Source organism: Podarcis pityusensis, assembly GCF_964106645.2.
Source record: "Podarcis pityusensis genome assembly, chromosome: 3".
NCBI lineage: Eukaryota > Metazoa > Chordata > Lepidosauria > Squamata > Lacertidae > Podarcis > Podarcis pityusensis.
Genome location: NC_138026.1, coordinates 86601542 through 86847438, shown reverse-complemented (window position 1 = coordinate 86847438; position 245897 = coordinate 86601542). Strand labels below are relative to the sequence as shown.

Genomic DNA, 245897 nt, shown 5'->3' with positions numbered 1-245897 from the left:
AAGCTTGATTTTATTATCTTTGCCATATCACTTTCAGATCATTAGATACAAGTTACTAAAACTTAAAACTATTATATAAAAAGCTTGCCGTGCCAGAATATACAATGTCTCTTTAGGAAATCATCATTCTTTTGCAAAGAAAAAGTTGTTTGACAAAACTCTAAATTATTTCCCTGGGAATTTTTTTCTGTCTCGGATGTGTTTATTCCTTTGCTGCTTACTCGCTCATGCTTGCATTTACTGCCCATTAATAACAAGTGAACACAACAGTTTATCTGATTCATTTATGAACTGTAGATGTTTCAACTCCATATAACATCAGGATAGGGAAAGGGGGATATGGCAAGAAGCCCAGGAAAAGGCAAGTTAAGTAGGATTGGGAATTGGACACAAAGACAATAAGCCTTCAAGCCAGTCTTCATTAAGTAGTTTTATATCCATTGGAGAAAGAATTATGGTGTAATATATGCCACGTGGAGACTTATGGATGTTAACAGGAGTATTATATAAAGTCACATAAATCTATGGTGTGACCACATTCAGATTACTCTTTACAGTTCTGGTCCCCATCTCAAAAATGATACTGTGATACAGGAGAACATATATAAAAGGGCAGCTAAAATGATCAGGGGCTGGATCATTTCCGTTTTGAAATAAGCTTTTAGTCAGAAAATAAAAGCATTTTAAAAAGGAATCGTGGAAACTGAAAACTGAGACTGAAACAAGAGACATTAATTTCCCTCAACACAATCAGACTTGTCACATGGAGTAGCAACAGGTACAAGGTATAGCTTCTGTCAAAAGGTCACTTTAAAAAAGGGTTGAGACAGACAAATTTACAGTACATAAATCTATTGGTGGCTGCTAGTTATGGTAAAAAATATGAATGGGATCCTTATATTCAAACATGGAACCGTGGGACTAATTTTAGAAGAGGATAATTTGTGGGTGGATTTTTAGATGGGATTCCAAGTGGCTACCTCTGCCCATCTAGAAGTATGGAGGTGAAACTGCCCCCCCCCCCCGAGCTTCAGACCACCATACCTTATGAGATAAGCATCTCCTGCATAGCTCCCAATAGTCAGGATTCAACCAAAGAAACCTCAGTTTTGAATGCCCAATGAAAGCTGTTATGCCTGTGTATCTGTGCAGGATAAGCAACCCTGGCATCTCAATGTCTTTTTTGATTCTAAGCGAAAATAAATAAATCAGAAGCTGCTATGTAACAAAGCTTGATGTCCAGTCATTGGGATGGGGAGTTGTTGCTTTTTTAAAAAAAGTAATTTACTTGACACATCAAGCTGTGTGGTGTTACTTAAACCTCTTTACATTATTTTTTTTTAAAAAAACCTTTACATTGTTAAGCAGTTTTCAAGAGCAATTCTTAACTTTCTTGTGTCTATGGTGCCAATATTCCTCTAGGTCAAGGGTCAGCAAAATTTTTCAGCAGGGGGCCGGTCCACTATCCCTCAGACCTTGTGGGGGGCTGGACGGCGGCAGTGGAGGGACGATGAGCGGTGCACGAAAGGGCTCCGCAGAGGGGCTCCTTTAAATGACGGCTGCTCGAGTGATCATGCTGCTGCTGTTGGCACCAATCAAATCCCAGCTCCTTTCCTCCTCAGGGCAGGGAGAAGCCAGGAAGAGGGAGGGAGGAGGTGCAGCCATGGTGTGTGTGTGTGGGGGGGGGGGATGGCACAGCCTGAATGATCAGAATCAGATTCACGCAGGTCCACATGGTGATTCCCAGACCATCTGCGGGCCGGATCCAGAAGGCAATTGGGCCGGATCCAGGCCCTGGGCCTTAGTTTGCCGACCTGTGCTCTAGGTCTTCTGTGGATGTATGGTAAGCATTGTTTTTATGGGCCGAGAAAGATGCTGCCTGCTTCAGTAATAAACCACACATGTCCAATCCACTCACAACACCAAGAAAAAAGAACCACTTTGAAGCAAATTCTGGTTTGAAATAAGCCTTATAACCCTTATAATAGCTTGAACAGCAGGTAACAACACTTTATTCATCCACATGAATGTCTCATTATTTTAATCATACATTCTATTTGCCACTGCATTTAAATGTTAAGGCACTTTCTACAATTTGCATAAATTCAGTGAGCCCTGCTCTAACAAAACAGCTGTAGGAATGTAAAGAGAATGTAAAATAATATTTCCCCCCCTTACCTGAGGAATTTTTCTCATACCATCTGCCCTTTATTTTTAATTTCTGAACACAGCTACAAATACATATACCCTGATCCCTGATGCTGGCTTTAATCTTTACAAACCAACTATGCCTGAGGCTCACTAAATCCCTTATGTAGCATTTCTCAGCAATCAGTTGCATTATCACACCACACCTGTGGGTAATTATTGCATACAAACTACTGGTGTGCCTGATTTTGAGCAATAATGTCAATCACAACCACAGCTAAAGCAGTTCTATACAGTATATCAGTTTCCTGCCTGTCCCATACAGTATTGCCACTAATTTTCTCTATTTATGATCTCTCCTATCCTTTCAATATATCACCTGGGAAGTGGGTGGGGTCAGGGCCAGTGCTATCATTGGGTTAGACATCAGAGTACTGACGTTTGAGGGACATGGTTTGATACAGAGTAGTTTTTGTTACATCTTATAAATTTCTGATAATATTTTACTTTTATTTTATATTTTGAATGCAGTTTCTCAAAGCTCAGACTTATAAAATGTACCTATGCTCAACAATGTTGCAAAAGGGAATAGCTGGCTTGGCAAGTATATAACTTTGAAGATTTCCGAGCATCAGCACTTGACTTAAACTAAAGGAATCGGTGACAAAGTGGGCAAAGCAAAAGGCACCTAAGGCAATATTTTGATGTGCCTGAAATCGAAACGTTTAAGAGACTCAATTCACAAGTTTATTCAAAATGATTTGTGTGCTAAAACATTTTCTTTTGGATTTGAGAAAGACAGTCAAATGTTGTTGTGTTACTTATTCCTGCCATTTAAAATAAAGTTAGCAGCTTCAAGTTTTTGTGCTTTTCAGTTTTGCTACAAGACATCTGTTTTTGAAAACTGAAGTTAGCAATTTTGTGGAGGTGGGGTTGTAGTATCCTAGGGCGCAATATAGTCTGGCACCGACACCGGTGTAGCAGGCAGAATAGTTATTTATTTATTAAAGCACAACGATTGCATCACAAGCGGCACATTCATAACTCACATGCTCCGTGCACGCTGCGTCATGGCGGCTGTGATTTAATTTCAGAAAGGAGCAGGCGCCTGGGAAACTTCGCCTGTTTGTCAGGAAGGGCAAATCCCCACCCGAGAGTGACGAAGCACAAAGGAGGCAGTGTGCGCGTGTGACAGATGCCGCTATTACCGGGCTGTTGTATTTCCAGAAGCATTTTAACCAGAACAGACCCATTAAAAACAATGGACCTAAGTCAGCCCTGCCAAGTCATTGCAGTTAAGTCTGTTCTAACGTTGGAGGCAACCCATTGTGTTTTCCCGGGGTTTGAAGCGGCGCACATGAGGGTCTTTCAGTGCCAGTCAACAAATAATACATATACAGTATAATGCAACTTAAGGCAATAACAGTAAGGCTAGGACAGAGCGAACAACGCGCTCTCATTTTCCGCATGCGCGGTGCGGTGGGAGGCTTCTCCCCCCCCACCTCGCGTCGCTTGCGGCGCAAGGCACGCTGGGTAGCGTTGCCCGGTTACCGTTGCTATGGAGGGCCTAGCGCCCCCTCGCCCCGACAAAGCTTTGATTTGCGGAGATGGTGAAGCAAACGATCCAGATCTATGCCCGGGTCAAGCCCCTCGGCAGGAGGCAGCCGCCGGGGGTAGGTGGCGCGGGGAAGAACCAGCTGCGTCCGAGGGACGGAACGAACGAATAAATAAATAAATATTCAGGACGTCACGGGGGGGGGGGAGTGCCGGCTGCTGCTGCCGCTGCGTGTGAGGGGCGCCCTTTGGCAGGGAAGGGATGGAGGGGACCCTGCTGTGGAGACGAGCTGGAAGAGGAAGGCGAGGAGGGCGGCCCGCTGAGGAAGTTGTGGCTTGGTGTGGCTGATGCCTGAGAAGCGAATGCGCCGCCTTCGACAGTCGCAGGCGCATCGAGAGCGAATCCAGACGATCTTTCTGTTCACGTGATTAGTAGAATCACCATAAAGTTCTGGTCTGTTGAATCACTCATCAAGGAACTCATTTCCAGCTGGGTTTTTCCCCCTTTCTTTTTCTGTATCCTACACAGAAGTTGTAAACAGGGGTGCCAACAATAAAATATTTTTTGGGAGGGGGTGGGCAGGTGAGCCCCGCCCCACAGAATTGACCGCATGATGTGGTGCACGCAAACTGAACAGCAACGCCCATCATCTTTTTTGGGGGGGGGGCTGGCCCAATCAAACATTTGTTGAGGGTTGGCCGAAGACCCCCCTTTTGGCCTCTAGGATTTGGCTCCTGTGGTTGTAAGTTTTTATGGGAATTTAACCCATATTCGTCATAGCAGCTTGTTTTGGCCGTAAACGGAATATAAATTGATGCATACCAATATATACTATCACTATTAGAATGGGTTGTTGGCTACCTGGGAGTTGGGGTTTTGATTGTGACACTGAATGCTTTGGCTTTGGCAAAGTTATAATGATGATAATGATGATAGAATCCTAGAACTGTAAAGTTGGAAGGGATCCCGAGGGCCATCTCGTCCAACCCCCTGCGATGCTGGAATCTCAACCAGATCATACATCACAGATGGCTTGTCAACCTTAGCTTAAAAACCTTCCACGTAGGAGAGTCCACCACCTTCGGACAGAGTCCATTCCACTGTTGGACAGCCCTTAATGATGATTCCCCCATATATCAAGTGTAAATACAGAACAGTAAATAAATGACATTACGTTCTATAGAACTAAAAGCAAATCAGTGAAATTATGTATTTGCGTATCTATAACTGTTGAATGGCAGACAACTCTGCAACTGAAACTCTTTCCTCGATTCCTCCTGCCAACTATGATTAATAGGAAATGGTTTACCTGCTATTATGCAGTTTTAAAAAAAATGCAAAGAACTTGCCAGGAGAAATAACAACCTATGGTATCTATCTGCACCATGAAGCCCCCACCCCAATTGGCTCACTATGGCAATCACAGTTCCTGGTAATCTATCTGCAAGACTTGTTTGGGAGTTGGAGTAGGGAGTTGGACAGGTCTTTTTTCAGCTGGAGCTCACCAGAGCTGTTTCAGCACCTCTCAGGTGGGCACCATTGCCATTCTAAGAGAACAAGGGAGGTGTTCATGATGAGTTCTGACAACTCTTTTTCTAGAAAAATAGCACTGGGACTTACATTTGATATGACACACACAGTTCTGTATTTAATAGGTGGTGAAGATCTGGCTTATTACCCTGCCATATTCCTGTATACATTGCATGTGTAAGGTTTAAATGTTTTCCAAACAAATATATTTTCCCTATTTGTGTATAATTTGCTAACTGATGTGAATATAAACCCTTCTTGATATTATTGGTTTCATTATTGGCATTACTATTAGATATATTCCCTTTTTAAAAAAGCCTATTGGAAGTTGTCCATAGAGTCTACAGTTTTAGGTCTAAGGGTAATTTATGCTGTATTCTGAAATAAATAAATAAATTGGAATTTCACCAATACAAATAACATATTAAAGGACTCCATATTTATTTTGTAGATATATTCAGTTGAACAAGATGAGGCATCAGCATTCAGTTTGGAGATTATTGTGCCACGTGATTTGGCAGATGGATTTGTCAATAACAAACGAGAAAGCTACAAATTTAGGTAAGTTAATTTGTCTCCTTGGTACATAGTTAATTTTAGGAATATTGTATGTTTGAACATTGTGAATGGCACAATGGCAAAACACAAAAATGCCATCTGATAATGTTCCATCATGTTGTTTTATAGTTTGCAAACCTTTCCCCTACCCCTGAACCCTGTGCTAAAAGGCAGGGAGGGGTGGGTGTTCACAGAGAATGTTAAAGGGTCGCAATTTCATAGGTTATCCTTGCTTGTTGTTTTGTATTAGTGCTATTATACCATGTGATCATAAGGCAACTCTGTTGTGTATTGTAGGGAGAGAAAAGACTTAGAAGTGATACCTTTACTGCCTGATTGCATGCATCTTCATTTGGAAATAATGGGATTACACCCAAATAAATGTGCATGGAATTAAAAGGACTGCTGTTCTAGGGTAGTGGTGAGGAACCTCCATCCCATGGGCCTGATTAGGCCCACTAAACCTAAATCACATTGAATTCAGTTGAAATTATTTCTGGGTAAATGAGTTTGAGATTGCATTGTAAAGTACCATTTCTGCCTGTTTCAATTTCCTTGCTTGGGAATGAATGACGGTTATTGATATTGTTGAAGGATGCTATAATTATGCTGAAAGCAATCTAAAACAGCCTAGAACTATTTTGCTAACTATTTTGAAATTAAGTATTAAGGCTTAGTGATGAAGTAGTAGCTTTGTTGTGTTTTAGATTTCAAAGTCATTACGTAACATTAACTTCTCTCTGCTTTACACTGAAGTGAATGGACATGAGAACCAGAAACCTCAAGGCTTCTAAAACATTTGTAGCAGAAAAAAATGGAGTAGTTCAGAATAGTTTCTATTAAAGAAATAGGTGGAATACATATTTGACAGAAATGTTCCACAGAGCAGGGTTCTTCTATTCTTATGCAGAGGCTGCTGCTGTCACATTTTAAAAAAACCTGCTGTAAATATGATGCTACATTAAGATGATAAAAGTTTTGTATTAAGTGTTGCAAATTGGGCACAATTCCTTTGAAGGATTGGATCTTCGACTAAAATAACTTCCTTAATGACTTCCCTTTCTTCTTATGTAGAAGAAAACTGAAAATAATTTGTACTGTTTATATGATCTGTTTGATTCTAGGGTTGATTATACAAGTCCTGTGTGAGGCCATTTGGAAGCACTGATCCCCTTGACAGTAGTAAAATACAGTTTGCTTTTTTCTAAGCAGTATAATTTTATCAGAGGATTTTATTGTAGAGTGTTTGTCAAAGCAGCAGTGTTTACAGTCTTTTGTGGATACAATAGCACAACAGCATAGTGTAGTAAAGACTACAGGGAAAACATTGTACTGGGTTATGTAAGTTTAGTGATGTAAACATTGACTTAGTTACAAACATATTTTTTAAAAATAAAAAAAGAAGTAGTGTTTTAAGATTTGCATGACCAATTATACATAATTTGCAGATTTCAGAAAGTTTTTGATCAGGAATCAAAACAGGATGAAATTTTTGAAGCCATTGCCAAGCCAGTTGCAGAATGGTAAGTTTGATTATTTTTTTAAAATGTGTAATTTCTTTAATTAATTAAATCATCATCTAATAACCACCTAGGGGTTATGCCTTCTGTGAATGGTTTTTAGCTGTTCCCAAAAATAATTTGAAAACAATAGGCCAATGTGGTTCTTCAAGGGGCGTCAGTGCAAAGTAATGCATTTATTATTTATTTGGAGAGGCATCCAAAATGGTACATTGTCACCTATACCTGGAAGTGAAACACTCCATTTTATTATCTCAGAATTCTGTCACCTTGTTTGCTTTCTGTGTGAACTAGGTCTAATTATGTGGCCTTAGTCAAGTGACTTATATCTGAATTTTACTCCTCCCTAACCTCATGTTTACTGGCATATGGTATTATGCCAGGTTCTGCTGGAGTCCACATTTCCAAGGTAGGTGTTAAAAACTAACTTCTTTCACTGCTTGGCTGCTATTTCTAAGCTAGACTTTCTTACTTAAATTCATAATGGGCAAAATAATCAACATAGATTTGGTTACTTTTTAGAAGAATTGGAATAATTGCTTTAACAATTACGAATAGGCTCATAAGTAGTTAGATCTTAAATCCATCAAGGGCAGCCTAGGGAGCTAATAGTTGTAAATGGGCATTTTGATTAAAGTGTTAAATCCATCAAGGGCAGCCTAGGGAGCTAATAGTTGTAAATGGGCATTTTGATTAAAGTGTCCAGCTGCACAATCCTTCAGTCCTCTTAACTTGAGCAAGTGGGTTACTATCACCATTATTAGAAGCTAGAGCCAGTGTGGTGTAGTGGTTAAGAGCGGTAGTCATGTAATCTGGGGAACCGGGTTCGCGTCTCCGCTCCTCCACATGCAGCTGCTGGGTGACCTTGGGCCAGTCACACTTCTCTGAAGTCTCTCAGCCCCACTCACCTCACAGAGTGTTTGTTGTGGGGGAGGAAGGGAAAGGAGAATGTTAGCCGCTTTGAGACTCCTGAAGGGGAGTGAAAGGCGGGATATCAAATCCAAACTCTTCTTCTTCTTCTTCTACATTTTAATTTGTGTGAGAGGAAACAAAGAGGCTGCTCCCATACTAAGTAGGTGTAGGAGAACTTGCACCAGTGTGAGGCTGCCTTCCTCCCAGTCTATCACTTCCTGCAATGACCATGGGACTGTGTTTCATCATGGTTTATCCATGTTTTGAAGGTGGCTTGTGTAGCAAATGCCCGTTGTTTGTTGTAAGCTATGAGTCCTGGTTGCATATAACGCTAAGTGAAGATCCTTTGAAATGGAATGTAAACTTGGTTGAATTACCGACCACGAGGGAGAAGGAGAGGTGGCAGAGCACCAGCACTATGTGCCTTCTCTTTATGGTGTTAAACCATAGTTTAGCATTGTATGCAAATGAGCCCTATGAATGGGTAAAGTCTCATGTAATAATTAAAAGCTGAACCCGCCTTAATTTTTAACTGACACTCCTTACATGTTTTTGTTTAGTTTTTTTAAAATCTGTGTTCTTATTTTGGAATTGAAGGATTATGTATCATCTGTTTTCCCCCCAAATATGGCTTCAAATACTTTTTGGAGAAATAACAAATATGTGAATTAAAACTGTCAGTCAACAGACAGAAAAATATTTTCTTGCAATGTTTGTGTTCTTTTTAAACTATGTTGTAATTTAGCTGTTTGTTTCCATAGTTGAGTAACGCTTGTTCTGTTTTGGTTTATAAAAGTGCAGGATGTTATCACTTGCTGGTAATTGCAGTTTTATTGCAACATAGCTCATTATTTGAACTGGGCTTTCTAAACACAGTTAAAAAAACATTCTGTTATGCACAATGTTATTTTTGAAGTATATATTTACAGATGTGTTCATATTCTAGGGTGTTCTTCATTGCGTGGTGTTACAGTTGCTGTTCATTCTATAATGGAGTGTGCCAAAATTTCCTTACAGGTTGTTACAATTAGATTAATTGTTGCTATTTTGCTATTGTGTGGTTCTTCAAAATGAACATTGGTTTTATTATCTTTAAAAAACATGCACATAAGGTTGGTATGCCAGCTTGTCAGATCCATTTTCTAGAGGCTCAGACCCACATGTTTATGAAGATAAAAGTATACCAGTAAGTCAAGGAACAGCTTTGCTGATGTATTTCTAGGAAAGTAACACAACAGAAATATCAATGAAGTTCTTCAGTAACATTCCAAGGCTGTTTGTCATATGATCACGGGGAGGCTAAATTCAGTATTACAACAGAATAAATCCAGAACAATGTCAAAATATGATAAAAGGAGAGGACATGCATGGTGCTAATTAGAGGTTTTCAGTGTCTTGTTGGCAGGATGAAGAGTTGAATCATTTTTTTCCTATTTTTGTCTTTCTTTGAACTTCCCCCCAAGTTGTAGGATTCCATTTGTTTAACTGTTTCAGACTGCACTTCCATTCATGGTTACTTGACAACAAGCCCCATTGTGAGGTTGGATTTTTAATCTTCTGATTTGCTTAGATTACATCAGAGCTTTCCAGACTTTTCATGTTGGTGATACACTTTTTAGACATGCATCATTTCATGACATAGTGATTTAGTTTTACTAGCAAACCAGAGGTTAAACTAACCCCTTTTCAGCCCTGGGAGGAGCGTAGGGAGCGTTTGCGTGACACACCTACACACTGCAGCCGACACACTAATGTGTCACGACACATAGTTTGGAAAGCTCTGGATTACATGGACTTCTTTAGGTTCATTTGAAATGCTATTTTACTTAAGGCAGCCTGTCCCAACTAGTTGTCCTCCTGATATTTTAGCCTGCAACTCGTTTCAGCTTGGGTCTGATGGAAGTTATAGCTCAAAACATCTGAAAGGCACCAGGTTGGGTAATGTTAAGTCACTGCATTGTTTTTCTTGTTTCAGTGATGTGACTGATACATTTCTTGGTTCTCTAGTCTTTTGCTAGAGTAGACATTTTAAACAGGTGATAAGCAGTTTCTGTATTCTCTGACATCCCTGCATTCCCCAAATAGTAGTCAGAGGGTCAGAACTGTATTTACTCATATTAACTGAACTTCTCATGACTTGCCAGGATCATGAATATTTATTTACAACTTTAAAACACTTTTTTCTTTATAAGTGAAACTGTGGACAATTTTGTTGCCTTGAGTAACGTTTAATAGCTTTGTTAGGGGCCAGATTAAATTGCCTCAGGAAGTGAACGTGTCCGATAACCTACCCATTGTCCAACATTGTTCTAAACATTTCCCCTAACATATAATATTGCTTTCTGGCCTGGTTCATAGGTAACATTGCTGCTCCAACAAACAATGGTTTAGTGGAGCAGGAACAAGCTACCAGTTTGAGCATGTCCTCTTTCCCTTCTCTTCTCCTCCTGCACTCTTTTCTTGAGATAGACTACCTGGTTTGGTGAATCAGTTTCCCATGACATCCAAAGTAGGACTGGTTTAAGTGCAACTTAAAAGTCCTTGTGTGCAAATCAGAATAAAAATGATGGTTTGCAGTGTTGGTTTCTAGCACTTTGAACTCATTATGAATATAGAACAACTGATCTCATGATGCTTAAGTCATGCAATGATGGAAGAAATTTAACTATTTAATGGTTCTTTAACTTATTTGACTTACCTTAAATATGTAAAAAATTCCCCTAGAGCTCCAGCATTCTATCAAGGGATACCACTTACAAGAACAAGATGCACAACAGCAGAAGCCATGTGCGCTAACTAGCTAGTAAGTTACTGGACCTTGGAGAATGCTCAGACGAGACTATACTGTGAGATTCAAATGGCAAAATTGTCTGTCTCGTATGGTCAGATGCCCATATGTTGATTAGGACTGGTGACCATAGAATTACCAGGAAGTCGGAGGGTCATGGAATATAACCAGCACACCCAGTTGTGGGGATGAGGACCCAGTCTTGAATTTATTACACAGGTATTGTTGGCTAGTCAATCTGTTCTCTCAGCTATGTTAGAGCTATTATACTATACTATATTGTATTATATTATATGCTATTATATTAAATGGATGTTGTATTAAAATGAAAAGAACTCAAAAATTAAGAAAGGCTCTTTTATGACTGAATGCAGCAGAAGTTCCCAGTTTCCTAAATACAGTTAGGAGACTGGGAGTGTGCTGTGGGCTTGTGTGCGCACCATCCTCTTCACTGCATGTGAATTCTACCCTCCCTTCCATGGCTTTCTTTAATGCCAATCAGGTTTTACATGTGCATTAGCACTAACTAGGACAATGAGGGATGAAAACCCACTTTTTGGTTTTATGATAGCAGCCCTGGTTTACCATGCCTAATGCTAATTCACACATAAAACAAACTATGAAGGAGAGGGTGGCTTTTATTTTGCATGTAGTGTAGGAGAGTATGTGTCACTCTTCGTTGCCTTCTCCCACAAAGAACAGCTATTGCCCATTATTCTTTGTTCATTGTCCCAGCCATTCAGCTGTGGTGTAGCATATCACATTTTCCGTCCTCTTGAACTTGTTTTGTGGCTCGATTGAATGCAGCTGTAGCATGTTGATTCTGGACATGTAGGTGATTTTTGCTGGTACAGTAGGTTGCTGGGCGATTTAACTGGCAGACAGAATAGTTTCCAACACAGTGGCTACATGAATAAAAGGTTTTTAAAACTTACTTATGCTACCCAAATACTGAAAAGAAAGATATTGTCAGTTTTCCAGTTATAGATCATTTATTGCTTCTGGTATTTTTGACTATAAATTTTTTGGAACAAGAGTTGTCATTTAGTTTTATATTTACACAGCATCTGGAACAGCACGTTCCTAACCTGGCTAAGTGCACTCTGTCTCGTATATTCTGACCAGAATATTTATTACTGGAGTTTGTAGAGTTTTGTGTTATTGTAGCTTACTTTAAAGAATGCATAACCACAGTAACTTGTTGTAACACAAGTTTGTCTTCTTTTGAAATTGCAACTTAAACTGCAAGTGCCAAACATCTTTTTTGTGTATGTAGATCTACGTGATATATTGCTTAACTTGAGTCCTGGGATCAGTACCTTAAAAACATTACACAAGTTTGCCTAGAATCCTGGACAACAACTAATTTTATGGGAGAACCACTTTGAGGAGAGGGTGGAGATTGGTGGGCAAGTCAGCAAGTCCTGGTGCCACAGCCTCCAGTTGCTTCTGTACTTTTCTTGCCAACTGGCATTTGACCACAGAATTGGCCCTGATTTTTTGGCTAGAAGCTTTTTCTTTCCTTGTTTGTTCTCCAAAATGTTGAGGATTTCAGACTAAAACTCTTATATCTAAATATTCTAATTTTAAGATGTCATTTTCATTGGACTCTGAATACTGCAGCATGAAATCTGAAATATTAAACATTAACAAATAATAGTTCACTATAAAATGCCTCTGGTCAGAGGAAATAAAGCTTCTGATAACAGTACTGTACACAGAGGAAATACTCTGGGATGAATCGTAGCGCTCTGATATTTGTGTGGACAGATTCTGCAATGCCACTGTTACATATCCTAGTTATCGCCATTGACACTTCCCTCTCTTGCTTGGCTAACAACTCCATGATTCAATGGCTGGCTAAACAGAAAGGGGAGCAGGGGGTTTCTTCAAACCGGTTGCTTTGTGATTTCACTAGTGAAAAGTACCCTACCTCTTTCAGGGTGTGGGTGTGTGCAGTCATATTCTGAAGGACTTCATTTCACATCAACAACCACAACTCAACCAAATAGCTCAGGCCCAACAGACAGTGGCTGAGCTTTATGCTCTGGCACAGGGGGCGGAGAGCAGGCAGGGCGGGGCTGGCACGCATCCTGGGGGTGGAGTGCGTGTTCTGGGGCGGGGGGCACCACCTGCGGGGGCGCCCAGCACTGGCGGGGGCAGCCACAATGGAACCCCACCGGGATCATGCTCCCCCCGCCCCCCTCTTCCTCCGCCAGTGCCAGCAGAGACTCCATTTCCTCAGGGTCTTGCGAAAGAACAATGTTAAACAACAATTGATGACCTCCTTCTACCAGTCCACAACAGAAAGTGTCCTCTCATATTGTATCACAGTGTGGTATGTTGGCTTGACAGCCATGGACAGAAAGTCTTTACAGAAGGTGGTGAACATAGCACATGATATCATGGGCTGTCCCCTGAGCCCGCTAGATGACATTGCAAGGAATCAATGCCTTAGGAGAGTGAGAAAAATTCTCAGGGACGATTCACACCCTGGCCAGCACCTCTTTAATCTTCTACTCTTGGGCAGGAGATATAGAAGTATATTCAGTCGTACCAAAAGGCTAAAAAACAGTTTCTATCCGTAGGCTGTTAGGCTGCTGAACAGAAAATAATACAGTGCAACTGACTTTCAGGGTTGGTGTGTTGTGCGACAAGCACACAGAGTGCAATGAGATTGAGTGTTGGGGAGGGAGGGAGGCTTGGTTATTTTCATTGTACACAGGTTGTACATTGACAATAAAGGTATTATTATTATTATTAGAGCACAAGATTCTTAATCTCAGGGTTGTGGGTTTGAGCCCCATGTTGGGCAAAAATTCCTGCATTGCAGGGCATTCAACTAGATGACCCTTGTGGTCCCTCCCAACTCTACAATTCCATGATTTTATAATTTAAAGTCAAGGGAATTGAGTGAGTCCTAAAAACCTCTCTATCTCTATGAAATATGGGAGAAAGAAGAACTGGACTAGGTACTTAGGACTGGTAAATAAGTAAAAAAATCCACCCTCTTTGGAACTAGCAGGATGGTCCATAGTTAGTTCCAGCCAATGGCTTAGCAGTTGAGAACTAATGATATACTGGGAGGCATTACCATCTTTTGATATCCCTTAGTAAGCAGTGGTGAAGCCATACAATAGACAAACATGCATCACATCCTTCTTCTTATTCGTGTAGGTGGCTTGACATCGATGTCGGCAGAGTCTATTTGCAGCATGGTGGGGGAAGAAAATAATGCCCTTTTTGAATACCACTTTGACATGATTGTAGGGTTTTTATTTAGCATGTTTTGGGTTTGTTTTCTTTCCTCCTTTTTAAATCTCACTGAAAAATGAAGTGTCAGAACTATAAAGATTAAACTGGGTGTTTTTTTTAAAGAAAGACACTCAGCTATGGAGCCACAGATCTGAAATTGTATCAAGGATTACTATGTTTTCCCTCAAACTGCTATTATAAGGCATAGTATCTTTTAAGATTTATTTTGACACAAAATACAGATTGCCCAAGCATTCAAATTAATGTAAACTGCTTAAATTATAAACACTGCACATCTTTTTCAGGCCAATTTCTGACAGCTTTTGTGGAAAAAAATGTATGCAGTATGTATTTGCAGTGAAAAAAATCCATGCTGCTAAGTGTATATATAAAGAACTGCACATATCCGTGAAATGAAGAGCATTGCTAAATAGGGTTTATGCTACAGATTTGGCAGGGAGACAAAAGATGTAATAATGAGATATTTTGTTTATTTTAATGAAAATAACTTTTATCTCCAAATGAGGAAAGATATTTAAATGTATCTCCTTGAAAACATCTGTCTCAAAACTTTAAAATGAGGGTAAACTTTATGTTTCTCATAAGCATTACTACTTGAAAGTTGAATTAGTCAGTACTGTGCCATATTTCACTCTGGTTCTAAAGGGTGTCTATGATGGATAGAATGGAAGTACAAAGATGCCAGAAAAATAGAGAAGGGGTGTGACTGAAATATTAATAGTTGACAACTTTCATCAGCATGTATTTTACATACTTTGATCTCCAGTTTATTTTTAGCCAAAAATAAAAAAGCTCCCTGAATAAAAGCTTGAAATACTTCAAGACTTGATTAGTTCTTGAGTGAAAAGAACTTGATTAGTTCTTGAGTGAAAAGAAAGTGGTACTCGCACGTTTTGGCTCCTGAATGCTGCAAACCCAGAAGTTAGTGTTCGGTTTGTGAAAAATTTTCAGAAGCTGAACGTCTGATGAGGCTTCCACTTGACTGAAGGAAGCTCCTGCAGCCAATTGGAAGCTGTGCCTTGGTTTGTGAACCATTTCAGGAGTCAAATGGACTCCTGGAACTCATTAAGTTCGAGAACCAAGGTTCCACAGTATCTACCTTTGTGCTTTTCCCCTGTTTTAACTCGTTCCATAGTTATTGTAGGGCCACCTCATTTAATGGCTAATGCAGTACTATATATAATGCAGGAGCAGTTAAGATTCTTTTGGTCCAAAGGCCCCATTTTCCCATTCAAGGCCTCTCTTATAAAGTGGATTTTTTTCTTTTTTTTTAACTTGATTATTTTAACTCAGTACTTCAAAGTCTTTGTTTTCCCCAATCAGAATTCCCTCATTTCTTTTAAGTCTCTTGAAATCAGATTTGTTCCACTCAGTTAGGTTTATATTGCCAAAGTAACATGCCTCTCCTGAATCTAGGGAGAGAAATGTAACAATCTTCTATATATCTGTACAACATGCTACCCTGTCACAAATTCATGAATGCCTTACTATGACACTTTGTAGCATGACAAAAATTTGCTACAGTTCATTTTAGCATGGTTACTTTCTTTATTATGTCTTTGATGTGCTTCTGTTTGAGATACAGATATAATTAACTAAATAAAGCAATTCTGTAACCATTTTAAAGTTCAACTACCTAAGAGAAAAGCATTCCAGTCTCTAGTCACATTGTAACTTCCAAAAAGGGCATCTGCAGAACAAGTGGTACTCTGCAAGTGGTTACCTAGCATTCTTTCTCTGCCCAACTCTCCTTTTGCTAGTTCCTCAACTCTTTCTTCTCCTAATCCAGTGATGGCCCTCCAGCTGTTTTGGGACTACAATTCCCATCATCCCTGACCACTGGTCCTGTTAGCTAGGGATGGTGGGAGTTGTAGTCCCAAAACAGCTGGAGAGCCAAGTTTGGCCATCACTGTCCTAATCCATATCTTCTTGTGATGGCAGTTGGCTGGATTTTTAAGTTTTACTGGCATCACCACCACCACCACCACCACCACCACTATTGGGGCAATTTGGATGGGATGAGGGTGAATAAACTGAGGCTCCATCCAGGCAAGTTTAAACCTGACATTGGAATAGATGTGCAACCTGTTCTGTGCAGGGTTACACTTTCATTGACTCAGCTGATGTACAATATGGGAGTATTCCTGGAACTATCCCTGCTCTTGGATACTCAGGTAGTGGTAGTGCCCGCAAGAACCTTTTACTAGCTTCAACTAGTATGCCACATGCGATCTTCCCTAGAGAATATGTACCTATCCTCAATCTCAGTTCCATCTTGAATGATTGTAGCTCATCTTGGAGTGAACATCGAAGATAGTCCAGAAACTCTGACAGTTCTAAATGTGGCTACAGAGTGGTATCCTAGTTTAAGTGGAGCCAGCTTTCATATCACATTTTGTAAACTGAGATTAAATTATCGCTTTGCACTTTAGATGTAACAAAAAAAAATAATCTGGTTTAATAAACTGCGGAAACATTGAATTACAGCAAGACAGAGTAAGACGTTGTGAGAATGTGAGGACCAAGCCCAAGAAACTGATCACTCAAGAATTGCCCAGTTTCAGTGCAATGCTGCGAAGTTTGAAAATATTCTGCTAATCCTAAAGTGGACAAACAGCTGTTTCACTCTGACAACATGATGTAACATAGAACACCCCCCCCCCCCATGACTTCTTTTTGAAACAAAGGTGGAATATATGCCTAATAACCAGGCAGAAAACAAATACTTCTGACAATTCTGGTATTTTTGTTTTCAGCAGATACTGGCTTTCTTTGGCATCTTATTGTGTTCTTTTCTTTGACATTTTGCTATTGTAGATTACGCTGAGCCATCTGGCAAATGCTTAGGCTTCCAGATAAATGAGTTGGAGGCCTTTTGCCTCTCTCATGGCACCAGACTCACTGTTGACCTACACATGGCCCCATCCTCCTAGGGAAGAAAAGGAAGGTTTTGCTTTTTTTTTTTTTTTAGCATGGCTTATTTATAGCTTTACTCATAAACAGAGTGCACAAAAATACTTTCCCCCTCTTCTTTTACATAACATATGTTGAGTATTTGAGCTGAACAAACCAAATACAATCTTCTTTTGAAAACTAGTAAGTCTTATCAAGAGAATGATTACTTCATCAAGCTGAAATGTTTCCATTGATATGATGTCAGGAATATGATATAATTATGGGAGAAGCCATAATTCATCATTACATATGCAAGTCAATAAGACAGGGATCAAACCCCCCACCCCCGAGACAGCATACAGTTGATATGGTTTATCTCAGGCACCCCCAACCTTCAGCCTTCCAGATGCTTTGGACTACAATTCCCATCATGCCTGACCACTGGTGCTGTTATCTAGGGATCATGGGAGTTGTAGGCCAAAACATCTGGAGGGCTGCAGGTTGGGGATGCCTGGTATATCTCATCCAGCAACACTCTCCCCCCACAAAACAATACACACTGCAAACCACTGCAAAGCCCTCTGGTCTCTCACATTGCCAACAAAAAGTAGCGATTCACGTGATGCTGACATAAAAGCTTCCTTCATATACAGTGGTACCTCAGGTTACATATGCTTCAGGTTACATACGCTTCAGATTACAGACTCCGGTAACCCAGAAATAGTACCTCGGGTTAAGAACTTTGCTTCAGGATGAGAACAGAAATCGCGCAGCAGCGGCGCGGTGACAGTGGGAGGCCCCATTATTAGCTAAAGTGGTGCTTCAGGTTAAGAGCAGTTTCAGGTTAAGAACGGACCTCCGGAACGAATTAAGTACTTAACCCGAGGTACCACTGTACTATGTAAAATAATGAAACTTTACTATCTTCCCTCTCTCTTCCCACTTCTCTTTCCCCCAGCCACATATTGCTTACAACAGTAATGTCTCACTTTGAATGTGACTTGAAAACAAAGACTCTGTATGTGCATTGCTACCTGAGAAAAATCTTTATATATGTGAATTATCGGAGAAGGTATGTAGGATACCTTTTTGCAACCTCTGGCTACATTTTGCACTGATCTCTGTCTTCTGCATTTAGAACTTTATTTTTGTGAAATTGGAAATGGTGATTGGTTTCTTCTAAAACAGTGTACTCAAAAGCTAGTATAAAATACGGACTGTGAAAAGGGATCCCTCTCCTTCTTTGGAAATTTCCCCACTGAGAGTTGGAAGGGGGTTAATCAGTGATGTTTGCTGGGTAGCAATAAGGTTTTTGGGTTTTTTTTACCTAGGAGGGAGGAATCAATTGCAAGGTTCTCTAAAGTTTCTTATTCCATTCTTCTTTTAAAAACCTGTTTAAATGTAAAAATGGCTTCAAGAAGATAGGGGCAGCCATCTTTTCCCCCATACAGTTTGCTACTGCTAAAAATGACACTGTATGGGGTTTGAGGGGGGTTTGCTTCAGTTCACATTTAAAGGTGAAGCTACCAAATTCACACTTTGCAGGACAATGTGAGAATCAAAGCATAGCCCGCCTTCAAAATTTGCACTTCATTGAATTTTGCTGTGCAGTTCTCCAGCCAAGTAACGCGTACAAAATTGCATACATTGGGGTAAGTTTGTATAAAAACGCATATATTCACGAAAGCATTCAAAAATGTGTTAAATTAAGGGAAATTGCTTGAAAAAGGTTGACATTATTTTTCATCTTAAAAGATGTAAGGAATATCCAGCAAAGATTTCCATGGCTACACTAATCAGAGAGTGAAGGTTTATAAACCAATGTTTATATTCCATAGATAACATATTTATTCCTCCACTTTCAGTGCTCTAGCTGGCTATAATGGCACCATATTTGCTTACGGACAGACGGGCAGCGGCAAGACCTTTACCATAACAGGAGGAGCAGAACGTTACAGTGATAGAGGCATAATTCCACGGACACTATCTTACATATTTCAGCAGTTGCAGAAGGTACAGGTCATTCTCTCTGATCATTTTTCTTTAAAACATTTCATTAACTAAATATAATGATATAGCTGAGGAAAGAAATACTGATTTTATCATGATATCTGGTTGCCTTGAAATTATTATCTGTGTGGGGATGTAATATAATTGTTATTTAAAGTTTTTAAATGTTCTTAATTTTTAGATACTTTTAATTAGTTTTAAGATGTTAAATATGTTTTCATTTCATTTTTAACTTCTTGGTTTTTCTGCCAGGGTTCATTTAGTCTTTAAAACCTCAATAAGGCTGAGATATCAGTCCTTGGAGATATATTTTAAAACCATTCACGATAAACTGATTTAGATTCTGTAGAAGACTGGTTCAGAACCAGATACGCAGTCTGTCTTAAAAATGTATTAAAACATTATTGCTGAACTGTAAGTATTCAGAGACAGAAATGTCCAAAATTCTCCCTGATTTCTGTGGGCCTTTTATATTGTTCAATAAAGATTTGAAATACTTATGAATGATATGCAAGAGGTTTTTTCATTGATTCTGTCTGAGCAAAGAAAGGGTAAATATTAGGCAACTTTCTTTGTGTAACTGCACCTGCAGACCACATGAACCAGGTAAATCTGTGAACAGTAAAAATGCAATTAAAATATTTTGTGCAGAAATGTATTTTTCTCAAGAGACTCTTTCCCATCTGTTTTGAATTTAACATTTTTAGATCTGTTAAAAATGGTATCTGGACCAAAAGGACTAGTTAACAAGATCCCATCAAAGACCTTGAAGGGTGAATGCCATTCATAGGACACAGCTTACAGCTGCTCCACAGGTGGCGCTGCTGGTGAATTTTCATTGCTATGCTGGTTACAGACATGGCTGAATTATGAGATACAGTGTTCTGTGTTCCTAAATCCTCTAAAATGGAAGTAAATCCTGTTATTATTAATGCGACCTTACTTCCATATGAATATATTTAGGATTAGAGGTTAGTTACTGTGAAATGCCCAATTTTACTTTAGTTTATTGCACCTGTTCCTTTGGATTCCTTGTATATTTTAGATATTTCTGCATCCTTTGACTAATTCAGTTGCCGTTTTTTCCCCTAAAATGGCTAAAAGGAGCATGTAATTATGTGGCTTCCTCATGCTCTCTTAACCATGGCTGAGAGTACGTCTGCAGTGGCCCTATCATTCTGAGTAGCAATCTGCTTTGCATTTAGTATTTTTTCTTAGTAATAGTTGGAATACAGGTTTGAGCTTAGTGTTATACTCCCTCAAACAAGATGAAACTTGAAGTAAAGGATTTTGTTAATCGGATCTAGGGAACAAAGCACTGTGGAAACTTTATTAAACTGATTGAGAACTGATAAGTTAATGAAGAGGTTAGTATTCTTGTCAAATAGGATGTGACAGTCTGAGAATAATTCTTCTGCAACAGGAAATGAAAGGACCTTGGTATTTTGCCATATTCCACAAAAGAGAAAATGAAATTCTGTTTATATGTTGAAATATCAGTTGTATCACTTCATTAACCAATAGAGGCAAAGCCAAAGTGGAACATTTATGTCCTTCTGAGTTGCAGCTCTCGGATATTATTTCATGTTACTGCTTGTTCATTCAAGTTGCAATTGAATTAAGAGTTTTTGGTTTATAAGCCTTGACCAGTATCCCTGTTTGGCAGAAAGGTGGCATAGAACTAGTCTGAATATATACATAAGTGGGTTTAAAAGGTTAGAATTTTTAAAAAGGAAAAAATTCACTTACTGGATTGCCTCAGTTTAGTACTGGAATGGGTCTTCTTGGTCTGTGGTCCCACATATGGGATCTCTAGCTAGGCAAAGCTAGATTCAGTATATTCTTGCACATTAGGCAGGGAGCTGGCACTCTCCCATCTCTTCCTGGTTGGAGGTCCTAGCATATGTGCATACCCTTAGAGCTGCATGCAACTTCCAGCTCAGTTTTCTTCCAACTGCTGTGTTAGGTAAAGGTAAAAGGTAAAGGACCCCTGAATGGTTAATTCCAGTCAAAGGTGACTCTGGGGTTGTGGCGCTCATCTCGCTTTCAGGCCGAGGGAGACGGCATTTGTCCGCAGACAGCTTTCTGGGTCATGTGGCCAGCATGACTAAACCACTACTAGCACAATGTAACACCATGACGGAAACCAGAGTGCACAGAAATGCCGTTTACGTTCCCACCGCAGCACTACCTGTTTATCTATGTGCACTGGTGTGCTTTCAAACTGCTAGGTTGGCAGGAGCTGGGACAGAGCAATGGGAGTTCACCCCATTGCGGGGATTCGAACCGCCAACCTTCTGATCGGCAAGCCCAAGAGCCTCAGTGGTTTAGATCACAGCACCATCCGCTCCCCCCTTTTACCTTGCTGTGTTAGAAACAGCTAGTGGAAAGCTTATTACTGTAAATTTACTGAAATGTGGATTATCTTGAAGGAACTATGTTAAATCCAAGGTACTCAGAATGCAAAGCTCAGTCTAAAGACACTCAAGGAATCACTGAGATGGATACACATTTCTCTCTTACACCGCCGAGCCCAGTTTTTTGTGTATGTTTGTGGAAACACCAACCATGGCATTTTGGTGGCATGGTAGGAGTGGAAAATGTGTAGCTTTGGAGAGGTGCTGCCCCTTGTAATTCGTAATCCATGGTGGGCCTTGGGGAAGGGGGAAACAGTAACAGTGAGTTGTCCTGCCCAAATATTTGTAATATCCATAGCCTTCCATGTCTTCCTACAATGGGCAGCCTAGTAAAATAGAAGATAACTCACCACCTCAGTAAGTCATCCTTGGTTGATAGGAGCATATTCCATACCCAAAGAAAGGGGCAAAATGTGTTGTTTTCAGGCTTTGTACATTCAGAGAACCCTTTCCACATTGACATTCTTCCAGGGAACCTCTACAAGTTGCAAATAAGTATGGTGCAATCTAGGATGTATATTAGTGTCTGTGAGGCACTGCCAGGCCTATTGGGCTCTCCACTGTCCTACATGAACTGATGGGCACAACTTAGAGCACAACCGGTATTCGCTTGAGGCTGCACATTGCAAAGAAGCATTGCTAATGGACAGCAAGCTGTCTTTCATTGATCCTTGTCCATCATTGGTAATGCTGTGCTGCTTGTTGCTGATCTCTGTAAGCTCACATTAATTCTTGACCCTTTGCTTTCAGACCTATTAATGATGGCAATTCTGTGCCTTTTCTTTAGTCTGAAGGTTCAGAGATGCACATGGAGATTAGGGGGCTGGTGGCTGATGTCACACTGATACCAATTCCTACCTAAAGCAGTGAGAAGTGATGCTGTTCCCCATGTGGGTCCAAAGGGGAAGATGCCTTTCTTGTGTTCTCTCCCAAATGAAAGATTGTAGGTTCTCAGCAGACTATTGTTTTCTGCTCCCCATCAGTTTTCAGATTGTCTGAGCCAACAAAGCAATTCAAGAGGAGAATGCAGACAGATCTGGTCACAGAAACATGGAACGTATATATTTGTACAAGTATGGAACCATTAAATAAATGTGTTAACATATTTTGAGGAAGGTTAATAAGTAACCAGTTGTACTGCTGTTGCTCTTTTATTATAGTCTTACCATGTTTTATTCTTGATTTTATTACTGTCTTTCTTAGTATGCCAAAATGCTTATAATGGAACATTATAATTAAAAATGGGGAAAAAACCACCTTCTAATAATGTGTGTAAACCTTTCAAAGGAGGACATACTGTAAGAAGGTAAACAACACAAAATATGTGCTGTCAGTGTATCCTAGGTTTTTAGATAACTATTGATCCCATCTTTTTATTTTTCTTCCAATTCAGGATAGCAGCAAAGTATACACAACACATATTTCCTACTTAGAAATTTATAATGAGTGTGGTTATGATCTGCTGGACCCGCGACATGAAGCCTCCAAACTAGAAGATTTGCCGTGAGTAAAACATTTTTAAAAATCACAAATCTTTTCATATATTTTTTTTCAAAAAAATTCCAGCCTTCATTAGATGCACAATTACATTTTTCTTTTTTAAAACCCACAAGTGCTTTCAGATTTAGGTGTGGTTATTCTTAATGTATTTCCTTTCCCATACCTTTTAGAAAGTAAATGTGTCAGTTTAGCATTATGTTGGATCACATTCAGTTAGTGGGAACAATGGAGTTAAAATGAGTATTTAATAGGGGTTGCTGTGGATTCTGAAAAGAGTTCTGAATTTACAGAGATGTCATTTTTTCACAGTTACATCTAAAACAAAGAATATCTGTGATTTGAAAAGGGCTGCAAAAGTAGAGATTTCTGGTCACCATTGGCAGTTAAGAAAATTAGACCTGACAAATATTCCTACTGGACACTTGGATTTTTGCACCCTGTCTCATTCTGGCTTTTTTTTTTTTTTTTTTTTACCAATAGGTACAACTTTTTCCATAGTGGCAGAAAAATATATGAGTTTGATTAGATAGTATTATGTCGATGGTTTCCAGTGTCAAACTGTCCCTCTCAAAAAAAAAAAAAAAAAAGTGATAGAGGAAACTATTAATACTGTTCAGTATATTGTTTCTCATAATTCAAGTTGCTGCTGCTAGCTTTATATCTATATAAAGTTGTCTCCATTCCTCCAATACAGGTAGAAATGTTTAAAATACATAAGAATTAGTCCTAATTTGGACCTTGATATGGAAAAGTACTGCTAACTTATCCATAATGATGGAGAGGAGGCAGAAGCAGGAATTTTGTTTTTTCTATAAACAAAGAATGTTTTCATTTGGCTAAGTAGATGGAATTTGTAGACTTCTTTAAAGCTGGGTGGAATATGCATAAAACAGAATTAGCCAAGTTGTACTGTACAAATTATTTGGTTGCATCAGCCAAGCTAGTAAGAAAACCTAACATATGAGGACTTGATTTGGTAAGGCACACACACAGTCATGCACAATCTCAGGTCTAGATGAGGTCTACAAGTTCCACAACCATCAAGTTTTCTCTTTGTTAAGTTGACATAAAACCCTAAGCATCTTAGGGCCCAAATGCTGAAAGGAACATCTGTGTGGTGGAGGCCCTTCTTTTCCCCCTGGTCAAGTAAAATGGGATAGAGCCTTCTCAGTGGTGGCATCCCATTAATGGACTGCCCTCTCTTCTGACTTAGGTACAAACTCACTTCTGAGGTGCAGACCACAATGTTTAGCTTTAGGTGTTAACTGAAGGCATGCCTCTTTGATCAGCATTTTTTTTTTTTGCAGGGGGCAGTGATGTAGCGAGGCCAGTTACTAATAGGATATTGCCTGCTGCATTATTAGAACTGTCCCAAGACTTTTTTCGCTTGTATATTATAATTGTGTCATGATCCTTATTAGTTCATGTTTTAGGCTGTAGCCTGTCATTCTTGAATTAGGGCCAGTCTTGTAAGTGGAAGAAAGGAAATAAAATCAAAGATAAAAGGGGAAATGAAAGGATGTATTCTGAGGGTGGGGAAAACTATCACCACATTGCCTATGAAATGTTTCATGGGCCTGTCTGAAGGTGCAAATATTAACTGCAGTGTTGCACAGGTTTTTTTTTTGGTAGTTCTGATATGAACACCTGGGAAATTTCTTTTCGCTGAGAGACACAACCTGAGGGTTGCTTTAACTGAGAGTCCTGCATTGCGGGGGGTTGGACTACATGACTCTTATGTCCCTTCCAGCTCTAAGATTCTGTGATTCTATGTTCAGGGGAAAAATATAAATCCAGGATATCTGTGCATTTACTTATTCACAAAATACATGATGGATTCTTTAAAAGGGCTGCAATATATTTTGTGCCCCAAATGCCGACATTAAGCTTTACTTAAATCTTGTTTTTTAAAAATTTTATTGTATTGTAGAGCCAGTGTGGTGTAGTGGTTAAGAGCAGTGGAGTCTCTCCGCCTCACTCTCCTCACAGAGTGTTTGTTGTGGGGGAGGAAGGGAAGGGAGATTGTTAGCCGCTTTGAGGCTCCTTAGGGTAATGATAAAGCGGGATATCAAATCCAAACTCCTCCTCCTCTTCTTCTTCTAGAAAGGTGACAATAATGGAAGATCCTGATCAGAATATTCATCTGAAACATCTGTCTTTGCAGCAAGCAACCAATGAGGAGGAAGCACTGAACCTTCTTTTCTTAGGAGACACTAACAGGATGATTGCAGAGGTGAGAATCTTTGGCTGTAAACAGTTCAATTTTCCTCTCGTTGAACTCAAAATACTTAATATCTTCCTTCTCTTTTGTAAGTCATTTAACACAAGACTTCAAGTAGTTTACAATCAACATTAGAAACTTTTCAAATTCCATCAAATGCCCAGGTGAAGAGGAAAATCTTCACCTGGTGCCAATAAGATGCTGCAACAGGTGAGCCTCACTTGGGAAAACAGTCCATAGGCAGACAGCCACAAACAAAAAGGCACTTTCTCTTGAGCATCTCTCAGGGGGTAGGGCTTCATGGGGAAGGGCCCCAGAAGACATTTGTAAGGTCTGGATGAACATAGTCTGGATGTATTCTTGTTGGGAAAGGCAGTCAGTCATTTTTTGTGGCTCTAAGCCGCATAAGGGTTTATATGTTAAAACCTGCAGCTTATATTGGGCCTCGAAATGTATCGGCAGACAGTGTAATTGTGTTATTACTAGTGTTATGTGGTCAGCAATGGAGGAGTGTGCCTTTGGGGGTGAAGACAAACTGTTGGAAAGTTGCTGTGCCTGCTGTGGCTGTAGAGACCAATATGGGAGAGACATGTTTTGTTGCAGCTGGGGCAGATGTAGGTGTCTGATTATGCTGCTGCAGATGCAGCATGGCATTTCTTCTCTCTGTGATCCTCCTAGTGGTCATTCCTCTTCTGGTCACTGCTATGGATACATGACATGTCTGTCTGTCTCTAGGCACTGTGGTCATCTGCAAAGGATTCCCACACAGTGGGGTTGATCCAGATATCTTTGTAACACAGAGTTGGTCTGCCAGTGGGCCTGGTGCCTGAAGCCAGCTCAACATGATAATAAATCTGAATTGATGGTATATTGCATGAGATCCATGCAAACTCTGTTGTATGGAAAACTGAGTCCATGCTTGGATCATAGACCAATGTGAATTGGGCAAGCATGATTTTGAGGCTTGAGGAGATCTAAGCAGATGCTAGACTTCTTCATTCAATCCATTTCGATACGGTCATTACCATATGGTGATAGTAGACTACATTGTGTTATGAGAAGAGCTGTGAGTGAAGCCAGGAAGTGAGGAAAAAGGAATGAGATAACACGTCCACATCAAGTTCACACATATGGTGTAAGAGTATGACTGTGATAGATCTTCATGGCATGATGTATATATCCACAAAGACTCAGAAAAAGACTTCTAAAAGCAACAATGGGCATTATTAACAAGGGTATGAAACCTTTCAGTTCACTAGTGAGAAGAGCTCTTTTGCTTAAATCTATAAGACAACTTCAGAGCAGCAAAAAAAAATTTAGTGGGAAATTTTCAAACACAAGGCAAAAAGGCTTTTGATTTCTGGCACCTGGAAAGCAAGAATTTTTGGCACATTTGAAGCACTCATTTTGGCTTGTGTAAAATGTCATGGTCTGGCTTTTTAAGATTATGTATATGTTAATACTAACACTGGATATCTGGTTATGTTATCATCCAAAAGAGAAATAAAAATAGTTGTTGTTTTTAACTGGTCAGTATTTTTTCTGATGAAGCATCATACTACAAGATTGACTCTTGTCATTTTTTAAAATGAGGTTACCAACTTCATATTGAAAGAGACAAATTCAGAAGCTACTATGGCAACCAGAAAACATCTGCAAAACATAGTCTCTAGGCCTGAAGTACATAGTCAAGTTCTTATGGCTCATTTTCATGTCCTTACAGCAAAGCCAACATTTGCAGGAAAAGTTATTAAGAAAGTTACATGCTTTTAAAATCGGAACACTAGAAGCAATCTCAAAACTTCAGCCAGCTTTAGAGGTTTCTTAAAGTTATTAAATAAGAATTGCACATTAGTTAATTCTTCTGAGCTTGTAATTCTAGGTAAAAGAACCAGATTTGTTCGTAATTTTTGGTTTTTGAGTATATGTGTAAAATTACCCTTAACTAAATCTTTTTTCATGGAAATGCATGTTTTATGGTACTGTGCAACACATTTGTACAAATCATGAACTGGATTAGGCCGACTTGTAACTATTTGTGCCAAACACAGATTGAATCGAGGCAGCTAGAAATCACTAGAGTGGGTCAGGCGGACCCAAATTAATTTGTAGTGATTTCCAAAATGATATTAGAATAATAGAATTATAGAGTTGGAATGGACCCTGAGGATCATCTAGTCCAACCCCCTGCAATGCAGGAATATGCAGCTTTCCATACGGGGATCGAACTTACGACCTTGGTATTATCAGCACCACACTCTAACCAGAGTTTAATGTAAAGTTTTCACCTAGTTAGGCAAAATAAGATGCGCAAACATAGAATGGGTGGCACAAAACTTGACAACAGTACAGGATGACCACAAGTGAAACGTGAATGCAGTTCAACAGAATCACAAGAAATCCAGATCATAATAAATAATGGTACCAGTCTATTCTGGTTTGGTCAGACCTCTTCTGGAGTACCGTATCAAGGTCTGGGCACTGCAGTTAAAGAAAGAGACTAACAAACTGGAACATGTCGCAAGAAGGGTGACAAAGATGGTGAGGGGTCTAAAGATCATGCCCTATGAAGAACAGTTGAAGGAGTTGGGTGTGTTTAGCTTGGAGAAGAGATAATAGCCATAGTCAAATATTTGAAAGGCTGCCTGCTACATAAATGGCGTAATAAATTAGTTTTCTCTTGCTCCAGATCATAGAATGCAAACTAACAGTTTCACATTGGGAAAATGGAATGACAATGGCATGGATCGCCTTGGTAGGTGATGGGCTCCCTTGCATTGGTTTTCTTTTTCTTTTTAAACAAAACAGAGGTTGCATTGGGGTTTTTTAAAAAAACAGAGGCTGGATGGTCAGGGATGCTACAGCAGTGGATTTCCTGCATTGTCAGAAGGTTGATTATAGATGACCTCTGGTGTACCTTCCAAATCTATGATTCTATTTCAGCAAAGCTACCACAATAGCAAGACATAATGAAGCTGCAACTTATAATCAGGAAAGGAGTTGTGCTAAGTCTTCTGGCTCACAGAATTGAGGCTGCCCTGAAGGACTGTAGCATGTCTTCCTGCTATTGCTTCAGACTTGGCAATCTCTTGATACCGGGAAATGACCAATGGTGGATTTCCAAGTGGATTTCACTTTCTTTATGCCATTCAGCCAACACAAATGAAATGGATCTAAACTAAAGAGTGCAGTTTCTATTTACAGAACTTTCAAAATAACGTAGGCCTTTCAAGTTGAAAAAGGCTTTACAGTGTGAGTAGTTCTTTGCAGGATTTTATTTATCATTCAACAGAAAAAGTTGAAATAATGACTCATAGCATGCAGATGCTTCAGAAATCTCAAATCTTGTTTTGTTAGGAAGCTAGATCAAAGAAGGCATGCAATTTAGTCTCCAGCTTGGTATTCAGTTTTCCTTAATACAAATGTAGCCTATTTTAATGAGAATGGAAATGTTTCAGTACAGGATTTTATTGCTGTACGATTTATTGCTCTGTTCTACTATTGCATCAATTTGGGATGCAGTGCACGTGCAGTATTTTGTCTATCAGTTGCATTTGGGAGTGCCTAGAGCAAAGAGTTTTGGCAGCATTCACATATGTTACAATCGAAAGTAAGGATTTTAAATATCTGAAGATGACCATGGACACTTATTCCTGACCTTCATATTGGCGTTACCTCTCTTTTAGTTCCTATTATCATCATTATCTGTTAGTTTATTCTTCTAAATCTTGCTCATTTTAAAGGACCATTCTAGTGTTTTGAAGCATTTTGAGTTGAAAATAAAGAAGAGACTTCCTTAGAGACAAACTGGAACATTTTTGGGGGGTGGGGATGGTTTATAATCCATTTTCTGCATCCATTCCAAATTGCCAAGAGACTTTTTCTTCTCAAAAATCTTATTAATTGCTATTTTTCACTAGTAAAATGCTGACAGTTTATTGTTGCTGCCAGAAAAAGACAGAATCGGCTTGAATTTTTTGAATGATTTTTACATGTACAGTATATCCTACTTTGTTCATATATAAAGAAGGTGTCATACTAACAGGCACTGCTGCGGCTAGACCACAGGAAACCATAACGTTTGTGTAATCCCATGAATATGGAGCTAGCTTAGATTGAGTTTGGAACATGCTGTGGTTTGTTGATAAGGAAAGATTGGAATCAGTGCACCCATTCATCTATAAAAAAAAATTAAAAAATGCCCATGCAAGTATTTTCTAAGATGTGCAGGGATAATTTGAAATTTGTGTATTAAATTTGATGGTGAGTGATATCTGATTATTTCAGTGTACAAGCAGACTTCCATGCAAAGTAGGACTTTGTCTTACTGTTCTCACCCTGGAATCTTTTCTGGAGAACACTCCAAAGCAGATTTTGGGGAGCTGCAGGAAAGGAGGAGAGGAAGGGAAAGTTCCATTGCATTAGCAGAAACCTGCTATGTTGCAAATAATTTGCCTCTTCAGTTCACGTGACCCATGTTTCTCCAAATGGTTTTAATAACATGAGCAGTAAGCCATCCAATTCCTCAAGATTTTACGTTGTTGGTGATTCACAAAGCTGTGGATGGTAATCTTTCATGTGACCACAGTGGTAAATGTGTCATTACTGAAATTTATTAGCTGCCGTCATAAATGTTTGAATTTGGTATCTATCTTTGTTTTAATTTTGGCAAAGCTGCACAATTTCACAATACCACAATACTAGAAATATAAGGGAATAAAAATGTGAAATAGCTGTTCAGCAGTTTTCTAACCAAAATCTGACGTATTGAATATTGTTCAAACCGATGCACCTTATTATATCCAGACATTAAAATACCACTAGTGAACAACAAGGGTTGACCTAGCATGAACCGCATTGGGTATTTTGAGATGGCATGTGAGCCTATTTTGCCATGTAATAGCTGAGAGCTATGCAGTTGTTGTTGCTGCTGCTCTCTCAACTTGGGGGAAAGGAGTACAGTCCAATTGTAGCCAAGCAGAAACTTAAAGCAGCCATCATAAATTTTGGGTTTGTCACAGGAACTGTTTGAATTGAATAAAATGTGCCCTTTGTGCTCCTCTCATGATGCCAAGAACTATTGAAGCATTGTAGCTTATGATGTCATGGAATCCCGTTATAGAAAAAGTTATTTGCAAGTCACTGGAATCCATATATATTTTTTGTAGATAGAGATTTGCAATAGAAACCATCTGTTCTGAAATTGACCCATTCTGTAATCCCCTTTCATCTTCATGACTTCAGACACATATGTCTGGGATGTTTTTAACAAGACCAAAAGAGTTCTGAAATCACCAGCAAAATCTTTGTAGTGGACTCTTAACTCCTTATTAAATATTGTCTTTTTTTTTTAATTTCAAGTTATCTGAATAGTTGGATATGCAATGGAGCTTCATAACAAAGATGCACAAACGGGACAGTAATCTTGCTTTAGTGGTGATTTTAATAAATGATTTTCTCTTTCTGTTACTTTGTGCCACGTCATCTATGTGTGTGCTTTAGCAAAAAAAGCCAAAGGTGTAGAACTACATTACAGTTACGTTAATGTTCCATCATTGCATCTGATTAATAGTTTATGATGTTATTGGCTTACATACGATTTTGGAATTTTCTCTTTTGAGGAAATCTGTCTACTGGAACTGCCACATGGAATAGACAGTAAATGATAAGGCAAAGCATCAAGTTAAATCTTGTTAATATAATTTAAGGATTTTTTAAAAACCCCACTTGCTGTCTCACAGTGATTTCTATGGCATATAGTAGAAAGGGTGTGGTGATGGAAAAAACTACTTGTGGCGTAGGCATTTTAGGAAGCTGAGTTCTAGTCTTTCTGACATAAGTACTTCTACTAGGAATAAAAATTCTGTAAGTCAGAATACTTCACTCATTAAATGTGTGCAGTACTCATTTACCACTGGCCAGTATTAGTTTGAGACATCTATAACACCATAACTTACCAGGCGCCAGGCAAAAATGTTTGTTTATAGACATTTATATGTCTGTGTACAACCAGGCTTTTGACTGATTAAATTATCTGTGGCCTTTTAAATGTGTTTGTGGGAGAGGGTTATTGGTTTTCTTGTTGTTCTTAGTATGTATTTTGAGTCTTCATTTTTTCAGACTGTAAACCGCCCTGTGATCTTTGGAGGAGGAAGGGCGGCAAATAAATTTAATTAATAAATAATATCTGCATGATTGCATTTATTTGCACATTTCATGCACCCACAATGAGATTGTGTCAAAACTGTACAAGGCTGAAGACAGGTAAATTTCCCCTGTAGCAAGATCTGCTGGGATGAGTGGGGTAAGGATCCAGTGGATCTCTGCCTGAGTCAAGAAGTTCCTGGCAGTGGTGGAGCAAGCCGATCGGGTGCCCTGCTCCCAGGGGCGGAGCCAGCCACCCACAGGGCAGGGTGAGCCGGGGCAGGATGCTCCGTGGGGCCTCTGAGGAGTCTTCCTGCCTCCTCCCACTCAGCCACCCTACAGCTGAGAGGGAGGTGGCGGGTGGGCTGTTTGGGGCAGCATGAACCTATGGGCGCCCAAGCCACTGTGTCACTCCCAGGAGAGACGCATGGCTCAGGTGCGCTGCAGGCCTTGCAGTGAGTGCCGCCAGGCGTTTTGTCACCCCCCTCAGTGGTGACACCCGAGCCGGACCGCCCTCACCACACACCCCTTCTTCCGCCCTTGGTTCCTGGTTCAGTTGGGCTATGCTGTCATATCTCCCCCATTCTGTCTCAGTGTGACCCAGCTGGCTGAGCTAACCCACGGTATTTTAAACTGCTCTAAGTCCTGAAGAAGGGGCATTATGGAGGGGAGGGCAGAACAGAAGGGAGTTCTGAGAAGTGCTGCAGAGACATTGTTTTGTGGGCTAAAGTAAGCATTAACAGAAGGGAGTGGGACTTAGACTGGATCTATGGCTGCTAGCATATACAGTTTTAGAAGGGAATTAGGCAAATTCATGGAAGACAGGTTTTATCAAGAGATAGGTATGATAGATAAACAGACTCATCACCACCATATACAAAGACAGTATGGACTGAATTCTTGGTGCTGGGGATGAGAGCATTGGGCAGAGTTATTGCATTCATGCCCGTCTTGTCTCTTGGGAACCTCTAGCTAGTCACTGTGGGAAAGCTAGACTTGATGGAACCTGGGTCTGATCCAATGTGTTTGAATGCATCTTCTTGACCTGCGTTTTTAACTTAGTCACATTTATATTTTATATATGATCAGGAGATATCTATCCCCCTTACTTTGTAAGCATTTCAGTTGGCTGCAGCTGAGTTTTATTAAATTCTTTGTCTCACAGACTCCAATGAATCAAGCCTCCACTCGTTCACATTGTATTTTCACCATTCACATCTCAAGCAAAGAGCCAGGTTCTGCAACCATTCGACGCTCCAAACTACATTTAGTGGATCTGGCTGGTTCGGAGCGTGTTGCAAAGACTGGAGTTGGAGGCCAGTTGCTGACAGAAGCCAAATATATCAATCTGTCATTACATTACTTGGAACAGGTATGGTTGACGTCAGTTCTTCATTTTGTTATTAGTTTGTTGTAGTAGTTTGCTTTTAGAATGTTCATGTTCCATTTCACTTGGCATTATGGCTAATCATTTGATTCAGAGAAGGAGTATAATGTCTCCCAGCGTAGTTTATTTGAGGTAATAGCATGGAGAACATAATTTTCCTTATACCATTTTACTGCACTGTACCTTTTAATAGAACTTCCTTCTTAAACACAATTTCAATGGCAGCTGTTGAAATGCAGTATGTAGTAATGTTTTGTGTTCCGTGACCAAAGAAAGGCAGGTGTATTTCATGGAAAGCCTAACAAAGCCATCGTGGATTTTATCCCAGCTATTGAATTATACAGCCAATATATACACTTTTCTGCCTTAGCATTTCACGTGTTTAGTACAGTGGTACCTTGGTTTAAGAACAGCTTAGTTTATGAACAACTTGGATTAAGAACACTGCAAACCCGGAAGTAGGTGTTTTGGTTTGTGAACTTTGCCTTGGAAGCAGAACATGTTGAGTGTGTTCCATTTGTAAATTGAGTCCCCCACTGCTATGGGGAAGCACGCCTTGTTTTAAGAATGCCTTGCTTTAAGAACAGACTTCCAGAACAGATTGAGTTTGTAAACCAAGGTACCACTGTACTAATCTTTCCCCATTATGATACTCTTTACACTTTTTCTTTGGTCTTTAACTCCAGGATCTCTACCTAGAAGCACATGAGTGTTGTATTAATAACCTTTGGATAAATTATTACTACTGTGACTTTATTGCTACTGTATTAAAATAGTTTGAAAAACATTATCCATTAGCCCTAGTGTTCTGCTAAAAGAGAAAAGCATCACACCTGCCAGACTACAGTTTTTTGTTTTTTTACAGATTTCACTATGGAGTATTGTTTCATAGCCCTGCAAATACTAATAGCAATGGAAGGCTTTGTTGATTTTGGAGTGCTCATAAACACAGTGTTCTCTCCCTGAAAGTTTCTTTAACATATTTGTAAGCCACAGAAACTGAGTATATGTCAGACATTCAAGGAGAAAAGTTGTCAGAACTGGAAGAAATGGACAATGTACTTTGTTTAACTATGTGCCTAACACCTTTCCCCCCCTTTGGCATATGGGAATTTAAAGTAGAACATTTAGATTAACTATAACTATAACTATAACTATAACTATAACTATAACTATAACTATAACTGAGAAATCTTTGCAAAAAGTTTACTTTGCCTTCTGTAGCCAAATTGTTGCTTTTGGACTAACCACATGTTGAATAAACATCCCCAACCCTAATGATTCTACCAGCATATCTCATTTTTAGACAGCAGCAACATAAGTGTAGTGTCTGGAGTGTGAGATGGACCGAGGTGAAGGCAAAGAAACTGAAGATCAAGCCAGATAAAAAACTGATGTTGATGGTTGCAGTTTATAGCACATTTTAAGTACCTCCTTTGATTGATGAGTTAAGATTTGGCACTTAACAGTGACTTGAAGATAAATGCTATAACCTGCTTAAAACTGAACTTTGAAATCACTAAGTATAAACTTGAAACAGCATATTTTGTGCTTATTGAATATTAAAAGTGCTCTTAATTTTGATTTACAATACACCTCTTAATTAAATACTGCTTTGCAGTGGAAAACAAGGACTCCCTGCTTCTTCTTGGACAGTTTCTTGGTGGATCATAACTACAGTCTGTTTCTGTTATCCAGCAATGAGGTGACAATGTCATTTGCTAATGCAAGTGTTTTCTACAATTCCATGTGCTCAAGCATCTTCAGTAGCATTAGATGAAAGGGTCTTAATGCCAGATGTCCACCAGCTTCTATGTAGTCCTCTCTACTAACCTTTGTCAAACATTATACAGTGCATGTTGTGGGGAAAAGATCTGATATGAACAAGGCAGTAGTGCAAAATATTTCCCAGTCCTGGAGATTCTACTGTTGGGTAACAGCACCATGTCCTGTCTAGGACTACACAGAGGCTACAAAGGAAAAAAAAGCAGAAATCGGATCATGCACCATTCAGAGGGAACTCATCCCGCTCATTCACTGAGGCAATTGAAACAAAAAGTGTTGGCCGAAGCAAGGAAGAAATGGGCAATGCTTCAAAGCTCTAGCAGCTCCATGATCTAGCCAAGGGATAGCCAGTATGATGCCCCCCAGATATTGTTGGACTTCATCTTCCATTAGCCCCAGCAAGTGTGACCAATGGCCAGGAATTATTGGAATAGAAAGCCAGCAACATATGGAAGGCACCACACTGGCAGCTCCTTGTCGATCCTGTGCCATTTCTGTGACTTTACAAAGAGTCACTGCAGGGAAGTTGAAGGTTTTTCTTTGTCTGGTATACTAATGCTATTGTTTAAGTGATCTGTAGGCCTGGGCTGCTCCTTTGGTGCCAAAATGCAGGGTAAAAAAACTAATAAATTAATAGTGTCACAGATGGTAGCACTGTAATAGTGTCTATGCTGATCCACTACTGGAGTGAGTCTTGATGAGCCAAAGTGTCTCACATTTGCTAACGTATGCCACTGTTACAGTCGGTAAAATTCTCAGTTTTAAAGTAATCGTTTCCAGTATTAGAGTGACTAGTCCAAATATTCAAGAGCAAAACCAGAGTTCTAAGAGTTTCCATTTCTGTTCTTATTGCAGGTAATCATTGCTCTGTCGGAGAAGAATAGGTCTCATATTCCCTACAGGAATTCTATGATGACCTCGGTGCTAAGAGACAGCCTAGGAGGGAACTGTATGACCACAATGATTGCGACACTCTCAATAGACAAAAGGAACATAGATGTATGTCCTCTCAGTTTTTATTATAATTTGCTGTCCAAGAGTTAGTATTTTAAATTTATCCATTTAATTTCATTCAAATATGTTTTATAAGCTGATGGATTTAATTCTACCCGAAACCCTAGTTTGCGAAGTGATGCAACACTGCCAGAGTAGTTGGTAAACCCTATATTTTGAACCCTATATTAAGCTGGTTCTCATGCAACACTAAGCCATACAATGGCTTAGGGTAGGGGTAGGCAACCTAAGGCTCATGGGCCACAAGCAGCCCACGGGGGTCATTTAACCGGCCCACGAGCCACCCCCGAACCGAGCCAACCGCTTGGCGAGTCCCCATGCGCTGCGCTAAACTGGCACAGTGCAGCGCCGGGACTCACTTTCACGGCACCGGAAATCGCGTCTGTGCAGACGCAGATGCCGGAAATCACTTGTATTGGTTTCTTCTGCTGCATTTTGCCAAATCTGTTTGACACTATTTAGTTCCATCTTCAGTTTGGATTTCAGAGACTGGAGAACTTCAAGTGTTTATTTTGCTGCTATTCTGTGAACATTGAATTTGAAGACTGTTGTCTGTTTTAAACAGGCTTCCTCAAGCGCAGGTCTCCAGATGTTTTGAGACTACAATTCCCATCATCCCTGATGACTGGTCCTGCTAGCTAGGGATCAAGGGAGTTGAAGGCCAAAAATATCTGGAGGGCCAAGTTTGAGGAAGCCTGGTTTTAAAGATTGCTGATTTAGTTTATTAATTATATAGCACACTTACTTGTCCATAATTGCATGTTAAGAATATATTTTTTTACATTTAGGAATCAATATCAACTTGTAGATTTGCTCAGCGAGTTGCCCTTATTAAGAATGAAGCCATTCTAAATGAAGAAATTGACCCCAGACTGGTAAGGAATTTTGGTTGTTATTTATACCTAGCATTTTTCAGGAATTCAAATTAATTTAAGAAATCAGTTCAGTTTTGAAAGGTTCAGTCTGTCATCTACTTCATGTTTGACAAAATAAAAGCATGAAAAATTGTACAAAATGAGAGAGGATTCCCAACAAAGTTCTTAATCATAACTTTAAATTCAGCCGATAAGTGACACCTGTTTCATTGTTGCAGATAATAGCACGACTAAAGAAGGAAGTTCAGGACCTAAGAAATGAACTGGCCATGGTGACTGGGGAACAAAGGCAAGAAGAACTGACAGAGGAAGAGCTACAACAGTAATATTTTGGTCTTGCTTCTTTTTTCTCCTCTTACTTTGAAATGTTTTAGTAAGTGGCATAATAAGAATCAGTTCAATTCTTAGTACATTGATTTTAAATGCTAATATATCCCACAGATTTCCATAGACCTAATTTCCAAGTAATATATTTCAAATTAGGGTTATAAACAGCAGAAAGTGTCAGATTAGATTGCTTGTCATGGAAAGCAGTTATGGGAATGTGAAGATTGGGAATGTTGTACTGCTTATGGTGAATTGTTAGGGGGAACCCTAAAGTAAGCTCACCTGAGAGCCTCATTGGCACACATCTGGAATTCTGGGTGGTTGCAGGTTTGATATCTAGTTGCCAGGGGAAGGAGAACTAGTGGATGCCTAGCATGCACATCTCTTGGACTGGTGGGAAGAGGAGCAAGCAAAGGGGATGAGATAAGGATGATCTTGCAAGGTACACAGCTGTACTCCTTTCTCTGCGAGGAGGAAGGAAAGGGGTGAATAATGGTAACTGTGAATTCCTGCAGTTTAGTTCTTCCGTGGGTGGTGGCGTGAGATTCCTGTTGGGGTTTAGGAATAATTTAGTATTGTAATGCTCAAATCTTAACAATCGTTCAAGAAATGCTCTTTGTGTTGAGAAGTGCTACAGAGCTAATTTCTTGTGGCCCAAAGTCAGCTTGAATGTATAAATTATGCTATGCCCAGATGTTTAGTATTGTGGTTCTACTTTATATAAGCAGAATGTGCTTGGCTGTGTTTGTGAAACACGTGAATTAGTAAACCTAAAACTGTAGATCCATGATAGCAGGCTGCAAAGGTTTTCTTAAGCGGACAGCTGGCTTAGTCCTTACAGGGGAATCAGCAGGGCTGCTGTTAGGGGGTGGCAAACCAGTTCCTGGATCTCCTGTCTCTCCCCTCTTTTTAAAACAACTCTGTGCTTAAAGGGTGGCTGAGCACATTGCAAAGCATGGTGTCGATGAGACCCACAACAGATACCCCCCATCTTAATTTGCCCAGATAATTGCTGGTATCATAACCCAGGGCTCTGAGTCCCTATCGTTGAGGGAAGTTGCTGGGGATTCAGAGGACAACTTGGACTGGGAGGAAGATTTGCCCTCTGAACCAGCCTTTGATATCATTGCTTCCTCAGAGGTCTCAGCACCAAAAGGCCCCTTGATACCAATGTCTTTCCAGCCTGAAGAGGTCATATTGCCTTCTTCAGACTCTGAGGACTCCAGCTCAGGAATCATGGTGGAAGCCCAGCCTCCACCAAACTGTTGGAGTCAGTAGCTTCTACAACAGGCTGGGCCATTTAAGCATAAGGCACTTCACTAATAATGGGTGGGATTAGTTCCTCAGAGGAAGCTGTAGTCCTATTTGAGACTTAGTGTGGGTTTGCTGGTTGTTGGAGCAGTATTCAAGTCTACTTTGTATGACTTCCAGCCTAGGCACTGTTTGGAGCTATCCAGAGTGCTACCCACCTTGCTTGTTTTCCTTTAGATCTTAACCTCTGCTTTGCTTGATCTCACTTATTGGAACCTACTCTCTTCTTTGTCTGACCATGCCTTGATGGCACTTGACTTTTCTTGATCTGACTTTGCTTCCTGGATTCTTAATTGATACTAGCATAAGGTCATATGGTGTCTCTGGACTCTGTGCTTAGCACACATACACCACTAGAACCTTGTCGCTGGCCAGAACCACTGCCTAAGCTAGAACAGCTGGATAGGGTGGCGAAGGGGTGGTGGTGAGAGAGGTGGGGGGGAGGAGGAGTGTCATGTAGTACAGGACTTGCTTCAGTTGCAATCCATACATATGATGCAGTTCTTGCCAACTGCCTGGGGGGTGGAGTGGAGGACTCAATCCACTTACAGTGCACTGGGTCCAGAAAATCCTGTTAGCATGCCATACACGCAAGAGCCATTCTTTGTTTTCTCCCCTCTGAAAAGCAGTCTAAATTTGCATCTATATATAAAAATAGGAGTATAAAAGTTTCAGGCAAATTTGTTTCATGCGCTTAAAGTCATCTGGATCATTCAGTTTGTGTTCCAGCGCTTCAGATACCAGCCACCACACAAGTGGATTCAAAGAAACCATGTTATAGACAATTATGAGAAATGTTGGTTAGAAGTGAAAAAAGGATTTAGAGATATGGTCAAACTTGAAGCTTTCCTTGTTAGGCCGAATTGCTGTTATAAAGATGAATGTATTGCCAAGAATGTTATTTCTCTTTCAATCATTGCAAATTGTGGACAAAATGGACTGTTTCAAGAGGTGGCAGAGAGATATTTCAAAATTTGTCTGGCAGGGCAAAAAGCCTAGAATAAAATTTAAAATACTAACTGACGCAAAGGATAGAGGTGGATTTGCCCTGCCAGACCTTAGACTCTATTATGAATCAGCAGCATTCTGCTGGTTGAAAGAATGGCTGCTTCTTGAAAACACAGACATTTTGGACTTAGAAGGTTTCAACAATGTTTTCGGATGGCATGCATATTTGTGGTATGACAAGGTTAAAGCACATAAAGCATTTTAAAACCATATTGTCAGAAAAGCATTGCTAAATGTCTGGATAAGATACAAGGACTTATTGGAAAACAAAACCCCTAGGTGGTTGTCACCGATGGAAGCAAAGGCTCAGAAAAGGCTCAATATGGAGGCCAAATGGCCGAAATATTGGGAAATTTTGGAACAGGAAGGAGACAAATTGAAATTGCAGAGTTTCGAGAAACTAAAAAACAAAGTGCGAGACTGGCTTCATTACTATCAGATAATGGAGGCATACAATTTGGATAAGAAAATTGGCTTCCAGGTGGAAAAATCAAAACTGGAAACAGAATTGTTAGAACCCAATACTAAGACTTTGTCAAGCATGTATAACTTGTTGTTGAAATGGAATACTCAGGATGAAACTGTGAAATCTGCTATGATTAAATGGGCACAAGATTTAGGACATAATATCATGTTTGCTGATTGGGAACAGTTGTGGACCACAGGTATGAAATTTACGGCATGTAATGCCTTAAGAGAGAATATTATGAAAATGATATATAGGTGGTACATGACACCAGTCAAGCTTGCAAAAATTTACCATGTGCCTGATAATAAATGTTGGAAATGTAAGGAAAATGAAGGTACTTTTTTTCACCTTTGGTGGACGTGCCCAAAGATTAAGGCTTTCTGGGAAATGATATATAATGAACTGAAAAAGGTATTTAAATATACCTTCTTGAAGAAACCAGAGGCCTTTCTCCTGGGCATAGTCGGCCAATTGGTGCCAAAGAAGGATAGAACTTTATGTATGCCACAACAGCAGCAAGAATACTTATTGCAAAGTATTGGAAGACACAAGATTTACCCACTCTGGAAGAATGGCAGATGAAGGTGATGGACTACATGGAATTGGCGGAAATGACTGGCAGAATCCGAGACCAGGGAGAAGAGTCGGTGGAAGAAGATTGGAAGAAATTTAAAGACTATTTACAGAAATACTGTAAAATCAATGAATGTTAGAATGATGTTGGATTGAAGTTAAGTGGTTTCTAGCTGTAATGGTATAAAAGAATATGAAAAAATGGACTTTTAACAGGTAAAAATTTAATGTTATAATATATTTAAGATTAAAGATCAGGATCAATTAAGGAGGGAAAGGAACTGCTGAACTAACAAATTGAACTGGAATACAAAAAAGGGAGGTATGAGGAGGTCCGGGAAACAAGTAAATGAAAGATAAATGACAGAAAGATTGAATTGTTTTTAATTATTTTTATTTTGTATTTTGTATTTTTTCTTCTTTTTCTTTTTTCATTTTGTAATATTGTGAAAATCTTAATAAATATTTATTTAAAAAAAATATCAAAGAAACCATGTTATACATTACCCAGTTGGGACTGAGGGAAACATGGTTGGCCTTGATATACTTATATCAGATTCCAGATCCCTCTGAAGAAATATCAGGATAAAACACATTGTCTGTGTGTGGTCCCACTACCTTCTCCTAACTGCTGAATTATGGTTAAGGAATTCAGAGCATTATATCTGCACAGGGCCGATGAACACTACACTGTCTTTTATTAAAACCTCCAGGAAATAAGATTTCATAATGTTTCTGGACAATCTCTTCCATTGACCAGCAGTTAGGAAAAATTTCTTAATGCTTCATACCTTTTCGTCATCCTTTTAGGTATTTGTAGCTCTGTATTTGTACCCTTAGGGCATTATCATGTAGGAGTCATAAAGGAACTGTTGTTTCAGTTGAGTTTGTGATGTGAATATAAAGTCTACATTGGCAAGAATGCTTATTTGCATTACGAATGCCTCTTTCATTCCTCCTAGGAACATAGGAAGCTACCTTGAACCATGGGTTCAAATGATTCACTTTTTTGGCATTGTCTGGCAGTGGTTCTCCTCTGATGTACAAACAACAGATGTTATCATAAACTGTGTGAGAGAGGTTCAAAGGCAATCTAAATCTGATGTATGAGAAAGCCCCTTATCTTTCTCCATTGTTCATAGTTTCTATGCCAGTTTTATATTCTTGGTCTCCTCTGACTTATTCTAACTTACTGTTATCCTGTTTATTATGTGGTGATCTAAGCTGGACATGGTATGTTAGCAGGTGTAACCTGTGGTAAATAGAGCAGCAGAATTATTTCCTTGGTGCTGCATACACTGGTGTTATTCATGCAAACGTCATTTGCCTAAATTGCAACTGTATCACATTTTTGTCTCAAACTGAGGAGCTAAATTAAATTTAGATTTAAATATACTCAGAACATGATCCAGGAGAACAGGAACTTGTTAGAGGCTGACATGTACAAACAGTCTACTGGTCAAGGAGCCAAGTTGAGTCTGTTGCTGGGAATTTAGTTCTGAATAAGGAAGCATAAGCTGATCTGGAAAACCAGCAAGAATGAGGCAGGAGTTGAGGTCAGGTAGTCTCTTTGGAAGACAGCCAGTAAAAATAGGAACAAATCAAGCAGATAGGAGAAGCTGAATCAGAAGCACTTACCTGGAACCCACAGAAAAGCCACAGAGCTATAGTTTTGCTTTGTTCAATTACCTACTTATAATTGGTGACAGCAAAATGACATACAACAGATTTTCATCTTTTTAATGTTGAATTGATTCAGATGACTATATAATTTTACAAGAAAAGGAAATGTTTATTGCATAATGTAGAACTGATACATTGTATACAGGGTAATAGCAATTTGCATGGTTCCTATTTATTAAGGATACATAGGGATCGCATCACATCTTACAGAGAAACAAATCCATGAATGTGCACTCAGTCAGTTTTCCACATTAGCCAGTGTACTTGCATGTGCAAACATTGCTGGATTCACGCTTCAGGTGTGCACACTAAACATCAGAGGCATATATTTAAAACAATAATGGGTCTAGCAATAATTGCTTCCAGGGGAACAATTTGTTTTGAATAGTAAGTGGCTCAGAGAGTCAGACGGAAGAGGTCTGTGTTCATTTCCTTGTCAACAGTGAAAGTTGCTAGGTGGCCTTACATGAAGCCAGCCACTACTGCAAAGCCTAACCCTCAGCACAAGACTAGATAGAATAGAATAAGCTCAGTGTATATCATCCTGAGAAAGAATGAGATACAAAGGGCAGGGTTCATCTAATGAGACCTATCAGCGAAAGCCCTGTGCAAGGACTCCCACTTCTGCAGTGGGACTCCCCCCCTCCTCCTATGCTCCCCCTGCAAATGATTAGGGAGTTGGAAGAACGCACAGAACAATACGCAGGAGGAGGAGAGTGGGGTTCATTCTGCCTAGCAGGCTGAATGCTTAGTCTGGTTATAGAGGAAAGTTTTTGCTTGGCACCTAAAGCTATATAATGATGGCACCAGTGAGCCTTATTGGGTAGACAGTTGGAGCAACAGCACATCATGCTTCTTTCAGCACATTTTAACCCCCTCTTCTGATATAGTGTGTGCAAGCAACCAGCGACTTGTCCTGCGCAGCATCTCCAGCTGCTCCTGTTGCCTTAAGCCCTTCCTTGTCCCTGGAGGAGGGGACAGTAGAGACTGTAACTGGGACTGTCTCTTCCACCTCTGCGCCTTCCTGCAACTCTTCCCCTGCCTCCTCTTCTCCTGTCTCTGACTGCCCAGCCTCTTCCTCTTCTCCCTGCATCATGGGTGGTACAGATCCCCACAAATCAATGACCCCTTCCCCAGATTATCCTCCCATACCCCCACCTCCTCTGCCCACCCTTCAGACCCTGCCTATCCCTGATAATGTCCATTCAACTAAGTCCAGCTGTTTATTTTTTTCTTTCATGACATTTGCAATGAAATGAAAACCAAATGTTCAGATTGTTTTTAGTGAATTGATTCACGCACAAAACATAAATAAGCAGTCTTGTAAATAAAGTTGCAACTTCTTTGGAAAAAATCTAACCTTCAGTTTCTGCTTTGATTATTATATTATGTGCACCGTGCTGAATTAAGTGGCATAGACTGCTAAGTGTATTCAGTTTTGCAGCTAAGTCTTGTGCATATTTCCTAGTAAATAAGTTCCACTTTTCAATGGAACTTTTTTCTTTAAACTTAAAGTAAGTTTAAAGAAAATATAGATACTTACAACCTTGGGTATATAGTTTGTGTACTTCAAAAATACTGCTGTTTATTTTGAAAATCTATTGTATTGAGTTTAAACAACAACTTTCAGATTTTGAATAACTGCCTTTGGATGCTCTTGTCAGGCTTGCTTAATATGAAACTGATCTATAAATGTTCATTTAAACTGGTGTTTCTTGTTTAGTAATAGTTGCCAGCATCTGCGCACATCTGAAAAAAACAAAGTAGATTAAATAGCAACATGCATACTCTCTAAAGGAGATAGTACTGTATACTTAGAGGCTTCTGTATTATAGGGCTTTTAACGCTGGATTTAAATGGAATCTTTCTCCTTTTTATATTTTATGAGGAGCATGCCAGAAGTAAAGGGAGAGGCCTTTTTTTGTTTGGACAATGTTGGTATAAGTTCTTCCGCCAGATGAGCTCACTAGCAACTTAACTTTGCCCAGAAAGTCAGGATTTCAAATCAAAACTGCTGTGTTCCATAGCACCCACGCTTCCAGAATCCATGCCAGTTGGAACTCTTTAAGGCACAGATTACAAGTGCTGGCTTAGCACTTTAGTTTATTAATATCTTTACCTTACTACTTTTATATTGTCAAACAGAATAGAAATAGTCCTACAAATTCATACAGCAATGCATCTGCTTCAAGCATTGGGCTGTAAACCTAGTAGGTAATATGGTATCTGAAAATATGATTAGGAGGGTACATAACAGACTGATTTAAACATTATCTTTCCTTTATGTATCAAATTTACATCTTACCCTTTTTTCCTGCAAGGCGCTGAAGACAGCATATAGGATTTTTCGCCTTCTAGATTTTACCCTGAGAGAGATGACACTGAGAGAGAATGACTGGCAGCAAGTCACCCAGTGAGATTTATGCCTGAATGGGAATTTGAACCTGGATCTGGTCCAGCACTCTAACCACTATGCTAGATTATTGCAGGGAGTTAGACTAGATGACCCTCAGGGTACCTTCCAGCTCTATAGTTCTATGATTCACTGCTTACCAGTTCATTTCTACCCCAATTCATGGGTTGCTTTTTGACCAATAAGGTCCTAAATAGTCTCCAGTTAGGATATTTCAAGGACTCTCACAACCTGTTTATACCTATATGAATTCTTTGATTGCTATCCTATGGTTTAAGTATCTCCACCCATCCCAGTGCTGCAGTAGGGATACAAATTATATGCCCTTCTCTACATTTCCCACACCTTGCTTTTTCTATGGAATTGACATCTTTTGGGTACTCATTTTCTAGAGGTCATCCGGATTCCTGCTTTCCAGGGGTTTGGACTAGATGATCCTCATGATCCCTTCCAACTCTACAATTCTATAATTCTATGCAGTTCTTTCTAAACTGTCGATCCCAAGCTTTTCTGCACCCCTCCCATACCTTTAAATGGAACACTTCCTCTTTGCAGGTTCAGCCAGTTTTATTGCTTCATGTTGATAGCAGCTGGGATGTGACTGAATAGTTTTCCCTTGAAAGGCCTTTCTGGAAAACACCCTGTGTCATGTGTGGGTTTTTTTCTGTAATAGGGAGAAAGTGTTTACTTACTGCTTTCCTCTTGTTTTGTTCCTTTTATTTTTAAGATAGCATGATTTATAATACTGTTTGCTACTCTAGATCATAATAATTAAAAGATGAATGAATTATTCTTCCACCCGCCACATAGGGAAAATAGCTGACATGTGGCAATTCCAAGAGTGTCTATTTAAGGAGAAATTATTCACTAATTCCACAGCTGGAATCAGTAGGAAGCAATAAAACAACTGAACTTGCATACAGTAACATTTATTTGAAGTGCCAGAGATCTTTGCTGAATGGAACTTTCACTGAAAATAGAAATTCTAAAAGGATAGGAAGGGGAAAGGGAGTGTTACTTAATATATCACTATATTTTAATGGAACCTTAGTTTTAATTCCACCTCCAACTAATTGCAGGAAAAGAATACTTCAACACTCATGGTCTCATCAGTTATGGCAACACAAGAAAGATCTGCTTGGGTTCTGCCACATTACAAAGGTCTATCTCTTTTGTAGAACATTCAGCAGAGGGCTTGCAGAATAATGACCAATTAAAACACAGATAGTTTTATCTGGTTCTGTTCTTTGGTAGTTGCTCATTGTATAGGTATATTCTGACCTGCTATGTGTAATGAAATAGTGGAACCATTTTTTATTCATATATATCTATATATATAACCCCAACTTTTGAACCTGGCTTCATTGTGTGCTTCCATAGAAGGTTTTATTTGAATGGAAATTGTATCGTTTGTACACTATATGAAATTGTTTTTCTTGGACATGTTAAGGAAAAGATGAACAGCATCTGTTGGTCGTTGACTGAAAATAGGATGTTCAGCCTCATCACTAAGATTGACACCTGTATACCTTCTAGTCTTTAACAGTTTATTATTGCACTAAATGTTACAATACATTTTGTTTGTTTGTTCGTTCATTCAGTCATTCATTTAAATAATGTATATACTGCTTAATACCATGGTTTCTAAGCAGGGTGCAATAGAAATGCAGCATACATCATAAAATTAGTTATAATTAACTGTAAGATTATGGGACATGGGTGGCACTGTGGTCTAAACCACAGAGCCTAGGGCTTGCTGATCAGAAGGTTGGCGTTCAAATCCCTGCGATGGGGTGGACTCCCATTGCTCGGTCCCAGCTCCTGCCCACCTAGCAGTTCTAAAGCTTGCCAAAAAGAGCAAGTAGATAAATAGGTACCACACCGGCGGGAAGGTAAACGGCATTTCCGTGCGCTGCTGTGGTTCACCAGAAGCAGCTTAGTCACATAGCTGTCAACCTTCCTTTTTTTGGCGGGAAATTCCCTTATTCCAGCGCCGTTTCCCACTGCTTCCCGCTGCTATCCCGGATTGTTAGATATCCCGTAGACTGTCCCCGAGACAGGTGAGGCTGCTGATCCCTTATTTTTGAGGCTTCTGATCCCTTATTTTCAAATCTGAAAGTTGAAAGCTATGCTTAGTCATGCTGGCCACATGACCTGGAACCTGTCTATGGAATAAATGCCGGCTCCCTTGGCCTATAGAGCGAGATGAGTGTGCAACCCCAGAGTCGTCCATGACTGGACCTAACTGTCAGGGGTACCTTTACCTTTTAACTGTAAGATTAGAAGCACTCACTTCAAATGCCTTCTGAAATTAGAAAAAATATATTTACTAAGGCACCAGTATCTGATCTCAGCCAACATGTAATTCCACAGAATTGGGTGCTCACTGGTGGAGGATGCAAGCCATGCATCTGAACTGTGGGAGACGACAAACAACGGATTCCCACTATCAAGTGGTACTTAAAATATCCTGGATTCAAGCTGTTTAGGGCGTTGTTAATACAAGAACCTTAAACTTGGCTTAGTAGTATAAGGGTAGCAAATGCAAGCTTTTAAGCATCAGAGTTATGTGCCAGCAGCTATCTGTTCCAACAGTCTTGCTGTAGAATATTTGAATGTTGACTTCCATTTGCCATGCTGGCTGGGGCTAATGGGAGTAATAATAACAATCATTTCCCCCCACTTCAGTACACAGTGGTTTATATGCAGGCATTTGCTTAGAAGTAATTTAAACATGTATTAAGAAAAAGGATATGCAGCTTTTGTTACTTGAAAATTTGGGACTCACCGAGGGAGGAAATCAGGACCTGGGGCATTATACAATTATCTCATGTGGCTAAAAAGCATCCATTGGCCTCTGTTTTTAAAAATGTTTATACCACATAATTATTAGCATCTGTACAACTTTTAAAGGCCAGAGACTCAGTGATGCAAATTATTGAAGTGGTGACCTAGAAATATAACTTGCTTAAATTAATACAGCATCTTTTTCATAAATATGGTCCATCAATAGAATTTTTTATTTTGGACACATCTGTCAGTCCCCTCTTATAACAATTTTCCCCATTAGGCCTTCTTGCTGCATTGATTGTCGTTTTGCTTGTAGAATGCTAAGCTGTTAATCAAATCAGTGCTGCTGTGAAGTCTCACTGTGTTCATTCTGCATACATTTCACTTCTCAACTGTAGAAGTCGCTTATACAGGTTAAACCACAGAGCCTAGGGCTTGTCGATCAGAAGGTCAGCGGTTCGAATCCCCGTGACGGGGTTAGCTCCCATTGCTCGGTCCCTGCTCCTGCCAACCTAGCAGTTCGAAGCACATCAAAGTGCAAGTAGATAAATAGGTACCGCTCCGACAGGAAGGTAAACGGCCGTGCGCTACTCTGGTTTGCCAGAAGCGGATTAGTCATGCTGGCCACATGACCTGGAAGCTGTACGCTGGCTCCCTTGTCCAATAAAGCCAGATGAGCGCCGCAACCCCAGAGTCGCCCGCGACTGGACCTAATGGTCAGGGGTCCCTTTACCCTTTATTCTGCAATGATAAGCCAGTTGTGCTATCACTAAATTATTCCTGTTGTGAAGGATCATTGCATACATATACTTGAATTATCACATACAGTACTTTTACACTCCCTTGCCATTTAACTCCAGTTTTAGGAATTTTTGTTTGAAGACCATGGCTGATCCTAGGGGATTCATTGTTCTTTAAGTGATCTTCACTTCTGCACGTGATATAATATTCCAGGGTCTGTTGTAAAAGACAAAAGCAGCTATAAATGAACCATAGTTTACAAATAAGGTCAAAGAGAGGGCTTCCAAAATTCCTCTGTGCACTGGTCTCATCTCTTGTGTCTCATAGCCATGTGATCCTACATATTATTGGGAATTTTAAACATAACCTTCCTGCACTTTTAGAAAGCAATTACTAATTTAATGTTGGATGTCACTTAAGTTGATAGTTTTAAAAAATTGTTATTTGTTTTCAATGCACTATAAAAATAAGGAATGTTATAAAGGATTGTTGCATATAGTTCTAGCACACGATTCTAAATTAAAAAAATTAAACATTCAGTATTGCTTTGCTTTCTAACACCTCATTATCTCAAGCTTTAATGCTGTAAAATTAGAATTTTATCCATGTTGGGTCGTTAGATTGTTAATGTCTGCAAATTTAGCACTTCATTTTCTACCACTCAGAGTCCAATGTCCTGCTGCTTGATTTTTCACTAATAAAAGCTATTTGACTGCTTTAGTTCAGAAGTATTTATCCCAGAAGTATAGTATATGAAGTGCTACAGGTTAGAGGGAAAATTTCTACATATTTTTAAATATCTCTTGACAGGGGTATCCATTGCAAATGCATAAGAGGGTTAAAATGGAATTCAGAAAGCTAGACTACCTAGTCATGCTTTGCTGTTCATGTATGCTATTCTTAATCCTAATAATATTCTGGAGTTGGCATTATTTGTAAGCAATTGCTAATTTATGGCTGTTAGTGTTTTTTTAATCACAGTCCAATGGTGTACTTTAGTGTGTACAACTGAGGAAATGATTCTGTTTCAACGTTAAATTACTATTCTTAATGTCTTCTAAATCATGTGCAAAAGCCAAATTTTGGCCCTTGCCTGGCATGGTCTTTCCCACACTAGGGAAAGTTTAATTTCCTGTCATGTTGGTAAACATTTCCATCAGTTCTGAACACATAAGCTTTGGACTCAGCTATACAGCTGCAAATAAGTCATTTTAAGTGTATTGTAAAGTTCAGTATACAAATGTGAAACTAGATGGTGATAGTGAGCTATGGCAAATTCAATATATTTTTCAAAACATTTTTTAAAAAACATTTTAACAGTGTTTTTTTAATATGTGTGTCGTTTCCACCTTCAAAGTCAATGACATTCTTTAAAAAAAACAGCAGCAAGAGAAAAGTAAGGCATGTTGGCACATAAGAAAAAAGCTGCAAAATTCACACTTGGTTGGATACTTCTACTGGAGTGTGCCCTTCATATACCAGGACTCCTACTCTCTTTGATGGGATGAAAGAACCCTGCATAGGGAAGGACATGTGGTACTGTGAATATCAGTGTCTCCATATGTCTCCATATGGAAGGGAAAGATTTGCTCTCTGATTCTTTTTTTCTTTTAAGTGTCAAAGCATTAATTTCAATATTGCCAACTATATATTGTTGCTAAATGCAATCACTTCATTTTTCAAGAAATAATTATTCTGAAAATAATGGGCTCAGTGGTGGCATACAGGATTGTTTCACCTAAATATAGTGACTGTGGTAACTTGCTAATCCTTGGCTTCCAGAAGCAAGTCAAAATTTGAAACGATAATGTTATGAAGATATTTCCCCCACTATTCTTCCAGAGGGTTGTAGTTCAGTTTTTGGTGATCGGGTGATACTCATCCATCTTTTACTTGATGTCAACCCTTTGAAATTAATGAAAGTGACTATGTTAGGTCCATGAATTTTAATAGGTCTGCTCCCCCCCCCCCAAAATAGTGGACTAGTTGAGATGACATTTAAAACAAAACAAAAAACTTACTGTAGCCAAAACCTTTTTTTAAAAAATTCAAAAACATTATTTTAAAACAATATATCCATTTGTGATGCTCTATATTGGGAAATACCACTTGTGGTATATTAGAAACAAGCTTGCTCTCAGTCTGGTATGCCTATTTGCTTTTATCTTCTGAAGATTAAGTATATTTTCTGAAAGGTCGTATTTCCTCCTGAATTTAGGGTAGACGAACAGATTAAAAGTTTTTTGGAAGATATGGATCCTGAGAGCACATTGGAGTTAGGAGCTGATATGCGGAAGATCAAACACTCTTTCAACCATTTAAAGGTATGCTTCATTGGCTGCCATTTTCAGGGGTGAGGAAGCCTTCAACACAATAATAACACTCCATGTGTTTTCATTTACTAGACATTCCAGGGAGAGAGGGAGAAGGAAATAAAAGCCCCAAATCAGAACTCCATAAAACGATACAACTGAAGCACTAAATACATTGTTCATTTCTCACAGGAGAAAATAAATTGCTTTTGGTATGCATATTGTAATCGAGAGAATCTGAGTTGTCTGGTTTGAATGTAATGTTCCTAGATTAATTAGTAAGCTTGGAATGAGAACTATGCTCATGCACTCCTTTTTCTCAAGCATCAGTTTTGGTCATGGATTTTTCAAATCAGAGTTTCCAAGGTGGGAGTACTGTGGTTTAATGTCTGTTTGCTAATGAGGATCTGAAACCATGGTTTAAAATGTGGTTTTTTAAAAAAACTATTATTCAAGTGTCAAAGCCAGTGGCTACCACTACAAGAGCTTCTGATGAATCAACTTGCACTTAGGGCAGAGATAAGAAGCAGAAAATGAATTTCAACATAAACAGTAGTTCATCTTCATTTACTGCAAAAAAGTGGATAATTGTTGTTTTAATACTTTTATACACTGTGTGAAGCCCACCTATATATCTTACATAAACAGACAAGCAAGCCATATTTTATTCATCTAGGAACTATATATCCATATTTACCTATATTTACCTATGGGTTAGCCAAACTTTCATTACTGAAGTATTCCAGAAATAAGAGTAAATAGTTATGCTTTATTAGCTAAATTAACATTGCACATTTGCTTAATTAATATTCCCTAAGAACTGCTGAGTATCCCTTTATTGCTAATTTTTACAAAATGTAAATACACCAGTGTGCCTGCTCATATTGTTTTCAGTATAGACAGAGTGAAGATAAAGGGAGAAGGGTAGGTTTGTTAAGGGAGTACCCATGATGGAATAAAGGAACTGAAAGAAGCTGTGGTGGTCCAGGAAATGGAGACAGATCCCTCCCCCCCCCCGTTGTATTTGACTTAGCACAAAAGCTAAGAGGGAGACAGCATCACACTAATATGATCATCCCATCAGCGCAAGCATTTCTGCTTACTAGAGAGAACCGTCTTCTTCTTGTCCTCACCACTAAATTCTGGGGGTTCTTTCAACCCTCCTGAGCAGAGTTGGAAAGGTAGATGGGTGTTGTGTAGATTGAGGAGCAAGCTTCTACTAGCGCCACAACTTAGTTGAATATGGCCTAAAGATTCTGTTAGTGCAAAGATTTCTCCTTGCACAACACAATATGTTCTCTTTCTCTTTAGGTGCACCCATAAATCTGTTTTGTGGTTCCTCCAATCCTCCAGAGCAGATTTGTGGGCTGCATGTGAGGGAGGGGGAAATCCAGTTACGCTAGCAGTATTTCTTGTGTGCACTGAACTATTTTGTTGAATACTGCCCTTTGATAGATTGGAATTGATGAGAGAGGTGGTTTGAGAAGAGAGTGTAGATAATATAGTTAAAGAAAGTCATTTGGGGCTTTGGTCTTCCACTAGATGGATACACTACTGACCTTGAGGAGAAGTTGTGTTAGAAACACTACCATGTGATAAAAAAAAATAAGAATTGGATCCCAAAAGGCAAGTTCTAGTCCTGAAAAAATGTGAGATTGCTGATTTAGGGCAAGACATTAAGATGTATGTAGAGAAATGGGGTCAGTGGCAAAATAAATTGTGTTTAAATGCAAAGCAGGAAATAAGCTGAGATGAGAAAAGGATGTCACTAGAAACAGAGGTTTAAATGTAAGGATGAGAAATGGCATTTTAGAGGAAAGCAACAGAGAGAGCAGAAGGCTGGAAGAGAAGAATGATATCAGATAAAAGTGATGAAAGTAACAGTTGCATTCAAAATTGATTGAAGTGGAACGAGAAGACAGGCAAGAGGGCCATTGCAGTGGTCAGCAGCAGTAGCATTGTCTTTTACCTAGGCGAAATAAGTTGGTGCAATTTGCTTCTGATGGAGGTAGGTCAACAGAATGTCAAAACTAAAGAACTGACCATTGCTTTTGTTCCATTTAATAGAGATTGGTTAATAATGCAAAGTTACCTAACAACCATCTGCTTGCATCAGACACTAATAATTCAATTGGATATGAAGAGTTGAAGAAGCTGAAGGATCTTCTGCAACAACGAGACAATGAAATCAGTATCCTTGTCAACGAAAAGGAGATAGTCACCAGTCTTCAAGTAAAATGGCCACTAATTTTACATGTCAATTCAAAAATTTAATGTGACTAAAATGTGTGTGTGTGTGTGTGTGTGTGTGTGTGTGTTCTATCTAAGCTGAGGTATTGACCTGGCTTTCCATAGTGAACTACTCATACCTAAGCGTCCTACCTAGGGAAAAAGCTGATGCAGGTTCCCCCTGAAGTTGCCCACTGTTTCCATGTCAAGTAGCACTGGACAATCGCCTCCCTTATTTCAAGACAGAACTTCATCTCCCCACCATCACTACCATTCCACCTGCCACAGAGTTGAGGCAGCTCTGCTTGACACACTTCCTCTGACCAGAGGTGTGTTTTGCAGGTATAGGTAATATTCTTGGGAACAGAGATAAATCCCAATCCCTGTAAGAGGTGAGCATTCTCCTTGACTATGCTTGGCTATCTCAAGGACAGTCCACCTATCCACCTTATATTATTGCTATTATCCTTGTTCATTTTTCTTGCAGGCACCCTGATTGCAGAGGATTTCTATAGCCCTTTGTCATACCCTTCTAGGGATCATCTCAGACCATCCTATACGTGTGCTTGAGAACAACATAACAGCGTTCTGTATATTCTAGCTACTGTAATAACCAGCTCCAGATATGATGAGTTAACTAAGTTATTTCCCACCTAAATATGCATGGACCTTATTTTCCATGAATCAATAATTTGCCTTCCAGTTAAAGTTGTATGATTGGCTAACTACACAACAATCTCAGAGGGCAATGTCCCCTCCTGTCTCCTACCCCACTGATCCATTTTACACATTCAGAGGCAAATACGAATGATTTCTGACCCCAGAAAAGGTCATCTGACTACAACCCCCATCATCACTAGCCAGCTTAGCCAATGGTCAGGAATGATGACAATTGTAGTTCAGCATCATCTGGGGGCCCAAGGTTGAAGAACCCTGCCTTAGGCCTAGAGAAAGAGACAAATAAGGCCACATGTAAATCCCTGCCCAATGAAACTATTTAAAGGCAGTGAGCCCTCATTGCACCTGTGTAACAGGGGCGGAGGAAGGGGGTGCGGTGGGTGCAGGCTGCCCTGGGTGTCACCACTGGGGGGGTGACAAAATGCCAGGCGGCACTCACTGCGGGGCCTTCTGAGAGAGACGTGGTGGCTTGGGCACACACAGGCTCTGTGCTGCCCAAACGGTCCGCCCGCTGCCTCCCCCCCCAGCTGTATGGCGGCTGAGTGGGAGGAGGCAGGCAGACTCCGGAGGCCCTGCGGTGGGCCCTGCCCCTATGGGCGGCTCGCCCCACCCCAGGTGCCTGAGCGGCTTCCTCCACCGCTGCCATATAATATGGCTCAAAGAGGAGAATCCATTTGGTACCACCCGTTGGGGGTAGTACATGCGGGCAGTGCCATTCACCGACCCCAGCAGGATGGTTTATAGCTTCCCTCCCCGGCACCAATTCAAATCAGGCTGGTTTGGGGAGTCTCCTGAACATCTGCAGCCACTCAGGCAGATGGTCTACATCCTCAGTGGGGCCTAGTCCTGATGTTGAATGCCTCTCAGAGCAACAGCCTCTTAGAGACAGCTGCTTCTACAAGGGGACAGAGGGCCTGATGTTAGCCTGTACCGTTCCCTATTCACCACCTCCTCCTCCTGCTCCTGCTGCTGCTGCCTTCAGTTGGGCTGAGTGGCAATCTAGCCACTATTTCCACTCCACCTGCACTCTCACAGTGCCAGGGGACTCCCAGAACCACAAGAGTATGCATGTCCTCACCAGAATGGGGCAGAAGCTGGGAGAGACTGACAGCTATTTGTTCCTGTCCCATAAACTCCCCCTCACACAGGTAATGCTGCAGGTCAGGGGAGCCTCTTTCTGAAAGGAGACACATTGGTATTTCAGCTGGGTTAGACATAATGTTTGTATTTCATTGTCTGAGTGAGTTCTTCAACTAAATTCCATAACAAATGTTTGCTACACCTTTTTTACCAGACTCCAAGTGTGATGGGACGATGAGCTGCTTGTGTGTAAAATCCTAGTCCCTCAGAGTTTGGTCAAGTTTGCAAACCTCTGTCTGTAACGGAGCCCCTTAAACATGGCTCCGTCAGTCGCTGGCAGATTCCGACAGTGGTTGCTTTCGGAATCGCTTCCAACATAAAAGCTCCTTAACGGAAACACGTCTTCTGGACTCTCTGCGTGACAGTTTCCGGCGAGGAGTGGGTGTCCCTACAGGAGGTCCTGAAACCTCCCCACTGTTTTCGCTGGAAGTGTCTCTGAGCCATCCCTCCAGCTCACTTTCCCTCAGCTCAGCTCCTCTCCCCCTACTGGTTCCCTCTTCAGCTGCTGAGTCTCTCCCAACCTGTGTGAGCCCTTTCACTTCCCTTCCTTCCGATGGCAGTTCCCTGACATCCACCTCCCCTCCAGGGCCCCCTTCATCCCCTCTCGCCCCCTCCTCTACGGGCGGTGAGGAGGCAAAACCCCGGAATGAACTTCCTTCATCTTCCGATGTCCCGAACACTTCTCTCCACCTGTTGCGGTTCCTGGTCTCGAAGTACTCCTCCTCCTCAGAGTCCATCTCCCCTTCCCCTTCCGAGTCCGAGAATCCTTCCAACTCCTCCTCCTCATCGGTGGTCCCAAAGTATTCCCTCCGGAACCTCTCCACAGGCTGAGGTTTCCTTGGGAACCTTTGATGGAACGTTTCTATCAATACCTCGTCATTGATATCTTCTGCCATTACCCAAGTGTTTTCTGACTCCGGTTCTCCTTCCCACGCTACCAAATACTCCACCTGATCCCCCTTCCACCTGGCGTCGAGGATTTCTGCCACATGGCTGCTGCATTCCCTTTCTTCTATGACCGGTCCCCGAGTGGCCATCCCTTCTCGTCCCCCCTCATACGGTGACAGTAACGACCTGTGAAATACTGGGTGCAGTTTCATGTGGTTGGGTAACCGGAGCCTGAAAGCCACTGGGTTGACCTGTTGAATGACCTCAAAGGGACCCAATCTCCTGGGTCTTAATTTCTTACAACCTCCTTTGAACGGCAACCCTTGGGTTGACAGCCACACCCTATCTCCCACCCTTATGGTTTCACCTTCCCTTCGGTTCTTGTCTGCCTGCCTCTTGTATTCTTCCTTCGCCCTTTCTAAGTTGAGTTGGAGCTGACGATGGATTGCTTCCATTTCTTCTACAAAATGCTCGGCTGCCGGGACGCTCCATCTCTCCCCTTCTCCCCCTGGGAAAGCCCTGGGATGACACCCATAATTAGCCAAGAAGGGGCTCATCCCTGTGGACACATTCTCGGCATTGTTGTAGGCAAATTCCGCCAGCGCCAACTTTTCTACCCAGTCATTCTCTCTGTCATTGACATAACACCTCAGGTATTGCTGGAGGACACCGTTTGCTCTTTCCGCCTGCCCGTTGGTTTCAGGGTGCCGGGCAGTCGAAAAGTTGACCTCCACCTGCAGTAAGCTCATGAGCTTCCTCCAGAACCTGGAAGTAAATTGTTTTCCTCGGTCTGAGACCACCCTCAATGGCACCCCGTGCAACCTAAAAATGTGTTCTACAAATAACTTCGCTGTCTCTTCCGCCGTGACTGCATGCGAGCAGGCTACAAAGTGGCACATCTTTGTTAGTAGGTCTACCACCACCATGATGGCTGTTTTCCCCTTGGACTTCGGCAGATCAGTCATAAAATCTATCGACACTGCCTCCCAAGGTCGTTCTGGGGTTGGTAAGGGTTCTAATAGCCCCGCCGGTGCCCGCCTCTCCCCTTTGGCTCGCTGGCATTGCTCACACCCTCTTACATACTCCCGTACATCTTCCCTCACCTTAGGCCACCAAAATTCCCTGGTGACCAACCACATGGTTTTGTGTTGTCCAAAATGCCCCGCCGTGGGGCTGTCGTGCAACTGCTTGAGTACCCTCCCCCTTAAGTCTCCTTCAGGGATATACAGTGCCCCTTTGTAATACAAAGCTCCATTTCTTTCCTCGAAACCCCCTGGTTCCTCTCCCTCACCCCTAAGACCTCTGAGCTTATTCTGGGCGTATTCATCATTCTCTGTTTCCTCTACCAGTTCTCTTTGTCCCACCAATGCCGCCCCACACACCCAGCGGTCCTCTGGAATGACATGTCTCTCTTCGGGTGCTCCCTCCCCCTCCAAATATTCAGGTTTGCGTGAGAGAGCGTCCGCCCTAATGTTCTCTGGGCCTGGCACGTAACAAATCTCAAAGTTAAATTTGGAGAACTCCTGGGCCCATCTCACTTGCCGTTGGTTGAGCACTCGTGCCGTCCTCCAATACTCTAGGTTCTTGTGGTCAGTGCACACTTGCACCTTATGTTGTGCGCCAATTAGCAGGTGCCTCCATCTCCGGAACGCCTCATGAATGGCTAGTAGTTCTCGGTCATACACCGTGTAGTTCCTCTCGGATTTGTTCAGCTTTCGCGAAAAAAAAGCACACGGTCTCCACTCTGACTCCTCCTTCCCTGGCTGCAGAAGCACCGCCCCAATCGCTCTGTCTGATGCGTCAGTTTCCACTCTCATCGGTTTTTGTAAATCCACATGCAGGAGTTGTTGTTCCGAGGCGAAGGCCCTTTTTAGTTCCTCAAATGCTCGCTCCGCCTCCTCAGTCCAAACGAACTTCTTCTTACTGCTGAGACAGTCCGTAATGGGCGCCGTCAGGTGGGCAAAGTTTCGGATGAACTTACGATAGAAGTTCCCAAATCCTAGGAACCTCTGCACATCCTTCCTTGTTTTGGGTGTTTTCCATTCCAGCACCGCCTGGACCTTGCCGGGATCCATGGCCAATCCCTTGTCTGACAGGCGATACCCCAGGAATTCCACCTCCTTGGTATGAAACTGACACTTCTCCAGTTTCACCCACAGCTGGTTGGCTTGCAGCCTGCTCAACACTTCTCTGACGTCTCTCACATGCTGCTCCTCATTCTCAGAATACACCAACACGTCGTCTAAGAAGGCCACACAATTCTTGTAAAGCAAAGGCCCCAGGACGTGGTTCATAAACGATTGAAAGCACGCGGAGCCTCCTTGTAGGCCGAAGGGCATAACTAAATATTCAAATGCCCCCAAAGGGGTGAACATGGTGGTTTTCCATTCATCCCCCTTCCTTATTCGTATCAGGTTGTACGCCCCCCTTAGGTCCAGTTTAGTAAAAATCTTTCCCTTCCTGACCCTTGTCAAAATGTCGTCAATCCTGGGCATAGGGAAAGCCACTGGTTCTGACACTGCATTTAAGGCCCTGAAGTCACACACAAGCCTCGGCTTGTTCGTGTTTTTTTTATCCACAAAAAACACTGGGCTGCCCCCCACCGCCCTGGACTCTCTGATGAACCCTCTCTTCAGGTTCTTGTCAATGAACTCTCTTAGCTCCTGCATCTCTCTGTCTGACATGGCGTACAGCTTGCCTACAGGGAGCTGTGCCCCAGGGAGTAAATTGATTTGACAGTCAAAGGGTCTATGCGGGGGTAGTTGGTCAGCTTCCCTTTCGCTGAAGACGTCGCGGAGATCTGCGTATTGTCGTGGTACCTTCACGTTCTCCGTTACTTCAGTCCCTGCTAGGGTGGCTTGGGCCCCTGCCAAACCCTTTCCCTCTTTGCAGTGTTCTAAGCAATGTGCTGAACCAAAAGAAACCACTCTCTGATGCCAGCCCACCAGCGGATCATGTAACGCTAGCCAGCTCATCCCCAATATAATGGGAGCTCCTCCCAAGGTGGCCACATTAAACGCTATCAGTTCGGTGTGCCTTGCCACCTTCATTATCATTGGGACGGTCTGCAAGCTGACTTCTCCTCCCAACAGCTCCCTGCCATCGATCGTGGTCACCTGCAGGGGGTTGCTTAAAGGGATCGTCTGTATCTGGTGTTCAGCTGCAAACTCTTTGCTCATGAAATTGCAGGAGCTGCCTGAGTCCAACAGCGCCTTTATCTTTAGAGGGTGTCCGTTTGGCAGCTCTAGCGCCACTTCTATCACTAGGGCGGGTTTAGGAGGTTCTGGCGTGGGCACTTTCACTGCTCTTTGGCCTGGCTGCTGTGCCCCGACGGTGGCAGCCAGGCGTTGGCTTTTACTTGCTTCGGTATTTCTTCCTCTCTTCCCTCCACAGCTCCTACCATCCCTTGCCATTCCTTCCTCTGGGGGCAGACTCTGGCAAAGTGACCTGGCTGTTGGCAGAGATAGCATTTCCGGGCGCCTTTTCCCTCCTTCTTTCCCCCCTCACTGGGCTTTGAAACTGCGCGCGCGCGCGCTGTTCCGATTTCCATCGGCTCTGCCGGCGGGAAAGTTGGCTCTGGAATGTCTGGAATGCGGAACTCCTTCCAACGTTCCCCCTTCCCTTCCCGCCTCTCCAATGCTCTCGCCTCCTGGCGCGCTCCTATGGTCAGCGCTGATTTGGTCAGCTGGTCCATAGACTCCGCCCTGGGCGCCCGGGAAAGTTCGTCTTTCACAGCCGAAGAAAGCCCTTCTTCAAAGAGCATTTGAATGGGTTCCGCCGATAGATCCCACCCCAATTTATGGATCAACATGGTGAACTCAGTCCAGTACTCACGGACAGATCGGCTCCCCTGTTTGCAAGCCATTAACTGTCTGCGCACCACTCCCTGTTCAATATCGCTGGAAAACATCAGATCCATGGCGCGAAAGAACTTCATCGTGTCCTTTAGGACGTCACTATTCGCTGCCATCAGGGGTCTAACCCAGTCTCTCGCCCCCTTTTCAAGATGCCCAATCACGAAAGCCACTCGTGATTCCTCGTCAGGGAATTCATCAAACTGCAGATTGAGGGCATATTGCATCTCTGTCCGAAAGCCATGATAGTCTTTGGGCTCCCCCCCAAACTTCTGCACCAATCCTGGTACCTTTCTGACGAGCTGGGTGTCTTTCCCCTTTTTGTCTGCATCCTGAGCCCTCCTCTCCTCAAGCCTCGCCGTCTGCAGCGCTAGCTGGACCTCCAACACCCGGTACCTTTCTTCCAGGCTTGGACCCGCTCCAGCTCCTGCTTCTCCGGTTCCGGCTGGGTTGCTCATGATGCCTTCTCCTGCACAAGCTGCTCACGGAGACTGTCGGAATGCTGTGATGGGACGATGAGCTGCTTGTGTGTAAAATCCTAGTCCCTCAGAGTTTGGTTAAGTTTGCAAACCTCTGTCTGTAACGGAGCCCCTTAAACATGGCTCCGTCAGTCGCTGGCAGATTCCGACAGTGGTTGCTTTCGGAATCGCTTCCAACATAAAAGCTCCTTAACGGAAACACGTCTTCTGGACTCTCTGCGTGACAGTTTCCGGCGAGGAGTGGGTGTCCCTACAGGAGGTCCTGAAACCTCCCCACTGTTTTCGCTGGAAGTGTCTCTGAGCCATCCCTCCAGCTCACTTTCCCTCAGCTCAGCTCCTCTCCCCCTACTGGTTCCCTCTTCAGCTGCTGAGTCTCTCCCAACCTGTGTGAGCCCTTTCACTTCCCTTCCTTCCGATGGCAGTTCCCTGACACCAAGGTTTACTCTTATTGCCTGCTCTGAAGCAGGCTAGTTTAATCTCCTGGATGTAAAAGCTTTAGTGTGTTGCTTAGTCCTGACCTAGATCCAGGTTTCTGGGAACCTTATGTGAAGCACTTTCTTAAAAATAATAATAATGGAAAATAGCAATGCTATATAAAGCACTATTTATTGCCATTCAAAAAGTTGAATTTCCTGTAATTGTTATTTTTAGTCAAATGAAATGTTGCTGAACTGTGGATTTAGAGTAAATGTAAATTTTTATTAAACCTCAGATTCAATATATATAAAATTTAGCTTTTGAAATAGTGCTGTGCATTCTATAAATTCATAGTAAATATATACATAGCTGTAGTTTTAGTAAGGTATAGAAAATATAATTACTGTATTTTAGTTTTTTGGTTATTTGAAAGAACTGCAGGCAGATAATAGCATTTTATTTTTGAACTGGGGCAAAAAAAAAAACTATTCTGGGTTAAAATCAGATCTGGTTTAAAAGTCCATTTATATAACATGAACCACATGATATGTGATGTTGTTTAATATTTAGATATGTTTTAAAGTCAGAAGAATCAATGCATGGTTAAGCTGGATAGGTCAAACTGTATCCCACCACTGTAAAACCTGAATATAATAAATGTTATTAAAATATTGAAGAGTTGTCAAAACTGAAATTTGGCATGGTATATCTACATGACGTGACACGCTCTGATTAATTTTCAGACTGATGCATTGAGGAATTGCTGAGATAATGTGTTTAAAATCTTTTACCTTTGTGCCCCCTCCCTCCATTTGTGACCATCCTTTGCCCTGGCATAACATATCACCAAGTTTTTTCTGGACCTCTTTTAACACTCTTCCTGTTCCGGCTAAAATCTATTTTGTCTTTATGGAGATTTTTTCTTTTAAATCAGCTTTCCACCTGGCTGCCGGCCAACAGCAGAAGCAATGATGGTACCATAGGGCTATTCTCTCAGCTCTGCTGAGAGACCAGCTTCATGGATAGCTCATTTCGTAGAGCATGAGTCTCTGAATCTAAGGGTTGTTGGTTTGAGCCCCATGTTGGGCAAAAGATAGGTTGGACTAGATAATGCTTGTGGTCCTTTCCAGCTCTATGACTCTATGATTCCTCCTCTCCCTTCGTTGTTTCCATTCAAGCTCATCATTTTACAAGCTTCATAACTTGAACTGGCATTTCAGTTTTTCATGGTTCTCTTACTTCCCCATCCCACTTTTTCTTTTGTGTACAGTCTTTTAGATTGTAAGTGTGTAGACATGGACTGTCTTGTTTGTTAGTGATACTATGTAAGCTGCTCCATGAGTCTATTAGGCTGAAGTGCAGAGTAAATTGGCTGAAGAAGAAAACAATGGAAAAGTAAAAGGTATCCTAGTTGTACCTTACTTTCCAATGAAGATTGGGACAGGTGGTAGTGAGTGAAACTTATTTGACTTTTGGAGGGGGGCTTAGTCAATTTAAATTGATTTAAGGTAGTCTGGGGGCTTTTTAACAAGTTTCTTATTTTTAAAGTACTTTAAAGGTAAAGCCTCTGAGAGGCTAGGAAGTGATCCTGCCATACACTTCTTAACACAGCCAGAAGAATGTCCTGGAAATGATGCAGTGGGGGTCCACCTCCCCCCCAACCCCCAACCCCCGCATAAAACATTCTGTTGGTTGAAAGATCAGCCATGGTAAATAAGTTAAGTTCCCCTATTAAGCAAACAATTTTAAGTAAGGACAAGTCATGTTGCAGTGTATGGTCAGTCTAAGCCTCTTCCTTCAACAACGACGACTGTCAGAAGCCTGAGAAGGAAGCTGTGGCTGCCAAGTAAGGTGGAGAAGTGTTTTGTGTATAAGCGTGGGATGTGTGAGGATTTGCAAGTGTGTTAAGGCCTTTATCTATCTGTGTTTGGAGGGTTTGCAGGGTTCTGGGCAGCTGGTTCCAACACTGTTCAACTGTGGTTTGTGTCAAACCAACCATAGTTAATGTTAACCAGTTTGTCACTTCAGACTGCAGTTACGGTATGTAGAAGTGAAAACTTCTGTATAGGAGGGGGAGAAGGGAGAGAGAAGTACACAAACTCAAGGCTTGCCTAGGCTAATTCATGCCACACTAAACTGTGCTTTCACATAACATCCGAATGCAATTTGTGTGAGTCTGTAGAATTTATTTGCTGGCTATTTGATGCAGAGATTATGCCTGGTGCTTTGGCTTGCAGTTTCTGTGCTTTTTGGTATATATGAGTCACTTTGTTAGTGGCTTAACACTTCTCTTGAATATTTGAACTTCTGTATGATGCATATTGGTATATTTTGTGCGTGCAATACAACTTGGAATATGTTTAGCATATATACCCTGGACATGGCTAGCCTGCTGGGGACTTAGGTATGATTCTGGTGTAGCTCTGTAAGCTGCCTGGGTGGGATTCCATCTGGGAACCATATGTAAAGCTCTGTGTGCTCTTTGAAAGGTGAGCAGGGTATATGTTGAAATAAATAAAAGTAAAAGATAAAATAAATAATGCTTTTTGCTTTTAATATATAATCAGCAGACCTCTTATACTAAGAAGAGTGTTTATAGTTGTCTCAGATTTGCTTCAGAAATTTTCCTTAAAATGAACTTTAGATATTTTAGTAAATATGTTAAAGAAGGAAAAAAAGAAAGCGCAAGATGCTCTTCTCCAACTCAGTGCTTCTCCCAAGGAGATCACAACCTCAGACAGTGAGATGTTTTCTGTCACTTTGGAAAATAGATCCAGTTTACTTCACAGGAACACAGGTTAGTGGCTTCAGACTATTCTCCAGTGTTTAATAACTATGTGCCATCCCTTGAGGTGCTGTACTTATGTGTAGACTATAATAAAGGCTGACTGTAGTATTTCTGCATCATGTCTCTACTCTTTTGCTTCTACTTCATATATGCAGAAAGGTTTGTTTGTCCAGCCAATTAGGTGTCATAAGTAGCTTTTACTTGGTGGAAAATGTGATTAAGAAACAGCTATCAAGTCCTGGAACAGTGCCTGGATTAATTAATAGTCTGGAGAGCCAATAAACTGAAACAGGCAGATGCCCTGTGTTTGAGTGGTTTCTGAGTCTGGGAAATTGGTCAGTTGCCTGTTCTGGATGAGGTTGCAGTCCCTCTGAAGGAACAGGTATGTAGCTTGTGGGTACTGATTGATCCAGCATTGTCACTGGAAGCTCAAGTGTCCTCAGCTTCTAGGAGTACATTTTACCAGCTCTGGCCGGTAAGCCAGCTACAACCATTCCCTGACAGGGATAGCTTGACAACAGTAGTTCATACATTGGTAACCTCTAGACTTGATTGCTGTAATGTTATTTACTTGGGGCTGCCTTTGAATTTTGTCAGAAACACACAGCTAGTGTAAAACACTACTGCACAGTTTGCTCTCTGGGGCAAGCAGTTGACAACATGTGACACCTCTGTCCCACAGACTGTAAATTAGTTGCTGAATTAGATTCAAGGTTTCACTCCTGGTGTATAAAGAATCTGGTATCTAGGAAGCCAGCTCTCCTTATACATTCCAACCTGTTGACTTGGATCTCTGGATGAAGATCCATTGATGATGCCACAAGTGCCTGTGGTGAATCAAGCAGAGATTTGACCATATGCTTTTAACATTGTGGCATCCAGTCTGTGGAATTCCCTTCACCTAGAAGTGAAGCAAGCCCCAATGTTATGTTTTTGTCATTTGTTGAAAACTTTGTCTTTTTTATCTCTGTAGTTTTTATTTCTTGTTATGTTTTAGTGCTGCTTGATTATCTGCATTATGTTTTAGATGCTATTTATGTACACCACTCTGCAGTTTTCTGGATGTAGTTGGTTTAGAAATTCTAAAATCAGTCAGTCTTACTGTGAGCTTTAATAAAGCCAATTATACTTAGGGAGGCTGTTCACTGTATGGCTTACATTATGTATGGTAAGAGTGGGGAGCTGCCAGTCTGCTGGCCAAATGTAGCCTCTTCATTTGGCCTTCAAGGCCATTTTGGGGAAGCTGTGCCCACTCACCTAACACCTGAAATCTTACATGATGTCAGGGGTAGGTAAGAGATTTAATTCCCTGTAGAAGAAATGTGAACATCGTCAAGGTAGAAATTCTACTATTTAATAAAAAAAAGGTATAAAACATCCTTTCTCTTAGTTAAATGTCATGATTTCTTTGAACAAATTTTGTGTTAAGTAAAATGAAATCTGATTATATGAATGGTTCACTACAGACCTTTCTTACAGTACAGGCATTTAAGCAGTCTGATAGGCCAGCTAAATTTTGGGGAGGAGGGCAGGAACTAAATCCTTCCTTTGTTATATTGAAGTGAAGGAAAGCTTGAATACTAAATGTCAGTACTGAAAAAGAAGACCATATTGTTCTTTTTAAAATAGCAGTGGTCTCAGTGTGTTTATGTTGTTTGAACATGTGTTCTAAATAGTCACCTGGAACTATTCAGTGCTCTAGAAGTCCCCACATGACTCACTCCATCCTTTTAACCATTTGAGATTCCAAAAAAAACAGAGATAGAAGTTTTCATTCAAACAACTTCCCACCATCAATAACACTTCGGGTTTTATAAAACCACTATCAAGTATTAGATGAGGAATAAACAGCTGATCAAAAATAAACGGAGTTGGGTCCATAGGACTCCTAAGACAAATGGAAGAGTCATACCTTTGACATTACAATTTCAGAAGTTGTAGTCAGTTCTAAGCAGAATGACAAAAAAATGTACTGTGAAGAAGATAAATAGAAATGGAGACAATTTAAATGATGAAACTTGACCTTGATTTTTTTTTTTTTACTAAGATTAGGAAAAGTGGTTAATAAGTAATCTCAAAATGGATTAACATTTAATATGCAATGATAGTTTGGGAGGTAGAGCAACAGAACGGAAGAGCCTACTAATACTGAGTGGCAACGGGAGGGTGGGAGAGAACACCCACAGCCTTACCAGTAGGAGATGCAAGATAGCTAAAGAGTGTGGTAACAATGCTTTAGATACGTAAATAAAGTCAGTATGCTACATAAAGCTAAACCTTCTGAAAGTGTGGGTTGCAACACACACAGATGGGTCCCAGAATATTTCAGGGAGGATTGTGCAATGAGGAGCTTTTTTCATTTAGTGTAATGGAAGGTGTCCCAAAGTCATTTAATTCAACGTTCCGTCATTGCAGGAAACTGGGAAGATCCAGTTCTGATGTAAGATTAATCCAAAGCCTGGATTAATGCAAATGAGCAAGCATGTGGGTTCCCAGAGAGGAGATTGTAGCTGCTCCTCCCTGGCCAATGTGCTGTTGCACTGCACTAAGCTAAGTCATGGGTGTCATCTGGATTTGAGTTTGTTCCATGGTTTAGAGCTCGTGGTTTGTCTGGGAGAGCTAACTGATTATATCAGACACAGATAGCATGCTAAACCAAATCATAGCTTAGCTCAGCACAGCAGCAAAATGACCAGGGAAAAGAAAAGCTACTGCAATCTCCTCTCTGCAAACAACACAATTCAAACAAGCACAATTCAAAGTGTTGGTGCTGACCTTTAAAGCAGTAAATGGCCATGGCCCAGTATACTTGAAGGAATGTCTCCACCCCCACCGTTCAGCCTCACCGAGGTCCAGCTTCGAGGGCCTTTGGCGGTTCCCTCCCTGCAAGAAGTGAGGTTACAGGGAACCAGACAGAGGGCCTTCTTGGTAGTGGCACACCACCTGTGGAACGCCCTCCCATCAGATGTCAAGGAAACAAATAACTACCTGACTTTTAGAAGACATCTGAAGGCAGCCCTGTTTAAGGAAGCTTTTAATGTCTGATGTTTTATTGTATTTTTAATATTTTGTTGGAAGCCACCCAGAGTGGCTGTGAAAACCCAGCCAGATGGGCAGAGTATAAAAAATTTATTATTATTATTATTATTATTAACAACAACAACAACAAAGAGACTGAGTTAAAAATGCAAGAACCAAATTTAGGTTCACCTTGATACTTAGGGTCATGAGACTAAGGCTGCAAAATTCCTAAACACTAAGAAGTGAACCTCATTACATGTAGTAGGAATTACATTTGAATAAACATGTACAGGAGTGCTCTGTTAACATTTGAAAATTGAATATCTGAAGAAAAAACTTAATATCTGTTCTAACGACTCTGTTGTGCTATGTTAAATCTTGCTTGTCGGGCCTGGTCTGCCTTGGAATCCTCTCATGTTCCATTATCAGTAGATGTCTTGGGTTTGATAAAATGAGTAGCTTGAGTCTGAGCCAGTGGTATAGAACTCACAAGTAGACGTATGATATTAAAGCAAGGGTGTTTTTCCCCATATAAATATTTTCCACATTTCACTTACTTTATGATTCCAGTTTATAATCAAGAAGAGATTTCCTATATGTTATTAAGCTGCTATGTCATTTCTTTTCATTTTGTGGCATGCTACATTTTCATTTGTTCCTGTAGGTAGTGTGAAATTTAATTGCCAGAAGGTGCTTTTTTCATAATTACAGCTTTCAGATTAGTGTTATAAACCATTGTGAAGAACCTGCAACTTAGAGCCATGTAAGAATTCTGTAAGAGTTCTTCATGATCATTTGGATGGAATGGCCTAGGAAAGAGTAGATTTAATAACTGTTCTTTATACCTACTACAGTCAAAGGAGATAATCAAAGTGGTAAACAAAGTATGAAAATGAACATAAAAATAAAATTGACAATAATAGTTAAAATAGCTTCAACACAATTCAAGACTAAAACAAACATTTAAAAATGGGACACATTTTTGTGGTAACAATAAGATTAAACAGCAACTGAATCAAAGGCTTTTTTAAAAAAAGAAAGTCTTCAAGTTAGATTTAACTTCCAAGATCATTGTGGTCCCCATAACAAGAGCTACACAGCAGGTTTGGGGCAGCTCAGACCCATGGACCAAATGGGGCCCTCCAAGCCTGTCTATTTTTTAAATATTTTTTTAAAATGATATTTATTAAGAGTTTTAAAGTTACAGAAAAACAGAAAAGAAAAAGAAAGAGAAAAAAGAAAAGAAAAACAAACCACAATCAAACAATACAAATTGATAAAAATCAAAATCAAAAAATAAGGACAAAGCACATGACAGAACACAATCAAAAAGCAAAAATAAGCCACAAAAATTTAAAAACAAATCCAATATTCTCATATCCTTGACTGTCATTACCTTCTTTCTTTGACCTCCTCACTCCTCCCTTTTTTTGTATCCTAGTTATTAATAGTCACAGCAAATCCTTTCCATTTTTCATAATATTCTGTCATTACATTACCTTAATCTATTTTAACCTTATCTTATTATAAAAGACCTTAAAACTTAAAACTTAGATCTTATTTATACCAATTTCTCATAACCATAACATATTCTTACATAATTCTTTTAACATTTTTGCTAAAGCCAAATAATTTCGTTCCAACATTTTTCTAACATTCATCAATTTTATAAAACAATCCTAATAAAAAAAAATTTCTTCCAATCTTCATCCAGAGTCTCTTCCTCCTGGTCCCGGGTTTTGTCAGTCCTTTCTATCCCATCAATCTAGCGCATTAACCTGGTAATCTTATGTCCGAGGCCCTTAAGTCTCTTCCATGTCCCTTCCGCGGCTCTTCTTCATATTTATACCTGTACTTTACTTTGTCTCCTGCTCCTTTCACTCGTGGGAACTCCAACTTTACAATGTTTTTGACCCTTCTCGACAAATCAATCCACACTAAACTCCATGTGGTATTTAAAAACATGTTTCAAAGTCCCTCCAGAATTAAGAGCCCCCACAACCCCAAACATCTCACGGCCCATTGCCAGACTTGAAAAGTCCAAACATCCCTGCATAGGGGAGTCTATCCAACCCCCAATTTCCAAACCAAACCAAACTTTATCTTTCCAAATCTGGCTTTTTCCAAGTTCATTTGTCAGATCCAAAAACTCATGTTCCTGCTGGGCCACAGCTCCCTACATCTCTGGCGCCCAAGGTTCAACAACATCCTCTTCCCTCATCTGATCTGTCAGAGCACCCTCCTGATTTAATTCCTGGGTGGGCTCTATATAGTTACCCACTACCTGTCCGAAATTTCCGATCGCAGCAGTCATCAAGTCCGTCTTCTCATGTAGCTGTTCCAGTAGGGCACTTGTTTTGCAGAAAGCACGCATCAGAGCTTCTGAATACATTGTTCTGCAAGGTCAGAAGTCTATTCCCACGATCGTAATCTGCTGCAGCTGCAGAGCTCCCCGATTCAGATTTAGTAACAGTTTCACAGGCTCCCTCTAGAGGAAGAACTTCTATTTGTTCTTTTCTTTTAAAGGCAGATCTAGCAACAAATTTTCCTTTTTCAGATATTTTGTCAATATTTGTTCCTTTAAAATGAGAAGGAGAACAATGGAATCACTATGTTTCTCTTCTTTTAACTATCTGTCAAAAACGTTTGTCTCTGGTCAATGAGCTTCCCAAAGAACGTCAGTCCTGACACCCGCTCCCAGGATCAAGACGGTGGAAAATTACTTTGCTTTACACTCTTTCTGCAGGCTTAAACAGTCCGGGAAAAATATCCCCCCTCTTCTCCTGCTTCCTAAGGGGGTTCAACAATTTTAAATGATGAAAGTTAATCCTTTAGAAGCGATTTTCTGAACTCTAGTTTGCCATGTCTTTGCTTTAATCTATCTACAAGAAACGGAAGGCTGACTTCCTGTTTAGACCTTCCCGTTTCAGTGCCAAATTGAGATGAATTTCTTAGTCCAATTTTCCTTTCTACTCGCAGGTCATTATTCAAAGTCCAATTGTCCGAAATTAAAGTACTCACGGGTGATTGTTTTAAAAGCCAAATTGTCCCAGGAAAAAGGCAGCGCTCTCCGGCAATGGCTGTGCGGCTTCGCTCCATGGAAGAAGCAGTTGACTCTCAGCACTGCGCCACTTCCCCCTCTTCGCTCCGGAGCCCGTAAATGGGTTCCTTTATGGGTTGGGGGGGTGCTAAAGGTGCCCGCCGAGTCCCATGGTCACAGGCTTCATCCGCCTGTGATTTTTGAAAGGGTCCCCGCTTCGCCGTAGTGGGAAAGACCCGTTTTCCGTGGAGCTGGTCCCTCCGGATCAGAGGGAGTCTGCCATTACCGATGGCGCCACCCCGGAAGTCCCCAAGCCTGTCTAGTCCTCAGTACTCTCCCAATTTTATGCCTCCTCCCCAAGCCTCCTCCCCTCTCTCCAGGCCCCGAAACCTCCCTGGGTCCTTTTGCTATTTGCAATGTGTCCTTGAATTGTGATCATGTCTCCTTGCTTGTCTGGATAGAGACTGGTAAATGTGTGTGTTGATACCTGTATAGCTGGAATGTAGCCTGCTGTACAAAGGTAGGAGTCACATCCATTGCACTGTCCACTTTTGCCTCTGGCTTGCAGTCTCCAGAAGGTTTCCCACAATACAATGCAGCCTCCAGAGTGGAAAAAGGCTCCCTATCGCTGCCATAGAGAAAGCCCTATTGTGTATTGCCACCAACTGTACCTCAGAAGTCAGTTGCATGTGCAAGAGGACCACATCACTTGAGCTTAAAGGACAGACAGATTCTCAGAGGAGGAGATGGGTTTTCAAGTAGCTATTTAGGGCTGATAATAATCAGCACCTTGAATTGAACTTGGAAAGGAGTCAGCAGTCCAGTCTTGTCTTGCAAACCCAACGTCAACAGTAGATAGACACTCAGAACCCAGAGACTGCTGAACTGCATAGGAAGATGGATTACTTAATTTTGTAAAAAGTGGACAACTTCAATATCTTATTTTTATTTAGAGATAAAAGCATATGCTTGCCATCTTCTGTCTAGTCTGTCCAGCAAGCTTCTGGCAACATATATGAAACTCACAGATCGTTACAAATATAAACTTGTAGAAATATAAAATTTTAAATGCCTTTATAATGTATACCTGTCAAGCAAGTGAAAGCTGACTGGTCTGACTGGAATGAAGAGAAGTCCTTTGTGTTCTAATCAATTCTTTCTTGGGCAAATAAAAGAGAGATCTGTTGCAGATTTAATTTGTAGTGTTCTCTTTCCCACTTAGTTAATTCTCTTCATTATCTTTCTTATCTATTTCCAATTGACTTATAAAAAGAGAGTCTGGCTGAAGCAGGAAAAGTAGAATTAACTCACAGACTCCATTTGATGGCAAAAACCTCCTGGAACAAAGAATTAAAAACACTGGAGACAGCCTTATCCAGATGAGTTGAATGTGTTATTCTGGAATCCAACAAGAAGGCTGGAAAAACATGACCTTCAAATCTTAGAACACATTCAGTGAGATCTGACTACACATCTTGATCAGAAATAAATACACAGAGGCGGTCGGACAAAGCAGCCAATAGCAACCTTTCCAACATCCATAAAACACTAGACCACCTAACTTCATCATCTGTTGACTTTGGCCACTGAATGTTATTATCTGCCTTGTTTTTTTATTTTAAAAAATAGTTTTACTCTCTTAATTTCACTTCTCTGTTAATGGTTGTGTGTGTGTGTGTAATAGTCACTATTTTTTATGAACAGATAATCTGAACTAGGGAACAAGGGCGCTCTCTTGTTTTGTGGCCTGAGATTTTCTCTCTCTCAATCTCCAGATGTCCTTTTAGCAGCGACAGATACCTGGATGATGCTTTATGAGCTAGATGTGATCTTTCCTTCTTGCAGAATATGTTAGTGGCATTTGCTGCAGTTGAACTCATGGTAAATTTTGATATTAGCTCAATAGTAGAAGAAAAGCCACAACTTAAAACTCCACACAGCAAGAATTTAGCTGGCAGAAATGTAAAGGATGAAGAAAGGCAGTGTGGTTAATGATCTAACTTGAGTGGATTCCTTTTTATCAGAAATCACACATTTTTAATTGGCACAATATCACAAATAAAAACACAAATGCCAATAGTGTGAAAATAAAAAAGTTGTTAAAGATATGCAGCTGGTGTTCATTTCAACAGTTCTCAAAACAATCCATTATTATACCATTTTTATAGGATTAATTCCAATGATGTCAAATAAACACAATCAGCATCTGCTGGTCCTGCTGGAGACCACATTCCCCAAACTGATCTCTGACTAGGACTTAGCTGAGCTAGAGAAAGACTGCTGCTTCTTGGCTTTCTTGTTGGAAGCCATTGCCCACTCTTAGGCTCTTGCTTCAGAGCCCACCTAGACACAACAACAAGGAGGAAAAGGATTGCTGCCCAACAGTGGCAGCTCTGGGGAAAGAATGAGCAAGCCTGAAATTGAACTAGCAAGTTCAGTGTGTGTGTGTGTGTGTGTGTGTGTGTGTGTTACTGTTTTTACTATTCCGCTGGGAGCCGCCCGGAGTGGCTGGGGAAACCCAGCCAGATGGGCGGGATATATATAATAAAATTTTATTATTGTTGTCATGAATGTGACTAGGGCGCCCTACCTGGAGTCTCTTGCCCTGAACCCACAGAAACCTGGAACCAGCCTTGATTCCAAATGATGCGGCTGATTGCAGTTGTAATCCAAAAGATCTGGAAGGTACAAGGTGGTTAAAGGTTAATTTGCTTAATCCGCCAGAGTCTCCCAAGTTTCCATTGTAGAAGTTTCCTTACGTAAGACATGGCTGATGGTTACTTGTTGTCCACATTTTTCTTAATGTTCACCCATATGTTTTTGACAGGATGTGGATTCATTTTGAGAAATGTTACACTGTGTGTGAGAGAAAGAATGACTTGTTCAACACCAAGTGAACTCCATAGCTGAACAAAGACTTATGATTTATTAGAAACTTCACAAATGGGTTCCCTAGAGCAGAATTCTTAAACCTTGGGCCCCCAGACATTGGTCTACAACCTGCAGCATCCCTATCCAGCTTATCCAATGGTTAGGGATGATGGGAGTGGGAGTCCTTCAACATCTGGGGACCCAAGGTTGAGGTAGACAACTAGAACAAAGCCTATGGACTTTAATAGTATAGGCATGCCTAAAGAAAAAGATTACTACTGATTTCATTGATTAGTAAGTAGTTCCTCTTCTCTGTGCTGTGTTGCTTGTACAGTGAGCATCATGTCCTGAAATAATCTCCTCCATAATCCTGAGAGGGGGAGGGCTTGTCCTAGATCTTTATTAGATGTTTGTACTGATTTAAGAGCTTTTTTTTTGTATTGGCTGATTTAAAAGTTCTGCTGCATAGTAAAAGGAACCTGCTGAAATCAGTGGCAAATCCCCAATTAATTAAAAAAAAAAATCATCCAAAGGCTATTTTAAAACAACTTACTAATTATAATTTCTGTGCACTGCTCTGGTTCACCAGAAGCAGCTTAGTCATGCTGGCCATGTGACCTGGAAGCTGTACGCCGGCTCCCTCGGCCAATAAAGCGAGATGCGCACCGCAACCCCAGAGTCGTCTGCGACTGGACCTAATGGTCAGGGGTCCCTTTACCTTTACCTTATTAATTATAATTGGTACATTAAGAAAATAAATTGCTCAGCAGTGTCTTATATCTCGGATAAAGAATCATTATGATACACTATTTATTTTGCAGAAGAAAATAATTGAGGTTTTAATAAACATGCTATTAATGTCTAGAATTCTCAGATATGAACAAAGAGGCAAGTTGAGGCAAGTTGTTTAGTTAATTCTTATGTTTCATTTGGAATCCTTTTTTGTGTGAAGATTTTAGCGTTCTTTTGTTTTTAATAAATGTGCTTTAGACTAAAAATTATTGGGAAGGAGTTTATAGAGTTGTGTGTGCATATCTCCTGTTTTGCAGCGGCTTCCCTCATTAAGGCTTGCTGCAGATAGAATATTCCCAAACTTCTGATCATGGTTTTCATGTACCATCATGGTCTCTCCTCCCCTCTCATTGGTGAATATTACCCTCCCTAACTAAGATTCTGTCCTCATGAACAGAATTTTAAAGCAGAGTTTTGAAGTGGGTTATTAAAAGCCCTGCAATTCCTTGCTACTAGGAAACAACAATAAAACAATAAAAGTGGTCGGATGGAAAAGAAGCTGGAAGCAAAACTTAACTGTCATTACAGACTAGATTTTAAAACCAGAAGTGGAATGTCCAAGGTTTCTGTTGGGAATATAAATGTTTCTTTGAATGTGGAAATACTGAAAAGGGATGTCGGGGTTGGGGTTTTCTGTGCAGACATCCCATTCTGTTTAAGCAGGTTTATTTAATTAACTAGATTCTGGTGCAGAATTGTTTACAGCTGTAGGATCTATCTCAGCAGGCTGCATGTTGAAATAGGATAGTATGACTAGTAGTTTCCATAATGTATCATAACTTTTTATCTTAGTAGAAATTGGTGACTTAAAAGTATCAGACAACTATGCAGGTGCTTGAATATAATTGCCACATTTTATTAGCAAGGCTTTAGGACTTCTAGCAAAAAAATATGGCAGTTTGTATGCTGTTTTTCTTGTAGGAAGAGATGTGTAAAGGTGTCTTCAAAGGGGATGCTTTGTCCAAGCAGGTTGCCAAAAGAGCCTCAGGAGTAGCTTTACTTAGTAATTCTTCCTTGCAGATGCAGAGTAACTTAGGCACCAAAGCAGTCATTCACACGTGCTTTTTCCCAGCATTAATGTAAATCTTTATCTTAGGGATAGTTCAGACATTAGTGAGCTAGAGATTTGTGTTTGCCAATCAGCAAAACTGTAACCATCAGGCAAACTGCACATATGACTCATGGCATAAATGTGTATGTCCATATTTACATATGTGTGTGTTTTCTGTCGTTGTTCCCCTCAGATAGGTGAAGAGGAACATACCATATTTTTCCGCGTATAAGACTAGGTTTCCCCCCTAAACAATAATGTCAAAAATTAGGGAGTGTCTTATACATGGATAGTGTCTCCCCCCATTTTCTTAAATCTGAGTCCCCCAAAATAGGGGGCGTCTTATACGTGGGGGCGTCTTATAGACAGAAAAATATGGTAGATATCAGATGGATGTAGATGGATGTCAATGGCCACAGTGCTAATACCCCATAATTTTTTTGCCCTAATGCCCCATAAATAATTTTTGAGAATGATTATGAGAACGATCCCTTGGAAATGGTAATACGTGACATGGGTCTAAATATCTGAAAATTAGTATATGTGTGTGGGGGGGGATGTTATTCAGTCTTGAAATATTGTAACTTTAGGGGCTGTAGATACAAGCCACTTAATATACAAGTCCACAGAAAATCTGCAATTCATTTTAAGAGCTGTAATACCATAATAGCTTTTGTTTGGGAACCTGATTTGCATACTTTAACAATGGACATGGGCAATAGCTTGAGTAGAAGACACTTTTGTTTGTGCAAGGAAAAGCTTGAATTTACACTGTTGTAGTCCTCCCTGTAGGGATGCGGGTGGCGCTGTGGGTTAAACCACAGAGCCTAGGACTTGCCAATCAGAAGGTCGGCGGTTTGAATTCCCGCGACGGGGTGAGCTCCCATTGCTCGGTCCCTGCTCCTGCCAACCTAGCAGTTCGAAAGCACGTCAAAGTGCAAGTAGATAAATAGGTACCGCTTCGGCGGGAAGGTAAACAGCGTTTCCGTGTGCTGCTCTGGTTCGCCAGAAGCGGCTTAGTCATGCTGGCCACAACCCGGAAGCTGTACGCCGGCTCCCTCGGCCAATAAAGCGAGATGAGTGCCGCAACCCCAGAGTTGGCCACTACTGGACCTAATGGTCAGGGGTCCCTTTACCTTAGTCCTCCCTGTGCAGGCCCTCCATTCCTGTGTCACAACCTACACCACTCTAGAGAGTTCCCTGGCTCTCAGGGCTTTCTTTTTCTTCTAGAGATGCAAGTGCTATAAAAAGAGGTTGCAAGCTAGCGTTCTCTCAATTTTAGTTTCCCTCAGTTTCTCGTGTTTTGAATCTTAAATTTATTGAATTTTCCCAATTTCCACATCAGTCTGTGGTGTTTTTTTTAAAAAAAGAATTCTCATGACTTACTATGTCATCTAATATATAATTTTTTTACACAGTTACGTCTAATGTTTTTGGAATCACTTCCCTCTCATATAATGTACTTCTTTGCAATTTATAGTGCCATTTCCCTAAAACAATGCACTTTCCCCTTATATACACTTTTTGTACATATTTTTGTTTTGAATCATAGAATCATAGATTTGGAAGAGACCACAAGGGCCATCGAGTCCACCCCCCTGTCAAACAGGAAACACCATCAGAGCACTCCTGACATATAGTTGTCAAGCCTCTGCTTAAAGACCTCCAAAGAAGGAGACTCCACCACACTCCTTGGCAGCAAATTCCACTGTCGAACAGCTCTTACTGTCAGGAAGTACTTCCTAATGTTTAGGTGGAATCTTCTTTCTTATAGTTTGGATCCATTGCTTCGTGTCCGCTTCTCTGGAGCAGCAGAAAACAACCTTTCTCCCTCCTCTATGTGACATCCTTTTATATATTTGAACATGGCTATCATATCACCCCTTAACCTCCTCTTCTCCAGGCTAAACATGCCCAGCTCCCTTAGCCGTTCCTCATAAGGCATCGTTTCCAGGCCTTTGACCATTTTGGTTGCCCTCCTCTGGACACGTTCCAGTTTGTCAGTGTCCTTCTTGAACTGTGGTGCCCAGAACTGGACACAGTACTCCAGGTGAGGTCTGACCAGAGCAGAATACAGTGGCACTATTACTTCCCTTGATCTAGATGCTATACTCCTATTGATGCAGCCCAGAATTGCATTGGCTTTTTTAGCTGCCGCGTCACACTGTTGGCTCATGTCAAGTTTGTGGTCAACCAAGACTCCTAGATCCTTTTCACATGTACTGCTCTCAAGCCAGGTGTCACCCATCTTGTATTTGTGCCTCTCCTTTTTTTTCCCCAAGTGCAATACTTTACATTTCTCCCTGTTAAAATTCATCTTGTTTGTTTTGGCCCAGTTCTCTAATCTGTCAAGGTCGTTTTGAAGTGTGATCCTGTCCTCTGGGGTGTTAGCCACCCCTCCCAGTTTGGTGTCATCTGCAAATTTGATCAGGATGCCCTTGAGTCCATCATCCAAGTCGTTGATAAAGATGTTGAGTAAGACCGGGCCCAAGACAGAACCCTGTGGCACCCCACTAGTCACTCTTCTCCAGGATGAAGAGGAACCATTGATGAGCACCCTTTGGGTTTGGTCAGTCAGCCAGTTACAAATCCACTGAGTGGTAGCATAGTCAAGACCGCATTTTACCAGCTTCTTTACAAGAATATCATGGGGCACCTTGTCAAATGCCTTGCTGAAATCAAGGTAGGCTACATCCACTGCGTTCCCTTCATCTACCAGGCTTGTAATTCTGTCAAAAAACGAGATCAGGTTAGTCTGACATGACTTATTTTTCAGAAATCCATGCTGACTATTGGTGATCACAGCATTCCTTTCTAGGTGCTCACAGACTGTTTGCTTAATGATCTGCTCCAGAATCTTCCCTGGTATTGATGTCAGACTGACTGGGCGGTAATTATTTGGGTCCTCTTATTTGAGAACCACATCACTAAATTATTGAGACATACTACCCTCAACACTTACATTTTAGCACAGTGATCTAAGGATCATAGTGTTAAGCTGTCAGTTTCTGATGTAAATTCTGAAGAAACAGTTTGGAATTGCACAACAAATTATAAAAGGTAAACTGAAACAGCATTTATATAAATAGCAGTCCATCTTTATTTGCTGTTCTCCATCAGCACACTTAAAATTTCTTTTCTTTCCTTGAAATAAATGTAATGAAGAAAATTAGTGAAGTGTCATTGAAATTTAATCAAGATCGCATTTCCAAACTCATTAAGTGTCATTGCTTCTTGGGAACATTAAGATTTCTAAATTAGATTAAAGCTCCCATTTTAAGCCTTAGAGGATTTGAAATGTTGCTTTTAAATCTAGATTAATTGCTACAATCCGCTTTAGTTGCGTCATTCCCATATAGTCTTGTGTTCTCTGTAATAGGCATTTGTACCTAAGGCGAATAGTCAGGCATGGTTAATGAAATACCATGAATGTTTGTGGAAGATTAATAGAATTTCAGAAAACATTTCTTTTATATTTCACCAACCTGTCTGTGTAAATAATGTTAAGTGCATATTTTTCCTGTGGTAAAGATTAGTAAGAAATCTTCCTGCTCGTGTGGTGAGCTTTTTCCTATGTTGTGTGATTTACAGAGTGAAATTCACTCCTTAAAGAAAGCCTCATAAAATGTCTATCCACCAATGAATTTTTAGAGGAAATTGATGTTGTTAGTATTGGATACTGTCATTTTCAAACACTCCACAAAACATCAGAGTCTTATTGCAGGAGTTCATTTTAATGTAGTGACACACTACCTCAGCTTTGGACATAAATTTCCAGGAAAATATACCCCCTTTCTTTATTAATATTTTTATTATCTAAGAAACGAATGCAAACATTAAAATAATAACAATAACAGAAAACTGTGTATGTGTGTGTTGACGTGTATCTGAAATGAAAACATATTGGCATTCAAAGTGAATGAAATAAATTGCAAATGAAAATATATATATATATATTATATGAATGCTATAAACCAAAAAGTTTTTCCGAGGTGTCTAATGTTAGATACATCCAGAAATAAATTTTACAGAGTTCCTAATAATGCATGTGGGAGAATATTTCCTTGTTGCATTGATATATTATGAACACAGTCCATTTTTGAAAATACTCTCCTGATTTTAAGAAGAAGAAGAAGAGTTTGGATTTGATATCCCGCCTTTCACTCCCCTTCAGGAGTCTCAAAGTGGCTAACATTCTCCTTTCCCTTCCTCCCCCACAACAAACACTCTGTGAGGTGAGTGGGGCTGAGAGACTTCAAAGAAGTGTGACTGGCCCAAGGTCACCCAGCAGCTGCATGTGGAGGAGCGGAGACGCGAACCCGGTTCCCCAGATTACGAGACTACCACTCTTAACCACTACACCACACTGGCTCTCAATTTTAACATCTTTTCTCCAAGCTTGTATGATGAAAATGCCAGTTTGCACCATTATAGGACATCAGTAATTTTCTGGATATGTTGTACTTGCCAGTTCTCATGGCCATTTGTAACATGACAAAGCTACCACGAATTGACTGTGCCCTACAGTTTTGCTAAAGTGAAGTGGTTTGGAGTATTCAAAGATACAGAAATTGCCAGATATGACATTGTGGTTAAGCCAAGTTTTTGAAGCCTTTTTAGGACTTGCTGAATTGTAAACTCATTCCACGATGAAGCAACCGCACAACTGTTTTCCCTGCACAGAAGAGCATAAAAAGTCAACTCGTAGTGATTCTGCAATACCAAATATGGTTGTGGGAATCATTACGAAGACATTTTCAGCTAGCTTTTATAGCCATGAAGTGCATTATTTTCTAACAGAAGTCATGGTGCATATAGTATAATAGAAACAGAGGTACTTTCCCAGCCTTTCTTAACTTACATATTCTCTCCAACGCAAGCATCAGTGTTGGGAGAATGTTTGGAAACCTGTGATAATGTGAAAGGAATGTGTGAACTCAAGTTCGTTGCATTTGCACTGAATATATATTATATATTACTATGGACTCTAAAAAAAAAACTTCTTTTAGAAGGCGTGTTTTCTTATTTCTCTGCAAATGTTGCTATCTTAAAAAGGGATGCTCATATAATGTTGTACCCAGATGAAAGCTAACCTTTTGCTTCAAGCTCATCAGTCCTATGCCAGATTCCGTAGGCACAATGAATCATGATAATTATACATGGGTGAGAGCATTTCATAGCTGTTTAAGGATGGGTTGTTTGCAACAGTGTGAATCTAGGACATAAAAAGAATTGTCTATAGCATTTGGAATCCATTTACTTTGGAGAGTTCACCAAAGACTTCATATTTCGTTCCTCCAAGGGAAAAGATGACTCCTCATCAAAACAAATTAAAGCTGGTCAAAGGAAACTTTTAAAGAAATGAATTGAAAGCATTTGAGACTGGAAGAAAAAGCAGCTAAAGAGTTACATCACTGCTTCATGCATTATAGCCCTTAGACAACATGATCCCCAAAAGAACATTTCAGATGGCTTCTAAGCCTTGAGGTTCATTTTAAGTTGTAGCTTCCTGAAGACTGCTTTGACCCCCTATGCAAAATATTTCCTGCCCTTCTTTCTCCTGTTTCCATGAAACGGCACTTTGGAATAGTTCTTTATATTTCTTTATATCTTAGTCACTGATATAGAGATTAAATGCTAGGTGTTCCTTCAGGAAGACCAATATAAACCATGGCAGTACCAGTAGGGCAGGCATGGCCAAACATGTTGTGGCTTTGAATCTTACCTTGCCTACCAGTCTGAGCATTAAAGTGTCGGAATCTCCACTACGACTGAGCTACTACTCCGGTCGAGCCTCCAGAATCTCATCCAACGATGATTAACGACATGAGCCTTTGATAAGGCTCCAGGCACGTTCCCCATTCAGCAAAGTATCAAAGCAGCAGAAGAGACAAGATGTTTGAGCTACATTGCTAGGTTTCATTTCTAACTACGCAGACAGAAAAGAAATATACACGCTCTCTCTGGGAAAACAGAGAGCAACTGGAAAACAAAGGAACAGGAAACCAGTAGCATCACATCCGTCTCCTGTCTTCCATGAGACTTCCAACAGTCAGGAATCTCTGGAATGCAAAACAGAGTCTTGTGACTCCAAGCACTGCACAGTGGCATAAACAGAAACCAACATAAAGATTATGGCAGAATCCATAGTCTTGAGTTCAAGCTCTTCATCCAATAATAGCCAGGACAATTTCTTTGTGGGGCACTATATACTGGTGCTGGTGTGCTGTGATTGGGTGCTGAATTACACCACATATTGTGCTCTTTTATCATGGTGATGTGGGCAGGATGGAATTTTATGGGTGGGTGGGTGGGGTATTACAGCAAGTCTGGAGTGTCACCTTAGTCCGAAGGAGTATAAAATATGGTATGAGTGTGCTCTTTCCCCTGCCTTGCCTATGTCTTGCTTTCTACTTCATCCCATTTAACCATCCCACTAGTGTATCTTTACCAGTGAAACAGCCCCACTGGCAGGGTGTTCCACCAACAGCTGTCATGGCTTTATCGTATCTAGCATCCCACTGATACAGTACACTTCTGCCGAATCCTATGACACCTCAGCAAGCTTTATAACACATTGTTTCCCTGCACTGGCACTAATTCTAAATTTCCAGTTCTTTAGGCTGCTGAGATTGCCAGGAATAGCTGTAATAGAGCATAAAACACCACTGTATTAAGATAAATATATTCAAATTTATTACACATAGCCCTGAGAAGTAAAGACACAAGGCCTATGATTGATCATTCCACACAAAATATGAATCCATCATATTAGCAGAACTGGTCCAGGTGGATTTTAAAAAATGGCTGGAAGATGAGAACTCATATAGTTCAGAATAAACAGTGATGATGTGGAAAAGGTGTCTTACATTAATCTTATCTCAGCGGAGAAGTATATTTATAGATGAAGCAAGACTTGCTAGACTCAAAGCTAGAGGCAGTGGGGGTAGATATTCTAATGTGCTATTGGCAAAAATAGAGAATTGTTCCTGTTAGCTGGTGGTTAGTAAGAGTAGATTTAAAGTGTATGAAATGCAGACTTCCAGATCATTGTTTGAGGAATAGAGACCTTAGAAGAACTATTTTGTGTCTGTCTTCTTTGTTCATTTCTGCTGTATGCCACAATGTTTAGTAGCATTAAACATGGCAGTCAAAGTTCTTTTTCATGTCATGCCCTTATGTTTGTTTGGTTGCCCTTACACCACTTGTCCTCCAGCTATCTCCAGATCTATTTACTTATGTGGCGCTCCCCAGTAAATCATGGGGCTAATTGAGCTCCACGGTGCTGGAGAGGACACTTGGGTACAATTTCTTAATGGCCCACTGCACCTCACCGTTCCATAGTGGGACTAGGAACTCAGAAGAATTGCTAGCATTGGCTACTGGAAAATCTCCCAGAGTATTCAGGAATCCATTGGTTCCCATGAGTCTCCAGGATCAGACCATCTTAATAGGCCCCCCCATCCCTTCAGGTTATTACTATTGTGTAGCATTGCTATTAGTAATAATCTTAGGATTAATTATGTTAATCGTATTTCTCATGCATTCCGACAGAATGCCTTCTGCCCGTGAAGAGCTTTTAGGTTAGATCAGACCAGGAAGACTCAATAAAGGGAATACTGTGTAGGGAGAGACAGAAGACAAAAATACGCTGATGGACTTAAGAAGTGCAAAGTCTTCTGTGTTAATTACATAACAATATTTTGAATTAATTCTTCACTGATTCTAGTTCTACAGGTTTCTGGTATGCAGGGGCATTGATACATTTGCTGTCTGCTCAGCTGCAACCACAACATTTCTTGGAGCGGGGGGAAAGTGTTACAATACTTTGGTTTGTAAAAGCATTAGCCTACTTCATTGGCTTTCAACCAGTATGCCATAGCACCCTGGGTGCCTTGAATGATAGTCAGGGGTACTGTGGGCAACACTGGCCTCTGTCCCTCTTTCCTTTCATTCCTCCCTCTGATGCCTTATCATGTCTCTGCCTTCCGAAGGCTTGCACAACTGTTTGTTGCAGCAGGCCTGGCTACAAACGCCCCAGGTAAATGGTGCCTCTGGGGCTGGCCAGGGGGTACTTCCCAGGCCCCTGTGGGGCAGTGGGAGGAAGCACCTATCTTTGGGGCTGGGGGGGGAGAGATGAGGGGCGGCAGCAGCGACTGCCCAGAAGACTCCCAAGGAGAGGGGAGAAGAGAGGAAGTTGAGGGAACACTCCACAAAGGAGGGTGTTGGAAAAAAGATGAGAGGCTGCCAGCTCGGCAGGCAAGGGGTGACATAACTGGTCTCCTGAGCCCCACAGGGGTACCACAGAAAGAAGGCAGTTGGTTAAGGGAGCCATGGACCCAAAAAGGTTGAAAACCTCTGGTCTACTTCATCAGATATAGAAAAGAGAAGGTGGTGGTGCTGAACTAGAATTTACTGGGGGAACAAGGTGAAGGAAATAGGAATTGCTCCTCTGCCAGCACAGTTAAATTCCTGCAGGGGTGCATCTGAGGAAGCAGATGGCTGCTTCAGAATGCTTAAACTATTAAAAAATTGATTTAGTCTTTTTGCTTGCACCAAGTAAAATAACTTTTCTTCTGAAATGTATGTCCTAGAGCAAAGTAGCATAACTTAAAATAAGTTTCAAGAGAGGAAAGAGAAAACTTACTTTTAATGAGCAATCTTTATTGTAAACTGAGCAGTAATAGATATATCCAGTTTGTGAGGAGTTCTAGAAAAAGCGTGATTTCTGACACAGGGTAAAAGAATACTTCTTATTTATTTAGATGTGGTGGCACCAATGGGTGGGGCTCAAAAGTTCTTGTGGCTTTAACTACAGATTTTACTTGGTATCCACTCCCATTTGCCTCTGCCAAACCTGCCATGCTTCTGTCCAGCTCCATTTTTCTCCCTGTACCTACTAATTTAAGGGCTTTCTGTTAGTATGTGTATGCATTTAATGAAGTCACAGCTGGAAACTGTCAAGTGGTCCTGCAGTTCATTCTTGTGCATGTTTATGCAGAATTAAGTCCCTGTGTGTTTACTGGGGTTTCCTCCTAGGAAAATGTGCAGTGGACTGGGACTGGAGAGCAGGAGGGATCCATATCTGGATTTTGCTATTAGCCTGGAGAACTTGGACCATTGAGTACCTACATACCAGCCCCCCAGGAATAACATCCTTGTGTGTCTTGCGTTTTTAATTTGTAAATTGGATGATGAAGCCCCACCCCTCGTTCTCCAGTCGGCTGGATCAGACCAAGGGCCCATCTAGTCCAGTATCCTGTACTCACAGTGGCCAACCATATGCCTGTGGGAAACCAGCAAGCAGGATTTGAGCGCAAGAGCACTCAGCCCTCCTGTGGTTTCCAGCAGCTGATATTCAGAAGGGCTTCCTCCAACTTTGGAGTAAAGAGCATAGCCATTGTGGCTAATAGCCATTGACAGATGATGAATTTGTGTAATCCTCTTTGAAAGCAATCCAAGTGGGTGGCCATCACTGCCCCCTGTGGGTTCCATAGTTTAAGTACATGACAAGTACTTTCTTTTATCTGTCCTGAATCTTCCAACATTCAGCTTCATTGGATGTCTACAAGTTCTAGTGTTACGAGAGAGGGAGACAAACTTTTCTCTGTTTACTTTCTCCATGCCACATATAACTTTTTCACCAATGTGAGCCAGACTGAGAGACCAGAATTTTCAGAAAAGCAGGATAAAAATGCAATTAAATAAATTTATAAATGTGAACTAGCCAAGTCCTTCCTACATCATGATGATGCTTAGTTCAGTTATCTCCACAGAACTGTAGTTCTAACCACACTTACCTAGAAGTAAATTCTATTTCGCTGAGTGGGATTTAATTCCAGTTTATTGTATTTTGGACTAGGGTGTGTTTTCTTTGGCACATGTTTTAGCATTCCTTTAATTTAATTTAATTGGAAAATTTCTATACTGCCCTTCAGCTCAAATGGTTTCCAGGGCAAATTACAAACAAAATACAAAAAAATCAAATGAAGTCGGTACAATAAATCGGAATACGACAATATCACAATAAAAACCAGCAATCAAGAGTTGCGGTTAAAACAAGTTCAGACTCAGTATGTTATGACTTAAAAGGCCTGAGCACAGTAATAAGAGGCCTGAATATGCTGTTGCTTTATATGTCAGTGGGACAGGGCTATACACACAAGCCCCACCCCCAAAGTCCTTCTGCCCCTCTCCACAGTCCCTGAACATCTATATGTTGCATGGGGAAAGTATGCAGGAGGCTTCTACTTATATTCACTTGAACCTTTATCTGATCAAAGACTCTGAGGAAGAAGAGGCCCTGATGACACAGAGGAGTCTGATTATATTCAAACAAATGCAAGCAGAATCCTGCTGAAGACCTTATCCACAAGCATGGAAACTAAGGAGCATGAGATGCTTGTGAAGACACTGGGGAACAGGGCTTGTGTTCCACCTCTGATCCCTAGCCAATGATCAGGGTTGATGGAAGTTCTAATCCAAGAACATATAGAAGGCATGTTGTTGGCTATTCCCAGATTAGATAATTGCTATTAGTTATGAAGCATGAAAGCAATGGGGGATGGCTATTACTTGATGTCACCCTTGTAGTCTTGACAAGGAGTCTGACCATGATGGAAATAGAATGCTAAACTAGATGGAACTTGGTTTAATCCAGAAAGGCTGGATGTTACATTCAGTTGGTTTGACTAAAAATTATGGGGGTGCTTTTGTAACAATAGTGATGTTAAAGGGTCATTCTGTGGTTATGAACTACATTAGAACGGTGATTGCATAAAAGCTGCCTAATTCATCTCTTCATGTGACCCAATGCATCTCAGTGATTAGTTGTGCTTGTGATTATGCTAAAATAATAAAACTCTTACGTCATAATGATTGTGTGTGAGAGTGAGAGGGAGCACATTAACTGCATGAAATCATTCTGTGGATGTTTGTGGAATGATTCCTACATGTGTATATAATTAAGCTTAGCTCTTATTGGGTGAAATGGACACAATAAGAAGGCTAGTGCAAAGCCTGTTCTCTGTTTAAAATACCACCGGAGCCTATGCTGGGGACTTAACATGGGATTTAAATAGCGCTTAGGCTTGTGCCTTGCCCTTTGCATTTAGTTTCATTGTGAAGTGTTTTGGAAGTTAGCCTCATAAAATGTGGTTAGCTTGTTTTAAAAGTTCCTTACTGCCTCCCTCTAAAATTATAATCACATGTGAACAGTTTAAATCTAATGGTGTTAAAAGTGACAATATGGTGCCAAAGATTCATTCAGCTCATTTAATCTGGGCACCCACCTTTTCCTTTGAGGGTTTGTGTTTTTCTCAAAGGCTCCATGTTCTTCAGTATAACACTGCAGGGGTACAATGAACTGCCTTGTTTTATGCATTTTCCATTTTTGAAGTAGAGCCCAGTGAAGGTATCCAGATGTATTACACATGCTCTTTGCAAAGAAGCTCGATGAAGCTTACAGCAGGGGAGTATTACCGCTGGGTTCTCCCCCTTTTAACGTCTTGATTTTTCTTGGTTCATTGTTCTTCAGCTCTGAAAATTTACTATTTTCTATTCTGAGCAGATGGGGATGATAATATCAGCAAAGTCCTTGCGGAGAACCAGTGAATTATGGCTACATGCAAACATTTCTAGTACTTTTTGTTTTACTACAAAGCAACTTCAAATAAATCGTCTTCGGCTTGGCTTGAAAAGTGTCTGCCTATGGTTTTTTGTTTTGTTTTTATTTGATTGGAAGTGGAAAAGTTTATGGAAGTGAGCAGTACAGTCCTATGCATATTTACTTGAGTCCCTCTGAGTTCAATGGGACTACTTCCATCTTAAGTGTGCACAGTGTTGTTGCTGCAGTAATTTAATAACAGTTATTGATGGACTTAAACAGCAATCCAGAGTCTTCCTACCCCAGAGCAATCCTGTTGACTGGATTTCTGTGTGCATGGTTAACAGAAGACCTAGCACCATACAGTGGTACCTCAGCTTAAGTACTTAATTTGTTCCAGAGGTCCATACTTAACCTGAAACTGTTCTTAACCTGAAGCACCACTTTAGCTAATGGTGCGTCCTGCTGCTGCCGCGCCGCCGGAGCCCGATTTCTGTTCTCATCCTGAAGCAAATTTCTTAACCTGAAGCACTATTTCTGGGTTAGCGGAGTCTGTAACCTGAAGCGTATGTAACCAGAGGTACCACTGTATATGCTTCCCATTGTAGATAATGGCTGTTTGCATACAAGGCATTTACATTGAAGCAGTTACCTTGCTTTTATTAGTACCCCTAGGACTCTGAACGTTGCTGTTAAATCTTGTGGAGACAACATTGATGGATTTCTTCAAATTTCCTCTATCTACCCGATACACCTAGCCCCCTGCTAACTCTCTCACTTTCTCTTCTTGTCCACTCTAGCAGATTATTACGCTGTGTATAGATTTTCCAATAACTAGATCAAGAGCTAATTTATGAGATCAAATTTACTAACATTTTGACTGCTAAATTAGCAGATGATCAGATGACTATTAGGTAGAAAACAAAAGCAGAGTTTCAAATCAATGGCAAAGCAGGATCCTAAGCAAAAGCCCTTCTAGTTTGCTGACTTTGGACCAAAGAAAGCTGCCGTATACCAAGTCAGACCAACAAATCCATTTAGCTCAGTATTGTCTACACTGACTGGTAGCTGCTCTCCAGGGTTTCAGACAAAGACTCTCCCGCATCCTTACTTAGTGACCCTGGGAATTGAACCTGGTACTTTTCGGCATTCAAAGCAGATATACTATCCCTGAGCTATGCCACTTCCTCTAACTTCCAGGTTTTATCATTAGCCATGTTGGGCCTCATAGAGAACTAGGCTACCTTGCTACTGGATTTCCATACAGCAGTTGTTCTTAGAAGAAGTAGTATGGATGTGAAACTCCTGTAATATAGGAGATCTTCAGCTGTCCCATCATGAGACAATTCTGCTGTCTTTCTACAATCACTTAAACCTTGTAAAACAATTCTTTATTCTACAGGACAAAGCCTTTCTTCCTGAATCATGGTGGTATTAATATTTCCATCCATTTGATTGTAGAAGTCCCACTTAAGATTGATCAGGCCTCAAATCCTCCAGGCGGGGTTGTCCCCCTCTATAAATAGGTTGGTGAAATAACAGCTACTTTCTTCAATGATTCCTACACCCAATTCTCCCCTAATGTGATTGATGTTTGATAGCAAGGTAGTTGATTTCATAAACATAAAAGACAGTGGAAAGAACGTTTCAACACCCCATGCAACTCTACTGTAACTGGAAACACTGTATTTTAGCTCCCTTTAGGGCCTTGAAAATTATTAACAGTATTTATGGTCGCTACAGTGTAATGGTTGGCAGCTGGGATGCAATTTAACATCATCTGGCAACTTAGTAGGAAAACCTCCGTTTTTCTTCCTTATTTCTATTAGTACCACCATCGCGTGTAATTCTGATGCACATTCCTATATACAGACTTCCAGCAGGAAGTGTAGGTCACTCTTTTCAAGGGACAGGTGACAGAACTTGTGGGCTGATGGATAAATATTTGTCCTGGAATGCAAGGGTTTGCTCACTTTTGCTGATATTTAGGAAGAAAAGAGAAAGAGGCTACTAATTGAGATGGGAGGATTTTCCAGGCTGCGGGTAGCAGAAAAGAAGGCACAACATAATGTGTGGGAGGAATCCATCTGAAAGTTGTATAAATCTTCATTATTAACTAAAACAAAGTTCATCAGCAAGGGAATCATCTCTTTCTACCAGCTCATCAAGTTTCCCACATTTCTTGGCATTTCCTTGTGTTGTGCTGACTCTGCTCTCTGTTTCTCCCAGTCTCTCCATCACTATCCAGTGTATATAGAATTCTTCTACAAACTGTCTTGCACTCACAGTCTGTCTAGACACTTATTTCCTATACTCCTGATTCGTCTCTCTGAGATTTGATGTCCATCTCCCATCTCCCCATCGTTCTCCTTGCATGCCCTTTTCAGAATGCAACTGTTTTCAGGTGCATTTAAAAAATGACTAACTCAAAAAGAATCCCCCCGTCCAAGCAAATTAATTTGATGTGCTATAGATAACTGTATAAACTGTGCTTTTCTTTAATGTTCTTGTTTAAAATTAGCAAATGACTTGGGCTGGGGGTTGCTTCCCAGATTCTACTGGTGTGGTGCTAAACTTTAGTACCATGCTGTCTTCTAAAATTGTCTTTGAGTATTAAATTGTCTTTGAGTATTGATTGCTACTGGAAGAGAAAGTAGCAAATCAAGAGCCATTCTTCAAAATGGATTCAACTTTTGAAGAAAATACTTGGCAGCAAAACTCTGGTGCTGATTGGTATTGAAGGTGTGGGGTATACATCTTACAAATAAACAAACAAATCCTGAGGATGTTTATACTGAAATAAGTCCCACCAGATTTGTTAGGATTTAATCCCCTCCTAAATGTAATTTGGATTGCAGATTTGGTTATATTGATTAGCATGTGCTGTGCTCCTAACTAGACTCTGTCCTTTAAATAGTTCTTTGACAATTATTTTTAAGAACTGTTAGACCAGAATTTGCTATCACTTACTGCCACAGTTGTGACACTTCAAATCATACTGTGCGGTTTTTCTATACCCATGAATCTGGCTAGGTTAATCCTGCCCTTGGGGTTGCAGGGGCGGGCTTGGTGAAAGAGATGGAATGTGGTGCAAGAGGGTTGAGGAGAAGGCAGGATCCCACCCAAATCAGAGGCACTTCTGCAAATGTAGCTCCTACTTACACAAGCTATCTCTGCCTGATTTGGATGCAGATCTTCCCTCTCAGTCCTCACCCCATTCAGTAAGGGTCCCCAACAACTGAAAATGGCTTTTCTAAGGGCAGGAGGAATGGGAAAGTCAATTCTCACCAGCCCTCTTCCATGGTTTTTCTTTTGAATCTGAATTGAATTGAATCTGTTACCTTGTGGCCTGGGGCAAATAAATAAACATTTTTAAAGTAGGCTTTTTGATGGAAAAGGAACATAAATGTTGTATATAGAAATTAAAATGAAATGTAACTTTAGTAATAGCAGCAATAGTAGTAGTAGTAATTTTCTTGTTTATACTCCATCCATCTGGCTGGGTTTTCTCAGCTACCATGGGCGGCTTCCAGCAAAATATAAAAAATAATAAAATGTCAGATGTTAAAATCTTCCCTGAACAGGACTGCCTTCAGATGTTTTCTAAAAGTTATGTAATACTTTATCTCCCTGACATCTGATGGGAGGATGTTCCACAGGGAGGGTGCCACTGCCGAGAAGGCCCTCTGCCTGGTTCCCTGTAACTTTACTTTTCACAGTGAGGGAACTGCCAGAAGGTCCTCAGAAGTGGACCTCAGTGTCTGGGCTGAATGGTGGAGGTGGACATGCTCCTTCAGGTATACTGGGCCAAGGCCTTTTAGGTCTCAGAAACGTACTGGGAGCCAGTGAAGATCCTTTAGGACTGGTGTTATTTGGTCTCGGTGGCCACTCCCAGTCACTAGTCTGGCTGCTGCGTTTTGGATTAGTTGTAGTTTATGAGTCACCTTCAAAGGTAGCCCCACGTAGAGCGCATTGTAGTAATCCAAGCGGGAGATAACCAGAGCATGTACCACTCTGTTGAGACAGTCTGCGGGCAGGTAGGGTCTCAGCCGGTATACCAGATGGAGCTGGTAGACAGAATTAACCTGACTCCATGGACAGCTGTGAGTCCAAAATGACTCCCAGACTGCGGACCTGGCCTTCAGGGGCACAGTTACCCTATTCCAGACCAGGGAGTTCATTAGTGAAGTTTCCAGCCACTTTAACAGACGTCTAACAATTTTGTGTTATGGAAATGCCTTGAGTTTTTTGAGAAATGTACAACCAGGTAGCTTCACCTTCTCTAACCGCAGACTTGCCCTAATGTGTGCTCCTGAATATGCAGCACTTTGTAGGAACCTAATTGGGCAGGGAGCATAATAAGTAATAAATTATTATTATTTTGGGAATTTTTAATGTCTTATGTTTTGCTGTGTTTTTATATTCTGTTGGAAGCCACCCAGAGTGGCTGGGGCAGCCCAGTCAGATGGGTGGGGTATAAAATAATAATAATAATAATAATAATAATAATAATAATAATAATAATAGCAGCACCTTTCTGAGGGGAAAGATGATCACACTTAGGTTGCAGCTAGAGGGACTAAAGTCAAATTGTGACTGACCTGGAGACACCAAATTGAAGTCTGCTGAAGTTAAGCAAGGGGGGGGGGATCCACTGGCCAGTTGAGGTTTCAGGTTAAGCTAACAAGACCAGTGGTCAGGGATGATGGGGATTGTAGTCCCAAAACAGCTGGAGGGCCAAATTTGGCCACCACTGGGTTAAGGCTTTTCATGATGGGAAGAGAAAGCTCAGCAAGTCCACACATAAAACTATGTTTTTATTTTGGGCTGCTACATGGAACGAGAACATTCCATTTTTAAGTTAGCATCAAACACAATATCTCTGCCCTTTCCCTCCAGCTCATTTGGCCTATACAGATGTGAAATCGTTATAGTTTTTTTGCTTTTTTAAAATGGGTGGAGTGCTACTGCATGCTTTATGCCTTTCAGTCATCCCGTGTGGGTCCCTCCAGTTCATGCTATTGGTTTCATATGTGCTCACGTAAAATGAAGCGTAATATTATAAAATATGTTTTCAGTGAAAAGTTTGTTTCTTGCATTCTCCCATTTCCCAGGGATGCAAGTGAATTATATAGAAAAAAATGGTGTGGGGAGAAATTCACTTTAGTCTGTAGTTAATCTTACTACAATCATTGGAGCTGTTCATGGGAATCGGTGCTTGTATACATACAAATAAAGCTGTCTGGTTTCAGTAGCATGGTATTCTGTAAAACTTAGTTCAGTTTTACTTTAAATGGTCACATTACTGGTTTGGGGTTTAAAGTTGACAGCAGTGGTTTTCAAGCTTCCTTTTTCAGATAACCCTTTTGACATTGGTTTGTGTGCTGAGGAACACCTGCAATGAAACCTCTGTGCATTGTAAAACACTCTGGGGGCCTGGTTTGTGATGTGTGGGATGCCAATAAGGTATACTTAGCACACCTGAGAATGCATGCAAACCACCAGGGTTTCATTAGGGGAGTAGTAAAGCACATGGATTCTGTGAACTGAAAATAATGAATATGTAATCTTTTTGGCCTGAGGTAACTTCCTGTATATATTAATTTGATTAATATATTGCATGGTATGGCATGTAAAAACCACAAATGGCGAAGATACGGAAAAAATATGCACTTTTCTTCCATGAAAATTCCAATGGTTTTGTAAATATTTCCACTGCTTTGATTTTTGACACTCTGGTTTTAATTAAGGAGATATTAATAGCTTCTTCAGAAAAATAAACATGCAAGGAATTCAGACTTACGGATGTTCAAGTGACATGAAACAAAACTGAATCTGTCATTTTAACTATACCACTTGGTCTATAACAGGCATTTTTGGTTTCCACAGAATATGGAATAGGATTAATTTTTATAAGAGTGGTTGCCGTGTTGTTTTGAAAAAAAAGACCAGCAGGATCCAGAATGGTTTAGCAGATGTATTTATTGGTCAACTGTGTTAGTAAATTAGCTGGGTTTTGAGTTTCTTAAAAGGGTAGTTGCTCAGTGGTAGATCATCTGCCTTCCATGTGGAACACCCCAGGTTCAATCGCCCGGTGGGGGTGGGAGAGACTCTGTCTGAAATCTTACAAAGCTGCTTCCAGCCTGAGTAGAGACTGCTAATCTAGATGTACCAATAGTCTGGCTCAGTATATGGCAGCTTGCTATGCTCCTGTGTTCTTCTGTGTAGCCTTCCTTTAAGCACTTTTCACTGTGCACAAGAGGACTTGTTGATCTTGTCTTTGTGGAATGTCTCTAGAGGATAGGAAAAAATTAAATCCCATTACTTCTGCAAATGATCCCACTCTTGATTTATTTTCTGAACAGGAGTGAGAGGAGAAATGTCACTTGGACGTAAGGAAGCCTTTGAAATTTTCAAGAGAGATTATGCTGATAGCATAACCATTGAAGACAATAAGCAGCTCCTTAAGCAAAGGTAAGATTTACAGTGGTACCTCGGGTTACAGACGCTTCAGGTTACAGACGCTTCAGGGTACAGACTCCACTAACCCAGAAATAAGTACCTCAAGTTAAGAACTTTGCTTCAGGGTGAGAACAGAAATCGCGCGGCGGCAGTGCAGCGTGGCAGCAGCAGGAGGCCCCATTAGTTAAAGTGGTACCTCAGGTTAAGAACAGTTTCAGGTTAAGAATGGACCTCCAGAACGAATTAAGTTCTTAACCGGAGGTACCACTGTATACCGAGCTATAAAACTGAGAACACATTCTTTGGGCAGAAATACATGGTTGGGATACAGAAATCAGTTACAAGTTGATGTTCAGGTTTAAGCAAACAAATGACCTGATTGTGTTGTGTGCCATTGCGCAAGGCAAGAAGTAGAAACGTTTGGGGTATTGGAATGGCAGGTCAGGAAGGTGGCAACTCCTATGTGCAAAGCCTTTCATAAAAATGTGGATGAAGTGGGAGAGTAGCAGGGCAAGATCGTCATTCGTATCCATGTTTTTGTATCTGTGTCAAGAGGACCAGGAATGTTATAACCACTTATGATAAGCAGATATTCAAAAAAATACCCATTACTATAATCCAAAGCAAAAGGGATGCGGGTGACGCTGTAGGTTAAACCACAGAGCCTAGGGCTTGCCAATCAGAAGGTCGGTGGTTCAAATCCCCGCGACGGGGTGAGCTCCCGTTGCTCGGTCCCTGCTCCTGCCAACCTAGCAGTTCGAAAGCACGTCAAAGTGCAAGTAGATAAATAGGTACCGCTCCAGCGGGAAGGTAAACAGCGTTTCCGTGCACTGCTCTGGTTCACCAGAAGCAGCTTACTCATGCTGGCCACATGACCCGGAAGCTGTATGCCGGCTCCCTTGGCCAATAAAGTGAGTTGAGTGCCGCAACCCTAGAGTCGTCCACGACTGGACCTAACGGTCAGGGGTCCCTTTACCTTTACCTTTACCTTTATAATCCAAAGCACTCCAATAGAGGACAGATAAACATACCTGCATGTCAACTACACAGCATATTGATATGAATGGGTACTGACGCAGACCACATTGGCATCTATATGTCCACATTGCATTCTTCTCGGTCACTGCACTGTCACCTCTGTGCACCAAGAGGCAGGGATCTTTCTATCAATGAAATTCCTACTCCTGAGCCTGGACATCTTTCAAAAGTGATGAAGGACTTTATATGGCTGACTTACAGTAACTGGTATTATTATCAAGCTCTTTTTTTTAGTAATTTTGAAGTTAATGTTTTATTCCATTGTGTATTTTTAAATATTTCTCATTCCTTGACCCTTCAGAACTGGGTAGGCTAAATGACTGAATACATACACATGCATACATAGAATTATTTATTATTCACATAGCACTTTTAAAAGTGCAATAGAGCCTATACAAAATATTTTTAAGGTTCTGTGTAAGAAATATGTTTATAGTCTTAGAAGCAGCTGCAAAAAATTGGCTTTAAGTTTTGTCTTCATTGTTTTTGTGAAGCAGTGAGATTAGCTCTTATATCATGTATCAAACGGCAAATACAAGTTCAGAGCAACAGAAATGCCTGTTTCTGGAGAATTTATTGGTCAGTAGGTGCTCCTGACAAGGTTAAAAAATAGCATAATACATATAAAAAGGAGGGTTATAATAAGTATGTTTACCAAACACCATATGTGCAGTTTCCAAATTGTGATTTTTACTGGTACAGTTCTATGTGTGTAAGTACATACTGTATTGAAGGAACAAAAAGCAATACAAAAAATTTAATTAATAAATAATAGATACACAAGACACTGCTCAAACAACAACAGTTTCCTCATCTAGGCCCGCAGCTTAAAACTCACAGCTTATTCTAATATTGCATGTTATCTCCATTCCAGGAGTCCTTTGTGATATTATATTCATGGAATCATTTTGACCTCTTTCTTCTTCAGTTTCCAAATTTCCTTTTTCTGTAGATGTAACAATACTTTGTCATCTAGTACATTAGGTGAAACATTTTAAAAGTCTTTGATAAAAGGTATTAGCAGTGCTATTTTTCTAGAAAAAGAGGTGCTGGAACTCACCATGAACTTTTCCCTTGTTCTCTTACAATGAAAAGGGCGCCCACTTGAGAGATGCTGGAACTGAGTTCTGGTGGGTTCTGGCTGACAAAAAGGCCTGAGTATTAGAATAGGAGAGTTAATTAACATTCAGACCACAGGAGCATGGTGACTCTCCAGGAAATTCCATCACAACTCCAAACAAGGTTGCCTGTCCAATGATTCATAATTTTCCATTTCTACATTTGGCACTTATATGTGGCGCATCTCCAGGACTCACTGAACACAAGGAGAAGCCTGGGAATTCTGGAGATAAACATAGGTACTTAGACAGATGTATTGCATCTCTTTTCATAGTCCTCTCACACTTTATACTCCTTTATCCTTCCCAGACATCTGCTTTTGATTTTTATTCCCTTGGTTGTGCCGCCTTTTATTATATTCTTTATTCTGATAACTATCTTTCACTTCACCATGGACATTGTGTTCAGAACCATCACATATCTGATCAATCATTATTTTCAGCTAGAGTGATAGATGCCCATATACTTTTGGAAACTGTGCTTTGAAAGTTTTCTCTCAGAATGATAAAGAGGTATATTATTGCTTACTATGGATATAACAGAGAGCAAACAAGGCACGTGTCTCTACCTAACAGGGCTGAGACATGAGGCAATATGGTATTTCCATCTTCTGTTATGCACCATTATCTGCAAATCCTGAGCTCATGACCATTGTACTTTTTCAAAATCTGTGATTTTGCAGAGGCTATGGCTGTGTCAAAACGAACAAATATACCAACAACGTAACTGGCTGTGTTTAACTATATAAATTCTTTATACATCATATAAACATAACTCTTTTCACATTATCTAATTGAGTAGAATCAATTAAAGACCAACATTTAGAACAGGAAATACAAATAGATCGATTCTTATATACATAATGTCCAAATAGAAGCTTTTTGTGTTCCACGTATGTCTTAGCAAATACAAGTGTCAAACGTAACAACTTTAAGGAGCAGTACTTGCAAAAGATGAACTTTTCTTTGTAATGTTCCACATCTACCTTTGCAAAGTATGGTTGTTGTATTCAGCTGCTGTATGCAGGTATCAGACGAAGGATACAGAAGATCTTAACATGTGCCTTTGCAAAATATAGTTGCTGCATGCTGGTGTCAGATGAAAGAACTTAAAACATGACAAGGATTTCTGGAATAATACCTTGTTTCACCCTGCCGGGCTTCATCAGCCGTGCATACTCATATTTTGTGTATCAGAGACATAGAATGAGTGACATGGCAGATACCGCATGTTGGATGAATTTACGTAACTATCAGTTTGACAATGTTGTGTCAAAACGAAGGCATTAATATGTATGTGAGTCACTATGTCCATGTGTATGTGTGTATATTTTGGTCCATGAGGGCGTTCAGTTTTCTATGCTTCCAAATCTGTGTAGCTGTTTCCCCACTCACACTAGTAGGCAGTGCTTGCTGGAATGCATTGGGACTATGTGTTGTTTCCCTCTCCTCTCCTCTCAATTAGTGCTTCCTCACTCTCCATAACTTTTACGGAGCTTTTATTTTTGAGAAATAATGTGTGTGTGTGTGTGTGTGTGTGTGTATGTGTTGTGAACAGCTCCACCAACACCAATTCGAGACACCTCATCATGGCACTTAGGGGCGGGGGGGGGGAATGTCACCTGCACACATTGAACACTGGTATGGACAAGCCTTATATTTCTGTCACAATGCATTGTGTGGCCCTGTTAATCATGTAAATAATAATGCATGAAATATAGCCATATAATTCCTATGGTTTTTCTAAAAGACCATCATTTCTTCTCTTATTTCTGAGGGTATTTTTTAAGGTATTACAGATGGTAGTTTTCAGGACATCTATTTGAGATGATCTCATGTCGGAATTAGTACAAGAATTCAAACCCAACCTTTGAATCAAATCATATTTAGTCTGTAATCCTAACATTTAAGCAAACCCTATTGAACAAAGTGGGACTTTTTCTGAGGAAACAAGCGTAGAATAACACTGCACTTCTAATATCAGCATAGTGCATTAAAATTGCTGTAGATGCCATAGAGCAAGGAAGTCTTGCTGCTGCTTGCAGAACACATTAGTAAAAGAGGTTTGAAACTCCAAATACATCACACTTGTTCAAAACAAACTCCTCTCAGATCTACTCTGTAATTTGGAACATAGCTGCCGAACCGCCACTTGTACAGAAACTCACTGACCCAGCCACTGTTCAAATTTCTAAGTAAGGATTATATATACAACACATTTCAAAGCTAACATAACTTTCTTCTAAATGTAAACCTCTTCTATGCCAGTATTACTATATGCAGTAGGATTGTCATGTTTCTCATTCCCTGCTTGACTTTGGGTTCACAATTATTTTTATTCCACTGTATTTTCTTTCTTTGGCTTCTTCCCCCGTTTCCTTTTAAAAAATTTGGGTGGATACCTCCATAGACCACTGGAGCAATTTATGTTATGTGGCACTTGGAGATATCTGCATGGCTGCTTTTTATAGATTTCCTTCTTCTACTCTGTGGTGGAGTGGCATTGCCCACCAATCCTGACCACACTAGCATTACCTCTTCAGGCACCTTATCTTCCTTCTAGTTTGCTTCCCAATTGCTTCCAACTTGTCAGTAACCTTAATCGTAAAATCACAGCATTGGAAAAGATCAGAAAGGCATTCAAGGCAACCCTCTGCTATCAACATTTTGTCTATCTGCCAACACCTCCCCCAGTCAGTGCGCATGATCCAGACCACAGTGCACCACAAGTAGAATGTATATTTTCTGCAGAAGGTGGCTAAAGGAACCCATCATTCCTTCTTGAATCTGATGAAGTAGGAAAGTGCATACCAAAACAACATCCGCAACTTGAAATTTTGTCTGTTATATTTTTTATTTCCAAACTGCTTAACTAATTCCAGAGAGGTGGGTATGTTAGCCACAACCAAGTGTGTCATGGATAACAGATTTATTATGGCCTAAGATTTGGTACGCTAGAGCCCATTTCAACAGAGGCACAATTTTTTTTAATAGGAAAATCTATATAGATATATGGGTTAGTGGTGGCTGCAGAGGATAGTAATGATTAGTACTTGTCCTCGTTATTATGTTATTGGATGGGCATTTTGTGTAATACAGAATGCAATGTCTTTTGTATTATACATTGGTTTAATTTTCTGGTTTTTATTGTTTTTAACTGTCATATTTTATCTTGTTAAATTGCTTTGAGACTTTTAAAAAGTGATTAACAAATGTAAATAATAATAATAATAATAATAATAATAATAATAATAATAGGCCATGGCTGCTGAATGCTAGATGACCAGGAAGAGGGTCTCCATAACCTTTTCAATCAGATATTGTATGGTGGCAGTAGAGATGGGGATAGTTGGAGCTGTGTTGTCCAAATATGCTGCTGCTGAATGGCCAACTAGATCTAAGCTGTGTATGTGCCTGTAGAACGTGGTTGACCAACTTGTGGTCCTCCAGATGTTGTTAAACTCCAACTCTCATCAGCCCCAACCAGCATAGCTAATGGTCAGGGGTGATAGCAGTCATAGTCTAACAACATCTGGAGTATCATTCAGCAGCAGCACACCTGCAGGCTGCACCTCCAGCTGCCCCTGTCTCCACTGATGCCAGATGATGTCCATCAGGAAGTGTCTGCTCAAAAGAGCATGGGAGACTGCAGAGGCAAGAATAAGAGGTAGACTGCTGGAAAGGGTTAGGTCCTTTCCTCTAGGAAGACAGGGAAACTGTGGCAGGCTGGTAAATAACTTATTAGGTCATGTAACTCATCAAGCCAACTCCTCTGTAAATCCAGGTTGAGGAAATGTCTCTTTTTCACAGCTTGCAAGCTATCCCTTATATTCCAGCAAATGCTTCAAACAAACAAACAAAACCCAGGACAAACCATTTCCATAACTTCTTCTCTGTTTACATCAGAAACAGTGTGTTGAGTATGGCCCAATTATCCATGTTGGGTTCGGCTCTTAAAGCAATCACTTTCGAGTACACCACTCTGGTTACTCACCATAGAAATGATCCTTCAAATAAGGATATGGAGTCCTAAGATACTAGCTGCTTACAATTTGAAAGAAAAAGTGACTAATTGAGAGGAGACAGTTGCCCAGCTGTGCCTCTCATGTGGAAAAGTGCTATTTCTTAGCTTTGTTCCACTGCTCGTTTTGTTAGACAAAAATGGAACTTGCGGGTTTTGCCAATAGCTTCTGCTAGACCAACTCTTGCCCAGATAATCACTTAAACCCAAGGCTCTGCTAACAGTTAAATGCTATAGTTATGTCTTCAATCTGTACAATGATGATTATACACATCTGAGTAACCATTCAAAATTTCATGACTGTCCTGGCCACAAAACCCCAAACAGAATGAGTCATCCCACAGGTATCTTTGATTTATTTCAAGGGAATTATCTTTAAATACATATTTTAATCCCTTTTTATGTGATTGTTTATCTGTATAAGCTAAGTGTAGATAACATTAAAATAAAAGTTAAAGTAAGCTAAATGTTAGAGACTTGACTCAAATACCTCTGCAAACTGAAGAATTAGAAATTGGGAGGCTCACATTGTCGGTTCCTTACCTGCACGGTCTCAGGGAGAGTCAGATCTGTCAACCCAGTAGTGCAGCCTTCTGCAACCTGATGCTTCCCATATGTTTTAAATCAATAGTTCCCCACCTCTTGAGGATGCAACCCACAAGTTCAAATTTACTTGGTATGGTGACCCATCGTTTTATTGTCACATGAATATAGGACCTCTGGTCTTCAGCAGCCATCAGTTTTGTGCATTTTAACTCCAAATTTGCCTATTTTGTAACCATTACTTGAGGCATCCAAGCTAAAATTTACTTAATGACCCTATTAATGTGGAATTTGTTGAAATATTTATAGTACTTACAAAGTTATTCAAAGTTTTGTTTATGGGCCATCTGATTTCAGGATATTGCTTCATAAACTATAAAAAATTATTCTAAAAGCATATGGTTACACAAGCAATATGAAACAAGCCATGAATATTTTAATAGTTTTATTCATGATAAAGATTGTTTTGGCAAGAATCAGCTGGGTGGTGGAGTTTGTTAACAAGTAGGTCAATGTGGGGTTTGATGGTTGTCAGACATAATCTCAGATCATTATGGATACACAGGATAAAGATATCATTTCTTATTCTGATTAAGCAAACTTCACTTAACTATTAACTAAACCTGGCAGCAGATCTGGTGATGGTTCACCACAAGGTACAGGGATTTGTTTTAAGTGACTTTCACAGCTTTCCTCTGATGTTCAGGTGCTGCCTCCAGTGTTTCCACATCAGAGGCAAGCTGTAACTCCTTGTTTGAGTACCTGGCAAACTGTCACCACATTTGCAATAATTATTTTGAGTTTACTTACAAAGCTCCAAACCCACTTGGACAGGCTTTACAATCCACTTGCAAATCACAACCCACAGGTTGGGAAATGTTGCTTTAGACTGCACAGCATCAACCCTGACCGTTGATCAACATTTTCATTGCCAGTCCTTAGTAAGTCACTGGCACTTTGTTATGTATTGCATTCTGAGGAGATTTCAGGATGCCTTTAAAATATGTTAGTGTAAGTTACTAGTTTCCCAACCTTCAAATTTTAGCCTACTTCTCCAGAAGTTAAATTTCAGACTTCAGGGAGGCATGCAACTTGTCTTTACTGCAAGCCTGAACACATAAGTACAGTCTTATGGTGCAACTAACATAGTCACCACTACACTGGAGCTTAAGCCAGTGTAACTAATTAGGCCCTATGCATTCCAATCAGTAACATCAGAAACACAGTAATACCAGTAGGGAAAAAAGGCAAGGCCATTTCATCCAAGAGCCTAGCACAGGGGTGGCTAACCTGTTCCCCTCCAGATGTTGTTGACCTCCAGCTCCCATCAGCTCCAGCCAACAGGCCTGTAGTTATGGACATTGGTAGTTGTAGTCCAGCAACATCTAGATGGCCAAAAGCTAACTACCTCTGCAACTCTGTATCACCCACCAATAACAGCATTCCTCTGGCTAATGTCCAAACATTGTCACATGTGAAAGATGCCATGTGTTGAACACAAATGCCACTGAACGAGTTCTGTCTCCTGCAACAAAGCACATGAACATGGCCAGGAGGAGTCCCTGGCGTCTCCTCTAGAACACCTAGTGCCACAATTGAAGTGGTTAGGGGAGCAGCAGCTGATGCTGGGAGCCTTTCTCGGGCAAGAGTGGGAAACTCTGAGAGTCTAAGCAGCAGTCTGAAAACAACCGTTCCTTTTCAGTGGAATATGTCAGCATCAGCAAGGAAGGGAATGGTCAACCAACTTTATATCTTGGTGGGAGAATATCTGCACATTGAATTCTGTGGCAATTGCCTCCCAGAAGAAATGTCTGAGAACTGCAAAAGGCTCAAATATTTCACGAAGACAATATTAATAACTAGAGAGGGTTGTGCTCTTTCCTCCCTCATCTCATCTCATAATTTGTTTGATTTTCCTGAACTTTCTTGGATAACTCTGTCATAAATCTGGGCCTCTTTGTGGCAGTTCCGTAGGAAAGCTTTGAATGACCAGATCCATGGTCTCCTCATTAGCCTCCCTGCTAACAGTATTCCTTCTAAAGCAGAATTACACTTTCAAGAAAAACAGTGGCAGGAAGGGCCACTAGTGACAGCATAGGCCGTTTCCTTAAGGCCAGGAGTATTCATTGCCACCAAAGTGCAAATGCATACTTCCCATGCATCTCGGTGGGCCTTCCATATGACTCCTAAGCTACATAATGCTGAACTTTAGCAATGGGGAGTTTAGTGCCACAGACAAGAAGACCCTGCTCTGACAGATGTTGGGTAGTTAGAACAGTCTCCACCAATCTAGCACCCTCCAGATGTTTTGGACTGCAGCTGCCATCAGCTCCATCCAGCACACTGAGAGTGATAGGAGTTGTAAACCAAAACATCTGGAAGGTGCCATATTGGCAAAACCTGAACTAATGTATACTGTGTAGGGAAAAGGTGTTTTCTGAAATATGCAGGCCCAAGCTCTTCGAAGTTTTGTAAGTTTAATTGGGTCTAGAAGCTAATAGGTCACCTGTATCACCCAAGCAAGCAAGCAAGCAAGCAAGCAAGCACTGGTGTAATACGCTGCCTGTAGCAGAAAAAAATGTCACTCTATTCTGCCCCAGCTACAGCTTGGAAACTGTCTTCAGTGGTAGCTCTGTGGAGAATATATCATAAATTTAAATCTGCGACGTTATCAAAGCATGATCCTTGTTGTCCAGCTAGGATATGAAGTCTTGCTAATAAAAGTCATCACACAAACTTAATTCCTACCTGCAGAGTTGTACTATAGTGATTTACCAGAATGGAAGAAGGAACATTTAATAAACTATGGAAGTATTGGTGCCTGTTAGTTTAGCACATAAAGAACAGTAGTTTTGCTGTTAGAACACAATTCCAGCACACATTTTGCGAGACCACTTGGGTTAACACTCATAACCATGCAAAACACGTCATTGGATCTTTTTTTTCATGGTTTGCCTTTTCAGCACTTCTGACCAGTATGAGGGTTAATTAGGTGAGTACAAGCATAGAGGAAAATATTGCAGCCTACCAAGTCACTGGTGCCATTTCCTGCAGCCTGCCTGCATGTTTTCCCCTCAGTTTTCCATCACTTGAGTCAGTCATGCGTTGAAGTAAGCGGAAATAGTATGCATGCAAACTTTCTTTTTGCTGAAGCCTAATGAGGAGATGTGCGTTAGATGCTTTTTAAAGGTGATTCTGGAAAAAAGTAGTGTTTAGGTTAGAAACATGCTATGAAAGAAATGTCTATTTATTTGTTCTTTGTTTCTAAATAAAATTACCATGTCCAAAAATTGCCCAAGCTAGTTTGGTTGATTATTAATATTGGTTTGTTGTTGTACTTCCCACCCCAATTTTTTATAAGTGTTGTTTTTTACATTAAAATAATTGCACAGGTATTGTGAAATTTGCTAGGACAATTCTAAAAGCGGAGAAATGCCAGTTACAAATAAGGACTTGGGCTTTTAAAAAAACAACAACCCAGTAAAGGGATGTGGGAATCCTGAAACATGTATCAAAAAAGTGTTATTTCAGAATGTGCAGTGAAAAGGATACAAAACATAAAAAGTGAAAAGTATGTTTCACTACCATGATCCTGAAATTGGATAGGCAGAGTGAGGGAAAACAGAGGAGCATTGATTCCTGCTTTAAAAAAACAGATAATAAATGACATTTCGCAAGTCTTGCCTCTTCATCATTACTATCTATGAACAATGCATGTTGATTATGGTAACGTTTTGTTTTGCTTTATTGGGTCATGGAATTTTTAAAAAATGCAAATTGCAAATATAAAGAGGAACCTGCAACTATCTCAGTTGGAATGTTGTTCAAGAATGAACTCAGATTAAAAGATAAAGGAAAGAGCTCATATTCCACAAGTAGAAAAGAGTGTTGATCTATTGACACCAAAGTATGTGCCACCAATTCTGTTTTACACTAACCTACACTGTTTTGTTTACTAGGTTTGCTGAAGCAAAATCTATGGGAGAAAAAGTAAATGAAATAAGAAACAAAATCAGTAAGTAATCCATAAATCTTCCATGTTCTGTTACAGTGTCATCATATCAAGCTTACATCAGCTAAACCATTTTAAATGTTTTTTAAGATCAGCTGCTTATCCTGTGCTGGATGTTACCACCAGCTATGACTTCTGCTGATCTTTCTGTATACTCACCTCTTAAGTCTCTACTATCAAAGGGTTTTTGTTTTTTGTTTTGCAAAGGAAGCCAGCAAGGGCTTTGGGAAGCAGTGTATTGAAGATACAGTATGGTCCTGAGTAAGGTGACAAGAGTACTGGTAAAATAATACCTGTACAAGTTGCAAAATAGATCCTATATAACTATGCCCATCAAAGGTATAAACATTTTCAGCCAAAGCTCACCTTTAACCAGGAATGCTAAAATCAAGATGCCAAATAGCCACTGCTGTCTCAAACATTGGGCCTGGTGACAAGCATATACGTACGTTGTGGCAGACATCACAAATCTTGTTCTTTTCCTTACCTATCTTCTGAAAAATCTTGGTGGCTCCCTAGGGGTTTTTTTCTGGGGGTGGGACATTGGGGAGAAGGGAGACACTTACATCTTTGACACTGAACCATGTCCAGTTCAGTGCTTAGCATACTGGGTTGCAATGCTGGCAGTCCAGATTCATCTATAGAATCATAGAATTGTAGAGTTGGAAGGGACACCGAGGATCGTCTAGTCCAGCTGTGTGCCGTGCTTATTTGTGAGACTCACAGCTTGCTTAGCCTGATCTTTTTCTTCTGATTTTTGTGCAGATAAGATTCTGCTCTTAACTCCTTGGTGGAAGGACAAGATACAAACCTTAATAGTAATAATGAAATAATAAATTATTCTTAGTCCAGAATGATTAAGGTAGGGAAGTGGTTAGGATTCTCTCAAGTTTCCAAAATGTGCAGTCATTTTTCAGTATCTCAGTAATAATCACGGAAATTGTCTAGACACCATAATGTGTGTTCTAGTTGCAGAATTCTTGGTCTTTGAGGATGAAAGATTGTATCATTTGCATAATGATTACTCATTTAACTTGGGGGTAAAAACAGACAAGTATGATGGAAGTGGTTTAAACACACATCCTGTGCCCTGAAGAGATATGCCTCAGAATGTAGCAAATGTGTGTACAAACCATTTCTATCATACTTAGGATGTTACCTTTGTCTTCAACCTGCATTTCTAATAACAAACTAATTTCCTCTAGCAATAAGAATTTTGCTCAGTGTGTGTTCTCAGAAAGTGGTCAACTTATATAGTGGAATTTCTCAGTGCCAATCCTTGAGTAATGTATATGCTACACACTGCAGGAATTTAATACGGGACTTCCTGCTTATATGTTATGCTGGCATTTCTTTCTATGTCTCCTACTTCCTGGGTTCTCTTTCCTTGTTGCATTTTTCATGTTGTGCAGTATTAACTATCAAATGAATTGATTTGCTTCTCCCACAACGGGGTATATTTACATGGGTAGCAACATATTGTGATCTGCCCTGAGATCTATGGATGAAGGACAGTATATAAATTTAATAAATAATAATAATAATATTCATTTTTTTAAAAATTTAATGTGCCACAAGAGGGTTATAAGTAATCCCAGGCAATGGGAAATGTGATTTCTTGCACCAGCTTCACACTTTGCATTGTGTGGGTTACAGCAGCACACTCTAGAATCCCCTATGTTTGCTTGTAGATGAGCAGGATGAGGACCTTCAATAGCGTCCCAAAATCCAGTGCAAGAAAGTGAAAGTGAAATGCACGCTAGAATCGCAAAGCTCTTACACAGTACTAAAACAATTCTGAAACAGCTGCAGAGGCAAGAAAACCCCCTTGGTACAATTCACTCAATGATAAGCTCATTTAAATCCCTGTTGGTACTGATGGAGAGTGTTGAGCACATTCTCAATTTTCCCATTAAAGTAAACAGAACTTACACGCTTATCTTTGGGTGGATCATACTGCTAGTACATAGTAAATGCAATTGTAAATAGCCACAGGAATGCAGCCATTGTTGTCTGAGTCCCCCCTCCCGCCACCGCACTAATGTCCCCAAGACCTAACTTGTTGTCTCAAGTTTGGTCTATTAAACCTAGCACTATACAACCAATGTATAAATCTCCATTATCAAGAGTCCACCCCTCCCCACCCCCCGATTCTGAAGGTAGATTGTGTGGACAATAGGACCATTACTTAACTAAATGTGACTTGTATGTAGAATGCATACTCAGAGTATCATTCATTACGCCATGCATGGTTCCTAATCTGCCAGAATTATACTGGAAAACCAGACTGCAGGAATTGTAGCCATCTGTGGCCTACAGCTATATATTTAATTTACTTTTATTGTTGTTTTGGTTTCCTTAAAGCATTCCTGGCTGCCCCAGTGTGCACAATTAAGGCCAGATCACATAAGTATCAGTTTCTATTTTTCCAGCCAACACTTAATAATAAAAAATTCTCTACCACAAAGGTCATAGGAGGACCTTTTGGTAAGCCACTTGATGCAATGTAGAATCCATTTTACCAGTCTTGATGATTTGCTGTGATAGTGACAGACAGCAGTTGGCTGTAGCTTGAACTTCTGTCATGCATACCTCATCATTTCCCCTTTTTTAAAGAAAACAAATACTACTATTTTGCAACAGAGGTATACAAAACATTGCAGCTACTTAATAAGTGTCCCAGCTGATATAGTGGCATTTGGAATGAAACTAAGATATTAGAAACGAGTTCTCTGTTGTCATATATTATTGTTTTCCTAACTTGGCAAACAAATTCACAGGCACTGAAAGTGACGATCTGTTGCAGTCCTGAAAACTAATTACTGCTTCAAAAGATTCCTTTAATATTTATCCTCAGATTGGAGAATATCATGTAAATGTACTGATAACAATGCTCCTATTTTGAATCTAAAAGAAGAGACTATAGGAGGATTGGGAAACCTCTGGCCTGCAGGCTTGGCATGCCAAGGTGTCCAATTTGGCCCACAAGGCCATTCCTCCTCAACCATGCCCACCCAGCCATCAGTTGATGTCACTGGTGACAGGCATCACTGCTGATGTGCAGGACAGGGTTTAACCCTGTATTGGTTGTGTACCCTATTGCCAGCAGGGAACAGTATTTCACAGCCAAGTCAGCAGCACATTAATCTTCATTCATCAGCTCATGAATGGAGTTTAAAGCCTTCTCAAAAGCACAGCTCATGTGCTCCTCCTACAAGCAGGTGAAAGATTGCAGTGGAGTGGGCGAGAAGCAGCACTTCTGAGAAACATTTTAAGACAGGGCCCCATCCTGTGTTGGTCAAAATGGGACTGTGGGGTGTGCTTTAAAGCATTTCTCAGAAGTGCTGTTTGAAGCATCTGCCACCCTTCTCCTTTAAATGAAAGTGGGTGCTTCAAAAACTGCTTTGAGAAGTGCTTAAGGGCAGCTCATGGCGTCCTGTTCAGCTAAAATGGAACCTTGGGAGCTGCCTTAAAGCACTTCTCATGTGAAAAACATGTGAGTTCCAGTCTTAAAGGTAAGGGAGGAGGCTTGCAAAAGCCTTTGTGAGTCTCCCATTCCCTTTAAGATTGTAGCAAGAATAGATACTTAAAAGGAAGTAGGAGGAGGTTTGCAAAGGCTTTGGCTTTGCTTTACTGCAGCAACGTCTTAAAACATTCTGTGTGGACTTCCCTCAAAGATTGTTCAGAGGCTACTAATGTAAAATGTTGTGACTAAAAAGGAGCACGATGGATGGGGGCAGGGGGACGACTTGATATCCACATTGATACACTTTTACATTTCTAAACAGGAGAACATTGTGCCAGTTTTTCATGAGTTTTCTATATTCTTCCAATCACACAATTCAGAATCCTAGAAGGCTTGGATAACCAAAGCAATTTTACCCTCACCTGTATGGACGTTCTTTAAGATATTTTGACAACATACAGTTGATTATCCTACCCATATTCCATAAAGTAAGGATGAGGACTTAAAAAGGCTTTCTAGGTGGTTGGCTCACAATAGTGCATTCCCTCCCCTTGAAAATTTTTCTGAAGCAGAATCCTCCACCAGAGGTTAGCAAATAACTGATTACTTTAAAAGCATGTCATAGTACTTAGAGCGGAGCCCAGTGTTGTTGAGATCTCAATGAAATCAAGAGCCTAGACGAGGACAGAACTTGGCCAAAAGTTCCGAAAAAGAGCTTTAAAAATAAGTCAGCTAAGCTCTTCTGTTATTGCTGAGTTAGTGATCAAATGAGCTGATCATACAAAGCATAGAACAGTAGGCAGACACACTTGATGCATGTAAGATTTTAGTAAAGATTTCCAGCGCATTGCTTTAAATGTGATGTTTACTTCACTAATTGGTATAACCTTTCCAAGAGGAAAAAATGAGCACAAATGGTATTTGAAAGCCCAAAGGAAAGCAGCTGTTTCTTTTATTCTGCTCAAAGATCACTTAGTGCTATAATTGAAGCTGAGTGAGAGAGGAAAGACAAACTTTTGTGGGAGTAGCAGCCTTTCAGTTCAAATAGACCTTCCAGAAATAATGCATCTTGGCTAGTCACTGAGAATGACACATTCTTTCGTTGCTGTGGTGATTCATGCAGGATCAAAAATCTACCACTACTACGAGGTATTGTAAAACAATTGTACACATCATTCCCCACTGTCATGTCACACTGTATTAATAGCAACAGAGAAAAAGAATGTGGGTACTTCACTGTCTAGAAATGTTCAGCAGGGTTACTTTAAACCTAGTCAAGATAAGCTCAATGTCTTTTGTATATAGATGTTGCAATAAACAGATTGCTTGTCTTGCCATAAATATTAAGAAACCAATAAAGGAATTAAAGGAGGAGGATAGTTCTTCTTAGAAATTCAGGAGCTGCCTTCTGTTGAGTCAAAATATTGGTCCATCTAGCTCAGTATTATATACACTGACCATTAGCAGTTCTCCAAAGTTTCAGAGTGTGTTTTCTCCCAGCCCTCCCTGGCTCTTCCCTTCTTCTTTGTCTCAATGCTGGTTCCTCATCATTTGCCAGTTCATATGACATTTCAGGAATTCTCAACTATGTATCCTGCTTCACCACCTGTATTATCCATTTTGGTTGTGCTGCTATAAGAAAACTTGTTTTCTTCAGTCTTCCGTGATCCACTTCTAACTTTGTTTTTGTTCTCCTACATATGCACTGGGGAGAGAGTGTTTGGGTCACAAGAAAGAAATCACGAAGTATTAATCACAGGTGTCTTCACCTGCTATTAATATCCTGTATGGGTTTGCAGGCCTCTAGTCCTTTTTATCCATCTGGCATGTGAGACATCAGAAGAAGTAATTTTTATTAAAATCTGTGGTTAGTAATATTGTCTCTGTGGAATAACTGTAGCGAACTCAAGTGGAAGCATTGTTTGAAATGAAGGAAAATAAGAAAGTCAGGATCATGAAAATAAAACGCAGCTGTCCTAGTAAATAAGAGGATGGATGGAAAGATGGAATGGATTAGGGAGCACAGAAGAAAGGGTGTAAATGTTGGGAAATTGGGGGGAAGGGAATTGGGGGAAGGGAATATTTATGGAAATGAACATTCCCAAATTGTTAATCCATCTCAAATTCTGATAATATAGAAATAAACAGGAGCCTTGTCAAGCATAATGAAACATGGCCTGTTTTATCTCTGCTGGATGCAGCCATGGAATACTCAAAGGCAATTGAAGGGTTACACTCCGTGCTACTAGGTCTGCTATACTATGCCTATTATGTATGCAGTTATATTGTTAAAAGCAGATGAAGAACATTTGACTTTATTTAGCTGAACCCAGCGAAGTAACATTTTAAAGCAACTTGTTGACAAGTTGGAAAAAGTCTCTTGTACTCTCTGTCTCATATTTTGCCGATATGAATGACACACCTTTTCAAGCACGAGCTCATTATTCAGAACTGAGTACCCCAAGAAAGGTGATAGCAGTATTGCATGAATTGATATGTCAGAAGGATTATATAGTTTAGATTATTCGTTCATGAGCTTAAAGCAGGCATGTGCCCTCCCATAGGAAAGGTCCACATTCCTGTAAATATTTTATCTGGTAAAATCTAATCTGAAGTGGCATGTGCAATAGAGCTAGCCTTAAGGATTTGGGCAGGATGAGTAAAATAAGTTCTCCCTCATTTTGAGTTACTATGACTTTAATATTGATTTTGTAGCTTGTCAGTCCCCAAGTGGTTCTCCATGTCTATCTGTTAACATGGGGTTCTATGGACCTGTGGGCACATTTGGAATTTTTAAAAAGGGCAGCAGATGTGACCTGGTGGAATGAGAGAACCAGTGGGACAGGGCTATATCTCTATATATAAACTCTATAGAAAGGACAGGAAAGGATTTACTGGAGGTAGCATCATTCTGTACATCAAAAAAGGCATTGAGTCCAGCAAGCTAGAAATCCTGAAAGGCATGGACTCCTCCACAGAATTACTGTAGATGGTGATACTAGGCTGCAAGAGTAATTCAATACTGGGGAAGTGCTATTGTTCCCCTAGTTAAAAGGCTCAGGGAGATCTTGAAAAGGATAAAAACCAAGGAGGAATGCAAAAGAAGAGACTTGGTAGGAGTGACTTCAACCAGCACCAGTTTTAGGGTTGTGCCGGCAGTTCCCCTGCACAAGGGGCACATAACGCTGCTACTACTCATCATCATCATCATCATCATCATCATGTTGTTGTTGTTGTTTAGTCATGACCAACTCTTCGTGACCCCATGGACCAGAGCACACCAGGCACTCCTGTCTTCCACTGCTTCCCGCAGTTTGGTCAAACTCATGTTGGTAGCTTTGAGAACACTGTCCAACCATCTCGTCCTCTGTCGTCCCCTTCTCCTTGTGCCCTCAATCTTTCCCAACATCAGGGTCTTTTCCAGGGAGTCTTCTCTTCTCATGAGGTGGCCGAAGTATTGGAGCCTCAGCTTCAGGATCTGTCCTTCCAGTGAGCACTCAGGGCTGATTTCCTTCAGAATGGATAGGTTTGATCTTCTTGCAGTCCATGGGACTCTCAAGAGTCTCCTCCAGCACCATAATTCAAAAGCATCAATTCTTTGGCAATCAGCCTTCTTTATGGTCCAGCTCTCACTTCCATACATCACAACTGGGAAAACCATGGCTTTAACTATACGGACCTTTGTTGGCAAGGTGATATCTCTGCTTTTTTTGCTTTTTTTTTTTCATCATTCCACCTCTATTTATATGGGTCCCTACTGAGAAAATCTATTCTGTTTGTGGGGTGGGGGGAATAACGGAGAATCAAAATAGGAGAATAAATAGAATGGCTTATCCTGGGGAAGGAAAGGGTTGACTGGCACCATGAAGAGTAGCACTTGATGTTTTATTGCATATCCCATTTTTTATTCTTGTTTTAAGACTTTTCTAAACCACTCCTGGGCATCATGTGATGGGAAGGCAGGATGAACTACAACAGCAGTAGAATGGTGCCTTGTGCCTTCAGACCATTTCTTGGCTAAATGAGATTGTACACCCACTTTCTCACAGATCATTTGCAGCCTATATGCCATGACTACTCCTGCTTCAAGATTATGCCCTTTAGTTTGTTGACCACAGTGAAAATCAGCAGAAATAACTAGGTGCACAGTTTCATAGTTACGCTCAGATCATAGCTCCCCTTGCTTTGTGGGATTTGGGGGCAGCCAGCTGGAACTGGATGGGGGAAATTGCTTGAGCGTCACACAGATAATTCCCATGTAACTGTAAGTTCGTACAGTACTGGATTCCATCCTTAATAACTTGGATTTAATTAATATGCTTTTCCTAATTTTTAATCAAGTTTTGTATATCTCTCATCGTGTTGCAAATATTACTTGGAATTCAGTCTTCCTTTCAAAATAACTGGCAAGAAGTAATCATGTTTCAAAACTTGGAACCCTAAGGCTGGATGTAATTAATATATTAATACTTATAGAACAGTAAGGTTATTCAATTCTATGAATAATGTTCCTAGTCTCATGTAACTGGCAGCTTTTCCATAGGTTAGCAGTAAAATAAACGAGAAAATGGGAAGAAAAAGAATAGAAACACTTTGCCTGTAATCTATTTTCTGAACGCAAAGAGTCCTTCAGCATCTGGTATCACTTCATTTTCATTTTAGAGGCCAGAGGCCTACTCTTTTCATACACTCCTACTGCCACTCGGACAGTCCTCAACATGAAGAAGTCCTTTATGGACACAGAGATGTGTATTTCTATTTCTGTGTTCTGAAGTACATATTTTTTTAGAGGTGCTGGACAGGCAATGGATCAAGATGATCAGTTACTCTTATCAAGAAACTCCAGTGTACATGTTATGTAGCGATCTAACCTTCCACAAGAATGGGCAATATCTCCACCCTGATATATTAGCACTCTGAAATCAACGGGGATAATTTCATATTAGCATTTGCTGCTTTTGCAAAAGTATGTTCTTTGTAAGGTCAGCATATTTCATAGTGCCCATGAAAGTGCAGATGTAAATCTTATTATTATAGCACTCTTCTTTCCACTCTCATGAAGCAGCATGAGGAATCAGACCCTGGGCTTTAATGGAAATGCCATTGTGAATAGGTCCAAATCCTTAAAAAACACAGCAACATATCAGGAAGATATTTTGTATGTGTGACCTGCATATGAACAGGCAGAATTCACAAAATTGCTGCAATAAAATACAATGGCTGGTGTTTTCCAAGTTGATTAAACCTTAAATCATGTGGAATTAGCACTGTCGGCACAGCTGTTTCTGGATATGATGGTAGGAAAACAGTCTACAGCACAATAAATTCCTATATTACAAGGCCGTCATTACTGAACTGTAGCTAAGATTGAGCTGAGCTGGTTTTTTAAATCGTATTTTCCTTCTCTACCAGAAGTTATGAAATGGCTTTAAATCCACATACATAGTCAGCTGGCTTTGAAACATCACCAATACTTATTCTAGGACTTCCCATGGAATGTAACTACTTTAGAAGGGCCTCATTTTTAGAGTTCATTGGAATGATTAAATCTTAGGAGTGGTATTTCTTTGGTAATATAGTATAGAATAACCATTTTTAAAAGAGTTTCAACCAAGTGAAAGGGCATCTGATCCAGGTTCAGACTACAGCATGTGAGGAGGGGAGGTTTAACATTTACTCCTGGGGGAAAAAATCACCCTACATCACAAATAAACTCCCATTGGTCCTGATGGAAAGGGACAAGATGCATGAACGTACAAGATGAGAAGCAGTTGTCATTTCATATATTTCAGAAAACATCTTAAAATAATTCAAAGACTGCTTCATGGTGTTTTGTTTTGCAGGGAAGGGATTCCTCATGTTGAACACTTCTCATTAGAATACCCAAAGTAGAGTGGATGTGGCCCAATATTTGAAATAGCAACTTTCATCCAAAAAATACCACTTAATATAAGTAACCATTATACTTGACAAAGATTTAAGTATATAGGAAAAGAGGAAAAGTTCAGACAATAGACAAAAATGTATCATCTTAATCACTTTAGGTGTTTCAGTGTGGTCCATAAAATTATCCATCACAGATACTGTTGAGTATGAGAGGAGGCAGGAGACCTTCATTCTGGTTTCTGTCCTTGCAGATAGAAGCAAACCCAGGTTCATCACATACACAGAATAGATATAACTAATCCTAGATCTCTGATAAGTGTGTGTATGTATAGACACACAATGTGATTAAAAGCACATTGGCTCTGCCAACATACATTACATTTTTAGGTGCACACTTAAGCAACTGTGTGGAGAGTAGACTTTAAGCTGGTGTACAGTTTCTTTCTACTCTGCAGCACATAATGCATTTTTTGTGCTCAGAGTTGTAGAGTAAGCACCTTTCTTTTTCTACCATTCTTTAGAAATAATCAAATAATAAAAATGCAAACAGAAATCAATCGTATCTTGATTCATCTGGAGCCATTAAGACTAGCCTGCAGCATCAGCATGAATATGTAATTGACTTAAAGGACAGTGAACCCTTAGCCATATGGCATTGTGGTTTTTGTTTTTTGTTTTCAAACTATGGTAATGGGCCAATTCTATATTTAATTCAAGGACAAACAGATGTGATAAACAACTAAGGGACAATGTCCAGATGCTGTCTCTCTCACTTGAAAAAAAATATTGACATGCTTCTAATTTATTAGGGCCCATGCAGAACCATAGAAATGTAAAGCTGAAAAGAAACTGAAGGATCTGTTGCCTGCATCAATGTTGGACCTAAAAGTTGCTAGTAATTTGGACCATACTATTCCTTTCCACACAGTGCTGGAGGGACCAAAATACACTATGCCAAAGTCAATAATAGATTCTGCTGGGCTGGGCAAGCTGTGTTCTTTAAGGAGTTCAGTTGGTGATGTTTCTCCATCTAAAGCTCAGTTCTGAAGCTTGGCTAGAAAAACTGGTAGGGAATGCAGATAACAGCTGCTTAGGAGCCATCACCTAACTTGGGCTTATCACAGGGAAGTAAAAGTAAAAACGTTTAGACATGACCGTGTGTGTGTGTGTGTGTGTGTGTGTGTTGCCTATGGACCATTATTTTTTTAAAAAGAAAGTAGAAAGTGTATTGGTCCCTGAATTAGGATTGAATGCCTTGTATCCATAAATACTTGTGTTGTAGTATTAGCAGAGTGCAGTGTGGCCCTGCCATTGTAGTTGCTTCCCAAGTGGGGTAAGAAAGAGCACCACCCTCCAGGCCTTCGTATGGCTCTGTAGTGCAGCATTCCCTCCCCCAGCACACACAGAAATCTTCCTTTGTTCATTATAGAAATATTTGGTGCTCTGCACAAGTGGACAGCCTCCCTCTTGAGCCTTACGTTTTGAATCAGCCACTCTATCATTACATTCTTCCTTTCCTCCATGCTTTGTCCATTTTAACAGTGAGCTGGCATTGCTGCCAACTTCTTTTGGCCCAGCAAGTCACTCTGCAACTTAGTGTGCCATGCTCCTCTTTTCGTTTAGCTGACTGCTAAGACAAGTCTATAGTGGTGCTGTCTTGCCTCCCAAGACAAGGCCAGGATTTGAAGAAGAAAAAGAAATGGTGCTATATAGGCTGAAGAAGAAACCTTCTGTCTTTTGTGCAACCTGGCCTCACCAGTGCACAGACGAGCAAGGTTCTGGAAAGGAAAAGGTTTACTATCTTTCCATTGACATTATAAGCATGGTGGCCATGCCTTTGTGGGTGCAAAGACACCACTGTCCTTTGGTCTTAATGGATTTTGCAGTACATCAGGATTAACTTAGGTTCAGTAAGTTCAGTAGACATAGGCTCTGGGTAAACATTAGCTGAATACAGCTCTTTTTTTCCTGAACATATGAAGCAATGTCTCTGGTTTCCATTATCTCCTGTCTGTTGTGATGCAAAGCCAGAGGTTTTGTATTTTAAAAGCTTTTTAAAAAGTAAAAGATACGTATATATGTAGATATGTATGTACAGGGTGGCTTACAATTAGGCGTACAATAAACATACAGCAGGAATAAAATGTAATATTTAAAAGTCTGGGGAAATAAAAAAGATCTGCACATGGCACTGAAATGACCTCAAAGTAGATGTCAGACAAACCACCCTGGAGAGAGCATTCCACAAACACATCGGTATAGAATGTTAGAGTTTCCAAAGCACTTCACAATATGTTACTGCATGCTTAATCTTTGCAACAATCTTGAAAGGTTGAGGAGTAACATTGTGCATCCCATATTGCTGGGGGACATGGCTGAGGCGAAGAGAGTGGATTGATTGTCTTAAAGGCTGCAATCCTCTCCCCCCCCCCCCCGGGCTGCTCAAAGATCTTAGGACTGGGCGGTCATCCCCATCCACTGTCCTCTGCCGATCTCTTCTGGCAAGTGGGGAGCTCTGTCACTGTGGAGGTCCCCATTGCAGTCACAAAAAACATGGCAGAGAAAATGTTATTCCCAGCAATGTTCCTATCCATAGAAACTGATATGAGGCCACCCAACAGGGTCCATTGGTTTAATAGGATTTACTACAAGTAAACATGCACAGGATTGGGCTATGCAGAAAGCCCAAAGGTGGGCAACTTGGGAACATCAGTTAGACTTACCCAGAACCGATTAGGCCTCTGGTGTCCCCTGCCCTTCTCTTCCCTTCCCTGCCATGTCATGACTTGTGCCCTTTCCATGCCAGGCAACAGAGCTGCAGTGGATGGGAGAGGTAGAGGAGCTGGGGAGTGTACAAGCATGTTTATGTGCACACAGTCCATATCCCTCCATTGGCTCACTCCCCCCCCCCTCAAATCATGCAACAGAGTGACAGTAGGGGTGCGGGGAGAGGGAGCAGAGCTGGTGAGCAGCATGCACAATCTATTTGCCTCTGCCCGGCACTTGTTTGGGTACTGCCCAGTCTCTCCCACTCACTGCCACCCTGTTGAAGAGCTTGGGGGTGGGGAGTGAGCTAACAGGGGCTCCGTTAGCTCACTCCCCACCCCTGGGCCCTTAATCAGGGACATGCAAGTCCATAAGAGATCCATGAATTTAAATCAGTGTCCACACTAATCTTCCTTCTAAAGTTCATACTGAAACAGGCCAGACTCTCCTTCATCCCCTCCCTCCTCATTTTTATCTTCACAATAATTCCATGTCTTGTGTCTTCCATCAGAAGTCTGCACACTAATTTTGTTAGTTTCGTCTCTTTTCCATACCTTGGGATGGTATTTTTATCCAGGAACTGAGGCCAAAACCACCAGATTTATCACATTCCTAATGACAGCTAGCTGCATGCTGAGTGAATTCCTCAATTCCCCAAAACTACTTTTTTTGCCAGAACATGTGGAGATTCAGCATTCAGCATTTTATTGGTACTGTTATCTCCAAATGAAGAATGACTCCTTTGGAAAAAATGATTTGGTATCAACTGTGGGAATATTTTTAGCAGCTTGTTTGGTGAGGCTTCATAAAATATAATTAGTTGTGGAGAGAAATGTTAGCACAGTGCTAAGGTCAGTTTTGGGCAGGGTTCACTCAAAACAGTTCACATGATTGGGATCAAAATTATGTGTCTACAGTTCACATTATTGGGATCAAAAGGTACATTTCTGTAAGAATGTATGATATTTCATTGTTCCTTGAGTAAATATTTGTGTTTCAGAAAGTTATGGACCTGACAGTACAACATGCCAAAGCCCATCTCTTGTTTGTAGGAAAAAGTCTGTACATACAACAGAGCTGGAATCATTTCCTTATTTTGTTACTAATAAGCCTTCGAGTTTGTTGCCTTGCCTCAGTAATGGACTGGATGAAAGCCAACAAACTGAAGCTCAATCAAGATAAGACTGAGGCACTATTAGTGGGTGGTTCCCTAGACCAGATGAGTGGGAGATTGCCTGCTCTTGATGGGGTTACACTCCCTCTAAAGGAGAGGGTACGTAGCTTGGGGGTACTCCTGGATCCATGACTATTGCTTGAGGCTCAAGTGGCCTCAGTGGCACAGAGTGCCTTCCATCAGCTTTGGCTGCTGCCCCAGCTGCACCCCTCTCTGGACAGGGATAGGCTAACCTCTGTTGTCTATGTTCTGGTAACCTGTAGGTTAGATTACTTCAACATGTTATATGTAGGGCTCCCTCTGAAGATGGTTCAGAATCTTATCTGGTGCAGAATTCTGTGGGTAATGTTGTTAATGTAATCTTGTTATATTTGTAGTACTGAAATGTGGTTTTTGTATATTGTTATATGTTCTATTATGTTGTTTTATAATGTTATGAAATTGTTCTTGTGATGGTTGATTTTGAGATATATTCCTGTTTTCTTTGTTGTAAGCCACTTGGAGCATGGTTCTCTTTGTGGAAGAGTGGAGTACAAATAGAATTATGAAGGAAGGAAAGAATATGGAGAAACCTTAGTGTGATGCAGACAAAATATGACAGCCGTCTGCTACATGGAGCAGGAAGGAAACATTCCTAATTTTTCAAAATTCCTGAAGTAGAATGAAAATTTGTGGTAAAATTGAGGAAGTAGAAAAGAAATTGTATTGACTTGACGGTGATACTTGATTTGAATTGGGGGGGGGGCATTTGGGTGCATGTCCTCCAGTCCACTTTGAGATCCATACCCATAGCACATAGGCAAAAGGGCTGGAATTATCTGACTATGGAGCCTAATTTAATATTAGGCTGCAGTTCTGTATCAATTTGCCCAGGAATAAGCCACATTCAGCTCGTTAGACTTACTCAGAAGTGAGTAGACACAATAGTGCTGTTAGAAACCATGTCTCCTATATTCTCCCAGCTGACTTCTGAGGGGATTGGGATTATGAAAGCTTCATGCACTGGTTCAGATTTCAGGTACCTGCCTCACCCAGCAGTAGGTGCTTACTGCAGGTTTTCTATTAAAAAAACTTGAGTGGTCATCAGTCAGGGCTTCTTTAGCTGTGATTCCTGCATTGCAGGGGATTGGACTAGATGACCAACTCTTGAGGTCCTTCCCAACTCTACAATTCTGTGAGTCTATGTGTGAGCATGTTTGCAAATGTAAATTCATTAGCCTATGCAGACTAAATGATTGCCCTGCAGTCATAGTATAACTTGATTAAATAGCTGTCTGCCTTTGACAAAATATACCGATCTAAAAAATAGTCTGGATACACATTTTTGCTGTTCATCCTCCAGAAAAGATTGCATGAATTTGTGTTGCATGCCTAGCAGCTATGTAATAGAGGAACAGTGTTGGGCCCTTGGGAAATATGATGGTTAGCCTCTGTGGTTGGGCAGAAGTGTTTGTTACATTCTTGATGTGCACAGTTGACCAGAGGTGCAACCTTTAGTCTGACCTAATGGCTCAACATCATATTTAAAGAGATCATTAATCAACCTGATCCATGGACAGCTTCTGTCAGCACTTGTTATAAGGGAAAATATTGAGTACAGTCCACCAGGAGTATCACCTGCAGAAGCATAATTGAAATTAATAGAGCTTCACAAGAGCACAACTGTAAAACATGTTAGAGGAATAAAGAAAAATCGTTTGCACTAGGGCAGCCAACAGAGACTCTGATAGAGAGAGTGGGGGAACAAACTTGCTCCACATAAAGCAGAAAAGAAGAGTGAATGAACACTCTATAAATAAACCTACAACACAACTCTGCCAAATGGAGTGGAGAAATACATAAGGACTGAGAAGCTTTATGCATATTAGGGACATCCTATATATTGCAAAATGTCTACAGTGAGAATGTTTCTATGTAGAAATGTACATAAACAGCATGTGCAGGTAGGTAACTCATAATGGGTGACAGTCGCATGTGCTGGGAAGCTATAGAAGGCATATGCAGCAATTTACCAAATGCCAACTGATCACAGACAGAGTATTCTGCATGAGGAATAAGCAACAACAATGTTTTCCATTGGCTAGGACTTTCCCTGTTTTCTCAGCTGAGAGTCCACTTGGCACAGCTAGCATTCACCCCTTTGGCAATAATCATTTAGAAACACATTTACTGCGTACTTACGTTTCCATTTATCCGTATTGATTTCAGGCCCTTTCTGTTAATGCCACATTGTTTTCCAGGCTAATTCCCCACCCTGGCAGCCCAACTTCATTTCACAGTTAGCTGTGCTTTGAGAAACCTTTGAGTTTTCTTCACTGCATCAGGTTGCAACTGCTTCTGGGTGCAGTTCCTTCATGGTCTATGGGGGAGAATTAAAGTGACTTTAGCAACAGTAGAAAGAACAGTGTAAGGACAACGATGGAATAAAACAGATACCGAACATCCCCCTTGCCTTATCGCACTGCTACCCTGTCAAACTCTCAATCCATTAGTCTTGAACTAATTTTGTGACAGTTAACCAGCTGAAAGTGCTGACCATTTCAACATTAAACAAACTTTACCTATTCTTATTAAATTCTTACATTTTTCATAATCTATAAGAAAAGCAGGTTAAACTTTTCATCACAGCCCACGTAACACAATCCATCATTTCTTGCAGGCCTAAGTGCTAGATACTCCCTTTGTTAAAATAAAAGCTGATATTCTCCAGATGCTGATTTCTGCATACAAAATCAAGACTGATTATAGCATATACGCAGACTTGTCAATTTGCTTGACAGAAGGGGATAAAAGCAGGACCAGAGTGAGGATGTGATAGGCCACATCAAATGTTTGCTGGGAGCCCTTCCATTTTCGTCCCATTGGATGCTAAGTGCCAAACCAAGAACAGGAGAAGTGTTTGTCCCAAAGCAATCATTAAGTCAATCCTGCCTTGTTATTATTCATAGGCATTTAAATGTTGTCCAGAATTTTTAATCTCTGATCTGTTTCCAGCACAGTCAAATTGCAAAGTAATTATAACACTAAACTCATCAATCAAAAAAGACATACGACTTCCTACTTTGCTCTCATTGTCAGCAAAGCAATGTTTTGCTGAACCTTTAATAAATAACAAATTTAAATAGCCTAAGAAAAGTTATCCTGGTAGAGACAGTTCAGTCATAATCTATTATGTGCTGTTATCCAAAAAGCCTTCAGGGTTACCAAATAATTATGGTTATTTTTAAATGACATGTTTATTATAAGTGTGTATAAATGTGGCTAGCACATAATGCTGTTATCACAGTATGAGGAATATTTTGGAGGGAGCATGGTTCAGGATAAAATAAGGTTGCTATTACATGCAACATACTAGTTAAAAAAATGTCAAATCATTGGAAAGCAGACATAAGCAGGGGTGTTGTTTTTTTTAAAAGAACTCTGTTTATTCTTTTGGAAAATGTTCTCGAGTCAATTGTTTTCTAAACATTTCAAAGTTCTAAATGCGGATTGAGCTTTAATTTAACTGACTCTTGTTCTTAATTGAGCAGGCACTGTAAATAGCAAAGCATATGAGTCAGAATTTGGGGTTTTCAAACATCTTTCTGTCAAACATCTGTTTCTGTTTGTGTAATACCATAATATTAAGAATATCAGAGAAAGAGACATATATATATATATATATATATATATATATATATATATATATGTATATGTATGTGTGTGTGTGTGTGTGTGTGTCTTGCAGCCCAACCATCAAAGCTGCTATTATCTTCAGGTACAATGCTTTCCTTTTCCTCCTGACTGCTTTGTTTAAACTACTCATCCAGCAAGATTTGAATATCCTCTTTTATAAGTAGGTACCACCAGCCCCCTACAAACAGTTTTTCATCCAAACTAGGGGGATCTGCTTAAAGAGACAACATAGGAGGGTGCACTATAATGACAGGTCTGTGGCCCACATCCTCTTGAAATGAAGACTTTTCAATTTCTCAAGTTCCCATTGCTCTACAGACTATTGATGTTACACAAGTGTCTGGGCATGTGGTGTTTCACCAGTCTGGAGCACTTAACCAAACATGTTTTTCCTGGTAAATCACAGAGACACAAAAGCATCAAACAAGCAACTTGGCAAAAGAAAATCAAAAGTTAAATATAATTCTAACTTATGTACTCTGCTTCAGCATTTTTGGTAATTTGCTGAGCCAGCCCTGAAGATTTTAGAAGACTTTTCTGAGCTGGATCTCACTGTCCAGGCTGAACAATGGGGGTAGAGACACTCCTTCGGGTATATAGGGCCAAAGCTGTTTAGGGCTTTAAAGGTCAGCACCAACACTTTGAATTGTGCTCAGAAATGTACTGGGAGCCAATGTAGTTCTTTCAGGACTGGTTTTATATGGTCTCGGCAGCCAGTCCCAATCACCAGTCTAGCTGCTACATTCTGGATTAGTTGTCGTTTCCAAGTTACCTTCAAAGGTAGCCCCACATAGAGTGCAATACAGTAGTCTAAGTCTTCTCTCTTCTCTTTGGAGATCACTCTTAGCCGAGTAAGAATGTCTTCCAGAAACACGGTTTTAACAATGAGTCCGTAAGTGACTGTGGAGGCCAATTCTGGACCCACACATGCTTCCACAGTGGGGACATTAGTTCCTGGGCGGGAGTTGATCATGGTGTGGATTTGCCAAGCGTGCCTTCCTCTTAGCACGTTCCTCCCTTGCGGTCTGAGTTTGAGTGTCTTCAAAGTCCATGACACCTTTGGTAAAGGCTGTTCTCCAGCTGGAGCACTCGCAGGCCAGTGTTTCCCAGTTGTTGGTGTTTATACTACATTTTTTAAGATTTGCCTTGAGAGAGTCTTTAAACCTCTTTTGTTGACTACCAACATTACGCTTTCCATTTTAAAGTTCGGAATAGAGTAGTTGCTTTGGAAGACGATAATCAGGCCTCCGTACAACATGACCACGCCAACAAAGTTGATGTTGAAGAATCATTGCTTCAACACTGGTGATCTTTGCTTCATCCAGTACACTGATATTAGTTCGCCTGTCTTCCCAAGTGACTAAGTGGGAGGTAAGCAGAACATGTACCACCCTGGCGAGACAGTGTGCAGACAGGTAGGGTCTCAGTTGGCGTACCACATGGAGCTGGTAGATGGCTGCCCTCGGCACCTGCACCTGCATGGACCACTGTGAGTCCAGAATGACTCTCATGCTTCAGAACTACCTCTTCATCATCAGAACTGTTGCCTTCTCCCTAATGGAATTATTTGCTCACTTATATCTTACCAATACATTTATTTCCCACTGATACAGTTTCAATCATCCTCTCATATCCTGCTGTGAAAATATTATGGCTATCCCCTGTTCCCATGTCTTTCAGACCACTCCTCATTTGGGCCTCCTCTCTTCTCCACCCCTGCTTATGTATAGATTCTCATGAAAATATTCCCTTGTGTACAGTGTTATAAAATATGTTCATTCTCATGTAACACATAGAATAAAAATAAATTCTAGCCAACTATTTCTTTTCAGGAGGGCAGCCGTAGTTAAAACCTATCCTGGAATTTTTTGTGCTCTCACATTTATCATGGATTTCCCCCAGGAAAATTGAAACTAGTGTGGGTCTTCCAGCACTAACAACAAATGATTTAAAATAGAATTCTTAAGATGTGGTTTTGACCCCTATCAAGCTATGACTATTTCATCCAGCAACAATTTGATGTAAAGTACTAGAGTAAAGACACCCCAAAACATACCTGAGTTCTTTGAAAGGAATATATATATATATATATATATATATATATATATATATATATTCTAATGTTTTTAAGACTTGTAGACTGACTGAATATTTAGATTTGCTCCCCTCTAAATGAGTTCCATTTTTCTTGCAGTTTGACCAGGGTTTGACTGTATATCTTTGACAACTCAATGATCTTGCCCCTTTATGACAGACCTCAGTTTCATACTACATGTTTTGTTCAGGGAGAGAGCATGAGGAAAATGGGCTGAACTTGTTCAGTGGCCATTAGGGAATAAAATTATTATTATTAATTACTGAATTTATATACAGTGGTGCCCCGCAAGACGAATGCCTCGCAAGACGGAAAACTCGCTAGACGAAAGGGTTTTCTGTTTTTGAGTTGCTTCGCAGGACGAATTTCCCTATGGGCTTGCTTCGCAAGACGAAAATGTCTTGCGAGTCTTGAGATTTTTTTTCGCTCCCCCCCCCTTTTTCTAAGCCGCTAAGCCTTTAATAGCCTTTTAGCAGCTAATCCGCTAAGCCGATAAGCCTTTAATAGCCGCTAAACCGCTAATAGCACTAATCCGCTAAGGCGCTAATAGGGTTGCTTCGCAAGACGAAAAAACCGCTAGACAAAGACACTCGCGGAACGGATTAATTTCGTCTTGCGAGGCACCACTGTACCACCATATACCTGGATGTTAACTGTTCCCGCCCAGACTGGAAATTAACCTACGGTTCTAGGAGGTCTTTATACTCATGAGTTAGGATCAGTTGAAACAGAGGTGAAAAACATACATTGATGCGTTGCAGGCTGCCTGGGACCTCATGGCAGCTGGGCAATATGAACAGTACCAATTCATACAAACATCTTTTTGTGAGGCCAGTCCAAGAGCCATGTCTTTAACCCAGCCCTGACTTTAATGTGAAGACTCCAGGAAATGGACTCCTGATCAAGGTGGCACAGCTTGTGACAGGGTATTCACTAAGATGAAGGCTTCATCTACTCTTTCTGCTTGAGAAGGAGTTGGTACATTCCTATACTGAGCACTGAAACTTTTAGAAAATATACCGCATCTGGCATTTACAATTGCCCTTGGAACATTCAAGTATTTCAGCGTAACTTGCTTAAATGCTGGTTATGAGACTGAGTGAATGACTAATAGCAGTTTTCCATTGCTAGTTTTATGAATGAGTTCCTGTTAGTCCATTTGTCTTCCACGCTGCTTGGCTTTACAAAGTTGCAGGACGCTGCAGTTCCATGAAAGTGGCTGTGCCGCCATCCTGGGACTGAATTTTCAGAGCCAATGACCAAGCCAGTGCTTTGAGATATGCAATAAATAAATTGTAAATAGTACCGGCATCAACAAGATAAAGATTGTTCAGGAGATCGCTAATGACAATGGAATATATGCCTGCACTGGCTCTGCAGGAGAGTAAAAAGCATGAAAATTGTTTGTCAAGTTATTTTATTTACTTTATTGACCAAATGTACTTTGTCATTTACACAGATCATTTGAAAGAGGAGATAACCCAGCGGCACATGCAGAAAGCAGCTCAAGGTGAGTTTTGTTGCAGCCATTCTTAGCTCTTTCCATACAAGGTTGTTCCCTCCACACAAATGTACAGTTGCTTGTTGCCTGCAATCTTCCTGTTCTTGGCTATGGGCTTTCTGCCCCCTGTGCATTTCATGCTACACTGGAGGCATTTTCCTCATGTTGTTCAGTGGTCACGCGGCAATGTTTTCATGGCCTCTTCTCTCCTCACAAACAAATTTATCACCATGGTTAGTGACAGCAGCTGAAGAATTAGGCCTTTTGACCTCACTGGGGCTACCCTTCTCCACAAGCTGAGGATCTCGTCCCCTGGCTTCAGTGGAGCCATATTGATTTATGCCTGGGTTTGTTTTGCTTAGATGTTGTCCTGGGTTGAACTGTAACACCGCAGCCTTTGAGAGCAGATATAAAAACATGTGCACTCTGTATGTTTCCAAACATCTCCAGAAACATGTGGAGCCTTCGCAAATGTTTAATTACTCTTCACTCTTCACAGAAACAAATAATGGGTTACTTGATTTAAATAAAGATGACAGCACAGAGCTGCTGGGTGGCAGCTGAAATTTTGAGCACTGCAGTTTCTAATAATTGTCCTTCATACATAAGGCAGGCCTTAAATGTTCATATATCACATTTATAACATATGCAAGATTGTTTTGATAACCACAGTGAATATCTTCTATATGTTTTCTTTATTCATTCATTGTAATATCATAGCCTGATGTTTGCTGTGTAGATTGGTGATCATTACATGCCTCTCTTGTATATGTGTGTTCAGTCTGACAGAAACAGCTGTGGGTTCTCCTAGGGGCTTCCTTGATCGCCATAAAGACATCAAGACATCCGTGAATGAAAACTGTTTGGTAGTAAACCTACTTAAGACTATGTGGAAAAATCCCAATACAAAATGAAACCTAATTTCCATTTGAAATCTTGGTGTTAACATTTTCCAGCTGCCTCTCTTACTTAAAACTTTCCTCTCTATGGAGATACTTTACTTCCATTTTGAATAATGATGATCTCTTTTCCCTGATGGACATGCTTTGGATGTGGATTTCTCATTTCAGGAAACCTTCATACTCAGCCTTAAAAAAAAGTTTTAAGACAGATTTCCTTAATTGTCTTTCCTTGCCCTTCCAAGGCAGTCTGTTCCGCTGTAGAACATCTCTTCCCATCAGAAATTTCCTTTATTGTAACTTGAATCCATTGGTTTGTGTATGGAGCAGGTGCAAACAAGCTTGCTCCATCTTCCATGTGACAGCCCTTGAGATATTTGAAGATGGATATTTGAACTATTTAATTTCTGACTTATTTATAGCATTTTAAACCCATGTCTATGTCCACCCCTGGACACAATACTCCATATGTGGTTTGACTAAGGCAGAATAGAGTGGTACTATTAATTCCCATTATATGTCTGTTGCTGCAGCTTCAAATAGCATTAGTGGTTTTTTTTTCTGCTGCAGCTCACTGTTGACTCATGTTAAGCTTGTGGTCTACGAAGACCCAGAGATCATTTTCACATGTTCTACTGGCAAGCCGGGTGTCCCCCATCTTATATTTGTGCAGCTAGTTATTCCTGCCTAAGTGCAGAACCTGACATTTGTCCCTGTTGAAATTCATGTTGTTACTTCTGCAATATGTTACAGTCCTCTTGAATCCTGATTCTATTGTGTCATTAGCTACCCCTCCCAGGTTGGTGTCATCTGCAAATTTGCAGAGCATCCCCTCAGTTCTTTTGTCTAAGTTGTTTATAAAGATCTTGAAGAACAACAGGCCCAAGATAGAACCCTGCAGTACCACATTTGTCCCATTTTCACCAAGATGACAAGGAACCATTAGTGGCCACTTGGGGTTTGGTCAGTTAACCAGCTACATACCTACCCAACAATTGTCTCATCCAGGCCACATTTTACCAGCTTCTCCACAGGAATATAATGGGGGGACTTTGTCAAAATCCTTATTGAAATCAAGATATACAATGTCCACAGCATTCCTCTGATCCACCAAGCTTGTAACTCTATCTAACGAAGAAATGTAATTGGTCTGGCATGACTTATTTGCTGGGTCTTAGTAATCACAGCATTCTTTTCTAAGTGCCCACAGACTGGCCGTTTAATTATCTGTTCTAGGACCTTTCCTGGAATTGATGTCAAGCTGATGGGTCAGTAGTTACCTGGGTCTTCTTTTTCTCCCATTTTGGATTACACCCACAAGATCCTTTAGTACCTGCATGCTCCATTAGTACCAATGATTTACTGGATGTACTGAATTTCTACAAGAAACGATGGGACTTCAGACTCTTGCTGTTTGTCATTGGTAACGTGTGGTACTCTGATCTCCTCCTTCTGGAATTTGAGGTGACAACCCAGCTGTGCCTCCTTGTGTGTTCCAGATTGATGTCACATTTTGTTGGATACTCATTTTTTGGTTTGTGGTGCATCTCTGGTGAATGTGTTCTGTATTTGCACAAGTTACGGGTTACACTTCCACCCTTTGGTAATTTGCAGGAATCAGTTGTGGTGTGAGAGAAGAAAACACTCTGCATTGTCTTAAGTGACATCAAGGCAAAGGATGAGGTATCCAATAGCGAATTACTGCATTTCAAAGCTGTATTAACTTGAGGGTATTATTTGGCACATTATCTCCATGTGTATTTTATTTGTGAAATTGCAGTACAACACTAGGGGAGGAGTTGTCGTCGCAGCACACCTTGGTGTTTGGAGTGCCACAGGGCGCAATCGTTTCCCTGATGCTTTTTAACATCTTTATGCACCCCCTCACCCAGGTTGTCTGGAGTTTTGGTTTGGGTTGCCATCAGTATGCTGATCACACCCAACTTTATCTGCTGATGGATGGCCATCCTGACTCGGCCCCAGACACGCTGATCAGGTGCTTGGAAGCTGTGGCTGGATGGCTGTGTGGGAGCCGGTTGAAGTTAAAGCCTTCGAAGACAGAGATCCTTTGGCTGGGTCGGAATGACATGGGGCTGGGGGGGGGCAAGTCCTATCTCTTGCAGGGGCGCAATTAGTTCCAGCACCTTCTGTCAAGAGTCTGGGTGTAATCTTCGACGCCTCCCTTTCTATGGAGGCGCAGGTTACAGCTACAACAAAGGCAGCATTTTTTTATCTCCACCATGCTAAGCAGTTGGTCCCTTACCTCTCCCGCCCTAATCTTGCCACTGTGATCCATGCGACGGTCACCTCCAGGCTTGATTATTGTAATTCACTCTACCTGGGGCTGCCCTTGAAGCTGACCCAGAAACTCCAGGGGGTGCAGAATGCCGCGGCAAGACTCCTTACGGGGTCCTCACCATGGGATCACATTCATCCAGTGCTATACAAGCTGCACTGGCTCCCGGTGGAGTATAGGATCAGGTTTAAGGTGCTGGTTTTAACCTTTAAAGCCCTATACGGCCTAGGACCCTTGTACCTATGGGACTGCCTCTCCTGGTATGCCCCATGGAGGACCTTATGGTCCACAAACAATAACATCTTGGAGGTCCCGTGCCACAGGGAGATTAGACTGGCCTCAACCAGGGCCAAGGCCTTTTTGGCAATGGCCCCGGCCTGGTGGAATGCTCTGTCACAAGAGACCAGAGCCCTGCAGGATTTGACATCTTTCCGCAGAGCCTCCAAAATGGAGCTATTCCTCCAGGCCTTTGGTCGGGGTTCAGTCTGACTCCCCCTCCCCTTTCATAAGAACTTGCATGAAAGTGGCCTCCCAATTTTTCTCACAGGCTCATATAAGTTCAGCACAAACAGTTGGGCTTGGTGAGCATTTAAGGTCCCCAACCCTAATCTGCAGGTTGCAATCTGCTTGGATTTTATTCCGATCCTCATCTGATTTTAGGATGTATTTTAATTGATTACCTGATTTTATATTAATGTGTTATACATTTGATGTCAGCCACTTTTAGTCCGGTTTTGGCCGGGTAGGGTGGCGTATAAATAAAAATTATTATTATTATTATTCATTCACACACCTTTCTTTATGAAAATGTCAGTCTCTTTCAGTTCTGATAATGCGGTCAAAGATTTCAGATTTTTGTTGGATAAATGAAGACATCTGAAGAACAGAATGTACCATAATAGGTTTCCAGTCAAGGAACAAAACCAGTTCTAGTTGTGGTTTGAATGAAAATTGAACAAGAGTTGCATTTTCTTACTATTTCACACATTTAATTTTGTTTCAGTACTACGGTATATTCGGCTTTTTTGAATATTTGTGTTTCAAATTTGAAACAACCCACATCTGTATATCTAGTATAATGCTTTTGATTCGCTTCCTAGAGTGACATCTAGTGGCATTTTAGGCCATTTTATCTGCCCATCGTTACAGAGAAAATCATTTCCCCAATGTTTCCATGAGTTCAGAACAACAGCATTGGCATCGCTTAGCCTAAGGGTTATTTTTGGAATTCTGAGACTAAAAAGCGGTTGATCAGATGATGTTTGTTAAGAGCATAGATTTTCCATTAGTCCTGGAACAAGATTTTGGTACCAGCTCTGGATGAGTACCTCAAAAACATTCCATGAATATTTGCCTAGGGGACCATTTAAATTTCTTTTGACTGATTTAAATCTTTTGGGGTTCACATTTCTTTAATGCCATGGCAAATGAATTTATTGGCAGGGATTCTGCAAAAACAGCAACATAAGGGAAAATAAATAGGCCTAGAAAGTAAATTTTGTTCATTAAAACTATTGCTAGTGTATCAACCCTGAGTCTAAAATACTTCTTTATGATCATGCCATAAGTTGATGTGTCCAAGCGAAGCGGCATGGAAATAACTGAGAATTTGTCATAGCAAACATGCTATCAAATAATTTTGGTTTACATTAATAAATTTGAGAACAGGTTATTAAACTCTGTTTTCTCACTTTATGTGTTTTAATTGCTTTAATCAACAACTATTAGAACAAATTTTATACCAACAAATGTAGTTATGACATTTTACATTATGTTAAGGAGTATGGTATTTTTAAGCTTTGGAGACACTGAGAATCTTAGCTATACTCACTGGTGGTACTACAGTGTCTTTCAATGAATGAGTACAGCCATAATTTCAAGAATTGCTGATCTTTAGGTTGCATACGTTTTGAAGGTTAAAGAAACCATGTATATTTTAATAGACCAATCAGTTTCATATATATACAATGGACTACTTCTAATATAAATATGAATGAAACAGAATGAAGTGGAATATCTGCTATGACTATATTTGAGTCGCTCAGAGATTATGTTGAGAACCTGTCTAGGCATCCAGTCATGGGGTGATCTTTGAACCTGAGACATGCTCATAGAATCATAGAATTGTAGAGTTGGAGGGGATCCTGAGGATTGTCTAGCTAGCCCAACTCCCTGCAATGCAGGAATATGCAGCTATATGACGCAGGGATCAAACCTGCAACCTTGGCATTATCAGAACCACACACTAACCAAGTAAGCTGTCCATTTAATTGGACAAAACATTTTTGCATGCTTCACTCGGATGCAGATTTAGAATGAACCTGATTGTATGCATGTGGATTTATAACAAGTGTACAACTCAGATAAATTTGAGGGACACATTTACAATTTTACTATTGCAAGAGGACTGTCTTCTTCTTCTTCTTCTTCTTCTTCTTCTTCTTCTTCTTCTTCTTCTTCCTTGGCAATCACTCTTAGCCTAGTAAGATTGTCCTCCATAAACACAGTTTTAACAATGAGTCCGTAAGTGACTGTGGAGGCCAATTCTGGATCTACATGTCCTTCCACAGTGGGGACATTGGTCCAAGAGGACTGTAGTACTTTGTTAGCCTTGGGGAAAGCATTTAGCTTAGGGGTCTCTCTTTAACCCTTTCGTCTTTGCACATCATATTGTATGTAGCCGCCCAGAGTGGCTGGGGAAACCCAGCCAGATGAGCAAGGTATAATAATAATAATAATAATAATTATTATTATTATTATTATTATTATTATTTATTTCTAAACCCTTTTTCTGTTGAACTTTCCCCCAGTGTGGTGTAGTGCTTAAGAGCAGTGGACTTGTAATCTGGTGAACCAGGTTCACTTCCCCGCTCCTCCACATGCAGCTGCTGGGTGACCTTGGGCTGGTCACACTTCTCTGAAGTCTCTCAGCTTCACTCACCTCACGGAGTGTTTGTTGTGGGGGAGGAAGGGCAAGGAGATTGTTAGCTGCTTTGAGACTCCTTAGGGTAGTGATAAAGTGGGATATCAAATCCAAACTCTTCTTCACTACACATAGTAGTTACTCTTCTGTGCTCTTCTCCTCACTTCTATAAGTCAGTATTCTTATTGATACCCCCTCTTTTTCTATTTCCTTAGTCATAGGCGTCTCCTTTGACCTGTTTCTGTTATCACCTTTTACTCTATGCACCCATACCTCCCCTTTTCCAGTTTCAATTTCTGATTGACCCCTCTGCATTCTCATGTCTTCACTGTACCTCCCACTCCCCACATCTTCACACTTATCCCCCAAATGATTCCTCCCTCCTTTTCTTTCCTCACCCACAGGTCTCTCTGCATTCCATGTTAAGTATTTTCCTCTCTACCAGTAGGGAACACACACACACTCTCTTTCTTCAATGTCTTTGATCTGGACCCCTTTCTTTAATAGGTCTTCCCCTTTTCTCTGTGCCTTGTAAGACAACTTCTCTATGCACTGTGTATCTGTCTGTCTGACTGTCTGTATCTCTCTCCCTCTGCACTGCCCTCTCTTAGACCTCTTTTTCGTGAACAGCATATAAAGCAGGAAACCCTTGTCTGAATGGTAATGCTTCATTTCAGGTAAACGTTTCATTGAACAGGAAATGTCACAGATGTAGAAATCTGCATGTCAAGGAGAAGGATAGACTACAGCCCTTTCCTCTGACATATCGTTTTCTATATTCAGAGATTTTAAAAAAACATGGAAAATCATTCAGCCATGCAAGCCCTCACCTGCAGTCTGAAGTAGTACTGTCCAGTAGTTTGTCATGTTTTGTGCTGTTTGCGAGAGCTAGGTCTGTTACCAGCTCTCTTTCTGCTTCAACATCCATAGATCACTGTTGGCCCCCTGTTATGACTCCTTCCCCCTCTTCACTCCCATAGGTCTCTCTTTGTCTCTATGTTACCTCTTTTTCTATTTCCCCACTACATCTCTCTGTGACCCCTTTTCCTTCTTCTAATGTCTTTATGATCTGTTTCTGCATCCCATCCCCATTAACATGAAAAGCAATTTAAATGATGCAAGTAACCTGGAGAAACTGATGCTGCTCCCTCCATAAGACGGAAGGACCAGTTCAGACATAGTGATGTGGGCATTCTCTCATCCATACCCCATTTTTGATGGGCTTGGCCATGCCTTAGAGGTTTACGTAATTATGTGGGGAAAAGCCACGGACAATAGGTATTTGGAATTCTCTCATGGGATCGCAAGAGACTGGAATGAGGCCACAGACAACCTGAAGAATTTATGTTGTGCAGGTCAGTTTTATAGTATCTTTGAAGTTAAAATTCAGTGAAGCTAAACTTCACTTTATCGGCATAGTATTCTCTAAGTAAATATCCTTTACACTTGGTGACTGGCCAAGTACTAAGAATGTTGCTGCTGTAGCACTTGAGAAACAGTTATGATAAAATCTAATAACTATGTTGTGGTTTTTTATTCAGGCGTAAATGAAAACCAGAATAGAAAAGCAACAGCTCAGGAATCTTATAACTCTGGACTCCGAGGTCTTAGGTCTATCCATAATAGCCCTAATCTAGAGAAAGTGAGGCACTTCCCAAATTGTGATTTCCCAAATATAGCCCTAAAAGTGTCTCCACATAAACAGGAGATGGTTTGGGGGAAAGCATGTTTTTGTTGCAACCATGGTGTTACTTTTGAAAGAAGGGGAGTTAAAATAATATTTTTAATAAGAAATTAATAAGAAAAGATGGAAAGCTATCAGAAGGACTCTAGGGAAGAGTGGTTTTGATAACCATTATATGGCAATTTAAAAGCCTGAGCACCAAGAAAATGGATGGCTAACAGAAAAACAAATGCCTTATGAAAAGAGAGAGAGAGAGAAACAATAGAAACAAAAACAATTCAGTTACCAAAAAAATGAGGAATTATGAGAATAAAATGAGACAATATAATATGAAAAATAAGTCTGTATTTCTATATTTACCTAGAGGTTTACCCAGAATTAAGTCTAATCCCATGACTTATTTCTGAGTACACATGCTTAGAAAAGCACTGCATAGAAGAGTAAGAAATAATAACATTTATTATATTATTGTTACTTAATATTTCAGGTTTTTATAATAAAGCATTAACGAAATCCAACTCTCTTTGATTGGGGATTTTTAGATTTTTTCAAGAATGCCCATTTAATTTATTCCCCTTTCAAAGGATGTTATGCTAAAAATTCACGGATAAAATATATCAAATTTTGGTAAGATTTTTTAAAATAGGATGACAGCACTGCAATTTAATAAACTTGCAGGCAGGTTTGTCAAGATTTTCTCCTTAGGCCCGCAGGTGGGGTAGAAATAGTGTCATCTTGCTGTTCATTTAGATTTGGAGACATTTGAGTTCCCTTTAAACTAGCTTTTAAAAAAATTTTTTACTTCATTCTCGTAAATTGTTCAAACAGTTTAGGATTACAGAAATTATCTTTCTTCTCTCGGACTTGGGATGCATGCTGTTAATGCTTCCATAAACTGTATGTTCCCAAGGGCTAATTCACATATTCATGATTTCATGGATTCATATTTCATGATTTGTATCTAAGCGTACGCATTGAAAGTGTACGCATTGAAAAAATATTGTGCTTGAGATAGTCAAGAGAAATGAAATCAACATACTTGATTATTATGATCACAAATTGAGGACAACACAGAATGTTATATTTACCAGGTGATGAACATGTACAGTATATATGCATTCAGTCTACGTAGGTTGACATCATAGCTTTTCTGGACTGCAGTTGTAGTGGACCTGTTGAATATAATGCCAAGCAATTCTAGAATAAATATGTCAACATCTTTTTTTAGAGCTCTATTTTCTGGCTTGTTGTTTTTCATTTTGAAATAAAAGCTGGTATTAATTCAGCATTTTATAAGCAGTTTTATGTCTCATGTTTATTTTGAAGTTTAGCAGAACAAGAGCAAGGAAAGAAAAAGATTTGGGGGGCAAGGTTTATTTTCCTACCTTTTAGGCATAAGAGCATGGATGCAAATCTTCATGATGAATCAGCAGTACTAATTCATCTCATATTTACTCAGGCATCGTTGAAATTTTATTTTATTTTTTTATTTTTTAATATAATATTTATTGGAGTTTACAATAAGAATAAATGTAACAGACAATATAGCAAATATCTTAACATAGTTTCACATTTTTTTTGGACTTCCTCACATCTCCCGCTCCCACTTTCATCGTTATAACTTTTTAGCAGCAATTTGTTATCTTATTTGCATTCTTATATCCCTTCTATATTTCATAGTCTTCTAGTTCTCAAAAAAAGAGTTATATTTTCTCAATCTCACTTATTTTCTTAAATCATCTAAGTTAGTGGTGCTCAATTATTTATGATCTAGCATCCTGCTTAGCATTCACTCAAGTTGCAATGTTTTTGTAAATAGTTCTTAAATTTCTTCCAATCCTCCTCCATCCTCTCTTCTCCCAGGTCACGGATTCTGCCAGTCATCTCAGCTAGTTCCATATAGTCTATCAGTTGCATCTGCCATTCTTCCAGTGTGGGTAGATCTTGAGTTTTCCAGTACTTTGCGAGAAGTATCCTTGCTGCTGTTGTTGCATACATAAAAAATGTCCAATCCTTCTTTACCACCCCTTGGCCGACAATACCCAAAAGAAAGGCCTCTGGTTTCTTAGTGAAGGTATACTTAAATACCTTTTTCAGTTCATTATAAATCATTTCCCAGAACGCCTTCACTTTAGGGCAAGTCCACCAGAGGTGGAAGAATGTTCCTTCGCTCTCTTTACATTTCCAACACTTATTATCAGACAGGTGGTAAATTTTTGCAAGTTTGACTGGGGTCATGTACCATCTATATATCATTTTCATTACATTTTCTTTCAAAGCATTACATGCAGTAAATTTCAATCCAGTACTCCACAACCTTTCCCAGTCCTCAAACATAATATTATACCCAATGTCCTGTGCCCACCTTATCATAGCCGATTTGACCATTTCATCTTGTGTATTCCATTTTAACAGCAAGTTATACATCCTTGAAAGTACCTTAGTCTTTGGTTCTAACAATTCTGTTTCTAGTTTCGATTTCTCCACCTGGAACCCTAGTTTCTTGTCATTTTTAAAAACTTCTTTAATCTGAGCGTAATGTAACCAGTCTCGCACTTTATCCTTCATTTTCTCCAAACTCTGCAATTTCCAATTGTCTCCATCTTTTTCTAATATTTCCCAATATTTAGGCCATTTAGCCTCCATATTGGGTCTTTTTCGGGCCTTAGCTTCCAAAGGTGAAAGCCACCTTGGAGTTTTATTTTCCAGCAAGTCTTTATATTTTGTCCAGACATTAAACAGTGATTTTCTGACAATATGGTTTTTAAAGGCCGTATTTGCTTTAACCTTGTCATACCATAAGTATGCATGCCATCCAAAAGCATTGTTAAACCCTTCCAAATCCAACACGTCAGTGTCTTCAAGAAGTAGCCAGTCTTTTAGCCAGCAGAACGCTGCGGAGACCCACGTCGGAAACCCACAGGCAGCAAGAGCCTGTGGTCTTGAGGCTCGGTGGGCGCCAGAAGCGACCCTCTTAGCGTCAAAGGAACCCCGTAAGGGGCTCCGGAACGTGGAGGGGGGTTGCGGCGCTGTGAGCCGTTTCGCAATCTGCGGAGCGAAGCCGCGCTGCTGCTGCCGGTGAGCGCTGATCCCTTTTCCTGCAAATTCTGGATCCGGAATCAAATATCAACCTATTCGTGAGTAAAGACTGAAACACTTTAAATTTGAGACTAAAAGCTGAATTAAAAGATTTGAACTTGGCTGAAAGCGGAGAGACGTGGAAACAGGAAGTCCGTCTTCCGCTGCCATTGAACTTTAAAAAGCAAAGAGCTGGAGGAGTGGAGGCTGAAAAAAGAACTTTTAACTTTATTGATCTAAGCACCCACTGAACCTGCAATATAAAGTAAAGACTTTAAGTTTATGACTTGGAATTATTGTTTGCATTTGACTTATCCTTCTTTCATTGGATTACAATTGAAAGGTGAAACCCAGGGTCCGGAGCTGCCTGAGCTCTGAGAGACTGAGCTGTCAGTTTTGCAGACTTGGCTACTGTGTATTGGAACTTGCAACAATCTGAGGGTATTTAGACCTCCTAATTTGAAACATCTTTTGGAGACCAGTAAGCACTGTTTGAAACAAAGTGACTATTAGTATCAACTCTGCTAAATACTTGTATTTGAAGGTTCTTGGACATTAAATCAGACTCTGAAAGACATTTTAAGCTCCCTCTAGAGGATTGGAGATTTAAAACAGTGACTTTACATTTACTTTCGATTTCCCGGCTGCTTGCTTTCTCTGGGCCTCTCTATTCCCATGGGAATAACTCAGTGTGACCTTGACTGATAGATAACGTTGGAATGAGTGGCACAAGAAGAAGAGGAAGAGCTAGACAAACAACTTTGACAACTATAACCTCAGCCTCACAGATACGTAGATCATCTGTACCTACTCTGCCTTCAGAAGTAGAAGAAGTTGCTTTGCCACAGGCAAAAGAGGGAGAAATAGAGCAGTTACAATTGGAAGATATGGCCTCAGGAGCATCTGCTTCTATTTTAGAGAAAATTTTTGAAAAATTGGAAGCTTTGGACAAGAAAGCAGATGAGCAAACAGCTAAGATTGACCAAAATACAGAATGCCTAAATAAATTAACTGGACAAGTGGCACAGAACACACAGGCAATTGGACAGTTGACGGAGGCCACAGCAGAAAATCGGAAATTGGCTGAGGATACCAGACAAAAATTAGAAAACTTAGAACAAGAGGTAAGACCACTCACCAAACAAGTAGGGGAACATCAGATTTATCTTTCTATGATAGAACTGCGAAATCGTGAGAATAATTTAAGGATTAGGTCACTACAAGAAGCAGAAGAAGGAAACCTAGCTGAGTTTTTAACCAAAGAATTCTCCAAGTTTTGGAATTTAGAGGAAAAGGATTTTAAAATTGTGTCAGCTTTCAGGCTTGGAAGATTTATAAAAAAGGAGAGGCCCAGAGACTGCCTGATAACATTGAGATCAAAGGAGGAAAGGGACAAGATTCTGGGCCTACACTACGGAAAGTCACTGGACATTTTGGATAGAAGAATTGAAATTTACAAAGATATTCCTAGACAACTGTTGGACCTTAGAGCTGCCTATTCTGAACTTGCCAAACTATTAAGGAGCAACGCAATTGCTTTTACGTGGGAATTCCCCCAAGGAATATCCTTTACCTTTAGAGGGAAAAAGGTCAAAATTAGAACACCGGAAGAGAGAGACAAATTTCTGTCTACATACGGAGAGGACCTTCAAAAAGGAATTGAACTACCTCCTGGGCCTGGAGCAACGGCAGTACCGGCACCTGTGGAACCTGAAGATCCTGTGAACAAGATACCACCCCTTGAAAAATAATCAGATTAATTCAGGATGTCTCTGCAACTGTTGAGCTGGAATATAAATGGCTGTAACATTCCGGAAAAAAGGAAGAAAATATTTCATATATTAAAAAAAGAACAATTGGACATTATTTGCCTACAGGAAACACATGTGACAAGGCTCCACAGAAAAGTGTTAATAAATAAAAGATTGGGCCATCGTTGAAATTTTATGCTGAGTCATTGGTTTTTTAAGTTCAGGGAAATTTCATTTAATGGAGCATTTAACTGGCAACGTCTCACCTTCCTTATACAGGTTTTCTCCTGCTGAAAATGCTATTCTGGATCATTGTCTTGTAAAGTGAATAGCCAGCCATTTTTAATTGTTGTTTACAAACAACAGACTAAAATATATAACTTCCTAAAATATACCGTATTTTTCACTCTATAAGACACACTTTTTCCCTTCTAAAAAGTAAGGGAAAATGTGTGTGTGTGTTATGGAGCGAATGCAGGCTGCTCAGCTAAGCCAGAAGCCAGAAGAGGGAGAGGGAGCGCTGTGCAGCACTCCGTCACGCTGTTCTAGCTTCGGGCTTTGCTGTGCAAAGCCTCCGGAGGGCAGCAGGATGAAGGCACCCCGCTGCCCTGCGGAGCCTTCACAGGCTGCCCCAGAAGCTAGAGCAGTGAGACGGAGCGCTGTGCACTCCCCCTAGCTATTTTGGCTTTTGGATGGCCCTGCGAAGCCTCCGCAGGGCACGGGGATGAAGGCTCCCTGTGCCCTGCGGAGGCTTCGCGCAAAGCTAGACCAGCTATCCCAGCGGCTATCCCAGAAGCCAGAACAGCAAGAGGCTATCCCAGAAGCCAGATCCCTCTTGTTGTTCTGGCTTCTGGGATTCAGAATTCCCCCTCCCCCTTATTTCCTCCCCCCCCCCAAACTAGGTGCATCCTATCATCTGGTGCATCCTATAGAGCGTCCTATAGAGCGGAAAATACGGTATGTAATCTAGTATTTATTTAAGAAGAAGCCCAAATCCAAAATTAATAATTTGAATGTCAAAATATAGCTTTTTATTAAATCTCCAAAACTGGTTAAATGTTAATCAGAAAACAGTGTGGCATCATTCATTTTTGCTTTATTTATTAATTAACAAAGGAATGTGTATTGCACACCTTACATCGCCTGTGGGACCTCCAGGGCAACTAGCAATAAATGCTATCATCAGATTTTGAAACAATGAAAAGCTTCACAATTATCAGCATCACAATGGCCCAGTTTGAACACAACTTTGAGCTAAGCCATGGTGTAGCAGAAATGAGTAAATGTGCAAGTTCTCAGAACAAACATTATAGCTGGTGCACACACCCCCTGATTCTTCTGCACTACCGGAGGCTAAGTCATGTTTTGGCTTAGCACTACATCTGAACCTAGACTTATGGTTTGTCTCCTGCAGAGAAACCAGTAACAAACCTTGTGGTTTGTTTTCTCATCATTGACAGGCTGTTTCAGGTTCTGCTACTCCACTCCTGCAACAGATTTAGTCCAGAAAGAGAAGCAGAGATAGCATCAATGCTACTTGCTATGCCTGTACCCCCAAAACAAGTAATAGCCTTTTCGGAATCTTGCTGGATATAAATACTTTCAAGGCAGCCTATAGTCAGTCCAATGTCTGAACAATGGGTTATTTAGCTTACTCTGCTGACACCTTGCTTGAAAACTGTGCTGATTTCCTCCCTGATGCAAGCAGGATTACATCCTAGCTTATTTTCCTACTTTGTTAACTGGCATTAAGCCAATGTTCCCAGATTCAAATGCAGTGAAGAACTCTAGTGTGATGCATGCCAGGATTTTGCACCAAAGCGATGACACTTTCTCCAGGCTTCATAAACAAGGGTTTTATGAAACCTTGATGGTTTTCCAAAGTGGGTCAGTGTAAGTTCAGAAGTGATTTTGTGACTGCTCATCTTTCTTGGGACAAAATGGACAGTAACGTCGTGGCTTCCAAAGTACAGATTTGAAACATCCTGGCTACTTATCATATTCTGCATAGTCCATTAGCTCTCGTCTTTCTCTTGGGGAAGGTTCACCTGCTTGTTCTCAGACACATTCAAACTGCAGCACACTTTCTGGGAAGTTTCTGTGTCACTGTGGAAGCATGAACACTACACTCTTTTGAACTCTAGAAGAACTCAGATTCCTTTGTGTTTATGATATTGCACTGAGCCATGGCTGCCTACATGAACCCAGCATGCTGGATGGTTTCTAGCTCAGCTGTTTGAAATAATTCACCTAGTTAAAAAGTGTCTTGGAAACAGGGACAGCTATTATGATCCAAAAAAAACCCCCTATATTGTTGCTCTGCTTTGCTTTCAGTGGAAGTGAATCTCCTTCAGAAAGTACTGCATTAAAGATCTAGGGAAACAACTATCAGCACTTCTGTAAGTAAGTGGGATTTTTCAGGATTGAGCCTGTCAAAGTGCATGTTTGGCATTAGCTTGTGAGAAGCAAAAGTGAAGGTTGACTTGCCAAGCATGTTCCTAGTTTTGCATTGTCTTGTTAACCCAGTGCGATTTTGAGTTTAGGAACAACAAGTTTCCACATATTCACTTTGGCGAGGTCTTTGGTTTTTAATGCCTTTTGGAACAGCACTATAAAATTGTCATCTCTGTGCTTTGTTCAGATCTCTTCCAGCAGAGCTTCTATTGCAGCTAATATTGTTACTAAATTTGTCTCGCTTTTCTCATTCTTCTTGTATCTGGAAACCATCTGCAAGTCACTGAACTTAGTTCTAATAATGTCGCAAAGAATGCATCGCTCAATTCAAAACCTTTGCCTTTCATCAAGGATGTTAGGATTCTAGCAGCACTAAGCAACCCGAACTTCCAAGTCCTTGTACCAGAGCAGCCCGTCTGTTAATTCCTCCTGTTCCATTGAACCACTTTCATCTTTGCTGCCTATGTGTGGTTGAAGGGGGACTCCATTTAATATAATGCAGCTGACAACTACAAATTCACTTTTGGCAGGCAGTGCCTGGATATGTTCTGTCTCCACATGCATGGTTATTACTCCAGATTGGGTATTTGGCTCTTGAACCTTTCCAATTTGAATTGTCTGAAATATATAGTGTCAGTTGCATGAACTCTACAAATGTATGCAACTCACTAGCAATAACCGATGCACTAGGGGTGGGTGGGTTTCAGATGTGCTTTCTATAGTTGCCAGGTGTTCACCTGGAGATGGTGCTTATCTGATAAGAGGCCACCCGCATTCAGACAAGTACAGACCTAGTCGACCTAAGAGAAATGTTTGCCAATTTATAGAAGTATGTTCATAACTGAACAGGCCTTTTTTTCCAGCTAGAGCTTGCCAGAACTCAGTTCCAGCACCATTGCCATTATAAGAGAACAAGGGAGGTGCTTATGGTGAGTTCTGCCACCTCCTTTTCTAGAATAATAGCATTTGACTATGACTTATCTCTAATATGTGATGTCATACTCAAGAATGTACATTTTTCCTCATCGTGAACTCACTTGCTCCATCTTATCTTCTTTGTTTGGATTCTTTTAATTTGATTTTTATTCTTTTACTTTTTCGTATGCATTTGTATAAGTATTTTCTGTATTATAAAATAACAATAAAAATTCTGCTTTAAAATATGTGATATGTTTTGAAAATGTTTAAGTAGTTTGAAGGATCGTAAGTGTAGGATCTGTAGATATAAGCATGGATATCTACCATTTCTCAGATATTGTTGTTGTTGTTGTTTAGTCGTTTAGTCGTGTCCGACTCTTCGTGACCCCATGGACCAGAGCACGCCAGGCACCTCTGTCCTCCACTGCCTCCCACAGTTTGATCAAACTCATGCTGGTAGCTTCAAGAACACCATCCAACCATCTAATCCTCTGTTGTCCCCTTCTCCTTGTGCCCTCCATCTTTCCCAACATCAGGGTCTTTTCCAGGGAGTCTTCTCTTCTCATGAGGTGGCCAAAGTATTGGAGCCTCAGCTTCACGATCTGTCCTTCCAGTGAGCACTCAGGGCTGATTCCTTAAGAATGGATACGTTTGATCTTCTTGCAGTCTATGGGACTCTCAAGAGTCTCCTCCAGCACCATAATTCAAAAGCATCAATTCTTCGGCGATCAGCCTTCTTTATGGTCCAGCTCTCACTTCCATACATCACTACTGGGAAAACCATAGCTTTTACTATACGGACCTTTGTTGGCAAGGTGATGTCTCTACTTTTTAAGATGCTGTCTAGGTTTGTTATTGCTTTTCTCCCAAGAAGCAAGCGTCTTTTAATTTCATGACTGCTGTCACCATCTGCAGTGATCATGGAGCCCAAGAAAGTAAAATCTCTTACTGCCTCCATTTCTTCCCCTTCTATTTGCCAGGAGGTGATGGGACCAGTGGCCATGATCTTCGTTTTTTTGATGTTGAGCTTCAGACCATATTTTGCGCTCTCTTCTTTCACCCTCAATAAAAGGTTCTTTAATTCCTCCTCACTTTCTGCCATCAAGGTTGTGTCATCTGCATATCTGAGGTTGTTGATATTTCTTCCGGCAATCTTAATTCCGGCTTCGGATTCATCCAGCCCAGCCTTTCGCATGATGAATTCTGCATATAAGTTAAATAAGCAGGGAGACAATATACAGCCTTGTCGTACTCCTTTCCCAATTTTGAACCAATCAGTTGTTCCATATCCAGTTCTAACTGTAGCTTCTTGTCCCACATAGAGATTTCTCAGGAGACAGATGAGGTGATCAGGTACTCCCATTTCTTTAAGAACTTTCCATAGTTTGCTGTGGTTGACACAGTCAAAGGCTTTTGCATAGTCAATGAAGCAGAAGTAGATGTCTTTCTGGAACTCTCTAGCTTTCTCCATAATCCAGCGCATGTTTGTAATTTGGTCTCTGGTTCCTCTGCCTCTTCTAAATCCAGCTTGCACTTCTGGGAGTTCTCGGTCCACATACTGCTTAAGCCTGCCTTGTAGAATTTTAAGCATAACCTTGCTAGCGTGTGAAATGAGTGCAATTGTGCGGTAGTTGGGACATTCTTTGGCGCTGCCTTTCTTTGGGATTGGGATGTAGACTGATCTTCTCCAATCCTCTGGCCACTGCTGAGTTTTCCAAACTTGCTGGCATATTGAGTGTAGCACCTTAACAGCATCATCTTTTAAGATTTTAAATAGTTCAGCTGGAATACCATCACTTCCACTGGCCTTGTTATTTGCAGAGCTTTCTAAGGCCCATTTGACTTCACTCTCCAGGATGTCTGGCTCAAAGTCAGCAACCACACTACCTGGGGTGTACGAGACATCCATATCTTTCTGGTATAATTCCTCTGTGTATTCTTGCCACCTCTTCTTGATGTCTTCAGCTTCTGTTAGGTCCTTACCACTTTTGTCCTTTATTATGCAATCTTTGTATGAAATGTTCCTTTCATATTTCCGATTTTCTTGAACAGATCTCTGGTTCTTCCCATTCTGTTGTTTTCCTCTATTTCTTTGCATTGCTCGTTTAAGAAGGCCTTCTTGTCTCTCCTTGCTATTCTTTGGAAATCTGCATTCAATTTCCTGTATCTTTCACTATCTCCCTCGCATTTTGCTTGCCTTCTCTCCCCCGCTATTTGTAAGGCCTTGTTGGACAGCCACTTTGCTTTCTTGCATTTCTTTTTCATTGGGATGGTTTTAGTTGCTGCCTCCTGTATAATGTTGCGAGCCTCCACCCATGGTTCTTCAGGCACTCTGTCCAGCAAATCTAAATCCTTAAACCTGTTCCTCACTTCCACTGTGTATTCATAAGGGATTTGGTTTAGATTGTATCTTACCGGCCCAGTGGTTTTTCCTACTTTCTTCAGTTTAAGTTTGAATTTTGCTATAAGAAGCTGATGATCTGAGCCACAGTCAGCTCCAGGTCTTGTTTTTGCTGACTGTATAGAGCTTCTCCATCTTTGGCTGCAGAGAATATAATCAATCTGATTTCGATGTTGCCCATCTGGTGATGTCCATGTGTAGAGTCGTCTCTTGTGTTGTTGGACAAGTGTGTTTGTGATGACCAGCTTGTTCTCTTGACAGAACTCTATTAGCCTTTGCCCTGCTTCGTTTTGATCTCCAAGGCCAAACTTGCCAGTTGTTCCTTTTATCTCTTGATTCCCTACTTTGTCATTCCAATCCCCTATAATGAGAAGAACATCCTTCTTTGGTGTCACTTCTATAAGGTCTTGTAAGTCTTCATAGAATTGGTGAATTTCAGTTTCTTCAACACCAGTAGTTGGTGCATAAACTTGGATTACTGTGATGTTAAAAGGTCTGCCTTGGATTCGTATCGAGATCATTCTATCATTTTTGAGATTGCATCCCAATACAGCTTTCGCCACTCTTTTGTTGACTATGAGGGCCACTCCATTTCTTTTACGGGTTTCTTGCCCACAGTAGTAGATATGATAGTCATCCGAACTGAATTCGCCCATTCCCGTCCATTTTAGTTCACTGATGCCCAGGATGTCAATATTTATTCTTGCCATCTCATTTTTGACCACATCCAACTTACCCAGGTTCATGGTTCTTACATTCCAGGTTCCTATGCAATATTTTTCTTTACAGCATTGGACTTTCCTTTCGCTTCCATGCATATCCGCAACTGAGCGTCCTTTCGGCTTTGGACCAGCCGCTTCTTCAGCTCTGAATCTACTTGTGCTTGTCCTCCGCTCTTCCCCAGTAGCATGTTGGACACCTTCCGACCTGAGGGGCTCATCTTCCAGCGTCATAACTTTTATATGCCTGTTGTCTTTGTCCATGGAGTTTTCTTGGCAGGGATACTGGAGTGGCTTGCCGGTTCCTCCTCCAGGTGGATCACGTTTGGTCAAAACTCTCCACTATGACCTGTTCATCTTGGGTGCCCTGCTCGGCATAGTTCATAGCTTCTCTGAGTTATTCAAGCCCCTTCGCCACGGCAAGGCAGTGATCCATGAAGGGGTTTCTCAGATATACTATTTTTTAAAATGTCTAGACTGCTTCACAACATAAAGCCATCGAAGAGGTGTACATGGTAAAAACAGAATAAAGTACAGAAGCACCAGCTCTAAAAAATAAAACTACTTCCATCAACTCTAGAACCACCCATGCAAACTGTAAAAAAAGAAATAAATTTATCAGATATAAAAGATATAAAATTTCCCCTTCTAACCAGCTCCATCTCTGGTGCAGATTTTATCTCTGCTAATTTTTGTTTATAACCTCTTTCATAGTGAATATGCTTGTAAAGCAGCTGTTTCTTTTGATGTATCACCTGCGTCCCAGGTAAACAGCTGGCCTGAAATGCTGCTATCATACCACATAACAGATTATTTCAAGCTGCTGCAAAACCACCCATTTTAAGAGAAGCTGACTCTGAATGTCCACCTGTGGCTCATTAACCAACTCTTGGGGATTGATCAAAGGGATTTAAAAAATCTGGAGATTATAGGCATCAATCAAATCAGCTGGGGAAGTATGTAGTTCTCTACATATGACCCCCTTAGTTCTGCTTGACTTATCTACTATATTGTTTCTTTGTTATGCAGTGATTTGAGTGTCTCTTTTGGATGTGGAAAAACCCAGGTTCCAGTCTCTTAGCTATGAAGCTCAGTGGGTGGCCTTAAGCACATCCTCAACTTTCAGCTAATGTACCTCACAGAGAGATGTTGTAAGGTTAAAAAGATGCCCTGAACAAATAACTATGGTGTGCTTCCCAAATGTATAGAGCACTATTGTTATGTTCATTCCATTATATTTTAAGTGGACGCTATCTAACCATCACCATTTCAGAGACATACACGGAGACACAAAATAAATAATACATTAAAAGAATAAAGTCAACACAAAAAATTAAAGAGCAGCAGACAAAACATACAAGCTGAGAATGCTGTAGTATTATCACTAACGGGAATGAGACCTTTACATTTACCTTTACCTACCTATAAGCATATTGTACCTCTGGCTGTGAATTTATCAGGCCAAACTCAATAGGTACAGATTTATATAAGTGTACTACTTATGGAGTGGGGCCGTGGGTGGCGCTGTGGTCTAAACCACTGAGCCTCTTGGGCTTGCCAATCAGAAATTTGGTGGTTCGAATCCCCGCAACGGGGTGAGCTCCCATTGCTCGCTCCCAGCTCCTGCCAACCTAGCAGTTCGAAAGCATGCCAAAAAAGTGCAAGTGGATAAATAGGTACCAATCCGGCAGGAAGGTAAATGGCATTTCCATGTGCTGCTCTGGTTTCGGTGTTACGTTGCTCCAGAAGCGGCTTAGTCATGCTAGCCCATGACCCGGAAAACTGCGGACAAACACCAGCTCCCTCGGCCTGTAAAGCGAGATGAGCGCCGCAACCGCAGAGTCATCTGCGACTGGACTTAACTGTCAGGGGTCCTTTACCTTTACTTTTTTTTTTTAACTACTTATTGATAGTTTTACTGTTTGCTTCTTTCATGTAAGTTCCTCATAGTACCAAAAGGCATTCTAGATGTTTTTAGTCCTGTCCAACTGATAATTTGGCAAACATGTAGAATTGAAGCCCTGTAGATCATGACATCGTCTTGGTTTTTAGCCAAACATTTGGTCTAAAGTACTTTCAGTGAAATTATTATAAATTATTTGATTTCTTTTTTGATTAAGCTGCTGAGTTTTGTAAGTAAAGATTAATGGTTTTAGCTGCAACACTGACAAGCCAAAAGTGGTCATTATTGCCCTGGTGTTCCAGCCAGAATTTCATTCCCTGAAGCTAGGTACACTCCTTTAGCCTAGTAGCAGGTTTGCTTATAATTTAATTCCTTGTTAAACCAGTGCAGTGGTACCTTGGTTCTCAAATGCCTTGGTACTCAAACAACTTGGAACCCAAACACTACAAACCTGGAAGTAAGTGTTCCGGTTTGCTAACTTTTTTCAGAAGCCAAACATGCTCCGTTTTGAGTGTTACACTTCTCATTTGAGTATCACACTTCCGTTTTGAGTGTTATGCTGAGGTCTGTCAGTTTTTGCTGCTTATTTTGCGTTTTTGCGGCTCTTTTTGTTTTGTTTTTGTGACTCTGTGGAACCGAGTTCAGCTACTGACTAACTGTGTGACTACAGTACATTGTTTATTGCTTTCATTTTATGGATCAATGGTCTCGTTAGATAGTAAAAATCATGTTAAATTGCTGTTTTAGGGGTTGTTTTTAAAAGTCTAGAATGGATTAATCCATTTTGCATTACTTTCTATGGGAAAGCGCACCTTGGTTTTGGAATACTTTGGTTTTGGAAAGGACTTCCAGAACAGATTAAGTTTGAGAACCAAGGTACCTCTGTAATTGAGGTGGAAGCCAAACTAAATCATTTTTCTTCTTTTCCCTTTAGCTTAATATACCAAACATGTTATCTTGAAAATCTTAATACCACCATCATCACAGAGGTGTCTGTGGAGGGGATATATTGATAGAAAATGTATTGTATTATATCTGTATTGTAACTTTTGAATATATATTTTTGAATAAAAATAAATAAATAAATCTTGAACAATTTGCTCTAATATTAGAATGAGAAACTAATATTAGAATGAGAAACTATTAGTTTTTGAGTTCTTTAAACTATTAAATTTCTGGTGGTAAAGCTGTTCAACAGTGGAACGGTCTCCCTCAGGAGGTGGTGGACTCTCCTTCATTGGAGGTTTTTTGAGCAGAGATTGGATGGCCATCTGTCATGGAAGCTGTATCTGAGATTGCTACACTGTAGGAGGTTGGATTAGATGACCCTTGGGGTCCCTTTCCAACTCTACAATTCTATGATTCTTTGATCATTTTCTTACACAGTTGAGATTAGTTGCTTTAAGCACCCCCCTTTTATAATATCAACAGTATACAGTTAAAAATAACAGTATCAAAGCACCACAAATCACATCACAACCCAACTGCAGATATAACCAAGGAGGATCTTTATCTGCCTTCTAGAGACCTGCAACAGGGAGCTCAGTAAATCCTCTCTAGAGGGGAAATTCCAGAGGTTGTGTGCAACAGCAGTGAATAGAACACAAAGCTATGCCAGCCCTTCAAATATCAACAAATGGCAGAGTTCATCTGTGTGAAGATACTCCAGATGAGCATACAATTGGGAAGCAAGAAGAGTGCAAGACAGACTAGATGGGGCAAATACAAGAGCCTAGAAATGGTCTCAGCTGAGGAACTATCAGGGAACCCATTGGAAGATATAGTGATCCCAACTATCTAGCAGATTGGTTGGGGGAAAGGTAGGGAGGTACTGCTGGATATCAGTTCCTGGTGATTTCCCCCATCTCTCTCTCTCTGGGACAAGCAGCATTGCCAAGATGGTGTTTTTAACTCCAGCTAATTCTCAAACAGTGAAGGCAGGGCTGGGAAATGACACCTCTGAGAATATCCTGGAGGTCATATGTACCCTCCGAGTGCAGTGTCTTCAAAGCTTGCACTAAGACCTACAATACTGAGAACCAAACTATTTGTTACTTTAAATGTATGATTGCGTGCAACATATATGGTTTTTAAGCATGGAAGGGGTGGAATTAAGGTTTGGATCATAGTGTGGAAGGAGAAGAGGCTACCCTTTTCTGTTAGGACTGCAGCTCTCCTCATGCTGTAGTCACGATCCTGACCCTCCGCCTACTGCTATTTTTCTTTCAAGAAACAATACATTCAGTGTGATTGTGAGTTTAATTTAACATGTAGTTTTGGCCCCATCAGGCATATTTTTACCTAGAAGTGAGATGCTAATCTTGCGCTGAGGTAAATCCTGAGGGGAGAAAAGAGTTTAAATTCACGAAAGATAAACTGCTGTAGCAAGATTGGAATCTATTCCTTTGACAGAAACCGGGCTCTCTGGGTAAAAAAAGTTGTGTATGATACTTCTTTCTGTCAGACATATAAAGCGATTATCATTCCAGCGTATAAACATTTTCTTAGCTCTACATTTTAAAACTGTTAACACTCATTATATCTTGCAGCTGTTGTCAGTCCTCGACAAATGAATGAGCCTGATCCAATAGAAGAAACACTTCGGACACAAATGGAACGGGAGAAGAAAAGGTTGTTTTAGATTATCACATTTTTAAAACCTTTACGTACATATATGTGTTTTTAAATACATTAAAACCAGCATTAAAAATCTGAAACACAATTCTAATTCTTTTTTTAAAAAAAACCTACATTAAAACATCCCACCCACACTAGCTACATAAACATTGTTCAACAGTGGTACTAACTATATATTGTTCAACTGTGGGGAATGGATGCAGCCTTGTGACCACCCTGTGAAGAGTGGTATACAAATTTAATATATAATAGATAAATAAATAAAATACAGCTGCTTAACTAATCAATCAGTCCTCTGAGCCTTAACAAAATCCTCCTTCCCCCAGTCTGGTTCAGTAACATTTAGCGAAGGAATTCCATTTATCACCACACCCCTAGTTTTGTTGGCAAGGCACTTGGTGGCCCATGACAATGTGGCTTATATGAAAAGAGAAGACCTTTGTGGGGATTGAGAGGATGTGTGGAACCTTTGATTATCTGGGGCAGTTTTTGGCCCCCTTTCCATCCCTCACCTCTGTTTTTCACTCCACTTTTTTTATCTGTGTCTTAAATTCATTGAGTGTGGTCTGGACATATAGAGGAGCTCTGAAAGAACAGAAAAATATTTGAATGGGACACAGTTTTATGGGAAAGGGTTAGAGGCGTACAGGAAGATTGCATCTATTCTGCACCAAGTGTTCTGGAATACAAGTTCCTTTATTGTATTGTTACATTTCAATTTTTCAAAACTGTAAATAAAATAACAATTATCAGTTTTGCTTATAAATTGGTGAACTTGATCTCACACCCACCCACCCACCCCACCATCTGGCAAACAACAGGTCGGTCTCTCCAGCTTGCAATCTGTGGGATGGGGTGAGGAATGAGAGGAGTGAATTTGGTGCAGCCCTGCACAATAATTAAGAGTGTTTCTTTCCAGAAGCTTCTGCATTATTATTGTATAGTGAATTTTACTTATTTTCCCTTTCTGCAGTTACAAAACAATGTTTACACACTTGAAAGGAATGAAGATAGAGATTGAGCACTTGCAGCTACTTATGGAAAAAGCCAAGGTGAAGTTGCAAAAAGACTTTGAAATTTGGTGGTCTGAGGAGGCGAGAAACTTGCAGGTATCTCCAATATTTAAAATTTGTCTTATACTTGTTAGAGAAAAACATGGTTGAAATTATCTAAATGGGACTGTATTTAAGGCAGTATTTCTCCAATCTTACACATTCATACATACATACATGTGTATGTGCACAGGAGGAGCTCAAAATTAAGCCGCTGATTAATATAATAGGAGACTTTAATTACATAGATTTTAACCTGTGTAAAATTCTAAGTCCCTTAAGTCACTCAGATCAGGCAATGCCTATTGATCCATTTTGAAAGCCTGAAACCTGACCTTTGACATTTTAAAACCAACCTTCAACACTTTATTGTAAGGCACCAGGAATTTCTGACTTCAGTGCTAGGATGGATGAGTGGATAGAAGGAAGGAAGGGTGCTACAGAAGTAGACAACTGGTGTGGAAGATTAGAATTGTAGAGTAGGGTTTTTTAAAAGCATTTAGCATTTAATTTTAGTCGAGTAGGGGCGAACCCACTGTTTTCCACATTTGACTTTTGCATCCTACCTGTGTAATGTTTCTTTTGGCCCAGGACGAAAAGCCACTTCTGCAAAATTCAGCCAGTGTAGTAAAGATTCCTCCCTCGCTTCTTGAAGCCCAACCACATTCATATGGTACCAGGTAAGATGGTTATCTGTTTGAAAATATGCAATGTATAGTTGTCTTTTTTATGGTCCCCTGATATTCTAGTGTCACTTAGGACTTTAAATAGCTCATGTCGAACTCATACACATATGAACGCCTATGTGAAATGGAGCTGCACTTTGGAGATATAGCCACGCTAATATATAATGAGTTGAGTTCCATTTTATGCCACGAATCCATGTTGTGGGTTCAAACAATGAGATTGTAGAGATGTAAAACAGATGGAAGAAGTGCAGGGAGTACTACTTGTAGCAGGAGCCGTGTACCGTACTTTTCCATGTATAAGACGATGGTTTTTTACCTTAAAACAGTACTTAAAAATGGGGGCCATCTTATACATGGGTAGTGCATCGGGGGGACGGTGGAAATGATTTCTGTCTTGAGTAGTAGATTGTCACTGGCGTTATTGTGGGTGATAGGCTGCTGCGGCAATGTCCGCTTGCGATTGGGTGCTGCTGCAGCAATGTCCACTTGCGATTGGGTGCTGCTGCGAGAATGTCCACTGGCGATTGGTCACTACTGTGGCAATGGCTGCTGGTGATTGGGCTCTGCTGCTGCAATTGGGCGTGTGATTGGCGGCGGCTGGTGTCGATTTGAAATACGATAGGAGGCTTCTGCGTTGCGTTCGATCGCAAGCGTTTGGAATTTGGGTGAGGTTTTTTTCAGCATTCCTCCCATTCTGGACAATCTCTCTCTCTCCCCCCCCCCATTTTCTTAATATTGAATCCCCAAAATTAGGGGGCATCTTATCCATGGGGGCGTCTTATAGACGGAAAAGTACAGTAAATACTCTGGACAATAATGCTTCTAAATCCAACACAAGTCATCCAGGGTGAACAAGGTTGTTTCTGTCCCATATCCAGGTCTGAACCCAAATTTGAATGGGTCATACAACTACTTCCACCCCTGACTTTTACTCAGTTGCTTACCCACAACACCAAAAGAGTCTCTCCCTCTGGCTAGATGTTCACTAGAAACTACCTGGTCTCGCACAGATGCTTCCAACACTCCCTTCCCATCTCCACTGGAGCACCTGGTACAAAGCTGTCTCTTCTGAAGTAAATATGGAAATTCTTCCTAGGTTAAGTTGTTAAGAAAAACCAAAAGCAAACATGGATGAGTGCTATAAATGTAGACTAGCATTTCTCATGGAGTTCATTTCAGTTTGGGGCTGTTTCACATGACTATTTCTGATATGACAAATGCACCAAATGTCTGTTAGGTCTAAGTGCTAGCTATATTCTCTGATTGCTAATTTCATTTGTCTTTGAAAACTGACAAATGGATAGATAGGTGACTAGGGTGTACTATTGTTGGATTTGGTTCTTTTTCTTGGCAGCCAGATTATCAGGTAGCCTGGAGGTTATGATTATAAGGCATGTAGACGATAAAAAGCCAAGAGCATGAATAAAATGTGATATTCTATGTGGAAGAGACTGTGTAGCTCCATTTTTATTTGCAGATATCTAATATCATCTATGCCATTACACTCGTAATGACCCTTTTAAGTTCTCTATGGACCTTATTCAAGGCACTTTAGTGTTATTGTGTGTTAAGCCTGCTAAACCCATTTTATGCAGCTATGTTCTCAGTGTGATGTATGAAGAATTTGTAATGGAGCTCTTGACACTGTGAGAAGGAACAGCAAATTTTTATATCCCACTGTGCTGAAAATTTATTCTTGTCCCCTTGAAGCCTGTTTGAGGCATTAACATTTCGGAGGCAAAGTTTTTAGTTTCCTACATTTAAGAATATAAAATAACAAAACGCTTGCTTCCCAAGGATTCCACCGAACCTGAATGACACAGTAACCTAACTGATTCATTCCCGCAATTGCATAGGATGAGACCTTTTGACTTTATATTTTCTCTCAACTCTGTGGCCTTGGAGCACAAAAAAGCTCTTTGTTGAATCCATCCAGAAGCCAACTGGTAATTTACTCACAGAAAGGGATCTAACCATCATCTTCCATCAGTCAAGCTAATAGGAGTAGTGAAAGTTGACATGAATTATATACTACATAACAATGAATGTGGGTTCAGGTGTAGCTAGAAAGTCATTTGTAAGAGGAAATTTAGATAACAGATGGATAAGTGGCTATAAACGCTAACATTCAGGAGATCTGATATAAGAATCGTATGAATGTATCACTAACATAGTTACCAGAAAACTATAACTACAAAGATTCTGGTGGCACTTTAAAGATTAACAAATTTATTGTGGCATAAGCTTTCCTGGACTGTAGCTCACAAAAGCTCATGCCATACTAATTTGATATGTCTATCTCCAACATTCTCTGTCCACTGGAGTAAGGGCTCTTGCTGTAGCAGATGAGTGGATTTTGATATTGTGCAGCTGAGGAATCCAACACAACAGTTGTATCAACAAACATGCATTGTGCAGCAAGTTGTACAGTCTATTGTGCAACGAAGTTACCAGCAACCTGCTTGTGCAACTTTTATTTTACTGTAACTTGGAAGTATTTTTCTGCACACGACTCTGCTGTGTTTGGTGCCTGCACTGAAATAGGATTTCCGCTGTCAAATACCTTGTAGCCCTTGGTGAATTGATTGACTGGACCTGTTGAGAGTGAGAGGAAAAGTAAAGGTGAGGGTAGCCAGTGGATCTCAATGTTTTGGGTAAGCTAGGGACTCCCCCTGCATGCAAAAACAGGCTTCGGTGGGTTGAGAGGATGAGACCAGTAGGACCGTATTGGCCTGAATATAAGCTGCACTTTCCCCCAAAATTCTGACCGTGAAAAGTTAAAGTGCTGCTTATATTCGTGACCTTATGGTATGCAGCCAGGAGCATGTAGTTCCCTGTCCTCTCCCCCAAGGCCGGGAAGGGGGAGAGCGAGAAAGGGGAAAGGCTGCCGGCAACGCAATGTGCCCCCCCCCCCCAGTATGCAGCCAGGAGCAGCGAGGAAGGGAGTGGCTTATATTCGGGTATTTTTTTCTCTTTTTTTATCCCCCCCCTCCAATTTTAAAGGTGTGGCTTATATTCAGGTGCGGCTTATATTCGGGCCAATACGGTAGGTCCAGTGGTCAAGAAGGAGGTTACTGCACATGCTGTAGGAGGAAATAAGGGGCAGGTGGGGCTTGTCCACCGGGGAAGGTAGTCCATCTAGGAGAAGGAAAACTCTGATCCTATACCTCCAATGCCTTGCAGTTATACTCATTTGTGATAAAGGCTTTGGTAGTAAACCCCAAGGAAAAATCCATACCCACTGCCTTGTGGGGCATCTCAAGAAGAAGAAAAGGCTAATGTGTAAACTCTATACAAATCCAGAGTCGAGTCCCTAAGATAATAATAATAATAATAATAATAATAATAATAATAATGATTTTGTTTATACCCCACCCTCCCCAGCCAAGACCGGGCTCAGGGCGGCTAACAACTAATAATAAAAATAAGTTGATTAAAATACAACTTAAAAATCAAGATTAAAGTACAACATTAAAACATTAAGATGCAGCCTCTTTACAGGAGGAGAAAGGAAAAAGAAAGAGGGGGAGGGAATCAAATTGATTCTAAGCCAAAGGCCAGACGGAACAACTCTGTCTTACAGGCCATGCCTGTAAGTTCATAAAACTTAGGGAAGTGCTGGGTGAGATCCCATGGACAGTAATACTAAAAGGAAAGGGAGTTCATGATGGCTGGGAGTTTGTTAAGAGGGAGATACTAAAAGCACAATGTCAGGCAATACCAATGAGACGGAAACATGGAAGGTGCCTAAAGAAGCCAGGGTGGCTATCTAAAGAACTTTTAACTGAGTTAAGATTAAAAAAGGATGTGTACAAAAAATGGAAAAGTGGGGAAACCACCAAAGAGGAATTCAAACAAATAGCCAGCACGAGTAGACACAAAGTCAGAAAAGCTAAAGCACAGAATGAACTCAGGCTTGCTAGAGAGGTTAAAAGCAACAAAAAAGGCTTTTATGGGTATGTTCGTAGCAAAAGGAAGAACAAAGAAACGGTGGGGTCACTCAGAGGAGAAGATGGTGAAATGCAAACAGGGGACACAGAAAGGGCTGAACTCCTCAATGCCTTCTTTGCCTCAGTCTTCTCCGATAAAGAAAACAATGCCCGACCTGAAGAATTTGGAGCAAATGATTCAGCAGAGGAAACACAGCCCAGAATAACTAAGGAGATAGTACAAGAATACTTGGCTAGTTTAGATGTATTCAAGTCTCCAGGGCCAGATGAACTGCATCCAAGAGTATTAAAAGAACTGGCAGTTGTGATCTCAGAACCACTGGCAGTCATCTTTTAGAATTCCTGGAGAATAGGCGAAGTCCCGGCAGACTGGAGGAGGGCAAATGTTGTCCCTATTTTCAAAAAGGGGAAAAGAGAGGACCCAAATAATTACCGCCCAGTCAGTCTGACATCAATACCAGGGAAGATTCTGGAGCAGATCATTAAGCAAACAGTCTGTGAGCACCTAGAAAGGAATGGTGTGATCACCAATAGTCAGCATGGATTTGTGAAAAATTAGTCATGTCAGACTAACCTGATCTCGTTTTTTGACAGAATTACAAGCCTGGTAGATGAAGGGAACACAGTGGATGTAGCCTACCTTGATTTCAGCAAGGCATTTGACAAGGTGCCCCATGATATTCTTGTAAAGAAGCTGGTAAAATGCGGTCTTGACTATGCTACCACTCAGTGGATTTGTAACTGGCTGACTGACCGAACCCAAAGGGTGCTCATCAATGGTTCCTCTTCATCCTGGAGAAGAGTGACTAGTGGGGTGCCACAGGGTTCTGTCTTGGGCCCGGTCTTATTCAACATCTTTATCAACGACTTGGATGCTGGACTCAAGGGCATCCTGATCAAATTTGCAGATGACACCAAACTGGGAGGGGTGGCTAACACCCCAGAGGACAGGATCACACTTCAAAATGACCTTGACAGATTAGAGAACTGGGCCAAAACAAACAAGATGAATTTTAACAGGGAGAAATGTAAAGTATTGCACTTGGGCAAAAAAAATGAGAGGCACAAATACAAGATGGGTGACACCTGGCTTGAGAGCAGTACATGTGAAAAGGATCTAGGAGTCTTGGTTGACCACAAACTTGACATGAGCCAACAGTGTGACGCGGCAGCTAAAAAAGCCAATGCAATTCCGGGCTGCATCAATAGGAGTATAGCATCTAGATCAAGGGAAGTAATAGTGCCACTGTATTCTGCTCTGGTCAGACCTCACCTGGAGTACTGTGTCCAGTTCTGGGCACCACAGTTCAAGAAGGACACTGACAAACTGGAACGTGTCCAGAGGAGGGCAACCAAAATGGTCAAAGGCCTGGAAACGATGCCTTATGAGGAACAGCTAAGGGAGCTGGGCATGTTTAGCCTGGAGAAGAGGAGGTTAAGGGGTGATATGATAGCCATGTTCAAATATATTAAAGGATGTCACATAGAGGAGGGAGAAAGGTTGTTTTCTGCTGCTCCAGAGAAGTGGACACAGAGCAATGGATCCAAACTACAAGAAAGAAGATTCCACCTAAACATTAGGAAGAACTTCCTGACAGTAAGAGCTGTTCGACAGTGGAATTTGCTGCCAAGGAGTGTGGTGGAGTCTCCTTCTTTGGAGGTCTTTAAGCAGAGGCTTGACAACCATATGTCAGGAGTGTTCTGATGGTGTTTCCTGCTTGGCAGGGGGTTGGACTCGATGGCCCTTGTTGTCTCTTCCAACTCTATGATTCTATGAGATCCCGCAGGGCCCTGGTCTCATGAGACAGAGCATTCCACCAGGTTGGAGCCAGTGTTGAAAAGGCCCTGGCTCTGGTTGAGGCTAATCTAACTTCCTTAGGGCCTGGGTCCTCTAGGGTGTTGCTATGTATGGACCTTAAGGTCCTCCATGGGGCATACCAGGAGAGGCGGTCCTGTAGGTACAAGGGTCCTAGGCCGTGAAGATAGTGCCCTGTACACCTCCTTCTGGCAGCTCCTGAAGCCAAACTGTATGGCTTTGCTTTCCCTTGAACCACATCAGCAAAGCTGAGAGGGGGATCTTGTCTGGGCAGCCCAGGACCTCCATACACACACACTGCCCAGGCTTGTGCCCTGGGGAGGTCACCTTGGTGCTGCTAACACAGCAAAAACAATGTGGGAGGAAGCTGTTACAATTTACTGGTCTCTGTAGCCACAGTGGGCATTGTGATTCTCCGGCGGTTTGACTTCACCCCCAGAGGCACACTCCACTGTCTCTCAAGGCAAAATGAATAGCAGATACTTTCAGAAAGTTACTGAGAGATGAATCCTCCCAGCTTTACTCCCATTATTTGAATGTGCATAATAAACCAGACTTCAAAAGCAAACAGAAAATGTGAGCGTCTTAAATACATTATAAAAACAGGAATACGTTAAAGGACTCCCAGTGCATAACATTGAGATTTAAAACAAGGTGAGAAATTTTGAAAAAGAATGTATCACATTTCAAATAATTGAAAGCTCAGCGCACACAGTGTTAGACTTTATAGTAAGATAGCTGACATCTGTGAAGTAAGGCTGGTGAACATCGCCAACACTCACTGCATTGTTAGGAAGTCTATGAGCTTGAAGACCTTTCCCAAAAATGCTACGACTGAATACTCTTTCTAATTGCCTTGCTGGAAACAGTGACTCTCATCCAATTAGAGCAAATTAAATTAGTTGTAATGATCACGATTAAGAATTCTACAGAGAGGAAAGATGACAGATCCTTTTTGTTTCTGATTTTCTGAGCACTGCATTTTACTCTGCAAACGTACGACTGAGCAGTGAGACATTCAGAGAAATGAATACTTTGCTGAATGTGTGGCCCCCCCTGGTGCCCCCAAACTACTTTTCAAAATTTGGTGTAAGTGTTCAGGAAAACTACAGCTGGAGCAGATGCTGTGTCTCCCCCCGCTCCCGGCACGAAAGAAAAAGAAAAAGCGTTCCCTTTTAAAATGTCTAAGGAAACACAGAGAGAAATTATGGATTCTGCAAAACAATTCAAACAAACCGGTGAACATAGTGGATGGGGGTTTGCCTGCTAATCTGATCACCAGGGCTGGTTCAGTTGCAAGGAAGGGTAAAGTTAATGGAAAACACAAAGATGGGTCATTGTTTCGTTCAGTTCACAAATAGATACCAAGAGGGCAATGTACAGGGTTAACTTGGATGATTGCCTTCACCTTGTATCTTCTTGCTATGCTTTGGCAGGAGCATTTGCCTCTCTTCAAAGAGATCTACCTTATTCTTGCAAGCATGGCTTTCAGTGAAACTCATCCAGCTGTTGTTGTTGTTTTTTAAATAAATGGGGCAAATCTATATCTGAAGTGCATTAGACCGAGGATCTCTTGGTACAATAAAAGAACTCACAAAATCAGAGCCATGGCTGAGATTGTACTTGCTCTTCAGTGCTGCAATTTCAGGATTTCCAGGATTAAGGGGACTTTGATTTATTCCTGCTTTCTCAGCTGGGTGGGCAGGAAGTCCTTTGCCTTGGTGGAGTCAAAAGTCTGGGACCTTGTCTTCCAGCCAAGGAGATATGCTTTCTTGGCTCTTGTGACACTGTTAAGAAGCAATGCTTTCCATTCACTCTTCATAAGTTTCTTTCTTTTTCTTTTTGCCAGAAGTATCTGTTTGGAAGCCAATTTAACATAAACTCATAAAAGCAAAAATACCCCAAGCTTGCCATCTAGTGGTTAAATCTTGGCTCAGAGTGATAATGTTCAGATTTCAAGTCAATGCTTGAAATAGTGGCACAGCAGATCACATGCCAGTCCAAATGTTAAGAAGTTAAGTGTGATGCAAACATTTTGCTTTGCTATGGAATGTCGTATGACATTCTTCTAATCCACTGGTCTGCGAGTGCTTCCCTCATGAGTAGTGCCATGACCATATTTTGTTAAGTGGAGAAATAAAGAATGAAGGGAAGGGAAGAGAATCAGTAAGCTAGCGAAAAGAGTAGAGTAGGTAAGAAAACAAGGGATAGCTATGGAAAATGGGAACAACATAGAAAAGTAAAATGTAGCCCATACTGAGAATGAAATTGAAACTGGGTACTGCTATCTGGAATGATTATCATCTGAATGGACTTCGAAGTCCCATTTGCTTAATCCTAAAAGAACCATTGCGGACCATTTTCTTTCTAGGAAATGACTGAATTAGACAAATATTTCACTCCTTTCTATAGATTTCTATGAATTAAACATATCCTTTGTCAAATGCAGCATCACATGTGGCAGTCTGAAATGAATTTTTCCCCCAGGGTTCCAAATAACAGCAGAGCCAGCTTCAATGAAGAGCATTCAGTGAAGAGCAGTGGGAGCAGACTGAGTAACTCGCCCTCAAAAGCAAGGTATGCAGTAAGGGCATGTGGTGCTGAGAACCCAGCAAAGACACTGAAGCCCTCTTCAGAATTATTATTATTTTTAATTGGAACACATGGAGTATTGCTGTGCATTCTAGTCCTGCCACCAGTGTTGCCATCTCTACCATCCACTGCTGCCTTTGCTCCTTCACACTCTGAGTGGAAAAACTGAAAGGGGGTCCTATGTGCATCCCATCCATACAGAACATGAAACCCTTCCTCCCCACTTGCCACACTCCTGATCAGGATTGGGGCTCCCACACAGCTCTTTTTACTTGAAAAGGGAGGTGTTTTTAAAGTGATCGATGGTTTGGCTCTTAAAGTGGCTGGTATGTGAGACTGCAGTAAAAGGTAATTTTGCCCATAAGCACTTGCAGCTTATGTGGCTTGAGAATACAGTGGTGCCCCGCAAGACGAATGCCTCGCAAGACGAAAAACTCGCTAGACGAAAGAGTTTTCCGTTTTTTGAGTCATTCCGCAAGACGAATTTCCCTATGGGCTTGCTTCGCAAGACGAAATGTCTTGCGAGTTTGTTTCCTTTTTCTTAAAGCCGCTAAGCCGTTAATAGCCGTGCTTCACAAGACGAAAAAACCGCAAGACGAAGAGACTCGCGGAACGGATTAATTTCATCTTGCAAGACACCACTGTATAACATGCACTGAGCCGGGCCATTTTTATCTCATTCTTGCAACAGCCCTAAAGAGATAGATGTTACCCAAAGTCACTTAAGAAGCCTGTGGGATTTGATTCAGGTGGTTTTTGCGCAGCTAATGTGCAGTGGTTGCTGCTTTGCTCCAAGCAGTCTGGATAACCTCCGTGTTCATGCAACCATAGAATGCCCTGGAAGCTTTGCTGAAGGGCAGCATATAAATATTTTAAATAAAGAATGCTGTTTTCCCAACACTCAGTTTCAAGTAGCTGGGAAATGGATTTTCTCCTTATTTTTAAGAAGGTAGTGTGAGTACGTGTTGATTGTAAAACAGATAGACATGTGCAATTTGCAAATCCAATGCTCTCTCAAATTATGCTGATTGCTATCAAAACAGAACATAATCCACCACCCCCTGTTCCATCCAAGAGTCCTGAATAAACCTAGCTGAAAGAAATGAACAGAGGTTGTGTAGCACTTTGTGGATTAGGCCTATATCCTGAAGACAGAAAGCACAAGTTATTTAAATTGTTTTTAAAGCTTTAACCCACCCTGGGACCTTAGGGTGAAGAGCAAGAAGAAATAATCATCATCATCATCAAAGTTATCCACAAGAAGGAATACAAAATCTAAGCAGTAGAAAACTCAGATGAAAGCTTAAATATACTTTGTTATTGCAGGATTTCACCAGTACAAAGTTCATCTATCTCCTTCACAGGAGACCACCAAACAGATGCTGACATTCTAGCTTTCATTCGGGCCAGGCAGAATCTCATACAAAAGAAAGGTAAGCCTTGCTAAGTGCACTACTGGTCCAAGTTGTGATCTATGTTATAGCATTAACTATCTAGGGATATGATGCAATCTCATCCAGGTTTATAGCAAAGAGTCAAAAGCATATGTTTCATAAATGTGTCCCAGTATGGAGCATTTTCACATTAATTCATGTTAAGGTAATGTCTGTATTCACCATAGTCCTACTCATTGTTTTTAAATGCACAGTTATGCTGACCATTTAGGATGCTCTTGAAAGGTTGGAAAGACTTGTCATTAATTAAAGAAATTATTTATTATTATTTATTTATTTATTTATTTATTCATTCATTCCCCGCCCATCTGGCTGGGTTTCCTCAGCCACTCTGGGTGGCTTCCAACAAAATATTAAAATTGCATTAAAACATCAGTCATTAAAAACTTCCCTAAACAGGGCTGTGTAATATGTGTAATATGTTAATGATATGTGTGTAATATTATGTGTGTAATAACAAACCTGCTTCATAGTATTTCTTCTTAGTAAGGTTCAGTTTTGATACAATTTCCTATATTGCTCTTGAGAAAATTAGAAGAGCCCTGGTAGTTCTTATTCTCTTGAATGCTCTTCTCCCTGCCATCCTTGACACTGCTCGTTAAGCATGTTGGCATCCTCTCGGTCTTGGTGGTACTTTTCAGGAATTGCAGTGTACTTTCTAACTGAGCTTCTGTTACTGCAGTTTTGAATAACTTTCCTGTGGTACAGGGTTGCTCTCATATGTTTTTTCTGTGACTGCTTCCATACTACTATGGTTCTGCTGAGACATTGATTTTGTGCAGTCACCAAGAAGCAGTATTAAAAGGGAAACTTAATGAGGCACTGTCTTATCCAGAAATGCCCATTGCCAAGATCCTTGGGCTGCATAATCCTGATGCAGAAGAAAGTTCTGTTTATCAAAAGTTCCTTGCAAAATTAATAAAAAGCTTCCTGCTTGTTAGTTCTGCCCCTTTTATTGCTGCTTACTGAGCATGGAAGCAAGATTACCAATTGAGTAATTGCACTTCACTAGTCCAGAACCTAAGTCAGAGCAATGGCCAAGCCAAGCCAGTGTCCTTTTTCTATAGTAGCCAATCAGTTTCCTTTGGGAACCCCACAAGTGGGACTTGGAAATAATTGCCCCTTCTGCTATTCTCTAGTAACTAGCAGTCGGAAGTATATTGTCATTACCCTTGGAGTCCAGCAATTGCTAGGACACTGAAACAGATTCTACATGGCCAGTAGCAGTTCAGATTCCTGGTTCTCATCTTAATACTAATGATCAGGACCCCACTGAGCTTGAGGCTGGATGGCAGGCACACAAACGGTAAAGGCAGTCATGTTGGCCAATAAGAAAAATATCTTTATTAAGACCAACCAAAATGTCACAAAATAGTGAGCAAGCTTTAGAGTTCTCCAGAACTCTTTGTCAGGCTGGATGTTAAGCAGAGGGTGTGAGGCTTGCTGATAAAGCCATTAGGTCTGCTTTAGTCATAGTCTTTGCATGCAGTGTAGAGATGGCAGAGGTAGGTGGATTAGGTTCTCCTAGGAGCTACGCAGGCACAAACGAATATGCACAATGACTGATATCCCGTTTTTGAGAATATAAAATCAAACATTTACTTGGATCTATTTCCAGCCTTAAGTGTTTCCAGTCTTCTTGTTAACCAGAGAACAGAAGTAAAGGAGCACACTGTGGTTTTTATATACTGGCAAAACTGGAAATTAATTTTAGGTAGCATACAAGGTAAAAGCCAATCATCCCTCGCTTTGCTAATGTAAATGCCTACACAAGTAGTCCTTTTTATCTTGTAAATGAGCCTTACCTGCTCTTCTTCATTTTAAAGGTTCTTTGTGCAGAATAGGATGGACATCTGAACCTGGGCTCAATCCACAAACTTTTCCATTTACATGCACTACATACCCAGGCTGTGTGCAAACCAGCCCTTAGAAGATGAATGTATTACATTTCACTCGCTTAGGAAGGTAATTAAAAATGGCAAGTGGTAGAAGACATTCAGTATTAAATAGACAACAGTGGCACCCAAAGGTAACAAGGAAGCAATTAATCTTTATAAAGAAAAGAGGGAGATTCTTTGTAGCAGCGGTTCTGTAGAGATGGGAGCAAATTATACAGAACACATGAAAGCAGCTGTGATTAGTGAAGCAATAGCTTTCCATCACCATGCAATTGCTGACGACAGCATTACTCAGCAAGCTATCAGCACCTGCCAGATGGTGTTAGCATTATCCCATAACAGAGCTTTAGTCTATCTCTGTGGTTATCAGCAATAATTGTTGGGTGTAAACACCTTCCATCCAGAGCAAACATTTAGACACTTAGGCTAGAGATGTCATGTGTCTCAACTTGTTGTCAGGCTCTTTCTAAATATATCATGATGCTGAATTGTAAGGTATTCCCCAACAAACCATGATGAAATAAAGCTGCTGAGTTTGTCACCCAATTTCAGTACACCAAGAAAGCATGGCCAACTAACTAGAAAAAGTGCAGATAAGACAACAAAGGGTACTCATGCCCTTACAAAAACCTAGTGGGGCTATATCTAGATCAGTTTTAGTAATTATGTAGGATGAGTTATCTGAATAAGTTATGGCGGGATCTATTACCCATCCTAGTTAGTAAGTAAGTAAGTAAGTAAGCAATTTTTTATTTATACCCTGCCCTCCCCAGCCAAGACTGGGTTCAGGGCGGCTAGCATCAAATATAAAATACATTAAAACACAATCAACACAATCAAACAATTGATTAAAATACAGCTTAAAAATTAGAATCAGGATAAAATCCTACATTGTTCAGGAGATCTATTCATGGGATAAAGGTGGACTGTGGGCACATGAAACTTCCCTTCTGTGAACTTCCTTAAATTAACAAATTTTGGGATTAACTAATATTACAACAGGAAGATGGTGTTTGGGTGCTGTTCTGTCTTGTTATCAGAGACCAGAAACTATGGATTCTTTGTTAGGCTGGAGTTCAGGACCTTGGATAGCTCAGGCAGGCTATTAGCTCCAAGGAAGATAGAGGCCCTTTATGCCTTTTGGACTGGACTACCTCTCTCAGGCTCCACCCTTTGCTGAAGAGTGGGGTGCCTTAAAGGGGTAATCCTGAGGTCTGGAGCCTCACACTCATGCCTTATGTGCTGTTTTCACTGCAAGCAGAGAGGCAGGTAAGGCCTCCCTTTCCCAGCAATCTGGCTCGGGGTGCTATCTCTGGGGGTTCCAGTTTGAAGTAGCTCTAGCTAAAAGGACTTATGGCTGGTAGGCTCTGGCTTAGGCCAAGTGTTGGGGCCAGCATTTCTAAGGTTGTACCACTGATCTCTTGCAATCTAGCTAGAACCTCCTATTTGCCTTCAAACTTTTTTCAGATTGTCTTGATCTATAAAACCATGTATAGCTGATTTCCAGGTCCCATCATGAATGCAGGAACCCTCTGGTCCAGATTTTACAGTCAGGAAACTTTCAACTGCAGTTAATGTACCTTTCAAAGAGTTTCTGTTTTGTTTTTTTTTTAAATGATATTTATTAAGATTTTCAAAAATACAGAAAGTAAAGATTAAAGTACATTCAAAGCCTTATTTTCATACATCCACTTTCCGGGACTCCCCCCTTCCCCCACCCCTACCATATTCCCCTTTCATATTGTAGGCTCCACAAGCTCTCAGTTCTAATTGAAACTTAATTTGTTTAGACCATTATTCGAATTTAAAATTTATACACTCCTCATCAATACCCTTAATAAAAGACAAAAGTTCTCTCCCCAGGGCCCACCCCATTTTCATTCCACAATTTCCCTTTTTTTAATGATAAGGACACCCCACACAATAGAAATATAAGAAATAAGAAATAAAAAGTATAATAGATGAAAAAGAGCCAATTCAGAAAAAAAAAAGTTGACAAGCCTTTGGATTTTAGTTCTCCCCCCCCCTGTCCCCGGTTTAATTTCCCCCTGACCACCAAACCATGTTATCTGCCTGGAATTCTTAAAGTCCATAAATCACCTATTTCCCCCAACTCCTTGCTGGCTTTTTCTTTTTATAGTTATTTTTTAGGACATTTAACTTCAAATCTTTAATAAAACTCCCCCCATTGTTCTTTCCAAGTTGTAGTCCAATTTCCTCTTGTTCCGCTGCTGAAACGTTCTAATTCAGAAGTTTAGTAACTCTGCAGGGATTATTGTTATTCAGGAACAAAAACTTGCGTTCAGTCCCTTCCTTTCTTCAATAGAAAATTCTATTGTCTCCTTTAGCTGAACACCCTGTAGACAAAATATTATTTCCGTTTTGCAGCTTTCCCAGAAGATAACCAGTCCTGTAAAATTCCAATGGTATTTTTCCACTTACGACCATCTTTGTAATGTCCCGAAACTCCTCTAGGGGGATTGTTGTAACTTTGTTTTCTCTAGTCCAAAAGTCCGATTGTTATCCATGTTTTCGCCATTTTGTATCCAAGTTTTAACGGGTTATAGCAAATTGTAACAAATTTAACCAGCAAAGTTCTCATAATAAAATCCTCTCTACTTTCCGACTTTGACAGCTACTTTGACAGCTGTCAAAATCTCCGACTCTTTTCACCAGGCTCTCTCTTCAATCACCCCGGTTCCCGGGGGGGGGGGTTACGTTTCCCTTCTCCCTCAATTCTTCCTCCAGCACAGTTCTTGTAGTTCCCCATCGTGGAATTCTTAGTTTTTATCAGCAATACAAATCTTTTTGGACCTTGGTTTCCCCATCCTTGTTTTGGAAGGTTTACAGTAGGGAGGGGGACTGACTTCCTTTTTGGATCCCCCCCCCGCTCGTGTCCAATCCGAAAAAAAAATTCTTTTTTTCTCCTTTTGAACCCGGTTTCCAAATTACTCACGGGTTGTTGTTAAGAAGTCCGAATTGTCAATGGAAGAAGTCAGCGCTCTCCGCCGGATGGCATGCGGCTTCGCTCGGCAGGGATAGCAGAGGACTCAAAGCACCACGCTTCTCCCCGGCACCCGATCCGTAGCCTTTAAAAAGGCTCCTTCACGAGTCGGGAGGGCGCTAGCGGTGCCAGCCGAGTCTCCATGTCCACGGCCTCCGTGGCCGTGGTTTTTAAGGGTCCCCGCATCGCCGGTGCGGTAGGACCCAGCCCCTGCCGAGCAGGCTCCCTCCGGAGCTCGGAGGGAGTCCGCCATTCGGCGATGGCGCCAACCCGGAAGTGCCTTTCAAAGAGTTTCTGGTGTACAATACTCCCATATCTGCTGGGATAGAGTCAAAGCCACAGCTTCCAATAATATATACTCCTTTTTCTGCAGCAATTTTTCTGGCTGCAATTCAGAATCAGGATCACAGCAGGTGTTTAAGTATTGAAAATAACCAACCATTTTAGAAAGATTTTGGGATTCTATTTTTGAATCAATAGTGGTTTAGGGGGAATGCTATCTGAGCACCCATATTTACAGCTCCTTTTCCTAGTGACTATCTTTCTCAGTCAATGGCTATCTTTACACTGAATGAACAACAGAGCAATGGTGGTTCTTTTCTTCCTGCTCTAGGAAGCTAGTTGCCCAATGCCCTCTCTGGCATTGTGGAGCCTGTACTAGACTTTGGTAAATCAGTGAACTTAGGGTGATGAGAAAGGTCATATGGTGCCTAGAGTGCAAGTGAAAGATGTGCTGTGAAGCTGACTGAGATGAGTAAAACAACATAAGCTTGCTTCAGTGTGGTGGTGAGGGTGGTGAAGAGGGACCACTTCTCTGCCTCTATCACACCCTCAAATAGTTGTCCAGTGGAGCTTTTTCAACAGTCTGAAGTCTGTTGAGATCTACTCCATTTGGAAGCCCATTCTGAATTGTTTACAAGGTATTTCAATGATAAAGTTGCTCACTTCAGTAGCAGTCTTGATGCCACATCTACATTCACTGTAGTCTCCAGTGAGGTGTCAGCTACAACTTCTAATGTAACTTCTTGGGATCAGTTTTAGTCAATTTGGAGATGTAGAACCTTTGGTGCTGTTCCCCCACCTTCAGCTGGAGGTCACTAGGGTGGTCATGCCCCAGGACTTGGATCTTGTGCTGATGCATTGAAAAAGCCCAGAAACAATTCATGGTATTACATTTCTTGCGGTTGAGAACTGTAAAGAAGAAGGCCGGTCTTTGCTTTTCCTAACATTCCTAGATTAATAATTACAAGTTTAAACCTAATGATTTGTGCCTGACACCTTTATCTTTACCCTTTCAGGATTGGGAAACAAATGAATTTTGTCATACAGCAAGCTGCCATTTCAAAATAAAAACTAGCAGTGCAGAACTACTGCAACACCAAATGAATGGACCTTTGAGCTGCAGCTGAATTTACAGGAGGCAAAAAACATTGGTTTTGTCCAAGGAATAACATGACAAGACGTAAGCAACTGGAGAGGATATCCTAGCTTATGCTATGGGGAATCGGATGGCCATTTTATGTAGCTTGTAAAGGTTTTGATTATTTAGAAATTCTAAGAACACTTTTCCATGCCTCACACAAGCAGAAGAACTCTTTGCCTGGGATATTTATTTATTTTTTATCCCTGGGAATCTTATGAAAGAGTTGTCCAGTTCTCCGCAGGTTGGATTTGTACATCATGTTAGGGTTTGGGTTTTTTTCTTGGCTTTGGTTTGCTTTGGCTCAGTAGCACTGTGCAAAACACAGCAATTATTTTTATCCCTCATAATTTTATTTAGAGCTGTCAATTTAATGCCAACAAACTTTTTAAAAAAATTGTGAAAAGCCAACTTTCATATATTTAGATATTATGGATTTTATTGCTAAATCCGAACTTCATTATAAAAGGAAATTTTCATAGCTGTATTAGCAAAAGAATGAGGTTGTTAGTTAAACTGTAGTCCACGGGGTCCTAGTTTGTCAAGTTGAGAGCTCTGTGTTTTTAAACTGCTGGATTATTTTTCCAAATCTGTTTTTGCTTTTTTGCATATAGGATTTTCATTATTGCCCTTGAGATGCTAAGAACCTGTATGTTTGTGGACCCTCTTCCCCTCTATTTTTGGATAATGTATTATCATCAACTATTGTTGGAAACGTTTGTGCTCAAAAATCAGTTTCTGTTCAGGGCTTTGCTGAACGATGACTGCCATATATCAGAAAATAATATGTTACTAAATACAGAAAGACCACCAAAAAAATATCACTTGACACAAGCTGAGAATTAATCAATGTGTAAAGGAAAATTGTAATGTTTAGCATGAATTTCTCCTCTTTATGTCAGTAAAATCAACATTCTAAAACTTCTAGACAAGGAGCTTTACCTCAGAGATTCACAGAATTTGTCATGGTGGACATTTGAAGTGTGTTTGCATGTATTTAACATTTGCATGCATTTTATTTGTGGGGGCTCAGTAAAGCAAAATAAAGACACATTCAGTGAAATAGAGATATGGGGAGAGAGAAAACAACAGCCATATGCAATTGAATGCTTTATTTTTCAAGCTGACTACACATTTTCTGCAAATGACCCTGAGCCCTGAGATTTATTTATTTTTTAAGAAAACATTTATGACCTATGGGCTATTGGCACTCAGAAGCAATATGTGTGGGAAGGAGGGTGTTTAACCTTTTTCATGTCTGTATCTTTGCCACTCCAAATTACCAGTTCCCAGTTCCTTGGCCCCTTGAGATGGGGGGATCAAGAGAAGATGCTTTGAGCACCAAAAAGGTTGAGCAGTTCCTCTCTTACCATAGCTTCTCTGCTCTGAATTTTCCTTCCTGAAGATGTTTTCTTTCCTTCCTTCTTTCCTTCCTGTCTCTAGTATAACACAATGTGTAATGAACCAGTTTCCCAGAGGAGAGATCCCTGAAACAACCATATGACGGTTGGGTCGAAGGAAGCCATGTGAGCCATTTCATCCAGCCATCTTCTCATTGCAGGAAATCCAGAGCTAGAGCATCCTCAGTGGCTCAATATATCTAGTTCCTTGAACTTTTCCTCATAGCACCTTCCCTTCATACTGGCAGCTATCCACATTACCCTTTTCTGAACCTGTTCCCATTTGTCTGTGGTGCTCAGAACTAGAAGTTATCCTTCTCATGACTTGGTATCTATGGTTATTTTAATGGAGCCTAAAATCACATTTGCCTTTTTTGCAGCTGCAGTGCACTGCGGACATGTCCAGCCAGATTGGGTACCTTTAGAATGCAATTAGGATGAGGATCTGTACCCTTCTGATAAGAATGAAGTAAATAACCAGAATCTCCATGATGCTGAATGGCTTCGCCTTTCCTCCTCAAAACGAGAATCCTGCTTAAGTGTAGCCAAAATTCATACCACAGCCTCCAGGATTAGCATTTGGGAAAGCAGAAAACCACTTTGGGCCTCTCCTCAAGTGAAGTCTGGGGACCACAGCACACAGCTACAATCCCAACAGAAGGCACATGAGTTACACTGCCAGTCATGTGCAGGCAATAGACCAGCAATTCATCTCCAGGCCAAAAGCATAGGCACAGACATGGTATGAAGAAATGTCAGCTAGAGTTTGACAGGAGTGCAACCTGCTTACAGCTTCTTGATTGTCACTCACAAGTTTTGCTAACTTAAATTAAGCGGGTTTTAACGGAATATGCAAAACGGGTGCAGTTTGGGGAGCTCATCATCCTGGTGTTGTTTACGTTCCCTTCCAGCACTTGAAGAACATGTGGTTCTGAGTTATAAACACTGACCAGTTTGCACAAGGAATCTGACTGAGTCCATAAACATGAATTGTAAGCACATTCATGCAGCAGGTGTTTAATAGGGTTACTTGCAGGTAAATATGCATAGGATTGTAGTTCTAATGTGCCATACAGAAACACATTATTTCCACACTCCTTGGAAAAACGACTTTGCAGAGCAGAAGCTACAGTTGTGAATATAGGTTTGTATTTGTCTTTCAGCCTACTTAACCACCAGTGGAAAGGCTTTCTTTGGTAAATAGTATCTCATGCACACTGAATACTAACCAGGGTGATATTAAACCAATGGCTGTGTAAACTTGCCAATATAGTAAATACTATTTATCGGTTCCAGGCAGGGCAAATTACTCTGACTCCACCTGCTTTGTTTGCAGAGAATCCCTGGGTGAGAAGAAGACTCTGATGAGCAATGATTACCAGGAGTAATAATCACCTCTCCAGCCTTATGATTCTTTATCACAGAAGGGAAGCCAAAGAAGGGTAGTAAATGAACACAATTACATACTGCTAGACCACTGAAGCTGATTTATTAAGATAGTTTATAAAGATTCAAGCCAATGCAGTGGGCAAGTCTTCCGGAGCTTTCTTCCACTGGCCAAGTGAAGACGAGCGCTAGAGATATTTGGTGACTCTCTTCTGGTACCCCCACCACCCTGAGGTGGCTGTGGCCAGGACTCCTGAGAAGGCAGCCCAGATTGTCATGGTGTATGAAGCTTCGTATGACCCACCGGCGTCTGGCCAGCAGGGGCAGAAAAGGGTCTCCTGAGGTCCCTCTGGTCCCTGAGAAGGATCCACCACCACACCAAGGCCAGGCTTTGCATGCCATTGAGGCCCAGGAGCACATCACTGAGGACTCATTTGGGCACTGGGGGCATACGCACAGCAGCCAGGAATGATTCTCAGTATTTAGCAAGCATTTAAATAACACTCCCTTCAAGAAGCCCTGTTGTTTATCAGACTAAAGCAAAACTAAAAATTAACCGTTACTGTGAAGCCTGAAAATATAACACATTGCCATACTCTTGTTCACGTAAGGGGGAGAAAACCTAAATTATGTAAATAAGGACACATAAATACAAAAGCGTTAGGTCTTTTAAAGAAACAAGCAAACATTCTGGAGGATTGTGCCTTATAGCATTTTCCATTCTGGGAGGGTATGGTGGTGTCTGGCTTGTATTAGATTAGGCTTTCGAATGCACTGTCCATGTCACTGATTTGTAGATCTCAGAAAATAAAATGTCTTTGTTAAATAAATGTAGTTTGAGTTAGCCAATTCATTTTCCTTTCAGGCCATTCAGCTGGGATGCTCATCCGTCTTGCATGGGCAGTTGATTCTTCAAAAATAAATACTTCTTTCTACTGAAACCTGATTATTAACCCATCTCAGGATGTATCTTATCCAGGAGCTTTGTTTAAAACAGCAACCACTGTGCGGTACATTTTATTTTCCATTAATTGATCTGTGGTGCCTGCTATTCTAACATGCTTTCAACATGATTCCTGCCATTAGAGGCAATAATCATGTCAAAAGTCATTAGAAATCATTACATTTCACCTAACAAATTGATTTGTTTCCATATCAACAAGCTGTCATTGGTTTTAGCTACGAAAATCTCCAGTACTGCAGCATCCAAACACGGCGCTAAATTCAGGGGAAGTTTCCACTTGTTTCAAATGCCAGGCAAAATCCCAGAAACTGGGTTTTCTCCTAAACAAGATATTGCTGGTGCCACCCATTCTCCTGAATCGCCTCCCTCCATTTGGTTTCATATTTATTTTTGGCAATTATATACCACACAGTTAGCTATGTCCTCTAGGCAGTTGACAATTTTAAACTAAATAAAATGTAAAATCAATAATTAAAATACTTTTTTATTTATTAAATTTCATACTACCTCTCCCAAGACATTGGGTGGTGTAGAGGTTTTTAATTCACCTACCTGAGATCTTTCAGCTGGAGGTAAAACAGAGAGAATGAGACCTGAATGTAAAGGATGTGCACTAGCACAGAGCAGAGTGTGGTCCAAAGGCATGTGAGCCCACCACTTTTCTGAAGCTAAGGAAGTCTGGATGTTGTTAGTGGCTGGATGGGTGACCGCCTGGGGATTGTATCTGCATCACCTTGGATTCCATGACAAATGGAAAGCAAGATATCAAAGTGAGCAAATAAATAGGAGCCCTAGCTCAAGATCATCAGTATGATGCTTTCTTTGCAAGTGGTGCTCTTCTGGTTAACATAAACCATGCGCCTTAAACGCAAAATAGGGAATTGCTTATTTAAAAGGGAACCAGGGACTGGTTTTTTGGTCAAGGATCTTCCATGTGCACCCAAGACAATTTCTGACTAACCTTTGAGGTTCTCTGCCGCTTTCTGTCCACGAAACCATTGCTTCCTTCCAGGCAAATCTGTGGGACCATCTGAGCTAAAAAAAATTAACCTTTAGCCAGCTTCCCACACACACCTTAGACTGAAAGGGCAACCTAGAGATGGGAAGCAGCAACGATGAGAGATTCAGTCACGTACAAACATCAGCAACACAGAATACAGCTGAAAAGCTGGGTGGCGAACTTGTTATGCCAAGGATGAGAGTCTAGTTTGCAATGAATAAGGCAGACAAATGTGGCATGCTCCCTATATTACAAGCCACAGTTAGCAGCCTTTTGGGGCATTGGGTTTTCCCTTTGCTTCAGGACATCTTTCCTCAAGTAACATATCCTTGTACTGTTGTCTAGCAGTTACAGCAAAGTGCTGTGAGCATCACAGCTCCTGCACTTTCCCACTGGCCCTTCCACCAACATGAGCCACAGTTGATCAGTAACTTTTTATCACTATTAGCCCATCCAGGAAATTAAGATATCAGCTTCGAGAGCGGAGCCACCTTACACTCACTATTCTCTAAAACTATGTGAACGTCTTCATAGGACAGAAGGCTACAGTAGGTCTTTAGCCGTAAGTGTGCTGCTCCCAGCTGAAGGAAAGATAAAGGGGTGTGTGAAATCTGTTTGCATTAGTCTCATGTTATCCAGACCTGATGCTCATAAAGCTGTTTAAACAGAATCTCAGCAGCGTGAGCCGAGAATACAGCCGTGCGATTCTTCTGTGCCTCTTGGAACAGGAACATTAACCCAGTGAGTGCTCCACTCAACTAGGTCGCCTCTGCCTTCCCAACCACAGTCATGCCCTACCTCACAGTGTGCAACCGGCAGCTCAGCTGGACTCTGCCCCTGGTGCTGGGGTACCTCTTCTACCTCCTCCTGGGGGCCTTGGTGTTTCAGCTGCTGGAAAAGCAGGCAGAAGCCAAGACTCGGGACCAGTTCCAAATGGAGAAACTCAAGTTCCTGCAGAACTACACATGCTTGGATCGACAAGCCCTGGAGCAGTTTGTGCAGGTAAGGAGAGCAATCCCAAGGAACCCAACTTTATGGTCATCTTTGCATCATGTAACTTTAATGGTGGGGTGGGTGGCTGGTGTGCAGGAAATCCTGGCATAGGATTAGAGGTTGGGATTTGGGTCTTCCGCAACTTCTGATACTATGGTTCCAGAGAGGATTTGTGCCAGTAGGAATTGAAAATGGACAACAACAACCAGCAGAGAATGCCCAGAAGAGATAATATGACTAGGAGAAATCAGTGCTGTGGAAACACCCATGTATGCAGCAGCCATTTTGATTTTCTTGAATTTTCTCTCTGATCCCTAAACCTTTTTCAAAATTTAGCAATGCAGCTAATATTGAGTTTGAAATTATACTACTGTTACAGTTTCCCCTTTTCATCCCATGAATAAGGTTTTACAGTGGAGTATATGTATGTGTGTTTTAATATGACCAAAAGCTTCCTTCCACAATCTGTTTTAATGAGTTTTTAAATGCACATGTGTTTCTGGTTTCCTGCATGTCTTCTCTTCAAGGCTGCACCTTCAGTGGGTGAATATTGTTGTTTCTTAACTTTCCAGTATTTTTTGAATAGGGAAATGTTATTCATTCCTCTTTCCCACTCCCCCTGCCCCACCCAGAAGTGCATTCGTTGCAGAGTGGTTGCTCTGTGGAGTGTGGCTGTGTGGCCACAAGTGTGATGTCCCTCCCTTTGAAACTTTCTGTGGACATGGAACTTGTGAACAGACCCAAATGCACATAAATCTGTACCCAAATAGGTTCTGCATTCATCATCTGAATTATTTGTTGCTGTTGCTATTACTATTGCTTTTGTTTTGTTGCTTTTTGCCACAAACACTTGACCAACTATATACCCAAATCATTTGCCCATTTCTATTCATGCAGCTTCCCTCTCCAAGAAGATTTAATGAGAAATATATTTCCTTTGTTAAGATAAAACTAAGGATGTTAAATATATGGAGTTGAGGAAACCATACAGTGCACATCCACTGACACCTGTCTTTCCAGTTCATTACTGATAGATATTGAATGAGTTCTCAAAACCAGGCAGAATAGTTCTCTAGATTTAAAGGGCTGTGTATGAAATAGTAAATGTAGATACAGTTGCTAAGGAATAATGGGAAATTTAATCCTTTGTTTAATTTTAAAATCTCAATTCTGCCATGAATTTTGAGGTCCTGTTTCTGAGAAAACAAGCTTTTATTTCACTACTTGAAATGTTTAAATGAGTTTTCTATCATTTAGCTGTGCTCCCATTTGAAACCAGTGGTTTTGCATTGGGCATAATAATGGTTATGAAGAGTACAGTATACGTGCATGCCTGCAATTCTCACATGAAATCCTGACACTGAGTTTTAGGGCTCTTGTGTTACTGAAACCTGGATGCACTCCAGAGTTTGGTGGGACTAGATAAATTGGGGGGAGGGAGCTGAGCTGAAGGGATGAAAGTTATGCCAGAGGATGCTGAGCTGAGCTCCTTGGTTGTAGAACAAGAAGTGGAAGTTTTCTGGATAATAAGGGAGGACTGGAAATTGGGACTTTGGGGGAATTTCTACGTAAAAAAACCAGAAGAAAAGTGAGAGACTTTGGGGCAATAGCTGAGAGTAGTGAAAATAGGGGAATCTGAGATTCTGGGGTGACATAACTAAGGAGGAAGAAATAGCACAGCAAGGAGAAAAAAGAGAGTAGTTCTCCCCAAGAAAGGGGGCTTCAAAGCTGAAGGTAGAAGGAGAGGGGGCTTTGGCCAGCTGATGGGCTTGAGAGAGAGAGTTGAATGCCTTATTCTTATTCTGTGAGTTTGGGGCCCATAGGGGTTGATGGAGGTCTCTTCAGTGCAGGAGCAAAAGAAAGCCTAAGAGAGAAGGTGAGTTGGGAAGGGGTCCACAAGAAATGTTCTTGTGCAGAGACAGACGAATCCTCTTGATCAGCCAGAGATTCCTAGCCACTATTATGAAAAGCATTCCCTCTTAGGCTTGAGCTGGGCTCCAGAAATTAACATAGAAACAAAGACTGTAAATCCCGCCTTCCTGACAGTGAATACCGTATTTTTTGCTCTATAAGACTCACTTTTTCCCTCCTAAAAAGTAAGGGGAAATGTGTGTGCGTCTTATGGAGCGAATGCAGGCTGCGCAGCTATCCCAGAAGCCAGAACAGCGAGAGGGATTGCTGCTTTCACTGCGCAGGGATCCCTCTTGCTGTTCTGGCTTCTGAGATTCAGAATATTTTTTTTCTTGTTTTCCTCCTCAAAAACTAGGTGCGTCTTGTGGTCTGGTGCATCTTATAGAGCAAAAAATACGGTAGGTTTAAGAAGCTTTTGAATGGTGCCAGCTGGGAAGAGTTTGTCTAAGGAATTGCAAAATGCCTTCTGGAAAAATATTATTCTGCTGTCTATATGAAACGAGGAAAAGGAGTAACATATGTTCTGGGCTCTGCTGGCAAGATCCTCAGGCTATCAAAACTTATTGATTAGTAATTGTGTGGGGGAGCAGGTGGTGGCTAGAGGGAATGACACGTAGGGGACACTATCTTGGTTATATACTTCCAGGAGGAGTCTGATGTCCTTTTACTTTTAAATTTACACATTTCTGACAGCGAGAGCTTAGACTACTTCAGAGGGTGATGGATTCCCATTGATTGGGTTTTGTTAAACAGAGGTTGGATGGCCATCTGTCAGTGATTCTTTAGCTGTTATTACAGCATTGCAAGGGGTTGGACAGTTCTATGATTCTGTGAAATGTATTTAATGTTGTCACCCACCCTGGAACCTTGGGGTGAAGGGCAGGTAATAAATATTTACCAGATGCTCTTTGCAACTCAGCTTGCTTGGACATGTGAGCCTGGCTTTCTGTAATGCCATAATTAACACTTCCATCTGAGGTGCAGGCTATCACAGCAAAGCTGGATATGCTTAGGGGTGCTTCAGAACATACACAAATTGCTATTTTGTTTTAACGTTTTATCTGGCACGACATTTTAAACAGAAGACCCCTTCACATTGCTGTCCAAAGGCAAACAATGCCGGTCATTTGGGGAGGGGGGAGCTGAGCATTTTCTCCTGTGTTATATAAGCAGAAGTTCAGAAAAGCCAGGGCATGTGCATAAGTGCTTTCATTAAAAGGAAACTTTTTTGATGTAGGTATGCCACAAGGATTACAGCAGTGGTTGCTATACAATCAAAACCACTAGAGGGCACCAACATTTCAGCTACAACACAACAGTTTTAAATATCTCTCCTCAAAATAAGTCATCCACGACCTTATTCAGTAAATAGGAATCCTTATCACCACCCTTGGCTTCACACTATTGTAATCTTAGCACACTCTTTTGATGTGGTGCTTCATGCTAAACCATCACTCAGCATCCTTGAGCCTGCAAGGATGAACTTCTCAGCATCTGTATCTATCTGCTGGGTTTCTCTGCTGACGCTTTTCTGATTTCTGTGGCACATGGAGCGGTTTCATAAGGTTAGGCATTTTCTTGTGCCACAGCCACTGGCAGATTTGGCTCACCCCAAACACAGCATTGGAGTGTTTAATCACAAACAGTAGCATACGTGGGCATAGCCAAAGGGGAGCAGGGGGGCAGCTGCTTCCCCCAAATCAAGTAAATCAATAAAAAATACTTGAGTTTCTGCCCCCACTAACATAAATCCTGGCCATGCCCCTGGTAGCACAAGACCTTTAACACAGGACTGGGGAACCTGTGGCCCTCCCGATGTAGCTGGATTCTAACTCCCATCAGCCTCTGCCAGCATGGCCCATGGTGAGGGATGGTGGGAGTTCAACAACATCTGGAGGGCCACAGCCCAGCCCTGATTAAATTGGGGTGGGGTGGGGTAAGAAATTGAGCAAACCCAAAATTGACACATTTGCTCATCCCCAACTGTGGCTCTCCAGTTGCTATGAGACTCTTGCTGTGAGACCAGCCTCAGCCAGCATGGCCAATGCTCAAGTTGGATGGGAGTTGTAATGCAGCAGCTGGAAGGTCATAGGTTCCTCCTCTCTGCCTTAGAGTGAAACAGGCACAGCAGGGAGCAGTCATGTCAAGGACAATGTCCGGGACATCAGCAACCAGGTAGTTAGAACACAGCTGACACTATGTATTTAACAGGTATGTCTCCCCTTCTTTTCCCTAATACACTTTGGCCCAGAGCAGATGCCCATTCCATTAGCCCGCTCAGATCACAGTGTTGATCACAGAGTGCAGGAGCAATGCAAAAGCATATCTATAGTCCAAACAGTTCCAGCGTTAACCAAGAAATCCTTGCCAGGAAACCATTTTATGATTTTTTGCATATACAGAGTCACCTTATGAAGCTATGTGAGTATGTTGGTGTATCAAGAAGTGCTGCTTACTTTGGCTCATTGACCGTTGTCCTTTTCAGCCCTGCTACAAAAGCAGCTGTTGACTGACTGAACCTGTGGCCGCATAAATGTGCTTTACTCTCTGGCTGGTGAGACTCTCCCAGTTCATGATGTGACAACATTCTTCTATTCCTCCCCCTGTAAATGATCCCACTTCAGGTCATTATGGAAGCCTGGGAGAAAGGTGTCAACCCTGAAGGGAACTCCACCAACCCCAGCAACTGGGACTTCAGCAACAGCTTCTTCTTTGCTGGAACGGTGGTCACCACCGTAGGTAAGGTGAGCTGGGTGTTTTGTGGGAGGTTCCCCCCAATAAATCTTTCCTTGTTGGAGTTCTGCAAGATTTTCAGTGAAGTACTGAATCATCTGTGACTGATGGTACAAAGCGAACCTGGCAAACCTGCGTCAGAAGGGTCTTGGATGTTGAAAGATGTATTTAAAAAGCTATATATTCAACCAACGCCTATTTTTATGCGTACGTTTTCCATGACTAATTTTCTGGTCCTGTAGGATGGAGTGTGTGTGTGTAGTCAGTTTTGCATGTGTTGAAGTCTATGACGTGCATTCCAGCAGTAACTTGTGCCAATCAGAACTGGTAGGGCAGTAGCCATGGAGACCAACAGTAGGTGGAGCCACAGCCGATGACGGACAGAACCAACTCATTCTAGTTTTGTCTCCAACCTCTTCCCTGTTGAAGGCAACACTGAAACTAAGGAAGAGGAACTGGTGAGAAGGGTCATCCCCAATAAAAAGGCAGGCAGGTGGGGTTTGGGTGAGATTGGTGGGGCCCTAATGGACTAGCAGCCACTATTGCATACTCATGGAAATCTGAAAGTGTCTGCTTTGTAAATATACAGCATAAACCAGCCAATGCTCTGTAGCAATTCTAAACTCGCTCACCAAGGAATAAGTCCCATAGAATTCAACAGAGTGTGCTTCTGAGTAGATAGCTACATGCTGCTCACTTATTCCCAACAAGATAGTGACAAATGTGCTTCAAATAAATGGGGTGCAGGGAGTCTGTAACTTCATCTGGAACTTGGGATTAGTCACCCAATATAGATGACTGTTCCTGGCTTCTTCCCCCCATGTCTGATGTGGTCAAAGCAAATGTTGAGCCCTATTAAGCGAGTGTGACTATTTTCAATTCTTTTTGCTTTTCTTTCAGGTTATGGGAATTTGGCCCCCAGCACAGTCCCAGGGCAGGTCTTCTGTGTGTTCTATGCCTTGTTTGGAGTGCCCCTTAATCTGGCATTTCTCAATCAGCTGGGGAAAGGGCTCACCATTCACCTGATCAACTTGGAGAGATGGGTCCACAAGCCAGGCCGAGCTCAGGTACAGATGCCTGTTTAACATTGTTACCCTTTCCTTGCTTTTCAAAGGTGACTTTCATGTATCATTTTAGGACAGGCAGGGGTGCCTTAGACTCATTATAACTCATACAGATGTTGCTTCCTCTCCTGTGACAGTAATTTGCTGACTCAGGACAGGGATGTACTTGAATTTCCAAAAAAAGAAGAAGAAAGCTTTAAATTGAACAGATACAGATTGCTTGATTGCAAACGCCCATGGCTACTATCAAGCCAGTTCTCCGTTCTGTATCATTTTCTCATTTACCAGAACCTATTCCTGCAAACCACTATAGAAAAAATGAGTCAGACTCCATTTCAGCAAATGCAGTTCAGGCAGTCCTATAAATGTAAAGGATCCCTCATATGAATAATAACATATGATTCCAGATGGTCTGTGGCCCCAAGAGAAAATGTTCAAGGAAGCAGGCAAGGTTTCGCGGAAGGAGATGGGGGCAGAGTTGGATAATAATAATAATAATAATAATAATAATAATAATAATAAATTTTATTTATATCCCGCCCGCCCCAGCCGAAGCCAGGCTCAGGGCGGCTAACAACAATAAAACAGTACAAAAGTACAGCATAAACAACACTCTAAAATCATTCATTATAAAATTAATTAATTCAATGGTGATGATGTGCAAAATGAAAGTAATATAAAAACAGGCTTGCCAGAACACAGTGACAAATGAAGATGACAGACATGACAAAAGTATTTTTTAAAAAAAAAAAAATCTTTAACAAGTGGAAACAACCCTACCCCTCAAAATTTGTAGAAATTTATTTTAAAAGGAACAAACAAACTTCACCACCCAGTAAATCTAAACTATCGAAAGGTCATCAGGATGAGTGGTCTGTTCAAGTTGAGTGAGACACTCAGTCTTTCGTGGAGAAGACAAATTGCAGGAAGGTGTAATTGCTTATGGAAGTATAAGGTGAGCTGAAGAGAAACCTTTGTTTTACTGAGAACACTGGTGCCTCAAGACAATATTGCCCCATGGAGATAGCCATCAATGTTTCCTGTCAGTAGAACTTAAGTTGCACAGTTAATTCTTGGAACAAACCAAAAAAAATCAATTGCATAAAAATGAAGGTGACCCCTTCCTGGGTAAAGTAGGCCACACTGGAAGCACCAGAAACCAAAGATTTCTCCAGGCAGACAGCAACACGTTCCTCCATCCATCCAGCCAAAAGGCGTGGTCACAATTCAAGGACACATCACAGCCAGGCAAAAGCACTCAAGAGGGCCTGAGGCAGGGCCAGTGAGGGGTGTGGTCTGGGGAGGTGGCATAGCCTGGGAAGCATCCTATGGGGCCTGAGATTCCCCAGCCTTGTTCTAGAAGGTTCCAGATTGCATACCAAGGGAGCAGGAGGGGCCTTCTCCATCCTATTTCCATTATCTTTTTTGCTCTGGGATGGCAGACAATACCTTGCTCTGAATACATGTCCAGCACCTGAAAGACACTGAAACGTTTGTCATACGCATTCTGCTCAGTCCATACATACTCATTTGACTGCTACATATCCTCTCTCCTTATACAACAATTTCCAGTGTGAATTAAGAGGGTCTGAGAAAATTTTGAGTAGCTGTCAGCAGGGACAACCATATCTGATCCAGTGAACGCCTGATCCAGCACAAAGTGGGAACCAGGCAGGTCCTCATGATCACACTCTAGGCTTTGGAGAAATCATCTCCAGTGCACCCTCACCCTCTCTTCTCCCAAGTCTTAGATCTGGAATAAGGGCAGAGGTTTGTCCCTGACCTTGCACTGGACTTCATAGACACCCAGAAGCAAACAAGACTTCTTGCTTGTTCCTTGGACCTAACCAGAAATGAGAATTTACCTCAACCCTTGAGTCAGAGACTGGGATCAGGCGCTGTAGCAACCAGAAAATTCAGCTAAACCTCTAGGGCCAGGCAAACTTTGTAGATGCCTCCTCTGAATTACAACTGTTCACAGGGATATTCCAGGAGACAATTGTTGGTGCTCGTTCTAAACTGTGTGGCCCGTACCACACAAAGGAGCCTTTTCCCTCCTGAGAAAAACAGATTTCACGTGGTGTGTGTTTTAAAAATGAGCATGTTCTATGACTCCATGACAAAGGAAAAAGACATGCAGGAAAAAAGCCATTTATAAATCATTGTTCCCAGAAATAGCAGACACCATCAACCCAATCCAAATCTCCGCCTTTGGTACTTAGGCTAGAATCACTTACATAGCAGTTTGTCACACTGGACTCAAAGGGACTTAGTCACAAGTAAAAATGTATAGGATCGCACTGTTAATCTCTCACGACATATCAAGTTTTGAAATCCTGGAAGCAGGATGAAAGACTGCAATTTCACAAAACACAAATATCAGACAGATTATTCATATTATTTCCCAGTATAGTATGCTTTCTAGATATGACTATGCAATCTTAGAGGGAAGGACATTTTTTGGTATTTTCTCAAAGCAGATTTTTCTTCCACTACTTTCTTATTTAGAAGGAACAAAAATCCTACCTGACATAATTCAGGGGAACTGCAGATTTTTAAACTGCTCTAGTTGCCTCCTAGTCCACAAACTTTGCCTCTTTTGCAGAAAATAAACTGCATATGAAAGTTCTTGTGGGTAGTTGTATCAGCAGTCCTGTCCGCTGCATTCCTAATTAACTGTTTCCTAACTCCATAAAATGTTTTCTGGGGTCAGTCTTGGGTCCCTGTTCTGCACCGCCAATTGTCTATTGCCAAGAATCTGTTCGTGCTTGTTCGTTGAATTGTCTTCATCTGTTCTTGACTCCCACTCCTCACCTTACCAGCCCCTTACCTTCTTTTTCTTTTTTAACAAGTTGCTATCTGTTATTCTTTTTAACAAGCCCTTTCCCTGTTGTTTTAATATGTGTTCAAGGTTGATCATAGGTTGCATCCAATGAAGTCGTCCCATTAGCTAAAGGACTTCTGCCTGCACAGCAGGAAGAAGAAACCAGACCAAGTCATGGTTTGATAAAGATTTATAGAATGCTAGGAGTGAGTTGTGGAGGAGGCATTAATTAATGCTAGTTGATTTAACTTCTTTAGCCCTTGTGAGCTTGGAGGGGGGATACTCCTGTCTAGACATGGAAAGGGACACAAATTCTGTCTTTTCCTACTTTTTGTCTTTTTGCTGTGTAAAAGTCAGTCTCCGGAATACATGGTTAAGAGGCTAAGGACCGCCATCATTTACATCTGGGGAGGAGAGCCTCTCACCCATGGTCCAAACTTGGCCTGCCAGGCTTTCCCATTTAGTCTGAGAAGTGGTTCTGGGCAAACTACACCACCCACCCTGCACCTGACATACATATATGATGTCAGGTGTGGGGCAGGGCTTCAAAGGAACAATTGGGAGCTTAAAGTGAGTTCCCAGTTGTTCCTCTGCTGGAGCAGGGTGTTCTCCAGAGGGAGTGCATTCCAGGAGAGGAAAATGGCTTCCATTGACTGAAAGCCACTTTTCCCTTCAGTGTTGTTCCTTGAACTTCCAAAAAAATGGAGGCTCGGTGAACAGTATGGGGCTGTTTGAAAGCCCTTTTGTAAACAGTCCTATGCTGCTCTCAAAAGGGTTTTCAAACAGCCCCACACTGCTCTTTGAACTTCTGAAATATGGAGGCTCAAAGAGCAGTGTGAGGTTGTTTGAAAGCCCACTGGGAAGTGGCCATGTGCTACTATTTGAACCTCCAGTTTTAGGGAGTTTAAAGAGCAGTATGGGGCTGCTTGCAAAAGGCCTTTCAATCAACCTGCACTGTACTTTGAAGTCCTGAAAACAGAGGCTTCAAAGTACAGTGGTACCTTGGGTTAAGAACTTAATTCGTTCTGGAGGTCCGTTCTTAACCTGAAACTGTTCTTAAACTGAGGTACCACTTTAGCTAATGGGGCCTTCTGCTGCTGCTGCGCCGCCGGAGCACAATTTCTGTTCTCATCCTGAAGCAAAGTACTTAACCCGAGGTATTATTTCTGGGTTAGCGGAGTCTGTAACCTGAAGCATCTGTAACCTGAAGCGTCTGTAACCCGAGGTACCACTGTAGACGGTCACCTGACATCATAGTGACAACAGATGATTGACAGATGGGATAAGGATCTGGCCTACCAGCCAGAAAAGGTTCCCCACTTCTGATTTACATGGATCTTTGCTCTATGGAAGAGGTTTTTAGAAGCTCCACTGGGGGGCTATAAAACGGTATGAAACTGTATGAAACAGCCTTTAGGTAGCTTATCTGAAAGCACTCAGACCAACCAGACCAAGTCATGCCAGGCAGAAGCATAGTTCTTCTAAACTGTCATTTCCCTTCTCATGTTTCTCAGGTGGTTCAGACTCTGACAATGGGATTCTTCCTGATGGTTGGGACTTTGCTTTTTCTGGTTTTCCCACCCATGATCTTCAGTTACGTGGAAGGCTGGAGTTATGGAGAAGGCTTCTACTTCACCTTCATCACCCTCAGCACCATTGGATTTGGAGACTATGTAGTAGGTAATAGAAAGGGTGGTGGTGGTGACATATTCTGCCCCTGAGATCGTCCTCCTCTCCCAATTAACTTTGATTAGGAGGAACTCTAATGAAATCCAGGAATGTGATCACAGTGCAATCAGCGCATGTAACATCTAGATTATTCATGACTTCTCTGCTGAGGCTGCAAATAAGTGCCAAAATTGATTCATTCATGCATTCATTCATTCATTCACTAAACAGTGCTTAACCAGCTCTATTAAGAACTAAGGAGTTATACTTTCAAGGAGGAAAAGACATTGGTTTAAAATATGCTCTTGCTTAAATCACATGCACGCCAACCAACTTAAGCATCACACCAATGACAAAGTGAACTAATAGCAATGGCCATTTGCTTGTGATCAGGGCCGGCCCTACAATGAGGCAGAGTGAGGCAACTACCTCAGGTGGCAGATGCTGAGGTAGGGGGAGTGACCAGGGATGTGACTGCATCCCCTACACTAGCTTGCTGCCCTCAAGTGCTCTGGGGAAGGACCCCATCTTGTTGTTCACTTCAGACAGCAAAATGTCTTGAGCCAGCCCTGTTTGTTTACTGTGGCCAGGAGTGAGTCTCCTCATTTATAGTGATAGGAACAGTCCCACACTAAGCAACACAGGACTGACAGAAGAGTGCTCCCTTTCCCCTTCTGTTATTGTTATTTCTCCCACTCAAAGCATTGTTAAGGTCCTCCGATCCTGAAAGGAGTAACTAGAATTAGAAGTATCTTGCTGGATCAGACCAATCAGGTCCATGTGGTACAGCATTCCATCTTCAACATTCACCAGCTAGATGCTTCTGGGAAACTGATAAGCTGAGCAAGATGGTGACAACCCTACATTTACACAAGGCATATATAGATGGGGGGTTGGGGGGGATTTTGTATATACACATAGAGCCTGAAATGTGCTCAGCCAGGCTTCACAAATCATGCAAAAAAATTGCTGCTCCTTCCATGTCCGAAAAATATTGTGTGTTTGGTGCCAATCTACACAAAAACATGTTGCGAAAAATCATGTGCTGCAAAATGGCACAGTCAAGATGACTTAACACACTATTCATAACATGGGAAATGCCTATGGTGCCGTTTTGTTTTGTTTTTGTTTTGTTTTACTTTTAAACCTGTGTTCATAGACTGCTATAGGAGCTGACATTACGTGGTCTTCTTTTTGGAAACAGACATAAATGTTTGTTCCTTGTTCCTCATTCTATTTGCTTTGGAAGAAAAGGATTCCTTGAGATTGCCATTGATTTTTGCAGCAAGAAACTGCAGTGTGTTCTATTTTATTTATAGACAACAACAAAAAACACTCCATGCATAGGGAAGCTTATTTCACCCTAACTCTTTGGTTCCTCTTTTCCCCCCAAGTACCACTTCCTTCATCTCTGGTTTGCATTCATGCAGAACCAGCAACATGTGACACTTTCTTGCAGACTCATGTGCTTTTCCTAAATCAACTTACAGGACTAAGTTGAGGTCATGTGTATCCCAAATTGTTTTCTCTTGGCCTGTCAGGGGAGAGGACACAGCTCAGTGGTAGCACATATGCTTTGCTTGCAGAAGGTCCCAGTTTCAATACTCCCCCATGCCCCACCCCAGAAACTCCTGTTAGAAGAATTAGGTAGCAGATGATAAGAAAAGCACCTTTCTGCCTTACACCCTGTAGAACTATTGCCAATTAGAGCAGATAATGTTGGACTAGATCAGGGGTCAGCAAACTTTTTCAGTAGGGGGCCAGTCAACTGTCCCTGAGACCTTGTGGGGGACCAGACTATATTTTTTTGCAGGTGGAAGAGAAAGAATTCCTATGCCCAACAAATAACCCAGAGATGCATTTTAACTAAAAGGACACACACTACTCATGTAAAAACACACTGATTCCCGGACCATCCACGGGCCGGATTTAGAAGGCGATTGGGCCGGATCCAGCCCCCGGGCCTTAGTTTGCCTACCCATGGACTAGATGAACACAGATATTCTGGCATTTGTTGTTGTTGTTGTTTAGTCGTTTAGTCGTGTCCGACTCTTCGTGACCCCATGGACCAGAGCATGCTAGGCACTCCTGTCTTCCACTGCCTCCCGCAGTTTGGTCAAACTCATGCTGGTAGCTTCAAGAACACTATCCAACCATCTCGTCCTCTGTCGTCCCCTTCTCCTTGTGCCCTCCATCTTTCCCAACATCAGGGTCTTTTCCAGGGAGTCTTCTCTTCTCATGAGGTGGCCAAAGTATTGGAGCCTCAGCTTCAGGATCTGTCCTTCCAGTGAGCACTCAGGGCTGATTTCCTTAAGAATGGATAGGGTCCATTAGACAGCTAATTAGTGTATGCACCATGATTTTAAAAATCCTTCGTCACACTTTAACCCACAAAGCACTGGAATTCTTGATGAATTGTAATTTGGTTGTTTCATGCTGTACTCTTCCTTTGAAGTTCCTTGGTTTCAGAATGACAACCTTAAGGTCATTTACAGGGTGTTCTGGAAATGTTCAGAATGTTCTCCGACCTGCCCCACTATTGGTGTTAATGCAATGATTTCAGCACTTATCACTAAGGGTAAAAGTTTGCCTACTTAATTTACAGTCAAGCTCTACTTATCTCTGACTATAACTTTTTGCATCCCATTGCCACTGAACTCCGATTGTATAATGTCCTCCTTTATATAGCTGCCAACTATGATTTTACTTTCATGCAGCTGATGAACTGGGCTTGAGCCGATGAAAGCTTATGCTGTTATTAAATGCGTTAGTCTTTAAAGTGCCACAGCAAGACTAATTGTTTTAGCTGCAAGCGACTAACATAGCTAGCCCTCTATAAATTTTTCCTATGTTGCTGTCATCAGAGTAGCAAAGTTCAGGGACAATGACCTGGTGGCTATGGTAAGGATAGTTTCATGTAGATCTCGTTCATGCTAACAGTAGAGCTGGTGGCAACATTGGGGATGGTAAGTAACAGTCTGGGAAAGTTGTAAACCTAGGGAAAGTAAGAATGGGCATAATCCAACAGACCACACTGTAAAGGCAGAAAAACCAAACCTATCCTAGGCATGCAACTCATAATGCGTATCCAGGAAAATATCACATCACTTCTAATCTGTGGGCAAATGCACACAGGTGGAATGCCAGTTAACAATCTTGCATGGTTTTCTACACATGTGCATATGAGTTGTGTATGTGTGCATGGTGTTCATTGTGTTGGCATATATTCCTCCCAATTGTAGAGAAACCAAATCTTACTTGTGGGTTTTCTTGGTTTTATCTTTCTTTCTAGGCACAGATCCTAATAAGCATTATATATCAGTGTACAGAAGCCTGGCAGCAATCTGGATTATTTTTGGCTTAGTCTGGCTCGCTCTGATCTTTAATCTGGGAGCTGACCTGATGGAGAAATTCCTACAGCTTAATTGGCAGAAGTCTGGCCCAGGCACTGCAGAGACAGCTGTCACCAAATTAGAGGATAACCCTGATCAACCCAGGATCCATATCCCTAGCTGAGAATGACTAATGGATAAGCAACACAAAAAACCAACAAGTCTCTTGTCCTTTCCCTTATGCCTACAAAGCGATGTTTGTGGGCAAGACATCTTGCATCAAATACTGTACATAATGAGTGGGTCACTTCATAAGGGAAAGAAGATTTTTTTGAAACAGAAGAAACCCTTTGACAATATGTACCACAAACAGCCCAATGAAGCCTTTGGAGGAAAACGAACTGAAAGTGTCAATGCCACATGTTTTCCACACATCTGATTCCTTCCGCAAATATACAGTCTACCATTATACCACATCATCTTGTTTAATTCAATTCAGCATTTGGGCTGATGGATACCACTGTTTCCAGCAGGAGCAAACCAGCTGGCACTACCAAGGTTGCAACACACCATTTGTAGAGATTCATTTTTCCTCCAAAACTGATATCAAGAGAAACAAGGGAGAGTCATTGCTATCTGCTTCTGTGTTTTCCTTAAGCAAACTGTAATCTGAAATCTCTCAAGTGGTTCTGATCTTTGTGGATAGAACAAGATTTAGATGTTCCCAGTTCCACATGTTAAGAAAGTTTGGGACAGGTTCTGGTCTCAGGTTTCCAGACTGCCAATGGAATTTGTTCCCTCCCCTTCTTCCATTACAAGAGACAGAGAAAGGTAAACCAACTTATTTTATCCACTGCCATCGCTACAAATTTGAGGGTATTTGTAGGTTTAGGTCCTATGATCCCCAGAAATCTATACTACCAATTTAGGACTCCTTAAGCCTACAGTGGACGTCTTCTCCCCTAGTGGGAAGAGAGATCAAGATTCTAGATGTCAAGTCATGCTAGGCCAGCCAGCATTCAATAGATTTCCTTCCTCCTGATCTTCTGGTAAGTGTGGATTGAGCTAGGTGACTACTGGATAGCAGTAATGTGTGAAAGGTTAAACTTTTGCTTAGCACATAGAAATGCCAATGGCTAAAGCGAATGAGTGGGAAATAGATTTCTACATTCAGCAGTGAACCATGAGGGCAAATAAAATGTGAAAGACATGCTTCCTCCTGTCCCTACTTCTGCTGATGGGAGAGGCAATAACCTGTGTGCTACATTCTGCATACTTCTGCCAAGTGGCTGCATGCATGTCCGCATTGATCAGCAAGACAAAACCCTGACAAAGAAAGCTATTGAATGAAGATGATCTTCTGTGTATTACCAACCCCACTGGATCTTCTGGACAGATTGAGCCAACTGTCAGAAGCTCTGCAAATATCAGCCTAAACCACTGTTTCCTCATGCACCAATTGCAGTTAAGAGATATAGTAAAACTAACAGGGTAGAATTCCTTCATCTGTTTTCAAGCACCTCTCAACAACAACAGGTACTAACTGTTGAGAGTTGTTAGGTGATCCCTATTCCCTTCTTAAATGGTAGCTCTGGCAATCACTCCTTAGACTGTCAGTCAGCCTTTCCTTCCTTATAAAGCCTTGATAGAACCAGTCGAGATGGGGAAAGGTTCTGTTTGTAACTGAATGCCTGCACTTTCCTCAGGACCTTTTCCATAAAAAATGCTGATAGTAAAATTATCCCCTGAGCCTCCAAAAGGTTAGCTAGTCCAGGCATGTCCAAAGTCCGTTTCGGGGGCCTAATCAACTTCAATCCTAAAAAAAGGTTAACAACTTTGGTCGGCCCTTCACTTCATCAAATCTGGCCCTCTTTGAAAAAAGTTTGGACACCACTAGAGCCAAGACATAATCAGCAAACAGTAAAATTGAACTGCATGTGTCAGATTTTATTCTTGGAGATAACAATTGTCCTCAAAAAGTTTAGGGATATAAGGCTCACATAACCTCCAATTCCGTGCCTCAACATCAGCCATTCAGTATCATACCAGCTTCATTTGTCTGACACAAAATATAGCAAACCACACATTTTTTTCCCATCTCCTGGATCATAATGTTCTAAGCACACAGAAGATTACATGTTGCAGGGTTCAACAGTGTGTAGAATATTACTCTCCAACTGGTCATTTGTTATATATCACTTCTTTGTGGGGAAATGGCAAGCCCCTTGAAAAATCCATTCATAATCTTTCTTGAAACTGGCAAATGGATTCACCTTTGCCACAAAATCTGAACTCTCTTGTTTGAGAGTGGGGGCTAGCCAATACACTTTTTATTATTTTTGGATTTTATAAAAGAGAAGCAATAAACTATACATGGTTTCCACATCAAATAAGGTAGGTATTGTGGATGTGTTTGCTGACCTGGACTTTGTCAGAAGAAAAGAAGGGGCATAAATTTAACAACAACAATGATAAATGGCAATTGATAATAGATAATACATGATGCCATACATGGGTTAAGACTTTAGAAAGGTCATCCATAATAATTCGGTGTCATCTGCAAACTTGGCTACCACACTGCTCACTCCAGACCATTTACAAACAAGTTTAATGAAAGAACTCACCTTCCCACTCTCTGCTTCTTGTTCTCTAACCTGCTACTGATCCATAAGTGATAATTGGAAGCAACGAAAAATGTACTTCAAAAATTTATAAAATACTGCTAGAATGAGAGACAAAGGATGAGATTATAAATGCAACTATGACACATTGGGCGATAGACATTGGCCATAATATAGAAATGGAAGTTTAGGAGAGGCTATGGAAATCAACACTGAACTTCTTGGCATGCTAAGCCCTAAAGGGGAAAAAAAGATTTATAGGTGGTATTTAACTTCTAGTAAATTATTGAAAAGGGATCCAAATTATGTTGGAAATGCTAGAAGGTAGAGGGGACCTTCATGCATATGTGGTGGTCCTGTAAACAGGCTAAATGGTATTGGAAAATGATCTACACAGAATTCAAAAAGATGCTAAGGTTGACTTTTCAAAAAATAAAGAAAGAAAAAGAAAAAAATGAGGCTTTCCCCCCCCCTAAGCATAACTAATGTAGGGAGATATCCATAAAAAGAAATTTAGCCTCTTCCTCTATGCAACTACAGTGGTTAGGATATTATATGCTAAAAAATGGAAGGACAAAAAAACTCCAACAAAAGAAGAATGGCAATATAAGTTGATTGGATATGTGGAACTTGCAACTATGACAGCGAAGATAAGAGTCCAAGATGAGAGATAGATATGGGAAGAGTGGGGATTTTGGGGAATTATTTAAAGAGATACAATAAACTAATGAATTTCCAAGTAGAATTAGAAATATGAACAGCAGTCAAAAACAGTACGGTAAATGTACAGAGTTAATCAATGAAAAAAGATAAGGGTTACAAAAAGCAGATCAATTGAAAAAAGCAAAGAATTGAAAGTCTGTTTTCCCTTGGGTTTTGCTACTGATTCTTTTGATCACAGAAAGAGCACGCACACACCAGAGCCAGGAGCCTTGTTGTCTAAGGAAGGCCTCTTTCTAGACAGTAACTCTTTTATAGCCCTTCCTGACTAGGAATACACAAAAGCTAACCCAGCTGGATGAGAATCTTCACTGCCAGGAAGATGTTCCAACCTATTGTTCTAAAGATGTTTTACCAGCTTACCACATGGGGAAGCTGCATAGAGATCCCAAAGTTACTGGTTCTAGACTCTGGGGGTCCTGACACTTGTATCCGTTAATCCTGTTTTTATGTGCCTATGTCAGTAGTTAGGAACTGGGGACCTGTGCTGCCCCTTTCACCCAGATGGTCTTGCTTATGTACTACATCTGTTTCTCCCATCATCCAGGACAGGGTGCAAAGCAGAGCTGGAAAGACCCATGGATGTCCTCCTTCATTGTTTCTGGGCTGTTCAGAGGCAACAGGGTTGGTCTAGTGTTCCAGCAATCAGTGATAATTCCTTTGCACTATCAGTCTGGTTGCTGGCCACTAAAGCACATTATTCTGAATTTCAGCTGCAGCTCCTGCTTCTCTACATGGCTTCAGTTTCTGTTGTGGGTGGAAAATTTCAGGCATGTACCCCCACTTCGTGAAGCAGGGTGCATTAAAGAATCCTCTCAGAGTCACATTAGTTCAGGGTTAACCAATATGGTGCCCGCCAGGTTTGAGAACTACAATTCCCCTGATCCCCAAGCACTAGCCATGCTGGCTGGGGCTGATGGGAGTTGAAGTCCAAAACATGCTGAGGATAATAGGTTGGCTACCCCTGCATTCGTTCATCACAAAGGTGCTGCAGGGAATGGTAATACTCTTCTAGGCATCTTTCTTCACAGCCAGTAATCCAAAGCTTCTCTTCCTAAAGTTCAGAAAAGAGCAACCAAAGTGATCAAGGAGTTGGAGCAACTCCCCTGTGTGGAAAAGTTATACCATCTGGGACTTTTTAGTTTGGAGAAAAGGCGGGTAAAGTTACAAGGCAAATGAAGCTGAATGCTGGAAAATTTAAGACAGAGAAAGAGAAAGTACTTGTTCATACAGCACATAGTTAAACTATGGAACTCATTCCTTCAAGATGTAGTAGTGTCCACCAAGTTGGCTTTAAAATAGGATTCGATCAATTCATGGAGAATAAGGCTATCGGTGGCAAACTAGCCACAATGGCTATGTTCTATTGTCACTATTGGAAGGCAGCAAGCCTCTGATTGCCAGGAATCTGGTTGGCCACTGGGAGCTGGATGCTGGACCCGATAGGTGTTTGATCCAGCAGAGCACTTCTGACGTTCATTTTAAACAGGGCAGGAAGGAAATGAATGTCTTCTACTGAAAGTAGGGAAGTTAGTTGACATGTTTGTGCTGGACTCCTTTGAAATTCCCTAGGCATGATGGGTATTTTCCTGTTTCCTAAGGCAGCCTTCTGCCCTACTTTATAGAGAGTCCCCTGTTTGTAGTGCTGTCCTGTCCGAGTCCAGTTTAAAGAAAAGGAATCAAAATAAGGAAAAGCAGGGACCCTCCACTCCAAAGTACAGCTCACATTGACAGTGTGACTTCTGGTACTAGCTAACGACTTGCCTTTTTGCCCAGGCTTTGGGATAGGGCTTGGTGTTATGCGGTCAGCTGTAAACTTGGTGAAGTAGTGGCAGGACTGTAGGACTATTTGTAAGAATTCCAGTTGTGTTTTACTTTCACAGTGTAATGTATCATGTTGTATTTGGATTTGTTGTATATGTTTGATGATGTAACTTGCCCATGGATCGTATGCTGATGAAGAGTGGGATAGAAAGTGAAGAAATAAAATAAATACTGCATGGCCCATATTGCAAGAGAATGTTAAGGAAAATGGATATGCTTCAGTGTCATTTTGTAGCCCTGCATTGCCCCCCCCCAAAAATGTTTATTTCCTTTACACTTAAAAACATCCCTCATTTGTCTAGTCCAGAATGATCCTAGACACTTATTATTAACTGGATCATCCCTGAAATGAAATAGCACTTTTATAGCTGGAGTGATAGTCTGTAGCAGCATGATCCAAAACCATAGTGTGTAGAGCGCAAATTTTAACAACACACTCCTAATCACTAGATACATTGACTAAGAGAGGTAAGTATGCGGTGTACGTCCCCCTGGCTGAGCTGACTTCTGGCAGATCTATTTATGGGTGAGGGAAAGCCTTGCTGTCATAAATTATGCCAAAGGTGGTGGGCGTGGCGGGGGCTGCACCCAAACTCCCTTGATTAGCTGGCCCCGCCCACTTGCACCACTCAAAATGCAGGTGTAACTAAATCCACAGGAGTCCGTGGAAGACCAGAAAATCCAAATTTTCACTGACCTCCCCCGATTTTGACCACTGACCTTCTGGCCAGAAGCAGTTAGGATGCAGTTTATGTGCATCTACCTAGTTAGAATTGCTCCGCCCATCTCTGGCGACCTAATGCTGCCGCAGGTCTCTCGTCCACTGTTGAGACGCACCAAATGTGGGTTACCCTTTGAGTAGCTACTCTGTGGCCAGCATTCCCCCTCTCAAGGTTTACTTCCAGGGGCTGGCGGGGTGCAGGGCCTAAAACGAGGGCGGCGATGCTGCGGCCCTTCTGGAGGGTTTTGGGCACCCAACGCCTCCCCAGGCCCCAACCTTGAGGGCCCCAAGTTCGCTCCCGCGGGCCAAACTCCGCGAGCGCGCTGCGACTGACGGAAGCGGAGCTACTCGCCCGCTTTGAAAAGCGCGAGGCGCTTCCTTGGCTCCTCCCAGAGCACCAGAGAGCCGCCGGCGTCTTAGGAGAAGCCGCCAGGGTAGCTCGGAGCCGCTTCCCCCGCCTGGCCGAGTGTGGCCCAGCGCCGCTGTCGCCCACTGAACTTGCGCGCAGGCCGGTGAAGGCACGAAGCTGGCGATGTGCGGCTGCGGCGGGAGGTGCGGCCGGGCGACGCCGGGAGCCGCCTCGTCCTCGGGCCGCCGGCTTCCCGCCACGCCGCTCTTGCTGCTCGCCTACCTGAGCTACCTGCTGCTGGGCAGCGCTGCGTTCTGGGCGCTCGAGTCGCCCCGCGAGAGAGACATGGCGGGGCGGCTGCTGAGTGAGAAGTGGGACCTGCTGGAGAACTACACGTGCCTGGAGAGGGAGGACCTCGAGGACCTCGCCAAGGTAGCGGGGGTACCGGGGTGGGGAGCGAGCCCGTCCCGCCGCCGAGGAGAGCGTCGCCCCTGAGCCCCGGGGCGGTGAGGGGGACGACAGGAGGGCGACTGCCGGGCTGGGCCGAATCCCGTGAGGGAAGGGAGGCGCCGGCTGTGTGCGAAACTTGTCCTCGCATGCTCCTCTCTCCCCTCAGGCCGTTAGGCTGTTGTTTGTAGATACTTAATGTGGGGCTCTTACGGTTGAGGGGAGGGCGCTTTGCGCGCGGGCAGAGGCACGCTCGTCTCCACGCGCTCCAAGGCCCGAAAGCAGGTTGGGAGCGGGGAGAGAACTGGCTGATGGAGGACTGTACAATCGTGGGAATGTGGCAGAGAAGGTGCCTGGCGCCTGGGGAGGAAGTCTGTCCGGAAGAGCTTTTGCAAAAAGGAAAAGTAGAAGTCCATGGACAGGCCAGCCCTTCTGGAAATACTAGGGTACAGCGAAGCATTGCACATCCACGAAGATGGTTGTACCACCGTCAGTTGGATGGGAAGGCAAAAAGGGCCCCCGCAGAAAGGGATCTGCGATAAGGAGTTTTCTGTAGAAACCAGGGAAACCGCCTGTCCAAAAACGCAAGACTTTGAGGAAGACCACATTATACCTGAAACCAGTGCTATTTTTTAGAAAAAGAGGTGCCGGAGTTTGCCATGTTAGAATGGCAGTGGCGCCCACTTGAGAGGTGCTGGAGCTGAGCTCTCCCTGAAAAAAAAGCCCTGCTTGAAACAGTAGGGCAGCCATGGGGAATCTGGGATCCTCCAGATGTTGGGCTACAACTCGCATCCACCTTGTTCATTGGCACTGCAGCAGGGGCTGATGGGAGTTGGGAATCCAAAAGCATCTGGAGGACCAAATGGTCTCCATTCCTCATCCCTAGATAGGGATACTGTGCAAGAAAGTTCCATCAGCCCTAGCTGGCATGGCCAAAGGTCAAGAAATGGTGAGAGGAATGGTTCTCCCATCCTGCTGAAAGGGAAGAATGTCACATGGGGCATGAGATGCTGAATGCATGTGAGCTGGGACATCTGAGAGTCTGAGCAGGAAGTCCTCAGTTCAGTTGTTCCCTCAGTCATGAGCTTCTTCATTATCACATTATCAGACAGAAGTACCGTGTTGTTAATGCAGTCAATCCAAAAAGTGCCATCTTATGGTACTACAAATCCAACCACAAACAAAATAACCATTTGCCTCCTTTTATTGTTATGGAAAGCACCAAGTTGAAGAAGGTTGTTTTGTTGGTACTTCACATTCTGCTGCTTGAGCAAGGCTGCTTCACCCTCTGAGCTGGCCCTGGTCAGCTCACCCTCTGCAATATGGAGATGAGAATGCTGCCCTATGGGGTTGTTATAAGACATGGCAGGGGAAACAACTGATGTTTCTGGACTAGAACTCCCACCATCCCTGACTAATAATCATTCTGGCTAGGTCTGATGCAGTCCAATGACTTTTGGAGGGCCACAGGCTTCCTGTCCTTATTATAAGATGTACTGAGAAATATACTTGAAGTACTGCTATGTAAATATAAATAGCTATTGCTATGAGCAAGACAAATGACCGTGGATTTTTTTTTAAAAAAAATCTCAGTGCTATTTTCTGTTGACATTGTTCCCATATTTGGATGTGACTGTCCCTGAAGAACTCATGGGAGAGCATGGCCAAAATGAAGTAGCATATAGAGATGTTAAGTCATGTGTTGTGTTTCACATCACTTCTCCTAAGCTTAACGTTATTTTATTATTATTATTGATACACCACCTAATGTGTTCAACTGGCTTTACAAGATAAACAGAAAGGCAGGACACTTGCAGTATAAAAGGGTTTTTAGATACGATTTGGTAGGTGAAAATAACAAACAGCAGAGTTAATCGATGAGGAAGGATAAGGGTTAGAGAAAGCAGATCAATTGAAAAAAAGCAAAGAAGACTGTTTTCCACTTGTGATTTGCTACTGATTCTTTCGATCATAGCAATTACAAGCTGGGCTCACTCTTTTGAGTCAACTGATATGTAGGCAATTTGGTGTACCCTCTGGGCTTCTACTCTTGCTTCTGGCACAGTCTGGTTTGAATTTTGTGGCTTAGTCTTTGGGAGAACCTTTCTGGGTGAGGGAGAGAAGTAGTTGATTTTGAGCTTGGTTGGTTTCATCTCATCCCACTGTTCTTTAGTCTTCCCTTTTCCACAATAGGGAGACTGAGACATGATCATGGTTAAGCTCTCTCTTCTTGGACCACAATCTATATACCAAGTTTCATAGCCTCCTTGGGAGCAGGAGCAGGTTTTGGTAATCCTTCGTAAGGATCATTGGGAGCCCAATGATGCTTCCACGCGTGTCTTGTTTGCGTATATGGTCTCACTGATTTGATTTTCTTCCACATTATCAGTGTGGGAGAGAACCTTTCTTGTAGTAAAGACTCTAAGATAAGGAGCCAGTTAGGGTTTATGATGTTTCACCTATGTACCTGAAAAGACGCATTAAGATTAATATTCACCCCAATATATTGTTGTTACTTATCTGTGTTAATAATGTGGAGAAATAATAACTTTCATTTGGAAAGGGCAAGGTCCATCTAACTTCAAAACAATCTTAATCACCACTACACCATAATAATCTGGCACTCAGATGCAGGTACTCCAGCAAAGAAACTTTGATTTCAGATATGGCTTATAAAGTAATCCTCTCCAAGGCTTTTTAGAAGACCCTGAAAACTATCACCCAATAATCCCTGGCTCACATGTTGCATTGAACCATAGTTTATTTTATCTTTGGTTTAATGAGAATGTTTGTTCATACTGCTGAAATCATGGGTGCTTCGCTCCACCCCCATTGCCGGGAAACAAGCCGTGGTCTCACTTAGTGTTGCACCTGAACCTGGATTTGTGGTTGGTTCCTCTAAGTAACCAAAGTTTGCTCTGGACTTAGCACTTGTTTGTTTGAAGGAAACCAACCATGAGCCCAGGATTGGAGGTAATGCAAAGGCAGGCCATGGTTTGCTTTCCAGCTGCAAAGGAAGACTGCAACACCCATGGTTTCAGCAGTGCACACAGGTACACTGAGCATTCATATTAAACCACAGGGTCTTGCAACTATGGCTTAATGTGATGTGTGAACAAGGGCTAAGTCATCTTGATATTCCCACAAAAAATATGTTCAGTATCTTTTAAATAAATGAGAAGTGCTGCTTAATGGAGGCTATGACATTCCTGATTCATTATCCCAAGATTACTGTCCAGATTTGGAATCTATTCTAACATTAGATCTATTAGTTACAGTAAGATAAAGTGATGATGCTTGCCAGAAGACATAAGAAACAGATCCTGTATGGTCATTATCATCTATCAGTGTCGTTTATTTAATGCTTAAGGCTTCATTTTTTGTAATAATGGGCCCATTTTGAGGCAATTTAAATTTTATCTACTCATTCATTGGGGTCTATAAAGATGCTTTATTATACTAAGGGTCATTGTTTGTTAGAAGGGAGGATAAAAAATTGTTGCTAAGAACATAACTTGCTTGTCATGTGGTGAAGCAATTTGGTGTAGCTCTAATGTATGTGTTCCTACATCAACTATTTGGGAGTCACATAGGGCACCTATTGCATTACTTAAAATTGAAGTAGGTCTCCCTTCTTTAAAAACACGCGTTCTTAAATCCATGATTCCATACTGGAAAAAGCTCCTGCTGTTGTTTGATAAACATTTATAACAAAACAATTTTTAAACCTGCAGAACCAAGAAGGCTGGCAGCAATGTTGTAATCAATCCATGTTACCAGTTTCCTCTGCAATGTCATCACAGGACATATCTCACCATAAAATCCATGGTGCAATTAAGATGCCAAAATGGACCTAGAATTCTTCAAGTCCTCTGTTTGGTATATCAGAATTAAGTCCAACCATAAAAGGGCTGCTTATGTGTTGGAATTAACTCTTTGAATTGTGTTTACTCAGCCTAGATTCCTGGCAAAACAAAGAAAGGGGGAAACTGAGGCATGGAGAGGGGAGGTGCTGGGAGGGAGGGAGGGGAACCCACAGGCATGTCATGGCAGTACCCTTCCCTCCAGTTTATCCTCCCTACAAAGTTACCATTCAAGCTCTGAGGTGGATTTCTGCAAGAGCTATCGGATTCCAAGTCCATGTGCCTCATATGCCCCTAACAACTCGGACTGCTGCCACAGGTTAGAGAGATCTACGTCGTCCTGTCAGAGGCCAAGAATCCTACCTGAGTTATAGCTTTTTCCTGGGAAGGTGGCAGCATATTGCCAGCTTCCAAATTCACAGAACTAATTAAAGCCATTATCACAAGCAGGCTGGCCCTATAAAGTATTGCCAGGGCAACTAAGAACAGGGACTGTTCTCTTCATTTCAGCATTTTATTATAAAATATATATTTCCTTGTATATTAATAAAGCAGGATGGACCAAGAGCAAGCGTGGATCAAAAATCAATAGTGCAAATATAACTAATAACTTAATTTCCCTTTTCTGTTATGTCCCAACATCTTAATTAAGCTTTAGCAGGTGGAATAAAGTGTCACCTCATGCATGAACAGGGAAAGTATAAACAGGGGAAACAAAGGCTTCTCTCTGCCTAGTCAAAGGATCACTGTGAAAGAGGCAGCTATCTGTTCAAATTTATATCCCATCTTCTTTCCATGGAGTGGTTTATGTGATTCTCCCCTGCCCTCTGTAGTCACAGCTACCCTATGATGAGGTTACCAGATTTTTAAAAATTAATCTGGGGGCACTTTTCAACTTCCTACTAAATAGATGGATTTTGTCAGGGGACTGATTTGTAAATCTGGGGACTGTCCCCAGGAAATGGGGATGTCTGGTAACCTTACCCTATGAGCTAAAAGGTAGCAATTAGGGCTTTGTGCGTGCGCGCGCACACACCAGTTTAAAATGGATGTGTGCACGTTTGTTTGGTTTTTACACTGTCAACACAACGTTGTCCTTATTCAAGTGGTAGCCTGCACTTCCCCGCCCCCTTTAAATTTTGGTTTTCCCAATTTGTGGATATTGCATAAGTGGATGCACATTATTTGGGTACTTTTTAAAACATGTATGGTGACATTTCGCTGGATGCCATCTGTCACTCCATCCCCAGCTTCCATTGGCAGGTGCTCCTCAGTGGGCTAGTGGGGCTCTTTTGGGGTATTTCATTTTTGAAATGGCTTCAGATACACAAATAAATAATATTTGTATTTAACACACACTTTAAAAAAAATTAACCCATTGTTCTGTGCAAATCTTATATATGGAAAAACTTGTATACAAATAGTAATCATAATGGCCATGTGCACAAGAAACAAATACCTGTGTGCATGCCCATGGTTTCCAGAATTCAGGAAGGGTGGGCTATTAGCAAGGCAGGGTATGTCACACACACTGTAACATACTTTAAATTAACCTATTAAATAAGCTGTTCTGTGTATGTCTGTTATATTGGATATTAAAGCAAAGTAAGAAATTGGCTGCTGGCACAGTTAAACAAATGCTTCCAGACGTGCCCACAATGCACATCAGGTTTCAGGAAGGTGGGAAGTACTAATTGTGGGGGGTGGGGCAATACACAGTGCACATATATCCAAGCATTGCCCACTAGCGTGGATGGGAAGCACTGAGATAGAGTTCAACTGACAGTATTTGCATGTGGAAAAATGTGTTTAAAAAATACTCAGAGAAAATTTGGATCTGTGTGACCCATATACACATTAACCCTTTGGTGTATGCACAGTTTAGCTCAAGATCACCCAGTGGCAAACAACTATGATGGGGCTTTACTCTTCAGTAACTAGCCACATTTACAGTGCATCTCCTCACTGCTTCTGTGCTCCCTACACCTCTGGCTGTTGTAACTACTGTGGAGTAATTATGCCATATGACTACTACTAAGTAATTTCCATGTTCCATATATACTGTGGTCTGCATGTTCAAGCTGAAAACTGCCCCATCCCGTTATTTATTAAGAGTATTTTTACCTGACCTTTATCATATGATCCTAGGGCAGACTTCAGTGCAGTTAAAAACACTAAAACAGCAGCAGTTCCAATGCATTTTAAAGAACAGGGTGAAAACACAACCTATCCTTAAAATTGCTGTACATAAAAAGCCCCATGGAGCCACCTATGATAGCCCCTTAAGAGCAGGCATGGGCAAACTCTGGCCCTCCAGATGTTTGGGACTACAACTCCCATCATCCCTGACCGCTGGTCCTGTTAGCTAGGGATGGTAGGAATTGTAATACCAAACATCTGGAGGGCCGGAGTTTGCCTATGCCTGCCTTAGAGGAAGGAGTCTATTCATGTTTTAAATATATGCCATGCCAGAAAAGCAAGTTCCGATCTTGCCTTGGTCTGACGGTCTCCAGGGTGACTTAGCTGCCTTGTTGCCAGAAACTCTCACTCTTTATTCCTTCTTATCTCTTTGCAGGGCATCATCCAGGCCTACAAGAGTGGGCTTTACCTTAAGGGAAACACGAGCCTGGGCAGATGGGACTTTGTTGGCTCCTTCTTCTTCTCTGTTTCTGCAGTAACAACCATCGGTAGGAAATGTTCTGAGAAAATTGCGTAAAACCAGTTATAGAAACAGCCTTTCCCCCTTCTTCCTTGGCAGAGGCGCCACCTTCAGGAAGCAAGGTTAGCCTACAAATGGGCAGATTCCTGTATTGCTTTGTCTTATGTTCCTGTGAGGCATCTGAATTCCACACAGAGACAGTAAACCCTGGGTTATGGAATGGAAACACACAATTATGCCTGATTTAAACTGAGGTACAAGCTTCTAGGGAACAGTGTGAAGTATGAGGGGAGAACATAAATTTCAGGAAGGCTGACCTTCTCTCTCATCAGCCAAGAATGGAATGTCCTGTGCTTCCTAGCAAATTACCTTTATTAATCTATACTATATCTCTGGAGGTATCTGATCCCCAAATGTTTCATCATCCCACTGTGATCCAAGTAGAAGGGGGCAAAAGGAAGAGTGGCCCTTCCCCTGATAAAGTTTGCTGTGATAATCTAAATTTGTACACCTTGGAGGAGCAGATAGTAAAGAGAGAGGAAACTTATGGCTTAAACCAGTGGTTATCAAACTTCTTTCTCTAGGCCACACATAAATACAGTGGATGCTGGGGTTGCGAACGTGATCCATGCGGGATGCATGATTTAGCGCTTCTGTGCATGTGCGACCCCCGAAACCTGGAAGTAACCCATTCTGGTACTTCCGGGTTTCACCGGATCCGTAACCCAAAAAAACTCAACCTGAAGCGTCTGTAACTTGAGGTATGACTGTAATAAAATTTTGCTCCCACCACACCAAAAATTTTATTGATAAGAAATACACTGGAAGACAAAAATAAACTTAGCTATGCTTGGTTTATAACACAGAACACAACTATTTATAATATGATTATGGGACATTCAGAAAGTATAAAACAATGCAGCCACATAAGAACACAAATCATTCCCAAAATATAATTATAAACACACCACTTACAAATGTACTTTAAGTATGTGTACAAACTCAATGACAGATATGAGAATGCTTTTCCCAGGTAATCTCATTTATATTAGGTCTAATTTGAGACAAACAAACTCCAGTTTTCATCTCCAGTCCATGTGAATCTGAGGCTCGGATAGCTATCCACATATGGTCGACAGACTTTCTTGTTTGGAGGTTTGCTTGAGGTTGCTACAGGAGTCAAATGAGCCTTCTCAAGCACTCTGTCTGAATGGGGATTTTGGATCACAACCAGGATTGGTCTCAGTATTTCTTGATGTTCTTGCTCTCATTTTGAAAAGATATCGATCTGTATTCTGCAGATTTTTTAAAAATAATATTATACTATACTATATTACACTGAGGGACGCTGGTGGCGCTGTGGGTTAAACCACAGAGCCTAGGACTTGCCGATCAGAAGGTCAGCGGTTCAAATCCCCGCGACGGGGTGAGCTCCCGTTGCTCGGTCCCTGCTCCTGCCAACCTAGCAGTTCAAAAGCACATCAAAGTGCAAGTAGATAAATAGGTACCGCTCTGGCGGGAAGGTAAACGGTGTTTCCATGCGCTGCTCTGGTTCGCCAGAAGCGGCTTAGTCATGCTGGCCACATGACCCAGAAGCTGTACGCCAGCTCCCTCGGCCAATAAAGCGAGATGAGCACTCCAAGCCCAGAGTAGTCCGCAACTAGACCTAACGGTCAGGGGTCCCTTTACCTTTTTATATTACACTGAAACATTTGAATATTTCTTTGATTGTCCTTGAATCTTCTCGCAACACTGGCCATCCTCTCCTGCCACACCAGTGTGGCACTCCACACCCTTTGAGTACCACTGGCTTAAGCTAACATAAACTAATCTTTTAACTGCTTACTGACATCGGTTCAGATCTGATGTTCTCTATCACTGGTTTACCAATGGCTTCCAGTTGTTCTTCTGGCTCATCTAACTTCAGGGAAGGGGCAGGACCTTTTCAGTCGTGGTTCCTGTGTTAGGTGAGTCTCTCTCCAAAGAGACTTCACACTTCCAGTCCATTGGTTTTTAGGAGATCGATATAAACCTTTTGTGGATTTTAATTTGTTTTCCAAGTTGTCCTGAGATTTCAAGAAACTACTTTCTTTGTTCTTCTGGTTTAACAGTTTATGATTTTATTGGTTTTGTTCTATTGATGGTCTTTGCAAGTTGTTATCTGAGGGCTGCTTTAGGAGCCATAGAGTGCCATGTAAATTTCATAAAGAAACCAGCTGTAACTATTTATAAGTAAAGTGCTCAACTTGTCTTCTCTGGCATTCTTTCCCTTTTGACAAACTGCATGAATAGCCTTAATGTGGGCTGAAAAGGGTCAGTCATTTATTTTAGGGATTGCCTAAGGGTGATAATATATTCCCATGTTTGTGTCATCCTACTTGGTTCTCTTTGATGTTTGGGTGTGTGTTTTTTTGATATACATTTACGCACATGCCCCACAAACCCGACATTGTTTCTCCTAGACGCACTGATGTAAATGTGCTGACGTCAAAAATGCCCAAACAGCCTATAGAAAACTCTTCAATGCTCTCATGATTGCTCCTGTTTCTTCATGTGGTGCCTCTGATCACATTTTTTTTTATCTGGGCATGTGGCCATGAATGCTCTGTGTATCTGAGACTCAAACTACAAACGACAGCAGTAGCAGCTCCATTTGTGGGTCCCCCAGTTACATATAAAGTGGAATTGCAAATGCATATTTATTTATTTATTTATTTATGGCGCAAAAGAGCGCATAGAGTGAGGGAAACTGAATCTTCCCTGCGCTTAGTGCTTGGCTTCATGTAGCCTTTCCTCCTGGAACAGGGTCAGAAACTCAGACATATAAGCTAATCACCAAATGACACCTTGAACTTAGATTGTGGTTGCCGCAATGGAATGTCTAGGCACCATTCCCCCCCCCCCCCCCGCCACTGGATTTTTTATTTTTATTTTTATGCTTTATATTTTAAAGAAAACATCTCAAAGGGGTTTACAACACTTTCAAACATCAAATAAAACAATCCAGAATAAAACAAATTCAAGCTTCAAGGAAGCTATTTCAGATCCTTCTCTAAGTGACGTTTTGTTTTCCCCATACTTATTTATATAGCTGCCCCATATCAGAAGAACTCTAGGAAGCCAGTGGGGTATAGTGGTTAGAGTGTTGGACTAGGACCTGGGAGGTCAGGGTTTAATTCCCCACTCAGTCATGAAGCTCACTGAGTGATCTTGGGTCACAACCTCTTAACCTACCTCACAGGGTTGACGGAGAGATTAACCGAGGACATGGGTGAACCATGTACTCCTTGGAGAAAAAGGTGGGATATAAATGCAGTAAGTAAACTCTTCTGCTTATTTGCCTAAAAAGCTGAAAGGTGGGCAGCCAGATGGAGATGCCAGTCGCCAACCTGGCTTCATCCAGAGATTATGTGGTAACGGTTGGACCCACACCCGTTGCATAATGTGCCTGGTGCCTGGGGAGTTTTTAACATTGCTCTGGAACCAAGCTGGGCAGAAAATGACCCTGGAGAGAAGCTATAATACAGGGGGGAGAGTTTAGCACCCCACTTGAATGGCGCTTTTGCTGCGTGCATTGTTGCAAACAGGAGATCCCACTCCCCTAGTTTATACATGGGAGCAGTTCTGCCATCAAATCTAGTGTGAGCCTGAGCTGCTTCTTTTGTTTTTGTGCAATTTTTACATTCCACAACATGTGCATATAAACTGTGCAGCAGTCCTCACACTGGAAAGTACACCCACCTGCATACGGCTCTGCACATGAAATTGTACAAGGAGCAGTCCTCTTGCCTCTGCCTTCTTACAAGTCACAAGATGGCAGTACGACATCATGCTATGTCTGGCATGCTGCAAGTTTTTTACTTCTTACTTCTCACTAGTGTTGATTTCAAAGCAGACAGGGAGCTTTTTAATATAGGAGTATAACAATCCAAACAACAGCAACACAAAATAATATAAATAAACCTTTCATCACTGAGTTATAAAGGGGTCAGGTACCATAATATATGCATGATCTTTAAGGCAGATTACTTTATTCTGGTGGAGAAGGAGCGAAAGGGAGATCTAGGCCATGGTGAGTCTCCAATCCCCTTCAGAGATCTGTATCTTTAAGACTCCCTCCCAAACCATTCCTGGTCTCCTGCTTGAGCTCCTGACTTAAAAGGAGCTGTGTATCAGCTGTCTCCAGGGCTAGCCACATGGGGCCAGAATACCTTCATTCAGTTAAGTACTTGCTACTTTCTGGGTGTAAATCTGATGTGAAATTGTGTGCACATTGCAAAGCTTTGTGTGCCATCCAGATGGGCACCCCCAGTCAGATTGGGAGGTACATGCTCATTCTATGGAAAACAGCCCTGTGCAGGCAACAGCAGCTGCACATCTGCTTTGCATCAGTGGTTTCTCATCCTGGAAGTTGGGTGAGTTGGGCTATAGTTGGGCTGAGTTGAAAAATGTAGGGGATTGGAGAAGAGGGAAGAAAAATGTCCTGCTCTTTGCCCCTCTTGAGAAAGTTTCTAAATGTTCTGCAGGACATATTCCTGTATTTAGGAATATATGTATTTAATTTATAGTGAAGAAAAAATTAAAAGGAAGGGTGGCATTTAAAAAAAAATAATTATTAAGGATTCTCTTGTTTTACAGAAGTAAGTGTAATGCCTCGTTTTTGTTTTTTTTCCATGTAACATTTTTACAAATCCGTTTCATTTGTTGAGGCATTAGGGGGAGAAGAAAAAAAGGAAAAAAGAAAGGGGGGTGGAGAGAGGGAAGATGGATGGTTTGACCACAAGCACAGAATTTGATCACCCTCCCTTCGTTTGTTGGACACACTTTGTTACTATAACAAACCACTAGATGGCAGTACACGCTTGGTGGGAAGGATTTGACAATTAGCGATCAGTCTTCCAGGACTCCAGGACCTGGTGTCTGTGAGCATAACTATTTGAAAACAGTGGTATAAGGGTGATAAGCATTATTCTAATACCCACGGATTATGCATCTAAATCAATGTTGCAGTCAATTTTGGTTGAGAGTTTTCAAATATATTCCAACAAAATATCAAGTTATTATTTTCTATGCAGTGTAACTTATTTTTAATATTAATACACCTACCGGGTTTAGAGGATTGAGATGCTCCCTGGATGTGATTTCTTGGCAATTCATGTAGCACATTATTACATCCAGCAAATCAGATGGGGATGAATTATTGAATGGCTTCCTTAACAAACAGCACAAGGCAAAGCAAATCTTGAGCTAACAAATTAGAGGGTAAAAGGACTGCAGTCAAGGGCAGTGTGCGGGACACTGGACTTGTTCACAAGGTCCTGACCTGCTGTTCCTTTGCTTAGCATCACCTTCTGTAGCAAGTGGGACTTAGAACCTGCATCTGCAAGAATGATACAGAGATGAGCAAAACAGGCTAATCTAAATTTGGACTAGGGATGCACACACACACTAACCCATTTGCAGCAGGAAAACATCAATTTTCTCAATCCATAATCATTCATTCTTATCCTCATCTGCTGCTTTCAATCTAGATCAACTAAAGCATCCATGACACATGCGTAAAAACCTCCAAGGAAAGAGAGTCCACAACCTTGTGAGGGAGTCCATTCCACAGTATTCCAGATGTGGTCCAGAGGTGGTACTATTACTGCCCTTGATCTGGATACTCTACATCTGTTGATGCAGCCTACAATAGCACTACCTTTTTTTCCTTTCTTTTTTTGCTCCTTCCACACACTGTTGACTCATGTTCAACTTGTGGTCTACTAAGACCCCTAGATCCTTTTCACACATACTACTGGCAAGCCAGGTGTCCTTGCTTTCTTTTTGCATGTAGACAGAGGCAAAGTAAGCGTTGAGCAGTTACCTAATATCATTTATCCATCTTCTCCATGCAGAGAGCTTACTACTTCCTTGTTCTTGTCCTTCCCCTTGCTTCGAACATAGCCAAAGAAACCTTTTTAAAATTATTTTTCACCACTCTTACAAGCCTGAGCTTGTTCTGAGTTTTGGCCTGTCTGACCTTCTCCCTGCAACTGTTGGCTCCTTCCTGATTTCACCTTTCTTCCATTTCTTATACAGTGGTACCTTGGGTTAAGTACTTAATTCATTCCGGAGGTCCGTACTTAACCTGAAACTGTTCTTAACCTGAAGCACCACTTTAGCTAATGGGGCCTCCTGCTGCCGCTGCGCCGCCGGAGCACAATTTCTGTTCTCATCCTGAAGCAAAGTTCTTAACCTGAATCACTATTTCTGGGTTAGTGGAGTCTGTAACCTGAAGCATATGTAACCTGAAGCGTATGTAACCCGAGGTACCACTGTACATGCCCTTCTTAAATCTCAGCTCCTATGTTTCATGAGCCTATAACTGGTATGATGGTAATATATGGTTCAAAGCAGCTTATGTGCATTAGTTTGGTAAGCAGCCCTGAAAGGAAGGCTAGTGTTACAGTGGCAGCATTATGTGAGCCTGAGAGACAGTTGCGAATGAATATATATATATATATATATATATATATATATATATCCCCTTTTATCAAAAAGTACATCTTATGGTGATCTTATCTTATCAAAGTTGCACACAATGCAAAAGTACAGAATGTTAAGACAAAGTGTACAAAAAGTGAAATGCAGTAACTTCCTTATTTACTTACACCTGGGAACAGGCTTTTCGAAACTTCAGATAAAGTTGTTCTCCATCACATTATCATATCAACAAATATTCAACCCCATTTCTATAAGTTCCTAGTTCCCTGTCTCAGTACAGGGCCACCAGACCCCAGCCGTTCAACACTTCTGAGTACTTTTTCTTATCCTGCTTTTCTTGTCGTAGGCCACCCAGTGGGGTTAGATGTGCTTACAAAAGAACCACCTCCATGCCCAATTGGAAACAGGGGCCCACTGGGGGATCCAGATGAGACAGGAGAGACTTGGGGGAGTGGGACAGAGTGGGAGCTACTTTGCTTTCTTCAAGTCAAAGAGCTATGGTGAGAAATAGATGAGGGCAAGTTGAAGAACCCTAGAATTCAGCACAACATGACAGGAACTTTAGGAACAGCCTCCCCACCCCCCAACCACCATTTTCATGATCATTGACCTTCCACTGGACAAGGAAGTGCCCACCTAAGCTCATATTAAGTATTTGTTCATGGAGAGTAGGGAAAAAAACCAACTGGCTGGAGGTTGATTATATTATTTACCTACAGGTCACCATGTTCCATTGTGGATTCCAGTTCTGCGGATAAATAACATCACATTAGTTTCCCTCAGAACCAAGTAGTCCAGTTAACATTCATAAGACAAACACATACATGTGCGCATACATGTGCATATGTATATTAATTCTACCATATTTATGTAAGTCAGTATCTTTAACTGAGACAGCTAACATAACCAGAGGCTTTAGAAAATGTAAAATCATTGATAGTTAATTTGAAATGAAGTTAAAATGTTTCCAGTTACTGCACTGTTATTAGTGAACAATGGCTTACTTGAAGAATCCCCACCTTTTGATTCCTTCTATTCAGTTCAGTATGTAAAACTGAGTTCAGCATTTAACCCTTGGTGCCCTGGCATCATGAACATACTGTGACATACTGGACCAAATACATGTAGGTCCACTATTGAACTGCTCATTATACAAAAATTCACTTATCCATACATGAGGAATTAGTACACAAACCTTTCTATACACACCACAGATTCAGATATCCAAACAGCCGGACCTGTGTGTAGTACTGTAAACCAACAAGGAGCCCTAAACAACCCTTTTTGGTGTTTTGCTGATCCAAGCCAGCTGTTTCACCAGAAACCATGGTGGGACGGATGGGAGACAAATCAATAAATCTGCCCTTTACTATCACTGTAACCTCTGATTTGATTGAATGATCAATATGGTTGAAGTGCCATTTGGTTAAATTGAACTGTTCTGTGGCATTTTATGGACATCCGTGTGTGTCATCTCTGTGCACCCTGAGTTGCTTTTAAAGCGTTCTCTCTCTCTCTCTCTCTCTCTCTCTCTCTCTCTCTCTCTGTCTCTCTCTCTCTGGACTTTCCTGTTTTCCCACATAATCTTGTTTTAGAACTACTTCTGTCTGTGTATTGTGGGTTGATGTGTCTTTAGTACAGTGCTTACCATCATCACTCCTTATGCTAACAAATGTGCACGCCAATATAAACGCAGCTGATCAAAGAAAACCATACTTGCGGTGTAGTCACACAGTGCTTCAGAATTCCCCTCTTCTAGAAAGCTCCATGGAACCCATTTTAACATTCTTTCAGGATACTAAAATGGAATTGGAACAGTACTGTGTGGGGTTTTCTTTTTTAATTAAAAAAAATCTATTGGGCTTTTTCCCCCTTCTTCTTCCCAGAATGCAAGGTTGCATCTTTAAACACACGCCTACTTTGAAATACTTTCCTGCACATCAAAATGTGGTTGTTTTGAATGGACAGTGAGTTTTTTATATGGAGAAGTGTTTGATCATGTGCCTGACACAGACATTCTAAAATTGTGGAGACATAGGGAAATTGAACCATTTGCTTTTTCCATCTCACTGATATCCAGATTTTTAAAAGGTGGGCAAATAAAAGCAAACAACTAGTAAAATCCAACATGGGGGGGGGGGGAGCATGTTAACAGTGCAATCTATTGTAGGATGCCAAATACATGGTTGTTATAGAGGACAACTCTAACAAACTTCCAAGAACTGCTCCTTGCAAGAACCAGGCCCCACAGAATGCAGTTTAAAGACTTATTTATGCTTCAATTTTGCTTTAGCTCCATAAATGTGTCTGCCATAATAGTGTTCACAGCCAATAGAAGTAAGCTATGAAGCCAGGTCACTTTTATTCTCAGTAATCATTGTGGTTTATATTGAATGCTTATGGTACCTGGCTATTCCTTTTTCCTTGCAGGCAGCCTGCTGCTTTCTCCCCCCTATTTAAAGAGTACATGGCGGGGGGGGGGGGCATGCAGAGGAAAGAGCAAGCTGTTCCCACCAGGAAGCACATGCTATTCTGCTTGTTTTGTTTTGCCATTCAGTCCAATTAACCTCCCCAACCAGAAGCAAACATCAAATAGATTTCAGAGAGTTACATCTATAGAATTAAGTGGGCTTTCAGGGGAATGTAGAGTCTGTTGAAGCCTTCAAGTGGGAACGTTTCCTAATTTTAGGACCCTTCTGTAATCTAGAGTGCTTGCTGTTGGCACCTGCCTCCGTACAGCCTTATCCCTTGTAACGCTGATGATGTTTGTAATGTTGGTTTGCTTGTGAACAAAAAAGTGTGTCTCAACAGATGCCTTGTTAGTTGGGGGAATGAGAATGGAGGGAGTCCAGCATTTATTTCATAGAATCATAGAATCATAGAGTTGGAAGAGACCACAAGGGCCATCGAGTCCAACCCCCTGCCAAGCAGGAAACACCATCAGAGCACTCCTGACATATGGTTGTCAAGCCTCTGCTTAAAGACCTCCAAAGAAGGAGACTCCACCACACTCCTTGGCAGCAAATTCCACTGTCGAACAGCTCTTACTGTCAGGAAGTTCTTCCTAATGTTTAGGTGGAATCTTCTTTCTTGTAGTTTGGATCCGTTGCTCTGTGTCTGCTTCTCTGGAGCAGCAGAAAACAACCTTTCTCCCTCCTCTATGTGACATCCTTTTATATATTTGAACATGGCTATCATAACACCCCTTAACCTCCTCTTCTCCAGGCTAAACATGCCCAGCTCCCTTAGCCGTTCCTCATAAGGCATCGTTTCCAGGCCTTTGACCATTTTGGTTGCCCTCCTCTGGACACGTTCCAGTTTGTCAGTGTCCTTCTTGAACTGTGGTGCCCAGAACTGGACACAGTACTCCAGGTGAGGTCTGACCAGAGCAGAATACAGTGGCACTATTACTTCTCTTGATCTAGATGCTATACTCCTATTGATGCAGCCCAGAATTGCATTGGCTTTTTTAGCTGTCGCGTCACACTGTTGGCTCATGTCAAGTTTGTGGTCAACCAAGACTCCTAGATCCTTTTCACATGTACTGCTCTCAAGCCAGGTGTCACCCATCTTGTATTTGTGCCTCTCATTTTTTTTGCCCAAGTGCAATACTTTACATTTCTCCCTGTTAAAATTCATCTTGTTTGTTTTTGCCCAGTTCTCTAATCTGTCAAGGTCATTTTGAAGTGTGATCCTGTCCTCTGGGGTGTTAGCCACCCCTCCCAGTTTGGTGTCATCTGCAAATTTGATCAGGATGCCCTTGAGTCCATCATCCAAGTCGTTGATAAAGATGTTGAATAAGACCGGGCCCAAGACAGAGACTGGGCCCAAGACATAGATTTCATAGATGGAACTAGAGTTTGAAGATTGGGAAGTAGTTTTATATTGCATGTTTATTTACAAAAATACTACTAGAAATAATAATAAAAAGTGTCACTATAAATCATATCATATGACACTTTTTACTATTGTTAGTAATGCTCTTGAAAATATAGGAAAGGCTCTGATGATCAGGTAGAAGAATGACTTGGGCTATTCCTGCCTGGCAGCTGCTGGGAGGTGTGGCATGATGCCATGAGCTATAGATGATGTACGTTAAACTTGAGTTTTACTGACCTCATGAGTTTTGTTTCATTGCTGCTGCTTTTAACTGCTGTTTTTATTGTCATTGATTTTTGTTTGGTTTTATGGTATTGATTTTTAGTCGTTCCCCACCACCATTTGTATTTTTGTTATGCACTGCTGAATGTAAGATGTAAGCATACAAATGTTGGGGGGGGGGGAGTAAGTATTTTGACCACATTCCTAAATCTAATTGCTCTGGAGTGAGTCCTAGTAATATTTCAGCGATCCTTTGCTTCTAAGCATGCATTGGTTATGATGGCAACCTGGTAAAATTGGTTATTTTATCTACCTGAATACAGTTGATATATCCTTGGCTGGTAGATACACAGTACTGAACACACAAATACAAAATTGTTGACCCTAAATGTGAGACTATAATAGAATTAGAATATCCAAGTCAATATCTGTTACTTCAGGCATCTAATAACCTTTTGATCTTTTAGCTTTTTATACAGGTTGGCTTCACATATATTAGCTTACCTCTGAGGTGATGGGTGAGAACCTTGCTTCACTTAATGGAAGCTGGGATTTTCTGATAAGGCCACACAAATACCTCCAGGGCTGCATACAAGCTGTGAGCCTCGTGCCACATATCCTTAACCTCTGACCCTCTTCTTTTGGCCAGATAACACTGAAACAGATTTATGTTTTTACAGCCACATTCTTTTAAACTAACTATCAACTTTCTCCTTCCAGGCTATGGTAACCTGAGTCCCAGCACAGAGGCTGCACAAGTCTTCTGCATCTTCTTTGCTCTTTTTGGGATTCCTTTGAACCTTGTCCTCCTCAACAGGATAGGACAGCTGATGCTCTCTGGTGTTCAGCTGTGCGCCTTTCACCTGGGTGAGAAGTTTCACTGGCAGGTAAACAGCAAGGGTGCTTTACTGCTCATTTTTGTCAGCATGGGTGAGTTGTTTAGGTGCAGATAAAAGTGACATGTCTTTGACTTAAGTCTGTAGCAGGCCAATCAGCTGGCCCGAAAATGCAACAGTATGGTGTCTTAACCCACAGAATGACTTGTGATTCTGATGTACAGATTCTTCTCATTGCAATACAGTAGGTGGGGCGAACCTTTGGCCCTCCAGATGGTGTTGAACTACAACTCCCATCAGTCCCAGAAAGCATGGCCAATGATGTAGTTCAGGAACCACTGGAGGGCCACAGGTTCCCCACACCCTGCAACATGGCCTCCAGAGGCTATGTATAACACTTGCTTCTCTCTGTGTTTAAGTGACCAGCTGAGGGCAAAACTAACAATGCTAGGCATGTTTACTCAGAATAAGTCCTATTGAATTCAATGGGACTTACTCCCTGGTAAGTATATGTAGGACTGCAGTCCTGGGAACATTTTTGATTTGTGGCTGAAAATGGCACCACACTGAATAGTTATGAGACCAAAGCACAGACGTGTTTATTGCCACATCATTTCTTATTGCAATTCCTACGTCAATAATAGCAACAGGGCTGCCTCTGAGGGAGATCAATAGGGTAATTATAAAGGCAGAGGGCAAAGTGCATGACACAACAGCTCTCTTCTCCAACAAGCATATGATCAGGGAGCTCAGGGACACTACCATCTCCCAGCATATGCTGCCCGAGGCAGTTGCCTCACCTGCCTAATGGTAGAACCAGCCCTGTAAATTATAGTTTTTATTTCTGGTACTAAAAGGGATGTGGGTGGCGCTGTGGGTTAAACCACAGAGTCTAGGACTAGCCGATCAGAAGGTCGGCGGTTCAAATCCCCGCGACGGGGTGAGCTCCCGTTGCTCGGTCCCAGCTCCTGCCAACCTAGCAGTTCGAAAGCACGTCAAAGTACAAGTAGATAAATAGGTACCGCTTCAGCGGGAAGGTAAACGGCGTTTCCATGCACTGCTCTGGTTCGCTAGAAGTGTCTTAGTCATGCTGACCACATGACCTGGAAGCTGTATGCCGGCTCCCTCGGCCAATAAAGCGAGATGAGCGCCGCAACCCCAGAGTCGTCCACGACTGGACCTAGTGGTCAGGGGTCCCTTTACCTTTTTATCAGTACTAATATACTTTCTTCTTAACCCTCTGTGTACTGATACCTTGTGTAAGTACTTGAAGGACACTTCAGCACTTTCTGCCAAGGCAGCTCTGGGCTCAAAATCTAGTTATGCTTTCAAAACAATGCAAAAGTTTTGACACTCTGATCAGGATTGTGGAGCATTTTGGTTGTTTAGAAATAATCCTTAAAAACTGAGAACTTCACCACTAGGCCTGAATGAACTCTATACTATGTTCATTGTACTAGTGTGGTTTCTGTTACACAAGAAAGTATTGTGTATTGAGGGATCTAACAAGGTTTCAAGTAGGTGTGATTGGAGAAAACAATTAGGAAACAAAGGCAGTATTTGGTGAAGGTGCAAGTCTCCTGCTTCATGCTTTTTACCTTAATTTGCCTCTGTCTGCACTCAAACCAATTCCAAGCCTTATTACAAACTTAAACTACTTAATTTTTTACAAAATAGGGAGTAGAAGCCCCATGAGTGCAACACTTTGAGAGGAGAAAGAAAGGAAAACATGGCAGATGCTGCTCAAACCTAAGTTCTGAGTGAAATGTTATTTCATCTCCACTTATCAATGCTGTCTGGTCAGTCATTTCCCATAGCTGGCTGTCATTTCCCATACTGGCTGTATGGTCAGTCATTTCCCATAGCAACCCTCCAACACTGTATTGTATCTCATAATTAGGGTAAAGGTAAAGGTAAAGGGACCCCTGACCATTAGGTCCAGTCGTGGCCGACTCTGGGGTTGCGGCGCTCATCTCGCTTTATTGGCTGAGGGAGCCAGCGTACAGCTTCCAGGTCATGTGGCCAGCATGACTAAGCTGCTTCTGGTGGAACCAGAGCAGCGCACGGAAACGCCGTTTACCTTCCCGCCGGAGCGGTACCTATTTATCTACTTGCACTTTGATGTGCTTTCGAACTGCTAGGTTGGCAGGAGCAGGGACCAAGTAACGGGAGCTCACCCCATCGCGGGGATTCGAACCGCCGACCTTCTGATCAGCAAGCCCTAGGCTCTGTAGTTTAACCCACAGTGCCACCCGCGTCCCTATAATTAGGGTAGCCAGATACAAAAGAAGACAGGACCATTGGACCTTTAATAGTTATGTTGGAAGGGGTAGTTTCTGTAGATTGGAGCTTGAATAGTAAGTTATACCTACTGAGATCCCCTCTTTTACACAACTATTAGAGGTTCAGGAGCCCTATTCTCTTCTGCATCTGGCAACACCATTCACAACTTGCCTCCCCCTAGCATGCGTGGAAGTAGTAGTTGTGTCTCTTCCCCACTAGAAAAGCTTTCCAATAAATCTCCCCTGTGCTGCTTTTCAACACTACCCTACTATAATTTACCAACTCAGCTAGAAGGAGATGTTCTTCCCTTTGGCTCAGGTATCTGTCATCAACTTGTTATATTGCTGGTGTGGAATTCAGAAATGCGCAATTTTTATTTTTTAAAATATATAAATATATACATATATATAAAAATGCAACCAGCTGGGGAACTTGGAGCTGGGGAAAGAATCTCTTCCACACGCAGACTACTTTAGAACATTTTGGCCTGATCCTGTAATGACAGTGCTGAAAAGCAACAGAAAGTTTGTGTGAGTCATAACTTCCACTCAAAAAAACCAGAACTTTTTGGTAAAATATGTCAGGAGGGGCAAAAGAGAGAGCTCACAAAAATGTAATGTGAGTGCCCAGCTTGAATGCCTGTCTTAGGTAAGTTGTTATCAAAAAGAAATTGCTTTCCTTCATGCAAAGGTTGGGTTATTACCTGCTGCCTCTTCCTCATCATTTTCCCCCTTCACATTATGTCTGGCCAGGACTTGCATTCCTCGGGTTATCTACCAGCGTCTCTGGCTCCAAGTATCCAGAAAGCATGACGCATGTACATAGTCCTGTCCCAGTCCCTGAGCTAGGCTAGGATCAACTACTGTGCACAGTATTCCTGAAAAACTCTGCAGTTTTTTCAGATGCTTTGCAATTCCTGGATATAGCAACACATCAGCTGTTTCAGACAAATACCAGGCCCAGCACAGGTTGAAGATCTGACTCTGTTCTAATGACTGCTTGCATCGCATGTCAAGATCCAAACATTTCACACCCACCAATGCAAAAAAAAGAAAAGTGTTTATTGCAAACATTGTCATTCCAGTGAAAGAAAATGTGCACGCTTTTGCTGGGGACATTTACTTTTCCAGTTGCAATAGTAGAAGTTCCAAACATTTTAATCAGCTTCAGCTGATGCACCAGCTGTGGCTATATTTGGATGGAGATAGACCAGCCACAGTGACCCACTCTTTGGTAACTTCCCATTCAGATTATTGCAATGTGTTGTATGTGGGGAAACCTTTGTAAATGGCCTGGAAACTGGAGTTGGTAGAAAATAGGGCTACATACGGTAAGTATTAACTGGGACTGGGCAATTTGCTCAAACGCCAGTCATGTATAAACTGCTAGTCTGTTTCCAGGCCCTGTTCAAATTACAGGTCTTAATCTTCAAAGTGGTTGGGTACCAGGGTATCTGAACATTTGCCTTCCCTTCAGAGGCCCTGTTCCAGGTGCCCCAACACAGATGATGTCAGTTGGGTGGCCATCAGAGCTTTTTATGTGTGATGGTGTCCCAGTTGTGGAATGTTTTCCTCAGAAAGCCTTGCCTGGCACCTGGTCATTGGCATGCCAAATGAGGGCTCCCCCTGGCCTTAACCCCCCATTACACCCAAATGTGATATTGCTGTTTTAAACCGCTGTTTATATGCTATGTACATGTTGTTAGTCATCTGATTTTATTCTCTCTTCTGGAAATGTTTAGGCTGCGAGTTGTAGTTTTATAATATTGTTAATTTATGACATTGCGTTTTACTTTTACTTTGCCATTTTTATCTTTGAGAGCCATGTGTGTGTAGTCTTATAGTTATTATAATTATATGGCCATATAATTATATATTTATACTAGATCCTAGAAAGGCCCATTTAACATGAAGAGGGGAGAAAGGAAAGGAAATTAGCAGTCTACCATTCCCACATCTCCAGATAAAAAACAAACATAAAATAAAATGTTATGAAGCAAATATAAATGAAAGCTGGAGAGCATAAAAAACGTATTTCCTAGAATTGATAGTGCTGTCTCCTTTAATCTGTGAGAACCTTTCTTCAACCCACTTTTGTGGCAGATTGATGCAATTAGTCATGCATCTTTCAAATCTGCCTTGAGTAGCATTGAATTTCCCTGGAAGATCCAAGTTCAAGTTTTAGCTAAGCCATAAACTAGTGGGAATAATAATACTCATTTTCTCATCTGTAACTTGAGGTCTCTGAGTCACAGCGTGACCAGTCAGGGCCAAACCCAAAGAACTGTAAGGGATCAAAAAGTGGCCACAAGGCCAGACAATCCATCTACCAGTCTTCTTCCACAAACCAACCAACCTATGTAGTCCAAGCCACAGTGCACAACAAACAAAGGTCAGGTCTGCTGCAGCAAGGTGTTTACAGAGCAAGTTACTTGAGATTTACTGGGACTGATGGAAAGATGTACTTAAAGTTCCAAACTCCTAGACATTAGAAGAACCATCCAGAGCCCTCCGTAGGCTCCCATGATTTTAAGAAGAACCATGCCACCATGATTTTAAGTTTTCACATTAATGAGGGTTAGAAATGTGTGTGTGTTTTATAAAGGATGTGAGTTGAGGTCCTCTATGGTATTGAGAAAAACATCAGATGATGTGCAGACCACCCCAATTACAAGCCACTGCCATTGAGGATTGTAGTGCAATCCACAGCCACACAGAATTACAGACACCTTCTTGATCATACTTAACACTTAACTGGTGTAGCCAATGTGGTTCCCTCCAAATGTCGTTGGACTCAAGTTCTCGTCTTCCCTGAACATTGGCAAGGCTTGCTAGCGGGTTAAAGTCCAACGGTATCTGGAGAGTCTCATGTTGTCCACCCTGACTTTATTATTTATTTCATAAAAATTATACACTGGTTGATTGTTTTAAAAAAGCGGTTTACAAAGATAAAACATCAAAATCAAACAAAAAGTTAAACAGATCAAACGAAAACAGATTTAAATTCACATCAGCATTTCTAAGCATCTAGGTAGGCTTGCTTAAACAAGAATGTTTTTAGCAGGCATCAAAAATGCCTTAATTCAGCCTTTGCCTTGAGGCATGTGATGCCTTGAGTCAGCCTTTTGTCAACCTGGTGACCTCCAGATATTTTAAACCATGCTGACTATGATGGATAGAAGCTGTAGACCATCTGAAGGGCACCACACTGGCTGACTTAACTGTTCTCAGGGCTTAACTCTTGAGACCATACTTCAGTCTGCAGACTTAGGGCCAGGTTTGCTGTAATATCCCTGGCTTAATAAACGGTAGCGTAATTCAACCAGGAAGGAACGTTTGGTCAGCACATTTCCACCTTTCCTTCCTCTCGTTGCATGGTGACTTTGGTACTTTAATCCTGGTCATTACAACTGAAAAGTGGAACAGTGGTTTAATGTCAGTTCACTAACCGGGATGGTAAACCATAATCAAAGCATGGTTGCTGCACTGCATCAAACCAGTTCCCTGTTTCAGACACACTGCGATGTGGAACTGTGGCTTAAAGAGATCAGGAAGAGATACAAGAGCCTATGCCCATCTACCAGTCTGCTTCAAGCATTATTTTTGTTTCTTGTTAGAAAGGGGCAGCTGTGTTGACGCGGACCTGTGCACTGGTTGCTGGCCTTCTGCTGTTCCTTCTGCTACCTCCTCTGTTGTTTACTGCCATAGAAGGCTGGACCTATGAAGAAGGGTTCTATTATTCTTTCATTACTCTTAGCACAATAGGCTTCGGAGATTATGTAATTGGTAAGTAGTTCAGACCTATTATATACAGAATGTTTTTAGACTTAGATAAACCAATAGGTTTATTTAGTTTGGTTTTCTCTCTTCCTTTCAGTAAGCTCCCATGTGTGAGTTCCTGTTATGGGCAAAAAAAGTGGCCTTCTCAAGTTTGAGTCTAATAACAACAAGGAATAATACCCTGTTTCTTCAGCTGAAAGCTGAAGTGTCAACATTTGCTTCTGCAGCATAAGCTGAAAGAGGCGGCCCTACTTGAACGTGAAGGGCCCTTTGCTCTGGAGCGCTTATGTGCTTGATTACACAAACACAGTTTGTGAGAGAACAATTTTTGGCTTCACTTCCACAAACAACCTTATGGCACATTGCTGTGGTGCCCTTTTCAGTGAGGGAAGCACTTAACTCTTTGGGAAAACAAGCACCGAATTAATCACTCAGGTTTAGAACAATCCGTGTGTGAGGTGTTTCTCACACAATCCCATGTGAGTACGCATGTGCACACACACACCTAGAGAGAGGGAAGCTGCTCTTTCCTAATGAACCACAAGCAGCTCTCAGATGAGAAGAGGCATCAACGGAGGGTGCATCACACAGAATATGGCATTAATCCCAGTGAGGCAGTGATTTGAGGGCATTTGTTTGAAGAAAAAGGTGGAAAAGAGCAGTGTATACAGTATATACTTTTTAAAGGTCATATTAAATTATATAATGAGTAAATTAATTTCATTTCCCTTTGTAAACGAGTCTTGATTAGTCCAAGATATAACTCCATCTCCATTATGGTATGGCCTGGGCCTTTTGTATTTTCCTTACTACTTGCATGAAAATAGGCCCTAAGGTTGCAGGTCTTGGATGCATCTCCATCAAGAGCCCTGCCAATGGAATGTGGACTTTGAATCAAAAGGAGGTGCAAAATGCAAATTCTAACTCCACATAATGAGTATTCATCTTTTTTATGCTGGTGGCTATGGGCAACTGACTCAACCATTAGGAATCATGTTTCTTAAGCTACATTCCCTGGTTCATTTATGCTATACATTCCTGGGGAATGAAATCATAGTTCAGTGTGTCCTTTGGGTTGGTCTCTGACCTGGATGGTGTCCCATCTACTCTTAGACGCTCCAGACATTGCAGGATTTCGTTTTTCTCAATCACCAGAGTGTTCTAGGCTCAGTCCTGGCTGATTCAGTTCATTGTAAAATACTTATGTTTCTCTCTCAAGTGAGTGACATTTCATACCTCTAAACAGCTTGAGTGTTGTTTTTCCATAGGCATGAACCCTGAGCGTACCTACCCATCCTGGTATAAGAATGTGGTGTCTCTGTGGATACTCTTTGGGATGGCTTGGCTAGCCCTGATTATCAATCTGTGCATCAGCTTGCTAGAGAACTCCAGTGGCCTCTGCCGGTGCTGCAAGAGAAGGAGCAGAGACGCAGAGCAAGAGTTAATAAGTGGCAACCCAAATGTCACTTTGGAATCTAAGGATGGGCAGAACTGCAGCACAAAGGACACTAAGCCTGCGGAGCCAAATTGAATGGCATATATGCTTTATTCCACCAAAATATTTTGGCTTTTGCTGGAGGGAAACATCCAGCTGGGCAGCCCATCACCAGAGCACCATTTCGTGGCACTGGCAGAAGTGTGGCTATGTGGGATCATCCAACTCGGACCAGAGTGGAAATCAAAGTCTGCTCGTTGGGTTGTTCAAGGACTGCCTTACATGTCATTTCCTTTCTGTGTGGAGATGAATCTCTGTGTCAGAGGAATAATAGGGCCTGTGCCATCTTAGCTGAAGGGCTTTTATATCACTGCAAGCATGGGAGTTGGAAAACCATGAACATCACTGTGCAATTATGGCAATGTGTGGGAGGTTTCCCCCCTATATCAAGGTTATTTCTGTGTAGGAAAAATGTGAGGTGACTGTTTCACCTATTAACCACTGCTGAACATGCTGCTGTGGTATTGCAACCTATTGACTTTGTAGGGTTATTTGCCTAATAGAAGGCTGAGCAGCTGCTGCCACAGTCCTTGCCTTGAATAAAGAGCATTTGTACTCCAAAGCGTGGCAGGTTCTGTTGCATATACTTATCACAGGTAACTGCCAGGGGGCTAGGATAAAGTCAGCCAGTGCCACTCTCTGGAACCAACCCCGTAGATCATCCTTTCTCAACCTATGGGTCCCCAGATGTTGTTGGACTACACCTCCCATCACCCCCTAGCTAGCAAGGCCAGAGCTCAGGGATGATGGGAGTTGTAGTCCAACAACATCTGGGGAACCACTGCCATAGATAGAAGTGGAGCACCAAGTGCCCCACTCTCAACTCACCAAGATGGTCCAGGTCAACGGTATCAAAAGTTGCTGGGAGAGTGAGCAAGATCAACAGGGTTGCACTGGACTGATTCAGTCCCATCTAGATAATCTGTTTCCTTTAGGAGGGCCTGGTGCTGCACAGACGCTACCACCAGAGCCCAGGCTGATGGAGCAGTCACAGTGCCACTTCTTTAAGCACAGCAGGCACCACTTTTGTCATTGAGAGCTCGCCACTTTCCCCACACTATATGCAAGTATCTTTTTTTTATATATCGGGCGACAGGGTTTGAGAACTTACCTGCTGAATCAGACAAAGGTTCATTTGGTCTGGTACTAGCATTTCACTATCATGTCTCCCAGTGGGGATGTGATAGCCATTTGTTTCGACCCAGCATCTCATAAGCGGTGGCATCAGGCTTGTCATTTTTAGATATTGCATTCCAATAGCCATTTTGTTGGGGTTCAGTTGGGCAGGGGCCACCCTTACCTTACTAAAACCACCAGAGTCAGACGCAATATCCGTAAAGGCAGGGAGGAGGGGGAAGAAGAAAAAGACGGCAGAGGGTGGTGGTAATAATAATAATAATAATAATAATAATTTTTTATTTATACCCCACCCTACCCGGTTCAGAAACCTGGGCTCAGGGTGGCTAACAGCAAATTTTAAACACTTAATTGCAATACAACATTAAAGCAGCATAGAAGCCATAGAAGCAATAGCAATCCTGTCATGGAGGCAGCAGCTAATTCCAGTTTCCTTCATTGGGAATAAATGCCTACGAGTGAGCACACCAAGGAGGCAAGAAATTGAAAAGCATATGAAAAGCAAACCCAGAAGATGGATGAAAGAAAAAAACTGTGTTATAATATACCGTGCCCATTTGGGCAGAGACCAAGGGCTTCCTTCCTGTCCCTATCTGGAGAACCACAGGTCTCCCTTCTCTGGGCTAATCAATGTTAAAGTGATTTATGCTTGTGTCCATCACAACATTTTCTGGAATGCTCTCCCCCCCCCCCCCGCTTGCATTTCATTTATGTACCTCTTCCACTGGCACCCTCATCCCATCCATCTGTACACTTGCACCATATTTGGCTGCTGGTGATTTTGATGCAACTAAACAGCATTTGCTTCTTTCTGCAAACTCTAGCTTTTGTACCATTAGGCACTGTCCCATTGTAATTTGATCATCTCACCTAATCTGTCTGCAAAGATCCCGTCAGCACGTCAGATTCTCTGTTGCTTCCGGCAAGTTTCTGCTGTTTCCCAGGGCTTTGGCGTGGGGTGAGGTAGTCCTAGCAGAAGGAGATTTGTATCATAAAGGGTGGAAAAATCACCCACAGAACAGTTGTCTGCCAAAACCGGGAAGGTTATTCGTTCAAGGGTGACTAAAGAAAAACATGCCCACTCAGCTGCTTGTTGCAGATGACTGGGATTCTTCCACAATCTCCATTGGAAAATTACAGGAGATACTTTAAGGTCTTTAAAAGGTTTCTTCTGAGGCCATGCATGTGGTTTTGCTTAAACAACCATGTAATTAATTTTTTTAAAAAATACAATGCTTATTGAAAGTTCCGCAACCAAATAAATAGTTCACACCCTGTGAAAACATACATTAGCATTCAAAACAAGTGACCAGAAAGTTTAAGGAAATTCCAGTACTTGTTTCCCAGTTTCTAAACAGCTTTTTAGATTGCCCAAGCACTTGAAAGTGAACGAAGTTATTATGCATCAACATTATGCTTGGGTGCAATGGTGGTAGGTAAGATATTGGCCTGGTTTGTACATCATGTTGATCCAAACTATGGCTTAGTGCTAATGTACAAGTTAAGGATGAAGAGTGAGATGATGAAGATTATAATTATAATCATAGTTATAATTAATGTAGTTTACTTACTATTTGTGTGTGTGTGATTGTGGTGGAATCCTAATCAATAAAGATTATTTTCCAGCTCGCCCCACCCCCTCTTCCCCCCATAGGCCTCTCTTATTCGCATGCACCCCAGCTATCCTTCTCTGAAGGGCTCAGCATGGCTTGTGTATAATTTCCCAGACAATCTTCCTTTTAGCTTGCAGGGCAAGCTCTGCATAGTTTCAGCAGTACACCTGCATCTTCGGACTAAATGATGTCATTCAAGATGTAGGCCTGGTTCACACAACATGGTAAGGCAGAAACGATAGCTTTCAGGGATCACATGAGAGAGGAGCTTGTAGTCTCTTTGGTCCTCTCTGATTCTTTTTGTTCATTTACAACACTGAGCTATGCGAAGGTTTGTCTTAACATGCCATCCGAACCCAGGCTCATGTTTAATCTGTCCCCTCACTAACCATGACCCGTAGGCTGTAGCCAAGGTTTGTTCTTAGCCCAGAGCACACTTAAGGTAAAGGTAAAGGGACCCCTGACCATTAGCCGCTTCTGGCAAACCAGAGCAGTGCACGGAAACGCCATTTACCTTCCCGCTGGAGCGGTACCTATTTATCTACTTGCACTTTGATGTGCTTTCGAACTGCTAGGTTGGCAGGAGCAGGGACCGAGCAACGGGAGCTCGCTCCTTCTGATCAGCAAGTCCTAGGCTCTGTGGTTTAACCACCTGCTTCCCCAGAGCACACTTAGTGTGGGAGTAAAAAGGGGGGAGGAGCTAGGTACTTGTGCATTTCTCTCCCACAGCCCCAGTTGCCCATGGTTTGACTTAGCTAGCTTATAACATACACATTATATTCTCAATTACCGTAAGAATTTCTCCTACATTCTGTAAACACCAGGCCTTAGGATACTCTTATTTTTTTGAACTCATTAGACTGAGACATTTGGTCACAACATGATGCCTCTTATACAGCTATTAATAGCACAGGAAGCCTTTTTTTGGATCTGCAAAATGTTCCAGAACTGCCCCTTGCTTCATTAATTAAAGGGAATTCAGATACTGTTACAACCCTGGGCTCAATATTAAAAATCACTGTTATTTTAAAACATTAAAAAAAGCATTTCTGTTCATCTCACTGTATATTTTTTGTGACTGAATTTATGTTTCCACTGCTTTGTCCCATTTGGAATATTTTAACAACTTCAGAGAATCCCCAATGAACAAACAGAGTGCTGTCCAAACGTGAGTTTAAACCAATAAGCCTTAGATTAGGACATGAAAACACTACCCAGCTTTCAAAAGTTTTGAAACCCAGAAAGAAAATATATAAAGCAGCGGCAAGTGTACTGTTCAGGACCCAAGACTGGTCATGGGTGGTAGAGTCATTCCAATGTACGAAACATAATTATTTCGAGTTCAAAAAGAAAACTTCCAAGGAAAGCAACAAAATGTCAGCCAGGATTTCAAAGGAATACACCTAATGCTTCTCATGCCAGAGCATATTTCCAAAACAGCCTCAGACAGAGCTATTTGTCCAAAGTAATTTCATGGGTGCAAAATCCAGAATCTGATACGGAACCTGTGTTCCCAAGAATCTCCTCTTTCTTTCCAGCCTTTATGGCTGGGAAAATGTTGGTCTTTCAAGGCTTCCATTCATTCATTTACTTCTAGGTTTCACAAAGGCATCTGGTCTGCCACTGTGGGAACCGAGTACTGGACTAGATGGGCCATTGGCCTGATCCAGCAGGCTGTTCTTATACAGGCGTCACCCCGCTTATGCACAACCGACTTGCATGTGACCGCATATATAGGCTTGGCGCTGGAAAATAGATTCAAGCCAGAAAATGGTGGGAGAGAGCTGGAGAGTCCTTGTGGCTCATGAGGAGACCCTCCCCGGAACCTGAAGAGGATGTCAGCGAGGGTGGCGGAAGTCCTGAAGCAGAGCTTTGTTTATACTGCTCAGCCTCCCTGCCTAGCAGCTGCTCTATGGGGTAGTGCAGCAGCAGCAACTTTCCTGCGCGGCCTCCAGCCGACCCCACTGCTTCAAGCTCTGGTGGAAGAGAGAGTTGTGTGGAGAGAACTGGAGAGCAGGGGGAAAGCAGGTGTTTAGAGGCTTTTTAGAGGGTGCTTCCAACTTAACTGATTTTCACTTATGCACGTGGCACCCCAGAATGTAACCCCCACTAAAGTGGGGGGCACCTTTATACTTGGCAAATGTATACGCTGCTTTTCTGGAAACAGCACTCAAGCCAGCTTATCATAAATGTTCACACACTACAAAGCAGTGGCAACTAAAAGGGCACATAAATACAATGATAATACTGTACACAGAGAAGAACAAGGGCATGGTCTGAGGATACATGATACTGCCTTTCTGATATTAAGCAAATCTGGGTCTGATTAGTACTAGGATGGTAGAATGCCTAGGAACCACATGTACATAATCTTGGTTTCCATGTCGCATGAAAAGGAGGGAGTATAAAATGTACTAAATAAATAAAGCTCCCCTTACTACTCCTGTCATTTACTTATCCATACATTTCCCCCCTACCACAGCATAGCTCCTTTCTGTAGGTAAAGGGGGAGGGGCCAGTGTCCATTACACTCTTATCAAAATATGCCCACAGGCTCAAAAGCCTTGGCAGCCCATGGTCTCTAGCCAGTGATAGGAAAGTTCATTTTAAAAAGGAACTAGCTGCAGTTCAAGTTCATCCTGCCCCAAAAGGGACTAGTTTGTTTCACATTTTTTAAAAAACAACATCCATGGCCATTTTTTAACAGCATTGGAAATGTAACAAGCTGTGGTGCTCAAAAATACATCAGGACCACACACAGGTAAAAAGATGTCTGGCAGACATCATTTCAACAGGTGCGTGCATTTCCATACTAGAAAAGGCTTGCACTGTTTAATTTGTGCTAGCCACACAACTGTTGAAAGACACAGTGAATCATTGGTTCCCACCCCCAGCCTCCGAGCCTGTACTTCCTGCTGCAAGAAGCACCTTTTGGAAGAAGTCCTGAATGCTGCAACCTTGTGCCATAGGGGAATTTCCCCACTCTCTTGATCGTTCTGATCGTTCTTCTCTGAACCTTTTCCAACCCTACAAAATCATTTTTGAAGGGGAGGCAGTCAGAATTGTGCACAGTCTTCCAAATGTGGCAGCACCTTAGATTTCTGACATTATGTCAGAAGTTTTATTTTTCCATCCACAGCTACCACACTGGGTTGACACCCTCCCTGAGCGACGACCTTGAGGTCTTGTTCCTGGTCAGTCAATTCCTGAGTGTAGCTTTATAATTTTGCTGTGGTAGATGCTTGATGGTGCAACGCTCTCCCCAAGGAATCCTACCTGTTGCTAACTTTGCCATTATATTGGCAAATATATTTTTATTCTCCTGCACTTTTGGAGAGCACTAATTTTCAGGCCTGTGGTGACACTCCCCCCCCCCTTTACTTTTAACAATTTTAATATTTATGTATTTGCACTGTCTCAATGAATTTCCTTTTATATATTGTATCCTGTATTTTATTGTCCTGTAAATCACTCCAGGACTTCTTTTGGGGGTGTGAAGTAATATGTAAACACACAATATACTAAACTGTGGTTCATTTCCCTCTCATTTAAACTAGCTAATAATGCCTCCCTATATCACATACTGCAGGAAATCTTTAATCTATGCTTGTACAAAACTGATTTTTAAAACCCTCTCTTTAAGTACTATAAAGTGTTGCTGAGTATTATTAGCATGATAATCTTGTGAACTGCCCTGAGATCTTTTGTTGAAGGGCGGTATATAAATCTAGTAATAAATAAAGAATAAAACCCACACAGTCAATTAAATCAGGTGTTATCCTCTGCTCATCACTGCCAATGTGGCAGCCTCCATTATTTCCGGCCAGTTGGGTGGTATTTCATTGAAGTGGGCAACTCAAAGGCTCCCATTCCTTGTTGGCTGGTTTTGGAGCATCACATAAAGGTTTGGAGTTAAACTTCAGCTAGACAGGCTGTGATACACAGGGCAAATGCCATACAACATATGCAACACTCATGAAGAAAAATAGCTACATTTTTGCTCAGTCACCATCACATTTAATACAAATGGAGGTAATGGAATATCACCATTCATAGTTTTCCTGCATGGAAAACCAGCAGTGTTGGAATCCAACCCTCTTTTATTTTATTATGTTGTTATTTAACATTTACTTAAATCTTGGTTCAATTGAATAACAAAATAGAGCAAGGAAAGCTTTTTTTCACACCATTACCGTGACTGTAATGTGATTTATTTACTCCTGAGTGATATTTGCAAAGCTCAACATAAGAATGAAACCCTCAGATGCTAGGCTTTCCCCCCCCCCTCCCACTGAGATGATCATTGGCATTACCCATTACTTTACCCACAGGTTTCATTCAAAGCCAACTCTTCTGCCTTGAACTCTGCAAATATTCCGTTTTGGAAAACATTTCCCCTCCCTCTCCCCAAAACAGAAACATCAAGTCTGGCCGCATAGCTCTAACATTTTAAAACCTTTTAAAGATGTTCTTTAACTCCATTTAATCTGGCTAGTTGGGAGCTTCTTTCTATTTGTTTTCCACTGATGTAGAAATCTTCCAGATCTTTCAAACCAATCGATGCTTCCAGCATCTGGAGACAACATCAAATTCATCTGATAACTGTTATCTCTGTTGCCTTGCAACGTGGAGTTCTGTCCTCAGAAGGATACTTAAAGGTAAAGTGCTTCTTGCATTCTTGAGATGGTATCACCAGGGGAGGGTTCAAACCCGTGTTGACTATAAATAGCTGTAAAATGAAGTAGCACCAAGCAGGAGATGTTATCATACATTACTGTAACCATTTCCCCCTCCAGTATAAATGAGTTCACTGGGGCTGTTTGTCTGGATCAGTATTCTGGCCCTCTCCATATGTTTTGGACTTTCATCAGCCCCTAGCAAGTTGTGGCCACTGCTGGAAGTGGCACCTGTCTTCTTCCCAAATCACACTGGGGGCAGGAGACAACAAAACTGCCACAACCAGTGCTTTTTTTCTTTTTAAAAAAATGTTTAGAGGTACTCTCATTTTCCTACTCATATTGAAAAACTGCCCCTCAATGAGGCCAAACTTAGATTCACAAAATGTTTAGGGGTATGCATACCCCTGTGTCCCCCCAGAAAAAAGTAGTGGCCACAAATATAACAAAGGCAAAGCCAGGAGATTCTAGTGCAGAGCAGCTGTGAAAAAGCTGAATTCCATGCATTAGGAAAGGGGTTGAAAATAAAACTGCCAGAATCATAATGCTGTTATACAAATTTCTGGTGAGACCACATGTTATGTACTAAGCTTGGATCCTAGAACAATAGGCAAGTATGATCCTAGAATGCAACAACTGCTTGGCTTGCAGGAGAAGACCAATCAGGCTCCAGGAAGAAGTTAATCAGCCTATTAGGCTGGTAGGATCGTAGAATGCAACAACTGATTGGCCTGCAGGAGAAGACCAATCAGGCTCCAGGAGGGAAGCAGAATCAGCCAATCAGACGGCGCTCATTGTGTAAATAATGTATATAAAAGCCTGAGGTTTGGGGGGCAATTCAATCACTGTTTTACAAGCTGCAATAAAGAGCATGAAGTCACTAGAAGACTCCAAGTATATTTCACCACACTTGGAATGGAGAGCAGCAGGGGTACCTGAAGTCTCTCAGTGCTCTGAGACTGGGTTCTGCACAAGAATATGGATCTGACTCAGCTCAGTCTTTGTGGGGACTGACTTCAGGGATGCTAGAACTCTAAGAAAAGAATGGACAGAAAATAATGTTCTTCATAGACAGGGAATGTTTTCATAGGATTTAACTGCATTTCCTCCTTTCATTTTGTAAGAGATTTGGAGGAACGGGGGGAAAATAAATAAACATTTCCTAATATGATCTACCTCTTGTGGGTTTTCTCTTTGTTGTGGTAGGGTTTCCTGTGTATGTTTGGGCTGAAAGAATAATTGCAGCAGATCAGAGGCTAAAAAAGCTGGACATTATTTGTGTATAAAATTATTCAAGGTGCAGAGAAATTGGATAGGGAGGCATTTTTATCCGCTTCTCATAATCCTAGAACCAGGGGTCGTCCCAATGAAGCTGAGAGAGTCAGGCGAGACAACAAGAAGTACTGTATTTTTTGCTCTATAAGACACACTTTTCCCCTTCTAAAAAGTAAGGGGGAATGTGTGTGCGTCTTATGGAGCGAATGCAGGCTGCGCAGCTATCCCAGAAGCCAGAACAGCAAGAGGGGTAATTGCTTTCACTGCGCAGTGATCCCTCTTGCTGTTCCGGCTTCTGGGATTCAAAATATTTTTTTTCTTGTTTTCCTCCTCCAAAAACTAGGTGCATCTTATGGTCTGGTGCATCTTATAGAGCGAAAAATACGGTACTTCCTTGCACAGGGCATAGCTAAGCTACAGAATTGGCTCCTTCAAGATGTAGTGGTGGCTGCCAATGCAGGCAGATATCAAAGGGGAGTAGATTAATTCAGGGAGGGTAATGTTATCAGGAGCTACTAATCATAATGACTATATTACCTAAGTATTAGAAACATCTGAAAAATAAGTTAAGCCCAGCAGTACCATTCGGGCACATCTCATTCCAAATCAATTCCAAGAAGCAGCAGATAAGAGGTCAATCACTGCAATCCCACACCCAAGTCAAAGCAATGCTGGTGTTAGCCCCTGGCATCACATCACAATGATCCTGGGCCCTCCTAGCAGCAAAGTTGTTTTGCCTCGAGCAAGACAATTACCAGCAGAAACAGGAGATAGCAAAACAACCCTGGCAGCCACTCCCCTAGCTTCCATGTCAATGCTCCCACCAGTTACAACACTGATTTGCACACCAACAATGCCTGCGCCTTACCCACCCAGGGAAGCCTCAGATCAAGGCACAAAAATGGTTGAATGCCCGGATGATGCTATGGAACTTGGTAGGCCCAACTTTTCACATAAGGCATCTATCCAGGTGCCTCAGCACCTCCACTGCCCATGTTGCAGTGGGAGAGAGAGCAGAAACCAGCAGATTCTTGTAGCTGCAGACTCTAGGCCTCCTCTCAGACAAGACTTTAGAAGCTCACACAGAAGCAGCCTGATAATAGTCTCTTGCCAGGCAAACATCTAGGGCCAGTCAGGGAAAGAAGCAGTTACTATTCCATACTATGAGTGTGGCCCTCCAGTTTTTGCTGGACTACAACTCCCATCATCCCTGACCATTGCCCATGATGACTGAGGCTGCTGGGAGTTGATGTGCAACAACAGTGGAAGGACATTTCGGGATACACTAAGAGAGAGACAAAATGTGGTTTTCAGAATGATGTGTTAGCTGGAGGTACTTCATCTTTATTTTTTAATTGCTGTTTTTAGATATGTTGTGGTGTATTTTAATTATTGTTTATAACTAGTTTGTTTTATTATTTCATATTTTATAACTGATGTTTTTAAATGTTGCAAGCTGCCTTGAATCCCAACTTGGGAGAAAGGTAGGATAGAAATGGATTAAATCCAATCAATCAATCATGGAACTCCAATGGGATTTTTCTGCCTGCTGAAGGAGTGCCTCGTTCATTCCAATACAGTGGTACCACGGCTTAAGTACTTAATTCGTTCCGGAGGTCTGTTCTTAACCTGAAACTGTTCTTAACCTGAAGCACCACTTTAGTTAATGGGGCCTCCCGCTGCCGCTGTGCCGCCGGAGCACGATTTCTGTTCTCATCCTGAAGCAAAGTTCTTAAGCTGAAGCACTATTTTTGGGTTAGCGGAGTCTGTAACCTGAAGCGTATGTAACCTGAAGTGTATGTAACCTGAGGTACCACTGTATGTAAATAAAGGAAATACTACAGGAACACTGTAAGCCTCCAGGGCTCACTGCTCCAGAGGAAACTCAGTGCTGGACCATCCAATCCCTCATGGAAGTGGGGAAACATTTAATACTGCATTGCAAGGGGAAATGTAGCATACAAAGCAGCCCTTAAGTGACAGGTGAAATAAAGCAGAGAGACCTCTCTCTCTCTCTTTCTCTCCTTGTTTACTTATTTAAACTACCCCTCTGCAAAAACTAAGAGGACTTGCTCTCCTTTGGACCTGTTTTTCCCAAGGAGATCCTAAGCAACTTGTACCCTGTTTACAGGACCTCACAAGCAAAGGAGCCATGCCACGTGAGTTCAAGGGGAAAGTACTTCTCTGAAATGTTATCAGTCAATACAAGACTTGCTACAGGATGGCTCTCCAACTTCCTGCACATGCTTTCCACATGACCTCATAAAAATTCTCTTTGAGGTTAATAGTTTTAATCATTGACAGCACAGCACAATGTCCATCTGATCTCACATAACTTTATAGTTTTGACATTGCTTCTCTTGGGTAATTCCATTTCTGATAGAATTCAAGGAGACAATTGGTTTGAAATTGAGATGTACTTGGATGTAAGAACATGAGAAAAGCCGTTCTGGATCAGGTCAACTGGTATTCAGAAGCATTATTGCCTCTGATTGTTGAGGCAGAGCATAGCCATTATGGCTAGTCGCCAACAATAGCCTTCACCTCCATTAATCTAAAGTCTAAAGATTTATGGAGATTCTTGGGAGAGAAGACTGATTCCAGGAATTGAGGAGAGTTCTTGGAGACAAGAACAATCAGTGCTTTTTTTTCAGGGGGTACACAAGGGTACGCAGTACCGGAAAAGCACTGAGAACAATCATGTAGGAAAAGGAAGTCAGAAGTACTGATTATAACCCTCTTCAGGCATTCTCCTTGTGTCTAACAGCATCTTGGCTGTGAGTCCTGGAAGATGGGCTCCCTGCCTTGCAGGCCTTTTTTCCCACCTGGGCTTGGAGGGTGGGATGCTGATTGACTCTAGCTACAAAGGCTGAGGCTGGAGACCACCGTAGCTGTCTCTTAGTGCAGACCCAGGTCATTGAGCCTGAGCTTCCACAGCCCCCACCTACCACAAACCACCATTGACAGGATTAGACTGCAAAAACAGCAGAAATATTCTATGCTTAAAGGTAAAGGGACCCCTGACCATTAGATCCAGTCGTGACCGACTCTGGGGTTGCAGCGCTCATCTCACTCTATAGGCCGAGGAGCCGGCGTTTGTCCGCAGACAGCTTCTGGGTCATGTGGCCAGCATGACTAAGCCACTTCTGGCGAACCAGAGCAGCGCACGGAAACACCGTTTACCTTCCCGCCAGAGCAGTACCTATTTATCTACTTGCACTTTGATGTGCTTTCGAACTGCTAGGTGGGCAGGAGCAGGGACCGAGCAACGGGAGCTCACCCTGTCACGGGGATTCGAACCGCCGACCTTCTGATCGGCAAGTCCTAGGCTCTGTGGTTTAACCCACAGCGCCACCCGCGTCCCATTCTATGCTTACGATAATATTTTTATCTTTTGTCAGTTATTCTGTTTTAAATGTGCATTTCATCTTTGACTTCCTTTAGTAATGTTTTCTTTTGAAATGTTTAAGATAATATTTTACTTTCCTGTTATTCATTTTCATTAATTCATTCAGCCTTTATTGGCATAATGGTTTCCTATTAATTAGGTTGCTTTAAATGTATAATTTATACTTGACTTTATTCAGTAATAACTTATTCTGGATTGTTTTATTTGATGTTTGAATGTGTTGCAAACTGCTTTGAGATTTCTTTTCCTTAAAAATATTAAGTGATATGGAATGAAATTAATATTAATAACAAACCCCTCAACTGTCCTGGGAAAACCGGGACATCCTGTTTTTTTGTGTGGGAGCACAGCAGCCATTTGGGGTGCTACACTCTCAACCCCCCCAAAAAAGATGTTTTTTGGGGGGTATGATCTCATGCAGGTCCTGTGACTCTCTCAGGAGCACAGCCCAGAAGATGTGCAGCCCAGTTTTGGGCCTGAACATGTTGGAGGACATTTAATAGTAATACATGAGCAGAGAGGAGCAAGCTAAGGCCCACCGATCATAGCTACCCTCGTAGCAAACTCTGAAGTGAGAAGACTCCTGTACTCATGGAGATGCCTCACTTCTGAAGTTTCCCCTCCAGTTTACGGAAGGCTACCAGACTAGCAGCAGGGAGGACAGAGCTTAGCCCACTAATCCTTGCTTCTGTAATGTTTTTACATGCAAAGTGAATACCTGAGAAGTATGGAAGTATGTTTTCCACCCAAGACACATATATGACTGTGAATGAGAGTTCTATAATTATATTTACACAGACCTTGAGAGGTGCATCCACTTATTTCACATTGAAGCAATGTGAGAAGTGGGCTTGTGTTTTGCTCATGGGGCAGTTGTGAATTTCAATAAACGGACAGCAATTGTGATACCACTGAGAAATCCCAATTCATTCATATTGTTCTTATCTGGTTGCCCGAGCCTATTTTTCTACAATTGTACGCTGGGAACAAAAGCCTTTCACTTAAGCAAATGGAATGAGTTAATCTCCTCTGAAGGAATCTCTTTCTGGGTTAGCAATTAGCCCATATTCATAACATGAACCAGGAATTTGAACAACATCCAAAATGTTGAAGGAAAATACTTGAGGCTTCCTCATTCCTCTCAAGCCACAGGGCTTAGTGCCCCCCCTCGCCCCACACACCGCTCAATGGCATGGCTTTCCTGGTTGACCAATATTTAATCACCCCCAATTCCCATGATGCAAAACCTGCCCAGTGCCATAGAAGATTAATGTATTAATAGGGAGGTGGCTGACAAAACTGCAAACTTCTTCACAACAAATATTTACTTGTACTACTGTGGCAATTTACTCTGTTTGGTGCCAAGAGGAAGATTCTTTCTTAGGGTAACATTACAACAGAAAACCAGATAATTTACAAATGCTAGTACCACACATTATTTATAGCTTAGTTCCCCCAGCCTGCCTCCAAAGAAAGGGCAATTTAAGCTCACCTGACATTTTTCCAAGGCATGAATGTCTGTCAGCTAGGGTGGCTTAAGCAGTGGGCTCTGCTTCAATCATTCAGTCCTAAAAATTATTGTGGAGCTGCTAAGAGAACAGCCCTCCAAAAATAGAAAAAAATACAAAACCTCTTGAAGCAAGGCTGAGTGCACATGGCCACAGCCAACTTTTGGTGTGTCTGTTTGTGGTGAAGAGGTATTGGCACCACACTGCTATTTTCCTATGGTGCTTTTCCATCCTAATTTCACAGCTGGCTGGCTCCTTTCCCAGGACAGGGACTTTCTAAATGCTGGAACTCATCGCCATCCAATAAAACTGAAGGTTGGAAGATGATAGATTGATAGAGATAGTTAGTTAGATAGATGATAGATAGATGATAGATAGATAGATAGATAGATAGATAGATGATAGATAGATAATAGATAGATAGATAGATAGATAGATAGATAGATAGATAGATAGATGATAGATAGATGATAGATAGATGATAGATAGATAGATAGATAGATAGATAGATAGATAGATAGATAATAGATAGATAGATAGATAGATAGATAGATAGATAGATGATAGATAGATAGATAGATAGATAGATAGATAGATAGATAGATGATAGATAGATGATAGATAGATAGATGATAGATAGATAGATGATAGATAGATAGATAAATAGATAGATAGATAGATAGATAGATAGATAGATAGATAGATAGATATAGATAGATAGATGATAGATGATAGATAGATGATACAGATAGATAGATAGATGATAGATAGATAGATGATACAGATAGAAGATAGATAGATAGATGATAGATAGATAGATGATGATAGATAGATAGATAGATAGATAGATAGATAGATAGATAGCCAGCTTTGTCACGCTGACCACATGACCCGGAAGTGTCGCCGGACAGCGCTGGCCCCCGGCCTCTTAAGTGAGATGGGCGCACAACCCTAGAGTCGGACACGACTGGCCCGTACGGGCAGGGGTACCTTTACCTTTACCTTACCACTGTTGTGCTTTACAATTTTAAAATAGTAAAACACTGATTTTAAAAAAATGTTCTCTTCTTCTTGCTCAAAGGGCAGATGGTGCCAATTGACAGAAGTCATCAGATTCAGGGCAGACGGAAGAAAGCACATTTTCGCCCAGTTCATATTTGGTTCGCCCAGTTCATGGATGGTTTTGAAAGACAAGCTCGTGCACAATAAGGCTATCTTCTACCTCCACTGTCAAAGGCAGTGTGGCGTTTGCCCTCCTAGGTGGGTCATAAGGAAAGGGTTAAATGAGTGTGAAGTGATAGGCCAATGGGAACCCAAGGGGAGGAGTTAGAGTTAGAGTTGGAGTTGTTGGGAAGTCAGTTGGGAGTTGGAGAAGGAAGAGGGAGGATAAGTCTGTGGGTTGGTCGAGTTGTGTTGTGAGAGTGTGAGAGGAATTGTTAGGTGGAGTCAGATAGATAGTTGGGATGATCAGTTTGAAGTTGTTAGGAAAGTATAGGACAGTTAAGGAACTAAGATTAAGAAACTGCCAAGAAAAAATAACTGAAACCATAAACTTGTTCATGCCTATAAAATAAACTTGTTTATTTGGTTTAATGTTAACAACTGTCTGGACTCCGTGTGTACCCGAGAGAAATGGGTTGGTGGCAGCGGGAAAGCAATCACAGTGGTTTCACAGGGATCAATAGACCGTCAAATGTCTGGGGACCCTGTGTGATGGCCACAGGCAGTATGCCTCAGATTACCAGTTGCTAAGAATCCCAAGCGAGAAGAGTGCTGTTGCACTCAGGGTCTTCTTGGCTTCCCCTAGAAATCTGGTTGGTCATTGTGAGAACAGGATGTTGGATGAAAAGGGCCTTTGGACTGATCCAGCAGGGCTCTCCTTGTGGTCTTATGACATCACACAGAAAAGGAGGAAAGGCCTGTAGATATCAAGGTCTGGCTGGTTCACTCACAGGCAGCTAAGAAATGCCTGTCTTTTCTGTGTGGCAGAGTCTGAGAGTGGCATTTTGTGGCGGTGAGATTCTTGACCTAACCATTTTCACCTCTTTGATTAAAGGGATTGCCAGTTCCTACCCCACTTCCAACACCTCTCGTCAGTTGTGTGAATTATTTTGCAGGTTTTCAAATTCTTGCCCTGCGCTGACATTCTCTCTCTTTTTTTCCCACTTTTCATAAAACTAAAGTACTTTTATTACACCAAAAAATGTTAGGCAGCTATGAAGTGGGGCACCAGAATCTTTATGAGAGTCACCATAATTTCCAACATTCTGTTAACTGTGAGCCACACACCTTCAGTCAACTCTAGTTTGGCTGAAGAAGTGGTTATGATTTAGCTTAAATGCCACATGTGAACGTTTTTTAATGGGGAATAGACTGGGTGGGGGCATTTTGAAACCAAAAGCCATTCTAGCCAATGTATACTCTGTATTTGCATATCAGGCCAATTTGATGCAAAGGGATTTGCATGTTGTTCCCGCTGTTTATCTTTACAGCTCCCAGTTATATAATTCACAGTCAGGAGTTCTGCAACCTGCCATGATTACTGCTTCCCGCCATGAACTAATAGCTCAATTTATTATTAGCCTTGGGAGTTTGCACCGAAAATGCTGACGGGACCATAAACAGCAGGTTTATCTGACAGCAAAACAAAGTGCATCCAGACAGGGGGGGAGAAAGGGCAAAATAATGCCAAACAGAGCGCTGAAATCCATACTCTCCAAAGTTCCGTAAACAAATATAAGGCGGTGCTTTTTGTACCCCAAATACAAAGTATTACTTCAAGTAATACAAAGTATTACTCCTAAGGCCGTGCATGGCGCCTTGATGTTCTTACACATGCATGCATGAATGCTAGAGATGGTGCATCTTCTCTCCACTTCAAGAGACCCTGGGAACAGCAGCAGAGGAAGCAGCTCCGGCGCCTGGAGCGGCGCTCCCAGGGGCGGGGCGAGTTGCCCATAGGGGCGGGGCGAGGGCGAGGCCTCAAGAGTCTGCCTGCCTCCTTCCACTCAGCCGCCCTACAGCTGAGGGGGAGGCAGCAGGGAGGCCGTTTGGGCAGCACGGAGCCTACACTTGCCCGGTGAGTGCCACCTGGCATTTTGTCACCCCCCTCCGTGGTGACACCTGGGACAGTCCACACCCACCGCACCCCCCTTCCTCCGCCCGTGCCTGGGAAGGAAGCTGAGTCCCGAAGAATGACGCATCATGCAATTCACAATGGCAATAACAAGACATCCCTAAAACGCAAAATTAGAGTCATAATAAGGAGAGTGATCCCCCCCGCCGCCCAAATCAGGGCCTAGCAAATTTGGGCACTTGGGGTGAATGTAAATCTCTAGGGCATATCCAGACGACCATTTTATTACACAGGGCTCTGAAAACACAGAGCCGGAACGCAGACTATAACACTGGATCAGATTGAGAGAGCACAGGGGCCAAGCTCATAGGCAAGTGGGTCTTGTTCAGAAATTCAGAATGTATTCTACATGGTGGAGGCTGCCTCGGAGTCTTGGGTGTGTGTACACTTGGCATCACACAAATGATAGCATCTCATGAACTCCGCAGTTGTGTGTCAGTTTGCATGGTGCTGCTCACAAACCATTTTGAACTTGGGATTTAAACTCTGATTACTGTTGCTCCAAGCTCAACATTATGTATGCTGAGCTACGAAGAGTAATGCACAGATTATAAAAATATGCTCATTATGTGTGGCACACATGCACACTCCCTGCAGCTTACTTGCAGCAAAAGACTTGTTTTACGTTTTCTTACCATTTCCTATGCAAGGGGTCAGCTGGAGCGCTGACTGATTTCACAAGCTAATGATCAAACTCTATGGAGGCCAATTACCAGGAATTGTTGGTTGTGTTAATTATAATTAGGCACTTACCAGAAGAATTAACACCTACCTATCTCAATTTTCTATTCTCAGCTGAAGATTATCTCTCTCTCTCTTTACAAGCATTTAAATTTAGTATGAAGGTGGAATCACACAGACCTTTAAAAGTTAGAATCAAGAAGTTGTGTTTTATTTCCTATTGTCTTTTAAAAGCATCTGTTCAATAAATTTGTCAAAAATATAGAATGCTACATATTGAGCACCATAAATAAATGAAGATCAAACAAATATGCAGTGCAAGAGTTACTACTTATTTGAAATTGCAGATCTAAACTATTACGTTTTAAACGGTTTATTTATCAAAGTAAAGGTATATCCAAGCAGCTTCATCGTGGCATTGCATTATGTCTGCAATGGTATGGAGATATATTGAAATCCTTGGGGAAGTGTTTGGCTTTTCTTCTTTAAAGAAAATGCTTATTTCTTAATTTAACATATTTCTATCATGCCTTATTAATACAATTAATAAATCATAAATAATTCGCATGCATGGAACCAAGCCAATGAGTGGATGGGAAGAAAATCCAAGTTAAGTAGTTTATTAAGTAATCAGGAAAGCAAGAAAGAAAGCCGGTGACATTAAAAAAAGGGATACGAACCATGGGGGACCACAAAGAGACCTCTGGGATTAGCAGGGATATAAGGGGTCAGGCAATCCCTGAGGTATCCTGGACCCAAACTGTTAAGGACTGGGGTATCAGCTACATTAGTAAAGAAACACTGCTTTGAACGCACTATAAACATGCAACACCAGATGGCGCCAGAGAGCAGGAAATTTTAAAACACGATTTTCCATAAAGATTTTTTCTTTTGTTAAAATGATCCAATTTCTGACTTATTTATAGCAGTTTCCCCCCTGTGTTTAGATCCACCCCTGGTAAGTTAAAAAAAACAAGCTTAAGTCTGGCCTGGTAACATATGGGCAACCACTGCAAGCGTTTGAGCGCCAGAGTTATGTGTTGGTGGCAATCTGTCCGCATCAACAGTCTAGCCACAGCAATTTTCACCAGCTGAAGCTTCCAAGCCAAGCCAAAGAAAAGCCTCGTATAGCGTGCATTGCAATAATTGAGCTGTGAGGTTACCAGTGCATGAATCACCATGTTCCTCTATGGCTTACTAACTCAAACGAACTTAAGATCTCTCAGAAACAGATGTCCTTGCTCGTTGGCAGCGTTCATATTACTAACTGAGGTTGCTTGACACAGTTTAACGTGCTGTGAATTGTTTGTAGCACAGCAGCTCAGTCAAATTGTGATTGTTAATGTGCATCCGGTACACTGCATGAGCCACTGGTCTGGATGAACGAGACAGTTCTTGGAGTAGCAGCTACCCGGCCGCAGCAGCAGAGGGTGCTTGAGATGCTGCTCTGTGTGTTGGCGCCTGTGCCAGGTGTCAGAATGCATCATCATTTCATCATCATATTTCACATGCTGTGACATATTTGGGCTTGGGTGTGTGGATCAGTTAGGTAGGCATATGTTTGTTTAGATGAAAGTCAGCAGTGGTGAAGAGGACAGAAGCGAAGATCAGTGATGCTTTGTTTGCTTGAGATGTTTCCATAGGAATATGCATTGCTTTAAAATGAGAGGTACCTGAAGCAATAATATATACCGTTATCTACCTCAAAGTGTGCTCATGCATACTTTGAGTAAGCAACACATTGAAGGGAAACATGTATTTGAGGGAGGTGGTTTTGTTAAAGAGATTAAATTGAGATCACAAAGAAGGGCTGCAAATCTACTTCACATTTGACTAGTGATATGTGTTTTCTGAATTGGAAAATTGTCCAGAAAAAGGGGAGGGGGTGAGTTGCTGCAGTGCTTACAAACATTTAAATAGATATCCGTGTTAAAGTCTCTAATCCCTTTTTGCTCAAATAAAGAAAAACAGATAGAGAAAAGGGTGTCTGTGTGACCCATGCTGAAAGCATCCTTGTAACTATTGTAAGTTTTATACTAAACTTCATGGAGCTTCCTTCTGAATATACATGTACAGGAGAGAGGCTCAAAGGTACTGTGATGTTTCTGGGATTCTTTGCCCCTGTTTTCCCATTCCCAAAAGTTCATTAGATAAGCTAAATGAGGGGTGTTTAAGTTGGTCCAGGTTTATTACTGGGACTAGATCTACTCTAAGATACTAAAGTATTAACAGAACCGCACCCCCAGGATTAATGAGCAGGAACATTCTTGTGTGGGAGAGATTTCACTGGGTTATCGTGTTACAACGCTGCCAGTTCCCAGTCCTTACCGATACCACTTCCTTTGAATGTTCTGATTCTCTTTTTTAGTACTTCTGTTGCAAAGGCTGAAGTATTAACTTGGGGTAAGACAGGGTCAGCCCAATACATTTTGCCACCAGAGACAAAGCCCAAAATCAGGTGCCCCTCTCACCGCCAGGGAAGAAGGGGTGAATGCAGACTGACATCCAGGAACAAGGTGATGGGAAGAAAGATCTGCTGCCACTGGGAACTCTGCCACCTGAGGCAATCTCCTCACCCAGTCTCATGGGTGGGCCAGCCCTAGGGTGAAAGATGGTTATTTAAAATCTGCCCCTATCAAAACACATGGAATCCAAAGACCTTAACTTCTCCTAGCTCCCAATAGAAGACATTTTAACATAAGCCTGCGTGGTACATCGGTAGGAAATTGCCTGTGACAGCTGATGTAATGGCTATAAAACAGGGGTGAAACAAAGGTCTACCAACTGCAACAAGTGACTGACAGTTTGGTCCCATAGAAAGGCAGGCAGAACTGGGTTTGGGATAAACAACGCTGGCAAGATGTACTTCTGCCTTTTAGAAAGGAATGGGGAAGGCAGGTTGGGAGTCTGGGTGAAGCAGGGGTCAAATTCTGAATTACAATACTGTATATAAAACTGAATTAACTTTTTGCATCCATCACTAACAGCTACTATATTGTGCTTTATAGATCTTAATTTTAAGGTAGATCTCCAGTTAGTTCTTGTGAGTGACCCAGATTAATAAAGCACCTAACCGAGTGCTGGCTGTGGGTTTGAGAAGTACCTCTGCTGGGCTTCTTCCCTAGTGGGCCAGCCCGGCTGTGGCAGACAGCAACAGTCCAAGCAGTGCAGGTGGCCAGGCCTAGCCACCATTTTGATTTCCCATATTGCCCTGGAATGACAATATGTCAAGGGCATTGCAGATAATTAAAGTAGTGGCTCAACCCAGCTTTCCCATGTTGATCAGAGTATTGGGCCTGGAAAAAATGTAAAGTGGTGTGGGGTCAAGGAAGGCCTTGGTGGTGTGTGCTGCTAGGCACTGAGATCCTGACAGAACCACAAGGTTCCCATGAGTGGACACTGGCTCTGGTATCCAGGAAGGACAGAACAGGAAAGTAGGGCTGTGGGGTGTCCAACCCTTGAATCTCACTAGCTGCAACTGTTGTGAGAGTTTTAGTCAATGTTTTGAAATCTAGCTTATTATATAAGTGCCAAGTATTGTTATTGTGAAATTGTGTTTTCCATGAGGCATACAGTGGCTTTTCAGCAACAAGCTAAATTTATCCCTGCAGTAGCTCCAGTGACTTGAATTTCTCCCGCTATGCCTGAGTGTTTCCAAATGTACAGAAATCTGGACTGTTGCTTGGGCTAACAAGGAGGTAATGATTTTTAATATGTGGAATATGATATCACCCGATTTACATCCATGTGTTGGATCTCTGCCCGTCTCCTCTTATCTTGCAACTCTCACATTTCATTGCATCATTAAATGAGCTTTTAACTCTACATTGTAGCAAGTGCCTAAAACCACCAAATCCACATAAAACAAGCCTAACCTCAAAAGATTCCCTCTGACGTCCTCCTTTGATGGCGTGGCTCACTAACCCTAAGATCCTTCCACTGTGAAACTCTGCGCAAATTTCCAAACAAAGATGGGAATCAAAACAGCCATTCATCAAGCAGCACCACACCATTTAGAGGATGGGAAGCGCTCGTAAAACACAATCAACTGTTGGCATTGCTTCTAGCACACTGCAAATATTTAAGGAGAGGGTGGAACTCATTTCAAAAGATTCTATCCATTTAATTGATGACGTAGAAGCTAAACAACTTTTTAAAAGCCCAGCTATGTTGTGAAGCTCTTGCTAAGGTACAGCCTGTTGCATTTCTGAGGATTTCTGAGCACTTTGCAATTTTTTTAAAAAATGATCTGCCCTAGAGGAGATGTTGCAATATCTATGACTTAGGAGATCAGCTTTCCCATGTGAGGGCTGTGAACATACAATGTTTTATTCTAGAATCAGTGGAAACAGAGCTCTTGTTTTTGCTGTGTAGTCCACACTTCATTTGGAAACAGAAGTAGGCAACCCCAGAAATGGAGAGTGTAGGTAGACATAACAGCAAGATCACAATCACCACTTCCTTCTTCAGCCACCTGGGACATGCGCAAGAAGGAAAAGACATGGATAACCTAATCAAGAGGAAGGTTTTCAAATGTGTATCAAGTAACCACACTCACTCTTGTGGACAGCAAGATCTAGAACCAGGGCTCCCAAACTGTGGTCCTTGGGCCACTGGTGGTCTGCAAACTTCATTCAGGTGGTCTGCAGTGTGTCTGTAAAAATACAGTTTAAATCATCAGCATCTAGCACAATGTGTTACAATTGCTCCAACAAGCAGAAAAATCATTAAGTGGTCTCCCAAGAATCTCAGCGGTTTTCAAGTGGTCTGGGGGCAGGGAGGGGTGTAGTTTGGGAACCAATGATCTAGAATCATTCTAGACTAAAAACAGCGTGTTGAGTGTCATGTTGAAGACTCTGGATTTTTTTATATATGAAAAAGCTTTTGCTGACGCAGCATTCTGTTGCATGAGACAAGTGGGACAAGTCCATCCAGTTAGGCAGTCATGCTTGATCTGTAGCTGGTTATGCCAAAATGGGTTGGCAATGACTGTTAAAACTGGAGTCATCTTATCTAGAAAACCAGAATACAGGTCACTAGATTGTGAAAGTGGAAAGTCAATAGAGGTATGTATTGCTTCATTGCCTCTATAAATCTTTGCTTATCCTTCACTCCTTTTTTTTTTTAAAAAAAGGATGGCATCTGCAGCAACTTCTCATGCACATGGATGGGCGAACACATACACATTCATAAATGCATACTATGCTCACTGGTACGGCACATAGTCTGATCAGATAATAGTGGATAAATCAGCAATTGTGGGTGGGGAAGGCAGAAAGCATGAATGGCAGAGATGTTGCTAGGTACTTTAAAGATCCAAAGCACAGGCCTGTGATGCAAATTTGCATAAAATCAACAAATTCTCATTTATGTATTTGTGGATGGATGGAAATTTATAGCTCTTGATTTGATTATTTGATTATTTAAAATATCTCTAAGTGGTGTACAAAAGAAACTGAAGCAACAACAGGCAACTTAGACAAAATATCACAAAAATACACAATTACATATAAAAATGCTATTTGTGGTATTGGGCTTGGCTAGATAAGGTCTGAGGAGTGTGCTGATTTGTAGAAAATCTGAAATTGAGTTTGCTGAGATGTTTATGAGGCGGTGTCATAGGTTCTTCATTAAGTCACTCGCCAGGATCTTATGTATTTCGTCATTCACCATCAGAGACCATTTCACTCTTGACGTGCCCGAAGATTCGCTGACTGCACACGTTGACTCGGCAGGAGGCTGACATTCTAGAAAAGGAGCTAATGAAACTAAAAGCGGGAAGTGATCACTTTCAGTTCTTACCAGTACGTCTACTATTTTCACCAGGCTGAAGAGTGGTGGTGAAACTGACCCTGATGTTGGGAAAGATGGAGGGCACAAGGAGAAGGGGACGACAAAGGATGAGATGGTTGGACAGTGTTCTCGAAGCTATGAACATGAGTTTGACTAAACTGCACGAGGCAGTGGAAGAGAGGAGTGCCAGGAATGCTCTGGTCCATGGGGTCACAAAGTCGGACATGACTAAATGACTAAACAACAACAAATGACACTTCCTCCCTCACTATGTAAGAAAGTGAGTTGGCCCTTGGAGGTGTCAGCTGGGCATTCATTTAATATCAAGAAATCATGCAGAAAAACCCATTCTAGGTGTTTCAGTCCTTGAGGGTTAACTTTCTTATCCATGGAAGTACGAGTAAAGGGGGAAATGTCATCCAGATCTATTCCACGTGATGTTAGGCTTCCCTCTGGGCCATCGCCAATGCGGGCATTAAAGTTCCCACATAGTAGGATTTGGGCATCTGAGTATTTCACCTTTATCTGCTCTATAGGGCTTGTTAGATCAGTTCAAATCTTAACCACCACTGAGATTCAGAATATTTTTTTTCTTGTTTTCCTCCTCCAAAAACTAGGTACGTCTTGTGGTCTGGTGCGTCTTATAGAGCGAAAAATACGTAAATAAAATAGTGGTCAATTGGAAAGTTGATTCGGACATTTAAGCTGGCACATTCTACCTGAGAACCCATCACTATCCTATCGTATGCAGCAAATAATTCTTAGGAGATGTGATTGTGGTTTATTGTCTCTGCAGTGCTTGAGGTTTTTATGGTTTTTATGGTTATTGTTGCTTTTTCTTTTTGTTCCCTTTGTGAATGATGCCATGGCCTTTGGCTAGCACAATAAAGTTTATGATGATGATGATGGTGATGATGATACATATAAAAATGTAACATTATTTTTATTGTTGCTGCTGGCATCCATCTGACTCAAGAGACAATAGAGTATGCCTCGGGGGGGGGGGGGGTCAAGTGGTTGTATTAGCAGCACTGAAGTAACCTCCCTAGGGTGTAAGCCTGGGCTTTCCAGATGACAAGTCCCCTCTCTCAGCCTCACTAATGTGGTCCAAAATAAAGCAGAGCAATAATTCTGGCACCAACTTGGCTGCAGGAGATGCTGAAAGGAGGTGTACAAGGCACCATCCAACCATCTTAGGGACTGAAAACTTAGCATTTTCTTCTCCAGAAGATATCCCTCAAGGCAGCAGAGGTTTAGGATCACAATTTTCTTTTTCTGGATGGGTTACCTTCCCAGGCTGATGAGTCCCATCTGCCCCTCACTTCCCTCTACAGCACGTGCAGAAACTGCCTTCTGTGGGGCTCGCTATCGGTCTCGTCCACTTGATCTGCTGGAGCCTGTCATTGCAATACATACCTCTAGTTCCTAACTCACCAAGGGTTTGAGACCCATCGGCTACCCACACCTGGTTTAGCTGGCCACTTGAAACCGTTCGTAATGTAACTTGGTTACATTAATACAAAGTTAAGTAAAGGTAAAGGGACCCCTGACCATTAGGTCCAGTCATGACCGACTCTGGGGTTGCGGCACTCATCTCACTTTATTGGCTAAGGGAGCCGGCGTACAGCTTCCAGGTCATGTGGCCAGCATGACTAAGCTGCTTCTGGCAAACCAGAGCAGCACACGGAAATGCCGTTTACCTTCCCGCAGGAGTCGTACCTATTTATCTACTTGCACTTTGACATGCTTTCGAACTGCTAGGTTGGCAGGAGCAGGGACTGAGCAACGGGAGCTCACCCCGTCACGGGGATTCGAACTGCCAACCTTCTGATTGGCAAGTCCTAGGCTCTGTGGTTTAACCCACAGTGCCACCTGCATCCCTAATATAAAGTTACCAACATATAAAAATAAAAATCAATTCATTTCCCTTCTGACACACTCTCCCTCTCAGCTTTCGGGTTCTCACCCAGGGTCCAAACAAACTCTCAGATCACCCACAATAGTGTTACAATGAGAAGAGACTGCCCACAGCTGTGCAGGTGGTGCTGTGGTCTAAACCACCGAGCCTCTTGGCCTTGCCGATCTGAAGGTCGGCGGTTTGAATCCCTGAGACGGGGTGAGCTCCTGTTGCTCTGTCCTAGCCCCTGCCAACCTAGCAGTTTGAAAGCACGCCAGTGCAAGTAGATAAATAGGTACCACTGTGGTGGGAAGGTAAACGGTGTTTGTGTGTGCTCTGGTTTCCATCACGGTGTTCCGTTGCACCAGAAGTGGTTTATTCATGCTGGCCACATGACCTGGAAAGCTGTCCATGGACAAATGCCGACTACCTCACCCTGAAAGCGAGATGAGCGCCGCAACCCCAAAGTTGCCTTTGTCTGGACTTAACTGTCCAGGGGCCATTTACCTTTACCTTTCCTATCAATCAGCTGCACTTTCCACACCCAGTTCCAGGTACAGCAGGTTTGTTGAGTTTTCCAAGGGGTCCAGAGAATGGGAAAAGGATGACCTCCACTCACAGAGCTATCTTAACCCTCGGTCCTCTCTTCCTCCTCCAGCTGCTTAACAAATGAAAGTGGTGGCTGACTGGGCACTGCACTTTGTAACATAGCCAGAAGCCTTGTAAGCATAAAAAACTAGTTGTTTGTTTTTTTAGGGGGGTGGGTGGGACAGAAGATCCAAGGCCAGTGCAAATGATGGAAGAGCTCTGAGCTATCCACTAACAATACCCCTGAAAAATGGGGAAGGGGATTTAAGGAAAGAGGCAGGGAGACCCTGCAGCCACGCTGGCTGAAACCAATTAGAGTTGCAGTCAAGAACATCTGGAGGGCATCTGGAGGATGGCAAAGGCTGGTGTAGCGTCCACCCCATGTGTGTATCTAAAACTGAGGGTCACAAGCATCTGATGAGGTGGACCTCTGCTCACCAAAGTTTCCAGCACAATAAATTCATTATTCTTTAAGGGGGCACCATGAGGCTCTTGGTTGTTGCTGTTCTCAAAGCAATCACATGTTATTTTTCCATATGAAAAAAGATAAATTTGCCTAAATAAGGCAAGCCCAACCTCAAAATTCCATGGATTAATTGATTCTCATTCCGTACTCACAGCCGTCAGTGTCTGTGAACACACAAAATATACTTAATATGGCATTCTGTAATATGGTTTGACATGGGGATCACATGTAAGATAACACAAAAGGATGCAGTGTGCATTTTTCCTTACTCTTGAATGCCCACCTAAGGATTAGACAGCTCCACAAAAGTGGAAGGGTTATTGAGAAAGTTGCAGAATGCTGAGAGGCTGTATAAGAAGAGTTTATCTAAACTGAAAGAAAGGCAGAGGAGAGAGGCTATAAATATGCATCCTATGCATGTGGATTCCACCAGGATATATTGCAAGAAAGGGAGTTCACCAAGGGATAAACTAGATGTGACATTAATCGTATTATTGCCTATTCTGCACTAATTTTCTTCAGCCATAGCAGGGAAGGTGGAGAGAGGAAGCAATTCAGATGAGGATAGCGGCAGGATACGAAAGCTGCTTTAACACTCTACCATGGCCTAACTTGATCCCAGTGCACTGACATCAGCAAGGCCAGAAAATGAATGTTCTGGGACATGGCTGGGATCCAAAGGATCTTAAGACCTCACAGTCCTCCATGCCTCCAAGTGAGGGGCAAATTTAGACATGCTTCAGCCCATCTTTAAACTCTTCCTCCCCTTAGGATTGTAACCTCAATAAAGCACTCCCATTGCTTCTAGAATGTGATATCTGTATATAAAGGGTTTAAAAAAACAACCGTCTACTTCCTTATTCAATAACTGTCATGTGACCCTTTTAAGGGGTCAGGCAATGGTTGGCTGTCTTGGGCTGGTTCTCTTGCCTAATGTAAACACTGACACAAATGTCAGTCTGTCCTCTATAAAACCACCATAGGGTCAAAAGTTGTGCCTTCCGGACTTTGTGTTGGAATGAGTTTTGAAAGTGTTTTCTTCTCTTCCTTAAAATACAGTTAAAGTCCTTCTCTCCCAACAAGAATCTGCTGCGTCAGTTGATAATCGTCGCAACACTCCACAAAATCTCCGTGTTGCTCTTCATTGTCAGGACTACAAATGAGCCTCTGGATTTAGTTTCACCCACAAATGGGTGCGATGTCATTCCTCTTCCTATTTGGTCCTTGATAATGAAGGGGTCTGGCCTGATTCATGGGCAGCTGATCTTCTGTCATCCTCTACTAACCACTTCATGGACAAACACTCTTTGCCAGACTGAGAGCGATAGCTCTATTTTTGTTTTTTTAAGGCCTAGGGAATTTCAGACGGGAAATCCCAAGCCAGCTCCATGTTAGAGAGGTCTTTCAGCACAGTGGCCTCTGTGGGGCCTGCTCCTACATGGGCCTACCTGACATGAGCTTACCTGAGCACCTGACGTGGTGTGAGTCCAGGGCACTGAGGGAAATTAAAATTGTCACCTACAACTGCCACTGTTGGGGACATTGATGGGCCCTGCTGGGGTCTTGGCAACTGCCCCAGGATGCTGATTCTGGGCTGCGAAAACCAAATTTCCTATTTACCACATAGAGCACATTGTAACACTATTTAAGTCCAGTGCAATCCTAAATGTGCTTTCTCAGGTATCCTGAGTCTAACAAAAGATACTCCCTAGTGCAAGTGTAGCCAAAATGGTACTTTCCCAAGGGGGTTGAACAACAACTGCCATCATCTATGGGTTTTGTTTCTATTTAGAACTAAAGAAAACTAACAAGGATGGTGAAACTGCACAAATGTAACCTCTTCCATCCTGATGCAGAAATGGCCTTTGGGGGGGGGCACTCTTGAGAGCTATGCTATTTGCGAAACAGTGACCCAAGGATTGCAAATGTTTTTTACCTCACAAACTGACCTTCCATCAATGCTTGCGATCCAGAATATTGCCGTACTTACTGACATCTGACAGGAAGGGTTTCTAAGCTATGGTGAACATGCCCTCAGCAAGCACTACATGCAAACACGTATATCAAATATTGTGCACATTTGCATCAGGATTCAAAGTGGGGATGAAGGATTGCATTCAGTGGCTTTCTACTTGCAGCAAATGTTTATGCTTGCTCAAGATGGGTGATCCAGTTCTTCACCTTACCCCTCTACCTACTTCAACCCTCTGCACTATTTGTTCCAAATCATTCTGAGGGAGGTCCCCCAAACCTCAGGAGCTGCTTTTCATGGGACATAGTGGGGGACTGCACTGGGTAGGTGGAATCTGTGAAAAATAAAGTGAATAATCAAGTTGTCTGGAAGGGTCCAGACTGTATCTTTCGTGTTACATCTTTTCAGTACCGATTCTCATAACTCAGTAGTTTCAGTGCCCATTTGTATTATGCAATAATTGTATTATTTGATTGTAACAAACCTTACCTTTTACCTACAGAGTCCCTTGGTTGGCGAGAAAGATCTATAAATATACAACAGTATACCTTTCCCCCCTGAATTGCATTGCTGAGGTTCTCCCAACATGTATAGCTTTACTCTTGGCAGCATATTCCCAGAATAATGATGCAACAGGGGCTGGTGTGGAGCAAAGCCACATCAGAAGAAACCTCTGCCTTTGAAAAGCATCCAGAAGGGTTTTCGTTCCCAGTTACTGAATTCCATTATCAACAAATTCAACACCAAAATGCACAACCATTACATGCGGGGTGCACAATAATGGCAATTCTCCACCATCAAAGCAGGTTTCCCATCTTTGACATCACAGTGGTTTCTGAGTCGCTCTGAGAGCAAGCCAACTGGACAGGGTCAAAGCAAGGCACTTTGAACTGTAAGCTAGAAAGCTAGACAGAGACTGTCCTGCTCCTCTGATCAAAAGCCTCACCTTTGGAAACCTCATCTTTACCAAGGTCCGTTCAACATTTTTCTTTAGCTTCTCCTGGTGTTTCTTATCATCACTTTTATCATCACTTTATTTCTTCCCAATATGTACCAGATGAAGAAAGAGGCCTCCTTAATCTGTAGTACAGGTTAGCTGAATGTTGAGGCTTCAAAGCAATGTGTCGCCTGACTTCATTGTTAAGTCCGGTGATGGGCAGCCCCACCTACCTGTCCAATCTGACCTGCAGTGTGTCCGGGACATAAAGATCTGCATCCATTGGCCAGATCCAGTTCCCTACTCTGAGATATATCATTGTGGAAAGTTACATCTTCTTTTCATACTCTCCCCCCCCCCCCCCGCTTTTTTATATGCAGTTTTATATCCGCTGGAAAAAAGACTTTAAAAGGAGGTGTCAAGACCAAGGACATCTCTCGATATTGAAGGAGCAAAGGAAAATGCCTTGTTCCGCTTACAGAGCTCATAAATAAATGTGATTGAGTAATGTTTTAAAACAATAGTCATGGCTTGTGAACGCAGTGAAAAGGACTCTGTGTGCTCAGCATGCAGACAAAATTCCAATCTTCTTTCTACACCAAGTAAATCCAGAGGAGATTTGGGGAGAGGTGCATTGCCTCTGGGCCTTGTACCCCCATGTGCTGCTACTCAGATGAAGGGGAAAGCAAGGCAGGAACACTCCTGCTCCCTGCATGCGACTGTTAGTCCCACCTCTGCTTGCCAGGGAAGAAGGGAGGGTATTTGGGGAAAGGGCTGGTGCAGAGGGTCTGGGGGGAAAGGGGGAGGGGAGGGCCACCTGAGATGGTGGGAAGGATGCCAGGAATTCTTTAACTATTTTTATCTGAGCTGGAGAAGAATGTGAGGGCTTGGGAAGCTCACCAAAATTCTTCTCTAAGCCTGGCCTAGATGAACTTTGCCAGCATCTCAAGCTAACGGAGAACCACAGAGCACTGGAGCCCCACCTAGGACACAGAACTAATTCAAAGAGGGGTCTACAAATCAGGTTTGTCCTTTTTTGC

The 245897-nt window shown here is 41.5% G+C and overlaps 3 protein-coding genes and 2 long non-coding RNA genes across 11 annotated transcripts; 3 read left to right on the top strand and 2 right to left on the bottom strand.

Annotated features, from left to right (window-relative positions):
• The first annotated feature begins 3686 nt into the window (after nucleotides 1-3686).
• KIF6 (kinesin family member 6) lies at nucleotides 3687-167930 on the top strand. Of its 5 annotated transcripts, XR_013984511.1 has the most exons (24): nucleotides 3687-3821; nucleotides 5685-5794; nucleotides 7240-7314; nucleotides 19048-19195; nucleotides 23003-23112; nucleotides 25213-25342; nucleotides 32640-32846; nucleotides 35502-35645; nucleotides 36449-36535; nucleotides 36754-36857; nucleotides 50069-50174; nucleotides 52230-52353; nucleotides 62492-62644; nucleotides 91381-91489; nucleotides 102157-102212; nucleotides 122731-122781; nucleotides 146348-146429; nucleotides 147409-147544; nucleotides 148079-148167; nucleotides 156430-156519; nucleotides 157861-157967; nucleotides 164189-165836; nucleotides 166622-166746; nucleotides 167047-167930. XR_013984511.1 is itself a non-coding variant. In XM_081000155.1 (22 exons), exons 1-22 carry the CDS (start codon nucleotides 3756-3758, stop codon nucleotides 164203-164205), a joined length of 2301 nt encoding a protein of 766 aa, XP_080856281.1. In that variant the 5' UTR covers nucleotides 3687-3755; the 3' UTR covers nucleotides 164206-167930. The 5 variants fall into 5 exon arrangements, 2 of the variants coding, with proteins under 2 accessions (XP_080856281.1, XP_080856282.1); XR_013984512.1 differs by having other exon boundaries at nucleotides 166622-167930; XR_013984513.1 differs by having other exon boundaries at nucleotides 164189-166746.
• A 1798-nt stretch (nucleotides 167931-169728) lies between these two features.
• Nucleotides 169729-184795, top strand: LOC308474192 (potassium channel, subfamily K, member 16-like). Of its 2 annotated transcripts, none has more exons than XM_081000313.1 (5): nucleotides 169729-170062; nucleotides 174589-174703; nucleotides 175598-175764; nucleotides 180100-180261; nucleotides 183546-183741. In XM_081000313.1, the coding sequence occupies exons 1-5, from the start codon at nucleotides 169850-169852 to the stop codon at nucleotides 183615-183617; spliced, it is 729 nt and encodes a 242-aa protein (XP_080856439.1). In that variant the 5' UTR covers nucleotides 169729-169849; the 3' UTR covers nucleotides 183618-183741. The 2 variants fall into 2 exon arrangements, with proteins under 2 accessions (XP_080856439.1, XP_080856438.1); XM_081000312.1 differs by having other exon boundaries at nucleotides 169751-170062; nucleotides 180100-180265; nucleotides 183546-184795.
• Nucleotides 184796-189985: 5190 nt separating this feature from the next.
• Nucleotides 189986-216331, top strand: LOC308474184 (potassium channel subfamily K member 17-like). The gene is made up of 5 exons (XM_081000292.1): nucleotides 189986-190252; nucleotides 196706-196817; nucleotides 208097-208263; nucleotides 214112-214280; nucleotides 215543-216331. Exons 1-5 carry the CDS (start codon nucleotides 190004-190006, stop codon nucleotides 215803-215805), a joined length of 960 nt encoding a protein of 319 aa, XP_080856418.1. The 5' UTR covers nucleotides 189986-190003; the 3' UTR covers nucleotides 215806-216331.
• LOC308474240 lies at nucleotides 197575-204997 on the bottom strand. Of its 2 annotated transcripts, XR_013984603.1 has the most exons (6): nucleotides 204924-204997; nucleotides 203989-204023; nucleotides 202113-202169; nucleotides 201896-202001; nucleotides 200531-200663; nucleotides 197575-198084 (listed from the first exon to the last, which is right to left on the bottom strand). It is a non-coding gene; the product is annotated as an uncharacterized lncRNA (long non-coding RNA). The 2 variants fall into 2 exon arrangements; XR_013984604.1 differs by lacking the exon at nucleotides 203989-204023 and having other exon boundaries at nucleotides 204924-204996.
• Nucleotides 216332-217742: 1411 nt separating the features above from the next.
• Nucleotides 217743-220378, bottom strand: LOC308474222. Its single transcript, XR_013984573.1, has 2 exons — nucleotides 219169-220378; nucleotides 217743-218939 (listed from the first exon to the last, which is right to left on the bottom strand). It is a non-coding gene; the product is annotated as an uncharacterized lncRNA (long non-coding RNA).
• Nucleotides 220379-245897: the final 25519 nt, after the last annotated feature.

Coding starts and splice junctions, on each gene's coding strand:
- LOC308474184 (XM_081000292.1), top strand. CDS start 190,004: ATGTGCGGCTGCGGCGGGAGGTGCGGCCGGGCGACGCCGGGAGCCGCC. Junction 190,253..196,705: donor ACCTCGAGGACCTCGCCAAG/GTAGCGGGGGTA, acceptor ATCTCTTTGCAG/GGCATCATCCAGGCCTACAA. Junction 214,281..215,542: donor CTTCGGAGATTATGTAATTG/GTAAGTAGTTCA, acceptor GTTTTTCCATAG/GCATGAACCCTGAGCGTACC.
- LOC308474192 (XM_081000312.1), top strand. CDS start 169,850: ATGCCCTACCTCACAGTGTGCAACCGGCAGCTCAGCTGGACTCTGCCC. Junction 170,063..174,588: donor CCCTGGAGCAGTTTGTGCAG/GTAAGGAGAGCA, acceptor ATCCCACTTCAG/GTCATTATGGAAGCCTGGGA. Junction 175,765..180,099: donor ACAAGCCAGGCCGAGCTCAG/GTACAGATGCCT, acceptor CATGTTTCTCAG/GTGGTTCAGACTCTGACAAT.
- KIF6 (XM_081000155.1), top strand. CDS start 3,756: ATGGTGAAGCAAACGATCCAGATCTATGCCCGGGTCAAGCCCCTCGGC. Junction 32,847..35,501: donor CATTACATTACTTGGAACAG/GTATGGTTGACG, acceptor TTCTTATTGCAG/GTAATCATTGCTCTGTCGGA. Junction 62,645..91,380: donor TTTACTTCACAGGAACACAG/GTTAGTGGCTTC, acceptor TTTTCTGAACAG/GAGTGAGAGGAGAAATGTCA.